This window comes from Heptranchias perlo, chromosome 41, assembly GCF_035084215.1.
Source record: "Heptranchias perlo isolate sHepPer1 chromosome 41, sHepPer1.hap1, whole genome shotgun sequence".
NCBI classification, from domain to species: Eukaryota; Metazoa; Chordata; class Chondrichthyes; order Hexanchiformes; family Hexanchidae; genus Heptranchias; species Heptranchias perlo.
In genome coordinates, this window is record NC_090365.1 from 12,296,184 (window position 1) to 12,529,023 (window position 232,840).

At 46.0% G+C, this 232,840-nt stretch overlaps 1 protein-coding gene across 1 annotated transcript; it reads right to left on the minus strand.

Moving 5' to 3' along the window:
* Positions 1-21,277: 21,277 nt before the first annotated feature.
* LOC137306057 (tyrosine-protein kinase receptor UFO-like) lies at positions 21,278-183,932 on the minus strand. The gene is made up of 20 exons (XM_067975103.1): positions 183,386-183,932; positions 157,086-157,281; positions 154,373-154,473; positions 144,479-144,661; positions 119,708-119,788; positions 111,687-111,802; positions 105,373-105,556; positions 98,225-98,364; positions 95,821-95,965; positions 93,417-93,446; positions 82,298-82,427; positions 80,210-80,301; positions 50,522-50,617; positions 47,367-47,444; positions 45,289-45,381; positions 41,680-41,801; positions 39,236-39,345; positions 35,050-35,209; positions 31,773-31,909; positions 21,278-30,553 (listed from the first exon to the last, which is right to left on the minus strand). The coding sequence occupies exons 1-20, from the start codon at positions 183,462-183,464 to the stop codon at positions 30,139-30,141; spliced, it is 2,688 nt and encodes an 895-aa protein (XP_067831204.1). The 5' UTR covers positions 183,465-183,932; the 3' UTR covers positions 21,278-30,138.
* Between the last annotated feature and the right edge of the window lie 48,908 nt (positions 183,933-232,840).

A 232,840-nucleotide genomic window follows, 5' to 3' on the forward strand; every position in this document is an offset into this window, starting at 1 on the left:
TCCAATACTGATCCTCCACTCCAATTCTCATTCTCGACTCCAATTCTCATTCTCCACTCCAATACTCATTCTCCACTCCAATACTGATCCTCCACTCCAATACTGATCCTCCACTCCAATTCTCATTCTCGACTCCAATACTCATTCTCCACTCTAATACTGATCCTCCACTCTAATACTGATCCTCCACGCTAATACTGATCCTCCACTCCAATTCTCATTCTCCACTCCAATACTCATTCTCCGCTCTAACAATCATTCTCCACTCTAACAATCATTCGCCTCTATAATACTCATTCCCCAATCTGATACTTATATTACACTATATTTATACTCCACTCTAATACTGATACTCGACTCTAATACACATTCTCCACTGTAACACTCATTCTCCACTCTAATTCTGACACTGCCCTCTAATACTCATTCTCCACTCTAATACTGATCCAACACTGCAATGCTCATTCTCCACTCTAATACTGATGCTCCACTCTAATACTCATGCTCCACCCGAATACTGATCCTCAACTCTAATACTCAGTTTCCACTTTAATACTAATCCTCCACTCTAATACTGATCCTGTACTGTAATACTGTTCCTCCACTCTAATAACCATTCTCCACTCTAATGCTCATCCTCCACTCTAATACTTACAGGCCACTCTAATACTCCTTATCCACGCTATTACTGATCCTCCAATCTAATACTGATCCTCCACTCTAATACTCATTCTCTACTCGAATACTGATTCGCCAATCTAATAATGATCCTCTGCTCTAATACTCATTCTCCAAACTAATAATGATATTACACTATAACGATTATACTCCAATCTAATACTCTTTCTCCACACTAATACTCATTCTCCACTCTGGTACTGATCCACAACTCCAATGCTCATTCTACACTCTAATACTGATTCTCCACAATAATACTGATCCTCCACTCCAACACTCATTGTACACTCTAACTGATTCTCATCTCTATTAATTACATTACACTATAATAATTATACTCCACTCTAATACTGAAGGTCCATTCCAATACTCATGCTCCACTCTAATACTTATCCTCCACTCTAATAGTCATTCTCCACTCTAATACTTATCCTCCACTCTAATAGTCATTCTTCACCCTAATACTGATCGTCCACTCTAATACTCATTCTCCACTCTAATACTCATTCCCAACTCTAGTACTTATTCTCCACTCTAATACTCATTGTCCAAGCTAATAATGATATTACACTATAATGATTATACTCCAGTTTAATACTCATTCTCCACACTAATACTCATTCTCCACACTAATACTCATTCTCCACACTAATATTGATCCTCCACTCTAATACTCAGTAAACACTCTAATAATGATCCTCAACTCTAATACTCATTCTCCACTCTAATATTTATATTATACTACAATAATTATACACCAATCTAATACTCATTCTCCAGTTTAATACTCATTCTCTGCTCTAATACTGATCCTCAACTCTAATGAGTATTAGAGAGTCAAATACTCATTCTCCTCTCTAATATTCATTCTCTACTCTAACTCATACTCATCTCTAGTGCTTTTATTACACTATAATAATTATCCTCCACTCTAAAATGAATCATCCACTCCAATAGTTATTTTCCACTCTAATACTCATTCTCCACTCTAATACTCATTCTCCACTCTAGTACTGATCCACCTATCCAATATTCTTTCTCAACTCCAATATTGATTCTCCACTACAATACTCATTCTCCACTCTAATACTGATCCTCCACACTAATACTCATTCTCCTCACAAATACTCATTCTCCACTCTAATATTGATCCTCCACTCTAATACTCATTCTTCACGCTAATACTGATCCTCCACTCCAATACTCCTTCTCCACTTTAATACTGATCCTCCACTCCAATACTCCTCCACTCTAATACTGATCTTCCTCTCCAATACTCCTGCTCCACTCTAATACTGATCCTCCACTCCAATACTCCTTCTCCACTGTAATAACGATCCTCCACTCCAATACTCATTCTCCACTCTAACAATCATTCTCTACTCAAATACTCTTTCTCCACTCTAATACTCATTCTCCACTCTCATACTCATTCTCCACTCTCCTACTAGTCCTGCACTCTAATACTGACCCCTCCACTCTAATACTGATCCTCGACTGTAATACTCAGTCTCCACCCTAATACTCATTCTCCACTCTAATGTTTATCCTCCACTCTAATACTTATAGTCCTCTCTAATACTCATTCTTCACTCTAATACTGATCCTCCCACTATAATACTCCTTATCCTCTCAATTAATGATCCTCCACTCTAATATTAATCCTCCACTCGAATACTCATTCCCCACTTTAATACTGATCCTCCACTCTGAGAATGCCTATGTGGTGCCCCCTCTAATGAAAATGCCTACGTGGTAAGCTTTCAGTAGAATAGTGAAATACCTCCATAGCAAAGTAACAGTGCAGTTAAGCAAGGGTTAATTAGAAGCCTGCTTGCTAATAGAATTAACAATGGGCCTCTCTTCAGGCCACCTGTCTGCATGATTAGTTCTTTATGCTGAAGCCTGCTTTGTGCTCACCAAGGGAGTAGCCCTGATAAGGTGGGAGTGTGGTGTAAGGATCTCTATGCTAGACAAGGCCGAAAAACATACCAAGCTAAGATAAGATGCCTCCCTTTTCTGTGTTGAAACATCGGCGTACGCATGTACATGTACCACCTGTGAGTGGTCGGCCATTCTGTCACTTAGCATGGTATGCCCAGGCTTTGCTTATAATTGGTTTTAACCCTTTGTTAATCATGTCCCTCCCTTCTCTGAAAAGGTATAACTGCATGAATTTTTGCATTGCTCTGAATGTCGACAAGACTCTGTGAAGAGTTGAAATCGATACTGTAGAATAAGTCCGCTGCAGCTAATAAAATTGTGTTGAACTTTAAAGGTGTATTCGACTCAGTGTTTGCTGAACCAGACTGAGGGGTAAAAGAATCCAGTTCATCATTCCTTGGTGAGCACAAAGCAGGCTTTAGCATAAAGAACTAATCATGCAGACAGGTGGCCTGAAGAGAGGCCCATTGTTAATTCTATTAGCAAGCAGGCTTCTAATTAACCCTTGCTTAACTGCACTGTTACTTTGCTATGGAGGTATTTCACTATTCTACTGAAAGCTTACCATGTAGGCATTTTCATTAGAGGGGGCACCACATAGGCATTCTCATCCCCCCCTTTTATCATTCCATGATAACCAATCTCTGCTCATCCAGCGGTTCTACTCCTTCTCCACTCTAATACTGATCCTCCACTCCAATACTCCTTCTCCACTGTAATAACGATCCTCCACTCCAATACTCCTTCTCCACTCAAATACTCTTTCTCCACTCTCATACTCATTCTCCACTCTCATACTCATTCTCCACTCTCCTACTAGTCCTGCACTCTAATACTGACCCCTCCACTCTAATACCCATTCTTCACTTTAATGCTGAACCTCTCCTCTAATTCTCATTCTCCGCTCTAATACTTATAATACACTATAATAATTATACGACAATAAAATACTCATTCTCCACTCTAATACTCACTCTTCACTCTAATACTAATTTCCAATTCCAATATTCATCCTTTACTCTAATACTGATTCTCGATTCCAATACTCATACCCTATAATACTTATACATTACACTATAATAAATATACTCCACTCTAATACTGATATCCACTCCAATACTTATTCTCCACTCTAATACTCTCCACTCTAACGCTTATATTATACTATGCTAATTATACTCCAATCTAATATTCATTCTACACTCTAATATTCATGCTCTGCTCTAATATTGATCCTCCAATATAATTCTCATTCTCCACTCTAATATTGATTCCCACTCTATTACTGAAATTCCACTCTAATACTCATTCTCCACTCTAATACTCCTTATCCATTCTATTACTGATCCTCCACTCTAATATTAATCCTCCACTCCAATACTCATTCCCCACTCTAATACTGATCCTCCACTCTAATACTCATTCCCCACTCTAATACTGATCCTCCACTCTAATACTCGTTCATCACTCTAATAATGATCCCCAATCTCATAATCATTCTCCATTCCAATATTGATATTACACTATAATGATTATAATCCAATCTAATACTCATTCTCCACTCCAATACTCATTATTCGCTTTAATACTCATTCTCCACTCTAATACTGATTCTCCACTCTTTTACTGGTACTCCACTCTAATACTCATTCACCACTCTAATAATGATCGTCCACTCTAATACTCATTCTTCATTCTAATATTTATATTATACTATAATAATTATTCACCAATCTAATACTCATTCTCCACTCTAATACTCCTTCTCCACTCTAATACTAACTCATCACTCCAATACTCATTCTCCACTCTAACAATAATTCTCCACTCTAACACTCATTCTCTGCTCTAATACTGGTGGTCCACTCTAATACTCATTCTCCACTCTAATACTGATCCTGCACTCTAATAATGACCCTCCACTCTAATACCCATTCTTCACTCTAATGCTGAACCTCCACTCTAATACTCATTCTCCACTCTAATACTCATTCTCCACTCTAATACTCATTCTCCGCTCTAATACTTATATTACACTATAATAATTATCTGACAATAAAATACTCATTCTCCACTCTAATACTCATTCTGCACTCTAATACACATTCTTCACTCTAATACTGATCCACAACTCCAATAATCATTCTCCACTCTAATACTGATTCTCCACTCTAATGAATATTAGAGAGTCTAATTCTCATTCTCCATTCTAATATTCAATCTCCACTCTAACTCATACTAATCTCTAATACTTATGTTACACTACAATAATATTCCACTCTAATACAGATCATCCACTCTAATAGTCATTCTCCACTCTAATGTTTATATTGCACTATAATAATTATACTCAAATCTAATACTCATTCTCCACACTAATATTCATGCTCCGCTCTAATACTGATCCTCCACTCTAATACTCATTCTCCACTCTAATACTCATCCTCCACTCTACTACTTAGATTACACTATAATAACTCTACTTGAATCTAACACTCATTCTCTACTCTAATACTCATTCTCCACTCGAATACTGATCCTCAACTCTAATGCTCATTCTCCACTCTAATATTCATTCTCCACTCTAATACTCATCCTCCATTCGAATACTGATCCTCGACTCTAATGCTCATTCTCCACTCTAACACGCATTCTCCATTTTAATACTGATCCTCAACTTTAATACTCATTCTCCATTCTAATACTGAACCACTACTCTCATTCTTATATTACACTATAATACATATACTCCACACAAATACTGCTCCTCCACCCTAATATTCATTCTCCAATCTAATGCTAAATCTCCACTCTAATACTCATTCTCCACTCTAATACTGATGGTCCACTCTGATACTCATTTTTCACTCTAATACGGATCTTGCACTCTAATAATTATATTACACCATAATATTTACACTCCACTCTAATACTAATCCTCCACTCTAATACTCATTCTCCACTCAGCTACCCATTCCCCACTCTAATACTGATCCTTCTCTCTAATACTCATTCTCCAATCAAATACTTATATTACTCGATAATAATTATACACCAATCTAATAGTGATCCACCATTCTAATACTCATTCTCCACTCTAATACTGCTCCTCCAACCAATGCTTATTCTCCAATCAACCACTTGATCCTTCAATATAATACTCATTCTCCATTCTAATACTGATCCTCCACTCTAATACTTATATCACGTTATAATAATTATACTCCACTCTAATACTTATCCACCATTCTAATGCTCATTCTCCACTCTAATTCTCATTCTCCACTCTAATACTGATTCTGCACTCCAATGCTCTTTCTCCACTCTAATGATTATCCTCCACTCTAATACTCATGCTTCACTCCAATACTGATCCTCCATTCTAATACTGATCCTCCATTCTAATACTCATTATCCACTCTTATACCTTTATTACACTATAATAATTATACTCCATTCTAATACTGATTCTCGATCCTAATACTCATGCTCCAATTTAATACTGATCCTCCAGTCCAATACTTATATTACACTATAATATTTATACTCCACTCTAATGGTGATTGTCCACTCTAATACTCATTCTCAACTCTAAAGCCAATTCTCCACTCTCATACTGATCCTCCACTGTAATACTGATTCTACTCTAATACTGATACTCCACTCTAAAAATCATTCTCCACTCTATCACTGATCCACAACTCGACTACTGATCCACCACTCTAATACTTATTTTGCACTAGAATAATTATTCTCCACTCTAAAACTGATCCACCATTCTAATACTCATTCTCCACTCTAATACTTATATTACACTACAATAATTATATTCCAAACTAATAAACATTTCCACCCTAATACTCATCCTCCACTCTAATACTGATCCTCAACTCCGATACTGATTCTCCCCCCTAATACTGACCCTCCACTCCAATACACATTTTCCACTCTAATACTGACTCTTCAATCTAATACTTATATAACAATATAATATTTATTCTCCACTGCAATACTGATCCTCCACTCTAGTACTCATTCACCACTCTAATACTGATCCTCCAATCTAATACTGATCCTCCACTGTAATACACATTCTTCACTCTAATACTTATCCTGCACTCCAATACTCCTTATCCACTCTATTACTGATCCTCCAATCTAATACTTATTCTCCACTCTAATACCGATCCTCCTCTCTAAGACTGACCTTCCACTCTAATACCAATTCTCCACTCTAATACCAATTCTCCACTCTAATACTGATCCCGCACTTAAATACTCATTCTCCATTCTAGTAACCTTCTCCACTCCAGTACTGATTCTCCACTCTAATACTCATTCTTCACTCTAATACTGATCGTCCACTCTAATACTCATTCTCCATTCTAATAATGATCCTCCACTCAAGTACTCATTCGCCACTCTAATATTTATATTGCACTATAATAATTACACTCCAATTTAATACTCATTCTCCACATTAATACTGATCCTCCATTCTAATACACATTCTCCACTCTAATACCCATTCTCCAATCTAATACTGATCCGTCACTCTAATACTCATTCTTGACTCTAATACTGATCCACCACCCTAATACTGATCCTCCACTCTAATACTCAATTTCCACTCTAATACTTATACTGCACTATAATAATTATTCTACACACTAATACTGGTCCTCTGCTCTAATGCTCATTCTCCACTCTAATTCTCTTACTCCACTCTAACACTGATCCTCCACTCTCATGCTCATTCTCCATTCTAATACTGATCCTCCACTATATTATTTATACTCGACTCTTATGCTAATCTTCCACTCTAATACTCATTCTCCATGCTAAAACAAAACGCATTGTCCACTCCAATACTCATTCTTCAATCTAATACACCTTCTCAGAGCTAATGCTGATCCTCAACTCTAATACTAATTCCTCACACTAATAATCATTCTCCACTCTAATACTGATCCTCTACTCTAATACTGGTACTCCACTCTAATACTCATTCTGCACTCTAATACTCATTTCCACTTTAATACTTATTCTCCACTCTAATACTCATTCTCCACTCTAATACTCATTTTACATTCAAGTACTGATCCCGCACTCCACTGCTCATTCTCCACTCTAATACTGATCCTCCACTCTAATACTCATTCTCTACTCTAATACTCATTGTCCACTCAAATGCTCATACTGTAATATTCATTCAGCAATCTAATATTATTCTCCAGTCTAATACTGACCTTTCAGTCTAATATTGATTTTCAAGTCTAATATGCATTCTCCAGTCTAATACTGATTTGCCAGTCTAATACTCACCCTCTAGTCTATTACTAATTCTCCATTCTAATACTCAATCTCCACTCTAATGCTCATTCTCCTCTCTAATACTGACCCTCCAGACTAATACTGATTTTGAAGTCTAATACTCATTCTGCACTCTAATACACATTCTCCACTCCACTACTCATTCTCCACTCCACTACTCATTCTCCAGGCTAATACTGACCCCCAGTCTAATGCTGATTTTCCAGTCCAATACTGATCCTCCAGTCAGTGCTGACCATTCAGTCTAATACTAATTCTCAGTCTAATACCGATTCTCCAGTGTAATACTGACCCTCCAGTCTAATACTGACCCTCCAGTCTAATACTAATTCTCAGTCTAATACTGATTCTCCAGTGTAATACTGACCCTCCAGTGTAATACTGACCCTCCAGTCTAATACTAATTCTCAGTCTAATACTGATTCTCCAGTGTAATACTGACCCTCCAGTGTAATACTGACCCTCCAGTCTAATATTAATTCTCAGTCTAATACTGATTCTCCAGTGTAATACTGACCCTCCAGTCTAATACTGACCCTCCAGTCTAATACTGATTCTCCAGTGTAATACTGACCCTCTAGTCTAATAGTCATTCTACACACAAATGCTCATTCTCCTGTCTAATACTTACCCTTTTGTATAATACTGACCCTCCAGTCTAATACTGATTTGCAAGTCTAATACTCATTTTGCACTCTATTACTGATCCTCCATTCTATTACTCATTCTACAGTCTAATACTCTTTCTTCACTCTAATTCTCATTATCTGCTCTAATTCTGAACTTCCACTCTAATACTTATTCTCCTAATGCTGATCCTCCGCTCTAATACTCATTCTCCACTCCAATACTCCTTCTCCACTTTAATACTCACTCACCACTCTATTACTCATTCTCCACTCTAATACTCATTCTCCACTCTAATACTCATTCTCCACTACAATACTCACTCACCATTCTATTACTCATTCTCCACTCTATTACTCATTCTCCACTCTATTACTCATTCTCCACTGTAATGTTCATTCTCCAGGCTAATACTGATTTTCAAGTCTAATACTCATTCTGCACTCTAATACTCATCCTCCACAATAATACTCATTATCCACTGTACTACTGATGCTCCACTCTAATATTCATTCTCCACTCTAATACTGATTCTCCATTCTAATACTGACCCTCCAGTCTAATACTGATTCTCCAATCTATCATTGACCCTCCAGTCTAAAACTGGCCCTATGGCCTAACACTGGTCTTTCACTCTAATATCATTCTCCACTCTAATACTGACCCTCCAGTCTAATACTCATTCTCCACGCCAATGATCATTCTCCACTCTAATACCCATTCTCCACTCTAATACCCATTCTCCACTCTAATACCCATTCTCCACTCTAATACCCATTCTCCACTCTAATACTCATTCTCCACTCTAATACCCATTCTCCACTCTAATACTCATTCTTCACTCTAATACTCATTCTCCACTCTAATACCCATTCTCCACTCTAATACCCATTCTCCACTCTAATACTCATTCTTCACTCTAATACTCATTCTTCACTCTAATACTCATTCTCCACTCTAATACTCATTCTCGACTCTAATACTCATTCTCCACTCTAATACTCATTCTCGACTCTAATACTCATTCTCCACTCTAATACTCATTCTCGACTCTAATACTCATTCTCCACTCTAATACTCATTCTTCACTCTAATACTCATTCTTCACTCTAATACTCATTCTCCACTCTAATACTCATTCTTCACTCTAATACTCATTCTCCACTCTAATACTCATTCTCCACTCTAATACCCATTCTCCACTCTAATACTGATCCTCCACCTATCTCTGGGCAGCAGCTTCCTCTGCAGATGTTGTATTGGGGCTCGGTGTAAAGTGTTTCTCATTGTATCCGACAGCATCATTTTCCGATGCTGAAAGAGAAAGAGATTAAAAGTGTGAATTTAAAACAGGCTGGTTTCCGTTCCGATCCGCAGACTGGGCTCGGTGACCTGCAGCATTAGGGACACAATTCACCTCAGTGCCCTCTGGTTAAGGAGGGGCAAATTTCAGCCAGGAACTGCTGCTGGAAATTGCACAGCTGTGGTCATTGGGTGAGGCTAGCATCAGGCTGTGATGCCCTCTGTGGGTGAATAGCCTGCCGCCATTCATGTCTAAGCTAAAGCCTGATGACAATTTGGGGGCCGGCACTAGGTGAGTGTGGATGCCAGAGAAGCAGCAGATTAGGTTGTAACTTCCACAGTCGAATAGCTTGCTGACACTCACCATCTTCTTTTCGGATTGGGGGGGTCAAAATTGTGGGGGGGGTGGGTACTGGGGGTTCATATAAATTGCTGACTTACTATCACCCCACTCACTAAAACCACATTTAGCTTTTAACCTAAACTGTTATACAATTCCCAGTGGCTCACTGAGTTTATGTGGTTTATTACTAGGCCATATAGGCTAAGAAGGCCCTGGATCTGTACACTTCCTCCCTCTCCCTGTCCTGGGACACTGAGGCCCACTCCAATGCCCCAGTTCTGTATACTTCCTCCCTCTCCCTGTCCTGGGACACTGAGGCCCACTCCAATGCCCCAGTTCTGTACACTTCCTCCCCCTCCCTGTCCTGGGACACTGAGGCCCACTCCAATGCCCCAGTTCTGTACACTTCCACCCTCTCCCTGTCCTGGGACACTGAGGCCCACTCTAGTGCCCCAGTTCTGTACACTTCCTCCCTCTCCCTGTCCTGGGACACTGAGGCCCACTCCAATGCCCCAGTTCTGTACACTTCCTCCCCCTCCCTGTCCTGGGACACTGAGGCCCACTCCAATGCCCCAGTTCTGTACACTTCCACCCTCTCCCTGTCCTGGGACACTGAGGCCCACTCTAGTGCCCCAGTTCTGTACACTTCCTCCCTCTCCCTGTCCTGGGACACTGAGGCCCACTCCAATGCCCCAGTTGGTTGAGTTGAGCTAATTCGGCCCAGGGCCAGTGCTACTTGACCAATCAGGGAACAGCGTATTTCTGTGACAATTTGAAGCTGTGCGAAGAGTGGAAACTAAAACATTCTTTTCAAATAAAAACTAACTCACAGGTGCTAAGGACAAGTGAACCTAAAAGCCCCACCCCCACCATCATTTTCGGGGGCTCTTGAGCTCATGTGATTAAATTGATCTATTCTGACAGCGCACTGCGTTTCCTTGTTCGAAATTACACAGAGGCCCTGTCAGTAGGTCCGGCCTTTACATAAAGTCACTCGCCCCAGGAACACACAACTGCTAATAAAGAGGAACCAAAGCACAGCGCTGTGATTGAGAGAAAATCTACTCATTGGCGGAACTTGCTGGGACTGACAGACCCCACGGTGACAGACAGACCCCACGGTGACAGACAGACCCCACGGTGACAGACAGACCCCACTGTGAATGACAGACCTCACGGTGACAGACAGGCCCCACAGTGACAGACAGGCCCCACGGTGACAGGCAGACCCCACGGTAACAGACAGGCCCCACAGTGACAGACAGGCCCCACGGTGACAGGCAGACCCCACTGTGACTGACAGGCCCCACGGTGACAGACAGGCCCCACGGTGACTGACAGGCCCCACGGTGACTGACAGGCCCCACGGTGACTGACAGGCCCCACGGAGACAGACAAACCCCACTATGACTGAGAGACCCCACAGTGACTGACAGACCCCACTGTGACTGATGGACCTCAGTTGGTGTTTTTTGCTGCTTAAATTCTAATGGTTGAGTGAGATCGGAACAGGCTTGGTGGGCCTGGGGCTGGAAACAGGGACAGTGCAGTTATCACTAACCAGTTACCTGAATCTCACTGCTCTGAATGGCCATTTTTTCCTGCGTTAAAGTCACCATTTTATCGATGGACTTTCTAAAGTGGGAGAGGTGAGGATGTAAAATCTGAAGAGAAGAAAGGAACATAATTAGTGGGAATGAACGTCACATCACAAAGAAAGAAAGAGGTCTTTATATATTCACTCTGACACAGTACTGGTGGGGGTGGTCATTTGAATCAATAGATAGAGAGATAGAGAGGTAAGTCTTGCATTAAGCCCACAGCTGTCACACTTTAGATGTCACACCCCTAAATGTGACAAAAGTAAGAAAGTCAGTCATTTCCTGCTGGCTTCGTCTGCCAGGGTGCTGGGAATTTAAAAGTACCTCCCAACGTCCAAACTTTGTTGTCAACAGCAATTAACTTCTATTTGACCTCAGGATGTGCCTATTCGTACCACTTAGACTTTGTGGCCTTAAAGGGAAGGGGAAAATTCGGCCCAGCTGCAGGTTAGCAGCAGAATAATACTTAGTGCATTGCTTGGTCCAGTGCTCCCGTCATTATAAACCAGCAAATCCTCAATGAGCAATGCCACGGGGGGTGGGGAGGGGGGTCTGCAAGTTTTAGTTTATAAAATGCCATCCATTTTGAATCTCATTCTGTATGTTAAAGGTGAGTCTGTACGTTCATTCTGTATGTTAAAGGTGAGTCTGTACGTTCATTCTGTATGTTAAAGGTACTATATGAATGCATACTGTTGTTAAAGTAACACTTGATCAAAGGAGTTTTAGATCTGTTCTCACTTCTTCCAAGGATAAATTTCACTCCAAAAAAATTGTTAACAGATCTGTATCTGACCTGTTATAGAATAGGATAGGAAGGGAGGATGGAACAAGCTACATACCCAGCCCATGCTTGGTGAAAGGTGGGATGATAAAGAGCAAGGATGGTTGTACCAGAGCAAGGTGATTCTCGGCAATGAGTAAAAGGAAGAAAGAACTTGCATTTATATAGCGCCTTTCATGACCTTAGGGCGTCCCAAAGCACTTTACAGCCAATGAAGTACTTTTGAAGTGTAGTCACTGTTGTAATGTAGGAAACCCAGCAGCCAATTTGCTCACAGCAAGATCCCACAAACAGCAATGAATTAATTAGTGATGTTGGTTGAGGGATAAATATTGGCCCAGGATACTGGGGAGAACTCCCCTGCTCTTCTTTAAAATAGTGCCACGGGATCTTTTACATCCACCTGAGATGGGAGATGGTTTAATGTTTCATCTGAAAGACAGTACCTCCAACAGTGCAGCACTCCCTCAGTGCTGCACTGAGGTGTCAGCCTGGATTTTGTGTTCAAGTCTCTGAAGTGGGTTCGTGAACCCACAAAACTTCTAACTCAGAGGCGAGAGTGCTACCCACTGAGGCACAGGTATATACTCCCACAGAGTCAAAAGGACAGAGAATCTTACCTGTGCCTGCGATTCTTTGTCCTCAGTGAAATACTGCTTCACGCCATGGGGCACTTTAAGAAGCCGGACTCTAGAAGAACAAAAAGTTGCAACCAATCTGAAATGAATTGAATAGCCCGCCATATTTGTAGTATAGTTGAATCTACCTGAAGTTTAAGAGATGATCCTCTATTATACAAGAAATAAAAATCTTATGTCTGCATGAACTTCCTGTCTATAGAACCTTACTTCCTGTTGTCATGTTTAGGTCACACTTTTGTGTCAATTTTTTCATTATAAATTCCTATGTCCCCATTACTAATAGGAACGGCCAATGTAAAACTTTTCTTACTGTAATTATAACCAGGTTATAAAAACCTATAAATCGTGGAAGTACGATTTCAAAATTTGTGGATGACACCAAATTGGGGGCTATCGTTAATACCGAGGAGGACTGCGACAAAATACAGGACGCCATTAATAAACTTGCAGAAGGAGCCTGTGAATGGCAAGTGAATTTCAATGTAGATAAGTATGGTAGGTGGAATAAGGAGGTTACATATTCCTTGGAAAATAAGAGTCTAAATGGGGTAGAGGAGCAAAGGGATCCAGGGGTACAAATACACAAATCATTAAAAGTAGCAACCAATTTCAACAAGGCCTTAAAATTGCAAAGCTCTGGGGTTCATTTCTAGAGGGATAGAATTGAAAAGCAGGGACGTTATGTTAAACTTGTATAGAACCTTGGTTAGACCACACTTAGAGTAATGCCGACAGTTCTGGTCTCCATATTATAGAAAGGATACAGAGGCACTGGGGAAGGTGCAAGAAAGATTTACAAGGACGATACCAGAATTGAGGGGTTATAACTATCAGGAATGATTGATGAGGCTGGGGCTCTTTTCTCGAGAAAAGAGAAGGCCGAAGAGGTCTTTAAGATTTTGAAAGGGTTTGATAGGGTAGATGTAGAGAAGATGTTTCCATTTATAGGGGGGTCCAAATCGAGGGGCCATAAATATAATAGTCACTAATAAAGCCAATAAGGAATTCAGGAGAACCTTCTTTAACCAGAGAATGGTTATAATGTGGAACTCGTTACCACATGGAGTAGTTGAGGTGACGAGCATAGATGCATTTAAGTGGAAGCTAGATAAACACATGAGGGAGAAAGGAATAGAAAGTTATGCTGATAGGCATTAAAATTAATTCTTCATACCCATTATCCGCTGCAATATCAAGGCGGTCTTGCAGAATTTACTTGGTGTGTGAACGTCAGCTCCATGTTTGAGATGAAGTAAGCTGGGAGGAGGTTCATGTGGAACATGAAGTTCCACAGTTCTCAGATCTGTTCAGAGTTAACGCGGAGTCGTGATCGATGTGATTGCGGATTGGAGAATCGGGCCACCGATGTCAGCGGGAGAGGTTCTGCTAAGTTCGAGATTGCTGCAGGTTGAGGCGCTGAGCTCCGTGCCGGCTTCAACAATCCCTGCTCCAAGGGAGCAATTCTGGAGTGGGGCCTCTGGTATTCTCGTCTCTGATTTCAGGGTCGGCTGTGGGTCAGTGTGGCACTCTCACCTCTGAGTTGGACAGTCATGGGTTCAAGTCCCACTCTAAGAAACTTGAGCGCAAAATCTAGTCTGACACTCGAGTGTCTGTACTGAGGGAGTGCTGCACTGTCAGAGGTGCCGTCTTTTGGATGAGCTGTTAAACCAAGGCCCGTTTGTCCTCTCCGGTGGACATAAAAGATCCACAGCACTATTTCGAAGAAGAGCAGGGGAGTTCTCCCCAGTGTCCTGGCCAATATTTATCCCTCAACCAACGTCACTAAAACAGATTATCTGGTCATTATCACCTTGCTGTTTGTGGGACCTTGCTGTGGGCTAAGTGGCTGCTGCGTTTCCTACATTACAACAGTGACTACACTTCAAAAGATATTTCATTGGCTGTAAAGCATTTTGGGAGGTCCTGAAGTGGTGAAAGGCACTAAAGAAATACAAGTCTTTCCTTTTTCAACAACATGAGGGTGACAGGAAGAGAAGGAACGTGTGGGATGGCACACACAGATCCGAGAAGGAGACAACGGCCATAAAAGTATGACTCAAAAGACAAGAAAACTTGTGACACAGAGCGAGAGGGTGGGGGCCACCGCCTGCTCTCTCGCTGTTTACCTTTTCTGCTTCTTTTCTTTTTGTTTCTCTTTCTTTCCTGATGAACCCTTGTCCGGGCTGCCTTTTCCATTCCTTCGATCTTCACTGCTGTTTCGTGCTAGAGAAATCGAATGAATTACTGCAGCCTTCTCAGATAGTTAACTTGGAATGCATCATATACCTCTCCTGTTACATTTTTAGTTTCGCCGTTTATCGAGACGAGGGATGTTTGCGCCAGGAGCCGGTGTCTCAGAATCAACGTCAAGCACCTCCAGGTCGGGTGTAGCCTGGCCAGACGCAGAGTGAAGCTCCCTCCAACCTGCCCAGCAATACCCCTCCTCCCTTACCCCAGAACCGTGCCCCCTACTGTACCAGTGTGGAATGTCTCCATTTCTTACTCCGGACACGCTGGGGTCCTCTCTTTGTTGGCGCCATAACTTGTCGCTCCAAAACTGCAGCCTGGACCTGGTGGCGCCATTTACCCCGAGCGGTCCCTCGGGAATACGGTGAGATCGGCAGTTAATGAGAAATAAACGGCATTTTGCGCTGTCCACTTAAACCCACCGGAAAGTGGGTGGAGACTTTTTGGACAAACTCATCTCACATTTGGAGGCCTAGAGCCAGTGAGGTGAGGGTGGGGGTGAGGGGGGTTAGGTTGGGGGTGAGGGGGGTGAGGGTGGGGGTGAGGGTGGGGGTGAGGGGGGTGAGGGTGGGGGTGAGGCGGGGTGAGGGGGGGTGGGGGTGAGGGTGAGGGTGGGGGGTGAGTGGATGGGGGTGAGGGGGAGGGGGTGAGGTTGAGGGGGAGAGGGTGGGGCTGAGGGGAGGGGAGAGGGTGGAGGTGGGGTTGAGGGGAGTGGGGGTGGGGTGGGGTGGACCCGCTTGACGATCAAGTTGTGGTCAATGCCGTTTCCTTACATCCCTGATCATGAGGTGCACTTGGACCAATGTGGGTGTGACTCCCCTCCCCCTCCACATCTGGTAGATCCTGGGTGAGGGTCAAAGGGCACAATTTTGTTTTTGTGGGCCTGAGAGAGGGAGAGAGGGTGAGGGTGAGGGAGAGGAAGAGAGCAAGAGGGTGAGAGAGGAAGAGAGGGTGAGAGAGGAAGAGGGGGAGGGAGAGGGTGGGACAAGGAGGGAGAGGGAGAGAAGGAGGGAGAGGGTGAGAGAAGGAGAGAGGGTTAGGGTGAGAGAGGGAGGGAGAGGGTGAGAGAGGAAGGGAGAGGGTGAGAGAGGGAGGGAGAGGGAGAGGGTGAGAGAGGGAGGGAGGGAGGGAGAGGGTGAGAGAGGGAGGGAGGGAGGGAGAGGGTGAGAGAAGGAGAGAGGGAGGGACAGGGAGAGTGAGGGTGAGAGATGGAGGGAGAGGGTGAGAGAAGGAGGGATATGGAGAGAGAGGGAGGGAGAGGGAGAGTGAGGGTGAGAGAGGGAGGGAGGAAGAAGGTGAGAGAAGGAGAGAGGGTTAGAGAGGATGAGAGAGGGAGGGAGAGGGTGAGAGAGGGAGGGAGAGGGTGAGAGAGGGAGGGAGAGGGTGAGAGAGAGAGAGGGAGAGAGAGGGAGGGAGACAAGGAGGGGAGGGAGAGCGCGGGTGAGAGAAGGAGAGAGAGGGTGAGAGAAGGAGGGAGAGGGAGAGAGGGTGAGAGAGGGAGGGAGGGAGAGAGAGGGAGGGAGGGAGAGAGAGGGTGAGAGAAGGAGGGAGAGGGAGAGAGAGGGAGAGAGAGCCTTACACCTGGGCTCATCATTCCAACATTTGGCAGTGGCTTTAATGGAGTTGTGCTTAGGGGTTTCGTTCCTCCTCTCACTTTTTTTTGTGGGACATGCTGGCGATTGGGACTGGGCAGCGATGCGAGGGAACAAGCAGCCCAGTGGAAGCAGAAAGTGAGGAATAGGAAGAGGAGGTAAGTGTCAGGCAAAAGCAGACTTAGGATCAAGTTCAAGTCTCAGTAATTGCAGTGAGTTTGATTTCAATGAGCTGCATCAGTTCAGTTAAAGTCAGGCCTGAACTCTGAACTGAGGTAGTAATCTTTTAAGAGTGTTTTGAGGATCATTACATACTATCCACCTGTTACATCCATAACAGGCTTTGCTTAAGTGCGTCACATCAAGGTGCTAGAAGGCCAGGCATTGTTGATGAATTGGCCACTGTTTGCGATCTGTGCAAAACAACTAGCCATTCCCAAATTTAAATCATCTCTCACCTGCCTATTCACCCACCACTCAGAATGGGGTTAGCCCCAAAATCTAACAACTTTTAGAGGTAACATCACTTATGTCCAAGTCATTTCTGTGGAACTATGGCCAAAGAATCCTGACCAAGAATAATTGCAGTCTTTGTCCCTGACTATTGCTCATCTGTGTGCTGCACCTCACATTATCTGTAACCATGGGGGCCGGCCTCCATTCATACACTGACACCCAGCCTCTCCTCTCCAACCCAGCTCGATTCCATGACTGTCAGTGTGCTGGTCGATTGTCTGGCCAACATCATGTCACAGGTGAGATGCAGCTCTCTGCAGCTTAACACTGGCAGCACCGGAGCCCCCTGCTTTTTGGACTTGTCCCGGAGATGATGTGTTCAGGCGATGGGTCAGTGGTAGACAAGGTTTCATCGAGGCCTTCCCTTCTTATGGTCAGCTGTGGTTCAGTGGGTAGCACTCAGAATCAGCAGGTGGTGGGTTCAAATCTCACTCCAGAGACTTGAGCACATAATCTAGGCTGATAATTCAGAGCGGTACTGAGGGAGTGCTGCACTGTCGGAGGGGTCAGTACTGAGGGAGTGCTGCACTGTCGGAGGGGTCAGTACTGAGGGAGTGCTGCACTGTCGGAGGGGTCAGTACTGAGGGAGTGCTGCACTGTCGGAGGGGTCTGTACTGAGGGAGTGCTGCACTGTCGGAGGGGTCAGTACTGAGGGAGTGCTGCACTGTCGGAGGGGTCAGTACTGAGGGAGTGCTGCACTGTCGGAGGGGTCAGTACTGAGGGAGTGCTGCACTGTCGGAGGGGTCAGTACTGAGGGAGTGCTGCACTGTTGGAGGGGTCAGTACTGAGGGAGTGCTGCACTGTCGGAGGGGTCAGTACTGAGGGAGTGCTGCACTGTCGGAGGGGTCAGTACTGAGGGAGTGCTGCACTGTCAGAGGGGTCAGTACTGAGGGAGCCCTGCCTTGTTTGAAGTGACAACCTTTTGGATGAGACACTGAACTGAGGTCCCATCTGCCCTTACAAATAGATGCTAAAGATCCCATGGCAATATCCGAAAAAGAGCAGGGAGTCCTCCCTCAAACAGCAACACCAAAAACAAATTAATGGAGGAACACCTCTTTAGGAGCCCAGCTTTTATGATTCACCCATTTATTTATCCATTGATGTTCATGGGATCTTGCTGTGTGCAAATTGGCTGCTGCATTTACCCACGTAACCAACAGTCACTTCGAGGTAATTCATTGCATGTGCTTTGGGAGCATTCTTGAGATGTGATGAAGCGTTGCATAAACATTTAAAGTTATTTGCTTCTGAGAGTGTGAGAAATAGAACGAGCAAAAAAGAGAAATAGAGCTGAGAGAGGCAGGAGATGGGGCCAGGAGAAGCAGGAGATGGGTGAATATCTGTGACATATAGGCAGACCTGAAGAGAAAGAAGAGTTAACAAACAAAAGAATGTGTGCGTGAGAGAGAAAGAGACAAAAAACAGAACCAGAAAAGAAACAAAAGAGCAAGAATTAGAAGAATGACAAAAATAAGACAAGCAGAAAGTGAGAGCAGCAAAAGAGAGCAAATAAAACACCGGAGCTTGTCTCGATTTGATGGGACAGTTATTTCAGAAAGCATATCGTTGCAGTACCAATTTAAAAATCCTCTACCTATTGATAGTCTCTGCTTGAAGGTTTGAAATACTTTTAACTGCCCGAGTCCTCTAGACGGGAATCTCCTACCTGACATGTGACTGGCTGCATGAACACCTGAGGGGAAGCGACCATGCAGAGTTTCTAGAAATGATGGAACTTCACAGTCCTACAGAAAGGAAAGGAAAAACGGAGCCGAGAGTCAGTCGGTAACTCAGCGAGCACATGGGTGGCACAGCGACTGGAGTGGGCGCTGTGCGGGCTACTGGGACACCAAGTCAGCGGGTCAGTTGGAAGGTCACTGGAAAGGTTATAAACGGCATGGTGGTGAGTGAGTCACTTAATTCCCCAATACTTGCAATTTAAACCACAGGTAAAAATGTTAGGCAACACATGAGCCTCGCTTTAGGTTCATGACAAGGTTAAACTGCTTTATGATGTTATGAGGACGCTCTTGTGACATCAGAGCAGTCAGTGTATACGCATAAAGAAGATTCTGCTAATGAGGGATAAATGGCAGATATACACAAGGTGCAATGATATTGAATGAGTCCTGTTTTTTCCCAGGTCAGTAGGAAACCGAAAAAAAAAACTATTAGTTAGTGCCCCTTGGAAGGAAGAGATCACCAATTAAAATCCGTTCAAATCCAAAATGAGTGCTGGTAAATTTAACCAGTAATTTGGTAGCTTGTGTCGCAGCTTCAACAAATGTCAGTGTTTCACATCAGTTTTTAGCATTTATAAACGGTCCCTTAATAATCGACACCCGACAGCATTCTTAATTAGCCATCCGGTTACAGTCAAACTCGCAACTCAGTCAATCTGCAGGAGGGAGTTGGTAAGCTGGCAGGAGCTACCGATTATGGCTGCATGTAAAGTTGTTTCAAATGTTAAATAAATCCATTCCTTTCTCAATTAGATTTCAATGGGCCTTGAAATAGGTGCATCATAAAGGCCCCACGGACACTTGATCCGGGTGCAACTGCCCTTATCTGCCCGCCAGTGTCCCCCATTGCTGACCCCGCCAACGTTTGCAGGAGCAAGTGAGGAGGGGGCGCCTAATATAAATAACAGTGGTGGGGGCACTCCTGCCACCAGGGGGCAAATCCTGGGCACCACCTGCCATAAGAGGCAGGAAACTGTAGTCTGGGGGGAGTGCCAGAACTGGGAGTTCCCCAACCAGAATCATTGATAAACGGGCAAAATGACGTAAACTTTTGCATGTGCAGCATTTTGCAATCTTTTGAGAGATGGTAAGTCATGTAAGGATGCCCCAAGGCCTTGGAGAGGGTGCAGAGGAGATTTTCTAGAACGGTACCAAGGATAAGGGACTTCAGTTACCTGGAGAGACTGGAGAAGCTGGGGTTGTTCTCCTTACAGCAGAGAAGGTAAAGGGGAAATTTAATAGAGGTGTTCAAAATCATATTTTGATAGAGTAAATAAGGAGAAACTGTTTCCACTGGCAGGAGGGTCGGTAACCAGAGGACACAGATTTAAGATAATTGGTAAAAGAGCCAGAGAGGAGATGACATGAATTTTTTTTACTCAGCAAGTTGTTATGATCTGGAATGCGCTGCCTGAAAGGGCGATGGAAGCAGATTCAATAATAACTTTCAAAAGGGAACAATATATATATATTTGAAAAGGAAAAATTTGCAAGGCTATGGGGAAAGAGCAGGGGGGAGTGGGACTAATTGGATAGCTCTTTCAAAGAGCCAGCACAGGCACGATGGGCCAAATGGCCTCCGTCTGTGCTGTACGATTCTATGATATGAATTGCAAAGTCTGTCTGTTGAATTGTGGTGATGAGAGTTTACACATTGAATCATAGAAAGGTTACAGCACGGAAGGAGGCCATTCGGCCCATCGAGTCCGCACCGGCTCCATGCAGAGCAATCCAGCTAGTCCCACTCCCCTGCCCTATCCCCATAGCCCTGCAAATGTTTTCCTTTCAAGTAATTATCCAGTTCCCTTTTGAAGGCCATGATTGAATCTACCTCCACCACCCCCTCAGGCAGTGCATTCCAGATCCTAACCACTCGCTGTGTAAAAAAGATTGTGTAAAAAACATCACAGACTGACTCTACAATCAGGCTTATAAACAGGATTTATTTTATAAACAGCATGTACAACAACACTTAGCTAAGATGTAGCTCAGCCTGAGCAGCATTAAGTGACTGGAATTAATTACAGTTTGTATCAAAGTATATACATTTATATAAAAATTTTATAAAACTTCTGTAAGATAGTGACCTTCTGTAAAACTTAACAAATAAAAAAAAGAAAAGTTTTGATTTCGACTGGAGCGAGGACTGGATAGGCTGGACTACGGACGGGCTACGGGCACCCTGTGTGGATTTGGTTTGAAGCCAGCTTACCCAAGGGTGGCACATCCACGGGACACCCACTCCAGCCTAAAACCGACATGCACAAGCCATTCTCGCTGCCCGTCTCTGCAGAATTTGCACAAAGTAAATCAAGCTTCATATGAAGGCTGAGGTGACCATGAAAAGGGGAAATGGAAAAATAGGCATAAAGGTACAAAATTAAAGGGATATTATCCCGGCCCGATGCCCAGCCTGATTTATAATGAGGCCATTTTCAGAATGTACAGTGTGACACATAAATCAATGCAAAGGTATTTAGCGCACCATTTACTGCACCCTCTCTGAATTTTGCCAGCCCAGGTGTGTTCCAGCAAAGTAGCAATTTCCACATTACTGTGACTTAAGAGTGGAAATAACAAGCATTTCATAAAACTGCCAAGAGGTGAGCTACTTGTATAAAGAACACTTAGCACTTTGAACCTGACCCTCAACTCAAATCAATGTCACAAGAATTTAAAAATCAGCCTTTCCCTTTTAATTTTGTGCTGTTCAAGAGGAGGGATCTTGGTCCGGGGGAACAGTATGATTTCCCATTTCAAGCACCCCTTGTCAGCATCAAGCACTCCCAGGTCAGGTGTAGCGCAGTTCAGTGCGGAGTAAAGCTCCCTCCACTCTGGCCCACCAGTCTCGGCCTCAGAGCAGCACCCCCTACTGCACCGGTGTGGCATTTGCCCACTTCCACCGACTGACTTTACCAGTCTGCGACTGAACTGGGGGTCGTTATCTCCTGTGGTCCATTCCCACCAAGAATTTTGTCAGCTTTTCCACATTTCTGCAGAAGTCATGTCACTAACTTGTGCCTTTATACAGTGCGAGGTGGGGAGATGGTGCAGTAATCCTACAGCTACTGTGGGAGTGTTGTTAATGATATGACAATACATATTTGCAGAGCTGTCAAATTCTTGTTATAATATCTTTACCTGATTGCATCGTCACAGTGCCTCTGGGTGCATTGCATTCTACATTGATGTGTTATTGGCAAACAGCCATGCCCCGACCAACATTGAAACTCCGTGACTCAGAGCGGTTGATATCTTGTCACTACACAGCGAAACTTATCTACAGACATCTTATAAACATGCTCTGCCAAAGCATTTAGCACGATAATCAATACTGCCAATCTCGGTACACGACTTAAAAGGATTTGTAACAAAGTAAAGGGAATATATGCTCTTTAAAAAGGTCACGTCTTCTGAGGATACATTCTATTTCATAAAAGGTGAACACATACACACACCAACACACACTCATCAATGCACACACACCAATATGCACACATACGATACCCACACACCAATACACATATGCACACACCAATACACACACACTACACACACACACACACACACAATACAGACACATACCAATGCACACACAATACACACACACCAGTACACACACACAATACACACACAATACACGCCAATACACACACAATACACAATACACACACCAATACACACAATACACACAAACCAATATACACACAATACACACACACAATACACACACACAATACATACACCAATACACACTTGTTTCTGGGCTACCAAAATTCATTTTTCTTTCTTTGTGTGTGAGGTGTGGTCATAACAGGGTGTAGCCAGAAGCAAATGACAGGCGGATCATGAATTTGATCTAGTGGTTATTAGGAGTACAGAAAGACGAGGAGAAATGAGGGGATTTCCCACAGCCCTAGCACAGCAGGCAACGGCTGCTTTCTACCTAGATAGCGGAAGGCCAGGTATTATGTTATACCGTCTGTACCATGTGGAGTTTTTCACTGTTAATACCAGCTCCATTCACACCCAGAAACAGTGCACATTGGGCTATATTGGTTTGAATTGAATAGGTTAAAATTTACAACACATAACACAATAGTCCACTTTCAGCAGGCACTGTCGGTGCTCTTTTCACCTAATAATGGGAGGGGCTTCAAACAAGGGGCAACTAATCTGTGCCACGCATAAAATAACACTGTTTAAACAGGCCAATCAGGTGGGTGACCCGTTTATCCTACACGACAGAGCGTGTTAGAGAGGTGAAAACAGCAGAGCTCTGGTTTTGGTCCAAATCATTTCTTGTGCCTAAGACGTAACAGCCTGAAAACTGCAGTGTGCGATATGATCAATATGATCAATTTCAGGCCTAAATGGCACAGGCTGATCCCACCGTCCACTGTTATCAATTAACCTGCAGGGACTAACCCCCACCCCCCCGCTTTTAGATTCAGGTACGGAATCAGATTGGGAGTTGGTTCTGTCTGTGATAGTGATCGGTAAATCTATCCAATTGGATGATTCGATCGTCACAGATCCACTGCCAGGTTAAGAGTACAGATTGTAGACACTGTCTAGGGAGAGGTCAGTTCGGAGACATTCAGCAACTGAGAAATATTTAAAAACCATTAACACAAAAAATCTTTTCCCCCTCCTGATTTTCTCCTCTCTTGAAGGCACTGGCTCTCGCTGGGGTTTGGCCCCCCCGGTACCAGCAGCCTCCCAGTGCCTTGTCTAAATGGCCATTTTCACGTGCAAGTCCTGACAGTGCATGCTGGCAGGCTATTTGACTGCAAGGTGCATCACAGCCAAGCCTGATCCTGTCCTCACTCAGCATTCGCACACGCTCACTCTCCCACAGGGGCCACTGGACAGTGATCAAGAGCAGGAACCTAAGTGATGCTTTTCCCTCCTTAGCCAAGTGGTACTGAGGCCCCCCCCCCCCGACCAACAACGGCTAATTTAGCACATACTATGGATCAAACCTGGAACCTTCCTGGTCTGTACACCTTAATTCCTCATCAGGTGGTGCATCTAACCACTGAGCCATCAGGCAAGCACATTACAAGATTGTAAATGATGTCTTGTAAATGGGCTGTGCACAGTGACCTGATAGGAGAGTGTTTGAGAACATTTATCTGTGACTCCTCGTTGAGATCTCAGGTTTCCATCCTAGCATTGACACTGACACTCCAGTCAGGCAGCCAACCCCTGATCTGTTCAATGGGTCTTCTCCGTATATGCACACTGTGCCCAAAGGAAATAGTCTCTCATTTCAATGAAACGCTAACATAATGGAACTTGGCCTTCAGTCAGTTCCAGTCCTCATGGGCTTCCTGTTACTGAACAGGCTCCATCCAGGAGACTCACCCCTTATTATATCCAGCATTCTGAAACCAGGCATCCCAGGGATAGTGTTTCAGAAATCCAATGTTGGGCTCAAAGAATGGAAATGGAAACAATATGATGATGATGGAGTTTTTGATCAAGATTTTGAAGGTGAAGAAGATTTTTGAAGATGATGAAGATGACGAAGACAATGATGAATATTATAATGAAAATGATGAAGATAATGAAGATGAAAATGGTGAAGATGACAACGATGATCACAGATGATGAATGGTCAAGAGGATATGCTGCCTTTAAATGTCTTTAGCATCCTTTACAAATATGATACACAGCGTATAATAAAAGTGCTGTGACACCTAGTGGCAGATCATTATTACTTGACCAACCCTCACTACTGTTGCATCAACAGGCCCTACTCAATTTGTCTTCCTTTGCTCCTTTCTATGGTGGATAATTCTCCCAGTTCACACTACCAGTGGGGCAGGCTCACCTGGCTATCAGGAAACTGCGGAGCTGCCTACGATTCTCCGATACGTGAGGCCAGCGGACAAGGATCCCCACTGGCTGCACAAACTCTGAAAATCAGCCCTTTAATCCCTACCGGGCATGGGTATATCGCCAAGGCTCCACCAATGGATTGAGTTGCCAACTTTATACCGCAGTCCTTGTGCATGTTCAGATGTGTCTAAAACATGGAATTCTCACTATCAAGTTTCTCAGTTGACAGATACACTGTTTATCACTCAACGTAACAGATCTGAAAGAAAAACTTCGTAAATGCATAAAACAAAACCCCTAATTTAGCAAAATATCTAATAAAAGCTTCCATAGATTGGTAGAACTGTGGACTCTTTAAGGATTCTTAACCCCATCTGATGAAACTCACGGGATGCGTCAATAAAAAAGGCTGTACATCAAAATTATATTCAAACTTTCTATCAGGAGTGTGAGCTGATGCACAGATGACTGGTTACTGGCAAAGCTGTAGAAATATCAGAGGAATCCATTTGTATGAAATGGATGTCACCCAGAGGCCATAAATATAAGATAGTCACTAATAAGTCCAATAGGGAATTCAGGAGAAACTTTTTTACACAGAGAGTGGTAAGAATGTGGAACTCGCTACCACAAGGAATAGTTGAGGCGAATAGCATAGATGCATTTAAGGGGAAGCTGGATAAGTACATGAGAGAGAAGGGAATAGAAGGTTATGTTGATAGGGTGAGATGAAGTAAAGTGGGAGGAGGCTCGTGTGGAGCATAAACACCGGCACAGACCAGTTGGGCCGAACGGCCTGTTTCTGTGCTGTAGATTCTATGTGAGTGCAGGATTCACAGGCCACTTTAAGTTGATTGAGTTGCAACCTTGTCATGGATTTATAGCAGGCACTGTCAATACCGCTGCTGAGCCTGTTTACAGGGAGGGAATAAAACATGTACTGGATCATAATATCAGTGCACACTTGATTGGATTTCACTAACTGAAATATTATGGGTGGATCGAACCCAAATCCCAATTCCACAAATTCCAATTCTGGTTTTATGGTTAATTTAAAATGGTGCAAAAATGCAGGGCCCTGATCAACAGCTTCCCCTGCACTCTCACAGGGTGGGGGAAAGAGTGGTGTCTGCGCACGGAGTAGATCCAAATGAAGAAAATTTGTTTCAGACCAGCTGCAGAATCTCTCGAGTTGACCCGGTTTAAATAATCTCATCCAGCAGCCATTTGAGAGAGAAGGAAACTGCTGCCTCCTACCAACTAGCAGTGGGTGTCACAGGGAAATAAACGGTGGAGGTTCTCCCATCGAGCTCTCTCTACACGTCAGGAACCTGCACGCCCTCAGCATGGGGTTGCCAACCCTCCAGGATTGTCCTGGAGTCACCAGGAATTGAAGATTAACCTCCAGGACACTGCTGGGAGCAAACCAGCAGCAATAGAATCAGGGCATTAAAAAAAATTCTTTCAACACTTTTGTATATTAGTTATAAAAATGTTGGAAATGGCAAAGAAAAGGCTGTTTGACTGACAAGTCAAGAATCATCCAATCAGGTAATGAAGAGTCAGTTGTCTTTCCAATTGGCCGTGGGAAGGCAGTGCTTCGAAAGAATGGACACGTTGGGTGACCAATAGGGGTGGGGCAGTTGAAGGGAGGCATTCACCTGATGAAACCTCCAGGAATACATCCAGCCAGAGTTGGCAACCCGACCTCAGCCCTTATGTTTCTGACCTATCACTTTAATGGACGGAGATTTACAGGCTGAGCGTGCAGAGTTTTGCGATACGCTCTCCGGGAGAGCTCAAGGAGAAAGCAGTCCATTAAAGCTGCCTGAATAAAATATCTTGCTTCAAATAAATTATGGAATGAACACAGAGGGTAAATCAAGTCATCGGAAATACATTTTTAACTTCTGCAAGCTCAAGTTAATTGCCATGGTAACATAGTGCTCTTCCAATTTTCTTGTTGATCCACTAATTAAAACTGGTGCAAACTTTCTACCTCCTACCCTTTGGGGGCTAGGATTTCTTCTTTTTAAACATATATTTATTCTTGGGATGATATGGGGGCGTTTATTACCCATCCCAAAGGCAGGTTTCCCTTCCCTGAAGGACATTAGTGAACTAGTTGAGTCTTTACGATAATCCGGCAGCTTTCATGATTATTTACTCTTTCTGGTGCCAGCCCACAAATGACCAGAATCACTGAATTCAAGATCACAACTAGCCGTGGGGGGGATTGGAACTCACAACTTCTGGGTTGCTTGCCCAGTACATACTTGAACATCCCGTCCAATGTGTGAACTAGGAAGCAGTCACAGTACTTACAGGACCCATAACCACTACATGAGCCCAATGAAGCTAATGAAGATGATCAGAGCCCCACCTGGGAAGAACCTTGGGAATTCTTTCTACATCGAAGTTGAGGTACACGTTATTACTGATATCCTTTAAATTTGAAGCCGATTAGGGTTCCCATGATAGCTAACTATTTACAATGGCAATTAATCTTGGGATTTATCCACAATCATTAACAACACAGAATTATTTGCGGTCGTTTTACAATGAAGATGATTATTTTTCCAATGCTGTGATGGGTAGCCAAACATTGTAATATTGGCTTCTGGCGCAGTCAGTTAGTCCACTTAGAATTGTGGACCACTCTGCTGACCAGTTGCTCAACTCACATCACTCCTGAAGGCCCAGGCTTGCTTGGGTTGAGAAGCATTAGAAGTGACCAGTGGTTCCTGAGTGCTTTCTGCGTGTCGCTGGCTACGGGTGGTAAAGATCTATCCCAGAATGTTTTGAAGAGGCACTAGTGGCCATTTTCTTTCTGGTGCAGTTTATTCCTGCATCAACTCTTGGACTCTGTACACCCGGTACAGGCTATCGTCAAGTTGATTTCTTGAAGACAAAAAATGTTAATGAAGGGGCAATTCATTTTCCAAAATCAGCGATAGCAAGTATCAAATTCAACACAGCTCGTTCACAAAAATTCAGCCTCTGATTGATTGATTACTCCCGTTTGGATATAATTATAAAGCACAGATATCCCAGAATCCTTCAGTGCGGCATTAACATGACACAAAGCTAGTAGTGGAAGACAAGGTGCTGGTCCTACGTCGCAGTTGACCCGTTGGTGATTTACAAAATATTGTAAACAATTCTACTCAAATGTTCTGTGCTCGTAAAGACAAATGGCCCTAGATGCATTGCCCATGGCGGTCTACAGGTTGGCACATTTTGGACTGGGTGGCTTGAACAGTTCTTTTCGCAGAGAGGTCCCTTTGAAAGTAGCTGTCGGTGGTGTCCAAAACTCACTTGTTGCGCCCGCTTTGCTGCAACCCTTGGGACAGGTCCTAAAGGTTAGAACTCAACAGGCATCCCCAAGTAACACTGTCTTCTTCATTACTAACCAGATGGTCGTGCCATGAAGACAAAGCGGCCAAATCTTCTGCTGATGTGTTGCTAAGTCAATTTGCCATCCAGACCGGATTACTAGTCACCTGCCTAGAAAGGGTTACACCTTCTCAAACCTGAGATAGTGGGAAAAGGCACCAACTGTGCAGAAAGTTAATTAGCATTGAAGAAGTATCTGTTGGTCAAAGTCATGATAGAAAGCCTCGACTCACCACACAGTTATTAGCCATATAGAACGTCCAAATAGATGAGGACAGGTCCAAACTAATCTTTGACATTGGCTTATTGTGCCAGAACTTCATTCCAGAAGCAAAGTATCTAGTAATTTAACCTGTGCTCTGACACTGGTGCTAGAATGTACATTTAGGGCCTCTTCCCATCCTGTGCGGTGAGTCTAAAGTGTGCTGTGTTCAAGTTGTCACCACTAGGTTACATCTATTCGTACGTCATGGGGCAAGTCATGCCTGAGAAAATGACTCCCATAAAAGGAATGGCCTTGGTTAACCATGTCCCAGTTATGTGGTTATGGATATCTGCATTTAGATTTGCTACCTAGTGAAAGTAATATGTAGAATAAGATTACTGATGGTTTAATGAGTTCACCAGTTCACTTGACTCAATGTATCTGTGGTAACTAGAGTAGCAATCCACATGCCTTGTTGTTTCCTGCGACTCACCTACGGATTATGACAAGCTGGCTGGGGAGGGGCGGGAATGAACTTATAAATTCATTTACTTTTTTAAATGCTCGAGCTACAAGCACTCTGATTTCTCCACATTTCTATTCAATCATTTTTCCCCGGCAATTCCATTTTTAATTTATTAATATTTAAGAATAATACTCTTTAATATGTTCCGCTGTCTATAATTTTCCATGTCCAATACCCAAATTTTTCAGATTTCCCCCCCTCATTGCTGTACAGGAAAGTTAATAATTAAGGTCAGAGGTCATGCAACTTAATTGGAGCCTAAACCTTCCAAACTCATAGACCTCTTGACCTTTCACCTCCAGTGCCTTGATTTCCACAGGGAAGCTGGGTTCACATGTACACATCCCAGCATGCTTAGCTTCACAATGGCCTACCTTCCCGGAAGTCCCTGACAGAACCTGGTTAAAATGTCAAGAAGCATTTGAAATCGATTCACAATTCCTGCTGGATTGACGCCACTGCGATATAAATTATAGACACCCCACCCCTCCAACTCTGGTTTATGAGGGATGAAAAGTGGCAGGTATAAGATAAGCAAGAGATACTTCGAAGTTCATGGAATACGAGAGATTTTCACTGTTAACAGCGGGGTTGGGAATGGTTAAATTGGTCGACTGTCTGCACTTTAGGTCCCAATTGTTGACGTTCCTTTGCCGAGGGTCTGTTCTTGTGTCACTAAGGTTAAAGTGACGCCTTACGTTCTTGCAATAAGACATGAGTTGCAGTCAGCCTATGTTCGGAGATCAATTGAGTGATTGTTCTAGGCAGGGCACCTGTAAACATGAAGAGAAAAAACCTGGCCGGCTTCTCTCATTTATAGTCCCTCCCGCACATTTCTTCCAGCGGAAGGTCTTCAGCCGCTGAACACATGTTGTCGCTCGAAGGCGCCGCCGCCAAGATGCGGGCGTTCTCGTGAGGCGGACACAGGACATAGCGGTCAACTATATTTGACTGGTGGACGTCCACTGATGTTACCACAGCCGCCTTGGAGAACTGCGAGCACGAATCCTTCAGACTCTCCTCAAGGTCTCTGCCTCCGACCGCTCCTTGCTCGCAATGACTCTCTGGCCTCCCGCAAGCGTCCTCCATGTTGACGTAGAGGATCTCCTCCGGGTCCGAAGAGGGCGGCAGGTCTTCTAGAATCTTCTCCAGCTGACAGCAGATTATCTCAAAGGTCGGGCGCTCTCTAGGGTTCAGTTGCCAGCAATAGTACATCAACTCATACCTGACAAAATAATGATGCGGTTAGAAGAAGCTGAAAGATCTCTTTGTTCATCGCATTCCTTACAAACCAATCATACAATCAAAGGATTTTACAGCACAGGAGGAGGTGATTCGGCCCATTGTGCCTGAAAGAACTATCCAATTAACCGCATTCCCCATACCCTTCTAAACTTTTCTTTTTTCAAATCTTTCCCTTTTAAGAGCTTTAATGCATTCCACATTCACCACCCTTTTTGGAAGGACATTCCAGGTCCTAACAGCCAGCTGCCAAAAGAATTTCTCCTAACCTCTCCAGATTGCGCTGTTAAAGTTGTCCTTGACTAGAGAAGCTGAGATTGATCTCCTTACAGCAGAGAAGGAGATTTGATAGAGGTGTTCAAAACGATGAAGGGTTTTGATAGAGTAAATAAGGAGAAACTGCCTCCACTGGCAGGAGGGTCGGTAACCAGAGGACACAGATTTAAGATATTGGCAAGAGAACCAGAGGGGAGATGAGGAGAATTTTTTTACGCAGTGAGTTGTTATGATCTGGAATGCGCTGCCTGAAAGGGCGGTGGAAGCAGATTCAATAGTAACTTTCAAAAGGGAATTGGATAAATACTTGTAGGGGAAAAATTTGCAGGGCTATGGGGAAAGTGCAGGAGAGTGGGACTAATTGGTTAGCTCTTTCAAAGAGCCGGCACAGGCATGATGGGCCGAATGGCCTCCTTCTGTGCTGAATGATTCTATGATTAATCCCCCACCCAAAATATTATACCTGCTACTTCATCGTATTCCCGATCCAGCGCAATATACCTTGTACCCTCGTCAATACCCCTTCCCATTGAGTGGGGGGCTCATTAATGGACTGACTGGTACAGAGGGATCCTCACAGAGGAGAGGGTCCATAATGGTTGGCATCAGCTCCACGTACTCAGTTTTCAGTCATTACACCTGGTGCTAGGAAGAACATCATGATTTCTAAACACTCTTTGGTCTTCGTCAAACATTTCATGCTGTCAGGAAAAGTCAGTCCGGTGAAGAAACAAATAAAACGGTCAGGAAACATTCAGAAAAATTCCAGTCCCAGAAATTAATCGAGAAAAAAAAATTAAAATAACCGTTTGATCGGCTAATTTAAACAAGTATACTTCCAAAAGGATTCAGCAAATCTCATTTTTAGAAAATGTGCTTTATTCATCAATAATAATTTCAAATGAGAGAATCCAAGGACTCCTTACAATCCATCCAGACAGTCCGGAGGCTGCTTCAGTCTGTTGCCCTGTCGGAGATAGTCATAGATCTCGCTGTTTTCCACACCTGGGTACGGAGTTTGCCCGCGGGTCGCAATCTCCCACATGGTGACACCATAGGACCACTGAAAACAGAGAGGAGAACAAATCACGGACTGTACCGGCAACCAGCTCAGAGTTATACCCACACAACAGCGGTCACTGCACTTCATGGTAACTCAATATACCTCAAATACTTTGAGATGTATCCCAGAAATGTGACAAAGTGCTAAATAGGTACAAGTCTTTCTTTACATCCATGTTAGAGAGGGTGCAGAAGAGATTTCCAGAATGGTACCATTGATGAGGGACTTCAGTTATGTGGAAAGTCTGGAGAAACTGGGGTTGTTCTCCTTAGAGCAGAAAAGGTTAAGGGGAGATTTCATCGAGGTGTTCAAAATTATGAAGGGGTTTTGATAGAGTAAATCAGGAGAAACTGTTTCCACTGGCAGGAGGATCGGTAACCAGAGGACACAGATTTCAGATAATTGGCAAAAGAACCAGGGGGAAGATGAGGAAAAAAAATTCATGATGCGAGTTGTTATGATCTGGAATGTGCTGCCTGAAAGGGTGGTGGAAGCAGATTCTAACTTTCAAAAGGGAACAATATATATACTTGAAAAGGAAAATTTTGCAGGGCTATGGGGGAAGAGCAGAGGAGGGGGACTAATTGGTAGATCTTTCAAAGAGTCGGCACAGGCACGAGGGGTCGAATGGCCTCCTTCTGTGCTGTATGACTCTGTGATTCCACTTTACATTGCAGTCCCAGTGAGAGCTGCAGCAAGTTTGTAAACTCCATGTTGTTCAGACAAGGACATGTTGCTCTATTTTTGAGACAACCATTCAGCGTTTAGTGAGTTTTACAGATCATTAATAGAACGAGAGAGTCGAGGGACGAAGGGTTAAACCACAGCTTAAACGGTTTATACTAGGCTATCCAGTAAACTATTACTTTGGAGCAAAAGGTTACATCCAAGGTGATCCCTTTATTGAATGTCAGACGTGGCTCAGCAGGTAGGACGCTCGATTCTGAGTCAGAAGGTTCAAGTCCCTCTCCAGGTACATAATCCAGGCTGACACTCCCAGTGCGGTACTGAGGGAGTGCTGCACTGTTGGAGGTGATGTTTTCTGGATGAGGCGTTAAACTGAGGCCCTGTCTGCCCTCTTTGGTTGACTTAAAAGATCCCATTGCCCTATTTTGAAGAGCAGAGGACTTCTCCCCGGTGTTCTGGACAATATTTATCCCTCAACCAACATCAAGAAAACAGATGATCTGGTCATTATCACATTGCTGTTTGTGGGATCTTGCTGTGTGCAAATTGGCTGCCGCGTTTCCTACATTACAACAGTGACTACACTTCAAAAGTACTTAATTGGCTGTGAAGCGATTTGGGACGTCCTGAGGTCGTGAAAGGCGCTATATAAATGCAAGTCTGTCTTTCCTTATTAGAGAAAGCCTTATTTTGTGTTGTGAGTATAGGTCTAATGCCTGGAATCTCAGGGCCAGATATGAGACTAATGTGTAATTCTGAAAGTCGTGTGGCACATGCCTATGATTTCTCAGTAAGCACCCGGTGGGTGACGCTCCACCTGGGAAGCAGGAATTCATAACAACGTCCGTTTAAAGTTTAACTCCAGTTGATTTTCAGGTATCGCAAGTTGCTGAAACTGTCGGAGGTGCCATCTTTTGGATGAGACGTTAAACCGAGGCCCCGTCTGCCCTCTCAGGTGGGCATGAAAGATCCCATGGCCACTATTTGAAGAAGAGCAGGGGAGTTCTCCCCATTGTCCTAGCCAATATTTATCCCTCGACCAACATCACTAAAACAGATTGTCTGGTCACAGCTGGGCTCGGACTTGGGGTTTATTCATCAATGAAGCAACAGCACTGAGAACAGCCCCTTTCCAAACAACCGGGGTCAAGAAACAGGACAAACCAGCGACGGAGAAATACAAGTGGAAATAGGGCTGAGTTGTCTGGGTCTGGAGGGGCGGACTGTCACAATTTGGACGTCACTGCTTTAGAGCAGGAGCTCTCCTGGTTGAGCTGCCTTATTGGTTGAGTGTGTAAAAGGCCTCCTTAGTGCAGAACAGAGCGACATTGAACATTGAGCAGGAAAAGAGACGACTGAGAGGAGACCTGATAAGAGGCCTTTAAAATTATGAAGGGGTTCAATAGGGTGGATGTGGTGAAACTGTTTCCACTTGTAGGTGAGCCCAGGACAAGGGGGCATAAATATAATATCGTCACTAATATACCCAATAAGGAATTCAGGAGGAATTTCTTTAACAGAGTGGTGAAAATGTGGAAATTGCTGCCACATGGAGCTGGTTGAAGTAGATGCATTTAAGGGGAGGGAGAAGGGAATAGGGGTGGGAAGAGGTAATTAGAGTGGGAGGAGGCTTGTGTGGAGGATTAACACTGGTATAGACCATCTGGGCCGAAAGGCCTACTCCTATGCTGTGTAAAAAGTTTCTCCTGCTCTCTGTGCTCAATATCTTACATTTAACCTTACATCTACGTTTCAAACCCCTCAATCACTGGTAACAGTCACCGTGGCTGCAGTGTGTACCATCTACAGGATGCACTGCAGCAACTTGCCAAGGCTTCTTTAACAGCACCTCCCAACCCACGACCTCTACCACCTAGAAGGACAAGGGCAGCAGGCGCATGGGAACAACACATCCTCCAAGCTCCCCTCCAAGTCACACACCATCCCGACTCGGACATATATTGGCCGTTCCTTCATCGTCGCTGGGTCAAAACCCTGGGACTCCCTTCCTAACAGCACTGTGGGAGAACCGTCACCACACGGACTGCAGCAGTTCAAGAAGGCGGCTCACCACCACCTTCTTAAGGGCAATTAGGGTTGGACAATAAATGCTGCCCTTGCCAGCAACTTCCAGAGAATGAATTTTTTTTAAAAGTCTTTTTTATGTCTCCCTTCACAATTTTAAACATATCATAATCTAATGAGAAAAGCCCCAATTGAGATTAGTCAACTCACCACAGGTCAAGGATGGAGCCTGGGGCCTTCTGCTCTGATTGTACCCATTTGCTGCTAAGCTATCAGTGAAGCTCAATAAGAAATGCCTGAGAATGAGCCTATTGTAGGGGTCGACCTTGTAATGTTCATTTAAGAGCAATGGTCAAACCCTTGTGTTTCATTTTGAAGTTACGTGGGCCTAAAAGCTATGCCAGGAGTTCAGACTGCAGATCACATACCACATCGCTCTTGGTTGTGTAAACCCTGTCTGCTAGACTTTCAATTGCAATCCACTTCACCGGCATTTTCGAGATCCGGCCTTGTCGATAGTAATCCCCGTTGTAAATTTTTTTCGACAGCCCAAAATCAGCCACACAGACGTTCATGTTTTCATTCAACCTGTGATAAGAGAGGGATTGTTTTAAAATAATAGTGAACACATCAAATCTTATTCAACTCTTTAACCTCACAAAGTTTTAGTGATGCCAATGGCTGTGACCCACATCCAGTCTGCACGTGGGCAATAGCACCTCCTCACCTAGGGTCACCAGGATTGTCCTGGCGTCTCCAGGAATTAAAGATTAATCTCCTGGACACTATAGTGAGCAACACCCGGGGAGAAAAATTATTGAGGCATTAAAACAAATTGGAGTTTTTCTCATTTTGTTTATTAGTTATAAAAATGTTGGAGATTGGATAAAATATAGTTGGACTGGGCTGGGCGGTTGGATAAGGGAGGTCATGTGATGGAATCTCCAGGAATACGTCCAACCAGAGTTGGCAACCTTATTCTCACCTCTGGCCTGGGACAAAATAGGATGGGCCCAGGATATAAGCAGGGCAGAGGGTAAAGGGTTTGTTTGCAGCGAGTGATTTGTTATAGCTCGGAAATTGCCAGTGTTCTCACTACCTTAGAGATTTTACTAATATTTATTTTGTGCCCATCAACACTGGGTGTCTGGGGGAAGGATGCCTGAGGAATTCCGCCCATTAATCCCATTGGAAGGCCCGATGGGACTCTCGCCAACCAACAGCTGCAGGCAGATTCAGGCAGGTATCACTGATGCACCCTTCTAGGCCCCGAATACGTTAATCATGCTTGCTCGCAATTTAGGAGGGGGGTTGGAATCTTCCTCCAGGACTGGTTGGAGGTTCCACTCCACTGCCTACAAAAAGAGAGTATGAAAAGAAACTTGCAAGGGATATCAAAACCAATACGAAGAACTTTTATAGTTACATTAGGAAAAAGAGGGTGGTCAGGAGCAGTGTTGGCCCCTTAAAAACTGAAAGTGGGGATATTGTCATTGACAATGGGGAAATGGCGGACATGTTGAACGATTACTTTGCGTCAGTATTTACAGTAGAAAAACAGGATAGCATGCCGGAAATCCCAAGAAAACTAATATTGAATCGGGGACAGGGACTCGATAAAATTAACATAAGTAAAGCAACAGTAATGAAGAAAATAACAGCACTAAAGAGTGACAAATCCCCAGGACCAGATGGTTTCCATCCCAGGGCTTTAAAGGAAGTAGGTGAGCACATTGCGGATGCCCTAACTATAATCTTTCAAAGTTCTCTAGATTCAGGAACTGTCCCTCTAGATTGGAAAATTGCACATGTCACTCCGCTTTTTAAGAAAGGAGAGAGAGGGAAACCGGGGAATTATAGACCAGTTAGCCTAACATCTGTTGTGGGGAAAATGCTGGAATCTATAATTAAGGATAGGGTGACTGAACACCTCGAGAATTTTCAGTTAATCAGAGAGAGCCAGCATGGATTTGTGAAAGGTAGGTCGTGCCTGACAAACCTGATTGAATTTTTTGAAGAGGTGACTAAAGAAGTGGACAGGGGAATGTCAATGGATGTTATTTATATGGACTTCCAGAAGGCATTTGATAAGGTCCCACATAAGAGACTGTTAGCTAAGATAGAAGCCCATGGAATCGAGGGAAAAGTACGGACTTGGTTAGGAAGTTGGCTGAGCGAAAGGCGACAGAGAGTAGGGATAATGGGTAGGTACTCACATTGGCAGGATGTGACTAGTGGAGTCCCGCAGGGATCTGTCTTGGGGCCTCAACTATTCACAATATTTATTAACGACTTAGATGAAGGCATAGAAAGTCTCATATCTAAGTTTGCCGATAACACAAAGATTGCTGGCATTGTAAGCAGTGTAGATGAAAACATAAAATTACAAAGTGATATTGATAGACTAGATGAATGGGCAAAACTGTGGCAAATGGAATTCAATGTAGACAAATGTGAAGTCATCCATTTTGGATCAAAAAAGAATAGAACAGGGTACTTTCTAAATGGTAAAAAGTTAAAAACAGTGGATGTCCAAAGGGACCTAGGGGTTCAGGTACATAGATCATTGAAGTGTCATGAACAGGTGCAGAAAATAATCAATAAGGCTAATGTAATGGCCTTTATATCTCGAGGACTGGAGTACAAGGGGGCAGAAGTTATGCTGCAGCTATACAAAACCCTGGTTAGACCGCACCTGGAGTACTGTGAGCAGTTCTGGGCACTGCACCTTCGGAAGGACATATTGGCCTTGGAGGGAGTGCAGCGTAGGTTTACTAGAATGATACCCGGACTTCAAGGATTAAGTTACGAGGAGAGAGTACACAAATTGGGGTTGTATTCTCTGGAGTTTAGAAGGTTAAGGGGTGATCTGATCAAAGTTTATAAGATATTAAGGGGAATGGATAGGGTGGATAGAGAGAAACTATTTCCGCTGGTTGGGGATTCTAGGAGTAGGGGGCACAGTCTAAAAATTAGAGCCAGACCTTTCAGGAGCGAGATTAAAAAACATTTCTACACACAAAGGGTGGTATAAGTTTGGAACTCTCCTCCGCAAACGGCAATTGATACTAGCTCAATTGCTAAATTTAAATCTGAGACAGATAGCTTTTTGGCAACCAAAGGTATTAAGGGATATGGGCCAAAGGCAGGTATATGGAGCTAGATCACAGATCAGCCATGATCTTATCAAATGGCGGAGCAGGCACGAGGGGCTGAATGGCCTATTCCTGTTCCTATGTTCCTATGTTCCTATAACCCCCAGCCTCAACAGCTTTTTGGGGGAGAGAGTTCCAGATTTTCACTACCCTTTGTGTGAAGAAGTGCTTCCTGACATCACCCCTGAACGGCCTAGATCTAATTTTAAGGTTATGCCCCCTTTGTTCTGAATAACCCTACCAGAGGAAATTGTTTCTCTCTATCTACCCTATCAACTCCTTTAATTATCTTAAACACCTCAATTAGATCACCCCTCAGTCTTCGATACTCAAGGGAATACAAGCCTAGTCTATGCAACTTGTCCTCATAATAACCCAGGTATAAAGTTATCACAGGGAGTGATACCAGGGCATATCAGGAAATTACATCGAGTCTATAGCACAGAAACAGGCTATTCGGCCCAACTGGTCTATGCTGTGTTTCTGCCCCTAACAAGCCCCCTCCCTCCCTACTTCATCTCACCCAATCACCATATCCTTCTATTCCTTTCTCCCTCTTGTGTTTATCTAGCTTCCCCTTAAATGCATCTATGCTATTTGTCTCAACTATTCCTTGTGATAGCGAATTCCACATTCTAACCACTCTTTGGGTAGTGAAGTTTCTCCTAAATTCCCTGTTGGATTTATTCGTGACTATCTTATATTGATGACCTCTAGTTTTGGACTCCCCCACAAGTGGAAACAGCTTCTCTACGTCTACCCTATCATTATCTTAAAGGCCTCGATCAGGTCATCCCTCAGCCTTCTCTTCTCTTGAGAAAAGAGCCCCAGCCTGTACAGCCTTTCCTGACAAGTATATCCTCTCAGTTCTGGTATCATCGGAAGGTGACCCTCTTTGTGTCTGATTTACAAGCAGTGCTCACAGAAACCAGAATGTCCGGTCCAAAGGCTGACAGCTGCTGTCCGGTTCCGATAGGAGAGTGCGGAGAGCAGACCCTGGTGTCTAAATCTCAGCGATTTCAGTCACACATGGCTGCTAGCTCTTGTTCCTGCCTCTGATTACAGCTGTATATTAATAACGCTGCTTTAGCGGAAGTTGGATTTATAAGTCCCACAAATACAACAGTCTGGGATCTCAGTGAGTTGACCCCGTGGCTCACACCGACCAGCGAAGTCCCAGATTCAAACCTGGGCCTATGGCTGAGTTAACCAGCCTCAGCTGCTGCAGTGTTGGGGGTGTTACAATTCTCTTCCATGCTCCTGGGTTACAGACGGGAAAAACAGCCATGGTTCCCAATCCAGCGACCCTCAGTGGACATGGAGCAACAGGGACAGGCTCGGATGCGCTGCTTCTGCAGTCAAATAGTCTGCCGATGCTGTCGAGGCCCACGTATAAAGAATAACTCGTTGGGTGAGATGCCAGAGGATGTGATAAAGTCGGAGAGAACACTGGACTCACATGCAGTTGCGAGCAGCCAGGTCCCTGTGGATGAAGTTCTTGTTGCTGAGGTATTCCATCCCCCGCGCAATGTCAGTCATAAACTTTACCAGAGTCTGCATCGGGAGGTACTGCAAAAGACAAGGAGTCATCAGCGTTTCACAGAGAGAGATCACGACTCCCAAAGTGTTTCACAACCAATGAAGTACTTTTTGAAGTGTAGTCACTATTGTAATGTAGGAAACGCGGCAACCAATTTGTGCACAGCAAGCTCCCACAAACAGCATTGAGGTAATGACTAGATAATCTGTTTTTAGTCATGATGATTGAGGGATAAATACTGGCCAGGACACTAGGGAGAACGCCCCTGCTCTTCTTCCAATAGTGCCAGGGGATCTTTTACATTCACTTGAGAAGCAGATGAGGCCTTGATTTAACATCTCATCCAAAAGATGGCACCGCTGACAGTGCAGCACTCCCTCAGTATTGCTCTGAGAGTGTCAGGCTAGATTTTGCGCTCATGTCCCTTGCAGTGCGGCTTGAACCCACCACCTTCTAACTCAGAGGCGAGAGTGCTACCACTGAACTATGCCTGATTCCCACTCATCCCTACTGATCGCATCGCTCAGGATTTAAACCGGGGTGGGGGGGGGTGCAGTGAATGTCACAAAACAGACTCAAATTAAAGGTAAAACAGATGATGAGAGTCAGGAACGTTTGGCTGTTTGATGCAGGGATTGTGACAGGGCCGCTCCCTCTTTGAGGAGAGCCGAACGGCCACAAGATGGTGCTCCTGCCCTCCAGCTCTGGACACAGTCTGAAACTGCTTCAAATAAATAAGACGGGTACTAGGGATTCCAACTGGAGCGTGGACGAGGGAGGGTGAAACTGAATCGCAATCCTGTTTGTATAAATTATTACTAGTTTTTCTGTCACCATCTCCACCTCCCCTGGAGTAAAGTGTTTTCCGTTATCTCCGTTACACCATGCTTTAGCTAAATAAACCTGATTCACAGCAATCCCGAATTCCTTGCCACTAAAGTTAAATCACCAGAAAGATCGGGAGCGCCACCAATTTCCAGACCTGGGCTCCTCTCTAAAGGAAACCCAAGGGGCAGATATTTTACTCCAGGGAGAGAGGGAATTATCAAGGTTGTTCGTGTCCGCCCTCTAGTGGCCGATTGCATAGCAAACAATTTTACAACACCAAGTTATAGTCCAACAAGTTTATTTGAAAATCACAAGCTTTCGGAGGCTTCCTCCTTCCTCAGGTGAATGTGGAAATGAAATCCTCGAACCTTTCGCATTTAATCTTTTGGCAGTTGGAAAGATTATCTGTAATCACCAGGTATTGTTCTCTGAATATAAATGCGAAACGTTCAAGGGTTTCCTGACATTCACCTGAGGAAGGAGGAAGCCTCCGAAAGCTTGTGATTTTCAAATAAAATTGTTGGACTATAACTTGGTGTTGTAAGATTGTTTACATTTGTCAACCCCAGTCCATCACCGGCATCTCCACATCATGATTGCATAGCAGCATTAGCAGGTTCCGAGCTCCTGTCTTCACAAAGAAAGAGCTTGCCCTTTCACGACCTCAGGACATCCCAAAGCCCTTTACAGCCAAGTATAATCACTGTTACAATGTGGGAAACGCAGCAGCAAAGTCCCACAAACAGCAAATCTGTTTTAGTGATAAATATTAGCCAGGATGCCAGGGAGAACTCCCCTGATCTTCTTCCAACAGTGAGCCCATGGGATCTTTTACGTCCTCCTGCGTCTCATCCGATGCTACAGCACTCCCTCAGTACTGCACTAGAAGTGTCAGCTTAGATTTTGTACTCAAGTCTCTTGGAGTGGGACTTGAGCCCACAATCTTCTGACTCAGACAGCAAGAGTGCTACCCACTGAGCCACAGCTGACACTACATCACAGTCTGGGAATGGGGCGTGGTGTTTAAACGAAGGTGTTCACTGATGTAAAAATAATGCCTGGCACGACATTGAGCCACACGGAGCTGGAAGGGCCTCTGATTCCACCCCCAACCCGTGCTGTGTTGGCTAATGTGAGCCAGGGAGGGTGGCTCGAGTTGGTCTCAGTGGTCCCCGGGCTAGAGAAGGGAACATTCAGCCAGTTGTTTCCCACTCCTGAACGCAATGGAACATTGTGCTGGAAAGCCCGAGTGACAGGACAGGAACGGGCTGCGATGCCCCCATGGCCCACCAGCCACTGTCCAGGCAGGCAGATGAAAACCGGGCTCATGAACGAGGTACCTAAAGGCCCATGGAGCAGGTACCCCAGTGCGAGGCAGGAGGGGAGGGGAGAGGAGAAAGCGTGACTGCAGAGTGCCATGGCTGAGCAGATCGGGAGGGGGTGCTCTTGACAAACCCTATCAGTGTCGGGTGCTCAGGTAGTGCAGCTCTGCCACCTCCCCCCACCTCCCGCCAGAGATTGTAACGGGATCTTACCACAGGGCTCTCCTGGAGGCGAGAGTAGAGCAGGAAGCTGTGGAGATCTCCGTGCTTCATGTACGGGAGGATGACCACAGGTGAGGGGAACCCCTCGTTCTCGTGATTCTGCAGACAAACCCCTGGATTCGGAAAGAGAAACAAAAACAACGTAAGAGTATAAAAAAAAAACTCGACGTCAACGGCTCGATTTGGCGACGCCTGGCGAAACAGCGACTGAGCCATGGTCAGATGTTCGATGCCCGGTCTGTGCCGGATGAGCTGGTACGGGGCAGGGGAGGGCCTCCCGATTGGCCTCAGTGCCGGCTGGCGCGCAAGGGGATGAAGCCAACTCGGATTCCCGGGCTGCCCAGTGACCCGCTCGCACCCCTGCCCGCTGGTAAAGCGTGGACATGGATGTCGGACGCGGGTAGGACTGGCCTCCACTGCGGATCCCACCACAGGTGCCCGTGATAGATGACGGCAGTCAGTGGGCCATTGAGAGTGCCCATGTTTTAAATCGGACATGTTTCATTACAGCAAAAACCCTGGAGTCGGGAATGAAGACAGGAGCTGTACCAATACTGGGGGGGGGGAGGTTCCCAGATTGCTCTCCAGGTGGGGAGTCGCCCTCACGGGCAGAAGCAAAGAAATTGCAGTCTAGCTGCCAGTGATTTTGGGAGAGCCCGGCTGTCCTGTGGCGGTGCCCTGAGGGGGATGCCCTGCGGGGGTGTACCGCGGGGGTGCCCTGCAGGGGAGTGCTGCGGGGGTGCCTGCGGGGGGTGTATCGCGGGGGTGCCCTGCGGGGGTGTACTGCGCGGGGGTGCCCTGCGGGGGGTGTATCGCGGGGGTGCCCTGCGGGGGTGTACCGCGCGGGGGTGTACCGCGCAGGGATGCCCTGCGGGGGTGTACCGCGCGGGGGTGCCCTGCGGGGGGTGTATCGCGGGGGTGCCCTGCAGGGGAGTGCTGCGGGGGGTGTATCGCAGGGGTGCCCTGCGGGGGGTGTATCGCGGGGGTGCCCTGCGGGCTGTACCGCGCGGGGGTGCCCTGCGGGGGTGTACCGCGCGGGGGTGCCCTGCGGGGGTGTACCGCGCGGGGGTGCCCTGCGGGGGTGTACCGCGCAGGGGTGCCCTGCGGGGGTGTACTGTGGGGGGTGCCCTGCGGGGGTGTACCGTGCGGGGGTGCCCTGTGGGGGTGTACCGCGCGGGGGTGCCCTGCGGGGGTGTACTACGGGGGGTGCCCTGCGGGGGTGTGCTGCAGGGGGGTGCCCTGTGGGGGTGTGCTGCAGGGGTGCCGACTCTATTGTGCGTGTTGGGAGGTTTTTTTATATTCGTTCACGGGATGTGGGCGTCGCTGGCGAGGCCAGCATTTATTGCCCATCCCTAATTGGTGGTGAGCCTCCTTCTTGAACCGCTGCAATATCCAGCCAGCTCCTCGCCTGGAAGCGCAGCATCTCCAGGCTGTAAGATTTGGGGCGGGCCGCCGCACCATCTGTACCCCCCTGCCTCCAGCCCTCCTAGAATCTCATCAGAAAGAAGAAGGTTAACCATAAAATACTTTCCTTCTAAATATATTTTGTTTATCCAGTTGGTGCTGATGATGTAACCAGGGAGCTATTCCAGAGGAATCTCCCAGTTTGATCAGTAGATAAACGCCTGTTATCGCTGTCTGTTCCGAGCTCTCTCACACTGCTGGCTCAGCAAACACTCAGAGCCAAATGAACTCATCACCGCTCACTGGTTTGCTTATTTGTTGCTACAAACATGTTGACTTCTCCTTACCAATGTCATGCCCCTCCCCCCTTGCTAAGATTTCACAGACACCAGTCTCCCGAAGCGGGGTTTACCTCACTCAAGTGCCCATTAAGCCGTGGCAGTGAGGATTGCCGTGCTATTTGACTGCAGAGGCCATCGTGCCCAAGTTTGATCTCCTTGCCTGACATGCGCATGCATGCGTTTTCCAGCGGGGTGCGCTGGTTAACGATTGCCCTCCCCCTCTCCCTGCCCAGCCCAGTAGCAACAAGACTAACTCCTCCTGCCCCCACCATCTCCTCGGTTCAAGATCAGTACAGGCTGGGAATCGAACCTGGGACTTTCCTGATCTGCATGGCTCAACTGCTGCCTGGAAAAATTCACTCGAGTCATTCGGGAAGGGGAACAAAGATTGTTAACCATTTGATTGGAAGTTTTGTTTTCCCTTTCCTCGCAGCGCCAGGAAAAGCTGCTCAACAGCAAAGTTCTCGTGAACGTTCTGTTTTATACAAGAATGGGACCGGGGCGGGGGGGGTGGGGAGGGAAAGAGTTAAATATCAAGCAACTGGTTGAAGAGGCCGATTGCAGCGGGAAAGCGACAGCCACTCAGAGCTGACCTCACGTGTTCTGCTGGCCGTTCGATCGAGTTCCGACTTGGTTTTTCTAAAACCCTCCTGCGCTGGGATGTAAAACGCTGAGTGACTCGTTCCTCCCTGAGGCCCTACGCTTGCTCCCTCAGGTCAATAAAGAGCAGCAGTCTGCTCAATAAATTCCTGACACTGGTCCTGTCAGTGGCTCACATCCCTGGAACCAACACAATCCTGCACCCACTCCACTCCGTTACTTAGCGCACTGCGAGCAACGTGACAAATAACACCGGCCTTGACCCGATACACTAACATTGTGCCAAACGCTTCATGATCCGCCTGCTCAAACGTCCCCCCTCACTAGTGACAACCCTCTGTACCGTGTCGTCCCTCCCCCGACTCTCTGCCCCTGTGTCCGGGTTCCCTTTACCTAAAGTGCTTTGGGAAGTTGCGGGTGGACAGTGTAAGTTGTGGCCGTGGTTCGGTGGGTAGCACTCTTGCCTTTGAATCAGAAGGTCATGGGTTCAAGTCCCACTCCAGAGACTAGAGCACAAAATCCAGGCTGATACTCCTGCTGCAGTACTGAGGGAGTGCTGCACTTTTGGTAGGTGCTGTATCGCAGATGAGATGCTAAACCTGAGGGTCCTATTTGCCCTGTCAGGTGGATGTAAATGATAGTATAGCACAGTTTGAAGAAGAGCAGGGGAGTTCTCCCCAATGGATGGCTGATTTGATACTGCCACAAGTTAAAATTACCCCCAGTGTCACCATCACTGAGTGGGCATTGCAGTCACCAGCACATCAAACACTATTGAGGCAGAATGGCTCATGATGATGGACTTTAAAGACCCAGGGGTTGTATTTTTGTCTTTACCGCCAGAATCGCTCGGGCAGGAAGAGTGACTCGTCCGATTTAAATTAATGGAAAGAAAATCAGCGGCTTCTACTCGGGACGTGCAATCTTCACCCCTGCCCCTCCAGCCAACACCCATGGTCAGTGATTTGCACCTGGACGGAGGCTGCCTCGCCCGGCTGGGCGTTCCTCATGTGTGAGGTCAGATGGTGAGCGTTGGCTGGCTATTCGACCACAGAGGGCATTGCCACCAAGCCCCAGACCGGCCTCAACCCAATGCCCAACAGGAGAACAGTAAACCCCACCCCCTGCCAGCTCACTGCTCCTCTATTCAGCCCATGACACTGCTTAGTGCTGGCCCAGAACATCAGCAGGAAATTCAATTCCTTGAAAAAACGATTCATTTTGTTTTAAAAAGGAAAAGGTTTTGTTATCCTACCCAGTAAACGCATGACGTTGGGATGGTCAAACTCCTTCATACAGACGGCTTCTCGAAGGAAATCCTCCATTTCAGTCCGTGTACAGATTGCAACTGCGGGAAGTAAACGAGAGGTCAGCATGTGGAGGAGCTGCGGGAGGTCGAGAGGGTCAGCGACTACAGTCCGGGTTTCTACAGCGGTCATCGCGTACAAGGAGATGAGGCGGGAGGAGACTCCGAACAGGGAGGGGGGAGGTGGAAGAGGGACAGGAAAGGGTCAAAGGCACAATCGGAGAGGAGGGTCTTATAGAATCATAGAATCTTACAGCACAGAAGGAGGCCATTCAGCCCACTGAGACTGTGCCAGCTCTTTGAAAGAGCTATCCAATCAGTCCCACTCCAATGCAAATGTTTCCTTTTCAAATATTTATCCAATTCCCTTTTGAAAGTTACTATTGAATCTGCTTCCACCACCCTTTCAGGCAGTGAATTCTAGATCAGAACAACTCGCTGTGTAAAAAAACCTCATCTCTCCTCTGGTTCTTTTGCCAATTATCTTAAATCTGTATCCTCTGGTTACCAACCGTCTTGCCAGTGGAAACAGTTTTGCCTTATTTACTCTATCAAACATCCTTATAATTTTGAACACATGTATTAAATCTCCCCTTAACCTTCTCTGCTGTAAGGAGAACAATCCCAGCTTCTCCAGTCTCCCCACATAACTGAAGTCCCTCGTCCCCGGTACCATTCTAGTAAATCTCCCCTGCACCCTCTCCATTCCTCAAACGGGAGCCTGAATCCAGCGTTCCGCCTCAGCAGGATTTCAGGAGACCGCCCCCGCCTCCAGCAGCTCCAGGCTGCGACGTTTGGTCCTCATGCGGACGGACAGAAACTAATTTAAGCTCAGACGCTTGGGTCACGCTGGGCACAGTAGTCGCAGCCTCAGGTTCCTCCCTTCTTGTCGCTTCCCTCACCCCATCCCCAGTCCAACTCTTGAGGCAAGAAGAGGGTTCAACGAGCCCATCAGAACTCAAAAAATACAACGCCCCCCCCCCCCCCCCCCAGCTGCCAGTCGTTACATTACGAGAAGCAGAAATGCACTCCGGCATGTGTGATCCTCTCAAGGATGAAAACATGACAAGAATGAGAGCCAAGTGTGTCAAACCTGTATCCAATTCGACAGGATGACACCGGCCAAATATATTGTTGTAGGAGAGATAAACATCTGCAGTGCACGCGGGCAAACACTATGAATAAACATCATCGCACAGTCTGATAACCCACACATTGTTACCGAAGGTTTGATGAGTCAGATTGGGAGCTGCCCTCTTAATAAATCTGTTTAAACCGGGCTTCCTCCTGTCTACTTGTATTATACAAGTGTTTTCACTTGTGGGGGAGTCCAAAACTAGGGGCCATAGATATAAGATAGTCACTGATAAATTCAAAAAGGAATTCAGGAGAAACTTCTTTACCCAGAGAGCGGTTAGAATGTGGAACTCACTACCACAAGGCGTGGTTGAGGCGAATAGCATAGATGTCTTTAAGGAGAAGCTAGATAAACACATGAGGGAGAAAGCAATAGAAGGATATGCTGACAGGGTGAGATATATTAGGGTGGGAGGAGGCTCGTGTGGAGCTGAATGGCCTGTTTCTGTGCTGTAAATTCTACGTAATTCTATGTATACGTGAATAGACTTGAGAGCTGAGTTACTGGTCGAGTACTCAAAAGGAGCGGTGTTCATGACGGCAGTGGTGCCCGCAGGGAGCACTGGTCAGGAAGTCGGGGGCAGCGAGTGCCATTCCTCACCGGGAGCGCCCGGTTCCGTAATCGGCCTTTAGCGATTCCTTTGCCAACCAGTCATTACAGGGATCATTCTGTGAGGTTGTGGTCCCAGTGTAGAGCCTCACTCACAGAAGCACGGGCTGTAGAATCGTCCATTATAGCGTTCGAACCCTACCTCCAAGCCGTTCTCCCGTCTAATGAGCTCCAAGTCGGGAGCAAGGCCTCGCAAAATCACCCCCGAGAGCTCCGTCAAAGTCAACCGCGTCCCCATCAGAAAACCCTTCAGCTAAGCTGCCTTTGTTAGTCCACTTACTTTTCATCGTCTTGACAGCAACTTTGAGAATATAATCAGCCTGGTTCAACTGTCCTTCCATCACCGAGCCAAACTCCCCTGGGAAAATAAATAAATCCGTGCATTAATGTAAAAGTGCCAAATAAACCAGTCACGCTGCAAGCAATAGGTTCCAATTTTCCGTGAAAAAATTCGCTGGCGCTCTCACGAATCCGCCTGGGCGCGATGGAGTTAAGATACAGATCAGCCCCGATCTAATTGAATGACGGAGCAGGCTCTACAGACTGAATGGCCTGCTCCTGCTCCTATGTTCCTAAGTCCAGCTTCTGAACTCCGCAAAAGAATTCAGATACTCTTGGAGAGGCTAAGCCCACAGGTTCTTCCATCAAGGGGCCCAGCACTTTCTGTCTTCCAAATTTGACACCCACTTCTGCGTGTTCACCCCAATCCATGCAAAGAATAGTTGAAGACGTATCACCTAACTCCTAAAAGGAGCCAGATAAATATCGGGTGGACAACGGGATTGCAGATTATAGGAGCTGGTGTAGTCTTTAAATGATGAATTACGCTGCTGGGGCACTGAGGGTGGGGGGAGATGGTGGAGCGAGGGTAGATGTGCTGCTGGATCATGAAAGGAATGTTGCCGGCAGGGTACCAGGTCAGGGTTCAGTAAATGAGTTTGTTTGGGGATCAGGGTGTATTTATGCAAAACTTTCTCGCAGAAGGTTAAATGGTGGAGTCCATGATAGGGCAGATTGTACAGTCTAAACAAGTAGGGGGCTTTACAGGTCAAATGGCCTGTTCTCCCTCCAAGTTCTCTTATGTTTAATGTTGTGACGTTGCATGTTACCCTAACCCTAATTCACCCAGAATCTGATCGCGAGCCATTACTGCACCTGCTGTCAACCAGAAGCCCACCTGACCCTCTGCTGTCAATTAGGGCCCAGGTCAACTTCTGCCATCAACCCCGACCACATCCTGACTCCCTCTGGGAACTCAAACACTCATGAGAGCTGACTGCTAGTCAGGATCAGGATAGGTCCTGGCCATCAAAGTGGGTGGGGTGGGGTTGGATTAATAAGGGAGTCTGTCACATTCCCTGCAGCCTCTTGTACATCTGCCACTGTGCCTGTCCGGTGCCCTGCTCATAAAATCAGACAGCACAGAAGGAGGCCATTCGTCCCATCGTGCCTGTGCCGGCTCTTTGAAAGAGCTATCCAATTAGTCCCACTCCCCTGCTCTTTCCCGATAGCCCTGAAAATCTTTCCTTTTTAAGCAGCAAGTTATTATGATCTGGAACGCACTGCCTGAAAGGGTGGTGGAAGCAGGTTCAAGAGTAACTTTCAAAAGGCAATTGGATAAATACTTGAAGGGGAAAAAAATACTGGACTATTAGCAAAAGATGGGCCTGCTCTTCAGAAGCCTGGGCCCAAAATTGTCCCTTCTGCACATTCACTCTAAGTGCGTGTCTGATCCGCGATGGATGCACATCTGGACTGTGCCCATTTTATTCTCTCTTGCGCCAAACCCCTGTCTGTACAGGGACGAATTTGCCTGAGTTGCTGATAGGAAGGAAGTAACAAGACCACCCAATTCATAGGATTTTAGACTCCTTTTGGTTTTCAGACCCATTCGGTCAAATTCCAAAATCCTTCTGACTGTGTCCACTCAAAAGTTGAGTCCCAGGCTTATCAAGAAAGCTTTCAACTTAAGTTAAATGTCAGTTAAAAATTAAATTTTTAAATGCTTCCAGTTATTTTAACTTACTTAATTAAGCTTTCAGTTATAACTTTTAAGCGGTTATGGATATTGCAACTTAATTAAATGTTCAGTTTTTGGTGTGGAGCTGTACTGATTGACCTCTGTGTTTGTTGTAGAATGTGGTTCTTGGTTCTGATTGATCCTTGTTGGCCACATGACCAACAATATCGTGTGGTGAGCAAGAACATGCAATTCGTTCACACAGACACAAAATATGTTACGTAGATTTAATAAATTTCCCATATCTGAAATCTGTGGAATCAGCTGTTAACCTCCATTGAACAAAAACCACAAGAGCCACATCCTATAATGATGGCACAACTTCCAAGCACGAGAGACTAAACATGACCGAAAGGCACTTTGTTTCTTCATATTGCCCGGTGGGGCGAGGACTAATAGAGGATTTTTGGTGATATTTCCTTATCTGTACGGGCTAGGATTGAAGCAAGGTCCCAGAGGTGAAAACTTTGTGGAATCATTTAAGAAATAGTTGGATACCATGATGGGGGAGGGGTGGAGGGGGCTGTAGGGGCTCTCTGGATAGGTGAGATAAGATGATCCAAATGTGATGATGTCTATGACAGGTGTCAGCTGTGGCTCAGTGGGTTGCACTCTTGCCTCTAAGTCAGAAGGCCTGTGGGTCCATGTCCCACTCCAGAGACTTGAGCACAAAGTCTAGGCTGACAGTACTGAGGGAGTGCTGCACTGTCAGAGGTGCTGTCTTTTGGATAAGACATTAAACCAAGATCCTGTCTACCCTCTCAGGTGGATGTAAAAGATCCCATGCACTATTTCAAAGAAAAGCAAGGGAGTTCTCCATGGTGTCCTGGCCATTTCAAAATTTAATTTGTATCTGAAATTTAACTTAAGTTGAAAGCTTTGTGCCTGGGCCTGGATAAGCCTGGGATTCAACGTTTGAGGACACAGTCAGAAGGATTTTGCAATTGGGCAGAATGGGTCTGAAAACGAAAACATGTCTAAATCTATCCCTCAACCAACATCACTAAAACAGATTATCTGGTCATTAGCACATTGCTCTTTGTGGGACCTTTCTGTGTGCAAATTGGCTGCCGTGTTTCCTACATTACAACATTACTTCATTGGCTGTAAAGTGCTTTGTGACGTCCTGGGGTCATGAAAGGCATTATATAAATGCAAGTCTTTTTTTCTTTTAATGTTATGGGGAGGGGGAACTGTAGGGTCTCGCTGGGTGGATGGAGTAAGCTAATCTGAATGACCTTCCTCATCCATATCTATGCTGTGGCCAAATCATCACATAGTGATTGATCTCATCTTCTCCTCTACTCTTTTCAAACTCGGTGTTGTCCCTCACCTGGGTTTCTCAACAAAAACCAATGGGGAGGTGCCACTATCATGCAGCAGGTTGCCCCCGGCAATTGTGCTCATGTTCTTACCTTCTCCGAGAGTCTTCCCCAGTGCCAACTTGTGTCGGTCAATCATCACATCCTGGAGCTTCTCTTTGAGTTCATCACTGATTCCCAGAGTGTTCACTGCAACAGTAGGGAGTAAAAAAGAACACCAAGGGTTAACAACGTCACTGTAGCTCAGTCAGAAAGCTGCCAGTCTATAATAAGGATAAACATAGCTTCATAGCGAGCAGAATCGAGGTGAGCAACAATTACAACCTTACGTTATTTGTACTTTAATTCACGACCGAGAATACCAGACCTGAGAGGGTACAACTATCAGGAAAGACTGAACAGGTGGAGGCTTATTTCTCTAGAAAAGAGAAGATTGAGAGGTGACCTGATAGAGGTCTTAAAAAATTATGAAGGGGTTCGATAGGGTAGATGTAGAGAAAATGTTTCCACCTGCGAGGGAGTCCAAAACTAGGCCATAAATATAAGATAGTCACTAATAAATCCAATAAGGAATTCAGGAGAAAATTCTTCACCCAGATAGTGGTTAGAATGTGGGACTCACTACCACATGGAGTGATTGCGGCATTTAAGGGGAAGCTAGATAAGTGCATGAGGGAGAAAGGAATAGATGAATATGTTGATCGGGTTAGATGAAGTAATGGAGGAGGCTCGTATGTAATTCTGTGTAATACTAAACTGATTTCTTTTAATAAACTAAACAATCAGTACAAAGAGGATTTCATTCTACCCAGGTCCCCCAGGTAAAAGGACATTGTTCTAACTTATTGTATCACCCTATTTTCTGGGTACTTGCTCCACCCAAAATAAGCTGAACTCTCATAAGTTAATAAGGGACCTGCAGTCACACTTGATTACAGGAGAGGGCCCAATCTTCTCCCAGGCCTCTGTCCAAGCTCAGGATACGAGGATTTCAATCCCAGGTAAAAGTGTGCATCCCACTATGTGTGTGCGACGTACTTGTGACAAAAAGTGTCATGCAGTTTTTATTTTCTCGCGTAAAACGGAGGATTCGCAAAACAGACCCATTCCGGGACCAGCCACGACTAGGGGGTCGCCAACCCTCCAGGATTGTCCTGGAGTTTCCAGGAATTGAAGATTAATCTCCAGGTCGCTACTGTAAGCAACAACTGGGAGAAAAATCATAGGGGTATTAAAAAAAAAGTGTGTTTCTTTTCATTACCTTTGAACATTTTCATTTATTAATTATAAAATTATTGAAGATGGTGGGGGGGAAAGGGTCGTTTGACTGACAGTGGAGAATCATCCAATCATGTAAGAGCCTATTCATTTCCCGATGGGTGTGAGGATGGACGTATCGGGCGACTGATGGCGGGGGATGGGGTGGGGCGGTTGGAGGCGGGAGGTCATGTGATGAAACCTCCAGGAATACATCCAACCAGAGTTGGCAACCTTAGCCACAACCCACAGCTATGCCCCTCAAGACATTGCAGCTTGGTTTATTACTGATCTGTTTTCCACACTCTCTACATGTTACGCCTCAGACATCCAGGAATGTAAACCCAGGACAAGCTCCTCAGTTTGAAATAAATCAAATCCTGTTCACTGAATGCTTCTCAGAGAACTGTCATGGGAAATGGGAAGAGGGTCAAATGTCATGGTGCAGCAAAGACCACCCAAGAGCCTATCAGCAAAGCGGGAAAGCTTGTAAATTGGGACTAAGAATAGATATGCTTGCCCTTTATAATAGAAAAACTATAGCCTAAACAAGCTGCAACATTCCCAGCGTCTGCATCCTGTTCGGTTGTCGGAGAATTCCGTGGTTTTTTTTGTCATGTCCAGTTCATTTCTAGAGGTCACCAGGAGGCTCATTCCCACCAGGGCCATTCTCAGACGATAGTAAGGGTTAAGGCGGAGAATTGGGCCGATTCTATTTTGGGTTTTCATTCTTTCCTGGAGGCTGGTCTTGGGCCTCACTGAAAGCACAGAGCCAAACCGGGCCCAAAGCCTCTCAGCCACCCACTGCGGCCTAATCAACAGGCAGCCTAGATCTCCTTTGGTGAATTAGAAATTATGTTATCATTTAAAAAACAAGATTGAGGGCAGTTTGAATTAAAGGACCAGTACCTGCTGCCAAGCTTTTACGTAATTTTCCAGCAGGTACCACTGGGATTTATGATTCAACAGAAAGCTTCTGTTCTTCTTCTTGCCCCCCCCCCCCCGCCCCCGCCCCCGCCCCCTTCCCACCTACTCAGGTCTCCATGGCAGCCAGTGGTCAGATGACCAGTTCCTAGGTCTTTGGTAATGCCATGCTTCAGCCACATTCTAGAAGCTTCAGGTTGACTTGCCCTCCGATGCCCCTCCTTATAGAATCATACAGCTTAGGAGAGGCCATTCGGCCCATCGTGCCTGTGCCGGCTCTCTGAAAGAGCTATCCAATTAGTCCCACTCCCCTGCTCTTTCCCCATAGCCCTGCAAATTTTTCCTTTTGAAGTATTTATCCAATTCCCTTTCGGAAGTTACTATTGAATCTGCTTCCACCGCCCTTTCAGGCATTGCATTCTAGACCATAACAACTTACTGAGTAAAAAAAAAATTCTCCTCATCTCCTTTCTGGTTATTTTGCTAATTATCTTAAATCTGTGTCCTCTGGTTACTGACCCTCCTGCCAATGGAAAGTTTCTCCTCATTTACTCTATCAAAACACTTCATAATTTTGACCACCTCTACTAAATCTCAATCCCAGCTTCTCCAATCTCTCCACCTTTTGAGATGGCAACACTCGCAAAATCTGTGGTCTTCCTGCTGGGGCAAAAAACCCTGTGCCCTCCCACTTTGTTGTTGGGTGTACAGAAGCACCTCGCTTTTGGAGAGGGGCAGTAGGGGCATCGCAGGGAGCTGCCAGGTTACTGGCAAGTGCTGAGGTACGTAACATTCGTCAACCTCAGTCATTAGTCATGGTTTTTGAAAAAAATTTACATCATACCAACTAAAGAAATAAAGACTTGCATTTATATAGCGCCTTTCATAACCTCAGGACATCCCAAAGCACTTTACAGCCAATTAAGTACTTTTGAAGTGTACTGTTGTCATGTAGGAAATATGGCTGGCAATTTGCGCACAGCAGGGTCCCACAAACAGCAATGTGATAATGACCAGATAATCTGTTTTATTGGTGTTGGTTGAGGGATAAATATTGGCCAGGACACCGGTGAGAATTCCCCTGCTTTTTCTTTCACATTGTGAGACTACACCAGTGAACATTAAACCTTGCAATATTCAACCCCCTACCCCCCTGCCATTAGATCAATGGGTAATATCACTGCCTGGGGTGGAACTATGATACACAGACCAGGAAGGCACCAGGTTCAATGACAATGCTGAATTAATTAATCTCAATGCAATTGTCACCTGAGAGAAGGGAAGGGAAAAATCAGCCCTGATTCCTATTCCCAATTACCCCTGTCAGAAAGTGCCCTTTGGGGCAATAAGTGTAAACAGGATATTCCGCTCATTTTCTTAATGGAAAATCACGGGCTGTGCACTCCCAAAATTCCAATAAACCACTCACTGTGTGTGAGATGCCCTCCAATAGCATGGGATCTCGAAAAATTGACTCTGAAATGTAAATAGGGTTGCCAACCCTCCAGGATTGTCCTGGAGTCTCCAGGAATTAAAGATTAATCTCCGGGACACTGCTATGAGCAATACCAGGGAGAAAAATTTTGGGGGCATTAAACAAAGTGCGTTTTAAAAAAAATTTCGTTGAAGACTTTCGTTTATTAGTTCTAAAAATATGGGAGATTGGGGGAGAAGTCTGTATGACTGGGCGAGGCAGTTCATGTGCGATGAAACCTCCAGGAATACGTCCAACTAAAGTTGCAGCTGGAGTTAGATAATCTGAGGCAGTCAAAGCACCAACACAAGGACGTCATCAGCTCTGAATATTAGTGAGGGAGAGAGTTCGTCTGCAGAGTGCAGCCAGAGCCAAGTCCACAGCACCATGGATGGCTCAGCTGCATTGGTGGGGGGGAGGAGAAAGGTCAGGAGAGCAATAGTGATAGGGGATTCTATAGTTAGGGGAGCAGACAGGCGTTTCTGCGGCCGCAGATGTGATTCCAGGATGGTATGTTGCCTCCCTGGTGCCAGGGTCAAGGATGTCACTGAGCAGCTGCAGAACATTCTTGGGGGGGGGGGGGAGGGTGAACAGCCAGAGGTCAAGGTTCATATCGGTACCAATGATATAGGTAGAAAGAGGGATGAGGTCCTGCAGGCGGATTTTAAGGAGTTAGGAAAGAGATTAAGAAGCTGGACCTCAAAGGTAGTAATCTCCAGATTACTCCCAGTGCCACGGGCTAGCGAGTATAGAAATAGGAAGATAGAGCAGATGAATGCGTGGCTGGAGAGATGGTGCAGGAGGAAGGGCTTTAGATTCCTGGGGCATTGGGACCAAATCTGGTGAAGGTGGGACCAGTACAGGCCGGACGGGTTGCACCTAAACGGAGCTGGGACCAATGTCCTCGCGGGGAGGTTCGCTAGTGCTGTGGGTGGGTGGGGGGGTGTTTAAACTAATATGGCAGGGGAATGGGCACCAGGATGTAGTATTGGAAAGGAGAAACAAGGAGCACAAAGGATCAGGGGAGAAAGATAGCACTGGAGCAAGAAATAGTACAGCATTAGGTGGGATCAGACTAAGAGAGAGTATAAGAAAGTCTAAGACTGGTTTACAGTATATGTGTGTAAATGCACGAAGCGTGGTAAACAAGGTTGGTGAGCTGCAGGCGCAATTAGCCACGTGGGAATATGATGTTGTGGCGATAACGGAGACCTGGCTCAAAAAGGGCAGGATTGGGTACTAAATATTCCTGGATACAAGGTGTTCAAGAAAGATAGGAAAGGAAAGAAATGAGCGAGGGGTGGCAGTATTGATTAAGGAGAATATTGAGGTGCTGGAGAGAGAGGGTGTCCTGGAGGGGTCAAGGACAGAATCTATTTGGTTAGAGTTAAGAAATAAAAGAGATGCCATTACACTACTGGGTGTAGTCTATAGGTCACCAACTAGTGGGAAGGAGATAGAGGAGCAAATCTGCAGGGAAATTACAGAGAGATGCAAAAGTTATAGAGTGATGATAACTGGGGACTTCAACTATCCTAATATAGACTGGGATAACAATAATAATATAAGGGGCAAAGAGGGGGAGAAATTTTTGAAACGTGTTCAGGATAACTTTCTTGACCAGTAAGTTTCCGGCCCAACAAGGACTTGGTTCTAGGGAATGAGGTGGGCCAAGTGGAGCAAGTGTCAGTGGGGGAACATTTAGGGAGCAGCGATCATAGTATCATAAGGTTTAGAATAGCAATGGAAAAGGACAAAGACTGCTCTAAAGTAAAAATACTCAATTGGAGGAGGGCCAATTTCAGTGGGATGAGAACAGATCTGGCCCAGGTAAATTGGAATCAAAGATTGGCAGGCAAAACTGTAATTGAACAGTGGGCAGCATTTAAGGAGGAGATGATTCGGGTACGGTCTAGGCACATTCCCACAAGGCAAAAAGGTAGAGCAACTAAAGCCAGAGCTCCCTGGATGACAAAAGAGATAGTGAGTAAGATGAAACGGAAAAAAGGGGCATATGACAGATGTCAGGTTGATAATACAAGTGAGAACCAGGCAGAATATAAAAAGTTCAGAGGGGAAGTGAAAAAGGAAATAATAGGGGCAAAGAGAGAGTATGAAAATAGACTGGCGGCCATCTTAAAAGGGAATCCAAAAGTCTTCTATAGGCATGTTATCAGTAAATGGGTAGTAAGAGGAGGGGTGGGGCTGATTAGGGACCATAAAGATCTACTCATGGAGGCAGGGGGTATGGCCGAGGAACTAAATGAGTACTTTGCATCTGTCTTTACCAAGGAAGAAGATGCTGCCAGAGTCTCAGTAAAGGAAGATATAGTTGAGATACTGGATGGGCTAAAAATTGATAAAGAAGAGGTACTAGAAAGGCTAGCTATAATTAAAGTAGATAAGTCACCCGGTCCGGATGGGATGCATCCTAGGTTGTTGAGGGAAGTAAGGGTGGAAATTGCGGAGGTACTGGCCATAATCTTCCAAACATCCTTAGACACGGGGGGTGATGCCAGAGGACTGGAGAATTGCAAATGTTACACCCTTGTTCAAGAAAGGGTGCAAGAATAAACCCAGCAACTACAGGCCAGTCAGTTTAACCTCAGTGGTGGGGAAACTTTTAGAATAGATAATCTGGGACACAATTAACAGTCACTTGGACGAGTGTGGATTGATTAAGGAAAGCCAGCACGGATTTGTTAAAGGCAAATCGTGTTTAACTAACCTGATAAGAGTTTTTTGATGAGGTAACAGAGAGGGTAGATGAGGGTAATGCAGTTGATGTGGTGTATATGGACTTTCAAAAGGCATTTGATAAAGTGCCGCAAGGTGGGCTTATCATCAAGATTGCGGCCCATGGAATAAAGGGGGCGGTAGCAACATGAATATAGATTTGGCTAAGGGAAAGGAAACAGAGAGTAGTGGTGAACGGTTGTTTTACGGACTGGAGGGAGCTGTACAGTGCTGTTCCCCAGGGGTCAGTGCTGGGACCACTGCTTTTCTTGATATATATTAATGACTTGGACTTGGGTGTACAGGGCACAATTTCAAAATTTGCAGATGACACAAAACTTGGAAGGGTAGTAAACAGTGAGGAGGATAGTGATAGACTTCAAGAGGATATAGACAGGCTGGTGGCCTGGGCGGACACGTGGCAGATGAAATTTAAAGTAGAAAAATGCAAAATGATACATTTCGGTAGGAAGAACGAGGAGAGGCAATATAAACTAGAGGGCACAACTCTAAAAGGGGTTCAGGAACAGAGAGATCTGGGGGTACATGTACACAAATCATTGAAGGTGACAGGGCAGGTTGAGAAAGCGGTTAAAAAAGCATACAGGATCCTGGGCTTTATAAATAGAGGCATAGAGTACAAAAGTATGGAAGTCATGATGAACCTTTATAAAACACTGGTTTGGCCACAAATGGAGTATTGTGTCCAGTTCTGAACACCGCACTTCAGGAAAGATGTGAAGGCCTTAGAGAGGGTGCAGAAGAGATTTACTAGAATGATTCCAGGGATGAGGGACTTTAGTTACGTGGATAGACTGGAGAGGCTGGGGTTTTCTCCTTGGAACAGAGACAGTTGCGAGGAGATTTGATAGAGGTTTTCAAAATCATGAAGGGTCTAGACAGAGTAGATAGAAAGAAACTATTCCCATCAGCAGAAGGGTCAAGAACCAGAGGACATAGATTTAAGGTGATTGGCAAAAGAACCAAAGGTGACATGAGGAAAAACTTTTTTACACTGCGAATGGTTAGGATCTGGAATGCACTGCCCGAGGGGGTGGTGGAGGCAGATTCAATCATGGCCTTCAAAAGGGAACTGGATAAGTACTTGAAAGGAAAAAATTTACAGGGCTACGGGGAAAGGGCAGGGGAGTGGGACTAGCTGGATTGCTCTTGCATAGAGCTGGCATGGACTTGATGGGCTGAATGGCCTCCTTCCGTGCTGTAACCTTTCTATGATTCTGTGACCTCTGGAGAGTAGGTGCCCTGCTTTAATGGGTTGAAACAGTTAAAAAATGTCTCACCTCATTTCTTTGTAAAACAATATAAACTGTATTAAAAGCTTGGCCTATGCTCCAGGCCTATGGCTGAGTAGGATTTTCCTGAATTTTCGCCAACCTCTCCTGCCAATGCGTGGGCTTGGCAGAGGACAATCCTGCCTCAGTTTCCTGTGCTGCTCTCATTCATTCCTGCTCCACTTACAAGAATCAAACCCTTGACTTCTCAATACAAGAAGCGCTGTAGTTCTAGTTTGCTGGGAGGGGGGGCCAAATGAAAAAAATTTGTGGACACTCTAGCATTCTCTCTCCATTCGAGAGCACGGGTGTGTTCTAGTCAGCAACAGGTACACATCCCAGCTAGGCTCATCTGTGCTTTGTGTGGTGATACAGTTTTGATAGAGTAAACAAGGAGAAACTGTTTCCAGTGGCAGAAGGGTCGGTAACCAGAGGACATATATTTAAGGTGACCGGCAAAAGAAGCAGAGGCGAGATGAGGAAACATTTTTTTACGCAGCGAGTTGTAATGATCTGGAATGCACTACATGAAAGGGAGCAGATTCAATAGTAACTTTCAAAAGGGAATTAGATAAATACTTGAAGGGAAAAAACTTACAGGGCTATGGGGAAAGAGCAGAGGAATGGGACTAATCGGATAGCTCTTTCAAAGAGCTGGCACAGGCACGATGAGCTGTAGCTACTATGATATTACGATACTTTAAAATACCCATCTTTGTGTTCAAATCCCTCCATGGCCTCGCCCCCTCCCTATCTCTGTAATCTCCTTCAGCCCTACCACCCTCCGAGATTTCTGCCTTCCTCCAATTCTGGCCTCTTGTGCATCCCCCACTCCCTTCGCCCCTCCATTGGCGGCCGTGCCTTCATCTGCCTGGGTCCTAAGCTCTGCAATTCCCTCTCCAAACATCTCTGCCTCTCTATGATACTCACATTAATAGTAATCAGAGCATTAAATTACTGATTTAATTCTTGTATCACACACACAGGTACATCCATACATGCAGACACCAGTACACACACATGTACACATACATGTACTCAATCACACACACGCACCTACGCAGTACAGTGACTGAAATTTAAAGGGGGCTGTCAGAACCAGCAGAACCTTGCCCTGGGTGGGTGAATAGTTGCCTGGGTGGGTGAATAGTTGCCTGGGTGGATGAATAGTTACCCGGGTGGGTGAATAGTTGCCTGGGTGGGTGAATAGTTGCCTGGGTGGGTGAATAGTTGCCTGGGTGGGTGAATAGTCGCCTGGGTGGGTGAATAGTTACCCGGGTGGGTGAATAGTTGCCTGGGTGGGTGAATAGTCGCCTGGGTGGGTGAATAGTCACCCGGGTGGTTGAATAGTCGCCCGGGTGGGTGAATGGTTACCCAGATGGGTGAATAGTTACCCGTGTGGGTAAATAGTTGCCTGGGTGGGTGCATAGTTACCCAGGTGGGTGAATAGTTGCCTGGGTGGGTGAATAGTTACCGGGGTAGGTGAATAGTTAACCAGGTGCAAGCCTAGTTGCCCCGAGTGGGTGAATAGCTGCCCGTGGGTAATCGGTGATTCTATTTGTTCCAGCCACTTTAAAAACAAAAAGTTTTTTTTAATTTTCAGGCAAAATCGAATGAAAAGCTCAGGCCCACATCGTGGGGTCTCACTCTACAGTAGAAGTGATGCTGTGGCTGAATTTACCCAATTTCTATCCAGGTGGCTGTTGGTATTGCAGTAGTTTTTGGCAGCATTGTTTTCAAATCCCTCCATGGCCTCGTCCCCTCCCTATCTCTGTAACCTCCGCCAGGCGTACAACTCTCCGAGATCTCTGCGTTCCTCCAATTCTTGCCTCTTGTGCATCCCTTATTTCCATCGCCCCACCATTGGTGACCGTGCCTTTAACCGTCTAGGCCCTGAGCTCTGGAATTCCCTTCCTAAACCTCTCCACCTCTTTACCTCTCTCTCCTTCTTTAACACGCTCCTTAAAACCTACCTGTTTGGCTAAGCTTTTGGTCACCTGTCCTCATATCTCTTGTGGCTCGGTGTGAAATTTTCTCTGATAACGCTCCTGTGAAGCGCCTTGGGACGTTTTACTACGTTAAAGGCGCTATATAGATGCAAGTTGTTCTTCTTGTTATTTTCTGATGATTCCAGATCGCAATCTGAAAATTCCCCTCCCCACGAATAATACAACAACCTTCGGGGAATAAATAAACAGGGAGCTAAAAATGTTTATTTTTAAGCCTCCCCTCCAATTTTCTCCCTCTCTTTCCTGAAGGAGCGGCTCAACTTGTGCCGGACTCTCACTGCTCTCGGGTACTGTGTCCAAGGGCTCGATATTGCCAGGGCTGCGGGTTTGCGGCGGGGGGGCTATTGGGCACGTGGGTAACGCGCCCGGCGAAATCAGTCTGCCCCGCGTGCGATCGCAGCCTAATTGGATCCACTTACCTGGTCTTCTGGGTCCCCCGCTGCTGATCTGCGCAGTAAGGTCTGTCAGTTGGAGGAGCTCTATTTAAAGGGGCAGTCCTCCACTGACTGATGCTGCAACAAATAGGAAAAAATACAGCATGGAGCAGCCCAGGGGGAAGGCTGCTCCCAGGTTTAATGATGCCTCACTCCAGGTATCATTAGATGGGGTGAGGAGGAGGGGGAGGATAGAGACCTTCCCCCTGGCGGGCGGGAGGAAGCGGCCTGCCTCTGCCACCGGGAAGGCCTGGCTCAAAGTGGCAGAGGAGGTCACCTGCACCACCAACATATCGCCCACCTGCATACAGTGCAGGAGGCGCTGCAATGCCCTAAGTAGGTCAGCCAAAGTGAGTACACTTACTCATTCCCCTACACTCCGTCTGCCCCATCACCGCCCCCACCCCACATCTCTTTCTGCACTGCCAACACTACTCTGTCACATCACTCCTCACACCCACTCAAACCCCATCCTCATCTTACCTGCACTTACTCACCTCGCCAGTACTCATCCCGCCACTACCACTCAACCCAATCCTCATACAATCTCATGGCTCTATCTCATACTCACCCTGTCATGCATCTCTTTCACGGTCAGCCTCACTCAACCTGCCACTACCTGTGCTGCAGCCACAGGGCATGCATCACATATGTGCAGTAGGAAGCGTAAGGCAAACGTGACGTGAGCTTGAAGGGGATGCACAAGGGTGTTTGAGGGTTTGTCACGGTTTTTACTTATATTTAATTTCTGATCAACTTGCATCACATATTATATTGTCACCACTTCTGCCACGTCTTTGCGAATCTTGTCTGGTTTGTGCAATAATGCCCTTTCCTGAGGATCACAATGAAGACCCACAACTGATGCCACCCATTGTGTCACTGCAGAGTGGGTGTAGGTGTATTTGCAGGGCTCTTTTGTGCAGACGACTGAGAGACGTCGGCGATGTCCCCGGTGGCACCTTGGAAGGATGCGGAGGAGAAGTTGTTGAGGGCAGTGGTGACTTTGACAGCGACAGGTAAGAAGATGGTGCTCGGGCCAGCCGGGAGCAGCTCGGCATGAAGGAGGCTGCAGATGTCCACGACTACATGTCGAGTGACTCTGAGCCTCCGTGTGCACTGCTGCTCAGAGAGGTCCAGGAAGCTGAGCCTCGGTCTGTGGACCCTATGGCGAGGGTAGTGCCCTCTGCGACGCATCTCTCTCTGCGGTTGCCCTCCCTCCTGCTGTGCAGGTGGATGTGTCACAGCATTGTGTTGTAGAGCTCCACGTGTCAGAGGTGGACGGCTTGGCCGGCGAGGCTGGTGATGCTGTTCGCCCTCCGAGGAGGTCATGACTGCAGCTATGGTGGCCCCCATCCGGAAGATGTACATCTGAGGGGGTCCGCAAGGTAGGTACATGTCTCTGGACCCTGGGGTAAGTGTGCAAGTTTGTGAATTTGATTGTCAGGAGGAGGGTGGTGGAGGCCAAACTTTGTCCCAAGTGACAGAGTGGCCTCCTGCAATGAGTGAGGGTCTCCCCCCACCACCTGTCAAATGGACCTTTGCAGCTGCCACAGGCTGATAGCTGCAACACGTCCATTTCAACTGGGAGTGTTTCCCCCAGTACGGGAAACAGTCCCAGTTGTTTCTAAAATCCCACCCCTCCTGACATATTCCCTTAATCGGGTCTGTTAATGACCAGAAATAGCTAGGTAACTACTCTCAAGTGGCCCCCCGCTGGCTTTAATTGCCTGCGGGAGTCCCACATATGGGGGCTGCGTGTGCACGTCGGTGCGTCTGTGGGGAACCCGGAAGTGGGCAGGTTGGAGCCGGGCTCCCGACCCGCTCCGGGATTCTCCGATTTTCGGAGCCCCCCCGCCAGGAACGCACCCGATAGCGGGTGCTAAAATAGAGCCCTGTGAGCCGAGACACCGAGAGTCATCTGACCACAGGGTATGTGGGCATCCGAGTCAAACTCGACCCCTGTATCTCCCAACTTTTAACAACAACTTGCATTTATATCACACTTTTAACGTAGTAAAATATCTCAAAGCCCTTCACAGGAGCGTTATCAGACAAAAATTTGACACCGAGCCACATAAGGAGATATTAGGACAGGTGACCAAAAGCTTGGTCAAAGAGGTAGGTTTTAAGGAGCATCTTAAAGGAGGAGAGAGAGGTAGAGAGGCGGAGAGGTTTAGGGAGGGAATTCCATAGCTTAGGACCCAGGCAGCTGAAGGCACAGCTGCCAATGGAGGGGCAAAGGAAATCGGGGATGCACAAGAGGCCAGAATTGAAGGAACGATGCAACAGAGAGTTAAGACTTTGATTTCAAAGACCCATCAGGGACCTAAGCCTTGGATTTCAGCGAGATGTTCCAGCCCATCAGGAAGATATGTGCTCCCGCATTTGTACCCATTTCTGTCTGTCCCCCAATAAGATAAATGTAACTTAACATAAATTATTTAGAAGGGGATTACGAACTAGACTAAAATATTTGTTACTAAATCTTCATCTTTTAGATTGGTTTATCTGAATTTATAAACACACATCAGCAGCATAATATATTGCCTAATCGTCATTAAGAAAAAGTGAATTTATTTTGGAGGACTGGGTGTGGGATTGTCTGTTATTGTACCGTATGCACAGTCAAAGCCCAGATAAGAGAGCATTCTTTGAAAATACTGTGTGCATTTCTGAAACAGGTTTTTAAAATTTATTCTCGGAATGTGGGCACCATTGGCAAGGCTGGCATTTATTGCCCATCCCTAGTAGCCCCGAGAAGGTGGCAGTGGGCCTTCTTCTTGAACCACTGGTAGCAGTTAATACAACTGCTAGGCCACTTCAGAGGGTAGTTGAGTGTTAACCATATTGGCATGGGACTGGAGTCATATTCAGTCCAGACTGGGTGAGGACAGTAGGCTTCCTTCTATAAAGGACATTAGTGAACCAGTTAGGTTTTTTATGACAATGCGATATTTTCCGACTGATATTTCCAGATTTTTTTAACTGAATTCAAATTCTCAAACTACCATGGTGGGATTTGAACTCTCATTCTCTGGATTATTAGTCCAGGCCCATGGATTACTAGTCCAGTAACATAACCGTGATACTCCTGTACGCAATATATCTGCTCACATATTGTGTACGTGAGCGAGTTTCCCCCTGCATGTACTCGCACTGTTTCCCCTTGTCCGTGTACACAGGATTCTTCTCAAATGCAACAGTTAAAAAATAAATAAATCAGAACATTTTTTAGGTCTGGTTTTTGTTCCAATTAGCCTTTGGACATGTGATCTGCCGATGTTCTACATTTGTCATGGGTTTGGGTTAGATCCTGTCCTTTTGATCCACCTGGTAAGAAAGTACATAAAAAGGGTGTTCCAGGCCAAAATTGACTCAATTTAAGGGAATTTCCATCTGGAATGTGCTTAATTTGTTTTGTTTTTTTTAAAAAACTTTTGAGTCAGAACAAATGTACCGTATTGTGTTTAAACCATATCCCATCAAAATATAATGGGGGTGGGGGAGTAATTTTAACTCTTCCCACCCAGCAGGAACCGGGCAATTGGACAGGTAAAGTCACCGTGGTTACTCACCAGGAAAGCTGACAAGAACTCACCGTTCGGGATTTTAACCTGCTCTACTGAGCAGGAGGCAAGGAGGCCCACCCAAAGTCAGCGGGATCCTTTTTTACATATAAATGTCAGGTCCGGGTGACATCATCAGGACCCAACTGCAATTTTAACTCCCGTTTTGAGCGATGGTGCGATGAAAATTGGGGATGCAAAAGAGGCCAGAATCGGAGGAGCGCAGAGATCTTGGAGGGTTGTAGGACTGGAGGAGGTAACTGAGATAGGGAGAGGCGAGGCCATGGAGGGATTTGAACAAAAGGATAAGAATTTTAAAATCGAGGCATTGCCGAAGCAGGAGCCAACGTAGGTCAGCGAGCACAGGGGTGATGGATGAATGGGACTTGATGTGAGTTGGGATAAGGGCAGCAGAGTTTTGGATGAGCTCAAGTTTACAGACGATGGGAGGTCAGCCAGGGGAACATTGGACAGCGGAAAGAGGATTCAGGAGCAGAAGGGGCCCAAACAGTTAAGTTTTTAAAAAAAACTTCTCTTGAGGGGTCTGGAAGAGCAGGAGTCCTTCTCCAAGCCCAGCAAGGAAAGCTTAGGCCCAGCCTGGTGTGGGCTTTGCCCCCACTTCCTGCACCCATTCACAAATGCAAGACCCCTGTGAGACGGCCCCTGAATCCGATCCCACCACCTACCTGGTGTCAGCCGGTGGTCTCCAGGCCATGCCTCATGCCCGTTCCCTGCCGGCAGGGTTTAAATGAGGCCTGGCAGTTAAAATCACCCTGGCCTCATTTCTGGAGCAGTGGGTTGAATTTCCTGCTACCCACCCAAAACCAGCCCGGAGTTAAAATCAGGCCCAAGATGTTAGATGACAGCCTGATGATTCCAACAAGTGAGAGTTAAAAGGAATGTATTAAGCTCTTGTTGAAGTTTTGGCATTTATGTAGCACCTTTAATGTAGTAAAACATCCCAAGATGCTTCAATGCATCAATGACCATTCGAAGTCCCAGGAGGCTGACAGGAGATTACAATGAGATCAGGAGGTGGGAGGCTTATTTTCGGAAGCCTCTCGTTATCTCGGGAGACTTGGATGTTGTACATTTATTTGGCACCCACGCTGTCTTCCCAGCAGGAGTCACTGAGCAGCGAACAGGAGAATGAACCCTGGCTGACCTTTTTCTCCTCCCTATCCCAAGGAGCGCTGTAGCCAAACGTCCTAACCCCAGACTGCCACCCTGGCTGGGACTTGCTAACTCAACATAGACCCGGGATCAAACCCATGACCCCATCCAACCCCTCGGCTGGGCTGTGCTCAGTTAGCATTAAAATTCTACTCAGGCTGCAGTTAGGATGATTCACAATCCATTGCCGGCTCAGCTTTCACCTAGTGTTTCCATGAAGCCCTGGCTGTTTTCCACAAACGCTGAACAAAAGCAGATGATTGTAGTAATTACAAGTGAGGCTGTTGCAGCTCAGGCAGCAGCATCTGAAAATCAACCCCACCTAACAATCCTTGCAGGCAGGATATTCCGGATTAAACATCCAATCGGCCAATCCTTTCAGGGGTTCTGAATAATAAGTAATAAATAATTGGCTGTAAAGCGCTTTGGGACATCCTGAGATGAAAGGCGCTATATAAATGCAAATCTTTCTTTCTTTCTTCTCAATGAGCTCCAGCCGACTCTCTAAAACAATTTAAAAGCCACAGAACAGATAAAAAACATGGCCGGATTTGCCCAGTGGCACAGCCCAGTGTGGACCTGAGCCAAACCCCAAGTTCAAACACAGATTTAGCTGGTCTACACTGGAATGATTCTGAGGTTAGAGGATTAAATGATGAGGACAGGTTGCATAAACTTGTATTCCCTTAAGTTCAGAAGGTTGAGGGGTGATCTGATCGAGGTATTTGAAATGTTAAAAGGATTCGATAGAGTAGATATGGAGAAACTATTTCCTCTGGTGCGGGAATCAAGAAAGAATTCCCAGGCCATTTAGGAGGGAAATCAGGAAATACTTTTTCACACAAACTGTAGTGGAAATCTGGAACTCAATACCCCAAAAGGCTGAGGATGCTGGGACATTTGGAGTTTTCAGGACTGAGATCAATAGATTTTTATCAGGTAAGGATATCGAGGGATATGGAGCTAATGGAGTTGGGGTACAGATTGGCCATGATCTAATTGAATGGTGGGAGCAGGCTTGAGGGGCTGAATGGCCTTCTCCTGTACCTATGTACAATTGGCCTCTTTTGCTTTGGGAAGTCAGATAGAATAGAGGAGGCAAAATCCGTGGAATCATTTAAGGAAGAATTAGAAGCAGCAATGGGGAGGAGAGGGGAGAGGAAAGACTGTAGGGCCTTACTGATTGGATGAATTAAGATGGGCTGAATGACCTTCCTCATCTGTGGTTTTCCTGCAATCCCTGCTGGAAGTTTCACGTATGGAAGTTGAGCGAGGGTAGGACCGGCCTCAACTGTGAGGCTCACATAGTGAAACAGCATGCTGACTTACGAAGAACGGGCATGAGGGAGAAGTGCTGGATCCTGTTCAGCATCCGTAAAACCGCACTGCGGAGTCTTTGGGAAGGGGAAAGATACGTCGAAGGACTTGAGGGCAATTGGAACCAAAGAAGGCAAAGGACGGGTTTCATTTGGAATTCCTAAAATCCATGAAGTTCAGATTATTATTGGGTTGGATTTTGCTGTGAGCAGCGAAGGAATGTGCCAGCCATTGGTCGCACTTGCACTCGCCCATAGACTTTCTATGGGGGTTTTTCACGGCACGTTGCTGTGAACAGGAGCTCCAAACAGCGCAGCACCGTCTAAAGGGCATCTGGGACGAGTGTGAACAGGGCAAGCAACTGTGTATCTCCTTAACCAATCAGATTTATTAATAGCGCAGAGTCTGACTCAGGAAGTGTAAGTTACAATAGTGAATTCAATGTCAAATCAGGTACAGAAAGCAGAATAAAGAGAGAGAAAGAGGATTAAGAGATAGAGTTGAGAGAAAAAGTAAGAAAAAAACGTTTTTAATTTTAAAAAAATCTCCAATAATTAAAACCTGAAGGAATGAGACTCCACACTTGTAAAAGTTCATTTTCAGTGCCAGTTTGGCAGTAATTAAGACTTACCATGCCCGTTAAAAAGGTACTTACACTGCAATGGACAAGCCCTAAATTTTTGGTGAGTTTAGTCCGAATCTATGAGGTAAGTACGCGAACTTCACGTCATTCAATACATTTGAATGGTGATTCAGATGATGAGATGCAGTTTTCCTGCAGCTTTTAGAGGAGCAAAGCATCTCGGACAGCAACTTCTACATTTCTGCGTTTAACTGCACAGGTGCGATCACCGGTTGTTACTGTCCAATTTGCACATAAACAACGGTGAGCACTGTTTGCCTCACCGTTATTTTTACAGCAAAATCCAGCCCATTATTTTTTGCAGGCTGGTTTTGACCATACACCAGACTCCAAAGCAAAGTAAATTTTCCATGGGGCTCTGAAGCACTATTATTGGGCTGGGAGGGTTTATCCATGGGGTTGGGCAGCAGCTCCTCCTGCCAATTACTAATTCCACCACTAAGGGGATATCATGGGCTATCAAAATCCCATTGCACTATTTAGAAGAAGAGCAGAGGAGTTCTCCCTGGTGTCCTGACCAATATTTATCCCTCAACCAACATTCATCTCATTTCTGTTTGAGGGACATGGCGGGTCGTAAATTGACTGTGAGTCAGTCGATTGTGGGTTCAAGCCCAACTCCAGAGACTTGAGTACAAAATCTAGACTGACACTCCCAGTGCAGTACTGAGAGAGTGCTGCATTGTCAGAGGTGCCTTCTTTCGGATGAGTCGTTAAACCGAGGCCCCATCTACCCGCTCAGGTGCATAAAAGATCCCATGACACTATTTCGAAGAAGAGCAGGGGAGTTCTCCCCGGTGTCCTGGCCAATATTTAACCCTCAACTAACATCACTAAAACAGATTATCTGGTCATTATCACATTGCTGTTTGTGGGACCTTGCTGTGCGCAAATTGGCTGCCACGTTTCCCATATTACAACAGTGACTACACTTCAAAAGTACTTTGGGATGTTCTGAGGTCATGAAAGGCGCTACATAAATGCAAGTCCTTCCTTTTTTCTTTTTGGCTGAGTCACACCCAGATTACAGTGCCGGTCTGTGCCAACATGGAGCAAAAATCATTTCACATTGGCACAGACCGGCCTATCAGAGATGCCCAGTCAGAAGAGTACGGACTCGGGCACGTAAGCTACACTGATACTCTGGTGAAGTACGGAGGGAGTTTCGCGTTGTCAGGTGGTGCCGCACTTTGGATGGGACGTTAAACCTGTTCCGGTGGATTTGAGTGAACATGGGAACAGGAGTAGGCAATTCAGCCCCTCGAGCTTGTTCCGCCATTCAATTAGATCATGGCTGATCTGCATTTTAACTCCATCTACCCGCCTTGGTTCCGTAACCCTTAATACCCTTACTCATCAAAAATCTATCAATCTCAGTTATGAAATTTTCAATTTCAGCCTCAACATCTTTTTGGGAGAGAGAGTTCCAGATTTCCACAACCCTTTGTGTGAAGAAGTGCTTCCTGACATCACCCCTGAACAGCCTAGCTCTAATTTTAAGGTTATGCCCCCTTGTTCTGGACTCCCCAACCAGAGGAAATAGTTTCTCTCTATCTTCCCTATCAATTTGGCTTAAAGGTCACATATTATTGGAAGAGGAACAGTCCTGGTCAACAATCTTCTCTCAACGAACACCCCCAAAAACAGACTGACTGCTCATTCGCGGGGCGCTGCGGGCACAGGATGGCAGTATGTTTTCCCATGTAACAAGTCATAGCGGCCTGGAATTTCCTCCATGGCTCAACCCGGAATTTAGACCCGAAATGCGCCCAATCTGCCGATGTCAAGTTACGCTCTAATTTCCTGCGAATCTCATTAGAATATGCCCAAACGTAAAACAGGTGTAAATCAGCGGCCATAGGAAGGAGCCAAACACACACCATATATTTTCTCTTTAAGTATGAAAATTAAAGTTTCAGCTCATTTAACCATAATTCATGCACATCGGGCACAGCGTGTATAGGAACCTGCAATCTGGGAAGCTTTTCAATTTTTAATGTGACTTCTACTTATGCCTTAAAAATACATTAAAAAGAAACAGAAAATACCAAGCAGGTCTCAGTGAGGATAAAAAAATTTTAAAACACTCAAAAAATTGCAATAAAACACCAGAAAAATGAGCCTGAAAATCTGGTGGTAATTTGAAGCGAGTTTCTGAGCAAAGCAGCATTGCAGGAAACTCGTACGGGAGGCTCCGTAACTTGGGGGCAGGGGCCGGTTTTGTGGGCGGAGACGCGTTTGGGCGAAGGGATCGATAGAGGGTCGTAAAAGGTCGAGGAGACTTAGGCGTATTGTACTTACATCCGCAACTTACTCACACCCAACATTCCGCGATTTTTTAAGCCGCGTGATTGGTTTGCGCCCGGGTCATGGGCGTTTCTGGATGCGAGTATGGAGGAATCACAAGGCCGCATCCCAAAAAGTGATTCAATGTATTTTGATGCAATAAAAGGCGCTGCATCTTATTCAAGTTCAGCCCCCATCCCATCCAATCCCAGTGCAACAAGGTGCTCAAAGGATTACCATGGAAACTGGCATATCGGGCACCAACAGGCTTTACTTTGACCAGCACAGATCTGGCCTATTGCACATAAGCAGAGCTGCGACTCCCTCCCTGTGGCTCAGTGGGTATCACTCTTGCCTCTAATGTCAGAAGGTTGTGGGTTGAAGTCCCGTTCCTGAGACTTGATTACACAACTGCAGGCTGACACTTCAGTGCAATACTGAGGGACTACTGTTTGTCAGATTGAAACGAGGCCCTATCTATCCTCTCAGTTGGATATACAAAGATCCCATGGCATTATTCGATAGAAGAGCAAGGGAGTTCTCCCTTGTGTCCTAGCTAATTTTTATCCTTTAACCAACACCACTAAAACAGATCATCTGGTCATTATTACAGTGCTGTTTGTGGGATCTTGCTGTGTGCAAATTGGCTGTCCTGTTTTCCAACACTACAACAGTGAGTACACTTCAAAAGTGCTTCCTTCGCTGTAAAATGCTTTGGGACGCCTTGAAAAGCCGTATATAAATGCAAGTCTTTTGTTTTGCCATAAATGCCTGTAAACGACTGGTGGCAGAATCCAAACCTCGGGTGATGCACTGACATTTGAAGACTGACCACAAGCACCAGACTGAAATCTTCATTAGGAGGAGACGGCGAAAAAAAATTGAAAACAAATTTTTGGAGCTTGAAATGTAACAAAGAATTTGGTTACAAGAAAAAAAACTCTCAACAAATTGCCTTTTTGTTTATTTTTAGCCCTGAATTCCCAATAATAAGGCTCAAAAGTCTGTTTATCGCCAGGGAGTACTGGCTGAATCAGCCAGACGAAGAAGCCGAGGCAGTGCCAAGCCCTGTTCTGGAATGCCAGAGATCCATGAGATGCAAAGAGCTGGTACATCAGCTAAATGACTGCATTAACCCAAACCCCAGACTCACTAACAGCAAACATCAGGGTGCGATTATTATAAGAAAACTTTCAGGGGAAGTCTGTTATTAGGCCCCAAGCAACACAGATCCTCGGTGCTCTCACTGGGACTCCAGTAGCGTAATGGAGGGTGTGGGAAACTCTCATAAAGACTAACATTTACAGCACAGAGCTACACATGGCTAGGAACCTAGGAACAGCCCCTCGAGCCTGTTACGCCATTCAATTAGATCATGGATGATCTGTATCTTAACTCCATTTACCCACCTTGGTTCTGTAACTATTAATACTCTTGCTTAACAAAAATGTGTCAATCTCAGTTTTGAAATTTTCAATTGACCTCCAGCCTCAACAGCTTTTTGGGGGAGAGAGTTCCAGATTTCCACTCCCCTTTGTGTGAAGAAGTGCTTCCTGACATCACCCCTCAACTGCCCAGTTCTAATTTTAAGGTTATGCCCCCTTATTCTGGACTCCCCCACCAGAGGAAATAGTTTCTCTCTATCTACCCTATCAAATCCTTTAATCATCTTAAACACCTCAATTAGATCACCCCTTAATCTTCTGTACTCGAGGGAATACAGGCCTAGTCTATGGAACGACTAGGATCGCAGATCAGGAATTCAGGCTTTGACCTCGGTATCCGAATCCCCAATATGGGATCCGCTTGTATGAAATTCTGGACTGGGACCTCTGCACTTAAAATCTACCCCATAGTGTTCACTTGAACTGTGGAATAGATTATAGATTGTGTCCTTCCAAGCTTGGGTCTGGAGAGAACATTTTGTGCCGTGTGACAATAGGGTGAAGTGAGGAAAGAAGGAAAGGATGGGAGGGAGGGAGGGAGGGAGGACCGACTGACCAGATAATCTGTTGGTTGAATGAACAATATCAAATTGAGCCAATACACTTCAAAATCGTGGAATGCGCCTCGTAACAGTTTTTGGAAAGTAACTGGCCGTGGGTTCAAGTCCCACTCCAGCGACTTGAGCCACGTAGGATGAGTCTCCAGTGCAGTACCTGAGGGAGTGCTATACTGTCGGAGGTGCCGTCTTTCAGATGAGACGTTAAACTGAGGCCCCACCTGCCCTCTTAGCTGGACGTAAAAGATCCCATCGCAGGTGAGTCCAGGCCAATTTTTATCCTTCAACCAACACCACCAGAACAGATCATCTGGCCATTTATCCCTTTTCAAAGATCCCATGGCACTATTTGAAGTAGAGCTGGGGAGTTCTCCCCAGTGTCCTGACTAATATTTATCCTTCAACATCACTAAAAACAGATTATCTGGTCATTATCACATTGCTGTTTGTGGGACTTTTCTGTGCGTAAATTGGCTGCCTGGTTCTTACATTACAACAGTGACTACACTTCAAAAGTATTTAATTGGCCGTAAAGCGCTCTGCAATGTCCTAAGGTCGTGAAAGGCGCTATATAAATGTAAATAGAAATAATACAGCCCCATCCAGCACATTGTCCGGAGTTCCACTACTGATTATTTTGCCACAATTGTTACAAAGCTGTGCTAATTCATTCAAACATTGAGCTTATCACCAACTCCCATTCTGAGTAGGAGTTCAGAACTTCAATTTTCATTTCTACTGCCTCCGTGCACAAATCCTCACAACGTTATCACAGTTGACCTTGAACAAGGCCTTCACAGCCTTTAACAAGCAGTTTTTTGTTCTGTTGCTACTTTTCAGCCCTTTGACTCTGGGAGCAAGTTACAGAGTCGGTCGGGCTAGAATCACACTTCTCCAGTTACTCATCTCTAATCTTTTGTCGCACGTTAAAAACCCAAAGGACCAACCCACAGTTATGAAGCAAAGGAGATTCAGTGATCATATGCTTTCAGTTGTGTGTACATTAATGCCACCCCCCTCTTGCTCGCTTGGGCTGAGGGAGCCTCTCCTGCCAGTTCCCGCAGTGTTGTCAGCACTCATGAATTAAACATAAAGTCTATTTTATAGATGGTGCCAATTTTTGTAGAGGAGGACCTCTGTGGTCAAACTGACCTCAGCCTGTTGCATGGCTTAGGTGAAATGGGATCACTCGATCTTTAAACTGTCCGACCCGAACACTAAATAACACAAAATAAAAGGGATACTTGGTGCCTCCATTTCTTGGGGCCTGGGAGCAGTATGGAGATCTCATTCATCAGGATTTACATTCACATTCCAAGGGGATCGACTCAGTCCTGGCAAGGGTAGTGAGCTGACAGGCCAGCGCACTCTGACACACACTGCAGACACACACACACACACACACATACAGACAGAGACAAACATGCACATACACAGACAGACAGACAGACATACACACACACAGCCAGACACTCATACACACACAGACATATACACATACAAAGACATATTCACACGCAGACAGAGACACAGACATACACAGCCAAGCACTCACTCAGAGAGACACACACACAGAAAAATGAAGACACACGATAAGACACATTCTCACACGGATAGAGATACAGATACACATAGGCATTCAAACATGCACACAGACACACACACACCCATACAAAGACACCTAGGTGCACGCACAGGCATATTCTCACACACACACATTCACATAAACACAGACACACACGCACACTCACCAGCTATATGTCTTTAATTGAGAAACCAACATTGAAAACCCCAAGCCCTAAGGTGCAGGATAACATAATTCTTGGTTGAAAAGAATAGCAGGGAACACAAATTAATTCAAGAATCTGTGGTTAGGTGACATCAAGCTTGGCTTTTAAAAATATTGTAGAACAAAGGGTAGACTGAGGGAGGAAGGAGTTTTATAGATTTAAGAACCCGGGAAAGAATCAGGTGCTGGACGGTGCAACAAATCTAGATTTCGGCTCAAAGGGGACGAGGACGAGGGTTTTGGATAGTTTATTTGCAGCTTAGGAGGAACAAGAGAGGAATGGTGAGAGGAGCAGTGACCATAGCAGGATTGATAAAATAGAGAGAAGGGTTGTGACAGGGAGAGATGGAGGCGCGAGGTGAGAGGGTCATGAAACATATTCTTTTTCTGACTCCCTGTCCAGGAGAGCTGGACGGTAGAACAGAGGACAGGCTCGGGCTTTGAAGTGAGTGGAGAGCAGTCGAATGGTTGAACATAGCTAGTTCTCCTCCCTGGTTACACCACAGGCAAAGTCTCCTTACATGGTAAAAATGGAAATGTGAAATGAAAAGAACAGTAAACATTTCTGCTGTGGGCCCCACCCAAAACTTTAACCTTCCCTTCTGTGGCAGATTCTGAGGTCTGCTCTGCATTTCTAAAGAAGAAAGACTAACTTGCATTTGTATAGCGCCTTTTACGACCTCAGGATGTCCCAAAGCGTTTTAGGGCCAATGTAATACTTTTTGAAGTGTAGTCACTTTTGCAATGTAGGAAACACAGCAGCCAATTTGCGCGCAGCAAAGTCTCACAAACAGCAATGTGAGAATGACCAGATAATCTGTTTTAGCGGTGTTGATTGAGAGATAAATATTGGCCAGGACACCAGGGAGAACTCCCCTGCTCTTCTTCAAGAGAGCACCATGGGATCTTTTACATCCACCTGAGAGGGCAGACAGAACCTCAGGTTTAATGTCTCATCTGAAAGATGGCACCTCCAACAGTACTCTACTGGAATGTCAGCCTGAATTTTGTACTCAAGTCTCTGTAGTAAGACTTGAACCCACAGCCATCTAACTCAAAAGCAAGAGTGCGACCCACTGAGCCACAGCTGACACTGTGTTTTGTGAGATTATTGTTCTGTGCTCAGAGTTTCCTTCACCTCCAGAGACTGCAGCGTTACACAGCAATATTTGAGGTGTGTCAGTCTGGGACCAGCTGATATTAAAATAACTGCACATTAATCCCATCAGAGCCAGCTCCCCTGGGCACTTCTGTCTCTACTTCACAATGAATGATGAAAGCCTTCTATTTCCAGCCACGGGGGGCTAGATTCATAAAACAGTTTATTCACATCTTTAACGGGCTAATAAAGGTATACCAACTGAAGTTAGGAGACCTCGGTTCTTTAGAAAAAATGGAAGTTCTTTTCTGTGGTTTCGTGTCACAGCAGGACATGTCTTAATCATACAGAACAGAGGAAGGCAGCCTCTGTCTGTGTCTGGCTAACTGTCACAGAGCAACATGGCTGACATCAAACCATTAGGAAGAAGAACAAACTTAGGACAATCAGCTTACAACAAATTGATGACTTTTTTTTTCCGGAAGTACAGTCGCTGTTGTTATGAAGGTGACTAAGCAGGCGATTTGCGCACGGCAAGCTCCAACAGACAGCAAAGGAGATCATTAAGACAGATAATCTGCTTTTGACAATGGTGGTTGAGGGATAAATATTGGCCAGGACACCAGGAGAACTCACCTACTCTTCTTCGAAATAGTGCCATGGGATCTTTTATGTCCACCTGAAAGGGCAGTTCAACGTCTCATCCGAGAAACAGGCCCTCGGATAGTGCAGAACTCCCTCAGTATTGCACTGGGAGTGTCAGCTTGGATTTTGTACTCAAGTTTTTGGAGTGGGATTTAAACCGACACCCATCTGACTCAGAGGCAAGAGTATGACCCACTGAGCCACAGCTGATAGATCACAACTCCAGATCAAATGCAATCTGTAATGTCACACCCACCAGCATAACAATCCCTGAATTACCACAAGAATTATCATGTCTGGTTCATGATTGAAGAGGGAGGCTTTATGTGGAGGATTCGGAGAACCAGAAAACATTACTGGTAACCCTGTGCCCTCATCAATTACTGCATCATTATTGGCTAAACATGACATGGTGAAGCCAAATGGGGTTAAAAGGTACCAATTCATTTATAAACTGCGGTAATTTGTTTCATGGAGACACATACAACTGGATAACACTGAGCAATTTGCCTAAGGAATCCTTCAACCAGGTCACAACTCACTGGCTCATGGGTACCGGCTGCCCATCAGTAACCCGCCCAAGTGGTCACTCTTCCTGCATGGGTCTGGGCTGAGCGTTGGCAGGCCATGCCAGCTCCGAGCCTGCCCTCAGCTGACCTCCGTCCACTCCCGCCTTCTGACGTCAGGTCATCGAGTGGCGACAGGAGCGGGAGCCGTGGCTGAATTTCCCCTCCCCTAGCCAAAGGGCTGAGGCAACTGTAGCTCCCCACCCTGGTGAGATCAGCACAGATCAAGGATGGATCCTGCCGACTGCCCACGGCTGCATAGTTCAGTTCCATGTCGGGCAGTGGGTCTATTCAACGGAGTCACTGGGACATCTCTGAAGTAAGATCCCGTTGAGTGGCCATGTGTTTTTTTTGTAGGAGCTGTAAAACATTGTGACTCAATCTGAGGAGAGTTGTTTTCACTCCCTGACAGTTTGTAGGCGGACACACATCTGCAACATCTGTCCTGCCTCATTGACCTCATTCCCTTGGGCCAAGACAGTGCACAGTTGTAAATTTAAAGGCAGATAGTTGACATTTGAGAGATCTCCAAGTACCGTATGTATCCTTGACACAGGGAGAGCAAGAAGAGAGACAGTTCAAAACCATCAACAGAAGAAGGGTTGAGGGAGTGAGCAACTCACATCTGTGCAGCGTCCCCTTTTAACTGCAGTGTTGTTTACAACAGATGTGGACAGCTGTTTTTATTTAGGGTCTGATATAATTTACTGTCTCCCCACACACAATTACCCACAATCCAGTCATTATGTAGTGACACATTCATCTGCATAATGGTCAGTTGTGTGTAGACAATTTGGGCAATGGGGACACAATTCTAACCCGTATCCAGGGGCCTTTAATTGGTGTGTTTCGCAGCTCCCCCAGTGAGTAGGTTGGAACTGGGCTGCCTAGTGTGAAGCCGAAACAGGTAGACCAGCAAGGTCCCAGGTTCGTGGTCTAATCATTGTTCCCTGTTGAGTTGACTGATCTCAATCACATTGGCACTAAAGTGTCAGCTCTGGCTTAATGGGTAGCACTCTCACCTCTAAGTTAGAAGGTTCATGGGTTCAGGTCCCACTCCAGAGACTTAAGCATAAAACGCTAAGCTGATGCTCCAGTATATACTTTCGGATGAGACCTTACACTGGGGCTCTGTCTACCCTCACAGGTGGATGGTAAAGATCCCGTAGCATTATTTCGAAGAAGAGAAGGGTGGTTCTCCCTGGTGGCCTAGTCCTCAACCAACACCTAAAAACAGATTATTTGGTCATTATCGCATTGCTGTTTGTGGGACCTGGCTGTGTGCAAATTTGGCTGCTGCGTTTCCTACATTATAACAGTGGCTACACTTCAAAAGTACTTCATTAGCTGTAAAGCACTTGGGTCATGAAAGGCATGATAGAAATGCAAGTCTTTCTTTCTTTTACTACAACTGGCCAATTCCAAGGAGAACATGAGTTAAACAAAGTCACAGAAACTAAAGTTAGACTCTTCTCTCTTCGTGAGATTTTGGCCCCTGAGCAGCTTTTTATGCGCTGCAATGTTTCTGCATCATTGATGGCCATTGTAATGACAAACAAGTAACTGCTTATTATCCCAGTTTTCAGTTGACTGTATCAGTTCACAGCAAGCCTGAAGTAGACAGCTTTGGATGAAATGGGGGGAGGGGGAGGGAAGACAATGATCACTCTGGTCTTTTGTTTCCTTGCCAGCAATTTCCAAAATTACCAGAATGCTTGTCCTTTTGCAGAGAGTTTTATCTACTACACACCAGGCTTCAGATGTTGGCCATCCCAGAGAGCCAGTACATGAGGTAGACAACAGAATCAGAGCGATCGCCACTGAATAAGTGAACAAGAGCAGGCAGATGGGCCTTGAAGAGTGAAGACATCATTAACTAACGTTAGTATAGGTATAATGATAGCACCAAAATTAGCCAACCGCAACACAATAAAATTGGAGCTCATTGCGCTTGTTTTAAGAGTGTTAATCAGGCCGATTTCGGGGACCAACATCCCGCGCCCAAAAGATGACTGAAAGACATCCAACCTGATATTGGGTCGGGCTATTTTTCAGGTGTCCCTGGCGACTGCCTAAAACAGGCCTGAGGCTCCTTACATATGTAAATGAAGGGCCCAAAGCCTGTTTATGGCCCGCTCTGCTAAATTGGGCTGTGTGGAGCGGAGCAGGAAATGGGCCTGCTTCGCTCGGCATTCTTAAGCGGTCCCTGAGCAACCGCCACCAAAACATAAGGTTCTTTTTTTAAAAATGTTATTGAGAAACGTTGCTGTTGAGCCAGGAAGAGCAGGAGTGCTCCCCCAACTCCACAGTACCCCGATACGAAATTGGCTAAGTGACAGGAGACAGAGAGTAGTGGTGAACGGTCGTTTTTCAGACTGGAGGGAGGTGTACAGTGGTGTTTCCCAGGGGTCGGTATAAGGACCACTGCTTTTCTTGATATATATTAATGTCTTGGACTTGGATATACAGGGCACAATTTCAAAATTTGCAGATGACACAAAACCTGGAAGGGTAGTGAATAATGAGGAGGATAGTGATAGACTTCGAGAGAGTATAGACAGGTTGGTGGAATGGGCGGACACATGGCAGATTAAATTTAATGCAGAGAAGTGCGAAGTGATACATTTTGGTAGGAAGAATGAGGAGAGGCAATACAAACTAAAGAGTACAATTCTAAAGGGGGTGCAGGAACAGAGAGACCTGAGGGTATATGTGCACAAATCGTTGAAGATGGCAGGGCAGGTTGAGAAAGCAGTTAAAAAAGCATACGGGATCCCGGGCTTTATAAATAGAGGCATAGAGTACAAAAGCAAGGAAGTTATGATGAACCTTTATAAAACACTGGTTCGGCCACAATTGGAGTATTGTCTCCAATTCTGGGCACCGCACTTTAGGAAGGATGTGAATGCCTTGGAGAGAGTGCAGAAAAGATTTACTAGAATGCTTCTAGGGTTGAGGGACTGCAGTTATGTGGAGAGACTGGAGAAGCTGGGATTGTTCTCCTTAGAGCAGAGAAGATTGAGAGGAGATTTGATAGAGGTGTTCAAAATCATGAAGGGTCTAGACAGAGTAGATCGGGAGAAACTGTTCCCATTGGTGGAAGGGTTGAGAACCAGAGGACACAGATTTAAGGTGATTGGCAAAAGAACCAAAGGTGACATGAGGAAAATCTTCTTTATGCAGCGAGTAGTTACGATCTGGAATGCACTGCCTGAAAAGATGGTGGAGGCAGATTCAATCGTGGCTTTCAAAAGGGAATTGGATAAGTATTTGAAGGAAAAAAATTTGCAGGGCTACGGGGAAAGAGCAGGGGAATGGGACTAACTGGATTGCTCTTACAAAAAGCCGGCACGGGCTCAACGGGCCGAATGGCCTCCTTCTGTGCTATAACCTTTCTATGATTCTATGATTATCCCCTTCCCTGTTATCACTACTCAACCCCCCTCCCCGACACTTACCTTTGGATCACTGCCGGTGAGGCAAGCAGCCCGAAATTCGATAGGCACCGGCAGCTCTCCCAATTAATATTAATGAGGCCAGAGGCCCAATTTTAGGCTGACCTCAAGCCTCCCGGTCTGGGCGCGCGTTACGGTCTCATTGCTGTCTTCACGCCTGAAACCGGGAGCCGATGAATTTCTACCCCAATGTACTCAACCACCCACCTCCCCATCTCAGAACGTGACGTAGGAATATAGGAACAGGAGTAGGTTATTTAGCTGCTCGAGCTTTGATCTTCTACACCTTAATGTTTCCTGAAAGAATGAGGTTTGAATTTGATACTTTTCTTAAGAACAGGAGAAATTCTGAAAGTTTTAGTAGAAACGCGGCTAGTTGAAGATCCAACTTATTTCCAATTCAATTCAGCATCAAAAACAGTGGAATGTTTCTTTTCCTACCCATCAGGATGAAAGGTTCACTCCGAGCAATCGTCAAACGCTCGCAGGCCAGGCATAGTATGAGTGAGACGAAGAATAAAGCTCCCTCAACTCTGTCCCAATTCCAGTCAGCAAGCCCAGCTGCACCAGAGTTACATTTTTTACACTCCCCACATCAGCCATCCTGTGGCCTCCCGAAGCGGGTTTGCCAATTTACTGCTGAATTAGGATCAATTTTGTGCTTGTGGACCCACACCCATTCAGTAGAAAGTTTCATTCCATCACAGTGGGCTGGATTCCAGCCCAGGTCCCAGAGGAGAAAGAACAGGCAGAAAAATGGAATTGCAGCACTTTTCTCCAAGTGATTTGTGCCTTGAAATGGGGCTCTTCAAATATTATTGTGTGAAATTCCTTTGTCCACTATTATGAGGTAGACGGTTAGGGGCCCCAATTAAAAGCAGTCAAGAAAATTTCATAGACACGTGTGAAATGCTCGTACAATAATATTTGAAGAGCCTGACCTGAAGGCCTTGACGCCCTGCGGATAGTTTGTAACCCAAAACATTAAATTTTTAAAAAACTTTTTGTGGGTGGGCTTCACTATGATTGAAGAATGGATGTTGGGTGCGGTCTTTGTTTTCAGGCCGACGAATTTAAGCGCGGCTATGTCAGATCAATGTGGACTACTCACGTGTGGTCTCGGTGGTCCTTCTGCTGTATGATTTATTCACTCGGTAACGCACCACCAGCTCCCCTCTCTCGATCATGGGCTCAAACGCCTCGCTGTAGGACACATGCAACGAGTGAGAGTAAGGACCGTGTTCGTCACCCTACAAACCAGAGCACTCCAGGCTAGGGTTACCAACTCTCCAGGATTGCCCTGGGGACTCCAGGAATTGAAGATTAATCCCCTGGCCACTGCTGCGAGCAACACCCAGGAGAAAAATCATAGGGGCATTAAAAAAAAATTGTGTTTTCTTTCAATTTCTTTGTACACTTTTATTAGTAATAAAAATATTGGCAATAAAGGCTATTTGACTGGCAGTGAAGAATAATCTAATTGGGTAATAAAGAGTCTTTTCATTGTCCTGTCAGCCTGGCGGTGCACCGTGAGGATGGACATGTCAGGCGACCAATGGCGGGAGGGTGGGGGTGGGGAGGTTGGAGGCAGGAGGTCATGTGATGAAACCTCCCAGAATACGACCAACCACAGTTGGCAACCCTGCTCCAGGCCAATCTGTATGAAACTACAGAAGACTGAAGGGCCCCTAACTAAACAGACCCACACAGGATGGGCAATAGGCTGTTAATATTGAACCGGAGTAAATGCCACCACTTGCTAATGTCACATTGATCTGAATGAGAAGCACAGGCCTCAATATGGGAGGAAGACACCCCATCATTTTAAAGCCAGAAGTAATTGGGGCAATGGGTGGGGGAGGGGGCGTATGGAGATGTGGTCCCTGAACACGCTCCCAATATGTTGCCAAAGCCGTTACCCTCCAGCAAGTTAAAAGGTCAGTGAGTCTTTGGTTATCCAGCTCCCTTATAGTGACAGGAATATTAGGAACAAGGAGTAGTCCATTCAACCCCCTGGGCCTGCTCTGACATTCAATTAGATCAAGGCTGATCTGATGAGGCTCAGTTAAAAAAAAAATTGTATAAAACAGGGGCTGCATTTTTGATCTATTAAACATAATTCAATATAAGACTAGTGATGACTCTTCATACTCATAGATATATTCAAAAATTTGGTATTTTAGTCATTTTTTTCCGTTTTGCATGCATTGCGCAAAATATTTCAGTGTAGGATTGGGGCTTGAGGCCAAAGCAACAGGGAGATGAATCTAGTTCGAGCAGCTTCTTAGTCATAGGGCGAACAAGATGTGTTGAATAGGCCTTTTCCTGTTGCAATGTTCATTTGATTCTCGCTCAGCCAAGGGATGGGTCAGTGTTAGGGGACTGGCGAAGTCTGTCAAACTACAGGCATCATCCGTTACGTTCACCTTTGACTGTTAGAAGTCACAGAGGTCGTAACACAACTCGTGCTGCCATCTTCTTCGCTAGTCGTGCCAACGCCAAGCATAATTGTAGTGCGGTGACGCTGATATCAATTCTACTCAGTGGCCACAGGGCAAAGGATAAAGGCAGCGGTTGTTATCTATAGTGCGTGAGGGACTTCTTTACTGTTACTTACGGTATAGTTTCAGGAAGCTGTATCAGCTGTGCTGGTGACTCCTGGCCATGTGCTACATAGTGTCGGTGTACAGGAAATTAAGGGTCTCTGTTGAATTTATCTCAGGTTTATTGTGAAACAATCCATATTGGGGTATTTATGGAACAAAATACACCAGGACCATCCAGGTCTTCGATAGCCACTTAGGTATGTACCCTGGAGCTTCACAGGCCACCTACAGAGTTTATATGCAAATTTCCTATTAATGTGCACATATTTCAAGGTGTCAGCACTAACAGATCTTGATGTTCTGGTATCCACCAATGAGGCAACAGCACCAAGAACGGCCCTGTCCAAGCGTTTGGCCCATGGGGCAAAGCGGTGGGTGAGAAATATCAGCACGAATAGAACTGGGATACTTGGACTTCAAGTGCTAGATTGCCAAGGCCTGTGGGCTGGACACGGTCCACAGGCTGTAATTTGGATATCTCCCGCCATGAACTATAAACAGCAGATTTTGGCACTAGGCCAAACTCAGGCCTACTTAGCCTAATCCGTCGGCTTTGAATGGAAAAAGTGTCAGCGAGCTCAAATAGTTCTCACCCGTATCGAACGTCCTTCTTTCTCAGTCGAGCGACAAGCACGGTGATACAAATAGCACAGGCCACAGCCACAGCCACAGCCATCACCACGTACCACCAGTGCCAGGAGAATGCCTGCCTGTTTGCGTTCCCTGAAAGTACAAGAGTTAGAGATGTGTTACAGTAACTGTCCAGAGCTTCATCCCCCAGGGCCCCTATTCACAAATCAAAACCATCAAGAAAGAAGGGTTAACCCGAACACTTGTCAAGTTGTAAATCCTGATGACAACCTCGTAGCACAGCCTGAGAGCGTTCATCCATCCCAATGGCAGTAAGGGAGCTGGGCTGGCATCGATTGCTGCCAATGTGCATGTGGGGAGTTTATTTATGCTGTTGGGCTCAGTACCTCCTTTGATCCATTGTCCCCAGATGATAGGAAGGAACATAGGAACAGGAGTAGGCCTTTCAGCTCCCAGCCTGATCCACCATACAATTAGATCATGGCTGATCTGTAGCTCAACTCCCTAACCCTCAATACCTTTACCTAACAAAAATCTAACAATCTCAGTTTAGAAATTTTCAATTGGACCACCAGCCTCAACAGCTTTTTGGGGAGAGAGTTCCAGATTTCCACTACTATGATGGTATTCACAGCCAATAACAGCTGAAAGAAAGCCTTGCTCTTATCTATCGTCTTATCATATCCCTGAGAAATGCGCTAAAGCACTTCACAAATTACTTATAAGTACAGTCACGTATGTAGACAATTATGCCAGTCAACTTGTACACAGGAAGATCCCACAAACAGCAATGCGATGAATGACCAGTTGACCTCTTTTTTTTTGGGTGGTGTTGGTTGAGGGATGAATTTTGGCCAAGACATCAGGCGATTACCCTGAGTTGTAGGAATGTAGAATAAACCAAAAGGGACATTTATGGTTGACCCTATTCCTTTCCAATAAGAGGCCTGATGGAAATATTCCCTCTTCAAAAGGGATCCTGATGGGGCAATCTCCGTCATACACTGGATGGAGGAATAGATTGGTTTATATAACTGCATCAACCTAGTTATTGACAGAGTGACAGGCGAACTCTGTAGAAACCTCACACTATATTCTGGGCCGGGAGGCCCTTCCAAGTGACCACTGCAGAGGTCGCAGAGGTCACAGAGATTTGCTCCAATTTTGCCAGCTCCATACATCATGTGGCTATTGAGGTATTGACTATAGCATAATTTAAAGGGGAACTGGACGAGTATAAAAGGAAGATGGTAAAACAATAAAGGGTGGGGAGATGGGATTGGAGTAGATTTAGGGTAGATTTTCCCCGGGGCAACCCCACTGAGGTGCCCAACAGTTAAGTCAAGGAGGAAAGTGAGACGGAAGGCCAGGAATGCCTCTTGACCCTTCTTCTCTTACTATCACAGCAAAACTGGGCCCATGTCTACTCAAGGCGCAGGCCCAATGATGTTGATTTTGAGAGTCCCAGGAAATCCCGGGGTGGCACAGAGGGAGACAGGCAGGTTGCTCCAGGCAACCACGCATTCCTCAGGCTCTGCGAAGAGTAAGACCCCCCCCCTCCCTGATAGCACCAGTTGAAGAGTTGACACCAGAAAGGGGCGTCATGGCCCTTCTCTGTGCTAGAATTCTGTGGTTCTATGTTTGAAGGGATGCTGGTTCGAAGGATTGGGGGTGTGGTTCTACCTGGGCTGTCAGTTCTCAAGCCCCTTGCCCAAGGGGTCACTGATCACGAAGGAGCCTGATTTTGCTCCTCATTAGTTTGGAGACACCAGGGCCAACTGTGTTGCCCTATTGTTGTTCTGATTAAAGCAGCTAACTCAACACAGAGCTCGGACCTTCCAGATCTGTCCCAGATAAACTAGATTAGTATCATTAGACCTTACCTTTTTGTGGTTTATATCAATGATTTGGACTTAAATGTAGGGGGCATGATTAAAAAGTTTGATGTTACAAAAATTGGCCGTGAGGAGGAAAGCTGGGAGACTGCAGGAAGATATCAATGGACTGGTCAGGTGGGCAGAAAAGTGACAAATGGAATTCAATCCGGAGAAGTGTGAGGTAATGCATTTGGGGAGGGCAAACAAGGCAAGGGAATACACAATAAATGGTAGGATACTGATAAGTGTAGACGAACAGACGGACCTTGGAGTGCATGTCCACAGATCCCTGAAGGTAGCAGGACAGGTAGATAAGGTGGTTAAGAAGGCATACGGGATACTTTCCTTTATTAGCCGAGGCATAGAATATAAGAGCAGGGAGGTTATGCTACAACTGTATAAAACATTAGTTAGGCCACAGCTTGAGTTCTGGACACACATTACAGGAAGGATGTGATTGCACTAGAGAGGGTACAGAGAAAATTTACGAGGATGTTGCCAGGACTGAAGAATTTTAGCTATGAGGAAAGATTGGATAGGCTGGAGTTGTTCTCTTTGGAACAGAGGAGGCTGAGGGGTGATTTAACTGAGGTGTACAAAATTATGAGGGGCCTAGATAGAGTGGATAGGGAGGATCTATTTCCCTTAGCAGAGAGGTCAATAAACAGGGGGCATAGATTTAAAGTGATTGGTAGAAGGATTAGAGGGGAGTTGAGGAGAAATGTTTTCACTCAGAGGGTGGTGGGGGTCTGGAACTCACTGCCTGAAAGGGTGGTAGAGGCAGAAACACTCATCGCATTTAAAGGGTTCTTGGATGTGCACTTGAAGTGCCATAACCTACGAGGCTACGGACCAAGAGCTGGAAAGTGGGATCAGGCTGGAAGGTGCTTTTTCGACCGGCACAGACACGATGGGCCGAATGGCCTCCTTCTGTGCCGTACATTTCTATGATTAAACATTTTAAGAAACGGGACTTAGGCTTTTACATACTTTTAAAATCCTACGGCCTAACTCCATGAGATGACTGCGGGAGAGGGCAGCAGTCAGGATGAGGCTTCAAATTAGGCTTGAGTGACTGTGAACCCCTTGATTGGAGTTTGCCGTTCTGAAGCACTGTAACTTTTCAAAGAAAGAGCATGCATTTTCAAAGCCCCTTTCACACCCTCAGAACATCCCAAGGTACTTCACAGCCAATGAACTTACTCCTGAAGTGCAGCCACAGATCTTCTGTAGGCAAACGTGGCAGTCAATTTGCGCACAGCAAGATCCCACAATTTTAATGATTTATAGGCACAATGTTTTTTAATCAGCCATCAAGTCTCCTCATTTCTTGCTCATTGTCCTATACGTGGTTTCTCTGTGAGGCAGAGCAAAGCTCCAGCTGTTTACAGAAGTCTTCCGATCTAAAGATTAGAACCCTATACACTCCCGGAATCATTCTTCAGTGATAGAAAATTTGTGCTGTACACATAACATTAATAGGACACTCCACACCACCATAAAAATAATAAATTCAACAAAAAAAATGTCTTTACTCAGAGACTAATCTACCAAGTGGGGTTAAAGTTCAAAAGACAAAGTTAAGTTGGGTTTATTAAAGAACCAAAAGGACAGGCTCAATGGGCCAAGTAGCCTCTTCCTTTTAAGTGACTTGTGGAAATGGAAGAAGTAGTGTAAAACTGAAATAAAATGAAGGAGTCACCATGTGTAAGGGATAGTGGATAAATAATGCAGAGGTTCAGTAATGTTCTGAAACAGAGGGCTCATAGGTAACCTCGTCAGACACGGGTGAGGTCACTACAGACGCCAGTTAACAAACAATGGGTCAATGGATGAAGTAAGATGTAAACTAATCAAGGAGATGGGACAGGTTGTAGAATAGGATAAACTAATCATCAGGGCACAGGAAAAGGAAACAAATGTGTAATCAAGGAGATGGGACAGATTATAGGATAGTATAAACCAGGAGGAAAAACCCCAGATAGCAGCGAGAACCTAGGAGCAACACTCGACAGCAGGGACCCGGGGACGGAAACCCCACGTAGAGGTTGGGACAAGAGATTGATCACCTCGGACCAAATCGGGTAATATCAATATAAGTTGTGAGTCTTATATTTTGGAATTGGACTTTAAACTACGAACGGTGTTTGTTAAGCATTTATTAAAGATAAATCTTTGTACGCAAAATCTGTTGCCGGTGTGTTTGTTCAGCCCAAACTTACTTTTGAACCCTAAAAGGAAAGGTTGCTAACCTATTTGTTCGATCTTTCGAACATCTAGCGAAATTGGAGCAACAACTGGCACCCCCAGATGGGACTTTAGAACATTGGTTTGGACAAAATATACCACAGTAAGGGGCTGAACAAGTGACAGACAGTATCTGTTAGAGTCGGATAAGGTATATCCGTTAGAGTCGGATAAGGAATATCCATTAGAGTCGGATATGGAATATCTGTTAAGTTGGATAGGGAATATCTGTTAGAGTCGGATAAGCTTTTAAAGCAGTAACTATGGTGGAACATGACACGTCTAAAGGGGAGACCTCCCAGAATTGGGAAGAACAGTTTAACCAGTTAATGGTAGGAACATATAAGGACTGGGCGGTGACGATCGCCGGTCCAAGTTTTAAAGGAGGTCAGACCTTCTTTGAGCACAATAATAAAAAGGGAAAAATGAAACAAAAAAAATTTAAATATTTTCTGATGGCAGCCTGTTACTCCGAATTAATGAGCGAGCGAGCATTAACACACAGTCAGGGTCAGACCCAAAACCAATTGCAGTCTGATTTAGACAAGCTCCGGAAACAGGTTAAAAATTTGCAAAAAGAAAATGAGGAATTATGTAGTGATAAAAGATTGCACACTCTCCACATTGGCCTCTAGTATGACTGCAGTCGAAGCAAGTAATCAAAAATTACACCGAATGCAGGAGCAACTAGACCAGTCCACAAGGGACCGCTGTACCCTAGAGGGAAAATGTCGGGATTTGAAATCAGCCCTCAAGGTCATACAACAGTCTCACCAGCGGGAATAATACGATAAAACGGATCATACCCACTGTCATCAAGAAGTAGAAGTATTAAAGTCACAGAGGCCATGTGGAGGCATAATATGCGCTTTCTCCGACGGAGGCGGAGAGGGTATCGACTACTCAAGTCTGGCCGAGGCGGCCCTGAACTATGAGAGAAGGGGAAGGGGACTATGGCCCCCCTGACCCGACATGGTACGATCCCCCGCCACCCTAGAGATAATAAAGGTCCTACTGTCCCAGAGGATGGGCTTGCTGCCCCAGAGGAGCCGCCACCCCCACTACCCATGAACCCTATGGTCACTGTTCGGACACAGGAAAGGACCGACGGTCAAACGGTCGACGCTGTGCCCAACGGACCCATCAATTATTCCACCCCTTTTACTCTCTCCCAATTGAATGATATTGCCAAAAACGTACCCAAGTTCAATGGCAAGATTAATTTTGAATTCTGGAAGGCCGCGGTTCTCCAGGCCTCTGAGACTCAGGGACTGGATGAGGGAGAGCTGAGGAAACTAGTGACTTTGTGTTTGGGACCCGTTATATTCGGGGCCATGCCCCAAACCCAGAGAACAGGGCAGGGCACCGTAGTTGAAATGTGGATCGCCTTAAGGAGGCGGCAGGAGTTAACAGCAAGGATCCCGTTATGGAACTAGCAAATTTTAAACAGGGTGACGGAGAACACCCCCGCGCTTATGCGGAACGCTTGTGGGTGGTTTTCTGTAACCTGATGGGAACATTGAACCGCGACAATCTGGATGGTGGGCCTCGTGCCACCTGGTTTAAGTCCCTCATTTCCCATGCCTCCGATTCCGGTAAAAGGGCATGTAAGCTCTTCGACTCTACCGACGACACTCATAATGAGGCCTGGATTTTAAGGCGTATGACCAGGGCTTGGCAGGACGATCAAAATCAATCCTCTCCCCAACCAAAAGATAAAATCCACACTTTCCGCTCAGGCCCAGATAGAAATGACCCGCCAGCATGGAGGACTGAGGGATCTCCAAGGTATCCGGTAGCAAACCAGGGAGATAGGGGATATGGACCACTAAGGGGACCCTGTTATAACTGCGGAAAGATGGGACATTGGCAAAGGGAGTGTCAGGCGCCAAAAAGTAACCGGTCCGGCGCTGTGGGATGCTCCGGGCGAATGGCACCCTTCCATGAGCAACCGGCACTCGAGCCCGGGGGCCAACAATGACAGGGTCCGACCTCAGAGGTTGTGTGCAAGGCAGGATGTGACAATCATGGACGGCCTATAGTCTCAGGTGTCGTAAGACGTCGCGATACCACATTTTTATGGGACACAGGTGGATCCAGAACATGTCTGGGAAACCAGCATCCTCTCTCGCCCAACGACTTAACTAATCAAGAAATTCTCCTTAGCGGCTTCACTGGTCATGGGCAGACCGCTACAATCACTAAGCCATTGGAGATTCAATTGGGAAGTTTCAAATTTAAGAATGCCTGCCTGTCGGTGCCACAGATGCAGGGGGAATCAGCAATAATTTGTATTGATTTCATGAGAATATATAATTTGGCTTATGACCCAGCAAACCGATGTATTTGGAGAATGTGCAAAACTTGTGTTGACTGGTTAATACCCACGGGGACGTATGACGCCCGCGTATGCTGCATGAAAACTTATACATTTGTTCCTTCTACCGTAACAGACGACCCGGAAATACAGGATATTTTAACCCAAAACTCAAATGTTTTTGCCACCCACAAACACAAGTGTGGCCGGATGGCCGGACCGGTCTCAATCATGGGACCCGATCCCCCGCCCCAGAAGCAGTATAAAATTCCCGTAGAGGCAGAAAAGGACTTAGACAATATTATTCACAGTCTCTTGAATCAAGGCGTGCTCCGACCCATTGCTTCTACCAATAACTCACCCATTTGGCCTGTTCAAAAACCCGACAAGTCCTGGAGAATGACTATAGATTACCGAGCCTTGAATAAGGTTACGCCTTCCGTGGCATCCACTGTTGCCACTGCCCCAGAGACCGCTTCAAAACTTTCCCCAACTGCAAAAATCTTTACTGTCCTGGACATCAGTAATGGATTTTGGTCCATACCCTGAACAAAAGAATGCCAGTACAAATTTGCTTTTACTCACAAGGGACAGCAGTACACTTGGACCCGGTTGCCTCAAGGTTTCCACAACAGCCCCTCAATATTCTCAAACATACTGGCAAATAGTTTGAAGGGATTTTCCCAGTCCTCAGCACTCGTTCAGTACGTAGATGATATCCTCCTCCAAACTGACACCATGGAGGAACATAAGGTCCTGTTACAGGAACTATTTAAAACCCTCCACAAGACTGAGGTAAAGGTGAACCCTAAAAAGGCGCAGATTGCAAAACCCTTTGGGAAAATGGGCTCCTTCCATATGCACCATGTCACGTTGGACGCGGGGGAGGACGATACTGAAGGCCCAGCCACCGCCGGCCTCCCTGCGCCAGGGGCTCTCGAACCGGCAAACATGAATAGGTCTGGCTCAGACCCAGAAAAGTCGGAGGGGGAAACGGGGTCCAGCACTGAATTGGGATCCGATCAATTGGGATCCGACTCTGATGATCCGACTGAAGACCTTGCCCGGGGATTACAGAGGTTGTTTTTGGAATCTCCTAGGGTGGCCCCTTGAACCCCGTCTTTAATCCGACCTGTCAACTGGACTAGAAACCATTCTCTACCCCCGTCCAGTCCAGGACGACCCAAACAGTTGCGTCGGGTATCAGAAAAGATAGAACTGTAAATAAGAGCAGATGCTACCCTGAACTTTCTTTTTCTTTCTAGGTAACTGATTATTGCTCATGGAAATCCCAGTACCCACCCTTCTGGGGCACTGTGGTCTGGTGTTTGGCTGTATCATCCTCGCTGAGAACTCAGATGTAACTATTACCGCAGACGGACGGAACAGTCAGAACTGTGCCCAAGGCAACAATGCAGGTTTCCATGCACCTACCAATGACAACGAGTGCAGTTGTAGCAGCCAAGGAAATACCTGCTATAAGACGGCAACTGAAACTCAACTGAATTTTGTATGTATTGCTTGTACGGGAAAAGATGTTACGGCTATAGTATGGATAGCTATGCAGAACACTGGGGGCACCCACAGGGTTCGATCGGGGGCAACTCCTGTTGGTTCAGAGCATGAGATGAATTGTACTAAGATAGATAAACAACTGTGTGGCAACATAAGCAAGACAAGCACCTCCTTACAGAATATGGTGGGATGTAGCAGCAATTCAACTGTAAGAAACCTAATCAGTAATCCACGGAAGAGCTTAAAACCAACGTGCTCGTGTAAACACCAAGGAAAGCTAGTGGTTCAGGTGTTACAGACACCTACTACCCCCGAGCCAACTACCCCACTCATTGTTCAGACCACCACCCCGATCCCTACGACCCCGGTTCCAGTTTGGGACTGCCCCGAACACGAGCCGGGACCCAAGGGAGGAGTAATATTAAGAAACACGACCAAAATCGTTTATGATAATATACAATATGAATTAATACCTATAGTACTGAATATAATCGATGTACAATTACCCGATTGGTGCCCGGAGGGAACCAAAAGATTGTATCAGGACTTGACTTTGATGTTGCTCAAGGGAGAGATAGGAGGGAAGCAGAGAAATGAAACAAGGACAGCTAGGGAAAGGAGGAAGAGAGGGTTACTGAATGATGCAGGGACAGTCTATGGAGCAGGAATGGCCACTGTAAATACTCTAGATATAACTAATTTGAACTCCAAGGTTAAAATCTTAACCGAGCAAGTCAAAACGTTATTGGAGGAACTGAATAATAATCTAAGACAAGAGTCACAGGCAGGACAGGAAAGTATAGGGATCCAAACACAACAGGTGAAGGTCTTAGAAGGACATGCACGGACTATTAATCAACTTATTAACACAGCCAAAAAGGCGGCGAACGGAACCCAACAACAAACACTGTGCATGACATATGGCAATTGGATGCTGGACCAGCTGAGAGAAAACTTAATGCTGGCAAAATGTGAAGAAGTACCCCCCACTTGGATCAACAATACTCAAATCCGGGGTCTGATAAAGCAGAATGTTCCTGCTACTATCAGTGACTGTGAACTACGGAAACTCAGCAGGGTCTGGTTCAACGAGGAATGTACGGGCCCCCGTGGAAGTACTGCTGTAGGGATGGTGATAGGAGTCCCCATGATAGGACACCTGGAAGGAATGCCATTATTTGAGGTCCAAACCATAGGCACGATACAAAAAGGAGTATGGGTGGCCGTGGCAGGAATGAGGCCATATGCTGTGAAGCAGAACGGTACTCTAGTGGGAACTGCATTGGGACAATGTGCCACTACGGAAAGAACAGTAATATGCCCATACAAAATTTACCCCACCCGCACCGTGCGATGCGGATTTAAGGGAAACACGGCCATAAATTGCTCCTTGATCATGGAGAAGGCGATTCACAAACCTATCACTCGAAGCGCTTATATGGGTGACGGAACATATTGTTTTACCACCACTGAAGCTAGTTACCATTATGAGAATAAGGACCGCCCTATCCAAAACCCAACCTTCTCCATGCACCCCCTGATACCGATGAGAATAGGAAATGAGGAAATTATCAACATCCAGAGGCATGCAACTGTTAATCTTAATGTGTCGATAGACCTGAAGAATCGCTTGACAAAATAATTCACAAAAATCGACATCAACATCCAGCTAGAGGAGGAACAGATAACGGAAATTAGACATAAGCTTGATCTTGTTCATGAAATCTACAAAAGGGTGGAAATGAATACCCAGGACATTGAACAAAAGATTAAACAAATCAAAATCAATACTTGGTGGGACGACCTTAGGAATTGGGGTGAAAATGTGAACATACACCCCTGGGTGAGACTCGTGTCCCACCTGATGGTAATTATGATCATGCTGGTGTTCATATGCCTATGCTTCACCTGTGTAAGCATGAAAAGACTAGAGAAAAGGCTGAAGATTCGAGTGGAATCAATGGAAGTGTATCAGGCTTTACAAAGGACAAAGGACACACCCCGACGATGGGAAACAGCTTTATGGTGATCAAATCATTTGGTCAAATGATAATGATCAAAGGGAGGAATGTGGAAATGGAAGAAGTAGTGTAAAACTGAAATAAAATGAAGGAGTCACCATGTGTAAGGGATGGTGGATAAATAATGCAGAGGTTCAGTAATGTTCTGAAACAGAGGGCTCATAGGTAACCTCGTCAGGCACGGGTGAGGTCACTACAGACGTTAACAAACAATGGGTCATAGGAACATAGGAACAGGAGTAGGCCATTCAGCCCCTCGTGCCTGCTCTGCCATTTGATAAGATCATGGCTGATCTGTGATCTAACTCCATATACCTGCCTTTGGCCCATATCCCTTAATACCTTTGATTGCCAAAAAGCTATCTATCTCAGATTTAAATTTAGCAATTGAGCTAGTATCAATTGCCGTTTGCGGAAGAGAGTTCCAAACTTCTACAACCCTTTGTGTGTAGAAATGTTTTCTAATCTCGCTCCTGAAAGGTCTGGCTCTAATTTTTAGACTGTGCCCCCACTCCTAAAATTCCCAACCAGTGGTCAATGGATGAAGTAAGATGTAAAGTAATCAAGGAGATGGGACAGGTTGTAGAATAGGATAAACTAATCATCAGGGCGCAGGGAAAGGGAACAAATGTGTAATCAAGGAGATGGGACAGATTATAGGATAGTATAAACCAGGAGGAAAAACCCCAGATAGCAGCGAGAACCTAGGAGCAACACTCGACAGCAGGGACCTGGGGACAGAAACCCTACGTAGAGGTTTGGACAGAGATTGATTACCTCGGACCAAATCGGGTAATATCAATATAAGTTGTGAGTCTTATATTTTGGAATTGGACTTTAAACTACGAACGGTGTTTGTTAAGCATTTATTAAAGATAAATCTTTGTACGCAAAATCTGTTGCCGGTGTGTTTGTTCAGCCCAAACTTACATTTGAACCCTAAAAGGAAAGGTTGCTAACCTATTTGTTCGATCTTTCGAACATCTAGCGAAATCGGAGCAACATGACTACACTTCAAAAAGTACTTAATTGGCTGTAAAGTGCTTTGGGATGTCCTGAGATGAAGGCATTGAACTGTCTCCCACCTTGTTTCACTTAGAACCCAATTGTACTCAGGACCATTGGCATGAAGGTGGCCTCTTACCTGATGGATGTCTTATCTCCCTTGGGCTACCTGTTAAAAGACCAGAAGCACAAATAATATTCTGGAGCATGCCTCACAGTGACAGTGAAGAACAGTCAAACACAGCACAACTTAACTTGTTAAATTGGGGCATTTATGATCAATAATATCTGCCTGGCAAGCCAAAATTCCTGACGTAGATAAAACATTTGCTCAACCTTATTCAAGATGGTAGTCCTACATTACTTTTAAGATGGTTTAGAAGACAGGAGATTCTGTTAACATAGGAACATAGGAAAGAACCTAGGATCAGGAAGAAGTAGGCCATTCAGCCCCTCGAGCCCGTTTCGTCATTCAATTAGATCACGGCTGATCTGTATCTTAACTCCATTTAACCGCCTTGGTTCCATAACCCTTAATACCCTTGCCTAACAAAAATCTATCAATCTCGGTTTTGAAATTTTCAAATGACCCCCAGTTGAACAGTTTTTTGGGGAAGTGAGTGCTAGATTTCCACTACCCTTTGTGTAAAGAAGTGTTTCCTGACATCACCATCAAAAAGATATCAGCAAGCACACAGGCTACCATGCTGGCTAGGCCTCCTTACATGAAGTATCAGCTTATGCTGCAGTATGGCTGTTCTTATATTAACATCATTGTCACCAACTCACCAATAGCATGACAAATACCCATGCCCTTAAAGGGGCAGTGGTGCCCAGTGTGCAGTGGGGTTTTGGTTTCTTGAAAACCTAAGTAGACACAATGTATAATACAGCTCAGAACTCCTGCTAACATTTATCAGAGTGTCTATTGACACCACTGTGTCAGCCAATGAGTTGGAGGTGGGGCCGGACTTACAGCAAACAATCTATTTTACAGCAAACAAAGTCTATTTACTAAACAAACAGAGACTATTTAAACAGTGCACTACAGCAGAAAGTCTAAAGAGTCTATTTAAATAGCGCACTACGGCAGTCTACAGAGTCTATTTAAAAAGAGTCTCTACGAACTGCAGCAAACAGAGCTCATGACCAAAACTGCAGCAACATCTACTGATAAAAGCAGGATTATTCTCCAGCTAATGCAGTGAGTGGAAGATAATTACATAACACAAATTATGTGTGTAAAATCAATCCCAGTCACTTACAACATGATTGACGGGGGAATTATCCTATTTTACATCAAACAAAGTTTATTTACTCAGAAAAGAGACTACTTAAACAGCTCATTACAGCAACAGTCTAAAGAGTCTACTTAAACAGCACACTACAGCAGTCTAAAGAGTCTACTTAACCAGCGCACTACAGCAGTCTAAAGAGTCTATTTAAACAGCACATTACAGAAGTTTAAAGAGTCTATTTAAACAGAGCACTACAGCAGTCTACAGACTCTATTTAAACAGCCGGAAATCATGGTGTCACTATAGGCTGCCAACGTTTACTGAACTGAACTGAACTGAGGTTAATTCTGTTCTCCGACCCCACTTCTCTGTAGATCTAACCACTGAACAAAGTGAAATTGCAGTGAAGTCAGACGAGGTCCCAAGTCAAAGAGGGAAATCAGAAGACAGACCAAAAGACTCAGGAAGGTAAGGCTCCATCATAAAGACTGGGCAGGATCACCATTTAAGGACAGCCCAAGGAGGCAAAACATACTACAAAGGGAATGGCTCACGACCTTTAACCAGAAAGTGATTCCCCATTAACTCAACCCTGAAATGTGACCCACTCCAAGGTAGCTCCCACTCCCAGCTCCTGAATTCACAAAGAGACCAACACTTTGTGTTACCCTGAGAAGTACTGTAAGGCAGCACGATACAGAGCTTAGAATCCTTGAAGAGATTCAGAACAGGACACGGGGTGAGATGAAACTTTAAAGTTTATGTAGTCACATTTTAGACAGCACTGCAGCAAAAACAACCCATAGTGGGTGTGGACAGTGAAATATGGACATGGCGTTGAGGGCATTAGTGAGAAGATGGGTCGGTGTGGTTGAGGGATATGGTTAGAAGGTGCGTAGGTGGGGTTGAGGGATATGGTGAGAAGGTGCGTAGGTGGGGTTGAGGGATATGGTGAGAAGGTGCGTAGGTGGGGTTGAGGGATATGGTGAGAAGGTGCGTAGGTGGGGTTGAGGGATATGGTGAGAAGGTGCGTAGGTGGGGTTGAGGGATATGGTGAGAAGGTGCGTAGGTGGGGTTGAGGGATATGGTGAGAAGGTGCGTAGGTGGGATTGAGGGATATGGTGAGAAGGTGCGTAGGTGGGGTTGATCAACCAAAAAAAAAGGCAGCAGGGTTGTTGGGCCTAATGGGCTTTTGCTCTTCCTAAACATTCTGTTCCCTGTCAGCGATCAGAACATTCATAGAGAAACGCTCACTACTTCCCAAAAACTGGCTGGAGCAGTTTCACAAAGTCATCTCCATCTCACCTGGGTTGGGAAGGGAGATCGGGACAGGGTCACTCCACGGGCTATCTCCGGCTCTCGTGTACGCAGCCACTCGCACGCTCAGGTTCGTGACGGGGAGAATAACCTCCAGAATGATGTTGTTTCTCATCCCATTATCCACAATCACCTAGAAAAAAAGGAAAGAGCATTTAAATTGCGGGCATTTTGTTTTTAAAGTCACAGGCCATCCAGTTTCCCAGATCCTCAAGAGTGAGCAGTGGGAGAGCTGGAAACTAAAGCTTGTTGTGTAGAGGCACCAAGACTTGGTGCTAGTGGTGCCAACTGCAGACACACTGGTCTCACTGGTAAACTTGCCAGCGTGTGGGAGAACTTGGACCAATACCTCACCTAGACACTCTTTAGGACAGATGTGCCTCTTGTTGGCGACATTGGGCCTCCTGCACCTCCCCAAGTGGCCATTTTCCAGGTAGGACAGTGCTTGTTGGCAGGCTATTCGACCGCAGGGTGCGGCCCGTGTCGGATCCAGCTCTCACGCGCGGACTTTCCTTGGGTATAAAGGATGGCCGGGGCACAGCAGGCCGAGGAAGATCAGGTCTGGCTCCATTACCGACAGACACCACAAGAGGACTTGAGAGTTAAGGGGGGTGATGGCGCCAAGACAAAGTGACTGGGCAGTTCCTGAGGTGTGACTCCCCACTCCCGCCTTGTCTTCTACTTGCTGGATCCTTCTTATCTTTTCCTGTATCCCTGAGTGCAGATTCGATTGTACTAATAGCGGAGAAGTTGTACAATATATACCACACATGTCCCACTCTATTTCCCTATAAATGGGCAACACTTTTCTGAAATCTGAAGGAAAATATCGGATACAGAACACGGGAAATATCCGAGTGCAGTGTGGGAGAGCTGCCCTAAATCTCAAAAAGCCCCTCCTGCTGCCAACACTATCCATTTCCCACGTCTATCTCAGTTTTAGCAAGATTAGCAAATTAGTGTAAATTCTGCTTGAACTGGGGGGTTATTTTGGATTGAGGACTAACGGGTCCTCTGAGAATTATAATGAGAATTCCTGAGCTCAATTTATGATTTAAAAGCATTTCCCAGAAGGGTACAAGCTCCTAATTCTCATAAGTGCCTTTTATTTTTCTCTATCTGAAAAAAATCTCCGCCTCTCTGTTTTGCCGATTTTGTTTTCAGAAATGGAGTCAATGATATTTTGTACTTTTGTTTTAACCTTGCCAGTTTTCTCTCTTCACATTCTCCCCCTCCCCCCCCCAGCATTGAGTTCCACAGGTGACGGTGGGCTTCCTGCACCTCCCCCATGTGGCCATTATTCGGATAGGACAGTGCTTGTTGGCAGGCTATTCAACCACAGGGTGCGGCCTGGGTTGGATCCAGCTCTCCCACGCGGATTTTCCTGGGCGGCGATCGGGAGCGGGACCCTCGGCTGACTCTTCCACTCCCCAGCGTCGGGAGGCCGAGCTGAACTATAGCATCATTCCAGTTGAGATCAGCTACCTCAGTAGGGATCAGGGGTTAATCCCGGGACCATCCCATACTGTACATCTCAACTACCCACTGGATAAGCTTGCCAATAAACTAGTCTTTTAAAAGTCACTAGTTCTTTTACAGAATGTGCTAAGCCTGAGATCCTGCCAGACTAACTAGTTCCAGAAATTTACATTGTGTTTTAGGTGTCAGTCGTGACCCAGTGGGTAGCACTCTCATATCTGAGTCAGAAGGTCTAGAGACTAGAGCACATAATCTAGGCTGACACTCCAGTGTCAGTACTGAGAGAGTGCTGTGCTGTCTTTTGGATGAGACGCTAAACCGAGGTCCTGTCTGCCCTCTCAAGTGGACGTAAACTATCCCACGGCACAATTTCAAAGAGGGGCGTTCTCCCCGGTGTCCTGGCCAATATTTATCCCTCAATCAACATCACTACAACAGATTATCTGGTCATTATCACATTGCTGTTTGTGGGGCTTGCTGTGTGCAAATTGGCTGCTGCATTTCCTACATTACAACAGTGACTATACTTCAAAAAAGTAATTAATTGGCTGTAAAGCGCTTTGGGACGTCCTAGGGTCATGAAAGGTGCTATATAAATGCAAGTCTTTCTTTGTATAATCTTCCTCATCAAAATGGGAGGGTATTGCGAGAGTTACTTGGATTTCGAAAGCCTAAAGGTTGTAGAAGGACTTGGGAAGGAGAGGCGTTCTTCAGGTTTGTGGTGTGGGGAAAAGGAGATTGGGGAACGAATCCTGATTTGATCGGTGTGATGATGCAGAGAAGAGGAAGAGTGTGTAGGACTATGTATCGGACATGAAGGAAAATGGGAAAGAAATGCTGAATTGCACATCTGGTGGAGGTCCAGGGCTGTGCGTGCGTGTCAAGAGAATTACTAAATATGAAGCCCATTCACCTCAGCAGAGTCTTGCTCCTGATAAGCCACTTTATATCCTTGTAGGACCCCATTAAGGCCTGCGGGTGGTTTCTCCCATTCGAAGATCAGTGCGCTGCCATTGTAGTGAAAGGTTACATTGCTTGGGGCAGTGTCTGGCTCTGAAAGAAAAAGACAAAAAATAGCAACAGGTTACTACTTACAGCTACAGACAGGATAAGCAATCACGGTGCACAATGAACACCCAGTGCAACGACATCTTGTACCCTCACAAAGTAAAGAACATAGAAGGAATAAAAGTGCATGCTATCACGGAAATGCCACTCCCTCCTCCCTCTGTGGGCTTGTGGTCAGTTGGTCGTAGTTGAAGGATAAATATTGACCAAGACACCAGGGAGAACTCCTCTCCTCTTCTTTCAACAGTGCCATGGGATCTTTTACCCGAGAGGGCAGACGGGGCCTCTGTTTAATGTCTCATCTGAAAGTCAGCACCTCCGACAGTGCAGCGCTCCCTCAATAATGCACTGGAAGTGTCAGCCTAGATTATGTGCTGAAGTCTCTGAAGTGGGGCTTGAATCTGCATCACTCAAAGGGGAGAGTGCTACCCACTGAGCAACGACTGACACTGATATACATCTTCCCAAGGCCAGGAATTTGAGGGCCAACAAGTTTCCTTTGGAGTGGGTGTTTCGATTTGACTGTAGCTGGGACAAGATGGCATCTTCCAGCCCAACAGGCAAGCAGCAATCACTACCACATCACTATTCCTGATTTGCTCTGCAGATGTTTCCATGGTGAAAGGTCCACCCTCCATCAACGAGCTGAAGTCCCAGCTGAATCGGAGAAGGTTTTCAGCACAATTTCCGTTCCAATCACTTCCACATGTTTCTGGTTACTGGTCATGGGAATAACTGCACCCCCCCCACCTCCCCCTCCCCCCAAATTCCTTTGGCTCCGCGTACTGCCACATTGGAAAAGATTCCGTTTCCTTAGGAAACAATTGGTCGACTTTCCAAAAATAAAAAACATTCTCCTCATGGTAAAGAGATACACATCGGGATTTCCTGAAGGAGTTTAAACTCTAAGGGTGCTGATTTTTTCAAAAGTGAGCTCCGAGCGTAGAGATTCCCCATGCTGGCCACAAACGTCAGGTGATTGCGGGCGCGCACCGCACCGTTAAAATGGACAGGAGGGAAAATCATGGAGAGTGCCACCCCGATCTCTAGACAGCGCTGTCGGCGGGCGAGGCTCCACAGGGAGTGCACTCCGAAAACTCAATAGGCAACTTCCATAGCTGGGAAGCCTGCCACTTTCCTGCTTCTCTCTCCCCTCCGCCTGCCATTTCATCCCCTTCCATTACGGGGGAGTTTTGGTTCTGTGAATCTTCTCCAAGCCCTACAACTCTCCAAGATCTCTGCGTTCCTCCAATTCCGGCCTCTTGCGCATCCCCAATTTTATTCGCTCCACCATTGACGGCCGTGACCACAGCTGTCTAGGCCCTAAGCTCTGGGAATTCTCTCCCTAAACCCTCTCTCTCACCGGCTTTAAGATGCTCCTTAAAACCTAGCTCTTTGTCCAAGCTTGTCCTAACATCTCCTTATATGGCTTGGTGTCAAATTTGTTTAATAATGCTCCAGTGAAGCGCCTTGGGACGTTTTACTACATTAACTGCGCTATATAAATGCAAGTTGTTGTTGGTTATTAAACCCTTTGTCTCTTTGTGACAGGAATCAGCATTCCTGACTCCTGAGCCTATATTTTCCAATTGGTGTTACTTTGACGCCGGCTTTAACTTGTTGAAAATGAACGTCAACCAGATGATCCAGGGTTTGATTTACGCCTGTGGTTTTTCTCCCCTCCCTGACCCTTTGTTTTGTTCAGTCCCATTAAGGGGATCACTTATCTTCCAGCTTCTAGCTCTGATGACGTTCTCACTCCCAAAACATTAACCGGTCTTGCTCTTACAGATGCTGCCGGACATGCTGTGCAATTCCAAATCTCCGAAAGGTTTTCTCAGTGAGAATGATCTGATGAATCTCTCCGCCAGGGTGTCTCCACTGAGCCACGTTCATTCAAACCGAAGACGGCAGAAGGCTCAATGGGCCGATGCATCGTGTGGTGCTTAGCCGAGCGGAATAGAGAAGGTCACGGGTTTGACCCCCTGGTCTGACCCAAATTGACTAGTCTCAGCCAGGGAAGAGGTTACAACAGACTTTATCAACCCTGGGTGGGAGGGTGGGGAATAAAATAGTCAGCCTGGGGTCATGCTCCTGATCAGTAGCCTGCTGGGAAGGGAGTGTATGTGGATGCCAGGTGATGACCCTCATGGTTGAACAGCTTACTTATACTCTGGACTCACACATGTAGAACAGTTACTTGGCGAGGTACCAGAGGGCAGAACTGTCTGGCAATCTGAGCTGTTGCCTTCAGGAGAAACTCAGGCAACAAAAAAAATCCCCTGCAATGAATTATTCTTTATTTTCTGGGACTAACAATTAGATCAAGTGTGGTTTAAATAACGGAAAATAAAATAAGACAAATTACGATGATGCGTGGCAGCCTCCCAGCTTCGGCAAATAATGGTCATTCCCTCCGAATTGAGAGACGGTGTTAAGAATGTGATTGCAGCTGTTCTTGCTGCCACCTGCTAAGATGGCCACAGTCCCTAAAGGAACAGGAATGTGACCCCCCCCGCCTCCCACTCCCCACGGAATGGAGTCATTCACTCCTGAACTATGTTGGTCAGTCACTTTTCACTCTCTCCCTCTCCCTTCTCTCCTCTCTCTCTTTCTCTCTCTTTTCTATCTCCTACTTCTCTCCCTCTCCCTTCTCTCCTCTCTCTCTTTTCTATCTCCTACTTCTCTCCCTCTCCTTCCCCTCTCTCTCCCACTTTTCTCTTTCATGCACTCTCTTTTCTCTCTCTCTCTCTCTTTTTTCTCTCTCACTTCTCTCCCTCTCCTCTCTCTCCCTCTCCTTGCTCACTTCTCTCCCTCTCCTCTCTCTCCCTCTCCTTGCTCACTTCTCTCCCTCTCTCTCCCTCCTCTTTCCCCTCTCTCTCACTTTTCGCTCATACATTCCCTTTTCTCACTCCCTCTCTCTTCTCTCTCTTTTCTCTCTCTCACTTCTCCCCTCTCCCTCCCTCTCCTCTCACTTTTCTCTCTCTCTCACACTCATCCTTCCTCTGTAGTAAGTTCCTCAGTTACAGACTTGTGGAAATCCAATCCCGTTTTCAGCCTTGCATGAATAAACCTTCTATGGAAAAAAGAACCCGAGTGCAGCCTTTATTTAGTCATTTATGCCTTGTTCGTATTCCGTTCCGGTCTCTGTGGGTCCCCCTGTCCTGTGGGCTATTCCCTCACTGACATGGCTGGCGGGTGAAGAATTCCTCATCCAGTGAGCCCCTATTGGGTGAACCCCTGCCAACCACCTCGTGGCACACACCACCCTCAACCAGTCTGAAAACAATAAGTTCTTTGTGCTTAAGGGGAGGGAGACATGAGCTGGCGAATGGAACATTTTTACCACTTTTTGCACTCGGTGCCAACACTGTGTACTCCCAGCGACAGTGCACTCGAGGTTAGAGAGTACGTCATAGGAATTTGCACTCCCATCATGGACCTTCACCCACCGGGGCTGCCTATGGGTAGTTCAGGCATGATCAGCGCATCCCATGGGAGGGTCCTGCCACCTCTGTGCCTCATTTCCTGACCTGTACTCCCCGCCAATGAAGCTTCATGCCAGGAGAGAGAATTTGTTAAGTTGTATCGTAGATGTAGAGGAAAGCTCCCTTTACCTGGCTCCAACAACGCTCTTTGACACTAACCTCAGAACCCACTTTCCACAGCTATTGGCTGAGGGCTTGTAGTGGATTGCCAATTCAGTGCGAGTTTTGTCCTATAAACTCACTGGCACTAGGAACAGGATTGAACTCAGTCTGTTACACCCAGCAGAGGGGAAACTGTCACCCATTAGTCTGGCTGGATTCAAATGCAGGTCCTTGAGGTGATGGTGAAGGTGGAGTGTAATAACCCACCGCTCCAGCCAACAACCAAAACCTTCACCATGGTTTGGGGACATGAAATGAGGCATTCGACACTGGAAATATAAAGGACCTGCCTTAAAGACCAGGCTAACCAAATCATTAAAAATCTGATTAATAATTCCTTTAAAAGCTGGGACAGAGCTTCTAAGTGACTCCGTTGGCAAATGGCATTGCCATCCCAAGAAGATAGCATTGCCAATTCCAGATAATGCAGGTGTTGCTTTCTCTGGAACTCACTTTCCCAGAAATAATTATTTTGACTACTTTCAGGAAACCAGCCTTTTAAAGTTAAACTCCCCACCATCCTTCCCCCGGGCCCTTAGCAATGCCGGACACCAGGGCGCAGTCGTTGCTCGGGTACGAATTGTGGAGAATGCACCATGTGACGCTTTTCCCTCACTTGTATAGCGTCGTAACACCCACAGAAATCGCAGGTGGGGTGGAGGCAAAAAACGGGTGGAGACTCTTACCATGTCCCGCCCAAATCCCCCTCCTCACCCACACACAATGCACAATTTAATCACACACCCCCGCCCCCCCTAAGAGAGGAATTTCTGGACTTTGTGTGTAGCCTCATGCGTGCGGAATGGCTACTTGGGCGAGGTACAGGGCGACCGCAGGTGGCTGTGGGTCTGTTCTCCAGCGATAGTCGGGAGGGGGGCGAGGGGGAGGGGAATCAGAAGGGCGAGTTGTTATAATCGAAAGGACACCTCAATTCTTCATCGCGATTTTACATTTCATAGAATCATACAGCTCAGAAGGAGGCCATTCGGCCCGCTGTATCTGTACCCTCTCTTTGAAAGAGCTATCCAATTAGTTCCACTCCCCTGCTCATTCCCCATAGCCCTGCAAATTTTTCCTATTCAAGTGTATATCCAATTCCCTTTTGAAAGTTATTATTGAATCTGCTTCCACCGCCATTTCAGGCAGTGCATTCCAGATCATTAACTCGCTGCGTATAAAAATTCTCCTCATTTCCCCCCTGGAATTTTTTTGCCAATTAACTCTGGTTACCGATCCTCCTGCCAGTGGAAAGTTTCTCCCTATCTACTCTATCAAAACCCCTCATAATTTTGAACACCTCTATTAAATCTCCCCTTAACCATCTCTGCTCTAAGGAGAACAATCCCAGCTTCTCCAGTCTATCCACGTAACTGAAGTCCCTCATCACTGGTACCATTCTAGTAAATCTCCTTCCCAAAGCCTTGACATTCTTCCTAAAGTGTGGGGCCCAGCCGAATTTCATAAACAAGGATTGTCTACATTGTTTATTTTTTATCTTTCTGGTCAGATAAGAAAGATTTTATGCAGCGAGCTGCTAACAATATTTGCATAGATAGCCTTCTAGTCTCAGCCTATTGTGCTACAACTCAGTGCGTATGTGCAGGGTAACTTTTTGGCATATCTTTGATCAGTGTAAATTTACAGCACTCCTACCCAGAGCTGTGACGGAATAAAGATCCAAGACTGGAATGGCGATAAGGAAGCGGTTTGTGGATCTCAGCCTTATTTGACTCGAATGAAGCATTGCCTTATCAGGGATTGAATGAACACGGGAGCTTCAGAGCAGGCAGGCTGCCAAGTAAAACACTTCATTCTTTTGACATTCGATGATCACATTGCATCCTAACAGGGCTACATGCAGACCTTTATTAATCGGACGAAATTTAGAAAGAAATAAAAATCCTTTCTCAAGTGTCCTTAAGCTGAGCCTCCTCCTCCTTTCTTATAAGGAAATTTTGCATCATGAATAGCTGATTTTGGCCACAGTCTCAGAAGACAGGTTGGAAGGAACGTTGAGATTGGGATTCGAACCAACAACATATGGGTCAGGAGCCCAATCTGCCCACCTCCACAACTGCTGGGCTCCCACCCAAGAATAATTCAAATCCCAGACACAGAATTCCACTTAACTGAAATACTTCCTGTTACTCTCGTTACATTAAATTCCTGAGCGTTTAACACTTAGCTTCATTAGCATCAGGCCTGGTTCATTGGTAAGCTCGGGGTCCATTAACAGTTCTGGTAATGGCAGAAACCTCATCTAAACACCATCCGTTTTTCCATTTAGCTTCACGTGCGCCAGGCAGGCCTGGTTCATTGGAAAGGTCGGGATCCATTAACAGTACTGACAACTGCAGAAGCCTGCTCCAAACACCATTCTGCTCTTCAACTGATAGACGTTCTGCCCATTGCCCAAAATCCACTTCCCGGCGTGGACTGGTTCAAAGAGATTCCTCGCCGTGAAGGGTGGGTCATTAAACCAAGGCCTCATCTGTCTGTTCAGGTGGATGTAAAAGATCCCACAGCACTATTTCAAAGGAGGGTGGTGGTTTTCCCAGTGTCCTGGCCAACATTCCTCCCAATACCACAAACAAATTAACTGGCCATTTATCTCATTTGCTGTTTGTGGTGATCTTGTTGTGCCCAAATTGTCTGCTGCATCTGACGGCAAAAAAAAGTGACTTCACTTCAAAGTAATTCATTGAAAATGAAGCACTTTAGGGACATAAGGCCTTATATAAATGCACCCTCTTTTTCTTCTTCGATTTCAGAGGAGACTGTCATGAAGTAGTGTTAAAAAGAAAGAACTAGCGCCTTTCATATCCGCAAGACAACCCAAAGTGCTTTACAACCAATGAAATGTAGTTTCATGTTCTAACATAGCAGCCACCTTGCGGACAGCAAGGTTCCACAAACTGCAATGTGACCGGATAATCTGTTTTAATGATGTTGGTTGAGGGATAAATGTTGGCCAGGATACCAGGGAGAACTCTCCTGCTCTTCTTTGAATAGTGCCATGGGATCTTTTACGTCCACCTGAGAGGACAGGCAGGTGTAATATCTCATTCGAAGGACAGCATCTCTGATAGTGCAGCACTCCTTCAGTACTGCACTGGGAGCGTCAGCCTGGATTTTGTGCTCAAGTCACTAGAGTGGGACATGAACCCGCTACCTTCTTACTCAGTAGATGAAAGTGTGACCACTGAGCCATGGCTGACACCGTGACAACCAGGAGAAGAAGGCACAAAAAGCATGTTTCCATCGAGCCCACTCCCTCCACAGATCGAGCATAGTCCCTCCACCCTGGACTCTACCCAAACGTCGGCAGTGCTTTCAACTTCACCTCCTTCGAAGGTTTCTGCCGTCACCCAGCTGCTCCATGGAGAGGTACCAATCCCGGTGCTGCAGGCCGACCGGATCCTATACTGCGTGTACGGCACCAGTCCATTAATCATGTGGCTGAATGGCGGAACAGAGATAGCCTCGAAATAAATCTCCTGGGTGAGGTTATCCTTGGACTGCTCGGCCTGAAAAAAAACAGGAAAAGCAAAAGGTTATATTTTTTTTCGTGCACCGCGATCTGGTGCCAGACCTTCATGTGCGGGGGAAGCTTCGCTGCTCACTAAGAAGCAGAAGTGGTTACCAAGGAAAGGGAATTTCACAAAAATGTGCTTATGGACACTTTCTTCCCCCCGCCAAGTAAACAAAGGGCCTTCCGAGTCGAAACTTAAGACACTGCAGAAATCGAAACACAGGTCATCTTAAATTCCATTCATTTTCAGTGATTGCAATTTCTCTTCACCCCCCCAAGGTTCTTTCCCTCGATCAGCCCGACTCATTACTTCACGATTTACCTCTTCTTCTCCCATACTCTCTTTAACCCCAGTAATCTGCTGTACTGAGGCCTTGGGCCTACACCTAGGCCTCTCAATTTTTAAAGGGCCGACAGGAGGTGGGCTGTAACTGGGCAACACAGGCCAGTGACGGACTCCCATAGGATGAATGTGAATTCTGAGCTTAGGATAATTTAGCAAAGATCCAGAATGGTTCTGATCCAGAAGTTTCAGGACCACGGCAGCCATTTTGTTGTGTTTTGGAGTGAGCCGTTCCATGGGTGAGCTATGCCTGTCTCCACAGCTCATGTGTTTCTGGTGTTGACCGCTGGAAGAAAATGATTGCCGAACAAGAGTTGAAAAACAAATAAATCGTATTTTCTTGTTTTCCCCCAATGGCTTTGGAACTCAGTGCATATTCTGCCCTCATGTCCTGAAGGCAGTGACTCTCGTTGGTGTACAGTTATACAGGCACTGGCCACCTGCCGGTGCCTCGCTCAAGTGGATGTGTGTGCCTGGAGAGCCAGTACACTGGGGGGCATCACACCTGACCTGGATCCCATTCACACTCCACGTCCATCCACGCACACACTTTTACAGCAAAAATCACTGGGCAGCGACAAGGAAGTGCAAACCCTGATAAAAACTCGGAGAGCCTAGCTGAAGTGGAGTGTGCCCACCTACTGCCCACTCAGAGAGAGACCTCCTACTCCCACCCCTGATAGAGCCAGGGTTTGAACTCTGGTCCCTGAGGTTTCTACAGCCTCAGTTCATTCTCTGAATGCAAGGCAGGCGATTCCTGTGAAGCAACGGTTGAGTAATGTGCTGATGGAAACTCAGTGAATGGAAGAACGCGGGAGACTCATTCTGAAACTACAGGATAGAGAAGTGAAAGAGGTGATTTCACAAATCCAGTCCATTTACTGGCCTCCGTAACCCCATTAATGAAACGCTGCGTTGCGTTAATCTCCTTGGGCACCTGATGAGGTGTTTGACACCTCATTTAAAATCGCTTTTACAAATTGGCTTTAACTCCTTCGTGTCAAGGCGAAGGTCCCAAGAAAGACCTCAAATGAATTTATTCCCTAGAACAGATGTCACCCCGTGTCCCTAGATACCAGCTCTTCATTGCACCCTTCCACTCTACGATGCAAACCTCGAGTGGATCTATCCGCCTGGAGAGTCGGTAGACTATTCCACTGCAAGGGGCATCACATCTGACCTGGATGCCATTCACACTCCATGTCGACACACGCACGCACTTTACAGCAAAAATCACAGGGCAGCAACTCGGAATAAACAAGTGTTAGCCGTGGCTCAGTGGTAGCACTCTCACCTATGTGTCATGGGTTCAAATCTCCCTCCAGGGACTTGAGCACTAAATCCAGGCTGACACTCCCAGTGGAGTACTGAGGGAGTGCTACATTGCCAGAGGTGCTATCTTTTAAATGAGACGTTAAACTGAGGCCCTGTCTGCCCTCTGGGGTGGACATAAAAGATCCCACTTCACTATTTCAAAGAAGAGCAGGGGAGTTCTTCCTGTGTCCTGTCAACCAACATCACTAGGACATAGGAACATAGATTATCTGGTCATTATTACATTGCTGTTTGTGGGACCCTGCTGAGTGCAAATTTGCTGCCACGTTTCCTACATTACAACTGTGACTACACTTCAAAAAGTACTTCATTGGCTGTAAAGCGTTTTGGGACGTCCTGTGGTCATGGAAGACGCTATAGAAATGCGAGTTATTTCTTTCTTTTAATACCATAGCTGAGATCAACTAACCCAGAACAGGCCAGGACCGGACTGGGGAAACTTCCTAGTCTGTAGAGCTCAGTACCACCCTGGATGGAGCATTTATTCACTGAGATGGCAGCACAGTCTTACATCTGCTGAGGACTAAACTCAAAGGCTAAGCAGGAGGGGGAGCAGAGCCAAGGATCTCTCTGCTGAACACACAGTTCGGTTTATGGAAAGACTCAGTCAGGTAAAAAAAGGGAAAATCAGGAGACATTCCTGGTGTCGGAATCAGGCTTATTAATATCTGCAAACAAACATCAAAAATAAATAACTCACATTCCTGCTCCTCAGGCTCCTCCTGACATGAATGTCCCATTAATCAGAGTGCTGGGAGCTACCACAACGTCTCACTAAGAATATTCTTAGATAATGAAGTAAAGTCTTTGAGATCTTTGCTCCCAAATCAGAAATATAAGGTCGCAGGGCAAGAATCACTGCTGGTGATGGCATCACATGAGCACTAAGTTTAACATAAGCAAGTTAACACCTCTCCTATCAAAAGAGGAGAGAGCAATTTGGTACAAGTGTGTCAAACGCTTTAAAGGACCCAGTAATTTCTGCCGCTATGTTATTTTTTAAGATTGTTCTCAGGATGTGGGCGTCGCTGGCAAGGCCGGCATTTACTGCCCATCCCTAGTTGCCCTCAGCAGGTGGTGGTGGGCTTTCGTACATGCTTGTAAATGTTCCATTCTTATTCTAAAATCTTCCTCACGTGGGACCAGAAGGGATGTCTGTTTGTCAGTGTCAGCCGTGGCTCAGTGGGTTTATGTCCCACTCCAGGGACTTGAGCACTAAATCCAGGCTGACGCTCCCAGTACTGAGGGAGTGCTGCACTGTCAGAGGTGCCGTCTTTCAGATGAGACGTTGAACTGCGGCCCCATCTGCCCTCTCAGGTGAATGTGAAAGATCCCATGGCACTATTTCAAAGAAGAACAGGGGAGTTCTCCCCGGTGTCCTGGCCAATATCAATCCTTCAACCAACATCACTAAAGCAAGATTATCTGCTCATTATCACATTGCTGTTTGTGGGATCTTGCTGTGAGCAAATTGGCTGCTGTGTTTCCTAAATTACAACAGTGACTACACTTCAAAAGTACTTAATTGGCTGTGAAGTGCTTTGGGATGTCCTGAGGTCATGAAAGGCCTTTCTTTTTTCTTTCTAAATCTTGAATGAATGGGAGGCTTAAAAGGAGAGGTCTGACGAAAGACCTGGCGCTGATTGTGGAAATGGGGAAGTGAGAGTAGCTCAGAAGCTGGAGCTTTGCCCTCAGCAGGAAGCAACTTGGTGACATCTTCAAATACGAATATTGTGTGTTTATAAACGGGCAGCAAAAAAGCTTCAAGGGAGATGAACGATTCCTGAGGCATTGGGAAATAGTGTCAAATTGTCATTTTCTCCACTAATGTTTCTCCAACTCCTGAAGGCACTGACCAGGTTCCAGCCCCAACAGGTGCCAGCTCCCCACTGCTATCATTGCCCAAGCAGCAATTCTTGCGAGGGTCAGCAAGCTATTTGACTGTAGATGATAATTGTATCCATATGACTTATATCAATTAGTGTTAATTGTATTCAGCTGATGCATATCAATTGGGGACTGTCTTGTATCCATTTATATGAGAGCTTATCTAGGGTGTGGAGTGGGTAATGTGGATCTCTGTGAATAAAGGCTTGGAAGCAACTGAAGACCAGGCTCTAGTATTCTATCCTTCATGCACTGGCTATCCAGGTTATGACAGTGGAGTCTATCACAGTCGAGCCCGAGCCTCTTCTGCCCAATGTACACACATGTACAGCTTCCTCCAAGGGGTTCCTGAATAGTAATCAGAAGTACGAACCCTGTCTGATTCCCCCGCCCCCATAACCCACCCCCACCCCCACCTCAGCCCAGGGGTCACTGAAGCTGACTCGAATGGCCCAACCGTTACCCTGGCCAAGATCAGATTACCCAGCACAGACTGTGGCTCAGTTCCATACTGAAAATGAGTGAAAGAAACAAAGAACTTGCATTTAAATAGCACCTTTCATAACCCAGGACATTCGAAGATGTCACCAAGTTGCTTCCTGCTGAGGGCAACGCTCCGGCTTCTGAGCTACTCTCACTTCCCCATCCCCACAATCAGTGCCAGGTGCTTCTTCACATCTCATCATTTAAGCCTCCCATTCATTCAAGATTTAGAAAGGAAAAAAAAGGCCTGTCACGACCTCAGGTCATCCCAAAGCGCTTCACAGCCAATGGTGAACTTTTGAAGTGTGGTCACTGTTGTCATGCAGGAAACGCAACAGCCAATTTGCGCACAGCAAGATCCCACAAACAGCAATGTGATATTGACCAGATAATCTGTTTTTAGTGATGTTGGTTGAGGGATAAATATTGGCCAGGACACCGGGGAGAACTCCCCTGCCCTTCTTTGAAATAGTGCCATGGGACCTTTTAAGTCCAACTGAGAGGACAGACAGAGCCTCATCCACCTCCCACACTGCCTCAGTACTGCACTGGGAGTGCCAGCCTAGATTTTGTGCACAAGTCTCTGGAGTGGGACTTGAACCCACGACCTTCTAACTCAGACGCGAGAGTGCTACCCACCGAGCCACGGCTGACACCTGGCAGGTGACTAGAGGCCGAGAGTCAGGCCAGAGCTTTTATCCTATCCCCACACGTGGGAGTCCAGCGGTCTACCGAGTGAGCAGCCTCTAAGGAGCCTGAGCTTACTGCGCTGAGCAGTGGGTGAAGAAACAAGAGATGACCCCAGCCCACCTCCCCATCTCCGGTGAACAGCGCTGCACTTGAATCATACTTCAGTATTCGGATGAACGGTTTGTGGTTTCAGTGTCACAAAAGCTCCTTTCTCTTCCCCTCCTGCCCAGTGACAGTGGAGATTTCCTCTCAGACTGACTGGGAGTGTTTACAGAGGTGCAAGCTGCAGCTGGTTTTGGCCAGGAGCTGCGGTTAATTTACTGGCTATTCCTGTTCTTCAGTCTCTCAAAGAGACAGCATTCAGGATATTAACGGTCAACGTTACTAAATATTTGCTCGCTACTTTTACTATATTTGCCCCGTGGCTCTGTTTGACACTGTACTGCAGTCAGATGAATTTTACTCAACAGCAGTTGGCTTTAAACGGTTCGCTCCGCAAAAATTCAAAGAACTTTTCCTAACCCACGATGGTGGGTTCAAGCCCCACTTCGTGGACTTGAGCACTTAATCCAGGCCGACACTTCAGCGCAGTACTGAGGCATTAAACTGAGGCCCCGTCTGCCCGTTCAGGTGGATGTTAAAGATCCCGTGGCAGTATTGGAAGGAGAGTAGGGGAGTTCTCCCCGAAGTCCTGGCTAACATCCCTTCTTCAACCAACACCATCAAAAAACCGATTATCTGGCCACTCATTTCATTTGCTGTTTGTGGGATCTTGCTGTGCGCAACTTGGCTGCCATGCTTGTCTACATTATAACAGTGACCGCACTTCAAAAGTACTTTATTGGCTGTGAAGTGCTTTGGGACGTGCTGAGGGTGTGAAAGGCACGATATGTTCTTTCTTTTATTCAAAACCACTGGACTCTCCTTGTTCTTGAGGAATTTTAGCTGTATTCAGTTTACTTTTTCTTGCCAGCTTTATCCCCACCTTTTAGCAGGAGCCTCACCTATGGCCTAGTCCCTGCACTTTAAAACTTAAAGGGGCAGGAATGGGGTCGGGTTGCCCGATGCTGAGGCCCAGGACGCTCCCTTGTACATAGTGGGCCCCACTCACACCTTTACTTGATGTGGGGGTCTAATGCCTTGAGATGATTTACACTTTGACAGCAGCCCAGGGTTAGAAAGACTTGCAGATTTATACAGTGCCTTCCACCACCTCAGGACATCCCAAAGCACTTTACAGCCAATTAAGTACTTTTGAAGCGTAGTCACTGTTGTAATATAGGAAACACAGCAGCTTGACTCGAACCCACGACCTTCTGGCTCAGAGGTGAGAGAGCTACCCACTGAGCTACGGATGATACACTTGTCTACGTTTGGTGGTTTTTACCTGGACAGTGCAGGAGGTGATTGGAGAGAAGCCACTGAAGCCGACGTTCCAAGAGACACCCAGAGCGCGGGAGCTTGTGAAGGTCACCGTCACGTTTTCTGGCTTGTCTGGTAGAACTAGAAGAGAAAGTATGAGTTACCCAAACTTCACCACAACTCAACCAAAACACAGCCTGCCCCACTTCCCATTTGCGATGCCTTTCGACTTATATGGGGTTCAGAGGCTCTTCCCTCCTCCTTCCCCATCCCAATTTTTCCCCCTTCCTCTCCTGAAGGTGCCCCTCTTGCCCATTCACCATATGTGAGCCTAGGCAGTGAGTGCCAACAGTTTGCTTAACTATTGGGAGGGACAGGTTGCATAAATTATGAGGACAAGTTGCACAGACTAGGCTTGTATTCCCTCGAGTATAGAAGATTAAGGGGTGATCTAATTGAGGTGTTTACGATGTTTAAAGGAGTTGATATGGTAGATAGAGAGAAACTATTTCCTCTGGTAGGGGAGTCCAGAACAAGGGGGCATAACCTTAAAATTAGAGCTCGGCCGTTCAGGGGTGATGTCAGGAAGCACTTCTTCACACAAAGGGGAGTGGAAATCTGGAACTCTCTCCCTCTGTTGAGGCTGGGGGTCAATTGAAAATTTCAAAACTGAGACTGACAGATTTTTGTTAGGAAAGAGTATTAAGGGTTACGGAATCAAGGTGAGTAAATGGAGTTGAGATACAGATCAGCCATGATCTAACTGAATGGCGGAACAGGCTCGAGGGGCTGAATGGCCTACTCTGGTTTCTACGTTCCCATGAGTCCAACCTGGCCTCAGCCAATATCCACACACTTTTCAGCTCAAGTCACTGGATTGTGCTCAGGAGCAGGAATCCTGGCTGATTCATCCCCTCCCTCCCCAAAGCCTATGGGCACTGAGACTCACTAAGCCGCCCTGACTGAAATCAGCTAATGGCACAGATCGGGAAGTGAACCTGAAATGTTCTCGTGTGAATGGATCAGTTCCACAACAAGTGGAACACCGTCAGCCACTGGGCCAGCCAAGAGTTCAGGGTTATCCTCAAATCCTGCATCGGCAGGCCGCTCAGCAATACTGTGGATTTCCTCCTGGAATTTGGCGCGTGGCTGAATTCCTGAACGCCATCGCATCGCTGAGTGAAGGCTACCTGCTACCACGGGGAAAGAGGGAAATGAGAGAAAGAAAAGAAAAAGACTTGCATTTATATAGTGCCTTTCACCACCTCAGGACCCCCAAAAGAGCTTTACAGCCAATGAAGTGTACTTTTGAAGTGGTAGTCACTGTTGTAATGTAGGAAACGTGGCAGCCAATTTGCACACAGCTAGTCCCTTAAACAGCAATGAGATAATAACCAGATAATCTGATTTAGTGATGTTGGTTGAGGGATAAATATTGACCAGGACCCCGGGGAGAACTTCCCTGCTCTTCTTTGAATAGTGCCATGGAATCTTTTACATCCACCTGAGAGGACATCCAAAAAATGGCACCTCTGACAGTGCAGCACTCCATCAGTACAGTACTGAAATGTCAGCCTGGATTGAGTGCTCAAGTCTCTAGAGTGGGACTCGAACCCACAACATTCTGACTCAGAAGCGAGAGAGCTACCCACAGAGCCATGGCTGACACATGGGGTGGGTAAAACCCTCCTTGGAATGAGAGAGAGAATGCAAGGGTGAGAGGGAGCTTGCAAGAGAGAGAGAATGCAAGAGAGAGAAAATGTGAGAGGGAGAATGAGAAATGTGAGAGAGAAAATGTGAAAGAGAAAATGTGAGCGAGAGAGAGAATAAAAGAGAGAGAAAAAGAAAGAGGCTCCAGGGCCAGGCTCACATACACCTCTCAACCACTGGCAAAGTAGAATGGGCCTATACTCTCTGGAGTTTAGAAGAATGAGAGGTGATCTCATCGAAACATATAAGATTCTGAGGGGGCTTAACAGGGTAGATGCTGAGAAGCTGTTTCCCCTAGCTGGAGAGTCCAGAACTAGGGGGCACAGTCTCAGGATAAGGGGGCGGCTATTTAAGACGGAGATGAGGAGGACTTTCTTCACTCAGAGGGATGTGAATCTTTGGAATTCTCTACCCCAGAGGGCTGTGGATGCTGAGTCGTTGAGTATATTCAAGATTGAGATGGATAGATTTTTGGAATCTAAGGGAATCAAAGGATATGGGGATCAGTCGGGAAGGGGGAGTTGAGGTCATAGATTAGCCAGGATCTTACTGAATGGCAGAGCAAGCTCGAGGGGCCGTATGGCCTACACCTGCTCCTATTTCTTATGTTCCTATGTTCTTAGAGAGAATGCAAGAGAGACAATGCAAGAGAGAGAAAACATGAGAGCGAATGAGAGAGAGAATACAAGAGAGAGAATACAAGAGAGAGAAAATGTGAGAGAAAGAGAGAATGCAAGGGAGGGAGAGAGAATGCAAGAGGGAGAATGCAAGAGAGAGAGAATGCAAGAGGGAGAATGCAAGAGAGAGAAAACATGAGAGAGAGAGAATGCAAGAGGGAGAATGCAAGAGAGAGAGAAAATATGAGAGAGAGAGAATGCAAGAGGGAGAATGCGAGAGAGAGAAAACATGAGAAAGAGAGAGAATGAGAGAGAGAATAAAAGAGAGAGAGAAAGAAAGAGACTCTAGGGCTAGGCTGACATACACCTCTCAGTCACTGGCAAAGAACAATAGTTGGAGACCTTGGACAAGGCTGGCCCACAGCTGGGGAGTGTACATGGCATGGGAAGATCAGGGACGGACGGAACCCTCACAATGAAAGGAACAGCCTTGTTGTAACCTCTCTTCCGTATTAATCATTTTACGCTCAGATGTCAACTGACAAATCCCACTGAGATCAGTAATAAAATTTGGGATCTATAAGTCATGACTATATAAGTTGGGATCCAAGACTTGTACAGTTTAAACGATGCACGGCTCGAGCTTGACGTTTTTTATTTAGTGAGGCCCGAGAGGATTACCAAACTGCCATCCAACACAGCAAGTGCAACAGTTCCAACTAACCGATATGTGAAACTGGTTTGAACCCTTACCTCAGAGTGCTTATACTGCTAAAATAACACTCTGCTGAGTTTTGTCGGCTCCCAGGTCATTTTCAGCACAGATTTTAGCCGTTGTTCTCTATTTGAGCTGTGTGAAAGTGGGGAGGACAGCAGTGGTGAGCTTGCTGGCGAGGAGGCTTGAGGCCTGTAGGTGGTAGAAAGGTGAAGGAGAGAGCTAGGAAAGAAAATCAGAAGAAAGTGAAAGGAATTTTTTTCAACGAAGAAAAAGCAAGTTAAGGTTTAAAATATGTTTTTACAAAAGTAAAGGAAAAAAAACGTCATAAACAGAGAAAGAAAGATGGAAGAACTGGCAGTTACAAAGGTAGGCCTCAAAGCAGCCTGATTCTAGTGGAGGGTTTTCAATACAGTACAATAAAGTTCAAACACAGCCAAAGAAAAAAATAAATCTGTTTTCTTTATGGAAGCGGCAGTGTTGAGTGTCACTTTTGTGCTCTTGTTGAAGGCGGGGATGAAAGCTTTTCCCGAATGGATAGATCCCTTCACTGAGGAGCCTGCCAAAGGAATGAATGCATGCAGCTGCCAAGGAGCAAAAGAAAAACAGGCTCTGCTAACGAGCCATGCGCTGGAGAATAACAGCAGCTTCTCAACTAATGCTGTAAACAGCCGAGTAAGACAAAGAACGGACTGTACTGCCCTGCGCCTGGGATCTCTGAAGGTTACTGCAGTGGCTGCCCAGTACTGACAAACAGGCCAAGGGCAGCTCATTGAGGAGTATCAGGAGACTGCTGATGAGCTGAGGGGGGGATGGGGGGAGGGAGAATTGACTGGAATGCCATCTGTCAGGGGAACTGTCCGCGCCCAGCTGGAATGGGGCACTGGAGTGCCAGTGTGCTGTGCCACCTCAGCAGGGATCTAGGCTCAGTGCCCTCGTCCCACTCAATTGCTGATTTCAAAACTTGTGAAGAGGATGATTCCAGCCCGAGGTCTGGCAGTCAAGCAACAGCTCGTGGGCACATGGACCGGGGGGAAGAGAAGGATTCGAATTAGCAGCCTGAAATGCAATTAAATAATAATGTTTGGGGGGGAAGGACAAAGGGAACGGCAGTGAGGGGGACACAGAGGAACACACAATGAGGGGGGAGACAGTGGGGCACACAGCGAGGGGGAGACAGACAGAGGAGCACACAGTGAGGGGGGCGACAGACAGAGGGGCGCACGGTGAGGGGGGAGACAGAGGGGCGCACGGTGAGGGGGAGACAGACAGAGGAGCACACAGTGAGGGGGAGACAGACAGAGGGCACACAGTGAAGGGGGGGAAACAGAGGGGTAGACAGTGAGGGGGAGACAGAGGGGCACACAGTGAGGGGGGAGACAGACAGAGGAGCACACAGTGAGGGGGAGACAGACAGAGGGCAGACAGTGAGGGGGAGACAGAGGGGCAGACAGTGAGGGGGGAGACAGACAGAGGGCACACAGTGAAGGAGGGGAAACAGAGGGGCAGACAGTGAGGGGGGAGACAGACAGAGGGCACACAGTGAAGGAGGGGAAACAGAGGGGCAGACAGTGAGAAGGAGACAAAGGTAGGAAGACAGTGAGTTTCACACAAAGACACAGCCATTAAGTGTGAAAGAGGCATAACCAAGATTGTCGTTATCTTAACACACGTGTCATCATTGGGATTAAAAATAAGGCCGATTAGAATTCGGGGCCAGAGAGACAGAGACACAAAAAGAATGAGGACATTAGAAAGGGAGAGGTGCAGGATGAGAACAAAAGAAACAGAGACAGAGACCAAAGGATGGAGATAAAAATGAGAGAGATCCAAGGCCTTTAGCCAGAAACAGCGGCTCAAAAACAGTATTACAGCCATCAGCTGTTGACTGCACTAAGGACTGTAGGGCTGTTCCAAACCCTGTTCAGTGAGGACTCTATGTTCACTCCCTCACCCAGTCACAGCAGCACACCGATCGGAAAATACATCCCTGAGCATTCAAAACAGCCCCCGTCAAACCCTTCCAAGAAACGCAATACATTTCAACAAATGTAAGGTACCCTCTTGACACTTGACAGCTCCAGGGGTAGATAGGGAGAAACTGTTTCCATTGGCAGAAGGGTCAGTAACCAGGGGACACAGATTTAAGACATTTGGCAAAAGAACCAGGGGGGAGATGAGGAGATTTTTTTTTTACGCAGCGAGTTGTTATGATCTGGGGGGGGCACGCCTTGCTGAAAGGGTGTCTCCCCCCTCAATGTGTGCCCCTCTGTCTTCCCCCTCTTTCAAAAGGGAATTGGATAAATACTTGAAAGGGGAAGAAAATTTGCAGGGCTGTGGGGAAAGAGCAGAGGGAGTGGGACTAACTGAATAACTATTTCATAGAGCTGGCACAGGCATGATGGGCCGAACAGTCTCCTTCTGCGCTGTAAGATTTTGTGAAAAGTTGCTTTGTGTTTGGAGACAGTGAGTGACAGCAAACTGTTCATCAGGTGAGGTAGAGAGTTGCTGATGTCCAGTCTTATCCTGCCTACGCTCCAGAATCTTCCAGCAGGAATCCATAGTATCATCGAATCATAGTATGCTGCAGCACAGAAGGAGGCCATTCAGCCCATCGTGCCCGTGGAAGAACTATGCAATTAGTCCCACTCCCCCGGCTGATTTCTTTCTCCTCCCTCCTTAGATCGGGGACTATGAGGCCGATCACATTGCTGGTGCCCCCTGGCTAGGATCACGGAGGAGCCCGATTGGTGTGGCTCACTATCACATTGGGCAGTGCATTACCCACAGGATCCTCAGCAGCCCCCACCACCCCCGCCCCCGCCCCCACCCCCCCCCCACCGCCCCATGTGGAACTTTTATCTGCCGGTCACTGAGCTGTCACAGGGTGAGGGATGAGGGGTCACAGTTAGAAGCTTTTTATTAAAAAAAGTCAGACAATTAAAGAATTTATAACTTTCTCAAATATCCTTTTGTTCCGTCTATTCCAAACCATTTTCTCGATCACCGTTAATCCTGAGATATTATTAACCACACAGCCTTGAATGAGTTACACAGCCTGACAGTGTGATATAGCGTACACACTTGATGCTGAATCATCTCTGTGTTTATGGCTGTATCCCTGCCGCTGATCATTTAGTTCCTGCGAGTTGTTGGGTCCAGTAACTTCTTCCCTCCTGTAACCCAGTGACATCACTATCGCTCACCGTTTAAACAAATAAGGTACTTAAACTCAGGAAGAAAAGACGGAAGTATTGAATCGAGCTCTGTTTGATCCTTTTAATTGAAGGTATCCAGATGGTGAGAATGCTTCTTTAAATAAACTCACGAGGGCGTGCTGTCACTCACATGAGGGCGCGCTGTCACTCACACGAGGGCGCGCTGTCACTCTCACGAGGGCGCGCTGTCACTCACACGAGGGCGCGCTGTCAGTCTCACGAGGACGTGCTGTCACTCACACGAGGACGCGTGTCACTCACACGAGGACCCGCAGTCACTCTCACGAGGGCGTGCGGTGTCACTTTCATGAGGTAGCACTGTGCTACTCTCAGCAGCTGATTACAGAGTGACACTAGCTGTGAACTAGGCAGCAGGCTGGCCTTGGTATTTTAAAGAGTTAGCTCCTTGCCCTCCCTCTACCCTCTGCCCTCCCTCCGCCCTCCTCTCCTCCATTAACTCCACCGTGGGGACAAGTTCCCACTCTGTTGAAATGAAGACCAATCACACTGTCTCCTACACTAACTCATTCTTTCCCAAGACCTCAAACTATAGAGCCCCTCCCCTCCCACACAATGTTCTGCTCCCTCTGCTCCATGCTGACATCCTCCTGATTTTACTTTGCTCGAAGCTTCAGGTCTCTGAGGTGTGGGTCATTCCACACAGGCAGAATCTGAACTGACTGTCGCTGAAGCCGTAAGGATAAATGTTAAACTCCTTGTGGGATACTCACCTGTGGGCCTCATCACAGCCTGTGTGACAATCCCTCAGTCCTCATCACTCCCTATGGGACACTCCATCCTGAGTTCTCGTCACTCCCTGTGACACACTCATTCAGGCCTAAGCAGTTTGATGGATTCCCTTTCAAACCCATAGAAATGAATAGGATGACATCTGATCTCATGTGTAAATCAATGATGGGAACACCAAGTTCCCCTCCAAGTCACACACCATCCTGACTTGGACATATGTCGCTGTTCCTTCATCATTGCTGGGTCAAAAACCTATTACCCCCTACCTAACAGCATTGTGGGTACAAGGAAAGGGTTAATTCTTAACCTTTAGCTTTTGCCTGTTAAGTAAATTTCTGTTCAAATGGCAGTTTAAATCAAAAGGAATTCCAGTCAGAGAGCTTTAGCTGATAACAAGTTAACGTGCAGACACAGAACAAGCAGGGGCAGTCTTAGCTGATAAGAGATTTAGCAATACAACAAACTCTCTTTGTTAGCTTTAGCCTTGAAAAGGCATCCGCCATAGATCTGGAAAATTAGGGAGTGTGTCAAGTTATGGGGAATTATTCTTGTTAAAATTGAAGTCCAGCTAATTGGATGATGTAATACTTTGAAATTTGCGGATTCTCACTTAGCCAGAGAAAAGGTATAAAAAGAGGGGGGTTAGAACAGATGCTTCAGAATTTGACAAGGCTTGATCAGCTGTTAAGCCTTCGAGCTCGAAACTGTGATGTGGTGAATTCTCCGGTACCTTGGACCGTAAGTGTGACCCTAAGTATATGCATAACTATTATTAACATATGCTTAATTCCTATGAAAGTCAATAAATGTCTTTGAACCCCATTATCTTGCAATCACTTACAAACTTATAAGTAAGAACGTCCATTCCCTAATGGTGGGAGTACCTTGACCACATGGACTGCAGCGGTTCAAGGGGAAGGGCACGCTGTCTCAGGCTATCGATGGCGGACATTAATTGCCAGCGAGGCCCACACCCCCAGAATGAATATAAAAGAAAACCCTGTTTAAAACAAAAGCCATGGAGAGGTCCACCTACGTCTGATGGTCGCTGTCCTGGAGGTGGCCACTCCTTTGCTGTTGTGCGCTTCGCAACGGAAGGTCGTTGGCTTGTTTAATCCTAAAGGGAATAAACAGGAGTTAGTCTCGTTGACAGGAAACAAGCTCGGGGTCCTGCACAGATACATATAGAAAGAAAAAAAGAACTCTCATTTATGTAGCGCCTTTCACGTCCACAGGACGTCCCAACGCACTTTACAGCCAATTAAGTACTTTAAGTAGTCACTATTGTAATGTAGGAAACATGGCAGCCAATTTGCACACAGCAAGGTCCCACAAACAGCAATGTGATAATGACCAAATCAACCGTTTTTTAGTGATGGATAAATATTGGCCAGGAGTCTGCTGCTCTTCTTCAAAATAGTGTCGTGGGATCTTTTATGTGCACCTGATAGAGCAGATGGGGCCTTGGTTTAACATCTCATCCAAAAGACAACACTTCCAACAGTGCAGCATTCCCTCGCTGCATTGGAGTGTCAGCCTGGATTTTGTGCTCAAGTCTCTGGAGTGGGACTATGAACCCACAACCACTCTTGATTTAGAGGCAAGAGTGCTACCAACTGAGCCACGGTTGACACCTAGAGTAACGTCCAAGGAAATCAGCCGTCTTTGGAAGAGGCTTTGGCCAGTCTCCGTTTGGAAATAGCCCCCAGCTCCCCTGGTGGCCCAGTAAGTGGATGCATCACCAGGTGTGATACTGAACCACGCAGCTCAGGAAGATCCCAGGTTTGATTCCCAGTCTGGGCTGAGTTAGCGGATCTCAGCTGGCAATTGAATACTGCAGTTGGCCTCAGTATCCCCAGACTGGGAAGGGGTGGAGGGGATGTAGCCAGATTCCTGTTCCGGATCACAGTGGAGCGGCCCCTGCAGAGAGGGCCTTGTTGTGTGGACACCTGTTGAGGACAGGATTGGCTTTGGCTGGATTGCCCGAATGGTCAGTCTGCCGATACTCAACATCAATGCTCACACACGAAGAATGGGCACTTAGGTGGGGTGTTTGGAGTGTTGCTGGTGCCTAATAGAATTGCTGCACACCAGGAGTAATCAGCCTCAAGGCAAGAGAGAAACAAAGGAAACAGACTGCTTCCACGTATGTATGAATCATTAAAAGCCATCGAACCATAAATCAGCTTAAAATAAGCAAATATCCCCACCATATTTGAACATCCTCAAAACACAAAGTCCATCATGGTGCTCTCCCAACCACCCGACCAGACGGCTTCAGTCTGCATTTGTTTGGATGACTGAGCTCTTCAGGAATCTGTGCTCTGGGTTTATACACAGACACTGAGGGCCCGATTTTAACTCCTGGGCCGGAACGCGGCAAAGCGGACTGAGTGCCCGACCTGGAGTGGCAGTGGGCAGGCTAGGCCCGGTTTTAACAGTTGGGCCTCAGTGGGCTGTCTGCCCACTTTCCCAACCAAAACGGCTGGAAAGTCAGCGGGGAAGAGGCTGCCTGGCCGTTGGAATCAGGGACCTAGGGGAACGCTCCCCTCAAGCCTCGTTGCTAAAGAGAGACTTGCATTTCTATAGCGTCTTTCATGACCTCGGAATGTCTCAAAGCACTTTATAGCCAATGAAGTACTTTTTGAAATGTAGTCATTGTTGCATTGTAGGAAATGCAGCAGCCAATTTGCACACAGCAAGGACCCACAAACAGCAATGTGACAATGACCAGATAATCTGTTTCTTAGTGATGTTGGTTGAGGGATAAGTGGAGTAAGACGACCCACTGATGTGGGGAAGTATAGCATGTTCACTATTTTGTATTATCATGAGAAGTTATAGAATTACATAGAACTTACAGCAAGAATTGGAGGAACGCAGGGCTGGAGGTGGTTACAGAAATAGGGAGGGGCAAGGCCATGGAGGAAATTGAAAACAAGGGTGAAAGTTTTAAAATCGAGGCATTGCCGGCCCGGGAGCCAATGTAGGTTAGCGAGCACAGGGGTGATGGGTGAGCAAAGGTTTGACCGAAATCCTCATGGCAGCATGACTGAGACCTGCACAGTACGTTCACCCATTTGGATTCGTCAACGTGAGGATTGAAACCATGCCAACTCAGCAGCTCTCCGTTGGCATTAACAAAGCCCCTTTACCCCAAGATGCCAAGAAATTCTTCTTCGCACAAAGACTGATCGCCACTTAGAATGGATTTCTAGGTAGGGAAGTGCAGGCAAAAGCTGTAGAATTACTTACGAGATAGATGCTCTGATGGGTAAGGGTGGGGGACTGTAGGTTTTTCTAAATGGATGAGCAACAAAGAACTGAATGTCTTCCCTCGTCTGCCTCTATCTTGTGGTGTATTCGGGCTAGGTTTGAAGCAAGGTCCCAGAGGTGAACGAGCAGATTGAACTCATTACACCATCCAGCCCCCGACCCGTTACTTGTTGATCTGAATGAGCTCTCTATAATAAGGACTGCATCTAGTCTGGGTGCACGCCTCCAGCAGATGTTGGTACAGCTGTAATAACTCAACTACACAGACAAAATGTGATGATGCATTAGATGAAAACAGATAAGGTTCCACTTAAATTTCAGAGAGTTCTGTCAAAGAAGCGATAAGAAAATTTTCATGACATCCCCTGGCACCGTGCCAACCTGCACAGCACCATTTTCATAGCCATATCAATGCCAATGGAGAGCTGCCGAGTTGGCACGGTTTGAATTTTTGCGTTGATGAATCCAAAAAGGTGAACGTACTGTGCAGGTCTCAGGGCCTCTTCACCTCAATCATGCTGCCACAAGGATTTCAGAACAGGGTAATGGTGGGTGTCAAACCTCTGTCCACTTCAACTGTGTAAAAACACTCAGCATCAACTGGGAGTTTGAGGCCTGGCGCTGCTAGCGGCTGCAACTTGAGGTAATGAATTAGGAATTTTGGGAGTGAAATTAGACATGGGCGGAGATGCAAAACAGGCAGAATCACTTTTACTGCCCGTTATACAATACGCCCATTATACAACACGTCCATTATACAACACGTCCATTATACAACACGTCCATTATACAACACGCCTGATATTCACTTCCATTGAAGGTGATGGAATCAAATATCAGGTGGGGCATATAATGGGCTAGGCGTATAACTAGCGGGGTGTGTAACGGGTGGCCGATGAGATACGGCCCGTTTTGCATCCCCACCCACGTCCAATTTTACCCCCATTGACTTAAGTTTGACTTTTCCTATTGATTATTGGTGCTAAATACACTATATTTAGCAACAGATCAACAGGCACCGCACTTCAAAGAAGCATTTTGAGACATTTCCGTAGGGATAAAATTTTAATCTTCACTACCTGGACAGTGATTTGACAGAACAGATGGCTCGCCCGTGGTAGAGCCTGAACGGAATGGAATGTAAATTGGGTGGGTTCTGTAAAGGTCGGGCAAAATGCTCCCCCTGGTTACCACCAGGCTATGAAGGCGAAGATTTACCCCGTAAGGTGTTATATAAATCCAGGTCTGTCTTTTCAAAGCTTAACAAAGTATCAGCTGTGCCTCAGTTAATAGCATGCCTACTTCTGAGTCTAAAGGTTGTTGGTTCAAAGACCCACTACAGAGACTTCAGCATATAATCTAAACTGACACAGCACGGTTCTAAGGGAGTGCTGCACTGTAGGAGGTGCTGTCTGGCAGATGAGATATTAAACCCAGGTTTTGTCTGCCCTCTCAATTAGATGTAAAAGATCCCATGGCACTATCTGCAGAACAGTAGGGAGTTCTCCTAGTGTCCTGGCCAATATTTATCCCTCAACCAACACCGAAAAACAGATGATCGGATCATTATCACATTGCTGTTTGTGGGATCTTGCTGTGCACAAATTGGCTGATGTATTTCCTACATTACAACATTGACTACACGTCAAAAAGTACTTCATTGGCTGTAATGCGCTTTGGGACATCCTGAGGTTGTGAAAGGTGCTATTTATATGCAAGTTCTTTCTTTAACATTGATGCCAGTGAAGAAGGACATTGTTTCCTTTTTTTGGTGAAGGAAGAATCTATGAGCAGATTTTTCTATTGTTGTACTTCAGTATATTGGATTGACCGAGGGGGGGGAGAAACTAAATCGAGAAGGGCGGATCGCCCACTGGCAACAGAGCTTGCCCAAGTTCTCACCCATTTAAGCAACCACCAGAAGATGGTTACTCCAACTTTTCCGGCATTACAAGCATGTCATGGAATTCCTGGTAGGAATGCAGATACTAGCAGGGAATCCCCGAGATCAACCAACCCGGAGGATGAAATTCTTGTCATCACTAATTTCAGCCCTCCAATGGGCACATAACCTGCTGACACTCACCAAGATGACTCACACATGAAGAACACCCACCTGGGCAAGGTGCTGGGTGGGCATGAGGTTGGCACATTTTTAAGTGGACCCCAAGATGAGTCAGTGCTTTAGAAGAAGAGGGAAGGAAGAGAGGGGGAATGCAAGCATCTAGATTCAGCAGAAAAGTATCAGAAAAGCTGTCAGGAGATTGTATTTAGCCTGGATTTGTTGGGATGATTTCTTTTAAATTGACTTCCTAGTACATCAAACCTGTTGGATTGGGTCTAAAGAGAGAGTTTGCAGCAAACACCCCAAAATCTCGAAGAAATAAGAAATGGTACCATAATGCCGACTCAAAACTTCCACCTTGCACTGAAGTCAACCCTGGCAATGTAAACTGGAGATCAGAACCCAGCATGGAATGGCTGCCTGAAACTGTCTCCATTTTTGTCCACACTTCATCTCAAAACTATTACAATGGATCAGGGGGCTTGCAAACCATGCCAAGGAATCCAGTGTCATTTCTCACACAGTCTCTCAAACCTGTCCTGCTCATTGAAGGGATGCTCCATGACAAGACTCAACGTTCAAATTAAAAAGCAATTGGTCTCATCCAGGAGGGACACCAACCAAGGAATTAAACAACCAGCGCATGTGGAATCTCGCACATCTGCATTTCTTTCCTCATTTCAAAGATGTCCTGAGTTCCATCCCATGTATTCAAAAGCAGAGCAGCAGAAGTCAAAACACAAGTAAAGTGTCAACACAACCTAAATGCAGCGTAACAAACATCATTTAAAAGCGAAAGATCAAAGGAGCCTTTTATGGCATTGTTGGCATAGTAACAAGCAACAGCCCATTACAACTGAATTATTGCCCATCCTTTCAGTTTCTACGACAGCACCTCACAAACCCGTGACCTCTACCACCTAGAAGGACAAGGGCAGCAGGCGCATGGGAATACCAACACCTCCAAGTTCACCTCCGAGCCACACATCATCCTGAATTGGACATATACCGTCCGTTCCTTCATCGTCGCTGAGTCAAAATCCTGGAACTCCCTACCAGCACTGTGGGAGCACCTTCACACCACGGACTGCAGTGGTTCAAGAAGAAGGCCCACCACTACCTTCTCAAGGGCAACTAGGGATGGGCAATAAATGCCGGCCTTGCTGGTGACGCCCATATCCTGAGAATGAATTTTTAAAAATAGACTACCAGTGTCAATAACACCATCACCTCCCCTTCAGCCCGGGTTATGAATGGGTTAATGAGGAGGTTAGCTTGGGTCCGACAGTTGGATGGTAGGTTATGTCTTCGCGCACATTACAACATACAGGTAAGTATTTTGTTTGCAGTCGAAATCTTCTGTTGTTTTGGCCTTAAAATGATGTTGACTTAGTCATTTTGGTTCTCATTTTTTCTTTGCCTGTGGTCTCTCGATGAATCCCTTATCCCACAAGTTGTAAACCAAAATGATCTCTACCCCGTGCATCCGCCCAGAATTCACAACACGCTACCCTGGCTCATTCTGTGTGAAATTAGGGTTCAAATTGCTTTCACTGGCGTGGCCTGAACATCAGCTGCACGTGTTGGCCTGGGTCAGTCTGAGGCAGCTCCCCGAGTCCAAACTAATCTTAAAACATCTTTAGGTCAAGAGGGACAGCAAATAAATGTAAACTGACCCGAAGTGCCTCAATTCTATTGCACTTTTGAAACTTCTCAAAAACACGGTCACAAAACAGATGCGGCAGCCATCTTGGAGTCAAGTGAGTGCCGATTTCATAGAATCATAGAATAGAATCATAGAATCATACAGCACAGAAGGAGGCCATTCGGCCCATCATGTCTGTGCCGGCTCTTTGAAACAGCTATCCAATTAGTCGCATTCGCCTGCTCTTTCCCCATAGCTCTGCAAATTTGTCCTTCTCAAGTATATATCCAATTCCCTTTTGAAAGTTACTATTGTATCTGCTTACACCTCCCTTTCAGGCAGTGCATTCCAGATCCTAACAGTTTGCTGCTTAAAAACAATTTCATGCAGAAATTATCCCCTTGCAGAGACAGGCCACAGTGTGGGAAACAGAAACATGTTACAGTGGTGCAATAGGGGGCGCTCTTCTGAGGGATGAATTAATTGGGCAGTGTAGTTGGAGCTTTGCTCTGTGTCTGACCATTGCTACAGTTAGCCTGGGAGTGCTTGGTACTGACACTAGGAACCCTAGGTCACAATAGGTAGGGGGGCTGCTGGGCCATTCTCCCAGTGCATGAATCCTTCATGTCAATGAGCACTAAGAGATGCACAAAAAAAGTGAAGAATTCAACAGCTGCCATATAACCTGGGGTCTGTAAATATGGTACAATATGTACTCTGGTCAAAAGGGAAGTGTGCACTGCAATGGGATTATTCAGGTTAATGGAGTGGGCAGATAAGTGGCGGATACAGTATAATGCCAAGAAACGTGTTGAGTACAAAATCTAGGCTGACACACCAGTGCAATACTGAGGAAGTGCTGCACTATTGGAGGTGCCGTCTTTCAGGTGAGAGGGTTAAACCGAGGCCCCATCTGCCCTCTCTGGTGGACGTAAAAGATCCCATGGCACTATTCAAACAACAGCAGGGGAGTTCTCTCCAGTGGCCTGGCCAATATTTATCCCTCAACCAACATCACTAAAAAACAGATTATCTGGTCATTATCACATTGCTGTTTGTGGGATCTTGCTGTGCACAAATTGGCAGCTGTGTTTCCTACATTACAGCAGTGACTACACTTCAAAAGTACTTAATTGACTGTAAAGTGCTTTGAGACGTCCTGAGGTCATGAAAAATGAGGTCATGAGGCTATATAAATGCAAGTCTTTCATTCTTTAGTACATTTAGGGGGAGAAAATGTCAAAGTTCCTAACGTGATGCAACAGTGATGGAGAGGTGTAGACGCATAGATCATAGGGGTGCAGGTAGAAGAGATCATAAAAAAGTAAATTGGATTCTGGGTTTTTGTACATTGGACACTGAATACTAAAGGGAGGAAGTGGTGTTGAATTTATACAAGATATTGGTTCGGCCAAGGTTGGAGAATCACATGTAGATCTGGGCAACCAATTATGGGAAGGACATTAGAGCCATGGAAAGGGGGCCATGAAGATTTGTTAGAATGATACCAGGAATGAGACGTTATAGACACAAAGAAAGTTTCGGGCAGGGCAGAGGGAGCTTTACTCTGCAACTGGCTGTGCTGTCCCTGACCAAGGAGGGTCCAATGCTAGAACTGGAAAGCATTTATATAGCACCTTTCACATCCTCAGGGTGTCAGGGCTTCACAACCCAATAAATTACCTCTGAAGAGCAGTCACTGTTTTGTACGCAAATGCATCAGACAATTTGCTCATAGTCTGATTCCCCCAAACAGCAATGAGATAAACAACCAATTCAGCTGGGGTCTTTTTTGGTGAGTGTTGATTGAAGAACAAATGTTGGCCAGGTCCCTGGGAGAACTCCCCTGCTCGTCTTCAAATGGTAGCATGGAATCTTTTTGTTCTACCTGAACAGGCAGATGGTTTAGCATTTCAAGCAAAAGATGGCACCTCCAACAATGCAGCACTGAAGTTAATTTTATCTCCCATCGAGACAAATTAGCCCCAGGACAAGGCCTTGTGATATCTCCCTGGCTTTGCTTGGCCCAATCCCAGCACTCACAACTCTCACCATATTGAGTAGAAAATTCACAAAAAGGAAAACAAAAATTCCAAGACTAATTTCTACAAGGTACAGCACGTTCCAAAGGATTCTTTTCAGTTAAAGATTAAAAAATGAGACAAATTCATTCAGGGCCAAATAAGCGCAATCATTCACTGTTGATTTTCCTCAAGTTAATTTTATCTCCCAGGAAACAAATTACCAAAGGCCAAGACCCTGTGATATCCTCCTGGTTCTGTATGGGCCCAACAGCTGTTTCTAGCACAGACAGGAATCAGCTGGATTGATAGAGGATTGGCAGTGGAGCAGGGAAGGAACAAGGCAAGGTTTGCAAATGGAGGCTGTTTATTCTGCAGCTGCACACTGAACAGCACAGCCAGTTGCAGAGTAAAGCTCCCGCTGCCCTGCCCGAAACTTTCTTTGTATCTATAACGTCTCATTCCTGGTATCATTCTAACGAATCTTCAAGGCCCCCTTTTCCATGCCCCTAATGTCCTTCCCATAATTGGTTGCCCAGATCTAGATGGTGACTCATGGGCTGGTGCAGTCCATGAGTCACCGTCATGGTAAAACACTCAGATCCTGGGATGGAGCAGATTGGAAATCTGAGGCTCGAGTGCAGATCCAAATGCACCAAGGTCAAGAGTAGCAACCTCATTTGCCCCCAGCTCAGATGAGCTAACTCAACACTGACTACAGTCTGAGCCTGGTCTGCAAGACTCAGCTAATCACCAAGTATCCTGGCAGAGCCATTGGGGCAACCTCAGTTCTGGTTTAACATGAGCTAGGCTAGAAAATAACAACACGTTTACATCTTCCGCATTTCCGCCCTTGTCAATTCAGCTAAGAGGTGATATTTATCCCTTGTTGCGTAGCTTAAAAGGTACAATGCAGGTACTGGGCTCCCACCATCTTAAATCTTTTCTTTCCCTCTTTGGATTCCTCTACTCCGCACAGGTCATTCCCTGACTCGAAGGGGGACCAGTTCATTTGATCCTCATGTCTTTATCAATGTTGCTTGGTTACTGGATGGTCGGGGCTGGATTGACGCATGGGCCTATGAGGCCCTGAGTAAAACTGACCACAACGCAGAAAAACACAATCAGCCGTAGCTCAGTGGATAGCACACTCGCCTCTGAGTCAGACCGTTGTAGGTTCAAGAGACTTGAGCACACAGTCCAGGCTGACACTCCAATGCCAGTACTGAGGGAGTGCTGTACTGTTGGAGATGCCGTCATTCAGATGAGATATTAAACTGGGCCCTATCTGCCCTCTCGGGTGGATGGAAAAGGTCCCATGGCACTATAGGAAGAAAAGCAGAGGAGTTCGCCCTCTGTCCTGCCCAATATTTATCCCTCAAATTAGATTATCTATTCATTATCTCATTGCTGTTTGTGGGAGCTTGCTGTGCACAAATTGGCTGCTGCTTTTCCCTACATTACAACAGTGACTACACTTGAAAAATACTTCATTGACTGTAAAGCGTTTGAAGTCCTGAGGGAGTGAAAGGCACTTTATCTTTATAAATGGAAGTCCTTTCTTCATTTTTCTTTTACCACCGCTGGATCAAAATATTCCAGCATTCAGAAGGGAGCGAGGCCAACTTTCTGCTTTACTGGATCGGATGGGTGGGGGGAGGGTGGTGAGGATTGTGTAAGGGGTCCGGGGGGCCGAGTGTTTTTGGTGCCAAGGGCCTCAGGAATCCTTGTCCCGGCTCTGGGGATGGCAGATAACACACTCTCCTAGTGTGGCGGAGGAAATCACAGAGCTCCAGTTAGATCCCACAGTACGTGGTGCGGCGTGTTGGTACAGCATTGGCCTTTACCATCAGCTGGCTGGGGGAGATGGGTAACGATCACCCCTCAACTCTGCTGGGAAAGTGCAAACGAGCAGATGTCAATTTGAGAATCTGCTGCTTCTGCCCCCCCACCACGCCCGCAACTGATAGTCAAACAACCTGCGACACTCACTGTGATCACAAATGAAGGGCAGACTCTTGGAAATGGAGCCCAACATTAGTTAGAGACCTCAGGAGAGGAGAGGGAGACAAATCGGCACTTTTAAAAATAAAATTCAACATTTATTTTTAAACCTTCTGTCCTGGTGTGTAAATGGATTTATTTCTAGCTGTGGAGAAGTAGGTTTTAGGCTGGTGAGAACCGTATAAATTAAAGCACTGGGCTCAATTTATCCCTGACTCCAGTCATTGACTAGTACAGGAAGGCCCTGGCTTCTTAATCCAGCTCTTTTGGTCACAGGCCCATTTGCTTAATTACGCATTCAGACCACATCCTCATAAATCCAGGCTGTTGACCTGAAAAGCCCTTCTACTGAAGTTCGGAGTTACAGACCCCGGGGCAACTTGTGTCAACCACCAAGGTCAGAAACCGCCCAACTTAAATTACCGTGTCGTCTGTGAAAGGCCAAGGAGTGGATTTCTCACAGATCTCTAGGAAACACGAGTAGCCGTTCATAGCAGGAGGGACAATAACAAGCCAGAGCCGGTCTCCACAGCAGGATATCAGCAAGTACTTTCTCTCTTCATACCCTCCAACTTCAAGTCGTGACTCAGTGGTAGCACTCTTGCTTCTGAGTCAGAAGATTGTGGGTTCAAGTCCCACTCCAGAGAGTTGAGCTCAAAATCTAGGCTGACACTCCCAGTGCAGTACTGAGGGAGTGCTACACTGTCAGAGGTGCCGTCCTTTTGATGAGATGTTAAACCGAGGCCCCATCTGCCCTCTCAGGTGGACATAAAAGATCCCATGGCATTATTTCGAAGAACAGCAGAGGAGTTCTCCCTGGTGTTCTGACCAAGATTTACACCTCAAACAACATCACTAAAACAGATTATCTGGTCGTTATTACATCGCTGTTTGTGAGATCTTGCTGTGCGCAAATTGGCTTTGGCGTTTTCTACATTACAACAGTGACTACATTTCAAAATGCAACAATCGCCAGACAGGAGGGTTCCCTCCCAGTCGGGGAACACTTCAGCAGTCAAGGACATTCAGCCACCGATCTTCGGGTAAGCGTTCTCCAAGGCGGCCTTCGAGACACACGACAACGCAAAATCGTCGAGCAGAAATTGATAGCCAAGTTCCGCACCCATGAGGACGGCCTCAACCGGGATCTTGGGTTCATGTCACGCTACACGTAACCCCACCAGCGAAAAAAAGTTATCTGTTTTTAACACAACGGGTCATTCTCTGTCTTTCTCTTCCTTTCGGATGTTTCTCTCCCTCTCTCTCTCTGTTTTGTGTTCTGGCCGTTTGTGTATTCGGTGGTCCTGTAGGTAACATCACTCTGTCTGGACACTTTGATTGCCTTGACAACGGGCAGTTGGAAAGATTATCTGTAATCACCAGGTATTGTTCTTTGAATATAAATGTGGTAACCTTCCATGGAATCCCACACTCACTCACCTGACGAAGGAGAAAGCCTACGAAAGCTTGTGATTTTCAAATAAAACAGTTGGACTATAACCTGGTGTTGTAAGATTCCTTACATTTATTACATTTCAAAAAGCACTTCATTGGCAGTGAAGCACTTTGAGGCATCCTGAGGTCGTGAAAGGCACGATATAAATACAAGTCCTTGCTCCTTTTCTACAGGTGAAGGTCCAGCCAAGGACTGAAGGTCGAGGGGTTTACTGGGGCTGCTTTTGAAGTTTTGGGATGCCACCAACCCTTCACTTATTCTGCTCAATACAAAAGGTACTAGTGAACTATCTGTGGCGGAAATGCAATTATCCGTCATAACAGAGGGGAGGTGCACTCCAGTAATAAAAAAAGACTTGCATTTATATAGCGCCTTTCACGACCTCAGGACATCCCAAAGCGCTTTACAGCAAATGGTGTACTTTTTTGAAGTGTAGTCACTGTTGTAATTTAGGAAACGTGGCAGCCAATTTGCGCACAGCAAGATCCCACAAGCAGCAATGTGATACTGACCAGATAATCTGTTTCAATGATGTTGGTTGAGGGATAAATATTGGCCAGGACACTGGAGAGAGCGCCCCTGCTCTTCTTCGAAATAGTGACATGGGATCTTTTACATCCACCTGACGGGACCTCTCAGTACCGCACTGAAATGGGACATGATGATTGGCAGATAATTGAGAGTCCGCTATACAGCCCCTCCCAGGATGCAGGAGGTAAAAAAAATTGAACTTATTTAAAATTTCGTGTAAACTTTTTAAAAAATTGAGCCCACCTGATGGCTGAGCATCTTTGTCCAGTGTGTAATTCGGCCATAAACGTCAGGAAGAGCCCAGATCTGACCCGCAGTCTGTGCTGAGTTAACTCACCAAGGAGGGTAGATGGAGTTAAGATACAGATCAGCCAAGATCTAACTGAATGGTGGAACAGGCTCGAGGGGCTGAATGGCCTACTCCTGTTCCGACACGAGACAACTTTCCACTTGGGCGAGGCAGCAAGAGATTACGAACACAGCCGTGACTAAATTCACAGACCCGGCGTCTTCAGATTTATCCAAAGAACTTTCCGCTCTTTTCCTGTTGCACAGACGCGGCAAGAATTGATTTGCAGAAAAAGCACGGAAATTAAAAATCAACTTAAAATTAAGCAGAGCACAACAGCTGCAGGCCACAGGCGCTGACATTTCTCTGCTCCGACTGTTTGCCAGTGGTTTGACTCACTGTCCCTGCTACATGCCACAGCTCTGTGTGGTGAGCAGATCTGCGTTGGTTAACGCTGAGTCAGTCCTGCTGTTTATGGAACCGTCACAGAGGGAGAGACAGGTTGAGTCGGCATTCGGTCTGTGAGCATACACCAGGAACAGAGGGCGCTCAGGCTGAGTGGTGGGCCAGGAATGCGGAGTATGCTTTGAGTAAACACTTCTGTGCTTTCTACTTCAACGAGCTCCAGATGAGGGTTCCTCTCCATCCCAGCTGTTTAAAACGACCGTCTTTGGCCCATTGTAAAAGGCCCCACCCTGCAGTGTCTGAGCTCTGCCACTAACGGAAACTGGGAGCTACACACCTTGAACCAGCCCCTCCTATAAAGGGGAGTAGTTTTTGCTTAAAATGCACTCCCGTTATCTTACTAGTTGATCTCCCATGGTAATGAGGGTAACTTTAACTTTGGGCGATATCGAACTAGCCACCCGTTGTACACTCCGCCCGTTTTTTCTTTCCATTGAGGTCAATCAGGCAGAGTGTATGGGTGGCCAATTCGATTATCGCCCACTTTACACTATCCTCCACAATTAAGATTACCCTCAGAGAATGAACACCAAGTTTTCAGGAAAAGCAGGTTTAGAGGACGGAGTGGATGATTGGAGCAGGGCCCTCAGTCGTAACACAATCCCCGTTTTAAAGTCAACCCAAGGCCCAAAGTGACCGTAAGATGGGCAGCAACATAGCAGGCAGGTAGTGGGAGAGGGGATGGGGGGAGACGGCAGCCGCAGGCCATAACTCGAATGGGGGGATCAGCAGGAGGAATCGGGGGGTCAATGGAAGGAATGGGGAGTGTGCGAGAGGAATTGGGACAGTGAGCGAGAATAATCAGGACAGGGAGCGGGAACAATGGGGACAGGGAGCGGGAATAATCAGGACAGTGAGCGGGAGGAATTGGGACAGGGATCGGGAATAATGGGGACAGGGAGCGGGAACAATGGGGACAGGGAGCGGGAATAATCAGGACAGTGAACGGGAGGAATCGGGACAGTGAGTGGGAGGAATTCGGACAGTGAGCGGGAGGAATTGGGACAGTGAGCGGGAGGAATCAGGATGGGAGAGGGAGGAATCAGGATGGGAGAGGGAGGAATCGGGAGTGTGTGGGAGGAATCGGGAGTGAGCGGGAGGAATGGGGACAGTGAGCGGGAGGAATGGGGACAGTGAGCGGGAGGAATGGAGACAGTGAGCGGGAGGAATGGGGACAGTGAATGGGAGGAATGGGGACAGTGAGCAGGAGGAATGGGGCCAGTGAATGGGAGGAATGGGGACAGTGAGCGGGAGGAATGGGGACAGTGAGCGGGAGGAATGGAGACAGTGAGCGGGAGGAATGGGGACAGTGAGCGGGAGGAATGGGGACAGTGAGCGGGAGGAATGGGGACAGTGAGCAGGAGGAATGGGGACAGTGAGCGGGAGGAATGGAGACAGTGAGCGGGAGGAATGGGGACAGTGAGCAGGAGGAATGGGGACAGTGAGCGGGAGGAATGGGGACAGTGAGCAGGAGGAATGGGGACAGTGAGCGGGAGGAATGGAGACAGTGAGCGGGAGGAATGGGGACAGTGAGCGGGAGGAATGGGGACAGTGAGCGGGAGGAATGGGGACAGTGAGCGGGAGGAATGGGGACAGTGAATGGGAGGAATGGGGACAGTGAGCGGGAGGAATGGGGACAGTGAGCAGGAGGAATGGAGACAGTGAGCAGGAGGAATGGGGACAGTGAGCAGGAGGAATGGGGACAGTGAGCAGGAGGAATGGGGACAGTGAGCGGGAGGAATGGAGACAGTGAGCGGGAGGAATGGGGACAGTGAGCGGGAGGAATGGGGACAGTGAGCGGGAGGAATGGGGACAGTGAGCGGGAGGAATGGGGACAGTGAGCGGGAGGAATGGGGACAGTGAGCGGGAGGAATGGGGACAGTGAATGGGAGGAATGGGGACAGTGAATGGGAGGAATGGGGACAGTGAGCAGGAGGAATGGGGACAGTGAATGGGAGGAATGGGGACAGTGAGCGGGAGGAATGGAGACAGTGAGCGGGAGGAATGGAGACAGTGAGCGGGAGGAATGCGGACAGTGAGCAGGAGGAATGGGGACAGTGAGCGGGAGGAATGGGGACAGTGAGCGGGAGGAATGGAGACAGTGAGCGGGAGGAATGGAGACAGTGAGCGGGAGGAATGGGGACAGTGAGCGGGAGGAATGGGGACAGTGAGCGGGAGGAATGGGGACAGTGAATGGGAGGAATGGGGACAGTGAGCAGGAGGAATGGGGACAGTGAGCAGGAGGAATGGAGACAGTGAGCAGGAGGAATGGGGACAGTGAGCAGGAGGAATGGGGACAGTGAGCAGGAGGAATGGAGACAGTGAGCAGGAGGAATGGGGACAGTGAGCAGGAGGAATGGGGACAGTGAATGGGAGGAATGGGGACAGTGAGCAGGAGGAATGGGGACAGTGAGCAGGAGGAATGGAGACAGTGAGCAGGAGGAATGGGGATAGTGAGCAGGAGGAATGGGGACAGTGAATGGGAGGAATGGGGACAGTGAGCAGGAGGAATGGGGACAGTGAGCAGGAGGAATGGGGACAGTGAGCAGGAGGAATGGAGACAGTGAGCAGGAGGAATGGAGACAGTGAGCGGGAGGAATGGGGACAGTGAGCAGGAGGAATGGGGACAGTGAGCGGGAGGAATGGGGACAGTGAGCGGGAGGAATGGGGACAGTGAATGGGAGGAATGGAGACAGTGAACGGGAGGAATGGGGATAGTGAGCGGGAGGAATGGGGACAGTGAGCGGGAGGAATGGGGACAGTGAATGGGAGGAATGGAGACAGTGAACGGGAGGAATGGGGACAGTGAATGGGAGGAATGGGGACAGTGAGCGGGAGGAATGGGGACAGTGAACGGGAGGAATGGGGACAGTGAGCGGGAGGAATGGGGACAGTGAGTGGGAGGAATGGAGACAGTGAACGGGAGGAATGGGGACAGTGAGCGGGAGGAATGGGGACAGTGAGCGGGAGGAATGGGGACAGTGAGCGGGAGGAATGGGGACAGTGAACGGGAGGAATGGGGACAGTGAGCTGGAGGAATGGGGACAGTGAGCGGGAGGAATGGGGACAGTGAGCGGGAGGAATGGGGACAGTGAGCGGGAGGAATGGGGACAGTGAGCGGGAGGAATGGGGACAGTGAATGGGAGGAATGGGGACAGTGAGCGGGAGGAATGGGGACAGTGAGCAGGAGGAATGGAGACAGTGAGCAGGAGGAATGGGGACAGTGAGCAGGAGGAATGGGGACAGTGAGCAGGAGGAATGGGGACAGTGAGCGGGAGGAATGGAGACAGTGAGCGGGAGGAATGGGGACAGTGAGCGGGAGGAATGGGGACAGTGAGCGGGAGGAATGGGGACAGTGAGCGGGAGGAATGGGGACAGTGAGCGGGAGGAATGGGGACAGTGAGCAGGAGGAATGGGGACAGTGAGCGGGAGGAATGGGGACAGTGAGCGGGAGGAATGGGGACAGTGAATGGGAGGAATGGAGACAGTGAACGGGAGGAATGGGGATAGTGAGCGGGAGGAATGGGGACAGTGAGCGGGAGGAATGGGGACAGTGAATGGGAGGAATGGAGACAGTGAACGGGAGGAATGGGGACAGTGAATGGGAGGAATGGGGACAGTGAGCGGGAGGAATGGGGACAGTGAACGGGAGGAATGGGGACAGTGAGCGGGAGGAATGGGGACAGTGAGCGGGAGGAATGGGGACAGTGAGCGGGAGGAATGGGGACAGTGAGTGGGAGGAATGGAGACAGTGAACGGGAGGAATGGGGACAGTGAGCGGGAGGAATGGGGACAGTGAGCGGGAGGAATGGGGACAGTGAACGGGAGGAATGGGGACAGTGAGCTGGAGGAATGGGGACAGTGAGCGGGAGGAATGGGGACAGTGAGCGGGAGGAATGGGGACAGTGAATGGGAGGAATGGGGACAGTGAGCTGGAGTAACGGGTATGAGCCTGCCACCCTGCCCCCTTCCCCACCCTGACTGCACCCATGCTCTTCAGAGATCAGAGCGAAAAGGTCAAGTACCTTTTGAGAAGGAGCTACTTCAAAATGCATAATCTGGAGAGTCTAGTCGAGTGACAAAGCATATCCGACCTGATATCTAATCCTCGCAGGTTTATTCGAGTACAGTAGCAGACATGGGAGAGGTAGGGTTTAAGAAAGGACTTGCATTTATATAGCGCCTTTCATGACCTCAAGATGTCCCAAAGCGCTTCACAGCCAATGAAATATTTTTGAAGTGTAGTCACCGTTTTAATGTAGGAAACACAACAGCTAATTTGCACACAGCAAGATCCCACAAACAGCAATGAGGTAATGACCAGATAATCTGTTTTTAGTGACATTGGTTGAGGGATAAATATTGGCCAGGAAACCGGGGAGAACTCTCCTGCTCTTTGAAATAGTGCCATGGAGTCGTTTACTTCCACCTGAGAGGGCAGGCGGGGCCTCGGTTTAACGTCTCATCCGAAAGATGGCACCTCTGACAGTGTAGCACTCTCACTGGGAGTATCAGCCTAGATTTTGTGTTCAAGTCTCTGGAGTGGGACTCGAACCCACAATCTCCGAACTCAGAGGTGAGAGTGAGTGGGGGAGGGGGAAGAGAAGGCGAATGGAGGTGAAAGGTTTCAGTGGACTTAGACCTTTAATTTGGACTACGAGCAAAACACAACGGCCTACAAATCAGACTGTTAAACAGCCCAGGCTTTTTACAGGCTAACCTCCCCTCACCAGGCCTGACAGTCTCAGGACTAAGAAAACCCTTGTCATTCTCCTATATTTCTCCCCCACCCACAACAGTAAACAGAAGCAAAATGTATCGCTAAACAGTCCTTAGGCTGCTGTCTTAATATTTTTCCAATTGAGAGTTCCCACGCTTGACAATGTCTTGACCTGGGAGCCGTGGTGGATGGGAGCCCATGTTATTTGAAAAGAGCCCCTCCCCCTCTCCCTCTCGTCCCTCGGCAGGCTTTTCAGAGTTGCCCACTCGCTGCAAGAATAATGCAACCTTAATAGAGGCCACACAAAAGGGGACCAGATTGAGACAAATGATCCTTTCTGTCTGGTGATGCGTTGGAATGTGACCGAATGAATAGCAGTGCAGTGGGTTCCATTTCGGGCAACAGAGGTTCTGGCTGTGAGCCTGTTGTCACGTGACTAACTGGGACTGAGAGCATTTAGAATAGGGGTTGCCAACCTTCTAGGATTGTCTTGGAGTCTCCAGAAATTGAAGATTAATCTCCAGGTCACTGCCGCCAGCAACACCCGGGAGAAAAAACACTGGGGTATTTAAAAATTGCCTGTATTTTTCATTTTCTTTGATCACTTAGAATCATCGAATCCATTCGGCCCATCATGCCTGTGCTGGCTCTTTGAAAGACCTATCCGATTTAGTCCCACACCACTGCTGTATCATCCATAACCCTGCAAATTGAGTGCATGTCCAATTGAAAGTTCCTATGGAATCTGCTTCCACCACCCATTAAGGCAGTACGTTCCAGGCCTTAACAATCCTCTGTGTGAAAAAAACTCCTAATTTCCCCTCTAGTTCTTCTGTTAATTAGTTATAAAAATATCAGACATGGGGAACAAGGCTGTTTGACTGAGAGTCAAGAATCATCCAATTGGGTAATGAAGACTCTGTTCGCTTTCCGATTAGCCTGGGAAAGCGGTGTGTTGTGGGGATCGACGTGTCAGGCGACCACTGGTGGGGGCGTAGGGGTGGGGCAGTTGGAGACAGGAGGTCATGTGATGAAACCTTCACGAATACATCCAACCAGAGAACCCTAATACTCCATTTATGGGTCATTCCTGCATTCCGTTTAATGAAGCCTGTGTTGGGAGGGGGAGTCTCTCGCATCAGATTCCCTCTCTTTCCGTTTCCCTGCACGTAAGCGCAGCACGAATAATGTCATCACAGGTCTTTTTTTGAAAAAAAATCTGGCGGCTTCAGCGCTGGAGCCAACGCGTTAAACAGGCACTTAGCTGGGCCGCTAACCGAGCCGGTGGATCCGGCAGGAGCTCGCACGGCCCACAGAGGGTGCGGGACTTCGCTGCCCTCCGAACTACAACGGTCGCGTGAACATAAGAAATAGTAGGCCACATGGCCCCTCGAGCCTGCTCCGCCATTCAATCAGATTATGGCTGATCTTCGACCTCAACTCCACTTTCCCGCCTGATCCATATCTCTTGATTCCCCTAGAGTCCAAAAATCTATCTATCTCCGCCTTGAATATATTCAACGACTCAGCATCCACAGCCCTCTGGGGTAGAGAATTCCAAAGATTCACAACCCTCTAAGTGAAGAAAGTCCTTCTCATCTCAGTCTTAAATAGCTGACCCCTTATCCTGCGACAATGCCCCTAGTTCTAGACTCTCTAACAATGGGAAACAATCTCTCAGCATCTACCTTGTCAATCCTCCTCATAATCTTATATGTTTCAATTAGATCACTTCTCATTCTTCTAAACTCCAGAGAGTATAGGCCCATTCTACTCAACCTCGCCTCATAGGACGAACCTCTCATCCCAGGAATTAATCTAGTGAACCTTCGCTGCACCGCCTCTAATGGCAAATATATCCTTCCTCAGATAAGGAGACCAAAACTGTACACAATACTCCAGGTGAGGTCTCACCAAAGCCCTGTACAATTGTAGTAAGACTTCCTTACTTTTATACTCCAACCCCCTTGCAATAAAGGCCAACATGCCATTTGCCTTCCTAATTGCTTGTTGTACCTGTATGCTAACTTTTTGTGTTTCTTGTACAAATCCCTCTGAGCACCAACATTTAATAGTTTCTCACCATTTAAAAAATATTCTGTTTTTCCATTCTTCCGACCAAAGTGAATAACCTTACATTTCCCCACATTATACTCCATCTACCACCTTCTTGCCTACTCACTTAACCTGTTCATATCCCTTTGCAGACTCTTTGTGTCCTCCTCACAGCTTACTTTCCCACCTAGTTTTGTATCGTCAGGAAACTTGGATACATTACACTCGGTCCCTTCATCTAAGCCATTAATATATATTCTAAACTGCTGAGGCCCAAGCACTGATCCTTGCGACACCCCACTAGTGACAACCTGCCATCCCGAAAATGAACCGTTTATTCCTACTCTTTGTTTTCTGTCCTTTAACCAATCCTCTATCCATGTTAATATGTTACCCCCAACCCCATGAGTCCTTATCTTGTGTAACAATCTTTTATGTGGCACCTTATCAAATGCCTTTTGAAAATCCAAATATATGGCATCCACTGGTTCCACTTTATCTACCCTGCGAGTTACATCCCCAAAAAGCTCTAATAAATATGTCAAACACGATTTCTCTTTCATAAAACCATGTTGACTCTGCCTAATCATATTATGATTTTCTAAGTGCCCTGTTACCACTTCCTTAATAATGGATTCTAGCATTTTCCCGACGATTGATGTCAGGCTAACTGGCCTGTAGCTCCCTTTTTTCTCTCTCCATCCTTTCTTGAATAGCGGGGTCACATTTGCTACCTTCCAATCCACTGGGACCGTTCTAGAATCTAGGGAATTTTGGAAGATCATAACCAATGCATCCACTATCTGTGCAGCCACCCCTTTTAGAACCCTCGGATGTAGGCCATCAGGTCCAGGGGATTTATCAGGTTTTAGTCCCATTAGTTTCTCAAGTACTTTTTCTTTACTGATATTAATTACTTTAAGTTCCTCACTCTCATTAGACCCTTGGTTCCCCACTATGTGTGGTTCAAGTACAGCCAATGGCGGGAGAACTGTGCCTTTTCTGTTACACTCGCTCTTTGCATAAATGTTCTCTGATCCCTGGCCAATATTTATCCCTTAATCAACATCACTAAAACAGATTATCTGGTCATTATCACATTGCCATGTGCAAATTGGTTGCCGCTTTTTCTACATCATAACAGTGACTACACTTCAAAAAGAACTTCATTGGCTGTAAAGCATTTTGGGACATACTGAGGTCGTGAAAGGCAATGCAAGTTCTTTTCACCTGGAAATGGGGAGGGGAGAAAAAAGGCACAAGAAACCAGGAACAAGGTGAGCCCATTCCGTCCATCAAACCTGCTCCTTCCGTGTATTGCCATAATTACATTGAACTCCGACCCCCGAACTCACCCAGCAGAATTTGTTTGCTAAGACAGTGTATTCTAAGATCTTTCTGTATACTCAATGAGGTGAGGGATCATTCAAGGACATCATTACATGGGAGCGATAGCTGGAGTCCATGAATGCTTCAGAATTGCAAGGTCTGGTTTGTGATGTTTATTTTTTGTCCCTGTATTTAGTGCTTATTTTTAGAAATGTTTTGTTTGGACCAAATTCAGTCCACAGACTGAGAGAGCAAGTACCATAAAAAAATGATGGGGGGGAGAAAGGAGCTGAGAGTCTTGGGGAGGGGGCCATAAAGTTCAGTCATTGAGGGATGAGGAGTAAAATCGGGGAGGGAAGGGGAGATTTTATCCTGGCTTTTATTCCCCTGATTGGCTTCTATTCCAATGCTCTCCTGGCCAGCCTCCCACATTGCACCCTCCGTAAACTTGAGCTCAACCAAAACTCTGCTGCCTGTGCCTAACTCACACCAAGTCCCGTTCACCCTTCACCCCTGTGATCGCTGACCTACATTGGCTCTTCATGCAGCAAGGACCCAATTTTAAAATTCTCATCCTTGTGTTCAAATCCCTCCATGTCCTCGCCCCTCCCTATCTCTGTAACTCCTCCAGCCCTATAACCCTTCAATTCTGGCCTCTTGCGCATCCCTGATTTCCTTCGTCCCACCACTGGCAGCCGCGCCTACACTCTGTCTCGACTCTAAGCTTTGGAATTCCCTCCCTAAACCTCTCCGCCTCTCTACCTCTCTCTCCTTCTTTAAGACACTCCTTAAAACCATCTCTTTGACCAAGCTTTTGATCACCTGTCCTAAGATGTTGAATCAGTCTGGGTGGAGTTAAGAAGCACAAAGGGGCATAAAACATTGGTGGGAGTTGTCTATAGGCTTCCAAACAGTAGTGGTATAATAGGCATCAAACAGGAAATTAGAGATGCATGTAACAAGGGTACTACAGTAATCATGGGTGACTTTAATCTACATATAGACTGGCCAAACCAAATTAGCAATAATACCATGGAGGATGAATTCCTGGAGTGTGTACAAGATGGTTTTTTAGACCTGTACGTTGAGGAGCCAACTGGGGAATAGGCTATCTCAGATTGGGTATTGTGCAATGAGAAGGGGTTAATTAATAATCTTGTTGTGTGGGGTCCTTTAGGGAAGAGTGAGCATAACATGGTAGAATTCTTCATTAAGATGGAAAGTGAAGTAGTCCAATCCGAAACTAGGATCCTAAATCTAAACAAAGGAAACTACGAAGGTATGAGGAGTGAGTTGGCTATGATTGATTGGGAAGTTTCATTAAAAGGCATGACACTAGATAGGCAATGGCTAACATTTAAGAAACGAATGCATGAATTGCAACAGTTATACATTCCTTTCTGGCGCATAAACACAAAAGGAAAAGTAGCCCAACCGTGGTTAACAAAAGAAATTAAGGATAGTGCTAGATCCAAAGAGGAGACATATAAAGTTGACAGAAAAAGTAGCAAGCCTGAAGATTGGGAGCAATTTAGAATTCAGCAAAAAAGGGCAAGAGATTGATTAAGAGGGGAAAAATAGAGTATGAGAGTAAACTTGCAAAGAACATAAAAATGGACTGTAAAAGCTTCTACAAGTATGTAAAAAGAAAAAGATTAGTGAAGACAAATGTAGGTCCCTTACAGTCAGAAACAGGAGAATTTATAATGGGGAACAAGGAAATGGCAGAGCAATTAAACAAATACTTTGGTTCTGTCTTCACGGAAGAGGACACAAATAACCTCCCAGAAATGCTAGGGAACCAAGGGACTAGTGAGAAGGAGGAATTAAAGGAAATTAGTATTAGTAAAAAAAAAGTGCTGGAGAAATTAATGGGACTGAAAGCCGATAAATCCCCAGGGCTTGATAATCTGCATTCCAGAGTACTAAAAGAGGTAGCCATGGAAATAGTGGATGCATTAGTTGTCATCTGCCAAAATTCTATAGATTATGGAACAATTCCTGTAGATTGGAGGGTGGCAAATGTAACCCCACTATTTAAAAAAGGAGGGAGAGAGAAAACAGGGAACTAAAAAACAGTTAGCCTAACATCAGTAGTAGGGAAAATGCTAGAGTCTATTATAAAGGATGTGATAACAGGACACTTAGAAAATATCAACAGGATTAGACAAAGCCAACATGGATTTATGAAAGAGAAATCGTGTTTGACAAACCTATTGGAGTTTTTTGAGGATGTAACTGGTAGAATAGATAAGGGCGAACCAGTGGATGTGGTTTATTTGGATTTTCAGAAGTCCTTTGATAACGTCCCACATAAGAGGTTAGTGTGCAAAATTAAAGCACGTGGGATTGGCGGTAATATATTGGCATGGATTGAAAATTGGTTAACAGGCAGGAAACAGAGAGTAGGAATAAAAGGGTCTTTTTCGGAGTGGCAGGCAGTGACTAGTGGGGTACCGCAGGGATCAGTGCTTGGGCCCCAGCTATTCACAATATATATCAATGATTTAGATGAGGGAACCAAATGTAATATTTCCAAGTTTGCTGATGACACAAAACTAGGTGGGATTGTGAGTTGTGAGGAGGATGCAAAGAGGGTTCAAGGCGATTTAGACAAGTTGAGTGAGTGGGCAAATACATAGCAGATGCAATATAATGTGGATAAATGTGAAGTTATCCACTTCGGAAGGAAAAACAGAAAGGCAGCGTATTATTTAAATGGTGATAGATTGGGAAATGTTGATGTACAGAGGGGTCTGGGTGTCCTTGTACACCAGTCACTGAAAGCAAACATGCAGGTGCAGCAAGCAGTTAGGAAGGCAAATGGTATGTTGGCCTTCATTGCAAGAGGATTTGAGTACAGGAGCAAGAATGCCTTACTGCAGTTATACAGGGCCTTGGTGAGACCACACCTGGAGTATTGTGTGCAGTTTTGGTCTCTTTACCTGAGAAAAGATATACTTGTCATAGAGGGAGTGCAGCGAAGGTTCACCAGACTGATTCCTGGAATGGCAGGACTGTCATATGAGGAGAGATTGGGTTTACTAGGCCTGTATTCACTAGAGTTTAGAAGAATGAGAGGGGATTTCATTGAAACGTATAAAATTCTGACAGGGCTAGACAGGCTGGATGCAGGGAGGATGTTTCCCCTGGCTGGGGGGTCCAGAACGAGGGGTCACAGTCTCAGGATATGGGGTAGGACATTTAGGACTGAGATGAGGAGAAATTTCTTTACTCAGAGGATGGTGAACTTGTGGAATTCCCAACCATAGAAGGCTGTGGAGGCCAAGTCACTGAATACATTTAAGAAGGAGCTAGATAGATTTCTAGTCACAAAAGGCATCAAGGAGTATGGGGAGAGAGCAGGAATATGGTATTGAAATAAAGGATCAGTCATGATCATATTGAATGGTGGAGCAGGTTCAAAGGGCCAACTGGCCTACTCCTGCTCCTATTTTCCATGTTTCTATTTTTCTATCTCCTTATGTGACTTGGTGTCAACTTTTGTTTGATAACTCTTTTGTGAAGCTCCTTGGGATGTTTTACTATGTTAAAGGCGCTATATAAATGAAAGTTGTTGTTGTTGAATAGTCATTACACATTCCTAACTCTAAGTCTAAGAAAATATCATTTTGGGATACAGGTTAGGAAATTTGAGGTATGACATGCGGTGTGGGTACCATGTCTGGGAGCAATAGGTGACTTTGGACCTATGGTTCCCAAAGCTCTTCACCACTGAGGGTTTTCTACGCTTCACGTTTGGGTCTGTTGTAGACTAAGTGATAGAGATCGATTTCTGTGATTAGTCAACAACTCCATTATCGTTGTATCATGCAACTACCAAGATGGCAGAAAGTGAACTAGATGGACCATGGTCTTTTATGGTCCAGCAATCCCTATATTCCTGCCAAATTCCATCCTACCCCGGACCCCATTTCAAAACGTCCTAACCTTTGATTGAGAGCGTTGAGGGAGATAGCACCGCTGCCTTCTCCCTGGGGGGGACCAGTACCCCATCCTGCAGCCACACCAGCTCCTCAAGTTCCGGTGACCCTGCAGCGGCACAGCTGAGGTCAAAGGGCGTGTCCCGGTGCACGTTGATATCGTGAGGCTCCTTGGTGAAGTGGGGCAACCCTGACGGGGCAGAAGAAAAAGAAACTGCTCATCAGTACATCAGGAAATTTTTGAGTTAATCAATGTCAAGACAATGCAAAACACCTTTGTGTCATCAACAACAACTTTATATCATGCCTTTAGTGTTGTGAAACGTCCCAAGGCACTTCACAGGAGCATTATCAAACAAAATTTGACGCCGAGCTAAAGGAGATATTAGGACAGGTGACCAAAAGCTTGGTTAAAGAGGTAGGTTTTATGGAGCGTCTTTAAGGAGAACGGAGTGGTAGAGAGGTATAGGAATTTAGGAAGGGATTTCCAAAGTTTAGGGCCTAGATGGCTGAAAGCACGGCCGCCAATAGTGAGGCGAAGGAAATCAGGGATGCGCAAGAGACCAGAGTTGGAGGAGCGCATAGATCTCAGAGGTTTGTAGGGCTGGCGGAGGTTACAGCGATAGGGAGGGACGAGGCCATGGGAGGGATTTGAATGCAAGGTTGATAATTTTTAAAGTGAAGCGTTGCCGGATCGGGAGCCAATGTATCAAATACATTGTACAGATAATAACTTAAGCCCTTAGAGTAGCAAAAAGTCCCAAGACATTTGACAGTTGGGGGTCAACTGGAGGAGGGAGGTTAGGAACGATGGTTGTCAGAGTTTGGTTTTAAGGAGGCTTTTGAAGTTGGGGACAAAACAATGTGGTGTGCTATAAGGTGAAAGAAAGAAGAAAGAAAGACTTGCATTTATACAGCAGCTTTTCATGACCTCAGGACCGCCTAGAGCACTTTACAGCCAATGAAGTACTTTTGAAGTGTAGTCACAGCTGTAATGTAGGAAACGTGGCAGCCAATTTACACCCAGCAAGGTCCCACAGACAGCAACAAAGTAAATAACCTGTATTAGGTGTTGGTTGAGGGATAAATGTTCGCCAGGACACCAGGCGAGAACTCTCTGCTATGCTTCGAAATAGTGCAGTGGGACCCTTCTACGTTCACCTGAGAGGGCAGACAGAGCCTCAGTTTATCGTCTCATCTGAAAGAAGGCACCTCCGACAGTGCAGCACTCCCTCAGTACTACACTGGAGTGTCAGCCTAGATTTTGCGCTCAAGTCTCTGGAATGGGACTTGAACCCACAACTTTCTGACTCAGAGGGAGATAGCAGCACTGCCTTCTCCCTGGGAGGTACCGGTACCCCGACCTGCAGCCACACCTCAAGTTCCAGTGGCCCCGCAGTGGAACAACTCAGAGGCGAGAGTGCTACCATCGCTGACAGTGTTCCAGAGGATAGGGCAATATGGCTAAAGGATCTGATGGCCATGGTAGAGTGAGGATTAGGAATACTAATTGGACTTAGTGAGAGAGGAAGTATTAAGGGGATTAGCATCTTTGAAAGTAGATAAATCACCAGGGCCGGATGAAATGTATCCCAGGCTGTTAAAAGAAGCAAGGGAGGAAATAGTGGAGGCTCTGACCAAAATTTTCCAATCCTCACTGGATACAGGCGTGAGGCCGGAAGATTGGAGGACTGCTAACACTGTACCATTATTTAAAAAGGGAGCGAGAGAGACACTGAGTAATTACAGGCCAGGCAGTCTAACCTCTGTGGTGGGCAAATTATTGGAATCAATTCTGAGGGACAGAATAAACCGTCACTTAGAAAGGCACGGAGTAATCAAGGACAGTCAACGTGGACTTGTGTAAAGAATCTTACAACACCAGGTTATAGTCCAACAATTTTATTTGAAAATCACAAGCTTTCGGAGGCTTTCTCCTTCGTCAGGTGAATGTGGGAATCCTTGAACGTTTCGCATTTATATTCAGAGAACAATACCTGGTGATTACAGGTAATCTTTCCAACTGCCCGTTGTCAAGGCAATCAAAGTGTTCAGACAGAGAGGTGTTACCTACAGGACCACCGAATATACAAACGGCCAGAACACAAAACAGAGAGAGAGAGGGAGAAACATCCGAAAGGAAGAGAAAGACAGAGAATGACCCATTGTATTAAAAACAGATAACTTTTATTCGCTGGTGGGGTTACGTGTAGCGTGACATGAACCCAAGATCCCGGTTGAGGCCGACCTCATGGGTGCGGAACTTGGCTATCAATTTCTGCTCAACGATTTTGCGTTGTCGTGTGTCTCAAAGGCCGCCTTGGAGAACGCTTACCCGAAGATCGGTGGCTGAATGTCCTTGACTGCTGAAGTGTTCCCCGACTGGGAGGGAACCCTCCTGTCTGGCGATTGTTGCGCGGTGTCTGTTCATCCGTTGTCGCAGTGTCTGCACGGTCTCGCCAATGCACCATGCTCCAGGGCATCCTTTCCTGCAACGTATGAGGTAGACAACGTTGGCCGAGTCACAGGAGTATGAACCATGTACCTGGTGGGTGGTGTCCGCTCGTGTGATGGTGGTATCTGTGTTGATAATCTGGCATGTCTTGCAGAGGTTGCCGTGGCAGGGTTGTGTGGTGTCGTGGACGCTGTTCTCCTGAAAGCTGGGTAATTTGCTGCGAACGATGGTCTATTTGAGGTTGGGTGGCTGTTTGATGACGACGAACACCTCACTAAGGCCATCCCCACACCTCCACTACTCACCTTCAAACAGCCACCCAACCTCAAACAGACCATCGTTCGCACCAAATTACCCAGCTTTCAGGAGAACAAAGTCCACGAAACCACACTACCCTGCCACGGCAACCTCTGCAAGACATGCCAGATCATCGACACTTATACCACCATCACACGAGAGGACACCACCCACCAGGTACATGGTTCATACTCCTGTGACTCGGCCAACGTTGTCTACCTCATACGTTGCAGGAAAGGATGCCCCGGAGCATGGTACATTGGCGAGACCATGCAGACACTGCGACAACGGATGAACGGACACCACGCAACAATCGCCAGACAGGAGGGTTCCCTCCCAGTCGGGGAACACTTCAGCAGTCAAGGACATTCAGCCACCGATCTTCGGGTAAGCGTTCTCCAAGGCGGCCTTTGAGACACACGACAACGCAAAATCGTCGAGCAGAAATTGATAGCCAAGTTCCGCACCCATGAGGACGGCCTCAACCGGGATCTTGGGTTCATGTCACGCTACACGTAACCCCACCAGCGAATAAAAGTTATCTGTTTTTAATACAATGGGTCATTCTCTGTCTTTCTCTTCCTTTCGGATGTTTCTCCCTCTCTCTCTCTGTTTTGTGTTCTGGCCGTTTGTATATTCGGTGGTCCTGTAGGTAACACCTCTCTGTCTGAACACTTTGATTGCCTTGACAACGGGCAGTTGGAAAGATTATCTGTAATCACCAGGTATTGTTCTCTGAATATAAATGCGAAACGTTCAAGGATTCCCACACTCACCTGACGAAGGAGAAAGCCTCCAAAAGCTTGTGATTTTCAAATAAAATTGTTGGACTATAACCTGGTGTTGTAAGATTCTTTACATTTGTCAACCCCAGTCCATCACCGGCATCTCCACAACATGGATTTGTTAAGGGAAGGTCGTGTCTGACTAACTTGATTGAATTTTTTGAGGAGGTAACAAGGAGGGTCGATGAGGGTAGTGCAATTGATGTGGTCTACATGGATTTTAGCAAGGCTTTTGACAAGGTCCCACATGGCAAACTGGTCAAAAAAGTACAAGTCCATGGGATCCATGGGAGAGTGGCAAGTTGGATCCAAAATTGGCTCAGTGGCAGGAAGCAAAGGATAATGGGAGGATACTGAACGGTGTAGAGGAAGTGAGGGACCTTGGAGTGCATGTCCACAGATCCCTGAACGTAGCAGGACAGGTAGATAAGGTGGTTAAGAAGGCATGTGGAATACTTTCCTTTATTAGCCAGGGCATAGAATATAAGAGCAGGGAAGTTATGCTGGAACTGTATAAAACACTGGTTAGGCCACAGCTTGAGTACTGTGTACAGTTCTGGTCACCACATTACAGGAAGGATGTAATTGCACTAGAGAGGGTGCAGAGGAGATTTACGAGGATGTTACGAGGACTGGAGAATTTTAGCTATGAGGAAAGATTGGATAGGCTGGGGTTGTTCTCTTTGGAACAGAGGAGGCTGAGGGGTGATTTCATTGAGGTGTACAAAATTATGAGGGGCCTAGATAGAAGGATAGGAAGGACCTATTTCCCTTAGCAGAGAGGTCAATAACCAGGGGGGGATAGATTTAAAATGATTGGTAGAAGGATTAAAGGGGAGCTGAGGAAAAATATTTTCACCCAGAGGGTGGTGGGGGTCTGGAACTTGCCGCCTGAAAGGGTGGTAGAGGCAGAAACCCTCAACTCATTTAAAAAGTACCTAGATATGCACTTGAAGTGCAGTGACCTACAAGGCTGCGGACCAAGTGCTGGAAAGTGGGATTAGGCTGGGTGGCCCATTTTCAGCTGGCGCAGACACGATGGGCCGAATGGCCTCCTTCTGTGCCGTAAATTTTCTATGATTCTATGACAGCTCTTTCAAAGAGCTGGCACAGGCACAATGGGCCGAATGGCTTCCTTTTGTGCTGTAAGATTCTACGATTCTATGAAATCAGTAACAGCCAGAGACACACACACACACACACACACACACACACAAACGTGCGTCATACAATAGTCAGTATCGCTTTGCTGAACATCTCCGTTCAGTCCATAAGCCTGACCCTAAGCTTCTGGTCGCTTGCCCATTTCATTCTCCGTCCCATTCCCACTCTGATCTCTCTGTCCTCGGCCTCTTACACCGTTCCAATGAAGCTCAATGGAAGCTCAAGGAGCAGCACCTCATCTTTCGATTAGGCACTTTCCAATCTTCTGCACTCAACATTAATTTCAATAACTTCAGGTCACTGCTCCCCTTTTTTCAGACAGTAGGTGCTGGTAATGGTTCTGATGTTGCCATTTACAGCTCCTCTAGGCCCATCTTTTGTTTCTTTACTTGTCTGATACCACCCTCCTTGCCTTGCATCATCCCTTTTGTTACTTAATCACTCCTGCCCTCCACCCTATCACAGGCCTTCTCTTTTGTTCTTTCCGACCCCCCACCCCCACAACTTTCAAATGCAAAATACTGCGGATGCTGGAAATCTGAAACAAAAACAGAAAATGCTGGAGAAGCTCAGCGAGTCAGGCAGCATCTGTGGAGAAAGAAACAGTGTTAATGTTTCAGGTCAAAGACCTTTCGTCAGTACTGGAAGATGTTAAAGAATTAACAGTTTTTAAGCAAGTACAGAGCCAGGGAAAGGAGGGGAAGGAGGGAGGGGAGGAAAGAGCAAAAGGGAAGGTTGTGATAGGGTAGAGTGCACGAGTGATTAAATGACAAAAGGGATGATGGTGCAAGGCAAGGAGGGTGGTAATGGGACAGGTTAAGAAACAAACGATGGGTCTAGAGGAGCTGTAAATGGCAACAGTAGAATCATAACCACCAGTTGCAGTCCCACACAAAAATATATAATTCTCCGTCCCACTCCCATTCTGATCTCTCTGTCCTCGCCCTCTTACACTGTTCCAATGAAGCTCAATGGAAGCTCGAGGAACAGCATCTCATCTTTCGATTAGGCACTTTACAAACCTTCCGGACTCAACACTGATTTCAATAACTTCAGGTCATAACCACTGCTCCCATTTTCCATTTTTTTTGTGGGACTGCAGCTGCTGTTGCTATTTACACCTCCTCTAGACCCACCTTTTGTTTCTTAACCTGTCCCAATCCCACCCTCCTTGCCTTGCACCATCATCCCTTTTGTTATTTAATCACTCGTGCCCTCGACCTTATCACAGACCTTCCCCTTTGTTCTTTCCTCCCCTCCCCCCTTTCCCTGGCTATCTACTTGCTTAAAAACTATTAAATCTTTATTTCTTCCAGTTCTGATGAAAGCTCATCGACCTGCAATGTTAAGTCTATTTCTCTCTCCGCAGATGCTGCCTGACCTGCTGAGTATTTCCAGCATTTTCTGTTTTTAACCTTTTGTTCGCTGGTCAGAAATTCTGACCATAACAGATTTTGAGCTGCTTGTTTTTGCATAAACTGTTCCGAGTGATGTGACTATTTTGTCCTGCACTGTAAGGAGAAACATTCCACCTATCCCCCCACCCCCACTGCCCCCCATTCAGTCCCAAATCACAAAGTGAGCTGTAACTTTGCAACCATGATTGCCAAGATGTTCTTGATTGAGGCAGGGGCAGGGAGGAGGGAGGTTAAAGAAAATAAAATCATCAGTGGCCAAGTAATCCATGTTCTTATAGCAGCTGGGCTCAGGAGAGGCATCTGCAGAAGGCTGTGAGCAGATTTCCAGCTTGCCCTTGACCCTCTCAGTCACTGTTAGGGTCACGCTGATCGGGGAAATATATATATTTTTTTATTCGTTCATGGGATGTGGGCGTCGCTGGCGAGGCCGGCATTTATTGCCCATCCCTAATTGCCCTGGAGAAGGTGGTGGTGAGCCGCTTTCTTGAACCGCTGCAGTCCGTGTGGTGAAGGTTCTCCCACAGTGCTGTTAGGAAGGGAGTTCCAGGATTTTGACCCAGCGACGATGAAGGAACGGCGATATATTTCCAAGTCGGGATGGTGTGTGACTTGGAGGGGAACGTGCAAGTGGTGTTGTTCCAAAGTGCCTGCTGCTCTTGTCCTTCTAGGTGGTAGAGGTCGCAGGTTTGGGAGGTGCTGTCGAAGAAGCCTTGGTGAGTTGCTGCAGTGCATCCTGTGGATGGTACACACTGCAGCCACGGTGCGCCGTTGGTGAAGGGAGTGAATGTTTAGAATGGTGGATGGGGTGCCAATTAAGCGGGCTGCTTTGTCCTGGATGGTGTCGGGCTCCTTCAGTGTTGTTGGAACTGCACTCATCCAGGCAAGTGGAGAGTTAAGTTTCTGGTCACCATTGACCAGAAACTTAACTGGACCAGCCATATAAATACTGTGGCTACAAGAGCAGGTCAGAGGCTGGGTATTCTGCGGAGAGTGACTCACCTCCTGACTCCCCAAAACCTTTCCACCATCTCACTCCTGACTTGTGCCTTGTAGATGGTGGAAAGGTTTTGGGGAGTCAGGAGGTGAGTCACTCTCCGCAGAATACCCAGCCTCTGACCTGCTCTTGTAGCCACAGTATTTATATGGCTGGTCCAGTTAAGTTTCTGGTCAATGGTGACCCCCAGGATGTTGATGGTGGGGGATTCGGCGATGGTAATGTCGTTGAATGTCAAGAGGAGGTGGTTAGACTCTCTCTTGTTGGAGATGGTCATTGCCTGGCACTTGTCAAAATAAAATTGACATCATCTGAGCAGCTGGATGTTACAATTGTACCTCAGTACCTCTGGTTAACAATAGGGAGGGGGGTTGTGGAAGGCCAGCCAAGGTTCCTGTTCCCGATTGCTATCCCGTGACCGCCCCCCGCTTTGCTGGGAATGCGCATGTGTGGACACCAGGGGAGAACAGAGTCAGGTTGAACTGTGATGCAGTCAGGTATACGACTACACTCATTGCCTGGGCTCACACAGGGAGGCAAGAAGCAGAGGCCATGGAAGCACATTCCAGCACCTTCAGGAGAGGAGGGAAGAGAACCTGGAGAGAAAACATGACTCAGCACAATGACTGCACACAGGCACCAACACTGGTCAGGGTGGACTGGGGTAAAACTTAGCTGTCAGCCATAACTCAGTGGTAGCACTCTCGCCTCTGAGTCTGGAAGTTGTGGGCTCAAGCCCCAGTCCAGAATCTAGGCTGACACTCTGGTACAGTACAGAGGGAGTGCTGCACTATCGGAGGTGCCGTCTTTCGAATGAGACACTAATCTGATGCCCCGTCTGCCCTCTCAGGTGCACATAAAAGATCCCATGGCACTATTTTAAAGAAGAGCAGGGGAGTTCTCCCCGATGTCCTAGCCAATATTTATCCCTCGATTAGGGGAGGGTGCAAATAGCTAACACCCACTGCTGGTTGAGGAACTGTATGCAGTTCTCCAGGAGAAAGGGGAGCAAGGTAAATCCCTCCCTGCCTTAAAGGCACATAGGGGGAAAAATTGGATAGGGGCCGTTGTTGGGCACAGGTAGCATGGTGTGCTGTTACCCCGCGCCCAATTACCCCTGCGCAGGCAGGACACAAGCTTTAGCCGGCCCAAGGACTCACCTGCAATCAGCGTTCCATTCTGGGCCTTGCATGTGGAATCAATGCAATTTGCACTTTCTACCGCCAGGGGGAGCTCAATCTCTTAAAGGGGGGATGTTTCTGAGAAATCTTTTAAAGGTAGCTGGTACCTGTTATTTACAGAAAATAACAACCTACTGTCTGCACAGAGTCTGAATGGAGATCAGACATTGCACACGTAAAATACAGATGCAGGTCCCATCCCTATGTTTACACACTGATGAGTTATGTTAAAACATTGAATAAAGGTTGTGCACTACTAAATCCCACATCCTCCAATTTGCACACCAGACCTCACCAATCTGCCAATCTGAGTTGGTACCAGGCCTGCAAGACTGCAAGCACCAAGGCCTTGGGTGCAAGAGGTGGACAGAAGGAGGGACATCCTATATCCACGGGGGTGGGGGGGGGGCCAGGGTGGTGCAAGAGGCCCTCCAGACATATATCCAAAAGGCACTGAGAGGCAATGGGGGACAAAGTCAATGCCAGGCACACAGCATCATGAACATGGATGCAGTGCAGGAAGAAGTTCAATGCTTTGACATGAGTGGGCAAGGTGAGTGAAGTCAATTGTCAAGTGGCGTCTCCTACCAACTGCACCACACACTACACCCCCCATCACCCACAAAGCAACAAACTCTTTCCATCAGTATTCAACTCTTCCAACCAGATGCTTCCTCTCGCCCTTACACATTACCACTGCTTCAAGCCGCCCGGCCACAACTCACAGGCCACATACACTAGCTATTCAACCATTACAGGCACATCACCCAGACACACATAATCCCGCTTTCTTGCATGAGAAGGTGGCACATATCAGGAGGCAGCAAGTGGCAGTGGCATTTAGCCCCTCGAGCCTGTTCCACCATTCAATGAGATCATGGTGGACCTGAGACCTAACTCCATATACCCGCCTTAGCCCCATATCCCTTAATACCCTTGATTCACAGAAATCTATCAATCTCAGATTTAACATTCACAAGCGAGCTAGCATCAACTGCCATCTACAGAACAGCATTCCAAACATCTCCCACCCTTTGCGTGTAGAAGCATTTCCTAACTTCACTCCTGCACGTCCTGGCTCTAAATGTTAGGCTATGTCCCCGCGTCCTTGTATTGAATTCTAGGAGACCTCCAAAAACAGTTACAAAGGTCTCGGCAGCCAGAAGCAATAATCCAGCCACTAACCTGCAAATCCTGCATGATCATTTAAATAATGCTGGCGGGGGGGGTCCTCCAGGCACTCTAAGACACGTTCAGATGGTCGGGTTTAAGACTGTGCATTGAGTTGAGTGTTAAGTCCTAAAATGGTGTCTATCACTTTAAATCAGCGTTGAACACTGATTGAAGCCACTTTCTCCCTAGTTTACATGATTCCAGCGTTCGTTATCTGCACCGGCGCTAACTCCTATACCAAGATGGCGTCCAGCACATGTCACACTGGAAACATGTATGCGCATCCAAGACGCCATTTTGGATGTCGGAGAGGCCGTGTAGCACCGAAACAATGAGCGCTGAACGGCCCAATTTAGCGCCCATAGTGCTCTAACTCACAGCATAGCTTTGAAAGTCCCAACACCGGCTTGGCATTTAAAAGGTTAAGGATGTACCTTCGGTTTCCAGCTGAGCTTCTTTGGAGACAATTTCTCTTCCTTTCACTGAAACGACACATCGGTAACTCCCAGCATCTGAGCGGTGGATTGAGGGAATGCTACAGAAAAGAGAGGCTATTAATGCATGAAGTAGAAAAAGGGCAAATGGGAGACACTGGGCATTCAGGTCCGGGAGCTGTATAGTTTTATTCCCAAACTCACTTCAATAGGCATAAGATTTTTGTCCCGTCAGATTTAAAGCCAGGTCCTGTGGGTCTAACCCATTCCACCATCCATCTCTTTTTAAGCTTTGAAGCTGTGCTCATCATCTCATTTAACATTACCCAGTTTGACTTTAGTTATCTCCTTCCAGGTGTAAGGCTCTCCCCCTCCCTCAATGTCAGCACCCAGGGAACCTGCCCCTAGGCTTCTGCCCATGCTGTCTCCTGCCAGCCTCTTGGCATCCAACATTCCTGCCTTGTGCCTGTCCAGACTGCCCAGTTTTATATCAGGAGGCTGCTGTGGGGATGAATCTTCGAGAAGCCCATTTTCTCCCCTGGGGGCTCTGCTTCAACAAGGTTTATTAAAATGAACACTGCCACCACTGAAATCAGACGAAGAGGAAGATGAAGTAGAGGAGAAGAGGAGGAGGAGGAAGACAAGGAGGAAGAGGAAGAAGAGGAGGAAGCAACTTTTCAAACATCCAGGTTCTGTGGAAATGGATTCAGCCATTTTAGTCACTTTGCTTCCCTCTTTTTCTCTCCTATCTACCCTGGGCTACATGTCATGGGTGTTCCCCACTCACCCCCAGGAGCTCAGCGTGTTGGAGCCTAGAAAGTAAATATCAGCAAGTTGTTCAACCACAGGCGGCATCACAACCAAGGCTAATCCACTCCTACCCAATGCCCACCCATCGCACATGGGTGCACACTACACTCACACGCACGCACACTACATTCACACTCACACTACATTCATACATACACGCACGCACACTACACTCACACTCACCCCACACACACCACATTCACACTCACACCACATTCACACTCACATGCATGTATACTACATTCACATTCACACGCACGCACACTATATTCACACACGCGCACGCACACTATATTCACACTCACGCGCACGCACACTATATTCACACTCACGCGCACGCACACAAACAACAGAGATCACTGGATATCGCAGGGACCCTGTCTGATTTTTCTGCCTCACTAGGCCGAGGTACTGAGAACAAAGGCTCACAACTGAGTTTAGGAAAGTCAGCACGGACCAGGGACTGGAGCTGGGTCCTTCCTGAAGAGCCAACTAACAAAGTCACAACCGGGAAAACAAATAAAGTGAGGAAAAGGGAGAAAAAAACCACCACTGGTGGAAGCACATAGAAAGGCAGTCAGTGGAGGAGAGGGGGGAGGGGCGGCTGATCGCAGGGTCCTATCAGCTAGGTGAGCTTGTTGGGCCTGGATGAAGCTCTCCTGCTCCTCTGGGCCCACAAGTAATACAATAAAGGCACTCACTTCTATCCTGTCTGCTTTCACCTGATGTGGATCGGGAGCGATGGATAAGGTTAAATTCATTTAAAGTGTCCAATACACAAAGAATTAAGTACCTCAAGTATCTCAATGAGGTACATTGCCCTTTAAGTATCGGCCCGCCGGTTTTAAGTGAGGTGGGACTTCCTGTCTGCTGTCCACACGCATACGAACCTGCCTGGGTTAAACCCAGAAGTGAGCGAGTTGGAGCCGGGATGCAGTCCCGCTCCAAAAAGCTGTTATTTTAACCTCCCACCCGTCCCCAACCCACCCGCTCGTGGGTTAAAATTTACCCCTATTACTCTGGTACTTTCTGTTGCTGATGAGTTTTCTTGTGCTCTGTAAATGGCTGGCGTTGTATTTTAAAGTGTTCCGTTTTAAGTTCTGACCCCATGTCGGTCACAATGACTGCTTACTTCCACCTCCATGACATCACCCATCTCTGCCCTACTTCAGTAAGTCTGCTGCTGAAACCCTCATCCATGCTTCTGTTACCTCTAAACTCGACCATTCCTACTCCCTCCGCAAACTTCAGCTCCTCCAAAACTCTGCTACCTATATCCTAACCCGCTCCAAGTCCCTCTCACCCATCATCCCTGTCCTTGCTGACCTACTTTGGCTCTAATGTAAAATTCTCATCCACATATTTAAATCCCTATCTCTGTAACCTCCTTCAGCCTCACAACCCCGTGCCCGTCCCACACTTCATTCCTCCGACTTGGGATTTTGTGCACCTCCTCTATCCTTTGCCCCACCATTGGCAGCTGTGCCTTCAGCCATCTCAGCCCCACACTCTGGAACTCCCTGCGTAAGCCCCTCTCCACCTCCCTCACCTCCTTCAAGACCCTTCTTGAAACCCATCTCCTCGCTGATTGGTCACCTCCCAATATCTCCTTCTTTGGCTTGGCGTCTATTTATTTTTGATTACGTATCTGTGAAGAGCCTTGAAATATTTTCCTATGTTAAAGGCGCCGTATAAACACAAGCTGTGGTTGTTGCTGCGTTGTTAAGTGTGGACACAGAGATTTCCATTAGACAATGTGTGACACCTGACGTGTGACATACAGGAAGCGCAGTTATACAGATATAGATTTAGCCAAAATATGTAAAGTTATTGCAGAGTTTTGTTAAATTCAGGTGCTTAATATGTTACACAGTCCTGTTCTGTACAGGCAGAGTACAGTTACCTGAGTTCACTGATGGCGAGCCACTCGTAGTCACTCATGGGAACCAGCACTTGATTGGCATCCGCCCTGTACAGAGTGCCGTCTCGCTGCCAATTTATTTCAGGGAGTTCGCCCATCACCTGGATGGAGCAGCGTAGCTTCACCTCCTTCCCCTGGGAGGATGTGATGCTCTCTGGATCCTGCAGGAAGTGCAAATCTGGGGAAAGAACAACAAACAAGAATTTTTATTTAAAATTCATTCTCAGGATGTGGGTGTCGTTAGCAAGGCTGGCATTTATTGCCCATCTCTAGTTACCCTTGAGAAGGTGGTGGTGAGCCGCCTTCTTGAACTGCTGCAGTCTGTGTGATGAAGGTTCTCTCAATGCTACTAGATAGGGAGTTCCAGGATTTTGACCCAGCGACTATGAAGGAACGGCCGATATGTGTCCAAGTCGGGATGTTGTGTGACTTGGAGGGGAAAGTGCAGGTGGTGTTGTTCCCATGCTCCTGCTGCCCTTGTCCTTCTAGGTGGTGGAGGTCAGAGGTTTGGGAGGTGCTGTCGAAGAAGCCTTAGCGAGTTGCTGCAGTGCACCCTGGAGCCAGTACACACTGCAGCCACGGAGTATCTGAATAATCACTCCGTGTCGACATGGGTGGAGGAAGTGTCAGCACTTCAGAAAGAAAAGAGCCCAGGACTGTGTGTGGGTCACTTGTCACAATATCATACTAAAGCCACACGATGATGCTTTCTGGTGCAAACTATGTGATTACTTCATGTGTTGGAAATCCAAACAAGAGGACAATCTCCCACATTAAAAGTATAAAAACAACCAAACTGTTCTAACAGCACCACTGACTAAGGGTTTATCAATCAAGCAGATTTCCTTTTCCCAACATCTCCACTGTGTGGTGGAATATCCCTCTATTTATGGTATATCCAAACTGTGGACCCACAGGCCATGTGCAGCCTTCAAGCCTAGACAAATCCAAACCATTAAAATTCAAGCAACTCAGTCCCAACTCTGCTTATATTTCTTACTCGCTGGTTTGTCCTGTTTGAATTTTATGGGCCTGGAGGTTTGGAAAGGACTGTATTTAACACTGTTACATAGGAATATAGGAATAGGAGGAGGCCATTCAACCCCTCGGGCCTGTTCTGCCATCCAGTCAGATCATGGCTGATCTGTACCTCAACTCCATTTACCCGCCTTTGATCCATATCCCTTGATACCCTCACCACACTATCGATGTCAGTCTTGAACATTTCAATTGATCTAGCCTCAACAGCTTTTTGGCGAGGAGAATTCCAGATTTCTAACTACCCTTTGTGTGAAAAAGTGCTTCCTGATTTAACTCCTATATGGCCTAGGTCTAATTTTAAGATTGTGTCCTCTTGTTCCGGATTCCCCCACCAGAGGAAATAATTTCTCTTTATCTACTCTATCAAATCACTTTGTAATCATTTTCAATTAGATCACCCCTCAACCTTCCAAACTCAAGGGAATAAGCCAAGTTTATGCAACCGGTCCTCATAGTTTAACCCTTTAAGCCCCAGCGTCATTCTGGTGAATTTATGGTATACCCCCTCCGAGGCCAATATATCCTTCCCGAGATGCGGTGCCCAGAACTGAGTGCAGTACTCCAGATGGGGTCTAATTGAGGCTCTATGAACTAAAGTATAACTTCCACCCCTTTGTATTCCAGCCCCTTGAGATAAAGGCCAACATTCCATTAGCCTTTTTGATGACTTTTTGTACCTGTGCACTAGCTTTTACTGATCTGTATACAGTACATGGACACTCAAATCACTTTGCTCTTAGTTTCTCAATATTAAGAGAATACACCGATTTACCTTTCTTAGGTCCAAAGTGGATGATCTCACACTTCCATTGTTCTCCATTTGCCACAGTTTTGCCCACTCACTTAGTCTGTCTACGTCCCTTTGTAACTTCTTGCTTCCATCTGCACAACTCACAGTGCCTCTCAACAGTGTCATCTGCTAACTTGGATATATAACTCTATATTCCTTCATCCAAGTCAGCGATATATGGTGAAGAGCTGAGCCCCAGTACAAATCGCTGGGGAACACCACTTGACATATCCCACCAATCAGAGTGCGATCCCTTTATCCTTACTCTCTGTCTCTTACCTCCCAATCAATTTGTGTAAACCTTTCTTTTTATCGATATTGTCTCTTACCTCGTTTGTTGACCATGATTGCTTAACTACACAAGTGGAGCTTTTGCCTTTTAGAGGTATGTACTGGTCTTGTATTGTACCAAATATTTCTTTGAATACTTCTCACTGTTCGCCTGTGGGTTTACCCATTAAGAGTTCAGCCCTGTTTACTGCGGTCAATTTATATCTCATTCCTTGAAGGTTTAAAAACTTGGTTTGTGACTCTCCTTTCTCCCTCTCAAACTTAATATCAAATTCGATCATATTTTGGTCACAGTTCGCAAGATGTTCCCTTACCACCAGACTGTTAACTAATTCTGGCTCGTTACTTATCACTAAATCCAGTATGGCCTGTTCCCTTACCAATTCTAAAACATGTTGTTCCAGAAAACTGTCCTAAATACACTCGAGATTCACTGCATTTAAGACTTGAGCTGTTCTGTTTCTCCCAGTCTGTGCGAAAATTAAAATCACCCTTTATAACCACTTGTTTTTGCTACGTTTCCCTGATCTCCATATTTATACATCCCCCCCACCACATCACTACTACCAGGAGGTCCTACTGGAGTCTTGCATCCTTTGCTTTAAACTCTACCCAGAGTGTTTCTACTGACTGCTCAACCATACTGAAATCCCTTCTTTCCACTGCTGTAATTGTGTCTTTTATCAGTATTGCTACTCCCTCTCCTTCCTCAATTTCCCTGACCTTTCTTAAGGTCCCATAGCCTGGAAAAATTAGCTCCCAATCGTGTCGCCAGGCCTCTGTAATGGTTACTACATCATACCCTTAAAGCTGCATTTCTGCTTCTAATTCACGTTTTTTTTCTTACGCTAAATGCATCCGTGTACAGAACTCTTACTTGGGTAACTGTCCCCACCCTCTCCATATGCCCTGAAGGTGTATTTCTAACACATTCTGTTACTAATGCTCTGTACATTGTTATACTGGCAATTTAAAATGTTCTTATTTTTCATCACTCCTGATTCATTTTGAACAGGTATTTTATTATTACTTCCTATAACCTTTTCTGTATCTGGATTATTTACATTATCTTTATCACGTTTTGTACTCGGACCTCTGCTCGCATCCCTTCTTTTTCTTATCTTTGGGTTACTATTATTTCTACCTGCTCCCTCCCCCCCTCCCACCCCCTTATTGGTTTGAAGTCCTTTCTACAGCCATGTTTATCCTTTCCACTAGGACCTTGGTTAAATCGTAAATCAGAACACCAAGATCTGTTGGCACCAACAGCTTGAGATATATTAATTGGAATGTAGATTTAATATTATATACGGGCCATAGGATTCCATGATAATTCCAAGGCATTCCACAAAGAATGAAAAATTCAGACTCTCCAGCTCCACTTCTATTTCCTACAATCTTCCAATAGGATTTTATAAACAAACGGTTCATGTTTTTAGATAACCTCCAGCTTCCTTTAGTCCAATACCTTACAATAAACAGGAGACCTGCTCCTCTGATGTTCGAGCAAAAAGCTAAGTCCTACAGACCCGGACTGTCACAAAGAAAGAATTCGCATTTTTATACAGCGCTCTTGATGTCCAGTCGATTACTTTTCATGTGCAGTCACTGTTGTTTTGTAGGCAAACAGCAAGTGAGATTAATGACCAGTTGGTCTGTTTTTTAGTGATGTTGGTTGAGGGAGGAATATTGGCCAGGTCACCGGGGAGAACTCCCTGCTCGTCTTCAAAAAACGGTGCCACAGGATCTTTTATGTCCATTTCGATAGGCAGACGGAGCCTCAGTTTAACGTCTCATCTGAATGTCGGCACCTTCGACAGTGCAGCATTCCCTCAGTACTGCACTGAAGTGTCAGCTTAGATTAGATAGGAACATGAGTAGGTCATTTAGCCCCTTGAGCCTGTTCCGTCATTCAGTGAGATCATGGCTGATCTGTGACTTAACTCCATATACCCACCTTAGCCCCATATCCCTTAGTACCTTTGGTTAACAAAAATCTATCAATCTCAGATTTTAAAATAACAATTGATCTTATGTTCTTGTGATCTAGCATCAACTGCCGTTTGCGGAAGAGAGTTCCAAACTTCTACCACCCTTTGTGTGTAGAAGTGTTTCCAAACTTCACTCCTGAAAGTCCTGGCTCTAATTTTTAGGCTATGTCCCCTTGTCCTAGACTCCCCAACCAGCGGAAATAATTTCTCTCTATCTACCCTATCACTTCCCCTTAATATCTTGAAAGCTTCGATCATTTACCCCTTAATCTTCTAAATTCCAAGGCTTACAACCCTAGTTTGTGTAATCTCTCCTCGTAATTTAACTCTTGGAGTCCAGGTATCATTCCAGTAAATCTACGCTGCATTCCCTCCAAGACCAGTATATCCTTCCTACGGTGCAGTGCCCAGAACTGAACACAGTACTCCAGGTGTGGTCTAACCAGGGCTTTGTATAGCTGTAGCATAACTTCTACCCCCTTATATTCTAGTCCTCTAGATATAAAGGCCAGCATTCCATTAGCCTTTTCGATTATTTTCTGTACCTGTTCATGACATTTTAATGATCTATGTACATGGACGTTCAAGTGTCTGGAGTGGGACTTGGACCCACAACCTTCTGACTCAGAAGATCGTGCTACCCAAACAGAGCCAAGTCCTGTTGCATTTGTGAGTCTAGACAGCGAGTGTTTTCAGGCCATTCAACCACAGGAGGCATCATGCCAAACTCAATTGTGTCTTCATCCAATATCCACACACATGCACTGTCCAGCTTTTTGGAGGGGAGTGTGTCTGTGGATAGTGATCAGAATCAGAGGCCCTTAGTTGCTGTATTAAACGAGATTTCCATCAATAGCTGCATCCCTATTATTCGAATGCCATCTGGTCTCACACAGCCCGGCACCAACTAAAGTAACTTTGTCAGATTGATTAAGGCCAAGGGCCGTGACTACCCAAAACTGGATCTGCCCAGACTCCGGCCTTAGCCAATCCAGCAGGCCCAAGTGTTGCCGTCACTAGCAGCAAGCGGCATTAACACAATACAGCCACAACTATTAGCCGTCATATAACAATTTTTGTAAACGATTCCCTTTGCATCGACTTTGCAGCAGGTTTCTGATAGTGAAACAAGTTTTTTTTTAATTGTTTGCTGAACCGACCACTCGACCCGAGCTCCACTGCTCAACATGCGAGGACATTGAAACGAGCAAAGACGTTTAGATCAGATACAAAGTGCGTCTCTGCATCCAGCAGTGCTTCTGAACAAGCCCACACAAGCACAGCAGAGCCACAGTAGCTGCAGTGCAAGGTCACGGTGTAGCAAGATATCCAACAGCCAGAACATTACAAGTTACAATTGGAACAATAGAGACAGCTGTGTGTAGGGACGCTGGCAGTGAAAGGATGCTGGCAGGGATATGCAGCATCGATACTTTCTACGCTGCGTACTTCAGTTCTGGACAGATTGGCAATGACACATCGGCTATGGTTTGGGTGGGGGATGGGGGCAGAGATGGAAAGCACAGCATCCAGATGTACCGTACGCACTGCCATCAGCATCTGGAGAGACCTCGCATCAGGTGACATCGATTACGGCACTACCACCAAGGTGATGTGGTTATTTTGAGAAATCACACGATCCGACCCAAGTCTCCTTGCAATCTGCGGCTGACTGCCGACACTTGTACCAGTCGATCTCAAGGATTCACTTCTGTAGTGTAACATTCTTTGATTCTATGTACAATCAAGAGAAACTCCAGAATATTCATCCATCCTCACTCTACCACTCGGAGCCAACTCTGCCACCCATTGCCCTGTGATGCAAGTGATCATCCATCTCCAGATTCGATCCCCGGTCTGCAACGAGTTAGCTGATCTCAGCCAGGGCAACAGTTGATGGGGTGCAATTGATGGGTGTTCCTGGGCTAGGGCGTGCAAACATTGGACAGGGATCCCCGCCCTTGACTAAGAAGTGGATGTTGGACAAGAGTAGGATAAGGCTCACCTAAGATAACCTCATGGTCAAATAGCCTGTCAACGTTCATTACCGAGGCCCACACATGAAGCATGGCGGCTTGGGTGAGATATTCGACAGTCACTGTGAAATGTGTCACAGTTACAGTCAGCATCTTCAGGAGGAGAGTGGAGGAAGAAACAAAATAAGAAAAAGAAAAACTTACATTTATATAACACCTTTCACCTTCCAACATCACTATATAAAAACACCAGATTATCTGGTCTTTATCACACTGTGTTGTCGATGTCGACAGGTTGGGTGGGTGGGCGGGAGGGTGGCAGGTGGAATATAGTGTGGGGAGATGTGAGGCTATTCACCTTGGTAGGAAGGGTGGAAGGGCAGAGTGTTTTTTTTAAATGGTGAGAGGCTGTTAGGTGTTGGTGTTCGGAGGGATTTGGGTCTCCTTGTGCACAAGGCACAGAGGGTTGACATGCAGGTGCAACGGGTAGTTGGGAGGGTGGATGGCATGTTGGTCTTTGATGCTGGGGGGTTGGAGTGAAGAGTAAGGAAGTCTTGCTGCAATTGTGCGGGGCTTTGGTGGGACCACACCTGGAGTACTGTGTGCAGTTTTGGTCTCCTTACCTAAGGAAATTGCCTTAGAGATGGTGCAATGAACGTTCACTAGATTGATTCCTGGGATGGGAGAGTTGTCCTATGAGTGGGGCGGGTGTGGGGGTTGCTTGGAATGGGCTTATATTTTCTGGAGTTTAGAAGAGTGATGGGTGATCTCATTGAAACATATAAGATTCTAAGAGGGCTTGACAGGGTATATGCTGAGAGGGTATTTCCCTTGGCTGGAGAGTCTATAGCTGGGGGGCATGGTCTCGCGATGGGGGGGGTCGGACATTTGGGATTGAGATGAGGAGGAATTTCTTCACTCAGAGGGACGTGAATATTTGGAGTTCTCTACCCAAGAGGGCTGTGGATGCTCAGTCGTTGAGTATATTCAAGACTGAGATCGATAGATTTTTGGACTCTAAGGGAATCAAGGGATATGGGGATCGGGTGGGAAAGTGGAGTTGAGGTCAAAGATCAGCCATGATCTTATGGAACGGCGGAGTAGGCTCGAGGGGCCGCATGGCCTACTCCTGTTCCTATTTCTTATGTTCTTATCGCTGTTTGTGGGACCTTGTTGTGTGCAAATTGGCTTTGGCGTTTCCTACATTGTAACAGTAACTACACTTCAAAAAGCACATCATTGGCAGTGAAGCACTTTGGGGCATCTTGAGGTCGTGAAAGGCACGATATAAATACAAGTCCTTGCTCCTTTTATACAGGTGAAGGTCCAGCCAAGGACTGAAGGCCGAGGGGTAGCTGGGTTTACTGGGGCTGCTTTTGAAGCTTTGGGATGCCACCAACCCTTCATTTATTCTACTCAATACAAAAGGTACCAGTGAACTATCTGTGGCAGAAACACAATTAGTTCACAGAGGGGAGGTGCACTCCAGTAACAAAAGATTTGCATTTATATAGAGCAACCTCAAGACGTCCCAAAGCACTTTACAGCCAACAAAGTACTTTTGAAGTGTAGTCACTGTTGTATTGTAGGAAATGCGGCAGCCAATTTTCTCACAGCAAGATCCCACAAACAGCTATGTGATAATGACCAGATAATCTGTTTTAATTATGTTGATTGAGGGATAAATATTGGCCAGGCCACCAGGGAGAACTTCCCTGCTCTTCTTCGAAATAGTGCCATGGGATCTTTTACGTCCACCTGAGAGGGCAGACAGGGCCTCGGTTTAACATCTCATCCGAAAGACAGCACCTCCGACAGTGCAGCACTCCCTCAGTACCGCATTGAAATGTCAGTCTAGTTTTTGTGCTCAAGCCTCTCAAGTGGGACTTGAAACCACAACTTTCTGAGTCAGAGGTGAGCGTGCTACTCACTGAGTCACGACTGACACCGCAATAAATAAAACTTAATTAAGATAAATAAACTGCAATTGCCAGCCAATCACAGAGCTCCTTGATGACTACCCACAATCTTGAGTTTAATCTAAATAGACTTAAAAATACTACAGAAGATTAAAGGGTGGCTGGGTACATGTAGACAGGGACAGAGTTTGGGATCTGTAATTTAGCTGAGTGTCTACAATTTGAAATGGCTGAGGAATGTTCCGGCAGGCGCTCTGCTCCAGCGCCGGCCCCTGTTCGAGCGGCTCTCCCTCCGACATCACTGGTACAGAGCGGCCGGTCTCTGTCACAACGCCGGGCGGGTGGAGAGAACGCTGCCCAGGAGGTGGGAGTGGGGTGGGGAGGGCACCTCCCTCCCACCCATGTTGATGGAGCTCATCTTATTCAGGAGCAGCCAAGCAGCGGAGTCATCGACACAAGTTGACGTCCCAGCACTGAGGGTGAGGTACAGACTCTTTACAACAAATTGCATTTATATAGCGCCTTTTACATACTAAAACGTCCCAAGGCGCTTCAAAGGAGTGTTATCAAACAAAATTGACACCAAACCACATAAGGAGACATTAGGACAAGTGACCAAAAGCTTGGTCAAAAAGGTAGGTTTTAAAGGAGCATCGTAAAGGAGGAGAGAGAGGTAGAGAGGCGGAGAGGTTTAGGGAGGGAATTCCAGAGCTTAGATGCTAGCAATGCCCCATGGCCTCACCACTTCAATCTGTAATCCTAGTCAACAAGTGTCAGCTGGCAATTTTACCATGGGGGTCATCACACTCTAATCCAATCCTGTTTCCACCCAATGCCCACACACCTTCCAGCGGGATTCATTGGATAGAGATCGGGTGTAGGTACCCTGGCTGATTTTTTAACCTCAGGGCCACTGAGGACAATTGTAGCACCCCTCTTTCCGCCCTGCCCCCGCCCCCAAACCAAGCAAAGATCCACTAGCTCAGCACAGATCAGGAATCGAGGCTGGGATCTTCCTGCCCTGTGCAGCTCTGTTCTACATCGGCAGCACAATTGCCAACTAAGCCAGCGGGGAGCTGAAAAATCAAACAGCTCGAACCACAGGATACAAATACCTGCGGATCTGCAGTTTTAGAAACTTTTAACAAGCGTGAAGGAAATCTGAAGCAAGTGAAGCCAAACCACTCCAAGCCTTTCTCAGCATTTTTAGGTTTATGTTTTACGACTCAAGGTGATGGATGTGCATCAGTGCGGGAGGGCAGGCCTCTCTAACCAATAACACCAACACCAAGCGCTCCCAGATCAGACACGACAGGGGTTTGATTCAGGTCATCCTCCTCCTATTCTGTCCAACAATGCGATTTAACCCCACTATAGGGTTGCCAATTCCTGATTGGACATATTCCCAGAGGTTTCATCACATGACCTCCCACCTCCAACCGCCCCACCCAGTCAAACAGCCTTTTTTCCCCAATCTCCAATTTTTTATAAAAAACAAAAGTGTTCAAAGACATTGAAAAAAAACCCACAACCGTTCTGACTCAAAGGAGAGAGAGTGCTACCACTGAACCAAGAGATCTAACAGTGGCATTCTTTGAAAGTTGACAACACTCCAACTGTTCTTGTCAAGCTCCTGGGTGATGTCAAGTTGAGTCAGTCTTGTAAACGTTGAACTTTAATAATACAAATCTAGGATTGGCTGAAGTAATCATTTGATTGCCCCAAAATCTACATAAATAGCAACTATATGCAAGCAGGAGTTATCATGGTGATTAGTGTCCTGGAGATTGTCATTACATGCCTGATTCCTGATTTATTGAACCTATCAGGCCTCGTTATGATCTAACTTTAGAGGCCATAATAGTAATTGCCATTCATTTTAGGTATTTTTAATAAAGCAAAATGTTTCATTATAGAGATATATATAATAATATAGTCAGGTTTTAGCTCCAAGAGCCACCTTAGCTTTCTATCTGATATATAAAAAGCTATGCCTGGAAATAGCGTTGTTGTTTTAGAACCATAGAACCATAGAAAAGATACAGCACAGAAGGGGGCCATTCAGCCCATTCATGTCCGCGCCGGCTCGAAGAACAACCAAGTGCCCATTCTAATCCCACCTTCCAGCACCCGGTCCGTAGCCCTGCAGCTTGTAGCACTTTAGGTGCAGGTCCAGGTACTTTTTAAAAGAGTTGAGGGTCCCTGCCTCTACCACCAATTCGGGCAGCGAATTCCATACACCCACCACCCTCTGGATGAAAAAGTTTTTCCTCATGTCCCCTCTAATCCTTCTGCCAATCAGCTTAAATCTATGTCCTCTAGTTCTTGAACTCTCCACTAGGGGAAAGTTGTTGCCATGACACTGGGGGGGAACTCTGCAGCTATTCTTCAAAATAGTGCCATGGGATCTATTACACCCTCCTGAGAGGACCTTAGTTTAACCTCTCACCTAAAAGGTAGCACCTCTGGAGTGCAGCACTCCTTCAGTATCAGCCTGGATTATGTACTCAAGTCTCTGAAGTGGGACTTTGAACCCACAGCCTTCTGACTCAAAGGTAAGAGTGCTACCCACTGAGCCATAGCTAACACCTTTGGCCTCCACGTGGCAAGGCAATTCCTACCTCAACCCTCAGCTCAGGGGATTGGCAACTCACTACAGTGTATGGGGAGCAAACAGTGAATGAGAACCACGAGCTGGAAATTAGTTGACCAAAAATGAATGCACTTGGTTGACATTTCGCTGTCTGCTACTCTTAACGCAGGTGTCAACCTTTCCGTTTGCAATTAGTTGACATCTCCGGCAAAATAGTGGAGAGAGGAACCGGGTTGATTGTTCACCTGTTAAAAGCGCCAGTCATTTCCAGCCAAGGACCACACCATGTCATCTGTCCATGTCCCTTTTATATTACCTGTTTAAGTGATTGTCCTGTGCTCGCTCGTCTACAGTTAAGGGAACGGTCAAGCCTCCAGGAATGCCTCCAACCAGAGATGGCAATCCTCGTCATCACAAAGCTGGACATTACCAAAGTGCCAGTCCATATAAGGATTTCAGAACCTGTTCAGACTGTCAACAATCAGATACTAATCTCTCATCTGAACATTGAGATATAATCTGGAGTACAAGAGGCTCAACTGTCTTGAAATCTGTCTCATGTCTCGAGAACAAAGCTGTCAGATCGTATCAGGATGTGACTTTTAATCAATCCAGTTAGGTTTGCACTAGCTCACTGCCGGCTCATTTAATTTTCTAATGAGCTCTCCCCTGCTACTGGGTCAAGTTAGGAACATAGGAACAGGAGGAGGCCATTCAGCCTCTCGAGCCTGTTCCGCCATTCAATTAGATCATGGCTGATCTGCATCTTAACTCCGTCTTGTGCCTGCTCTTCAGTCAATGCAGGAGCTATTCTGCTGACTGAACAAACAGCTCAGACTTCAATATGGCCCCATCGCCTCAGTGAAGAGTTCTTTGAAAGCACAGATGTTTTCCCTTCATTTATCTCCCTCTCTGTCTTGCACATCAAAGAAAGATTTGCATTTACATTACGCCTTATCACTTCTTTCAGAACCATCTCACAGTACTTCACATACAATGAATAATATTCAGGCATTGGAGGCAATGCAGATAAGGGCAACCCAACTGATACCAAGTTTAAAATATCTGAGCAGCGAGGAGAGATTGAAGAGCCTGGGAATGTTTACTTTGGAGAAGAGAAGGCTCAGGGGAGAGATTACTCATGATTCTTTAAGGACTAGATAAATTGAACCTTGATAGTGTGTTTGAGATTGCCGCAAATTTTAAAACCAGGGGACACAGCCTCAAGCTGAGAAGAGGGAAGATTCACAGTGAAGTTAAGATTTAACTACTTCACACAGAGGCTGGAGAATGTGTGGAATGGACTGTCCAGTGGAGGCTGATAATGTGGAGAAGTTTAAGACAGAACTGGACAGACATTTGACAAAGTAGGCGATCAGGAGGTATTTGTTTTTGGTACTAGTCAGGATGACTAGAATCTTTTCCACTCCTGCACTTTTCCATGTATATTTTGAAGTGTAGCCACTGCTTTTATTCTGAAATGTGGCAGCCATTTTGTATAAAATTCCACAGTCAACAATGAGTTGAATGACCAGCTAATCTATTTTTGGGAGTGTTGTATGAGGGAGGAATGTTTGGCTAGGAGACTGGGAGAACTCTTCCTTGAATAGTTCTGTGGAGATCTTTGCCCTTCACTGAGCAAGCAGAAAGTGCCTCAGTTTAAGGCCTCACCTGAACGTAGCACTCCCTCAGTTCTATACTGCAGTATCAACCCAGATTATCTGCTCAAGTGATTCGGACAGGTTACAGCAAGGATATAGCAAAGCGGTCAGTGGTGAAGGGTCCCAGTAAGTACATGGGTCCATGGGGAATTGCAGACCAAAGAATAGTGTTGAAGTGAACTCCACCACTCACCTTAACACGCTACCGAGTCAACCACTTTTTGAAAGAAAGAAGAAAGGCTTGCATTTATATAGCGCCTTTCACGACCTTCATTATCGCCAATGGAGAACTTTTGAAGTGTAGTCACTGTTTTAATGTAGGAAACGGGTCAGCCAATTTGCGCACAGCAAGCTCCCACAAACAGCAATGAAATAAATGACCAGATAATCTGTTTTGGTTGAGGGATAATTATTGGCCTGGACACCGAGGAGAACTCCCCTGCTCTCCTTCGACATAATGCCATGAGATCTTTTGCCTCCACCTGAGAGGGCAGACGGGACCTCGGTTTAACGTCTCATCTGAAAGACGGCACCTCTGATTGTGCAGCACTCCCTCAGTACTGCACTGGAGTAACAGCCGAGATTTTGTGCTCCTTTGAAAAACCAATGGGAATAAGTCCCGTTAAATTGACTACTATGCTGTTGAGGGAGTCATGGGGGAGGGGCAAGTTTGAAAGTTGTTGAGGGAAGACAGGGTGTCGGGTGAGGGTCTTTGGACAACACATGGAAGCCCCGAGGCACTCGGTGAGTCGGTATGATGCCACTAGTCTGGAGCGATCCCTGGGAGAGTATTTCTCGACTGCAAAAACTCAAATGAATCAAAGCAAATTATTTTAATTGAAAGCACTACTGCTGAGAGCCGAGTGTGAGCAGCCCATGCACACTCGTGAATGCACACTATAAACAGAACATAGCTGTTACACTGATTTCACTCTCGTCACTAAATAATCGCCAAGGGTCAGGTGTTGCAGCGTTCAAACAGAGCTCCACTGTTGGGTTGCCAACTCTGGTTGGAAGTATTTCTGGAGGTTTCATCACATGACCCTACTGCCTCCAATGGCCCCGCCCCCATGCTCCCGCCATTGGTCACCAACACGTCCATCCTCGCAGATTCCCGCCTTCCCATGGCCAATTGGAAAGTGAACAGGCTCTTCGTTACCCAATTGGATGATTCTTGACTGTCGGTCAAACAGCCTTTTGCCCCCATCTCCAATATTTTTACAACTAATAAATGAAAGTGTTCAAAGAAAATGAAAAAAACATTTTTTTTATTAATACCCCAATTTTTCTCCAGGGTTGCTGGAAGCAGAAGATTAATCTTTAATTCCTGGAGACTCCAGGATAATCCTGGAGGGTTGGCAACCCTACAGTCTTTGGCACTGCATCCTCCCCCTCCCTGTTTATTCACCTGGCGCCATTCCTTCTATTGGGAGCTGGAGACCCAAGTAAGCTCTGTACTTTTACTTTTAAACCAAGACTTGATGGCAGCTCGTGGGACCCACAAGAGTTTGGGCCTCTACTGTCATCAGAACAATGAAGGGCAAGTCACTGACAAGCACCACTAATGGAATGAAAAGCACATTTGCTGTCGGCCTCATTCTAACTTAAAACCCCATCTCAGAGACTGAGACACAATGTCAGTGTCTGGCTACAATCCACTTACTATAAATAGTTCCTGAATTTATTTGCCAAAATTACAATTCTCCCTTTTTCCAATGAACTATCCCGACGGTGATGTCATGCACTGATGAGCTCATTGGCAAGGATTCAACCTGTGACATAATCAGTGGGCCCAGCCACTGTGGAATGGGGGAGCAATCACAAACTTGACTGAAGGTGTATTAACCCTTTAGTAAGGTGTCTGGTATTTTCAAATTTGTCATTAGCAACTGAACCAGAAAATTTACTTCAAAATTTTGACAGAAGCAGCTCCTAAGTGAAACTGCACAGGAAAAGCGCAAATATCTGTATAAGCTTAGCTTGACTTTGAAAAAAATTCTTAGCTCCCTGGCGTTCCCGATCCGGATTGATCCCTGCTGGGTTGCCAACCCTCCAGGATTGTCCTGGAGTCTCTGCTACGAGCGACCCAGGAGAAGAATCCTTGGGGTATTAAAAGAAATTGTGTGCCTAACGCCCGTTTGAGGCCCCCTGTGAAAATTTCTGTCGCCCTGGAGGCAACTGGGCTGGCTGTGTTCAGGAAAATCAAGTCTACGTGCGGCCTAACCGGTGGTCCTTAAAGGGACCACTGCAGGCTGCAACCAACAAGGTAAGTTTGTGAAATATACTTACCTGAATGTGCAGCCGGGAGGAGCAGGAACACGCGCACACACACATATCCTGATCGCCCCCCTATCTCGTTGTGTTCATTTTCTTTGAACACATTTGTTTACTAGTTATATTGGAGATGGGAAAAAAGGCTATTTGTTGGTGGCAGGAGATGAAACCTCCAGGAATAAGTCCAACCAGAGTTGGTAACCCTGCAAGAAAATGTAATCGCGTGGATGGTGGTCAAGGACAGAATTGGAGTTGATGCTTTAATAGCTGCCGATACTTGTATTCCCTTGAGTATAGATTACAGGGTGATCTAATTGAGATATTTAAAATGATTAAAGGATTTGATAGGGTAGATAGAGAGAAGCTATTTCTTCTGGTGGGGGGAGTCCAGAACAAGGGGGCATAACATTAAAATTGGAGCTAGGCCGTTCAAGGATGATGTCAGGAAGCACTTCTTCACACAAAGGGGAGTGGAAATCTGGAACTCTCTCCCCCAAAAAGCTGTTGAGGCTGGGGGTCAATTGAAAATGTCAAAACTGAGATAGATTTTTGTTAGGCAGAGATATTAAGGGATATGGAACCAAGGCGGGTAAATGGAGTTAAGATGGAGTCATGATCTAATTGAATGGCGGAACAGGCTCGAGGGGCTGAATGGCCTACTCCTGTTCCTATGTTCCTATGACACTCGCCCTCTGAACTCATGCTCAAAAGTGGCTGCTGAGGTGAGGGGAGTGTGCTGCCCATGGTACCCCAGCAATAGTCAGCACCTTCAGGAGAGGAGGGCAAAATGTGGAGGGGGGAGGGGAACTGTTTAAAGTGATTGAATACAGACTCTTATTAAAGGACTTCCTATGATCAGGGTGTTACAGCAGTGCTATCGATCTTACGCTATTGACAGTACTGGCAGATATAAACCTCCTTATCTCACACAGTCAATAGCCTCGCAAATATGCTGAGCCAGCTCAGCATCTCTTTGCCTTGCACCATGCGTCCGCATTGCTGAAAGTATCACAGTGCCAGGAACCGCACACTGGCAGAAGGGCAGGTCTTTGTGTGAATGTGGTGAGGTGGGGCATGAAGGTTGGTCTCCTGAGACAATGGCACCAACAAGAATGGCGAAAGTGGCTATACTCTGCCCATCTGCATTTAATGACCACCCTGCAATATAAGAATTAACTCAGTAGAATTTCTACTGCAAAACCAGTGAACTGCAGAATTGGCTTTGGTGGGAAAATGCTCCATAGAACCTAAGCATTTTACAGCACAGAAGGAGGCCACTTGTGTCTGTGTCAAATCTTTGCAAGAGTAGTCCAAAACTAATTCCACTTTCCTGCTCTCTCCTCAGAGCCCTGTATCTTCTTCTGCTTCAAAATCTCATTCCTTCATAGATGCAATGGTTTCTTCCTCAACTCGTAGCTCTGGCAAACCATTCCGTGCTCCAACAACATTCTGCATTAAAAAAATTTCTCCTAACCCTTTCTCCTCGCTCTCAGTCACAAACTGAAATTGATGACCTGTCATCACGGACTCTCCAACCACAGGAAATAGTTTTTCCACTTGAATCAAGGCTTGTATAGACTCCAGATGAGAGCGAGAGCAAGAGTGAGAGTGCATGCACGAGCATGCACAAATCATCATCACCCACCGCCTGTTGCCACAACTACATTCAGTTATCTCGCACCTTGAAAGTAGAAGATTGTCCGAAGGAGCTTCGTGGAAGAGGAAAAATAGACCTCAAACCAAAGATGATCAACACCTTGGTGAAAGAGGTGGACTTTAAGGAGGTGTAGGGAGGAAATACCAGAGCATGGGGCCTAGACAGTTGCCAATGGTGAGGCAAAAGGAGGGGAGCATGCACAAGAGGCCAGAGTCAGAGAAATGGCTAATTGGGGGGAGCGATGGTTGTTCAGGAAGGTTACAGAGATTTGGAGGGGAGAGACTGTGGAGGGATTTAAATACACGGATGAGAATTACAATCATTCTTCAGGACTTCCAACCATGCAAAGGAGCAACAAGACTTCAACATGGGCTGTGATGTGTCAAGTGATATTTGACAAACTACCCACTGCATTTAGCATACTGAGCATTAAGAAAGGGATAACGTGGGAGGGAGGGAAAGAGGGAATTTATATCCAGATCCAGAATTCTGCACAATGGGAGTGAATGGGTTGGAGTCTGATCCGTTAGAATTTTGTGCTTATATCAGGTTTACTTATCTAAAGCTGACTGCATCTCAAAGAGTAAATGGATTGGAAAGCATTGTTGGATCCCATGCTATTAATGGTAGGATAATCCCCAAGTAACGAGAATTAAAGGGATAGAATCCTACAGACTCACTGGCAAGGCCCAAAGTAAAGCTCATCCGAGACAACAGTTCATAAGGAATCAGTGTAGGATCATAGTTATAACAAATGATATACAAATCCACCAGAATTTAATATCCTTTCTGCCACAGCTAGCACTGGACACACCCGACCCCAGCAACAACTTGATGTATAGCACCTTTCACAACCTCAGAATATCCCAACGTGCTTTACAACCATACCAGTACTTTTGCAGTGTACTCACTATTGCAATATAGGGAATGCAGCAGTCAATTTGCACACAGCAAGGTCCCACAAACAGCAATTAGATAAATGACCAGATCATCTGATTTAGGTGTTGATTGAGGGATAAATATTGGCCAGGACACTCCTGCTCTTCTTCGAAACAGTGCCATGGGATCTTCAATATCCACCTGAGAGGGCAGATGGGGCCTCAGTTTAACATCTCGTCCTCCAAAAGTGTAGCACTCATGTGCTTAAGTCTCTGGAGTGGGACTTAAACTCACAACTTTTGGACTCAGAGGTAATAGTGTTACCTACTGAGCGAAGGTTGATTTCTAAACTAGCCATTATAAAGCTCCTATAACTTAGAAAAATGTCACGTGGTGCTTCACAAGAGTAAGGCGGAAAACGGACACCTAGCCAAAGGAGTGATTAGGAGAGGTGACCAAAAGCTTGGTCAAAGAGTCAGTTTTAAGGAGGGTCTTAAAAAGGAGGAGCGGGGTGTGGAGCGGTTAGGGGTTGAGATTCTAGTGAGTAGGACCTAGACAATTGGACGCACGGCCGCCAATGGTGAGCTGAAGGGAGGAGAATGTACAAGAGGCCGGAGGTAAGAAGAATGGAGAGTTCTCGGAGGTTTGTAGGGCTGCAGGAGGTTACAGTGATAAGGAGGAGCAAGGCCACTGAGGGATTTAAAGACAAGGACAAGAATTTTAATGTTGAGACCTGCAGATGTAAACGATGGAGGTGGGGAGAGAACGTGGGAGGGGCAGATCCCATGACATGAGAAGCCCCAGGTATTACTGAACCACCTGGTCCTGAAGGAGCTCAGTAATGTAAACACGGCACAAACCCCAAATCTCACCGTTCCTCCGCCCTGCATCCTATCGCACATTCGAACAAATGGCTACAATTACGTTGTTTGCTGGGGCGAAGGTTTACTTAAAGTTCCAATTTTAGACTGGGTTTGAACACATCTAACGGCACAGCTTCAATCTGTTTTGAATTGCAATTATGAGTCTTGATGAGTCCCAGGGCGAAAGACATGCCTAGTTCATTTAGCTCAAGCCTTCTGCTTAACCACCAGTCGAATGCGGTGCCAAGCTGTGGTATAGTGCAGTGGAAGATGACACACATCATCCAGGTTCCACAGTGTCTGATTTTCCAAAGAACTGCAAGACAATACCTTAACTGCCTTAACAGATGCCAAGAATAAACAGCAAGCACATTTAGTCAAAGTGCTATGCACGTCCAAAATAAAGAGATTTGTTAACAATCGAAGGCATCAGTTGTCACTCGGACCGATTTGGATGCCAACTGAGCTCAGAATTTTCTCAGACAGCATCAAGCTTGCTGGTATGGAAACAGGAAAAGTCAGTGGTACAGAGAGGATTGTAATGCCTGAGCATTTAGAGAGATCCTTTACTTCATACAAGGCTGGAAGAGACATTTGAGTTTGGGTTACCAACTTGGATTGGAGGTATTCCTGGAGGTTTCATCACGTGACCTCCCACATCCAACTGCCCCGCCCAGTAAAACAGCCTTTCCCCCCACCCCCCATCGCCGATATTTTTATAACTTCTTAGAATTACATAGAATTTACAGCACAGAAGCAGGCCATTCGGCCCAATTGGTGTTTATGCTCTATATAAGCCTCCTCCTACCCTACTTCATCTCACCCTATCAGCATAACCTTCTATTCTTTTCTCCCTCGTGCACTGCCAATGCATCCAGTGGCATCCTGCCTTGTTTCGTATCAGTTCCAGTATGTAATTTAGAGACATCCCCTTAACAAATCAGCAACTGACAATGTATCAATTAGTCAACTGGTTTGAGGCAGACTGCCCATGGCAGAGCACTGAAGTTGGAGGTTGACCACCTGTTGTCTACACGTTAAACGTTAATAATGGTATCTCTGTTACTCTGCCCATTCTTCATGTGCGAGTCAAGGTAGCATCAGCAGTGTGGCTCAGAGCACTTGCCTCTGAGTCAGAAGGTTGTGGGTTCAACACCCACTCTAGCGACTTGAGGACAAAATCTAGACTGATACTCCAGTACTGGAGGGAGGTGCCGCCTTTTGGATGAGATGTTAAACCGAGGCCCCATCTGCCCTCTCAGGTGGATGGAAAAGATCCCATGGCACTATTTTGAAGAAGACAAGGGAGGAGTCCTGGCCAATATTTATCTTTTAACCAACATCACTGAAACAGATGATCTGGGCGTTATCACATTGTTGTTTGTGGGAGCTTGCTGTGCGCAAATTGACTGCCGCATTTCCTACATTACAACAGTGAATACACTTCAAAAGTATTTTATTGATTGTAAAGCGCTTTGGGATGTCCTGAGGTCGTGAATAAGTGCGTCTTTCTTTCTTTCTTTCTTTCTATTAAACCATGGGGAGCGTCAGAGCAGAGTCCGAATCAGCTGAAATCTACACGTGTACTCCCTTGCAGCACGGTCACTGGATAGCAATCAGGAGCAGGAACGTTTGATAAGCATGAATAAACAGAGATGTGTTATACACGGTCTCAGACAGTCTTATGGAATCAAAGACCCTCTTGCCAAAACTCCGCTCCCTCTGTGCTTTCCCAACACCGCTGACCTGATGCTTAGGTGTAGAACAAGGGCTGGCTGTAGGTTTTAGGGGTAATAACTAAGTTAGGATAACTTGACATGAACAGAAAGCATCATGGGTTAATTGGTACAGGGACCTATAGTGAATGTGTGGACAGGTAAGAGACAGAAATTATCTAAAAGGTGGTAATATGTCTGTGCAGGAACAGACAGCCGGAGCAACAAAAGACAGCAATGTAGATGTAATTAATTGCATTCTTGTAGACAATAGACTCTTAGATAAAAATTTTACCACGTGACTTAAGTTTAAGTTAGCTAAGGGGGGCTGCTATGGATACATAAGTATGATGGAGAAAGTGCTGATCACTCAAGGCCAGTTTGGCCGCTAAACTAACATCACCAAAATGGATTATCTGGTCATTATCACATTGCTGTTTGTGGGATCTTGCTGTGCGCAAATTGGCTGCCGGGTTTCCTATATTACAACAGTGACTGCACTTCAAAAGTACACCATTGGCTGTAAAGCACTTTGGGATGTCCTGAAGTTGTGAAAGGTGCTATATAAATGCAAGTCTTTCTTTCAAATAACTTATTTAATGGTTTGATCATGTTATGCCTCCTTAGTTAACTGTAGCAGGGAGTTGGGTAATGTGATTGTTGAATGGGAGAAATGAAACAATCCCACCTGGACAAGACTGCTAGACCCCATAAACCATAAATACCACTTGCACAGTGGGCCCCCTTGTACCAGAAACTGCTTGTGCCTAGTAATATCAATGAGTGGACGTATATATCGGCCCGTGTCTACCTGCATACCCAGCCGCCTATGGCCCAACCTCTGGAATTCCCTCCTGAAACCCATCTACCTCTGTCTCCTCCTTAAAAAAACAAAACAACAAAAATGCAAGTATTGCTTTTAATGTTGAAAAACCTCCCAAGGGGAGACAATCCTGGAGAAAAATCATAGGGGCATAAAAAAAATTGTGTTTTTTTCCATTTCTTTGAATACTTTTGTTTATTAGTTATAAAAATATTGGAGATAGGGAAAAAAGGCTGTTTTACGGGAGGTCATGTGATGAAACCTCCAGGATTATGACCATCTAGAGTTATTAACCCTAGTTCTGATGAATGGTCATCGACCTGAAACATTAACTCTGTTTCTTTCTCCACAGATGTTGACCTGCTAAGTGTTTTCCAGTGTTTTCTGTTTTTATTACAGATTTGCAGGCATGCATTTCACTGTGTTTCTCAGAAATGTTGCAAAGGTCCTCACCCCCAATAGTTTAATCTGGGTTAAGGCCTCACCTACTGTGATACTGAGCCATACAAACTGAGGCCAACTAATCTGCCAGTACTCACTGGCTGGGTGAGTGGTTTTCAAACGTTTCTGTATAAGGAACTCTCTGTATATATCACTCGAGGACTGGCTGTCCTAACTTCTGACAGACACTAAATCAGACGCAAAATACTGTGGATGCTGGAAATCTGAAATAAAAACAGAAAATGCTGGAAAAACTCAACAAGTGAGGCAGCATCTGTGGAGAAAGAAACAGAGTTAATGTTTCAAGTCGAAGACCTTTCCTCAGAAACTCAATTCTGACGAAAGGCCTTCGACCTGAAACATTAACTCTGTTTCTTTCTCCACAGATGCTGCCTCACTTGCTGAGCTTCTCCAGCATTTTCTGTTTTTATTGCTGACAGACACTGTCAGGCAGCATTATCATAGCAGAAACTGTGTTCCTTATTAGTGTAAAGCAGCAACAGCAACTTGCATTTATATTAACACCTTTAACGTAGTAAGACATCCCAAGGTGATTCACAGGATCATAATAAGATAGAATTTGACACTGAGCCACATAAGGAGATAGTAGGACAGGTATCCAAAAGCTTGGTCCAAGAGGTAGGTTTTAAGGAGCATCTTAAAGGAGGAGAGGTAGAGAGTAGAGAGTAAAGGTAGAGAGGCGGAGAGGTTTAGGGAGGGAATTGCAGAGTTTAGGGCCTAGACAGATAAAGGCACGGCTGCCAATGAAGGGGCAACGGAAAACAACAGAAAGGACAGGGAAGTAAATTAATGAAATGCAGACACTGTTTGTGGCACATAGTACACCCGGCTCCGGACAGACAGAAACCTGACAACCGTCTAGGGTCACTGTGGATATCTGCAAAAGCTGGCAGAGTTTGTACATGTTTGTCTAACATCTGAATCTATCTTATGAAGAAAAATGGCCCCTTGCACGAGTTCCTGGAGGGCAGCCAATGACGATATAACCACGTCCCAGCAGGAGTGCCTTCAGGTGGGAAGGGGAGAAAATAGAGGGGGAACATAGGAACAGGAGTAAGCATTCAGCCCCTCGAGCCTGCTCAGCCATTCAACTAGATCATGGCTGATCTGTAACTCGATTCCATTTACCCGCCTTGGTTCTGTAATCCTTAATCCCCTTGCCTAACAAAAATCTATCAATCTCAGTTTTGAAATTTTCAATTGACCCCCAGCCTCAACAGCTTTTTGGGGGAGAGAGTTCCAGATTTCCACTCCCCTTTGTCTGAAGAAGTGCTTCCTGACATCACACCTGAACGGTCTAGCTCTAATTTTAAGGTTATGCCCCTTTGTTCTGGACTCCCGACCAGAGGAAATAGTTTCTTTCTATCCACCCTATCAAACCTTAAACACTTCAATTTGATCATGCCATAATCTTCTATACTCAAGGGAATACAAGCCTAGTTTATGCAACCTGTCCTCATAATTTAATCCTTTTAGCCCCGGTATCGTTCTGGTGAATCTGTGCTGCACCCCGTCCAAGGCCAATATATCCTTCCTGTGGTGCAGTGCCCAGAACTGAACGCAGTACTCCAGGAGGGGGGGCGGGCAGGTGGTGAGAAGGAAGTATTGTCATTAGACTGGGCAGCAGATGCGCCATAATCAACTCAGCCTGGAACAGAGAACCTTAGAGTCTGGAATTTAAAAAATGAATCAGATGGAAAGCAAAACAGGTCGGAAAAGCAACCGTCATTTTTTTTTCCCCTTACAGGTTTCACTGCACAGACGTTTGGGAGCCAATTTTTACCATCAAATCCTCGCACCCGACAGGGCTGGAATAAAAAACAAAACCAGCTACAAGTCACAGGGATGAACAGTTTAACTACGGTGCTCTTGTGCTCAAACATTGCTTTAACATCAACACTTATTCACTGATGGCACTCTCATCTCTGAGTCAGAAGGGTGTGGGTTCAAGCCCAACTCCAAAGATTTGAGCACATAATCCTGGCTGACACTCCCAGTGCAGAACTGAGGGAGTGCTGCACTGTTGGAGATGCCGTCTTTCGGATGAGATGTTAAACCGAGGTCCCGTCTACCCTCTTAGGTGCATAAAAGACCCCATGGCACTATTTTGAAGAAGAGAAGGGGAGTTCTCCCCGATATCCTAGCCGATATTTATCCCTCAACCAACATCACTAAAAACAGATTATCTGATCATTATCACCTTGCTGTTTGTGGGACCTTGCTGTGCACAAATTGGCTGCCGTGTTTCCTACATTACAACAGTGACCAGTGACTACACTTCAAAAGTACTTCATTAGCTGTAAAACACTTTGGGATATCCTGAGGTTGTGGGAGGCGCTATAGAAATGCACGTCTTTCTTTCTTCTACACCAACATTTGTTTCCAAACATCATGTTTGCCCTCCCTCCATCCCTCCCTCCCAGTAGTCAACACGTTTGCAATTGTCAAAGTTAAATACCATGCAGTTTTGATGCTGGTGTCTCCTTTTCCCCCACACTCCCAAAACTGTTAAGAGGCTGGCTGAAGATTGCTCGAATGATGTACCAGTGAGTTAAGTGGGGCAGTGTATTCTCGCTTTACCTCTCAATATCTTTGTTCTAATTTTGTTTTTTGATTAGGAATGGGCTAACGATTTATCAAATGTATCTTCAAAAATTATCTAGGGAATGCCCCACATTTAATATTTTGCCCCTGCCAGATTGGCAGGCCCCAGTGTTACAAGCACCACAGGCTTGATGGGGACCCTAAAGGTACAGTGTCCCCAAGGTTTGCTGTGAGAGAGAACAGAAACTCCTGACTGTGACAAAAAAAAGGGGAAACTATTCAGGCTGACAGCGAACGTCTGTCACAATCTTTTCAGCAACGGTAGTTTCAAAGGCCAACTGTGTGGTACATACAAACATCCATTGGAGGGAAATAAAATCACACATACTGAGATTTGAACACAAGCACTGAACTCCCACTAAAAAGCCATTTACATGCTCAGTAACCCTAGTCCACCAACTCTACCTCCAGAATTTCAAAGGAGATGTGTTCAAAAATATGCCAGGTTTTTATAGAGTAAATAAGGAGAAACTGTTTCCACTGGCAGGAGTGTCGGTAACCAGAGGACACAGATTTAAGGTGATTGGCAAAAGAACTGGAAAGGAGATAAGGATAATTTTTTTTTATGCAGCGAGTTGTTATGATCTGGAATGTGCTGCCTGAAAGGGTGGTGGAAGTAGATTCAATAGTAACTTTCAAAAGGGAATTGGATAAATAGGAGAATTCAGGAGAAACTTCTTTACCCAAAGAGTGGTACCACGAGGGGTAGTTGAGGTGAATAGCATAGATGCATTTAAGGGGAAGCTAGATAAGTACATGAGGGAGAAAGGAATAGAAGGATATCCTGATAGGGTTAGGTGAAGTAGGGAGGGAGGAGGCTCGTGTGGAGCATAAATGATGGCATAGACTAGTTGGGCCGAATGGCTTTTTTCTGTGCTGTAGTTTTGATGTAACTCGATATATTTGAAAAGGAGAAATTTGCAGGGCTATGGGGAAAGAGCAGGTGGGAGTGGGACTAATTGGATAGCTCTTTCAAAAGAGCCGGCACAGGTGTGATGGGTCGAATGGCCTCCTTCTGTGATGTAAGAGACTATAAGATAAAACTTAAATTTCTCCGGAACATCAAACCAGCATTCTGTCTACAGGATTCAACCCTGACCTCTTACATTCCACAGATTACATTCCCATGGACCCAGCAGCACAGGGAGCCTTTGGCCATTCACATCCAGCAGAACTTTCAATTCCTCTCAGATATTCATCCAGCAACTAACTGATAGGGGACCGACAGTTTTTGACATCACCTTATGCTATATCTTCTACTCTACGAGTCATTTTTAATCCCACATTGTCGAATTCTACCCTCACACTCCAAGTTAAACAGCAAAATACTGCAGATGCTGGAGATCAGAAATAAAAACAGAAAGTGCTGGAGACACACAGCAGTGTTCTGAAGAAAGGGTCCACGTCTGAAACGTTAATTTGTCTTTTCTTTCCACAGGTGCTGACTGACATACTGTGCGTTTCTAGCAATTTTCTTGGTTTTGCTTCGAGTTAAATGCCCCACTTACAAGCTTTGTCCATTCCCCTCATCTTGTTAAGGACTTGGATCATGTCCCCTATCAACCTGCTTTTCCACAGTTAAAGCAAATTCAGTTCTACAAGTGCTAAGGTGGAGAGCTCAGACTCCATCAGTTGTTTGTTGGTATTATTTGGGGTGGGTTTTAAAACACTGAACACCGTGTACAGTGTTAACCCCTACATTCTGTTAGAACCAGTGCATGCAGTGCCAGGGATAACAAAGAATAAAATGCAATTTGAAGGGTTCCCCTGACGTTTCAATTACTAACTACACTCTGTATGGAACTGAGCTATGCAGACCAGGGACACCTAAGGCTTCATTCGCACATCTCAGTTGGGGACTGAGACAATTGATCTCACAACCTGGGGCTACAAAGGAATGGGGGTGGGGGCCGGGGGGAATCAAAAGGTTGCAACTTCTGATCAGCATCCAGTCACCTCCACTGGAAGGTGCAGATGTGAGGGCAGGATCAGGTTTAGCTATGATGCCTCCCGTGGTCGAATAGGCTGCTGGCACTACCTAGGCCTGCTGGTGAAGAATGATCACTTGGGTGAAATGGCAGCGGGCAACCTGCCCAGTGGAACTGTACCGCAGCCCACTGGCAGCCGTGCCCAGGTCCCATTCTCTGGAATTCCCTCCATTAAACCCCCTCTGCCCCTGCACCTCCCTCTCCTTAAAACCCACCTGTTTGACCAAGCTTTTGGTCACCCCTGCTAGTCTCTCCTGCTTTGGCCCGGTATGTTTCTAGTTATGCTAAAAAGGTACTATATAATTTTTTGAAAATAAAGGTTGAGATTCCAAACCAAAAAAAAACAAACCACACACACACGCCCTCTCAATCCTAGAACATCCCAAATCAGAATCTAAATAGGGATTTCTCTCCGCCAGAAACCAGGAATCGCTGATCTCGTGGGGCCTCCAATAACCCACAAAACTTCCTCCCCTCCCCCTCGAGTCCCTGAAGGGACCCTTTAAACAGACAGCATATAATGGGATTTCTAAAAAAAAAGTGGAATGACCAGAATTAAAAACTGGTCTGCGGTGTACTTTCTCACGGTCAATAAACAACAACAAAAATTAAACATTTTCTTATAGGGTTAACAAGTTAAACTTACTCCATATGGAATCCTAAGGTTGTAATGTTTGATGGCTCCTGTTTAAAACTCTCCAACCAACACTTTTTTTTAAAAATCAGTGCAGAGAGAGAAGTTACTGGACTCTCACCTTCTGGAACCCCGGGCTGCGGGCTCTGGGACAAGGTCTCGATCCACAAGCAAAACGACACAAGCCACAATCTTCTCATTTTCTAAAAGATTTCAGCTTCTTTTGATAAAATAAAGAAACCCCCTCTGGGCTCAGCGAATGCCACACATCGGTCCGAGCACCTCGACACACAGAGAGAACAACACGTTGGCGAAAACTTCCGAAAAACTTCTCAAACTTCTCCCTTAGCTTTGTGAGTGACTCCCGGGGGGAGATATACCGTTTAAAAAGAATCCACAAGCAAATCGAGAACAAACTGAGAAATCAATTTCACTGAATTGGGGGGGGTGTTGAAAAAATAAATTGGGTTGAAACTTTTTAAAGTAACAGATCAGCATCTGTTTAATCCAACCGGCGCTAAACCCAGGCAGAGAAACTGACTAAAGAAATGAACGAGGTACTTAAGGAAATCTGAATATATTCCAGTTCAGTTCCCTTTCTTTCTTGGGGGGTGGGTTTACAATAATCTGTGAATCTCTCCTGACGTCTGGAACCTGATCTCTGGTGTTTCCCTGTATGGTTTCAAACTGCTTTCTGGCTCCCACACTCGATTCATTGGCTTTTATTGTCAATACTGACCTCCCGCCCCCTGCGCCTCTCTCATTTCTTTCTCTCTCCGGCAAGAGGAGTGTCCCTAACCTTACACACTAAGAGAAGACATAACAGTGCCTTTAACTCCTCTCAGACACTTCGGCTAATATTTTTAAAAAATAATATTGATTGATCTGATTGTTAAAAGTCTTTATCTTAATGATTATAGTTATATTATGGTGTGTCAGTCCTGGTTCAGTTGGTAGCACTCTGGCATCTGAGTCAGAAGGTTGTGGGTTCTAGTCCCATTCCAGGGACATGAGCACAAAATCCAGGCTGACACTCCAGGGCTAGTGCTGAGGGAGTGCAGCACTGTCAGAGGTGCCCTCTTTCAGATGAGGCGTAAAACCGAGGACCCATCTGCCCTCTCAGGTGGATGTAAAAGATCCCACGGCACTATTTCAAAAAAGAGCAGGGGAGTTCTCCCTGGTATCCTAGCCAATGTTCATCCTTCAACCAAATTATCTGGTCATTGTCTCATTGCTGTTTGTGGGAGCTTGCTGTGTGCAAATTGGCTGCTGTGTTTCCTACATTACAACAACGACTACACTTCAATATAGGCCCCCAAGTGTACCAGCCCAGATCAACCCCTTTGGTCAATGGTGCTCCTACCCAGACTCAGATGCTGAATCTCTTGCAAAGATGCCAGTAAAAAGCTCAGAGCCAGGTATCAATACTCAAGACTGGGTATGGGTGGCAATGTCTGCTCACTGTTACAGATACTGGTAGAAGACAGACCCACTGAATTCATCATCTGAGCAGGTAGCCCACCTGAGAGCCCATTCTCCACGTAAAGAAGGAAAGACTTGTGTTTCTATAGCGCTTTTCATGACCACAGGACGTCCCAAAGTGCTTTACAGCCAACTAAAAACTTTTGAAGTTTAGTCACTGTTGTAATGTAGGGACAATTAGAAAAAGATACGGAGCAGAAACCCCTGGCTCATTTTTACCCTCTTAGCCATAGAGCTACGGCCAGCTGTAGACTCCTCGTGCAGCCCAGACTGAGATCAGGTAAGTTAGCACAGGTCAGGGATCAAGGCCTGGTATGGCTCTGTACCACACCGGGCTACTAATGGTTTTACAAGCAACAGTGGTGACATTCCTTCTTCAAACATTACAATTACTGTTGAACAGACTGCACTGGGCTGGGCTGGGCTTTCTATCCAAAGCTGATTTTATAGCATGTTTACATTTAGCTTCATGAATGAAAAGCTCCTTTCCTATTGTCAATTGTTGCCCAAAAAGCTTCACAAACAAAACAGCCTTAATTTCAAAGGAGGCCACCTCTTCACGTCATTAACTCCAGTCTCCCGCTGACCCTGCTAACGAGAGCAGTTCTCAATTAAGCATTAACTCTATCTGTGATGGGACACATTTACAGCTTTTAAAATACCCTTTTGTTTTTATTTATTTGTTTTTTCTTTTCCTTTGCCAATGTCTCACTAGTTTTCTCCCTTCCTCTCCTAAAGACGTTGACACCATGCTGGGTTTTGTTTCCACATGTGCTAGTGCTCTCTGGGACCCTTCCTGAGGTGCCTCTAGCAACCGCCCCCCCCCCCAACCCTGCCCACCACCCCCCCTCCCCACCCCTTCCCAGCCATCATGGTTGGATTTCCTGCTGACACCGTTTATTTTTAAGTATAAATTTCCTCCTTTTTTGCTCTGTAATCTCTCCGCCATCACCAGCTCCTAGATCTCTGCATACTGCTCGAACCGTCCCGTTCACCCATCACCCCTTGGCTCCCGGTCCAGCAACGCCTCAAATTTAAAATTCTCATCCCCATATTCAAATCCCTCCATGGCCTCGCCACTCCCTCTCTCTGTAACCTCTGAGAAGTTTGTGTTCCTCCAACACTGGCCTCTTGTGCATCCCCTATTTCCTTCACCCCATCACTGTGGCCGTGTCTTCAGCCCTCTACGCCCTAAGCTCTGGAATTCCCTCCCTAATCCTCCCCGCCTCTCTCTCCTCCTTTAAGACACTCCTTTGATCCTATCCTTTTAACCAAGCTTTTGGTCACCTATCATAATGCCTCCTTCTTTGGCTCGGTGCCAAATTTTGTCTGTTTACACTCCTGTGAAACACAGTGGGATGTTTTATTGCGTTAAAGACGCTCTATAAATGGAAGTTATTGGTGCTTTGTAACCAGCTGCCAACAGGGTACAATCTACGATGGCTATCCCAGTAATTCACTCTCTCCCTCTCTCTCTCTCTTACTGGGTTGCACTCAATGGCTTCCCGTGGTGGAGTGGCTGAGACTGGTATCTCACCATGTGAGGAATTCAGGCACTTTAAAGTTGGCACAGTACGTATTTCCCCCAACAAGAGGGAAAGATATTTGGAAAGTGGGTCACTCTGGACCATTCTAGTGCATCTCTTAGGAGCCATTTGTTTGTACATTGGGCAGCATAGCACAAAGGTCCAGCTAAAAGTAACTGTAACAAAGACAGATATGTCACCAATTTGACTATGGTAGCTAGTGGGAACACAGGCAGGACCAGCAAACAAGCTGAGAGTCTTTTTTTTCTGCTCCAGTTATCTCCCTCCTATCATCTTCTGAAGGCATTGACTCCTTAACTTGGGTACAGTTCCACAGGCAGGGGCCATTCTCCAATACCATTTACGCACGCGTATCTGTAACCTCCGCCAGCCCTGCAACCTTCCGAGATCTCTGCGCTCCTCCAATCCTGGCCTCGTGCGCATCCCTGATTTTAATCGCTTCACCATTGACGGCCGTGCCTTCAGCTGCCTAGGCCCCAAGCTCTGGAATTCCCTCCCTAAACCTCTCTATCGCTCTCTCCTCCTATAAAACGCTCCTTTTTGACCAAGCATTTGGTCACCTGTCCTAATAACTCCTTATGTGGCTCGTTGTCAAATTTTGTCTGATAATCGCTCCTGGGAAGTGCCTTGGCACATTTTACTACGTTAAAGACACTATATAAATGCAAGTTGTTGTTGTTGTTTCCAGGTGTCTGGCCTAATGAACACCTCCGAACCACTCCAATTCATTTTCTCCCCTTTACAATGTCTTATTTTCCCTTTCACTTCATCATTTTCAGTTTTCTCTATTTTTCAACTTTAGTTTATTTTATCTCCAACTATCAATATTGCACATGCGTCACCTCTGCTGCTGCACTCCGTCCATCCTTAACCTCTGACCTCACCAACCACGCATCAAAAACAATCATGCTTAATAAAAAGACGAAGAAACCTAGACATCTCCACCTATAGCCTCAGGAATAAATGAACTTTAAAATGCTGGGTCCTTCTGAACCACTGGCTGGAACTGTCAAGCACATTGCAATCTCAAAGTTAGCTGACTAACAACAATTAAACTCTAAATGACCTTTGAGCTTATGGTTAACAACAATTAGACTTTGTGGCCTTAAAAAAAAACAAAAGGAAACACTTGCATTTATATCGTGCCTTTCACAACCTCAGCTTTACAGCCAATTAAGTACTTTTGAAGTGTAGTCACTGTTGCTACGTAAGAGGATACAGTTACACTTAGCAGAATAATAGTGTGCAATACAGGGGATAACCCCCTAGCCCCATAAAACAGTGCATCATCTGATTTACACTATGGGAAATCCACCAGTGATATATCAAAAATGCTATATCAGCACATGCAGATGTTACACTGCAAAAGCCAAACTCTGTTACAGACCCACAAAAGAACAGTTACTTAATACTGGGTGCTGCTGACTTGAAACTGAAACTGATAATCACTTTACATTGGCAAAGTTTCCAGGCCAAATTTCGAGTGACCTAAGGTTATCTTTACTTAACAATTTTATTTTATTGTCTTAAAGGGTCACAGTCCCACCTTAGCAGAATAATACATAGTGCATTATATGGCATAAATGTCCAGTCCTTACAAAATAGCCTATTAACAACAACAACTTGCATTTATATAGCACCTTTAAGGTAGTGAAGCTTCCCAAAAAATTTTTGAGGGGGTGACTAGGCGTGTGGATGAGGGTAACGCAGTGGATGTGGTATATATGGATTTCAGTAAGGCCTTCGATAAAGTCCCCCACAGGAGACTGGTCAAGAAGGTACGAGCCCATGGAATCCAGGGTGCCTTGGCACTTTGGATACAAAACTGGCTTAGTGGCAGAAGGCAGAGGGTGATGGTCGAAGGTTGTTTTTGTGACTGGAAGCCTGTGGCCAGTGGGGTACCACAGGGATCGGTGCTGGGTCCCTTGCTGTTTGTGGTCTACATTAATGACTTGGATATGAATGTAAAAGGTATGATCAGTAAGTTCGCTGATGATACAAAAATTGGTAGGGTGGTAAATAGCGAGGAGGATAGCCTCAGTCTGCAGGACGATATAGATGGGTTGGTCAGATGGGCGGAACAGTGGCAAATGGAATTTAACCCGGAAAAGTGCGAGGTGATGCACTTTGGAGGGACTAACAAGGCAAGGGAATACACAATGAATGGGAGGACCCTAGGCAAGACAGAGGGTCAGAGGGATCTTGGTGTGCAAGTTCACAGATCCCTGAAGGCGGCGGAACAGGTAGATAAGGTGGTAAAGAAGGCATATGGGATACTTGCCTTTATTAGCCGAGGCATAGAATATAAGAGCAAGGAGGTTATGATGGAGCTGTATAAAACACTGGTTAGGCCACAGCTGGAGTACTGTGTGCAGTTCTGGTCGCCACACTACAGGAAGGATGTGATCGCTTTGGAGAGGGTGCAGAGGAGATTCACCAGGATGTTACCAGGGCTGGAGCGCTTCAGCTATGAAGAGAGACTGGGAAGATTGGGTTTGTTTTCCTTGGAGCAGAGGAGGCTGAGGGGGGACATGATTGAGGTGTACAAAATTATGAGGGGCACAGATAGGATGGATACTAAGGAGCTTTTTCCCTTCGTTGAGGGTTCTATAACAAGGGGACATAGATTCAAGGTAAAAGGCGGGAGGTTTAGAGGGGATTTGAGAAAGAACTTTTTCACCCAGAGGGTGGTTGGAGTCTGGAACTCACTGCCTGAGAGGGTTGTGGAGGCAGGAACCCTCACAACATTCAAGAAGCATTTGGATGAGCACTTGAAATGCCATAGCATACAAGGCTACGGACCAAATGCTGGAATATGGGATAATAGTAGACAGGGCTTGATGGCCGGCGCGGACACGATGGGCCGAAGGGCCTCTATCCGTGCTGTATAACTCTAAGGCACTTCACAGGAGTATTATCAAAATTTGACACTGAGCCATATAAGGAGATATTAGGTCAGGTGACCAAAAGCTTGGTCAAAGAGGTAGGTTTTAAGGAGCATCTTAAAGGAGGAGAGAGAGGTAGCGAGGCGGAGGGATTTAGGGCGGGAATGGAGAGACAGGTCGAGTCCCAAACCTACCTTGTGGGCCTCAGTCCTGGCCAAGTCCTGAGCTAACTGTTTCTTTGACACTCTTCTGCCCCTTTAAGAAGGAAAGAAAGAAAGTACGTGCATTTATATAGTGCCTTTCACAACTTCAGGATGTCCCAAAGTACTTGACAGCCAATGAAGTACTTTTCTGAAGTGTAGACAGTGTTGTAATGTAGGAAACACAGCAGCCAATTTGCACACAGCAAGCTCCCACAAACAGCAATAAGATAAATGACCAGATAATCTGTTTTTCAGTGATTTTGGTTGAGGGATAAATATTGGCCAAGATATTAGATTATATATTCAAGTCACTGGAGTGGGACTTGAACCCATCAACCTTCTAACGGAGAGGCAAGAGTGCTACCAACTGAGACACACCTGACACCTCTTTGACTGCAGTAGAAATGGTCCCACTGCAGCACTGCCTGTATATTCCTGGGGTACAATGGGCAGGCTCCTGTTGGGAACCAACCACCATGAATACATAATAACCCCTGATCCAGGCAGGGGTCATGGTGAGGTTGCGGTCCCATCTATTCTCAGTCCCTCATTGTTTCTCCCTCTAGTTCCCCTTAGTATACATCTGTGAAGCTTCATTATACCTGATCCATTGCCTTATGCTGTTATTTGACACAAAATGCTTTCAAATCTTTCCTCTCCAAGTCTAAATAAAGAATGGTTTCTGCAGCAGAATTATTTTTCTGTAATTAGCCTGCCTGCGGTTAAAAAGTATCAAACATTCCTGTAATTTTAAGATTAAATCATTTCTCAGCCAGAGGCTCAGTTCTCATGAACTCAATGGGACAATGTCTTATTTGACAGGAGTTAAGAGAGAGCTGGGTTTAGAGCCGTATCATGTTTGGGTTTAACTGACGTCTCAACTAGACAGTGTGAAGCACTGAACATCAAATTAGGTGACAGCTGCCCCCGAGAGTGCTTAAGGCCAAGAGCCTTTCTATGATCCTTATTGAAGACTGTGTAGGAGCTTCCCTCAATGGCTCACCAAGTTTAGCTAAGTCCTGCAGACCAGCAAATTCCAAGGTTTGAGTCTCAGTCTCAGTGATGCCATTGAGTTAGGGAGGAGAAAATTACCCAGGGTTCCTGCTCCTGACTGCTATCCAGCTGCTGACACCTGCTGGGGTGCACATAGTACAGACTTTAGGTGAGGACAGGAATGGCCTTCGCTGTGATGCCCCAGCGGTCAAGTAGCCTGTGGAAACATTACAACAATAAATGACCAGATAATCTGTTTTCAGTGATTTTGGTTGAGGGATAAATATTGGCCAAGATATTAGATTATATATTCAAGTCACTGGAGTGGGACTTGAACCCATCAACCTTCAACAATCTTGCATTTGTATAGCGCCTTTAACATAGCAAAACGTCCCAAGGTGCTTCACAGGAGCATTATCAGACAAAAATTGACATCGAGCGACGTAAGGAGATATTTGGACAGGTGACCAAAAGCTTGATCAAAGAGGTAAGTTTTAAGGAGCATCTTTAAAGAAGGATAGAGAGGTAGAGAGGTGGAGAGGTTTAGGGAGGGAACTCCAGAGCTTAGGACCGAGGTGACTGAAGGCACGGCCGCCAGTGGTGGGGTGATGGAAATTGGGGATGCTCAAGGGACCAGAGTTGGAGGAATGCAGAGATCTCAGAGTGTTGTAGGGCTGGAGGATGTTACAGAGACAGGGAGGGGGGACGAGGCCATGGAGGGATTTGAATACAAGGATGAGAATTTTAAATTCGAGGTGTAACCGGACTGGGAGCCAAAGTAGGTCAGCGAGCACAGGGGGTGATGAGTGAATGGGACTTGGTGTGAGTTACCCAGGGAAGTGGGAGGGGACAAAATCAGTGAAGAAATATTGATGTGAAGAAACAGAATTGCCAACTTCAGCCAAGTTTGCTCAGAGTGCCATTGTTCTTTCCTCATTCACAGCTCACTCTGAGTATCAGTGGAATCCTCCCTATCAGAGATTACTGAGGCAGTTCACAGTTCACTGTCTGTGTTGTGCTGCTCTGACTGTATTTGATTTGATTGGTGCAGTGATTTTGTCAGAAAGGTATCCTCACTGTGAGAGACCGAGAGTTGTGCATTGTGCTTGTGTACAAACTGTGCAGCACACACACTACAGCAGTCGTAGTACGGTTGTGATGGGGGCCTTGTCTGTTCTCTGCTGGTGCTGTGAGCTCGCCCAGATCTCACCGTACTTTTAGTGGTGTCTGGCTCACACGTGGCAATAACGTGTTAAAGGTTGGGTATTTACCAAAGGTTAAATGGTTCATCGAGTCTGAAGCTGTTTTCAACCTCTGGAGGTTGCTTTGTAAACACATATGCAAAGTTACACTTCTCAATTGAAATGTTTCTAGTCTCCATTATGACAGTATCCTGCAAGAGCAGGGCACGTTGAGAGGGTAGGGTGAGCTGGGAGATTTATACAATCTGAGAGGATACAGTGAAATGCTTGCAGCAATCTTGCTGCATTTACTCAGGTGCGTAATTTACAGGCATCTTGCTAATGAGAAAATGAAGAGAATGCGTCAAAATCCTGTTGTGTTATGAATATTCAGGCTCTGGGATGAAAGCGCAAGTGTCACATTCAGAGACGTCTTCTAGCATTAGGTGACTCCATTCCACAGCTGAGAAGACACTGGTTTACGCCTGGTTTACACCTGTAACTGGCCCCATGTTCCGATTTGGCAGAGTGAAACACAGACTGGAAATCTGCCGAGTTGCTCAACTCACTGCCCAGATTAGAAAGGAACATAGGAACAGGAGTAGGCCATTCGGTCCCTTGAGTCTGTTCCGCCATTCAATTAGATCATGGCTGATCTGTATCTTAACTCCATCTACCTACTTTGGTTCTATATCCCTTAATACCCTTGCTAACAAAAATCTATCAATCTCAGTTTTGAAATTTTCAATTGACCCCCAGCTTTTTGGGGGAGAGAGTTCCAGATTTCCACTCCCCTTTGTGTGAAGAAGTGCTTCCTGACATCATCCCTGAACGGCCCAGCTCTAATTTTAAGGTCATGCCCCCTTGTTCTGGACACCATCCGCACCCATGAGGACAGCCTCAACTGGGATCTTGGGTTCATGTCACGCTACACGTAACCCCACCAGCGAATAAAAGTTATCTTTTTAATACAATGGGTCATTCTGTCTTTCTCTTCCTTTCGGATGTTTCTCCCTCTCTCTCTCTGTCTTTTGTTCTGGCCGTTTGTATATTCGGTGGTCCTGTAGGTAACACCTCTCTGTCTGAACACTTTGATTGCCTTGACAACGGGCAGTTGGAAAGATTATCTGTAATCAACAGGTATTGTTCTCTGAATATAAATGCGAAAGGTTCAAGGAATCCCACACTCACCTGACGAAGGAGACAATCTCCGAAAGCTTGTGATTTTCAAATAAAATTGTTGGACTATAACCTGGTGTTGTAAGATTCTTTACACTGGACACCACCACCAGAGGAAATAGTCTCTCTCTATCTACCCTATCAAATCCTTTGATTATCTTAAATACCTCAATTAGATCATCCTTTAATCTTTTATACTCAATGGAATACAAGCCTTGTCTATGCAAACTGTCCTCATAATTTAACCCTTTTAGCCCCGCTATTATTCTGGTGAATCCATGCTGCACCCCCTCCAAGGCCAATATATCCTTCCTGAGGTGCGATGCCCAGAACTGAACACAGTACTCTAGATGTGGTCTAACCAGAGCTTTATATAACTGTAATATAACTTCCACCCCTTTATATTCCAGCCCTCTTGAGATAAAGGCCTACATTCCATTAGCCTTTTTAATAATTTTTTGTACCTGTTCACAAGCTTTTAGTGATTTCTGTACTGAGCTTTGATCCCATACGGTTAGCTAATTTCAACTAGGGTAGCGGTAGGCATACAATAAACAGCCTCTTCAACCCTGGGTTAGGAAGGTGAAAATCAGGCAGGTTTCTTAGAAACAGAGGAACAAAAGGAGGCCATTCAGCCCCTCAAACCTGTTACTTAGGAACACAGGAACAGGAGTAGGCCATAAAGCCTCTTGAGCCTGTTCTGCCATTCAATGAGATCATGGCTGATCTGTGACCTAACTCCATCTACCCACCTTGGCTCCATATCCCTTAATACCCCTGGCTAGCAAAAATCTATCGCTCTCAGATTTAAAATTATTAATTGAGCTAGCATCTACTGCTTTTTGTGGGAGAGAGTTCTACACTTCTACCACCCTTTGCATGAAGAAATGTTTCCTAACTTCTCTCCTGAATGACCTGGCTCTGATTTTAAGGTTATGACCCCTTGTCCTGCACTCCCCCACCAGCCGACAAAGTTTCTCTCTATCTACCCAATTCCTTTCAAAATCCTAAAAACCTCAATCACATCATCTATATTCCAGGGAATACAAGCCTAGTTTATGTAATCTCTCCTCATAATCTAACCCACGGAGCCCTGGTAATATTCTGGTGAATCTGCGTTGCCTCCTTCCAAGGCCAATATATCTAAGGTGCGGTGCCCAGAACTGTACACAGTACTCCAGATGTAGTCTAACCAGGGCTTTCGTCTAGCTGTAGCAAAACTTCCTCCCCTTTTTATAGGGAGATATAAAGGCTAACTTTCCATTAGCCTTTTTGATTATTTTTTGTACTACTACATTTCACTGATCTGCATACTTCAACCCCTAAAATCTCTTTGGACCTCCATTGTTCCAAGCTTTTCACCATTTAAAAAATACTTGGATCTATCCTCACACTTACCCGTGTTAAAATCCACCTGCCACAGCTTTGCCCACTCACTTTATCATCCACCATTCAATTAGATCATGGCTGATCTTTACCAGCTCCTGATTGTTATGTAGTGACTCCCCTGCTGGAACGTGAATGCGTGTGGTCTATGGGTGAGCAGATGGATTGATCTGTGATGCCTTGCCTGGCCGCATAGTCTGCTGATGCTCACCATCTGGACTCACATGGGAAGAGTGGCCACTTGGTGGGCAACAGCAAAGTACCCGGGATGCACAGAATCTGTACTCAGTTCCCTTATCCGATGCAGTTGAAGTCCTGCTTCACTGAGGGGGAAGGAAGGGAGACAGGTTTTTTTTGTTAAATAAGCAGAAACTAGCTAGGGATCAGAAACTCGTGATTACGATGGGTGGTAAACCATTCGATGCCTGTGGAAGCAAATCAGAAAAGCTCGTCCCACAGACGAGCATTCAGGGACGGGGAATTGAACAAAACAGCTGACACAATTGATTTTATTTAAGGAATGCAGCTCCTTTCAACCCTGCTTAACCAAAATGGCAAATCAGCATGGAGTGCGGACATGCTTTGAAACTGAGTAACCCAACAGTTTCTGATGCTTGTCTAGGCTTGTGAAAGGGGATTAGAGTTCAGAAAAGGTGTTGAAACCTCTCTCTTCAATATTCAATGATAATTATTGTCTGCTATTTCTAACACTTTTGTGTCAATTCAATATTTTCTGCTCAGCTCTCCTCTGAGTCAGAAGGTTGTGGGTTCATAGTTGGGGCTGACACTCCCAGTGCCAGTATTGAGGGAGTGCTGCACTGTCGGAAGTGCCTCCTTTTGGATGAGACATTAAACCGAGGCCCTGTCTGCTCTCTCAGGTAGACGTAAAAGATCCTGTGGCACTACTTTGAAGAAGAGCAGGGAGATCTGGCAAACACTTATCCCTCAACCAACATCACTAAAGAAAGAACAGATTATGTAGTCATTTATCTCATTGCTTTTTGTGGGATCTTGCTCTGTGCAAATTGGCTGCCATGTTTTCCTACATTACAAGTGACTACACTTTCAAAGTAAAATACTTTGGGATGTCCTGAGATCGTGAAAGGAGCAATATAAATGCCAGTTCTTTTTCTTTCACATATGTCTAGGTGTTATAAACTGGATAGCCAGGTGGTGAAGCCTAGTCTTCAGTTGCTTCCAAGCCTTTATTCACAGAGCTCCTCATTTATACCCACGCCACACCCTAGATCAGCTCTCTTATACAATGGATGCAAGAGAGTTCCCAATTGATACGCACCACCTAAATACAATTAACACTAATTGATATAAATTACATGGATACAATTGACACTAGGTGAGTGGGGGAAAGGTTCTTAGGCTGTCATGGCACATAAGAACATAGGAAATAGGAGCAGCAGTAGCCCATACGGCCCCTTGAGCTTGCTCCGCCATTCAATCAGATCATGGTTGATCTTTGACCTCAACTCCACTTGCCTGCCCGATCCCCATATCCCTTGATTCTCTTAGAGTCCAATAATCTATCCATCTTAGCCTTGAATATATTCAACGACTCAGCATCCACAGCTCTCTGGGGTAGAGAATTCCAAAGATTCACGACCCTCTGTGTGAAGAAAGTCCTCCTCATCTCAGCCTTAAATGGCCGACCCCTTATCCTGCGACTATGCCCCCTAGTTCTAGACTCTCCAGCCAGGGGAAACAATCTCTCAGCATCTACCCTATCAATCCTCCTCAGAATCTTATATGTTTCAATGAGATCACCTCTTATTCTTCTAAATGCCAGACAGTATAGGCCCGTTCTACCCAATCTCTCTTCATAGGACAACTCGCTCATCCCAGGAATGAATCTAGTGAATCTTTGTTGCACCGCCACCAAGGCAAGTATATCCTTCCTTAGATAAGGAGACCAAAAGTGTATATAGTACTCCAGGTGAGGTCTCACCAAAGCCCTGTACAATTTTAATAAGACTTCCTTACTCTTGTACTCCAACACCCTTGCAATAAAGGCCAACATACCATTTGCCTTCCTAATTGCTTGCTGTACCTGCATGCTAACTTTTTGTGTTTCTTGTACGAGGACACACAAATCCCTCTGAACACCAACATTTAATAGTTTCTCACCATTTAAAAAATATTCTGTTTTTCTATTCTTCCTACCAAAGTGAATAACCTCACATTTCCCCACATTATACTCCATCTGCCACCTTCTTGCTCACGCAATTAACCTGTCTATAATCCCTTTGCAGACTCTTTGTGTCCTCCTCACATCTTACTTTCTTACCTACCTTTGTATTGTCAGCAAATTTAGATACATTACACTCGGTCCCTTCATCTAAGTCATTAATATAGACTGTAAATAGCTGAGGCCCAAGCACCGATCCTTGAGGCACCCCATTAGTTATAGCCTGCCAACCTGAAAATGACCCGTTTATCCTTACTCTCTGTTTTCTGTCCGTTAACCAATCCTCTATCCATGCTATTATTATAATCCCAACCCCATGAGCCCTTATCTTGCGTAACCACGTTTTATGTGGCACCTTATCGAATGCCTTTTGAAAATCCAAATATACTACATCCACTGGTTCCCCTTTATCTACCCTGCTAGTTACAGCCTCAAAATACTCTAATAGATTTGTCAAACACGATTTTCCTTTCATAAAACCAAGTTGACTCTGCCTAAACATATTATGATTTACTAAGTGTCCTGTTACCACTTCCTTAATAATGGATTCCAGCATTTTCCCGACAACTGATGTCAGGTTAACTGGCCTTTAGTTCCCTGTTTTCTCTCTCCGTCCTTTCTTGAATAGCGGGGATTCATTTGCTACCTTCCAATCCACTGGGACCATTCTAGAATCTAGAGAATTCTGGAAGATCACAACCAATGCATCCACTATCTCTGCAGCCACCTCTTTTAGAACCCTTGGATGTAGGCCATCAGGTCCAGGGGATTTATTGGCTTTTAGTCCCATTAATTTCTCCAGTACTTTTTCTTTACTAATATTAATTACTTTAAATTCCTCACTCTCATTAGACCCTTGGTTCCCCACTATTTCTGGTATGCTTTTTATGTCTTCTACTGCGAAGACAGATACAAAATGTTTGTTTAACGGCTCTGCCATTTCCTGATTCCCCATTATAATTTCTCCTGTCTCAGCCTCTAAGGGACCCATGTTACTTTTGCTACTCTCTTCCTTTTTACATACTTGTAGAAGCTCTTACAATCTGTTTTTATATCTCTTGCTGGTTTACTGTCATATTCTATTTTCTCCCTTTTTATCAATTTTTGGTCGTCCATTGCTGGTTTCTAAAATTCTCCCAATCCTCAGGCTTACTACTCTTCTTGGCAACATCATAAGCCTCCTCTTTTAATCTAATATTATTCTTAATTTCTTTAGTTAGCCACGGAAGGATCACTTTTCCTGTGGTGTTTTTATTTCTCAATGGAATGTATATTTGTTGAGAATGTTGAAATAGTTCTTTAAGTGTTTGCCATTGCTGACCTACCGTCATTACCTTTAATCTAATTTCCTAATCTACCTTAGCCAACTTGCCCCTCATACCTATGTAATTGGCTTGATTTAAATTTAAGACTCTAGTTTCTGACTTAAGTACGTCACTCTCAAACTCAATGTGAAATTCTATCATATTATGATCACTCTTCCCCAGAGGATCCTTTACTGTGAGATTACTAATTAACCCTGTCTCATTAATCAATACAAAGTCTAAAATGGCCTGTTCCCTGGTTGGTCCCAAGACGTACTGATCCAGGAAACTGTCTCGAATGCGTTCTATGAACTTGTCCTCAAGACTACATTTGCCAATTTGATTTGTCCATATGAAGATTAAAGCCCCCACGAATATTGCATTACTTTTGTTACAAGTCCTCCTATTTCATGATTAACACTCTGTCCAACGGTAGAGCTACTGTTAGGGGGCCTATAAACTACTCCCACCGGTGTTTTCTGCCTCTTGTTATTTCTTATTTCCACCCATACTGATTCTACTTCCTGATCTTCCGAGCCAAGATCCTTTCTCACTACTGTCCTTATGTCATTCTTTATTATTAGAGCTACACCTCCTCCTTTTCCATTCTGCCTGTCTTTTCTAAACGTCATGTACCCTGGAATATTTAGTTCCCAACCTTGGTCACCTTGCAACCACTTCTCTATAATGGCTATTAGATCAAACCTATTTATCTCTATTTGTGCAACTAATCTTGTTACGAATGCCTCATGCATTCAGATAAAGGGCATTTAATTTTGACTTTTTACCATTTTTTCCTGTTTTGACCTTATTTGCTGATGCACGATTATCGGTAAACTCTCTGTCCCTTCCTGCCATACTCTGCTTATCTTTACCCAAATCACTACATTGCTCTGTTGCCTTGAATTTTCTCATTAGATTTCTAAATTTCCCCTCACCTGACCCCTTCCCCCACCTTTTTAGTTTAAAGCCCTATCTACAGCCCTAATTGTTCGATTGGTCAGGTCATTAGTCCCAGCCCGGTTTAAGTGGAGCCCATCCCAATGGAACAGCTCTCTCTTTCCCCAGTACTGATGTCAGTGCCCCATGAATCGAAACCCCTGTCACCCACACTACTCTTTGAACCATGCATTTAACTCTCTCATCTGTTTGTCCCTTTGCCAATTTGCGCATGGCTCAGGTAGTAATCCAGAGATTATTACCTTTGAGGTTCTGCTTATTAATTTAGACCCTAGCTCCTCAAACTGTCTCAGCCGAACCCCATTCTTAGTTCTACCTATGTCGATGGTCCCTACGTGGACCACGACAACTGGATCCCCCCATGCTCCAAGTTCCTTTCCAGCCATGAGGAGATATCCTTAACTCTGGCACCAGACAGGCAACACAGCCTTCAGGATTTCCAGTTGCAGTTGTAGAGAACAGTATCTATTCCCCTGACCATACAATCCCCTATCATACCACATTCCCTTTTATTCCCCCCACTTGAATGGCCTCCTGTACCACAGTGCCATGCTCAGTTTGCCCATTCTCCCTGCAGTCTTTGCTCTCATCCATACAGGTAGTAAGTACCTCATACCTGTTGGACAAGGTCAAAGGTGAGGATCCATTACTACATCCTGGGTCCCCATACCTGCCTGACTCGCAGTCACACCCTCCTCTCCCTGAACACTGAACAAATCTAAAATACTACCTAACCTAAGGACTGCCTCCTGGATCGATGTGTCCAGATAACTCTCCCACTCCCTGATGCATCACAATGTCTGCAGCTCAGACTCCAGCTCAACAACTCCGAGCTGAAGTTCCTCGAGCTGCAGACACTTACTGCAGATGTGTTTGCTCAGGATCTCGCTGGTCTCCACAAACTTCCACGTGCTATATTTATTATGTAGCCGGGACCCCTGTACTCAGCTGTCAGTGCTGAGTCAGGATGCCCGATCATCGTACAGCTGCAATAATCGTAAACTTCAGCTCATCCAAAATTCTGCTGCCCATATCCTAACTCACACCAAGTCCCGTTCACCCATCACCCCTGTGCTCACTGACCTACATTGGCTCCCAGTCCAGCAATGCCTCATATTTAAAATTCTTATCCTTGTGTTCAAATCCTTCCATGGTCTCGCCCCTCCCTATCTCTATAACCTCCTCCAGCCCTACAACCCTCCGAGTTCTCTGCGCTCCTCCAATTCTAGCCTCTTACGCATCAAGATTCATTAAGAAAGGGAAGATAGATTATGAAAATAAATTAGCAAAAAATATAAAAACAGATAGCAAGAGTTTCTACAGTTATATAAAAAGAAAAAGGGTGGCTAAGGCAAACGTAGGTCCCTTAGAGGATGAGACCGGGAAATTAATGGTGGGAAACACGGAGATGGCAAAAATGCTGAACAAATATTTTGTTTCAGTCCTTACGGTAGAGGACACTAAGAATATCCCAACACTGGACAAACAGGGGGCTCTAGGGGGGGAGGAGCTAAATACGATTAAAATCACTAAGGAATTGGTACTCAGTAAATTAATGGGACTCAAGGCGGATAAATCCCCTGGACCTGATGGCTTACATCCTAGGGTCTTGAGGGAAGTTGCAGTAGGGATTGTGGATGCTTTGGTAATAATTTTCCAAAATTCTCTGGACTCGGCAAAGGTCCCAGCAGATTGGAAAACTGCTAATGTAACACCCTTATTTAAAAAGGATAGTAGGCAGAAGGCTGGAAATTATAGACCAGTTAGCCTAACATCTGTGGTGGGTAAAATTTTGGAGTCTATTATTAAGGAGACAGTAGTGGAACATTTGAACAAACATAATTTAATAGGACAAAGTCAGCATGGCTTTACGAAGGAGAAGTCATGTCTGACAAATTTGCTTGAGTTCTTTGAGGACATAACGTACAGGGTGGATAAAGGGGAACCAATGGACGTAGTGTATTTAGACTTCCAGAAGGCATTCAACAAGGTGCCACATAAAAGATTATTGCTCAAGATAAAGAATCACTGGATTGGGGGTAATATTCTGGCATGGGTGGAGGATTGGTTATCCAACAGGAAGCAGAGAGTTGGGATAAATGGTTCATTCTCAGACTGGCAACCAGTAGCCAGTGGTGTTCCGCAGGGGTCGGTGCTGGGTTCCCAACTCTTTACAATCTATATTAACGATTTGGAGGAGGGGACCGAGTGTAACATATCAAAGTTTGCAGATGATACAAAGATGGGAGGGAAAGTAGAGAGTGAGGAGGACATAAAAAACCTACAAGGGGATATAGACTGGCTGGGTGAGTGGGCGGAGATTTGGCAGATGCAATACAATATTGGAAAATGTGAGGTTATGCACTTTGGCAGGAAAAATCAGAGAGCAAGTTATTATCTTAATGGCGTGAAACTGGAAAGTACTGCAGTACAAAGGGATCTGGGGGTCCTAGTGCAAGAAAATCAAAAAGTTAGTATGCAGGTGCAGCAGGTGATCAAGAAGGCCTACAGAATGTTGGCTTTTATTGCTAGGGGGATAGAATATAAAAACAGGGAGGTATTGCTGCAGTTATATAAGGTATTGGTGAGACCGCACCTGGAATACTGCATACAGTTTTGGTGTCCATACTTAAGAAAAGACATACTTGTTCTCGAGGCAGTACAAAGAAGGTTCACTCGGTTAATCCCGGGGATGAGGGGGTGGGCATATGAGGAGAGGTTGAGTAGATTGGGACTCTACTCATTGGAGTTCAGAAGAATGAGAGGCGATCTTATTGAAACATATAAGATTGTGAAGGGGCTTGATCGGGTGGATGCGGTAAGGATGTTCCCAAGGATGGGTGAAACTAGAACTAGGGGGCATAATCTTAGAATAAGGGGCTGCTCTTTCAAAACTGAGATGAGGAGAAACTTCTTCACTCAGAGGGTAGTAGGTCTGTGGAATTTGCTGCCCCAGGAAGCTGTGGAAGCTACATCATTAGATAAATTTAAAACAGAAATAGACAGTTTCCTCGAAGTAAAGGGAATTAGGGGTTACGGGGAGCGAGCAGGAAATTGGACATGAATTTAGATTTGAGGTTAGGATCAGATCAGCCATGATCTTATTGAATGGCTGAGCAGGCACGAGGGACCGATTGGCCTACTCCTGCTCCTATTTCTTATGTTCTTATGTTCTTACCCCGATTTTCATTTCTCCACCATTGGTGGCCGTGCCTTCAACTGCCTAGGCCCTAAGCTCTGGAATTCCCTTCCTAAACCTCTCTACCTCTCTACCGCTCTTCCTTTAAGACGGTCCCTAAAACCTATCTCTTTGACCAAGCTTTTGGTCACCTGTCCTAATGTCTCCTTATGTGATTCAGTGTCAAATTTTGTCTGATAACGCTCCTGTGAAGCGCCTTGGGATGTATAACTATGTTAAAGGCAAGTTATTGTTAAGCAGCCAAAACAAGGGCCAAATGGAGCTTGTGGTTTGTATAAGCCACCGTGTGGGAATTATTACAATGGGGGCTGACCGAAAATGAGCAACAGAAATGAAGCCAGGGCAGACTTGGGAAGATCGTCCATATTTGGGAGATGCCTCAATTACCAAGACACCCCCCCCCACCCCCCCACCCCACCCTGCCTCTCCCAAGTCCAAGCACCAGGTGGAAGGATGCACAATCTCCAAGAATAAAATGACCTAGGAGGAGGTCAAGAAATGGTTCAATGGGGTCAAGAAAACCACCAGGGAGAAGATTACGATCAACCGTCAAGCCAGAAGACCAGATGGGAGAGATTAGCCGCAAGTGCCGACAGAACAATTTGGCATCACGTTTACTTCGTAGCGATGGCAGCAACGGGGGCCTTGGTGTCAGCGGCAGCTTGGTAAAGTAACAGAGATTGTGCTGCTGCAACCAGAGGTTCCCAGTCCTCCCTAAAGAGGCTCCATCGGCTCCACCGAAGGAAGCAGCGCCCCCAAGTGGCTACATGACAACACCTACAACTTGCATTTATATAGCGCCTTTAAAGTAGTAAAATGTCCCAAGGCACTTCACAGGAGCGTTAACATACAAAAAATTTGACACCGGGGCGCATAAAGAAATATTAGGATAGGTGAACAAAAGCTTGGTCAAAGAGGTAGGTTTTAAGGAGTGTCTTAAAGAAGGAGAGAGAGGTAGAGAGGTGGAGAGGGAGGGAATTCCAGAGCTTAGGGCCTAGGCGGCAGAAGGCACAGCCGCCAATGGTGGGGCGATGGAAATCGAAGATGAGCAAGAGGCCAGAATTGGAGGATCGCTGAGATCTCGGAGGGTTGTAGGGCTAGAGGAAGTTACAGAGATAGGGAGGGGACGAAGCCATGGAGCGATTTGAACACAAGGATGAGAATTTTAAATTCGAGGCGTTGCCGGACTGGCCTCAACACAGTCACTGATGAAGCAGGAAGCTATCTTCGTGGCCTCTCAAGCGTGGGGTTCCTGCTTCTGATCACTGTCCAGCGACTACTAGTGGAAGGGCATGTGGGTGGCCTTCAGGCGAGGATGGGTCTGTGGTGCCCTCTGCGGAGGAATAGCCCTTTGACACTCACTGTCAAGACTCGCATGTGATGAATGGCCACTTTGGGCGAGGTAACAGAGAGCAATTATGGAATCATGCCCCACTGAGTAGTCAACACTTGTAGGAAAGGGCAAGATAGATGGTAGTGAAAAAAAGCATGTCCCCATCAGTCGATTGAAGAGGAAACCCTTTCCCCCATCCCCTCCACCTAGGGTTGCCAACCCTCCAGGATTGTCCTGGAGTCTCCAGGAATTGAAGATTACTCTCCAGGACACTGCAGCGAGCAACACCCGGGAGGAAAACCATAGGAGCATTAAAAAAATGGTGTGGCTTTTTTTCATTTTCATTGAACATTTCCATTTCTTTGTTATAAAAATATCGGAGTTGGGGGAGAAAAAGGCTGTTTAACTGACAGTCACAAATCACCCAACTGAAACCCAAGAAGAGTCTGTTCGCTTTCCGATGGCCTGGGAAGGTGCTCTCCGTGAGGATGGACGTGTTGGGTGACCAATGGCGGAAGCGTGAGGGCGGGGCAGAGAGGCGGGACATCATGTAATGAAAGCTCCAGGAATACATCCAACCAGAGTTGGCAACCCTACCCCCACTCCTTACTTCACATTTTCAGGCTCAGGAACTCTCCGAGCAACCCTCTCCCCCTCAGAGTAATCAGTACTCACTGTACAATAAGCAACAACTCCACCGGACAGAAAGTAAACAGTGTTAACCTTCATCCAATTTCTTAGTAACAAATATGCTGGTGATGGTGAGGCTGTCTCTTTAACATTCTTTTTCAACCCAACCCCCCCAAACCCCACCCCTCCTGGAGCCCTTGTAGTTTCTGATTGCCTGAATAAAATGTGCCCACTTTGACGGGACACAGTGTAACATTAGTCTTGTGGTGATGTTGGATGGGTCTGGTGCACCTCAGCGCAGAATCCCTGTGGTAATCCCCCCCGCCATCCCTCTCCCCCCCACCCCCCCCCCCCACCCCCGGTTTTACCAGTTACCAGTTTAACAAAACCATGGATGATGTGTGAAGTGCAACATTACCAGACAGGTTGTCGATGTATTAAAAACCCTAGTTTCACAGCTGGATAGAAAATTAATCCTATTTTTAGGAAACCTGACCTCAATCTATTTCTCGTTCCCACCATGGAGCAGTGATTTGCTTGTCTCTGTCCTCCCAGCTGCATTATGGAATGCAAGCAACACTTTCTACAGGCTCACATTCCCTCGGGCAACAGCCTGCACTTTACAGCAGATAGACTGGAGCCTGGGGTCCGGCCTATCTCTCGGCTTGCCTTTCCTCAGCAGGGGTCAAAGTTTGATTATTTCCCACACAAGCATCCCCAGAACAATTTATTTATATTTACATATATATATATATATATATGGGAGATGAAACAGGAAGCAGGAGTCCCCCAGGCAAAGAGTGTGTTAAATCCTTAGACTTGTACAGCGGAAATACATGAAATATGGGAACCAGAGAAGCCATCAGTGATATCAAACAGTCACCGCTCAAAGTTTCCTGGAGGGTCGAATTTGAGGGTAGGAACGTGCAGTTTTGCTGCTGCCCAGAGACAGATTCGGAATTCTTGGCTGCCCCTCCGCATAATCCCCCCCAAATATGTGTAACCAAATATGAAAATGTTGAGCATTACCTTGCATATTTAGAATTGGTGCTTTGTGGCTCTATATTATCGCCTGCCATAGGGTTTAATCTGAATATCAACATTCTCATCGACAACCTGAAAACCTGCTCACCAATGCCCAGTTTGGGTTCCGCCAGGACCACTCGGCTCCAGACCGAGATAAAACATGGACAAAAGAGCTGAATTCCAGAGGTGAGGTGAGAGTGACTGCCCTTGACATCAAGGCAACATTTGACCGAGTGTGGCTCCAAGGAGCCCTAGTAAAATTGAAGTCAATGGAAATCAGGGGAAAACTCTCCAGTGGCTGGAGTCATACCTAGCACAAAGGAAGATGGTAGTGGTTGTTGGAGGCCAATCATCTCAGCCCCAGGACATCACTGCAGGAGTTCCTCAGGGCAGTGTCCTAGCCCCAACCATCTTCAGCTGCTTCATCAATGATCCTCCCTCCATCATAAGGTCAGAAATGGGGATGTTCGCTGATGATTGCACAGTGTTCAGTTCCATTCACAACCCCTCAGATAATGAAGCAGTCCGTGCCCGCATCAGCAAGACCTGGACAATATCCAGGCTTGGGCTGATAAGTGGCAAGTAACATTCGTGCCAGACAAGTGCCAGGCAATGACCATCGCCAACAAGAGAGAATCTAACCACCTCCCCTTGACATTCAACGGCATTACCATCGCCGAATCCCCCACCATCAACATCCTGGGGGTCACCATTGACCGGAAACTTAACTGGACCAGCCACATAAATACTGTGGCTACAAGAGCAGGTCAGAGGCTGGGTATTCTGCGGCAAGTGACTCACCTCCTGACTCCCCAAAGCCTTTCCACCATCTAAAAGGCACAAGTCAGGAGTGTGATGGAATACTCTCCACTTGCCTGGATGAGTGCAGCTCCAACACTCAAGAAGCTCGACACCATCCAGGACAAAGCAGCCTGCTTGATTGGCACCCCATCCACCACCCTAAACATTCACTCCCTTCACCGCCAGCGCACCGTGGCTGCAGTGTGTGCCATCCACAGGATGCCCTGCAGCAACTCGCCAAGGCTTCTTCGACAGCACCTCCCAAACCCGCGACCTCTACCACCTAGAAGGACAAGGGCAGCAGGCACATGGGAACAACACCACCTGCACGTTCCCCTCCAAGTCACACACCATCCCGACTTGGAAATATATTGCCGTTCCTTCATCGTCGCTGGGTCAAAATCCTGGAACTCCCTTCCTAACAGCACTGTGGGAGAACCTTCACCACACGGACTGCAGCGGTTCAAGGCGGCGGCTCACCACCACCTTCTCAAGGGCAATTAGGGATGGGCAGTAAATGCCGGCCTTGCCAGCGACGCCCACATCCCATGAACGAATTTTTAAAAATTTAAAGTGCCCTAAAAACCCCGAGTAATTATGTCCACTTTTCCTTCACAACAGAAAGAAACAAAGAAAAAACTCACATTTTTATAGCGCCTTTCATGATGTCCCAAAGCGCTTTACAGCCAAAGAAGTACTTTTGAAGTGTAGTCACTATTGTAATGTAGGAAACGTGGCAGCCAATTTGCGCACAGCAAGATCCCACATACAGCAATGAGATAATGACCAGATAATCTGTTTTAGTGATGTTCGTTGAGGAATAAATGTTAGGGAGAATGCCTCTGCTCTTCTTTGAAATAGTTCCGTCGGTTCTTTTACGACGGCCTCGGTTTAACGTTTCATTTGAAAAACGGCACCTCCGACAGTACAGCACTCCCTCAGTACTGCACTAGGAGTACCTAGATTATGTGCTCAAGCCTTAAGTGGGGCATGAGCCATTTTCAAAATGGCAATCTGTAACTAATGGGGTGCCGCAGGGATCAGTGCTGGAGCCTCAACTGTTTACAATATATATCAATGACTTGGATGAAGGAACAGAGTGTATTGTGGCCAAATTTGCTGATGATACAAAGATAGGCGAAAAAGCAGTTGCGAGGAGGACACAAAAGCCCCGATATTACCAAGGAGGCGGGATGGCAGCGGGGGGGAGGGGCAACTGGGCGCGTGGGTAACCCGCCCAGTAAAATCCGTCCATTCCCCACGCGATCGCGGGTAAATTGAAGGCACTTACCGTGGCTTCCGGGTTTCCCGTCGTCAACCTGCGCAGCGGGCGGATTGCGCACCTGCATCACAGGCTGTCAGCTGGAAGAGCCCTATTTAAAGGGGCAGTCCTCCAATGCTGCTCCTGCAGCAAACAACCAAAAGTACAGAATGGAGCAGACCAGGGGAAAGGCTGCTCCCAGATTTACCAATGCCTCACTCCAGGTCCTACTGGATGGGGGTGAGGAGGAGGAGGGATATTTTCTACCTAGCGGACGGGAGGAAGTGACCTGCCTCTGCCACCAAGAAGGCCTGGCTCGAGGTGGCAGAGGAGGTCACCAGCAGCAGCAACATTTCCCGCACATGGATACAATGCAGGAAGCGCTTCAATGGCCTAACTAGGTCAGTCAAAGTGAGTACACTTACTCATTCTCCTACACTCCGTCTTCTACATCACCGCCCCCACCCCACAACTCCTTCGGCACTGCCAATACTACTCTATCACATCACTCCTCACACCCACTCAAACCTCATCCTCAACTTACCTGCACTTACTCACCTCCCCAGTACTCATCCCACCACTACCACTCAACCCAATCCTCATACAATGTCATGGCTTTGTCTCATACTCACCCTCTGATGCATCACTTTGACGGTCAGCCTCACCCAAACCAATGCTCTCAGCGGTTGACCACGTCACCATCCTTCACTCACGCCTCTCTACTTTCTCCCCTTATAGGAGAAGAGAGACCAGAATGCACAGGAGGGACGAAGACCGGAGGGGGGCCACAACATCAGGTCGTCCTCACGGACGCGGAGCAGGAGACTCTTGAACTAAGCTGCACCCTCGAGTGCCTGTCCGTCGGGGACGCCGAGACTGCCACCCGACAAACATTCAGCACTCACAATAGCAAACGATGTTAACATGCCTTGCCATCTTCAGCAACTCAACATCTGTTATTATGATTAATATTGCCTTCTGTTCTCTTACAGTGCCTTCAGCGGCCGCCGTGACGGCGGAGGGCAATTCCTCAGAGGACCTGCGGCCTCTGAGGGGGCACCGTCACATCTGAGTGAGCCATCCACCAGTGCAGATACACACACCTCGGTGGGTCCTCACTTAGTTGGGGTCGCACATGGTGAGTCACCGCACATGTGAGCGTGAGCAGACACTGGTGGCAGGAGCAGCTGTGGAGAGTCCTCGTCGGTGGGAGCACTCTTCTCCAGGCTCTGCTCAGCTGGACATAGATCTTGAACCCTGGGGGCCATCCTTTAAAAGGAGAATGATTGAGGGGCAGCAGCACATTTGCGAGGTGCTGAAACAGGTGCCATGCGCACTCTCCACAATCGCGCAGAAGATGGAGGAGTCCAACTCCTGCATGAGTGGAATGGTAGCACAGGTACAGGAGGGAATCTCTGTCAGATACTGTCACAGGGACGTGAGGGCATCTCTGAGATAGTGTCGCGGGTAAGTGCGGGGATGTCTGCGGTGGAGGGAAGGCTAGCCTCCATCGAGTTTCAAGCACGGCTCACCAATGAGTCCATTGAGGCCCTGGTAACGGCCCTTCGGACTCAGGGTGAGCAACTTTCTGACGCCTTAAACAGGCAGGCAGATACTCTGGCACTGGCCTTAAAAAGCTTTACACATGTCCTCCAAACTGTCATCCAGCAGGGTGGTAGTAGTGATGTGGGCCTGGCCCAGGAGAGGGATGTTGGCGAAAGGGGACATGGAAGTGGGGACGCCACTCAAAGCGCTCCCACGTCTCACACGTTGCCCCCCTCTCAACCAGTACCCGCAATGCTTCCTCCTCTCCAGGTGGCCGAGTCTGCCCCTGCACAGGTGCAGGTGGAGCAATCTTTGGAGGGGCCCTCACAGGCACCGAAACCCAGAGGGCATAGGCCCAAAGCATCTAATCGGTCAGGGCATGAACAAGAGCAACCTGCCACTACCTCTGCTGCAGCCACAGGGGAAGCACCACGTGGGAGTAGTCATAAGCGTGAGGCAAAAGTTTTGTGAGCACAAAGAGGATGCACAAGGGTGTTTGACAGTTTGTCATGTTTTTTATTTATATTTGATTTTTGTTAATGGCACATTAAATATTATTATTGTCACCACTGCTGCCACATCTTGGCCATTTTTGACTGGATTGTGTAATAAGTCCCTTTCATGAGGTTCACCATAAACACCCACACTTGATGCCACCCATTGGGTCACCCGACAGTGGGTGTATATGTAGTTGCACAACTATTTTGTGCATGTGCCTGTGGCGCAGCACTGTGTTGTGGAGCTCCACGTGGCGGAGGTGGACGGCGTGCCTGGCGAGGCTGGTGATGTTGCTCGTCCTCGGATGAAGTGATGAATGCAGCAATGGTGCCCCCCATCCTGACGGTGTGAGTTTGAGGGCATCCGTAAAGTAGGTAAATGTGTTTGCACAGCAGAGTTTTGGGTATAAATTCATAATTTTGAGTGGAAAGACAAAGGTGTTGCAGTCAAAACTTTGTCTGAAGTGACAGAGTGCCCTGCTGCAATAAATGAGGTATTCCCCCCACCAGTCAAATAATCCTTTGCATCTCCCACTGGCTGCTGGCTGAAACACGTCTGCTCCAACAGGGAGTGTTTCCCACAGCACAGGATACACGCTGAGGATCCTTCAAAATTGCACCCCTGCCAAAATCTCCACTCAATGGGGTCTGTCAAGTACCACAAGTATCTAAATAACTATGTGAAGTAGCATCCCGCCGGCTTTAATTGCCGGTGGGAGTCTCGCATGCGGGAGCTGCGCGAGCACCCGAACGCGTCACTGGGGAACCCGGAAGTCAGCGGGTTGGAGCCGGGCTCCGAACCCGCTCTGGGATTCCGCCATTTTAGGAGCCCCCCGCCCCCAAGGCACCCGCTCGGCCATCCGAAAATCGACCCCAAAGTGTCTGCAAAGGGATATTGACAGGTTAAGTGAATGGGCAAAAATTTGGCAGATGGAATATAATGTGGAAAAATGTGAAGTCATCCATTTTGGGAGGAAAAATAAAAAAGCAAAATATTATTTGAATGAAGAAATACTGCAAAAAATGCTGCGGTTCAGAGGGATCTGGGTGCCCTCGTACATGAAACATAAAAAGTCAACATACAGGTGCAGCAGGTAATCCGGAAGGCAAACGGAATATTGGCCTTTATTTCTAGGGGGATGGATTATAAAAGCAGGGAGCTGGTGAAACCACACTTGGAGTACTGCGTACAGTTCTGGTGCCCATATTTACTTGCATTGGAGGCAGTTCAGAGAAGGTTCACTAGGTTGATTCTGGGTATGGAAGGGTTGTCTTATGAAGAAAGATTGAACAGATTGGGTCTATACTCGTTGGAGTTTAGAAGAATGAGAGGAGATCTTATTGAAACATATAAGATTCTGAGGGGACTCGATAGGGTAGATGCTGAGAGGGTGTTACCCCTCATGGGGGAATCTAAAACTAGGGGGCATAGTCTAGGGGTCACCCGTTTAAGGAGGAATTTCTCCTCCCAGAAGATTGTGATTCTTTGGAATTCTTTACCCCAAAAAGCTGTGGAGTCTGAGTCATTGAATACATTCAAGGCTGAGTTAGACAAATTTTTGATCAGCAAGGGAGTCAAACGATATGGGGAAAAGGCGGGAAAGTGGAGTTGAGGTAAAAATCAGATCAGCCATGATCTCATCAAATGGCGGACCAGGCTCGAAGGGCCAAATGGCCTATTCCTGCTCCTATCTCTTATGGTCTCTTATAGTCTTATCAACCCACAACCTTCTCACTCAAAGACAAGAGAGCTACCAATTGACCCAAGGATCACCCATAAAGGCAGTCGACATGAATTTCAGAGGGACTGATACATCACTGGGCAGTGTATTTTGCATCTAAGCCATTGAGGCGCTTCTTTGTAAGTTTCAAATAAAGATTTACAGAGAACTCATGGGTTGTGTACCAGGGGTTCAGGGCACTGTGGGGTGGCGCCAACATGCGACATTCCTTCAACTGCAAACTGCAGTGTACGGAGAGCCTGTACCACCCAAACCTGTTTAACCACTCAAGTACCAATTTTACTACAGGTATAACGCACAGGCAAAATTCAAGCCATAGATAGTCTCTCCCCGGAGGAGACCAGTAACAATTCAACACTGGAAACAAATGTAACCTCAGTTCATCTTTCGACTGAACCCATTTTCAGTCTTTTCATCCAAGGATTATTTCCCTGGGTCATTCAATGACAACTTAGAATCACAGAATCTTACAGCACAGAAGGAGGCCCTTCAGCCCAGCGTGCCTGTGCCAGCTCTTTGAAAGAACTATCCAATTAGTCCCACACCCCTGCTATTTCCCCACAGCCCTGTAACATTTTCCTTTTCAAGAATTTATCTAATTCCCTTTTGAAAGTTACTATTGAATCTGTTTCCACCATCCTTTCAGGCAGTGCATTCCAGATCATAACAACCTGCTGAGTAAAACAATTTCTCCTAATCTTCTCTCTGGTTCTTTTGCCAATTATCTTAAATCTGTGTTCTCTTGTTACCGACCCTCCTGCCAGTGGAAACCATTTCTCCCTATGTACTCTATCAAAATCCCTCATAATTTTGGACACCCCTATTAAATCTCCCCTGAACCTCTCTGCTCTAAGGAGAACAATCCCAGCTTCTCCAATCTCTCCACATAACTGAAGTCCCTCATCTCTGGTACCATTCTGGTAAATCTCCTCTGCACCCTCTCCAAGGCCTTGACATCCTTCCTAAAGTGTGGTGCCCAGAATTGGACATAATACTCCAGCTGGGGCCTAACCAGTGATTTATAAAGGTTTAGCATAACTTCCTTACATTTATTTAGCGCCTTTAACACAGAAAAACATCCCAAGGGAATTACAGAAGTGTGATCAAAGAAATGGCGGCGAGCCAAAGATTGAGAGATTAGGAGGGGTAACCAAAAACTTGGTCAAAAGGGTGGGCTTTAAGAAGGGTCTTAAAGTAGGAGAGGGAGGTGAAGGATGTTACAGAACCAAGACAGTCCCAGGTTCGATGCCGCAGTCCGAGATGAATTGGCTGATTTGAGCAAAGGGCTGATATAATTGGCAACGGCGCCCCCTGGGCTAGAGAAGGGGAAAAACAACCAGCAAGAATTCCTGCCCCTGATCAGTATCCAGTGACCCCCTGCTGGAAAGTGCAAGGTGTGTGAATGTCAAATGAGGACTGGATCGGGCTCGGCAGTGATGCTCTCCATGTTTGAACAGCCTTCTGGCAATCACTGCCTAGCCTCACATGTGAATAATGGCCACCCTTTCCCTCTGGTAGTCACCCAAATGACCATCAACACCTCCCGTTGACGCTATATCCACGCCATGAGCCTTTGGGAGTAAAGGGGTGGAAATTGGAGGGAAAACTGCTGTATGTCGTACGGCTCCTGACTGTTCTCTGATGTGTCCCCTTTAAGAACACTCGGCTGCCTCACAGTAAAGGGAAAGGAGCCTAGAATAACAACAGCAGCCCACTCGGTGGCTCTGATTCTCTGCTGAGTGGGGCCTTGAATCCCAAGGATTATATTCTGTTCTTTGGCCAACAGCTGAGGAAAATATGGGATTTCTTGGCTTTCAGTTTGATTGCTTCTCTCGGCTTAAAGCTCGTGGGTGTACCACGGGGTAGAGAGTATTCATGGGAAAGCACAGCTCTGCGACAAACCTACATCTGAAAGCGCTGTGATTTCCCTTTGGAAAAACCCGATCCGCTACCACCTGTGGTCAGTGGTAGTACTCTCGCCTCTGAGTCAGAAGGTTGTTGGTTCAACTCCCACTTCAGAGACTTGAGCACAAAATCTAGGTTGACTCTCTCAGTGTAGTACTGAGGGAGCACTGTACTGTCGGAGGTACCATCGTTCGGATGAGACATTAATCGGAGGCCCCATCTGCCCTCTCAGGTGGACGTAAAAGATCCCATGGTACTATTTTGAAGAAGAGCAGGGGAGTTCTCCCTGGTCTCCTGGCTAATAATTATCCCTCAGCCAACGTCACTAAAACTGATGATCTGGTCTTTACCTCATTGCTGTTCGTGGGACCTTGCTGTGCGCAAATTGGCTACCACGTTTCCTACATTACAACAGTGACTACACTTTAAAAAAAAGTACTTCATTGGCTGTAAAGCGCTTTGGGACGTCCTGAGGTCATAAATGGTGCTATATAAATGCAAGTCTTTCTTTCTTTAGGGGGCACGGACACTGTCATCTGATGACATGTCTCACTTTCTGAGCTGTGCTAAAAAAGAAACGAGCACTGATTTATATAATCCAATCACCCAGAGCACTGACTTAAATAATCCAATCACCCAGAGCACTGATTTATATAATCCAATCACCCAGAGCACTGACTTAAATAATCCAATCACCCAGAGCACTGATTTATATAATCCAATCACCCAGAGCACTGACTTAAATAATCCAATCACCCAGAGCACTGATTTATATAATCCAATCCCCAGAGCACTGATTTATATAATCCAATCACCCAGAGCACTGACTTAAATAATCCAATCCCCAGAGCACTGACTTAAATAATCCAATCACCCAGAGCACTGATTTATATAATCCAATCACCCAGAGCACTGATTTATATAATCCAATCACCCAGAGCACTGATTTATATAATCCAATCACCCAGAGCACTGACTTAAATAATCCAATCCCCAGAGCACTGACTTAAATAATCCAATCACCCAGAGCACTGACTTAAATAATCCAATCACCCAGAGCACTGATTTATATAATCCAATCACCCAGAGCACTGACTTAAATAATCCAATCACCCAGAGCACTGATTTAAATAATCCAATCACCCAGAGCACTGACTTAAATAATCCAATCACCCAGAGCACTGACTTAAATAATCCAATCACCCAGAGCACTGATTTATATAATCCAATCACCCAGAGCACTGATTTATATAATCCAATCACCCAGAGCACTGATTTATATAATCCAATCACCCAGAGCACTGATTTATATAATCCAATCACCCAGAGCACTGACTTAAATAATCCAATCACCCAGAGCACTGACTTAAATAATCCAATCACCCAGAGCACTGATTTATATAATCCAATCACCCAGAGCACTGACTTAAATAATCCAATCACCCAGAGCACTGACTTATATAATCCAATCACCCAGAGCACTGACTTATATAATCCAATCACCCAGAGCACTGACTTATATAATCCAATCACCCAGAGCACTGATTTATATAATCCAATCACCCAGAGCACTGATTTATATAATCCAATCACCCAGAGCACTGACTTAAATAATCCAATCACCCAGAGCACTGATTTATATAATCCAATCACCCAGAGCACTGACTTAAATAATCCAATCACCCAGAGCACTGATTTATATAATCCAATCACCCAGAGCACTGATTTATATAATCCAATCACCCAGAGCACTGACTTATATAATCCAATCACCCAGAGCACTGATTTATATAATCCAATCACCCAGAGCACTGACTTAAATAATCCAATCACCCAGAGCACTGACTTAAATAATCCAATCACCCAGAGCACTGATTTATATAATCCAATCACCCAGAGCACTGATTTAAATAATCCAATCACCCAGAGCACTGACTTAAATAATCCAATCACCCAGAGCACTGATTTATATAATCCAATCACCCAGAGCACTGATTTATATAATCCAATCACCCAGAGCACTGATTTATATAATCCAATCACCCACTGCTCCTGTCAAATTTTAAATATTTGAAACAAAACAAGATAGAATGGTAGAGCTGGTAGATAGATACAAAACACAATCAAAAAGGCTAATGGAGTGTTGGCCTTTATCTCAAGGGGGCTGGAAGTGATGCTGCAGATGTATAGACACTTGGTCAGACCCCATCTGGAATACTGCATTCATTTTAGGGCTCTGCACCTCAGGAAGGACATTTTGGCCTTGGAGGAGGTACAGTGCAGATTCACTAGAATGATACCAGGGCTTAGAGGTCTCTGGAGTGGGACTTGAACCCAAGACCTTCTACTTCAGAAGTGAGAGTGCTACCCACTGATCCAGAGCCAACACCAAAAAAGTCAGTGAAGCACCCACACTGTGCCATTCATTGGCTTGAGTTCCCTGAACACTAGGGTTTATGTAGTTTTCTTGCAGGATTTTTAACCTAGTCAATCTGAACATACGTGCACATTTGGATGAGCTTTATTTGGGATTATTTCAGCTTTGGAGTAGATGTGGGAGCTCATCGCCCCTGCACAGTGCCCGGTGAAGGATTTTTGTTCCAATTTTCCCCCTTTCTGGAAGGTTCCGATTCTCACTGAGTAACGGTTTTACAGAGGCCAGTTGTCTTTTGGGACCCACCCCAAAATTGGCCATGTTCCACAGGTGAGGCCAGGCAGTGGAAGCTGGATTTTAAACGCCCATTCGGAGTCAAATTACGCAGCAAACGTAACCCTGAGCGTTTGCAGGTTCCCCGAGTGAGGAGGGCATCACAGTCAAGGTCCAATCCTGTCCTCACCCACCTGCACGTTCCAGCAGGGATGACAGTAGCGGAAACCCTGGCTGTTCCCGTCCCCTTTCCCCAGGAATGCTGATGCCAATCTAGCAACCCTACTGCTAACTAGGGCAGCGAAATTATTAAGCAATCTATCAGTGAGCCTCTGGGAGGAGCGGGGGGGGGAGGAATCATCCCCCCTCGGTGTTTGTTTAACATGCTGAGATGGGAATTTGTTGACAGACTCTGTAAACGGGATCCAGTCTCCTCCATGCCCATCCCTCCATCTTTGCTGTTTCCTCCCTGAATCACTGATGCTCTGCCAGTATCTGTTTCAGTGCATCTAGCAAAGGGACACAACCAATCATAATTCTCTTGTGGTGTCGGTGAAAATCCTTTGTCCCTGCTGCGATTGGCTGCTTCTGATGATGATGTCAGTGCAAGTTTGCTCCTCCAACCCCCCCTTCCCCACCACACTTGCCTGAAATTGACAGACTCTGTCAGCATCGGCTGTGGGATCGCAGGGCTGGTGACGGCAATGAGTTAGAATGTGCACCCGCGGGATTCACCAAGGATTCCTCAAGAAATACGGTAAGGTAGTAAGATGTGCCATTGTTTTTGCTGACAGGCAGGAGACACAGCACCAGATTACAACAGAGACACAGTAACCCAGGGCAACTAGGCCAGTGACAAGTAAGTTACGATTACTGGATTTTGAAAAACATATCTGTTTTTCATAGAAATTACAGCGCAGAAGGAGGCTATTCAGCCCATCATGTGTGTGCCAGTGCTAGCCCTTTAACTGGAGCTATACTCTGATCTCATTTCCCTGTCCTTCCCCATATCCTTTTATATTCTTTCTCTTCAAATAATTATCCAATTCCCTTTTAAATGATGTTACAATCTCTGCCTCAATAGCCCCTTGTGGTAAAGTATTCCATGTTCTAATAACCCTGTGTGAAAACTTTTCTTCTAACCTCCCCGCTTTGTTCTTCCGGTGAAATTCCTCAGTCTATTTATCATTTGTGATTTACATAGAATTACATGACGTGGAGTCTACAGCACAGAAACAGGCCATTCGGCCCAACTGGTCTATGCTGGCGTTTATGCTCCACACGAGCCTCCTCCCACTCATTTAAAGTTATCTTTGGTAATTGCCTTTACGTATAATAGAAGTGTATTAATATCACGGAGAAATGCACACTGTGTTATGCCTTTAAAAGTCATTAGCAAAAATTTGATACCCCCAACCCCAGCATGTTTGATTTCTTCAAATCGTATTTTATTTTATTATCAGAGAGGATGAAAATACCAGGAGGAGCAGGTTGATAAATCTCCAGCGAGGGACAGTCCTGGATTATAAATACACTTTAACAGATAACACACTGCATCTCCTTTTTCAGGAGTGCTTAGAGACTGAAATGGGAATGTGTTCCATTCCCCAGCACTAACATCCCTCATCCTCATCAGCACGAAATTCTTCAATTTCAACCAAATAAAATTCACCGGGAGCGACTTTTCACCGGGGGTTCTCCAGAAACCCCGGAAAAACAGTGTTGATGTCGTTTGCCCAGGATCCTCACGGATCTTCATAGAATCTTACCAGCACAGATAGAGGCCATTCGGCCCATTGTGCCAGCTCTTTAAAAGAACTATCCAATTAGTCCCACACCCCTGCTCTTTCCCATAGCCCTGCAAATTTTTCCTTTTCAAGTATTTATCCAATTCCATCTTGAAAATTACTATAAATCTGCTTTCAGGCAGTGCATTCCAGATCATAACAACTCGCTGCTTAAAAAAAATTATCCTAATCTCTTTTCTGGTTCTTTTGACAATTATCTTAAACCTGCGTCCTCTGGTTACCAACCCTCCTGCCAGTGGAAAGTTTCTCTTTATTTACTCTATCAAAATCCTTCAGCGGTTTTGTTACAGTGGATGAGCAGGAGAACCCTCTTCCTCCAGGAAACTCACCCCCACCATTCAGAGACCCCCAGTGTCTCATTGGCTGATGCCTTGTCTGGTGCTGACCTATACTTGCGATGAAATTTGACTGTGGTGTTAGCAAACAAACTTGTTAGCACCCTGGTGTGAATTGTCCTTCTCCCATTTTAACCTGTTTATTTTATCTTTGGTTTAGCATTATCTCTTGATTTCTCTTTAAATTTTTTTGTTGTTATTGCTGAAATTTGTACCCCCGTTAGGCATTCAGTGCCAGCGCCAAGCTCGTCAGGGCGGGTATAGTACAGGTTACACGCAAAGTACGCAGACTCTCATCTATTTAAATGTAATTACAATCCAGGACTTTGTCTGTCAATGAAGCCATTGATCAGGCTACTGAGTGCTTCACCATTTGTTTACATCAGGTTATATAACATGTTCTGTTTATAACCCGATCTGAGATCCAAAAGACTGAACTTGCATTTATATAGCCTCTTATCACATCCTCAGGATGTCCCAAAGCGCTTTGCACTCAATGGATTCCCTTTGAAGTGTAATCGCTGTTGTTTTGTAAACAAACACAACAGCCAATTTGCACACAGCAAGGTCCCACAAGCAGCAAATGACTGAATGACCAAACATATCTCTTTTTGGTGGTATTGTTTGAGGAGGGAATGTTGGATGGGACACTGGGTGAGCTCCTCTGCCATAGGACTTTTTAAATCCACCCAAGAAGGAGGATGGGGCCTTGGCTAAATATCTCGTTCAAAAGACAGCACCTCTGGCAATGCAGCCCTCCCGCCGTACTGCACTGAAGCATCAGCCCAGATTATGTGCATAAATCCTGGGGTGGGACTTGAATTCACAATCTTCTACCTCAGAAGTAACTATGCTATCAACTGAGCCAAGCTGGTATTTCATCAGTGATAATGTGGTTTGAAAGTTGCACAATGATGTATATATTTTAATTGGTACAGCGCAGATTCAACAGAATAATTCCAGGGCCTAAAGGATTAAATTATGATGACAGGTTGCAAAAATTTAGCTTCTATTCCCTTGAGTATAGAAGATTAAGAGGTGATCTAATTAAAGTCTTTAAGGTGATTAAAACATTTGATCGGGTAGATAGAGATAAACTATTTACTCTGGTGGGGGAAGCCAGTTCAAGGGGGCATAACCTTAAAATTAGACCTAGGCCGTTCAGGGTTGATATCAGGAAGCAGTTCTTCACACAAAGGGGAGTGGAAATCTGGAATTCTCTCCGCCAAAAAGCTGTGCATGCAGGGGGTCAATTGGAACTTTCAAGACTGAGACCGATAGATTTTTGTTAGGTAAGGGTAACAAGGGATATGGATCAAAGACAAGTAGATGGAGCTAAGGTACAGATCAGCCATGATCTAATTGAATGGCGGAACAGGCTTGAGGGGCTGAATGGCCTACTCACATTCCTATGTTCCTACATGACATTGTGCAGCAATTCAGGCATTTATATGGCTGAGTTACATTAATGCAGTTTACACAAAGGATCTGCAGAGAACAATCACCATCAGGTAGGGTCACAGCAGGTTATAAATAGAACTGTCCTGATCCTTAGTGGATAGATGCATCATGTGGTACGATACTGAACCATACAGATCAGGATGGTCCCACATTCAATTCCTGATCTGTGCTAAGGTCTCAGTCTATCAGCAGAGTCAAACTTCTGGGCTGGAGTGGGTAAAATCAGGTTTCCCCACTCCTGATCCCCATTCATGACCCATACTTGGGGTTGCCAACTCTGGTTGGACATATTCCTGGAGATTTCATCACATGATCTCCTGCCTCCAACCACCCCGCCCAGTTAAACAGCCTTTTTTATCCTTCTCCAATATTTTTATAATTAATAACTGAAAAATACAATCAATTTTTAATGCCCCTATGATTTTTCTCCTGTGTGTTGCTCGCCGCAGTGTCCAGCAGATTAATCTTCAATTTCTGGAGACTCCAGGGCAATCCAGAAGGGTTGGCAACCCTGCCCCTACTGGAAATTGCATGTGAGTGGATATTGGGAATTTTTAAATTCTCATCCCTGTGTTCAAATCTCTCCATGGTCTCACCCCTCCCTATCTCTGTAACCTCCTCCAGCCCTACAACCCCAGAAGATCTCTGCCCCCCTCCACATTAAAGGCACTATAATAAATGCAAGTCATTGTTGGGTAAGGGTGTGCTTTCCCTTCAGAGGATTCTCCAAGCTGGGAATGAGTACTGAGGGTGTGCTGCACGGAGGTGCCATTTTTCAGATGAGATGTAAAAGTAGACATAAAAGATCCCGTGGCACTCTTTCGAAGAACAGCAGGGGGGTTCTCCCGGTGTCCTGGCCGATATTTATCTCTCAACCAACGTCACTAAAAACAGATTATCTGGTCACTTATCTCATTGCTGTTTGTGGGAGCTTGCTGTGCGCAAATTGGCTGTGGTGTTTCCTACATTTGAACAGTGACTACACTTCAAAAGTACATCCTGAGATCATGAAAGGCACTATATAAATGCAAGTTTTTTCTTTTTTCATTCGTAATATTTGCCCTTAAATGTCTGAACAAATCGTGAGTTAGACGGAGTAATTTATTAGAGCTGAGAAAGTGATGTTATCACACCTCTGGGGCTTGTTACTCGGGCAGCTGATCACGCCACGCATGGTGAGAGTAGGGGAGACGGGATTCATCATAAGATACTACACCACACCAACTCATGGAGAGTGATCAGAGAGTGAAAAAAAACAGGCAAGAATTGAATTCTCCTCCAGATTAAACAGCTGGGATCAAACATTACACCATGCCTCTACCAGCCAAACTCCAGCCCACACGGACCTGAGAGTGCATTAAGGATTATTGCTGCAAAAAGCTGATTGCTTCCTAATCCTAGCAAGTATTGCTACCCCTGAAAACATAATATAATCATTCTTTAATCTGCCCCTGCTCTCTCTGTGCATGCGCAGTTTTCCAGTGTTATTAATTCAAGTTGGGTCACATACTGATGAAATATTTTAATGTGGAAGATGGGTCAGAATTCATTGCGGTAATGGGTGGGGATTATTAGGAGCTATAGGATTAGGCACTGCTGTGATTTTGTTCGACTAGGACAATGGAAAGAGTAACAGTAATGGGCTGCTGATTCCAAGGGTTCCTTTCGTTAAATAGAAATCACTTAATATTATATTATTTTATAAACTGATAGGTTTTATGGTCCAGCAAAGTCCACCTATACTTTTAATGGTGAACTTTTGAATTCTGCAATTAAGGGATCCCTTACTACAATTCTGCTGTCGGAGTGACAGCAGGCCCCCAACAATGGAGCCCCACCATCACCTTCTCAGGGCAATTAAGGATGGGCAATAAATGCCGGCCTTGCCAGCGACGCCCACATCTCGAGAACAAATTTTAAAAATATATTTGGTTTGCCCGCGATTCATTCCACTCATGGTGAGGTGTTGCTTTCAGTCATGGCATTGAGCGGAGAAGGCCAGCTCGAGGCCTGGCTCTCACTCAGAAGGAGGGAGGGGAAATCAGAGGGTCAGCTTCCTTGGTAGGTTCTCTATAGGCCAGTGATGACGAGGCCTTAGGAGCAGGTGGCCCACTCACGGTAGGGGAACAGGGTGAGATCTAAAACATGGAAGGGGGGTGGGGAATGCCAATAAATAATTAACTCAGCCTGGGTTAATCTTGCAAGCTCCCCTCTCCTCCACCTCCTCCCTGCCACAGTGGTACATTCAGGAACTGAATGGGCATGTTCAGCCGGTGCTAGTCTATCTTGGGCGTTTTAAGCACATGTGGGTCTCCAATCTGCTGATTACCGATCTCCTTGTGAAGATTCTTTATCAGATACACGGGAGGTCCAGAAGGGTACTCCTGCTCCTCCTCCTGACCCACAAGAAAACAGAAAAAAGTTTACAGAAACTTACCTTTCTGGGACTCTTCTGGTCCCTAGCTTCTCTTTCAGACAGGTTAGGCCTGGCGGGGAAGCCACAAAAGCTACCCTGCTCATGCTTGGGGTTAAGATTACAGTTGGGCCCCAGAGATGCCATCGGAGTCCAATCTTCGTCCTTAAAGCAGAATCCCGCTGCCTTTTGCTGGGTCTCTTGCTCAGCTGCTAAAAAAAGTCTCAGCCTTTGAGACACATGACAACGCAAAATCGTCGAACAGAAATTGATAGCCATGTTCCGCACCCATGAGGACGGCCTCAACCCGGATCTTGGGTTCATGTCACGCTACACGTAACCCCACCAGCGAAAAAAGTTATCTGTTTTTAACACAACGGGTCATTCTCTGTCTTTCTCTTCCTTTCAGATGTTTCTCTCCCTCTCTCTCTCTGTTTTGTGTTCTGGCCGTTTGTGTATTCGGTGGTCCTGTAGGTAACATCATTGTCTGAACACTTTGATTGCCTTGACAACGGGCAGTTGGAAAGATTATCTGTAATCACCAGGTATTGTTCTCTGAATATAAATGCGGTAACCTTCCATGGAATCCCACACTCACTCACCTGACGAAGGAGAAAGCCTACGAAAGCTTATGATTTTCAAATAAAACAGTTGGACTATAACCTGGTGTTGTAAGATTCCTTACATTTGTCAACCCCAGTCCATCACCGGCATCTCCACATCAAAAAAAGAGCAGGTTAACATCGGGACCTCACGGGAAGGCAGCAGGATTGGAGGGGGTTAAATTGCACGAGGCATATTAACTGCCTGCCTGCCCGGTTTCTGCCCCCATTAAAATTGAGGGTTAAAATTTCCCCCATGTATGTCACCCGTCAATTCCAGCGTTATCTAGGAGGGGCTTAAACCAGGTGGGGACATACAGGAGCACTGAGTTGCTGGTGAGTGAAGATTCAACTCCCAACTTAACCCTCACAGCATGGAGCATCCAATGAGCTTTGTCTGTTGGTGCTTCGCGGGGACTAGTCACTTGACCAATGAGAATTCACTTCATTAGAACATTCAGTGCAATACCTAATAAACTGGTTGGCTGAAAGAAAAGCACTTGATCTGGAAATTTTCAGGCAATCAAAACATGTTTAAGGGTATGGATCTGTGACTGATTAAAAGGAAGTATTTGCAGGGCTATGGGGAAAGAGCAGGGGAGTGGGAATAATCAGATAGCTCTTTCACAGGCACGATAGGCCGAATGGCCTCCTTCCGTGCTGTATGATTCTATGATTTTATTGATGGCAACTAACTCAACACACAGACTGCAAACTGAACCCAGCACCTTCCTGTTCTGTACGGCTCAGCTGCTCACTGCATAAACTCACTGAGGCATCAGGAGAGCTTAGTGCCTGGCTTCCTGTCTCTGGGTGGTGTGTCGGAATTGTGTGTTGGGCCTTCAATAGGGCTGCCAACCCTCCAGGATTGTTCAGGAGCTTCCAGGAATTAAATATTAGTTTCCTAGACACTGCTGTGAGCAACCAGGGAGAAAAATCATAGGGACCTTACACAAAATTGTGTGATATAAACAAGGCAGCCCTCCCTTTACCCCACCATAGACTGCTATGCTTTCAGCCACTCTGGCGTTCTCTCCCTAAATCACTCTGCCTCTCCACTTTCCTTTCCTCCTTTAGGATCCTCCTTAAAACCCACTTCATCCTTCCTAATCTCATTATCTTTGGTTTGGAATCAGTTTTCCCTTACACCTCTGTGAAGTGCCTGCGGATGTTTTTCCCTATGGAAATTCCAGTAGTTGTTGTTGATATAGGGTTCCTGGAACTACCGAGGCCTCCTCGTGAGTTGGATTCCCAAATGCCTCCAGAGGCAAAGCCTGTGCGGCTGCCTGCACGGGCACTGCAGACCAGGGCCTTCACTTTCCATAGCGGTCCTTCGAGACAGAATGGCAGGAACAAAATAGAAGAAAATGCCAAAAGAGGTACAAGTTTAAAAAAGTCAATCGAACCACACAGCAGGGTGGCACAGGGTCAATGCTCACTGTGTTACAGTGTGGGACATGCGCCTAATTTCTCAGAGTCACGGCAGACTCATTGACAGGGGCAATAACTGGGAGCTACCTTGATTACAAGTCAAAACAGTTTACTTTAATAAAAGAAAAAAGAAGGACTTGTATTTATACAGCGTGTTTCACGACCTGAGGACATCCCAAAGCCTTTTACAGCCAATAAAGTACTTCTGAAGCGTAGTCACTGTTATAATGTAGGAAACGGCAGCCAATTTATGCACAGTGAGGTCCCACAAACAGCAATGTGATAATGAGCAGATAATGTTTTTTAATGATAAATATTGGCCAGGACACCAGGGAGAACTCCCCGCTCTTCTGCGGAATAGTGCCATGGGATCTTTTACGCCCACCTGAGAGGGCCTCGGTTTAATGTCTCAGCCAAAAGATGGCACCTCCAACAGCGTAGCACTCCCTCAGTACTGGACTGGAGTGTCGGCCTGGATTTAGGGCTCTAGTCCCTGGAGTGGGAATTGAACCCACAACTATCTGACTCTCTCAGAGAGCGAGCCGCTATCAACTGAGCTATAGCTGACACTCAATGCCATGTAACTAATTAGTAAGGTGTAAATAATGTGTCAATTTTGTGCCACCAGTTACTTTAAAACTGACACTTGGGTTGGGTTCAGGGAAGGACAAGGGTGGATCGACAGCTGAAAATATTAGGTACCAAGGGGCAGATTTTTCGGTCAGCAGAATCGGTCCTGCCAGCACGGAGTGGGCATTCAAGGGCCAGGACATCCATTTCATTGGACCCCGCACAAATCATGCTAAGTACAATATTCTAGCTAGCCCTTTAGGCCTCTTTGAAGCGTTCCTTACACATTCTGTGTGAGAGCTTCATTATAACATGTTAGATGCCACCACCCATAGGAACATAGGAACAGGAGTGGGCCATTCAGCCCCTCGAACCCGCTCCGCCATTCGATAAGATCATGGCTGATCTGTGATCTAACACCATATCCCTTAATACCCATGTGATTTCCCACCTGTTTATAATAGGATTACACTCAGCTGAATGTTTGACCATCCAGGTGGTGTCAGCCGTGGCTCAGTGTGTAATACTCTCGCTGCTGAGGCAGAAGGTTGTGGTTACAAGTCCCACTCCAGAGACCTGAGCACAAAATCTAAGCTGACACTCCAGTGCAGTACTGAGGGAGTGCTATACTATCAGATGGGTTATTGCACACAAAGGATTCTACACTACCGTAGATTTGTTACTGCACAAATTGGGATCTACACTACAGTAGGTGGGTTATTGCACACACTGGGATCTACACTACAGTAGGTGGGTTATTGCACACACTGGGATCTACACTACAGTAGGTGGGTTATTGCACACACTGGGCTTTACATTACAGTAGGTGGGTTATTGCACACCCTGGGATCTACACTACAGTAGGTGGGTTATTGCAAACTCTGGGATCTACACTACAGTAGGTGGGTTATTGCAAACTCTGGGATCTACACTACAGTAGGTGGGTTATTGCACACCCTGGGATCTACACTACAGTAGGTGGGTTATTGCACACACTGGGCTTTACATTACAGTAGGTGGGTTATTGCACACACTGGGATCTACACTACAGTAGGTGGGTTATTGCACACCCTGGGATCTACACTACAGTAGGTGGGTTATTGCACACCCTGGGATCTACACTACAGTAGGTGGGTTATTGCACACCCTGGGATCTACACTACAGTAGGTGGGTTATTGCACACCCTGGGATCTACACTACAGTAGGTGGGTTATTGCACACCCTGGGATCTACACTACAGTAGGTGGGTTATTGCACACCCTGGGATCTACACTACAGTAGGTGGGTTATTGCACACACTGGGATCTACACTACAGTAGGTGGGTTATTGCACACCCTGGGATCTACACTACAGTAGGTGGGTTATTGCACACCCTGGGATCTACACTACAGTAGGTGGGTTATTGCACACCCTGGGATCTACACTACAGTAGGTGGGTTATTGCACACCCTGGGATCTACACTACAGTAGGTGGGTTATTGCACACACTGGGCTTTACATTTCAGTAGGTGGGTTATTGCACACCCTGGGATCTACACTACAGTAGGTGGGTTATTGCACACCCTGGGATCTACACTACAGTAGGTGGGTTATTGCAAACTCTGGGATCTACACTACAGTAGGTGGGTTATTGCACACCCTGGGATCTACATTACAGTAGGTGGGTTATTGCACACCCTGGGATCTACACTACAGTAGGTGGGTTATTGCACACCCTGGGATCTACACTACAGTAGGTGGGTTATTGCACACAGTAGGCTGATGGTATATTGTTATTTTTTTTAACTGTAGGCGGGTTTATCTTCAAGCAATGGAAGGAGAAATTCTTCTTTTTGTCGATGAAAGGGACCTTGTCGATCTGCCGGGACCAGGACTCGCTGCCTGAGGCTGAAATCCCGCTCCATTCCACCTGCAAAGCCATCCTCAAGGGCAGCCAGATCAACGACCTGCCCCGACTTCCCCTGGGAGCTGGGAAGGACTGCTGCTTGGCCCTATTACTGACGGACACCAAGCTGCTCCTGTTACTGGCAACAGACAGCGAGGACTGCAGGTATGTTTACAGCGGGGAGGTGTCCAACTTGTAGCCCGGGGAGCACATGAGGCCCCTGAACCCTGGCGATCTGGCCCACGTAGCCCTGGCAACTCAGTCCTACTTGTATTGTGCCCCAGCATTCCTTTAAGCCAACCACAATAGCTGTTAAATCTATGCCAAAGTGTGGGCCCGAGCCTGCATGTTAGGACCAGGGCAAACTGCTTTACCGTATCCATCATGCAGTCTTTCCAGATTGTTCTCAGGATGTGAGCAACACTGGCTAGGCCCCATTTTTTGCCCATCACATTTTGGCTAAGGACGGCATTCATGGCTTTTATTAGGAAAGAGCAACTGACTTGAATCTGTCATGCCCGATTAAACAACCACAACAACTTGCAAGGATACACAGAATTTTACAGCACAGAAACAGGCCAATCAGCTCAACAACAACTTGCATTTAGATAGCACCTTTAATGAAGTAAAATGTCACAAGGCGCTTCGCAGGAGCATTATCAGACAAAATTTGACACCGAGCCACATAAGGAGATATTAGGACAGGTGACCAAATAGCTTGGTCAAAGAGGTAGGTTTTAAGGAGTGTCTTAAAGGAGGCAAGAGAGGTACAGAAGCGGAGAGGTTGTGGGGGGGGGGGATTCTACAGCTTAGGGCCTTGACAGCTGAAGGCACGGCTGCCAATGGCGGAGGAATGCAAACCGGGGATAGGCAAGTGGTCAGAATTGGAGGAGCGCAGAGATCTCGGAGGGTACTAGGGCTGGAGGAGGTTACAGAGAGAGGGAGGGGCGAGGCCATGGAGGGATTTGAAAACAAGGTTGAGAATTTTAAAATCGAGGCCTTGCCGGATTGGGAGCCAATGTAGGTCAGCGAGCAAAGGTGTGATGGGCAAACGGAGGTGTTCCTCCACAACCTGTTACCGCCTCCATTCAAATGCACCATCCGGGGACCTTTCACGATTCCTTTTTATTGGTTTGTATTTCTCACTGGTTCTCTCCCCTCCCTCCTGACCCTGTGAACTCTGTGCTGGAGTGCAGCTTCCCTGGCAGCATTTGCCCTCTCTCGTTTTCCTGTGAGGCAGCTATTCACCCACACCCATCCCCAATCCTGTCCTCGCCTGAGGTCAACAAACATCACTGATCACAAGCAGGGACCCAGATCGAATTTTCCCCTCCCTGGTTATAGACCTAAAGTTACCCTGGCTGATTTTACCAGGGATTGAATCTATGACCTTCCTGGTCTGTATGGCTCAGCTACTCACTTGGCTAAACTAGCTGACCTATGGCTAAATCTGACTGTTTAATGCAGCAACTATGATGATTGTTGTTGCTGAAGTCCAAAAAGGGTACAGCATCTCCAGTGCCGTATAAAATCACCTTTACTGAACCTGACATTGGGATGGGGCCAAGTTAGCACGCACAATTGAGGCCAAAGTACGATGAATACAGCTTTCACACGCAGGCAGCTCCCAGTGAATTGTTGAAACCAATCCAGTGAAATAAGTCCCGCTCACTTTTACACAGACCCAGCTTTCTCCCCTCTTCTCCTCTCGTTGGGGGGGGGGAAGCAACTCTTCAATATCCCACCCAAGTGGCCATTCTTTACGTGTGAGACCAGACTTGAGTGTGCAGGGCACACCTCACTGTGAACTGTCAATCACCTCCTCTTGTGCTGCCCTCAACCTCGTCTCCTCCCCTAAACTGAATCCTGCCGTTCCCCCACCCTGATGACACTAAATCAGAAGTAATTAAGTCCGGTCTTTCAGTAAACCCCATTCAAGGAGACAAATAATCCTAACTTCTGGGTGAAGCCTGAGAATGAATACGTATCGAAACTGGGATTCAAACTCAGAATTTCTAGATGGCAGAAAGAATTTGGATTTATGTGGCAGCTTGTCACATCTCTCAAAAGCTTCACGTACAATGAATTAGTGCACTGCCCTATCATTTTATCATTTTCTAAGGTTATATTTATTTATTTATTACAGTTTGCTTCTCTTTCCATTTCTCCTGAGAGCACTAACTCATCTGCTGGCCTATACTCCCACGTCATTCACCCTCTGGTACTTCACCCAAGTGGCTGTTTTTTGTGTGTAAGCTTGGACAGCGACAGTGGGTGGGCTATTAGGTCATGGGGGGAAGCATTACCAACTGACATTCATAGTCACACAGTTTCCAGCTGCACTGGGGCGGGGTTATTCACTAGATATCTAGTGATGATGAGCGGATAATTTGTTTCTCCCTTCCCTAGTCCAGAGACGCTAGATGGTCAGTGCCACCAATGCTGCCAAATCTGAGATCAGATAACTCCTGAAAATTTGCTTCTCCTTTATTCAGATTCGACTTTTTTCTCATTCCTTCTAAATTCTCCACTTAACATTACAGAGCTGACAGTGAACAATAGTTGGTGTCAGTTGTGGCTCAGTTAGTAGCACTCTCTCACTCTGATGTCAGAGGATTAAAGGTTCAAGCCCCATTCCAGAGACTAGAGCACATCATCCAGCCCAACACTCCAGTGCAGTACTGAGGGAGTACTGTGTTAGAATCATAGTAAAGGTCACAACATGGAAGGAGGCCATTTGGCCCATTGAGTCTGTGCTGGCTCTATGTAAAAGCAATCCAATTAGTCCCATAGCCCTACAAATGTTTTCCTTTCAAGTACTTATCCAGTTCCCTTTTGAAGGCCATGATTGAATCTGGCTCCACCATCCCTCGGGCAGTGCACTCCAGATCCTAACACTCGCTGTGTAAAAATGTTTTTCCTCATGTCACCTTTGGTTCTTTTGCCAATCACCTTAAATCTATATCCTCTGGTTCTTGACCCTTCCACCAATAGGAACAGTTTATCTCTGTCTACTCTGTCTAGACCCTTCATGACTTTGAACACCTCTATCAAATCTCCTCGTAACCATCTCTGTTCCAAGGAGAACAATCCCAGCTTCTCCAGTCTATCCACGTGGCTAAAGCCCCTCATCCCTGGAATCATTCTAGTAAATCTCTTCTGCACCCTCTCTAAGGCCTTCACATCTTTCCTAAAGTGCGGTGCCCAGAAATGGACACAATACTCCAGTTGTGGCCGAACCAGTGTTTTATAAAGGTTCATCATGACTTTCATTCTTTTGCATTCTATGCCTCTATTTATAAAGCCTAGGATCCCATATGCATTTTTATCCGCTTTCTCAACCTGCCTTGACAGCTTCAATGATTTGTAAACAGATACCCCCAGATCTCACTGTTCCTGTACCCCTTTTAGAGTTGTGCCCTTTAGTTTATAGATTGTCAGAAGTGCCATCTTTTGGATCAGATGTTAAACCCGAGGCCCCATCTGCCCTCTCAGGTGGACGTAAAAGTACCCATTGTGCTATTTCTAAGAAGAGCAGGGGAGTTCTGACCAATATTTATCCCTCAATCAACACCTTCTAAAACAGATTAACTGGTCATTATCTCATTGCTGTTTGTGGGACCTTGCAGTGTGCAAATTGGCTGCCGCGTTTCCCTATGTTACAACATTGTTTACTTCATTAGCTGTGAAGCACTTTGGGATGTCCTGGGGCCGTGAATGGCGCTATATAAATGCAAGTTCTTTCTTTCTTCTTTAGGCATGACAGAAATTGGGCAGGACCAGTTAGCTACATCAGATGAATCAGTTGCAGGGCCATCTCAGGAACCAGCGCACGAAGGTACAAGGCCACCTGAATCCCAATAGGCTCCCACTGGCACCCTGCACTCACCCAGCACATCTTTTTCCTTCCATGGGGGGATCACTTAGAAGAAGTCACAGGTTAGGGGTTAAACGCCACACGCAACACACCAGCACTATGGGGAAGCACCACGAGAAAACTCATTGATATCACTCACACATGGCGCATAGTAGGGTAATAACTTGGATGCACTGTATTTGAACTTTGTCTAGAAAGTTTCTTTCTGATGGTTTAGAATAAGGTTGTGGCCCGGAATTTCCTAAAATGGTGTAACCAGCAAGTTACGCCGATATTTACACCGATCTTCTTGTTGGCAAGTTACACCGAAATTTCCTGAGAACCTCAGCATATGCTGAAACGTAAAAATTAGCGTGAAACAAGTGGAAAGCAGCATAAACAATCGGGCCCGAGGAAACCGCGAAACTTCCACCATATTCCTTCTTTAAGTCCCTCTTTACGCATGAAAATTAAAGTTTGAAGCCATCAAACCATCATTTATGCACATAAGACACAACGTGTTTAAGAGAATGCAAGTGTGGAAATTATTCAATTTTTAATGCAAATCATTCTGATGCATTCAAAGATACAGAAAATACATTTTAGGTCTCAGCAACTGCCAAAAGTATGCTCATAATCCTGGTGGCTGTATGGGCTGGGTACCGGCACTCAGCCTCAGGGGAAGCTACAAAGATGTCATTCACCAGGGTTGAAGAGGGTGGCTTTGGTCTCCAAGGAGTCATCCTTCCAATTTCCCTTTGCTTCAAATATTGGCACAAATCATTGTCACAAGATGAAAGCATCACGGGTTCTGCCTGGGAGGTTGGCATTGACCTGGATGCTATGGTGTTAGTGGTCATTGACCAGTTGCAGGTTGTTGGATTAGAACCCCATTTTGATCGTGTTGGCCATTGCATTGAGCCAAGGGCCCAGATGGCCACATGGGTATCATCGATTACCTCCCTGTACTTTCAGGAATCCAACAGTCCAGTGAAATTGGGCAGCCCAGACAGGCTGCTATTGCTGGTCAATGGGAAAAGAGATGGAAGTGTCAGCCCAGCTGAATAAAGCATTAGTCACCTGTTTGATACACCTACGGACAGTAGATTGACTGAAACTGCTGATGTCCCAAACGCTAGCCTGGAAGGTCTTTGAAGCATAAAAAGAGTTCTGATAACCTGGATGGCCAGTGGCAATGCTGTCCCTATGTTCAAAATTGTCTTCTTGAAGCAGATGGTACAGCTCTGTAACTGTCTCCCTACTAGAGGGGGAAGATGCAGAGGTGGTAGGTGTGCATAATATACCTTTGGTACAATCTGGCAGCCCTTCTTTGTTCCTGCTTGTCCTCCTAACTAAATCAAATGGGTGCACTGAAAGTCATCCCCAGTGCTGTGAACCTCTGCAGTTATCATCTGATCTTCGACATCCGAGAACTGGCCTGAGCTCTAACACTCTATGGGTGAGCTTACCGCATTGTGTGCACAATGTGTGAATACAGCATCCCCTTAACAAACTCTAATCCCCCAATCTGCTTGAGGAATAAGACGAACAGTCTAAGCGCTAAAGTTCAACATCCACTCATAAGCCCTGTAGCAATTGTGCAACTGGCGCGTGTGTCAGTAAGTGTGAAGGGTGTAAACTCCAGAACTGCTGTCCAGCATTGCACAATTGCCACTACTCTGATACTTTACAGCGACGGCGATTTGCAAGCTAAGATCTCGATCCTCTCCACAACACTTGTGTGAAACACAGATCTGTTAATATCTCCATCCCCTTTCTCAATAGGTAATGAAGCAGCTCCTTGTTAATGGTATCAACTGACTGAGAACAAACTACTTTTTCTCATCCATATCCATTATTCGGTGGTAGGGGGAGGGAAATCTCTAATCTTGCTCGAGGTTTGCGTATTGTGTCCTTGAGTTCTGTCCAAGTTAAACAACCTGCTTACCTCAACCTCATCTATACCTTTTATTTACTTCAAACATCTCTATAAGGTCTCCTCTTGGGTCTTCGTGTCTCCGGTAAAAATAGGTGCAATTACCTGCATCTGTGGTCATAATTTAGTTCCCCAAGACTAGAATCATCCTGGTCACTCCTTTCTGAAAACCTTCCGGTGTAGCTACATCCTTTTTGAGGTAGGATGACTAAACCCACATGTCCAGAACTGGCCTTACCGGTAACTTTAACAACCGCACTACAACTTCTTCTGACTTGCAATGCAGTGCCCTCCCGATACATCCCACTATCTAATTTACTTAAATGATGAGATGATTGTTATCCTTCCTGAGCTTTTAATGGTGGCCTCTCTGTGAAGGGAAGTATCTGATGCTATATCCCCATGAGATTGGGCTTCGAGTAGTCCCACAATCCATTGGCCCATTGCACAATTAGACCCTTTCATGTTATAGGGATTACATTAACTCTCTCTTTTATTCTGTTCTCTCAATGCAGTCACTGGTTGAATGTGCTCAGGAAGGTGAAAGAGGTAAGATCTTACATTCATCCATCTAATACTCTCACATCCATAGTTGAGGGCAAAAATTCACTTGTACTCAGAGGTAGATTTGTGGGGCTCAGTGAAAACCTGTCTGCACTAAAGTTGGACTCAGAGAGGCTTATTTTTTTGGTAAACTGGTGAATGAGAATCTTGGAGCTGAATCTTCTGCCTTATAGCGTATAGTTTTCCCCACATGGTGACATTAATTATTTACGGTTGACCATTGAATTTTAGACAGAAGGTGATTTGAACAGGAGTTTGTTAAACATTAACATTTTCCTGTTGATACTTTTCTCATAAGAAAATGAGAATATTTACGAGCAGGCAAAGGCTCATTTAACTATCTCGAAACCATTTAAAATTATTGCTTCCATGTCCTTCCCTGCTAATCTGTTCCCAGATCGAATACCCTTTGGTGAAAAGGATCTACCTGTCTTCCCTTCTTATAAGAACATAAGAACATAAGAAATAGGAGCAGGAGTAGGCCATAAGGCCCCTCAAGCCTGCTCCGCCATTCAGTCAGATCAGGGCTGATCCTCTACCTCAACTCCACTTTCCCGCCCTATCCCCATTTCCCTTGATTCCCTTTCCAAATATCCATCGACCTCAATCTTGAATATACTCAATGATTGAGCAGCCACAGCCCTCTGGAGTTGAGAATTCCAAAGATTCACAACCCTCTGAGTGAAGAAATTTTTCCTCATCTCTGTACTAAATGGCCGACCCCTTAGCTTGAGACTATGACCCCTAGTTCTAGATTCTCCAGCCAGGGTAAACAGCCTCTCAGCATCTACCCTGTCAAGCCCTCTA

Coding starts and splice junctions, on each gene's coding strand:
- LOC137306057 (XM_067975103.1), bottom strand. CDS start 183,464: ATGAGAAGATTGTGGCTTGTGTCGTTTTGCTTGTGGATCGAGACCTTG. Junction 144,662..154,372: donor AGCTCAGCTGGAAACCGAAG/GTACATCCTTAA, acceptor CTGCCCCGTCAG/GGTTGCCCCACTTCACCAAG. Junction 82,428..93,416: donor GGAGATAAGACATCCATCAG/GTAAGAGGCCAC, acceptor TTGTACTTTCAG/GGAACGCAAACAGGCAGGCA.